The following is a 215959-nucleotide window of genomic DNA, read 5'->3' as shown; positions in this document are numbered from 1 at the left end:
GCGGTGGCGACACCCGAGCCGCAGCACAGTCGCGGGCTCAGCGCGCCGGCAGCGCACACGCCCGCGGGTCTCCCCGAGCTCCAGCCGCAGCGGACCGGAGGCCACGCCCCCAGCCCGGCCCGACGCAGCCGGCCCCGCCCCGCCCCGTCCGCCCCGCCCACCTCCCCCAACCTCTCGCGCCTCTGCCGGCCCCGCCCACCCCGCCAAGTCCCACCTCCTCGCGGGTCGGTTTAGCCCCTTCTCCGCCGGGGGCCGCGGACGCCGCAGCGCCAGGCCCGCCCCCTTCCCCGGGTCGCGAGCGCCGAACGCATCGAACGCAGCCAATGGGCGTCGCGGCGGCAGCACCGCGGGAGGTTCGATTCCCTGGGCCTGGCGGGGCCGCGGGAGTCCGGGCGGCTGTTAACGCGCGCTTTAGGGAGAGGAGGGTTCTGGCGGGAGTGCTGGGGCGCGGCCTCGCTTCTGCGGCTCTTCCCGGCTCTCCCCGGTGTTCCCCTCCCGGGCGCGGGTTCTCTTATTTGTCCTGCCTGGACCCCTGCTCGGCCTCCCCCAGCCCGGGCCTGGCTTCCGCGCTCCAGACCTGGGACAACCGCTTCAGACTGGCGCCTCGCCCTCCGCAGGCCTCGGGGTTTCACCGGGCCCTCTCCCCGGCCCGTGACTTCTACCTCGCCCCCCAACTGCTCCCTACCGTCGCGACCACTACCCCCGCTCCACTCCGCCTCTTCCCCGCATCGCATCCCAGGCTTTTGCTCTCCTTTGCTTGGATACTTCTGGGCCTGCTCTCCCGCCTCAGTAACTGGCGACCGACGCTCACAGTGTGGGCCTGAACTCTGGGCCCTGGCTGAATCCCCTCCACCCGTGCCCCATGCCCCTCTTTAATCAGCCCGTGCTTTCAGTAATAGAGCAGATCGCTTAAACCCGCGCTGGTTCTGCGCTCTCAGCTGCTGGGTGCCTTTGACCTTTGGCTGATGGGTACTTGACGTTTCATGCTCCTAAGCCCAGGATGGTAAGTATGGCCTAAGGGAGACTGTAGGTAGCCCTGTGTCTGGGTCTAATAGGCTCGGGCTGCAGGTGCTCAGCTTCCGTTTTCCCCTTACAGAGGAAGAGCTTAGCTCCTAGCCAGCTGGCCAAGAGAAAACCAGAAGGCAGACCTAGTGATGATGAAGACTGGCAGCCTGGGACAGTGGTGAGTACTCTGCCCTCTGGGAGATAGGACAGGGCTGTTTGGGCAGAAAGGAATCCTGGGCTTGGTTTCTGGGGTTTCATGGAATGAGCCTACTCACCTCTAGAAGCCCCTTTCAGTAAACTTTTACTTAGTGCTTATTCTGTGTCAGGCATTGAACAAAATAAAAAAAAATCTTTTGTCTTCAAAGTGTTTAGAGAAGCTAATGTAGCCTCAATTTTTCTGGTACAAAGGGATTCCCAAGCAAAAGAACAGATTGGGTTGGGCCTTTTGGCTCCCCTGGAAAAAAAATGGCTCACCAGTGGCAACAAGCTGGCTGTACTTTTGCTGTGGATTGGGTCCTGTGCTCTGTTCCCTGCTTTTGAGGCTTTCTGGGGCTGGCTGTGCGTAGGACCTATGTAAACACATATCAATAGGATAATGCAGCATATACTTCAGAAAGAAAGAGTAGTTCAAGAAGTAAGGGTTTAGCCACTGGAACTTTGGAGGAAGAGATTAGCTAAGGAAGATCTAGAAGGCAGTTTTGGGCAGGGACTGTATGTGAGAGGTGAAGGGGCTGATGTTTGTTTCAGGTGTGTCCTATAGGATCACTGAAGCTTCAAATACCTTGGCAAGGTGCTACAAGCTTGCTTGATGTTTCTATGGAGTCTTGCTCTGTAGTTGCACCACTGCTGGTGTGCCGGGGGCAGTGGGGGAGGGTGGGGGGTTCCTCTTCCTGTGAGGAACAAGGCTGCCTCTTGCTACTTATATGGGTCTCAGACTTGAACTTGGGGCAGCACTTGGTGCAGCTGGGTCATAAATGGTGCTGTTTGCTTCTGAAAATGCTTTCAGTGTGAGGGACATCACTACTCCAGTGTGGGCTGACTGGCTTTCTTTATTCACTTTGTCCAGTGCCCCTCTTCAGATTAGACAAGTTCTGTAACCTCATTAACCTCCAGTTTTCTCACCTACTAAATAAATATAATAATAATAAACATCATAAGATGGCTGTGAAGATGATACATGATAATATACGTGAAGAGTTTAGCATAGTGCCTGGCATTTAATAAACGTTTAAAATGTTAATTGCCACTGTGGTGAACTCTGTGGTCATCTAGACTTCACTCGTCTTCCCCAATACTCTTCTAGACTCTCAAGAAACGGAAATCCAGCAGTGGGACTCAGAGCCAGGAGTGTTTCCTGTCTCCTTTTCGGAAACCTTTGACTCAACTAACCAATCGACCGCCCTCCTTGGATAGTAGTCAACATGTAAGTCAGAATTGCAGCCTGCTGATGAAGGTGTGCGCCCTATGGAAGCACCTTTCTTGTTTTGTCAAGAGAGGCTTCTACCCCATAGACAGACTTTTGTGGAGGCTTTGTGTCTAACCACAGCCTCAATAACCTGGAAGAGGCCTGACCTTTTCAAAATGTGTGCCTGACTTGGAGTCTCCCTTGTTATTTGGGCACCGGATTCCAGTGGCTTGGATTCCTGAGGACCTGAGGGTATAGGAAAGGGAAGGCCGTGGCAGGGTGTTCCACCCAGGATCCTCATGCCAGCTCAGACTCTCACTCAGCATATGGCTTTAAGAAGTGTCGGAGTCCTACAGCTTTCACGTGTTTCCTCTAGTAAAATAAAAAATGATGTTTACTATGGCAGGTTCTATGCATCATCTTATGTAACTCATGTTTTAAGGTGCAGAAGTTGAGTCTCAGAGGGGTTAAGTAATTTGCCCAGAATTACAGAGTAGTCAGATCTGCTTAGCTTCACCAAAGCTTTTTCCATTTTCCACTAAACTTTCTGAGGAGAATGGGGTATTTAGCTCTGGCATGGAGCTCTAAAAACCTTTGGAATTTCTTAGGTGATAAAGCAGTAAAGATGTCTTTTACTATTTATATATAAAACAAAAACAAAAGCAAAACCATTTCAACCACACCTGAGTTTATGTTAATGAGATCTTTTTTTTTTTTTAAGATTTTATTTATTCATGAGAGACAGAGAGAGAGAGAGGCAGAGGGATAAGCTGGCCCCATGCAGGGAGCCGGATGTGGGACTCTATCCCAGGTCTCCAGGATCACGCCCTGGACTGAAGGTGGCGCTAAACCGCTGAGCTACCCGGGCTGCCCTGAGATTTCATTTGTAAAGCAACTAACCTTGTGGCTGGTTGCCAGGGGAACCAACCTACCAGTGGCTAGTGTTTAATGCCTGTGTAATGAAGCCTCCATAAAACCCCCAAATGATCAAGGTTTGGAGAGCTTTTGAGTTGGTGAACAAGCGCTGGTCCATGTGCCAGGAAGTGACCGCCCCAGACTCCACAGGAACAGAAACTCTTATGCTCAGGACTCTTCCAGACCTTGCTCTATGTGTCTCTTCATCTGGCTGTGCATCTCCTTTTATAGTCTTTTTGATAAACTGTTAATCTAGCAAGTAAACTTTTCCTGAGTTCTGTGAGCTGCTCTAGAAAATTAATTGAATCCTAGGAGGGGTTGGGACCCTCTGATTTATAGCCTGTTGGTCAAAAGCATAGGGAGCAACCTGGATTTGGAATTGATGTCTGAAGTGGTGGAGGGAGGCATGTGGGACTGAGCCCCTAACTTCTGGGATCTGATGCTGACTCTAGGTAGATAATGTCAGAATTGAGTTAAATTGTAGGACACAGAGGTGGTACTGAATAATTTTTTCTGTGTGGAAATCCCACACATCTGGTGTCAAGTGAAGTACTGTGGTAGAGTGGGGGAGACACAGGAGTCTGTTTTTACTTTATAAGGATGTTTTGTTTTTTGTTTTTTTTAAAGATTTTATTTATTCATGAGAGACACAGAGAGAGAGACAGAGACACAGGCAGAGGGAGAAGCGGGGTCTGTGCAGGAAGCCTGACACAGGTCTTGATCCCAGGTCCCCAGGATCATGCCCTGGGCCAAAGGCAGGTGCCAAACCCAGGGATCCCCCTATAAGGACGTTTTGAAGGAAAATGCGAATATGTTGATAGGAATATGTAATGGACGTTAGTTATTTGTACATTCAGGAAACATTTTAAAACATTTTACATAAAACTTGATAAATACAAAGGAATATGTATATAACATGGGAGATATAAAACACAGAATAAACACCTGTGAACCCACCATCCTGCCCTAGAATATCATCAAAGTCATAATCCCCCCCCCCCAAAAGTCATAATCCCTTTTCCCATTCTGACAGGTAACCACTATCCTGATTTATCTTCATCATCCCTTTTGTGATAGTTGAACTCTATATAATTCACTGATACATTGTTTAATGTATTAAATGCATTTATGTAGTTAACTATTAAGCCTTTAAAAATGATGTGTATGGGGCACCTGAGTAACTCGGTGCCGAGTTCTTGGTTTCAGCTCAGGTCATGATCTCAGGGTCATGACATCAGGCTCCATGCTAAGCAGATTCTGTTTGAGATTTACGCTCTCCCTTGGCCCCTCCCCTTGTATGCATGCTTTCGTTCTTCCTCAAATAAATCTTAAAACCACAACAAAAAGATGTGTAGTTCCGTGTAAGTATATGACATAAGTGCAAGTGCAATGTGTTATACAACAGGGGGTCTAACAGTCTGGAAGTTGGTGAAATACCTGAATCTGAGGGATGTGCCAATTAGGTTGAGTCCTCAAGGATGTGAGGAGTCAGCCAGGTAAAAATAGTGGGCAATGTTCTAGCTAGAGGGGACAGCCTGTGTGAAAGCTGTGGAGGAAGGGGCCTGAAAGGCAAAAGTGCCTCAGGCCTACAAAAATCATAAGGTGTAGCCCTGGAGATGAGCACTTAGTCATAAATGTGTTGAGTTTGAAGCCTCGTAGGATAGGATATTTAGGTTTGGGGATGGTTGCAAATACAGGTAGTTGTGGAGCCTAGAAAGGAGGTAGGCACTGGAAATAGATTTGGGGTCGCTAGCATAGAGATGATGGTTGACTCCTCCAAAGTCTTTTGGAGTGTCAGGGTGAGTGTAGTCAGAGATGCTGAGGGGCAAGCCCTGAGGAACACTGACTTTTAAGGAGGTTAAGTAGACAAAGAAGAGCTTATCAGGGGACTGAGCTTGAGGTCCTAGAGAGGCAGAATAGTGGGAAAGTGGTGTCATGGTAGTCAAAGGCAGAGAATATTTGAGAAGAATAACCAGCTTTGTCTAGCCAGATAAGGATAGAAACACGTCCACTGGAATTTAGGTCATGTAGGCCATTGGTGATCTTAGAGTCATTTCAGAGGAGTGGAAGATTAGAAAGGGGAGACAGACAACTCTTTCTAGAAGTTTGAAGGGGAGGAGATAAGAGGTCAAAGGAATCTTTGCTGTTGTTTTTTAAAATTTTATTTTTTAAAGATTTTATTTATTCATAAGACACAGAGAGAGAAGCAAAGATATAGGCAGAGGGAGAAGCAGGTTCCCTGTGGGGAGCCCAATGTGGAACTCGATCCCAGGACCCCAGGATAACATCCTGAGCCAAAGGCAGACACTCAACCACTGAGCCACCCAGGCGTCCCAAAATTTATTTATTTTAGAGAGAGAGAGAGTGTGTGTGCACAGGAGAGGGACAGAGAATCACAGACTCTCTGCTGAGCATGGAGCTGCATCCCAGGACCCTGAGATCATGACCTGAGCTGAAGTCAAGAGTCAGATGCTTAACCGACTGAGCCACCCAGGGGCCTCAAAGGAATTTTTGTTTATAAGACAGGAGAGAGTTAAACATGTTTTAAATGCTGATGAGAAAGACCCAGTAGAGAGGGAGAGGTTGAGATACAGGAGACATGGGGCAGAACTGATAGAGTGAATGTCCAGAAAAGGGAACCTTTGACCTTGGTGGGGAAGGTGGTTGCTCTCCCCCTTCTATCAGAAGGAAAGGAGGGTATGAGTTTTCCATAACTAAGGAAGGTGAGAGCATGCTCTTTCCCATGCCTCTTCCCCTCTTATGAGACCAGATTCCAGGAGGCTGGCCATGGTAAGTCTTGTAGGCTGTGTCCTCATGTTCTTGGCCAGGGATGCTCATTCTGCCACAGTGGTCGCACAAGCTTGTAGTTCAAAGTCTTGCCTTTTTTTTTTTTTTTTAAGTTTTTATTTATTTATTATGAGAGACAGAGAAAGAGAGAGGCAGAGACACAGGCAGAGGGAGAAGCAGGCTCCACACAGGGAGCCTGACGCGGAACTCGGTCCTGGGCCCCCAGGATCACGCCCTGAGCCGAAGGTAGACGCCAAACCACTGAGCCACCCAGGTGTCCCCAAAGTCTTGCTTTTTAAATTAAATTCTTGGCTACTCAGAGCCTCAAATCTAGCCTTCTATGTTGACAATTTTGAAAATAATATTTCCGTTTTTTGGGGCACCTGGCTGGCTCAGTCAGTGGAGCATGACAGTCTTGATCTCAGGGGTTATAGATTCAAGCCCCATGTTGGGAGTAGAGATTACTTAAAAAAAACAAACAAACAAACAAAAAAAACTTTAAAAAATAATACTTCAGTTTTAGTATTGAAGCCAAATTAGATAGGAATTCTCTTTCCTTTCCTTATTTGTTTGTTTAATTAATTTATTTGAGAGAGCATGCATGCGAGAGCTAGGGGAGGGGCAGAGGGAGAAGTAAAGAAGCAGACTCCCTGCTGAGTGTGGAGCCTGATGATGCAGATGATGCAGTGACAATGCAAAAGATGCAATGCAGTGACTCCAAGACCCTGAGATCACAACCTGAGCTGAAATCAAGAAGCTACACTCAACCAGCAGCCACCCAGATGCCCCATCCTTTTCCTCTCTTTCTCTCTTTTTTTTTAAGATTTTATTTATTTATTCATAGAGACACACACACAGAGAGAGAGAGAGCAGAGACACAGGCAGAGAGAGAGGCAGAGACACAGGCAGAGGGAGAAGCAGGCTCCATGCAAGGAGCCCTACGTGGGACTCAATCCCGGGTCTCCAGGATCACGCCCTGGGCTGCAGGCGGCGCTAAACCGCTGCGCCACTGGGCCTGCCCTTTTCCTCTCTTTCGACTTAAGGGTGGCTTTGCGTTAGCATTGTTCATATACAAGCTTCTCATTATCATTGCCATTCATAGTTAGAATAATCACAGTAATTAAAAATAGTCAATATAAGATTTCATCCAGCTGCAAAGAAATAGGCAAACAATTTGGGCCTTTCTTTGACCCCTCCCTCCCCCAATCATGTTATTTAGTGTCACGGTCAGTTCTCCACATTATTTTTCTATCTTATAGTAGATTATCAAATATATTAATTATATTTTTCCTATTTAAAGTACACTGAGTTTCTGGGGGCCTGGGCGGCTCAGTCAGTTAAGTGTCTGCCTTTGACTCATGTCGTGGTCCTGGGATTGAGCCCTGCATCGGGCTCCCAACTCAGTAGGGAGCCTGCTTCTCCCTCTCCTTCTAGGCTCATGCTGTCTCTCTCTCAAATATATAAAATCTTAAAAAAGTACGCTGAGTTTCTAGAAATTTATAATCTTTGTAGAAATGGGTTGGAATAAAAAGGTACAAAGTTCAGGGCAAGATAGGTTTGCTTTTTCCTTGTTAAACTACCATTTTGCTTGAGGGTAATATTTTTCATTATTTCTTTTTCCAATAATGTATTTACATTAAAACTACCTTTAGGGTTTCTGTTCTTATTTTCTCCTTGCTTTCTTGGGTTTCAGCTCTTGTTTTGTAGAGGTTCACAGACCATTGTAATTACCCAAAGAGCTCAGAGATCTATAGACCAGAAGACTAGATTGTTGATGGGAGCTGTCAGAGTTACCCCAGGAGCTGGTGCTATGGACTCCCCTGCCTGCTCTTCGGCCCTAGCCCCATAGTCCAGTGCTGGTTCCAGGCTGAGGTGCTGGCACAGAGGCTTCTGTAGGCCCTGAGGTGGAGGCAGCAAGGCCACTCTTCTCTACGACCTATGTATGTCTACTTCTTGGCACCCTTGTCCCATTTTTCTTTTGGTGATTTTTTGGCCTTCTCCTATCCTCTTTCTCATGTTCCCTCTCTTGTGCTTTCCCATGGCAAGAAGATGCTGACTCTGGGCTGATCCATATGGCTGTACTTAAACAGGTTGGATTAGGAGGCCATACTGCCCACTGGTTAAAGTAAGGGTCCTGGAAACCAGGAAAGTCCTGCACCCATCATGGCCCTGTGACTGGGGACAGTGACTTAACCACTCAGTCTCAATATGCCCATCTGGTACAGTGGAGATACCAGTAATAATGGGCCTCATAGTGCTGGTAGTGAGGATTCAATGGCAGCCTGAATGTGAGCATCTCGAGTGCTTAGCACCGCACCTGTTATACACTGTTATAGTCATCATGACTGTTGTCATTTTTGCTGTTGTTAATATTATTTAATAATACTGTTCCTGTTACTGCTGCTATTTTTTGAAGGTCTAGTTAGTTCCCAAGGAGGCTGATCTAGTAATTAGATGCAATAGGCAGAACTGTTACAACAAAAGAAATGTGATGTATGCCTGGGAAGATGTAGCCCTGTAGGAGAGTGGTTGTATCCAGACATCGGAGTTGTTAGTACTGGGGTTGGGTAAGTGTGTGGTGCTTTCTTCTTAAGGTGCTGTACCCTAGGGAATAGTTAGTTGTCCTTGCTGGCATGGCCTTTTATGAACAAACGAGTCTAAGCCTTGTGGCTGACGGAAGCTCGGCACTTGCCAGTGGTACTTTGCTGTCCCTGAGTATTTGTAGAATTGTATGTAAAGCCTTAAAGATGAAAGCTGTTGTATAAAACCTAATAACCTAATAATGGAGTACATTTCCTTCTGTTCTAGATGCATCTGAGTGAGATGTAATCAAAATATAATGCTCTGAATGTATTACCTTTAAATAGGCATTTTAGGGGGATCCCTGGGTGGCTCGGTGGTTTAGCGCCTGCCTTCGGCCCAGGGTGATCCTGCAGCCCCGGGATCAAGTCCCACATTGGGCTCCCTGCATGGGGCCTGCTTCTCTCTCTGCCTGTATCTGTCTCTGTCTCTGTCTGTCTGTCTCTCTGTCTCTCATGAATAAATAAATAAAAATCTTAAAAAAATTTTTTTTAAAAACAGGCATTTTATTTAAAAAAATTATTTTTAAGGTTTATTTACTTTAGAGAGAGCAAGAAAGTGTGTGCAAGTAGGAGAGGGGGAGAGGGAGAAGAGGAGAGAGAATTTCTGGCAGACTCTCCACTGAGCACAGAGCCTGATGTGTGGCTTGATCTACGACCCCAAGATCATGGCCCGACTGAAACCAAGAGTCAGATGGTCAACTGACTCAGCCACCCAGGTACCCCTAAATAGGCATTTTAGACTGCATTTGTAAAAATATCCTAGAACATCTCTAATCAGTCCTGAATCCCTGTTTCTTTTTTAGGAAGCGTTTATTCGAAGCATTTTGTCAAAGCCTTTTAAAATCCCCATTCCAAATTATCAAGGTAAAAATGGAGACTTTTCTGTTTTTTGAATCAATCATGTTTGAATGTATCTGAATAATTTAAAACCTCTTTTTGTGAATACATGCTTACCTTGGAATTGAAGATGCCAGCCCAGTGGTGACAGTGTGTGGGGTAACACTCCAGAGGCCTGCATGAAGGCTGTGTTTGATAGCTTCAGCAAGAGCTGCCAGGACTAACTGCCCCTCCTCCTCTTGGTGGGATATGCCAATACTTGGGAAGCTCCTGGGGGCGGGCCCTGGTGGCTGATGGGCCCAGGCTTCATTCAGTCTGAGTGAATTTAGTAGCATCTTGTTTCTGAGGTTGACTGAGGCCTGGGTTCCACAGAGTTTTTCCCTGGCCTGTGTAGGACATAGCATAGTGCTAAAACGGGCTGGGGAGGGAGGAGGCCAACTCCTAAGAGTTCTCCATCTTCAAAGGCCTCTTTGAGTTTTAGAACTTTCTAGGATTGATTTGAGATGAACAAGACCTGGCCCTCCAGAAGTTTATAGTTAAATGGGATAAGTAAGATGGGAAAAATGCCAATCTGAGGCAAACTAGGATAATAGATAGAGGTGCCCAGCTAGGTTTGGAGAGGTTCTGGAAGAGAGAAGGTCATGTGCAAGCTTAGGAAAGGTTATGTGAAGGATAGGCATTTGAGCTGGGCCTGCTGATCTCTTCAATACAGAGGCTCAGGTGACAGATTGTTGGTTTCTAGGTCCCCTGGGCTTTCGGGCATTGGGCCTCAAAAGGGCTGGGGTCCGCCGGGCCCTCCATGACCCTTTGGAAGAAGGTGCCTTGGTTTTGTACGAGCCTCCCCCACTGAGCGCCCATGACCAGATGAAGCTTGACAAGTATGTACATTGGTATTTCTTGGGCAGGTCTAGTCTTCTGTTAAGTGCACGTACCTGAAAGGGCAGAGGGCATTTTGGTGTGATTTTTTTCCTTGGGACTGGCATGTATTCAGAGTGCTGTCATGACCACTGCACCACCATCCAGAGAGTGGGTTAGGTGGGGAAGGAGAATGTGTAGCAAAGAGTTTGTGGGCATGTTTAGTTGGTGGGTGTTCATCTTCTTGCCAAGCTTGCTCAGGGAAGCTGGAGGGATTGATGACATAGGGAACCCTCTCCTTACTTTCTAACTCCTGGAGCAAAAATTTGCTATGGTATGATTATCAGGCCACAAAAGTCCTCTCTTAGGCAGCTGCCTCTGTGGCCTCTGGGTCAGCAGGATACAACTTCCTGAGAGCGTATCCTTGCACTTGTCTGAGCTACATGTTTTCTTTGCTGTGTTTTCTTAGGGAAAAACTCCCTGTCCATGTGGTTGTGGATCCTATTCTCAGTAAGGTCTTGCGGCCTCATCAGAGAGAGGTAAAAGGGACTGGGGGGAAAGAGGTATGGGATGGGAGGCTGCCATCCCTGGGGCAGCACCAGTGTGGGTACCAAAGTGGCCTGAATGCTGTTATTCCCCAGGGAGTAAAGTTCCTGTGGGAGTGTGTCACCAGTCGGCGTATCCCTGGCAGCCACGGCTGCATCATGGCTGATGAGATGGGCCTGGGCAAGACGCTGCAGTGCATCACGTTGATATGGACGCTTTTGCGCCAGAGTCCAGAGTGCAAACCAGAAATTGACAAGGCAGTGGTGGTGTCACCCTCCAGCCTGGTGAAGAACTGGTACAATGAAGTTGGGAAATGGCTTGGAGGGAGGATCCAACCTCTGGCCATTGACGGAGGCTCTAAGGACGAGATAGACCAAAAGCTAGGTATGGAGCCTTAATAGAGTTGGCTGCACTCTTCCATACAACTTGCTCCTTTCTTGTATATATGCTCACTAATGGCCAGCAGGCTGAGGGCAATGACGGGGGTGGAAGAGAATTCCCATGGAAAATAGTGGAGATAGTTATTTCCAGGCAAAATTAAAGAATCGGCAAACTCTTTTTCTTTAAGATATTCTAGATTTGTTCCCTTGACATGTTTTCTATTGTAGAAGGATTCATGAACCAGCGTGGAGCCCGAGTGCCTTCTCCCATCCTCATCATTTCCTATGAGACTTTCCGCCTTCATGTTGGAGTCCTCCAGAAAGGGAGTGTTGGACTGGTCATATGTGATGAGGTACTTGACTCCCAGCAGTCTGGGTGGTAGGAAAAAGTGTTGAAATGTCCTAAGAATTGTCATCAGCTGTGTCAGTTACTGGGGAATATATGTATGTATGTAGGTATATAATATGACATATATATATATATATATATATATATATATATATATAGATTTATTTTTAGAATGTTTTTTTTAAAGACGTATGTATTTTTTTATGAGAGAGAGACACACACAGACATAGGCAGAGGGAGAAGCAGGCTTCTCACAGGGAGCCCAGTGCAGGACTCGATCCCGGATCCCGGGATCACACCCTGAGTTGAAGGCAGATGCTCAAGCACTGAGCCACCCAGGTGTCCATATGTATATATATTTTTAAGGTTCTATTTGTTTGAGAAAGCGTGAGTGAGATGATTCAAGGGGAGGAGCAGAGGGAGAGAGAGAGAGAAACAGATTCCCCTCTGAGCAGGGAACCCGATGCTGGGCTCGATCCCAGAACCCCGAAATCATGACGGAGATGAAAACATATACTCAGCCAACTGAGCCACCCAGGCATCCCAGTCTCTGGGGAATATTAAGGACAGAGCTTGTTGCCTTAGAGGACACAGTGAGAGGGAGAGCCCTTGACGTCAACCTACCAATAGGGATTAAGCATTACTTGGAACTCCCAAGGAGGGTGAGGTACTGTGGGCTATTTGGTTTTGTTGCCTTCAGTCAGTATTCTCAGACCAAGGAAATACTTTGAAGGATGGGAGGGATTTGTATGGGTGGAGAGACACAGTACAGTGTTTAAGGGAATAGGTTCTAGAGTCAGAGAGACTTATATTCAAATTCTGGCTCTTGTAATTACCAGTAAAATGACTTTGACACATTACTAAACCACCTGAGCAGGGCAGCCCCGGTGGCTCAGTGGTTTAGCGCTGCCTTCAGCCCAGGACGTGATCCTGGAGACCAGGGATCGAGTCACACGTCAGGCTCCCTGCATGGAGCTTGCTCCTCCCTCTGCCTATGTCTCTGTCTCTCTCTCTCTGTGTGTCTCTCATGAATAAATAAATAAATAAAATCTTTAAAAAAAAATAAACCACCTGAGCCTCTGTTTCTGAGTTAGTAAAGTGGGATAATATTTACAATAATCCTCGAAATAATATTCATGGGATTATTGTGAGGATTAAATGAGGTGAATGCGGGAAAGCTCTTCACACAGTGCCTGGTATGTCATTAGACTTTGGTAATTGTCATAAGACTCTGTTTTTTGTTTTTGGTTTTTTTGTTTTGTTTTTAAGATTATTTATTTATTCATTCATTCATTCATTCATTCATTCATGAGAGACAGAGACACAGGTAGAGGGAGAAGCAGGCTCCATGCAGAGAGCCTGATATGGGACTTGATCCCAGGTCTCCAGGATCACGCCCTAGGCTGATGGTGGCACTAAACCGCTGAGCCAGCTGAGCCATCCACTCCCTGTTATTTTTTTGTTTGAGGCTGGGGAGATGCATGTGAACAGAAACAGGGAAATCTAGTGTAGATAGTCCATACACCTGATAGTCTTTATTAACTGTATGGGACAAAGAGAAACATGGTAATAGTTATTTTCTAGCCTTTTCCACCACAATGCATGAATGGTGGTAGAGATGCTACTACTTAGAAAGGAATGAGGGTGACTGGGAGCTTCCCAGTATAAAGAATTCTCCAGGTTTTCAGGGTACTTAGGTACTCTGAGGCTGCTATCATTGCGCCTCTTGGGAAGAGTGAAGGCCACTGCACACCCCTGGGGCTTTAGTGGAGGGATGGCTGAAAGACTTGGCCCCCTTTGTCAGCTGTTTGGCAAGCTTGACTGTGCTCTGGAAACTATGGATTAGCTCAATATCTAAGGGACTTTTGGGATGCCATGCTTGCTAGTTATGATCTCTTCCCTAATTGTGCTTTTGTCTTTAATGAAGAGTCTCATTGTTGGGCATATGTATCAACTTATAACACTTTGATGGACTGTTCTTTCTGGTAAGAATAAAGGATTTAGCAGGTTGAGGTGGGTTATATGTATGATAACCCTATGAAGTTCAAGGCCCTGGCCAATCTAGATTTCCTTCTGCTCTGTAGTGTTTCTTTCTCATTCTGTCCTGCTTTCTGAGCTGACTCTGCAGGGCACAAGGGACCAGGCTGCTTCTTGCCACATTGCAGCATCCTGGCCCTCCCATTTACTCCTCTACCTTTTTTATTTTTTTAAAGATTTTATTTATTTATTTATTTAAGAGAGAGACAGGGGGAGAGTGCAAGTTAGAGAGCGTGAGCATCAGGGAGAGGGAGAAGCAGACTTCCTGCTGAGCAGGGAGCCCAACTCGGGGCTTAATCCCAGGACCCCGGGATCATGACCTTAGCTGAAGAGAGACACTTAACTGACTGAACCACCCAGGCACTCCACATCTACCTATTTTCATCAGCAATTTGTCAATTGTGAGAGATATGAGGAAGCCAGTCTGGAAAGATAGCTTACTCTAAGAGGACTTTGTCAGGTTCGGACCCTGGAGAGGGAAGATGCTGCCCCAGGCTTTCCTTCTCCCAGTACCCACAGTGCTTCCTCCTAGTTGATGCTTCTCTCTGGCACACAAAATCTTATCCCTATAGTAGTGTGAGTTAGGGCAAGTCAGAAGACTTGGGGTCAGCCTTGGCTGCCACTTGTAAGGATACTGTGCAGATGAGACTGCTCAAGGTCTCAGTTACTTCTGTGTACTAGATGGCATAGGGTCAACCTGAAAAGAATATGATCCAGATCAAGAGAGAAGATCTATGGAAGCATTTTGTAAAGTAGATGAATAGGTGAGGGATTGACATTGTCATTATCATCATCATCTCAGTTTTAGAGGTTAGGAGAAGTGTGATGACTTGTCCAATTTCCCCCTGTCAGGACCAAGTGAGGTGGGACTTGAATCCAGGCCTGAGATTTTAAGACCTGGCTCTTATCCCTTGGATTATAACCCAAAACTTGGTGTGGGAAGCTTGGCTTAGGTATGGGAGGACTGGCCCTGTGTGCCTTATCCAGATCCATATATGTTCCTTTAGAAGAGCTAGAACACACAGCAGGTCAGAAGAAACATGGTGGGGAAATACATAAAAAACAAGAATATTGCTCCTAGGGCTCATGTGTCAGAAAAGTGGTATTTAATTGTGGCATTGTTTATTGTTTTCAGAAAGAATAAGTGAAGAACTCTGCCAGAACCGAAATTCAGCAGCAGCTTATTAATAAGAGCTCTGACAACTTTTCATCTGGCCAAATATTTGATTTGCTGAATTGTCAGAGTTTGGGTTTGTTTGTTTGTTTATTTATTTATTTATTTTTAAGATTTTGTTTTTGGGGCACCTGAGTGGCTCACTTGGTTGAGCGTCAATTCTTGATCTCAGCTTGGGTCTTAATCTCAGTGTCATGAGTTTGGGCCCCTCATTGGGCTCTGCACAGGATGTGGAGCCTACTTGAAAAAAAAAAAAAAAAGAGGGGCAGCTGGCTAGCTCAGGGGTTAAGCATCTGGCTCAGGTGTGATCTTGGGGTCCTGAAATCGAGTCCCCCATCAGGATCCCCGCAGGGATGCCTGCTTCTCCTTCTATAAAATATTTTTAAGCAATCTCTAAACCCAGTGTGGGACTTGAAATCATGACCATGAGATCAAGAAGAGCACATTCCTCTGACTGAACCAGCCAGCCACTCCAGAGAGTTTGGGTTTTAAATCTCTGGGTGATAGTGGAAGGAGGTGGGTCTGAAGTCTGGGTATTCTCATAAGGAGCTGGGATTGGCTTTCCCTTCCACAGAGACCCACAAGGATAATGTGTCAGCTCAGTTCATTTATTGGATTATTTATTAAGTGCCTATTATGTGTCAGGTCCTGGGGGTCCCATGATGCCTCCCCTCAGGGAGCTTCAGTTTAGGGGGGCCCAGTTGTTGACACCTATTTCTCTAGGGTCTTTTGGGTAATTTCCTCACAAGTTTCATTTCCCTCTTGGGCTCCAGATCTGAGCCTTCTCTCCTTCAGGGCTAGTGCTTATAGCCTCTAGTCATTTTTAGTTTTTTAATTTGTTTTGGATGTCTTAAATATTTTTTGAGATGTAATTGACATATAACATTGCATTAGTTTTAGGTATACAACATGCAGTCATTTTTAAAAATTGAAATTCTATGTCTAATTCTTCTTTAATAGCAATACTGATCATTCATTCATTCATTTCATTCAACAGACATTTACTGAACAGTTCTCTGTTTGGGGCTCTGTCCTATGTACCAAGTTATATAGAGGCAAATCTGACATGGTTTCTTTTTCTTTTCTTTTCTTTTTTTTTAAGATTTTATTTATTTATTCATGAGAGACAGAGAGGCAGAGACACAGGCAGAGGGAGAAGCAGGCTCCATACAAGGAGCCCGATGTGGGACTCGATCCCGGGTCTCCAGATTACACCCTGGGCTGAAGGCAGCGCTAAACCGCTGAGCCACCTGGGCTGCCCGACATGGTTTCTGCTTTAAGAAGTCCCTGTGTAGCTGAGGAGATTAAGTATAGTAGAGTATGATTAGTCTCTAGTATATATAGCAGTAGATGAGAGACAGAGTAGTACAAGTGCTTGGAACCACACATACCTGAGTTCAAATCCTAGTTCTGCTATTTACTACCAGTGTGATTTTGGAAAACTGTTCACCTTTCTGACCTTCATTTTCTCTAAAATAGGTATTACAATTCCCACTCACCTGATTGTTATTTATCTGGATTACAGAAGAGAATATAAGGGAAGTGCTTCCTATTAGTACAGTGCCTGGCACTTTGAAAAGATTCAGCAAACAGCTATTATGTACAGAGCGCCATAGGAGCGTGGAAGTGGGAGAGACCAACAAGCTGGGGTCATTGAGGAAGGCTTTGCAAAGGAGATGACCTTTGAGGAATTGGCCTGTGGGAGAGAATTCTGGGCAGAGAAAGGGCATGGGCAAAGGACCTAAGGAAATCCAGCATGAAGAGTTACAGCTTCTTGGACTAAGACCAGCTGTGGAGAGTTGTCAGAGAAGTTACTTGGGGTCTTACTGAGAAATGCTAAAGTATGAGCTTGGACTTGATCCTAGAGACAGGAGGTTCAGTAAAGGGTCTGTGTTTAATTCCATTGTACAAGGCTGACCAGAGTGGGGGCATGCTGACTTGTTCATTCTTTCATTGGTGATTGCATTTTGAATGCCTTGCTCAGTACAGACTGAAATGGGGCCTGTGGATGGAAGAGGCACAGACCTGATCTTGCCCATGTGGTTCTTGGGGAAAGAGGGAAGATAATAGGGTCCTTTATAACCCTCTTGAAAAAGCCTTAAAAAAGAGAGATAAAACAGTGGTGTATATGAGGGATGGGTGACAGGGAGAATAGGGATTAGGGAACAGCTGCAAAAGGAGGCAGGGAGAGGCTCTTTAGGTATATGAGCTGTGGATTCTGCAGGGAGAGGGAAGGAGGAGCCTGGGCCAAGTCCCTTTAGCTCTCACAGCTGAGAGATGGCCTGTAGACCAATCCAGAAGGCATCTGGCTCCGAAGGTTCTGGGCTGGTTGGGCTTATGGGGAGGGAGGATTCCCTGAAAACAGGAGTCTAGAACATGACTAAATGTCTCTGAAGAGGATAGGCAGCCTGCTAAGGCTCTGGAGGTTGGGGCGGGGAAAAGGAGGGTAGATAATGGAATCTAGGAAATCCTTGCTTTATGGATGTAGCACTGGTGGTCTGGAAACTAACAGTCTATCTCTTGAACCTGACTTTTCTCCCTAGGCAAGCAGGTAAATTCTCATTCTTGTTGCACTCTACCCAGTTCCCAAGATCCTAGGACCTGTAATGTTTATGATTCCTCTTTTCCTGTTTACACAAGACTTTGCTATCATGAGGGATTCCACATCATGCCGAGGCCTAAGTGAAAATTAATTTCCTTGCAGGGACACAGACTTAAGAACTCTGAGAATCAGACTTACCAGGCCCTGGACAGCTTGAACACCAGCCGACGGGTGCTTATCTCTGGGACCCCCATCCAGAATGATCTCCTTGAGTATTTCAGCTTGGTACATTTTGTTAATTCAGGCATTCTGGGTAAGAAACCAGCCTTGTCTGCTACATTGGAAAGGAGCCTTGCTTTGGCCTTGGGAATGTAACTCTAGCTGAAGAGAGAAAGGAGAGAATGTTAGTTATATGTAGGTCACTAGGCACTCTTATAGGAAGGCTGCTTTTGTCAGGGAGTAATTTAGCCATTGGGAGGGACCTTGGTGCTACTGAACAACTCAACAAGGCCCAGTCCAGCTATTTTTCTACTGCAGAGGTGGCAGGGGCTATGCACAATGTGGTGTGACTATGAGCTGGGGATGGAAACACTACCCCAGGCATTTTTGCTCATCACAGCCTAGCTGCCTCAAGAGCATTGGCCTTAAGGCAAATGGTCTTGGACAGTTTTTGTTTTTTAACTGCCTTTTAGTGTACAGTTCAGTATCATTTTTTTAAAAGGATTTTATTTATTCATGAGAGACATAGAGAGGCAGAGACACAGGCAGAGGGAGAAGCAGGCTCCATGCAGGAAGCCCGATGTGGAACTCGATCCTGTGACTCCAGGATCATGCCCTGAGCCCAAGGCAGATGCTTAACCACTGAGCCACCCAGGCATCCCTCAGTATCATTAAATATGCTTACATTGTAGTGCAGCCATCACCACCATCCATCTCCAGAACTATTTTTATCTTGAAGAATTGAAATGCTATCCATTAAACAATAACTCCCTTGTCCCTTCCCCCCAGCCTTTAGCAACCACAGGTAGGTAGTTCTTGCACATAAGTATCTGTGGGAGGGTTTGTTCGTGCCACCCCAACTTGCCAGTGCTCAGGAAGAGAACTTTACATGAGAACCAGCTAAGCAGCAAGATTTTTATAAAGTTAACACATTGGCGTAACCACTATCAGATCAATTACTGCCACCATCTCTGCAGTAGAGTACCCCCCCTTTTTTAAATATTTTATTTACTAATTTAGAGAGAGTGAGCAAGTGAACACAAGTGGGAAGGGGCAGAGGGAGAGGGAGAAAAAGAATTCCAAACAGACTCCCTGCCAAATGTGGAGCCCAGTGTGGGGGCTTGATCCCAGTACCCTAAGATTGTGACCTGAGCCAAAACAAGAGTCAGATTCCCAATCGAGCCACCCAAGTGCTCCTAGCAGCATCCTCTTCTAATCACTGTTCTCTCCTTTTCCCTGGGAAGCACACTCTTCTGACACCTGATTGGTTTTTGCCTATTTTTGACTTTATATAAATGGAATAATACAGTATATATTCCTTGGCTAAATAACATACAGTATATATTGTTTCTTTTTTTCAACATTATGTTTATGAGATTCATCCATGTTGTTGCTCCTGGCAGTTAATTTTTTTCTTTGTATAGTAATCTCTTTTTTTGTTTGTTTTTTGAGAGAGGGGAGCAGAAGGTAGAGGGAGAGAGAATCTTAAGCAGGTTTCATGCCCAGCATAAGCCTGATGTGGGTCTCAACCCCGCAACCCTGAGATCACCACCTGAGCTGAAATCAAGAGTTGGATACTTAACCCAACTGAGCCACACACATCCCCTTATACTATTCCATTTTTATGAATATACTAGAATTTTTTTTGTCTGTTCTGGTGATGGACAGTTGAGTTTCCAGTTTTTCATTCTTTTGAATAATGTTGCTGTGAACATTCTTGTATGTCTTTACCTGAGCATAATGTACATTTCTTTTGTGTAAATATGCATTCTCTGTCCTGCAAGTGGAATTGCTAGGTCATATGCTATGCATGTGTTCAGCTCTAGTAGTGATTATGCCAGTAGTAAAAGAGAATTCCAGTAGCTCTATGTCAGGGGTCAGCAAATTTTTTCTTAAGTGGCTAAATAGTATTTTAGACTTGCAGGCCATACTGTCTACTCAGCGCTGCTACTATGGCAAGAAAGCAGCCATAGAATGTAAATGAATGGATATGGTTGTGTTCTAATAAAACTTTATTTAAAGAAACAAATGGCTGGCCCACGGCTGTAGTTTGCCGACCTCTGCTCTCTATCATGACCACTATTTATCTTGAGAGATTTTTTAAAATTTTAGTCATTTGGTGGGTTTTCGGTGATACCGGATAGCATTTGCCTAATGTTGAATGAATTGAACACCTTTTATTGTATTTATTGGCCACTGGAGATCCTCATTTGTGAGATACCTGACTTTTTTATTCCTGGCCAAAAGAAAACTCAGTACTCAGTAGCAGTCACTGCCTATCTCTCCTTTCCCTCAAACTCTGACAGTCGCCAGTCTGCTCTGTCTCCGTGGACTTGCCTATTCTGACATTTCATATAAATGGACCATACAGTATGTGACCTTTTGCATCTCACTTTTACTTAGTGTATGTGATGTTTCATCCACGTTGTAGCAGGTATCAGTACTTCATTGCACTGGTTCATGCTACTTCATCTCTTACAAGCAGCCTATAGATGGGCTTTTAAAAAAATTCCAGGGCAGCCCCGGTGGTGCAGTGGTTTAGCGCCGCCTGCAGCCCGGGGTGTGATCCTGGAGACCCAGGATCGAGTCCCGCGTCGGGCTCCCTGCATGGAGCCTGCTTCTCCCTCTGCCTGTGTCTCTGCCTCTTCTCTCTCTCTGTCTCTATGAATAAATAAGTAAAAAATCTTAAAAAAAAAAAATCCAGTCTGACAATTGTCTTTTAATTGGATTATCTGGTCCACTTATATTTAATGTAATTAGGTATGTATTTGAATGTTAATCTGTCTCTGAGGCCTTTCAGTCCCCACTTGTTTTGCTAGGTCTCTGATCCGTTCAAACAAAATTGCCTGTAATTGTCCAGCTTTGTTCTTGACAGGATGGTGGTCTATGACAAAGTAGTCTGTCATTATTGGCAGTGGGATAATCATTCCTTTTTTACATTCTTTTTTTTTTTTTATTTTTAAAATTTTAATACAGTTCAGATCACTGTGTTAGGTTCATTTCAGCTCTTTGACTGCCAAACCTAGGGACAGGGATTGCTTCAATTTCTCTGTCTTCTCTTTGTGTGTGATGACCAAGATATAAAGGTATCTGCTCCATCAAACTCTAAACTTCACTTTACTCAAATGTTTCTTGATCTTGACAGGTTTGGCATCCTTTGCCTGGCCATGAGCAGCAAGTCCTTGATTTCTTCCATTTTGTGAAACATGCCCCATGGGAGTGCGTGGCTGGCACAGCGTGACTACAAGCGAAGAGGGGAAAGAAGGAGTCTTCCCTCTTTTTACATTCTTTAATGCTTTAATTTCCCCTTTTCTCTTGTCTTAGGAACTGCCCATGAGTTCAAGAAGCATTTCGAATTGCCAATTTTGAAGGGTCGAGATGCAGCTGCCAGTGAGGCGGACAGACAGCTAGGCGAAGAGCGGCTGCGGGAGCTCACCAGCATTGTGAATAGGTAATGACAGGGTGGGGGCTGGGCTAGGCAGAAGCACCTTTCTTCAGGACTTTCCCCCAAGTTAGGTCATCAGAATTGCCTACTCAACCAACCAATCTTTCGGGGCCTTGGCCTATAAGGGCTGGGATTCTAGGGAGTGGGATCTGTGCCCTGATCAGGGTCACTGAATAAATGGAGGTGTCTTGTAGGCCAAGTCCTTGCTTTTCCTGGCCTAGGTTCTATAATCTGGTTTGGGGCTGCTTGGCATCATGTTGAGGAAGCTTTTCTCTGATGTCGCTAGATTCCCTGAGCAAAGCTTCCTGTCAGTTGGTCTCAGAGTTAAAGCACCAGCCTTCCCTTCTCAGGCCGCATAGCCTTCTTTGACAGGTAGAAATAGATCTGAAGGAGGGATGTGGCTCCCAGACTAAGAAGGCTTTTCCATAGTGTCCACATAATCCAGGGGACAAGTACATCTGGGCCTCCTCTGTTGTAGGTAATACACTTGCTGGTTTATATCCTGGGGTCCTGTCTCCTCCCCTCCCCCCCAATTTTAGATGGTAGGAAAGAGAATCATTGCGTTCTTAGGAGCTACTCCTTAGGTGTCTAATCCCTGTCCTTCCTAGTCTGCTAGGAGGTATGAGCTTAGTTTCTTTGAACCTTGAGCCAAGTGGTATTTGGGCAAATGCAAACAAAAACTCCCCTAAGGATTTAGTGGTTTGCAGCTTGCTTTCCCTGTCTGAGCACCAGACTCAGTGGGAGGTCTTGGCCTTCTCTTGAAGACCAGCTAAACTTTTGAAGAGGAAGACAAAGCGTTGTCAGTGTAAGGTAGGTTGTTTGAAAGGGTCTTTGTTCCCATGACTGAGACCCTCATAAAGATTTCTTTGCCAGGGGGATCCCTGGGTAGCTCAGCAGTTTAGTGCCTGCTTTCAGCCCAGGGCATGATCCTGGAGTTCCAAGATCGAGTCCCTCATTGGGCTTCCTGCATGGAGCCTGCTTCTCCCTCTGCCTGTGTCTCTGCCTCTCTCTCTCTCATGAATAAATAAATAAAATCTTAAAAAAAAAAAAAGATTTCTTTGCCATAGGGCTGGTGGTTCTCTGACATTTGATACTACAAAAGGTAGTCTTTTGGATTCTTTGGGTGGTAGCTTTTATTCCAGTAGTTAATATGGCATTTTTACCAGCCTCTTGTCTTTTTACCCTGTCTTTCTAGGTGTTTGATACGGAGGACATCTGATATCCTTTCTAAATACCTGCCTGTGAAGATTGAGCAGGTGGTTTGTTGTAGGTACTGAACTCAACTGAGGAGGGGGTATAGAGTGAGTGTGTAAAAAAAAGGTCAGCCTTTGAGCCATGGCTGGGCTTTCATGGTGTCTTCAGGGCTGAAGTGTGGTCCAGCCTTTCCCACTGACCCAGCTATTCTTTTTTCAGGCTGACACCCCTTCAGACTGAATTATACAAGAGGTTTCTGAAACAGGCCAAGCCAGCAGAAGAGTTGCGTGAGGGCAAGATGACTGTGTCTTCCCTTTCTTCCATCACCTTACTAAAGAAGCTTTGTAATCGTGAGTTGGGTCCATGTTCTGATGTCCTCTAAGAGTGCGTAAGGAAGAATAGGCTCCTGTATGGTCCAGGCATCTTCCAAATTTGTTTAGAGTCCTCATAAAGGCCACATGTGATTCTAGCCCTTCCCGAGTATCAACCCTACATTGTGTACTCCGTAAACCAGACCCTTTGTTTGGGAAAATTTACCTTATCCTCTGCCCAACTGATGCTTGGTGTATGTGAGACTCCGTATGCATATGTGCATGCATACATGTACATAATAAAATGTTAGGAAGAAAATTAGCAAACCTTGCCCTCTCTTGGTATAGTTCCGTTTTTGTTGGGAGAACACACTAACTAGTGAGCAGGATTGTCCAGATGGAACGGACTGTATCCTGGGATTTGGGCCCAAGCAAGTCTGGGGCTGAGGAAGGTCTGCTGAGTAGGCTTCTAGAGGGGGTTCCCATGAGCATTGAAGTGGAAATTCCCGAAAGCATCATAACTGGCATTTTGTGTTTTGTTTTTGTTTTTCAGATCCAGCTCTAATCTATGACAAGTGTGTGGAAGAGGAGGATGGCTTTGAAGGTGCTTTGGAAATATTCCCCCCTACTTATAGCGCCAAGGCACTAGAGCCCCAGCTGTCAGGTAAGCCAGTCTTTGGGCTCCTTTGGGGGAGGGGTGGGAGATTGTCTCTTTGTGCTAGATGTATCCTTGCCTCAAGGCTTGATATCAAGAGTAAGACTCCTGGGGCACTGGGATGGCCTGTTGAGAACTAATGGTTGCTGACTTCTCCAGGTAAGATGCTGGTCCTTGATTACATTCTGGCAGTGACCCGAAGCCGCAGCAGTGACAAAGTAGTTCTGGTGTCCAATTACACTCAGACATTGGACCTCTTTGAGAAGCTCTGTCGGGCCCGAAGGTAGGAAAGAGCCTAATTGGTTTACTAAAGTGGTGCCTCCCCAACTGTCCTGCTAGTAAGAGTTGGTGTTCTGACTGGTGGATATGGGCCAAGATATGGGTACGGGAGGAGCTTTCCAGAAAACATCTGTTGTTTTATTTCTGTGATGGTCCCAGTTCCACCTCTAAGCAGAATAGCCCCCTAGTCCTTCAGGTAATCCCAGTGGACAGAGTCCTGGGCCCTAGCTCCCTGCCTGTCCCTTTGAGAGTTTAGGGCCCCAGGCTGTACACAAATAACCTCAAGCATTGTTCAGTTCCTTTGGTAGCAGGGCTCTGCACCTTCTTGTGTTTTGATCTTTGGATTCCCCTTCAGGTACTTATATGTCCGCTTGGATGGCACAATGTCCATTAAGAAGCGAGCCAAGGTTGTGGAACGCTTTAACAGTCCGCTGGTAAATGTACAACCTCTGTTCCCACACTACCAATGCAGTACCATCAGAATCAAGGGGTGATAGAGAAGCTATAAGGGATAGGTGCTCTGCTTTAGGGTCTCTTTGATTTTTCCTTTTTTCCCCCTCCTTTTCTGCTGGGTGTGGCAGGGTTAGGTTGGTTGGTGATGGCGGGGTGGGGAAATTAGTAGGCAGACAAATTAGTGGTTCTTACAGCATAAGAATACAGATGTGTGAGAGAACAGTCGGCTGGGTTGAGTAGGATTCTAGTTCAGGCTGCAAGAGGTTCTTCTTCTCTTGCTTCCTCTCTTTCCAGAGCCCTGATTTTGTCTTCATGCTAAGCAGCAAAGCTGGAGGCTGTGGCCTCAATCTCATTGGGGCTAACCGACTGGTCATGTTTGACCCTGACTGGAACCCAGCCAATGATGAACAAGCCATGGCCCGGGTCTGGCGTGATGGTCAAAAGAAGACCTGCTATATCTATCGCCTGCTGTCTGTAAGGATGGTGACAGTGGTCATAGTAGGGGTGGGTCATGAGATCTTCAGGACCATCTTAGGTTTTTCTCAGTGCCTCTTATTGGCCCCTCTGCCTCTAGCAGTAGCCAGGCTGTGGGCTTAGCCAGAGTCCTTTATTCTGTTCTTTCTTCCTCTTTCCACCCCATTTTTTCAAAACCTTACTATGCCGTCTGGACACCTCTTCTATGGTTAACAAACCCCTGCAGCCTCTTCCCACCTGCTTTCCCTCATACCTGATTTCTGTCTGGCCACTTGGATTGTAATCTTCTTACAGTCCCTGTGTCCCATGGGGCTAAGAAGTGGTGTTGGCATTAGCCAAGTGCTGTGTTGTCATTCAGACCATCCACCTATAGTTCTCTTTTAAAGCTCATGTTATCTGACTTCACTACTCTCTTTTCTTCCTTGTTATAGTCCTCTATCCTATGCTGTTTTCCTAGTTCATTGATGACTTTGGATGCCATCCCAGTCTTCATTTTTTTTTCCCAAATCATCTTGACTTCAAGGACCATGGAGTTATCTAGCACTCTGGCCCTTCATGTTTCTTTGACCTCCTAATACCTCTCATTTAACTACTCCCAAGCCCATACTCTAGAACTTAAATAGTACCAAAACTATACCTAGTACCCAAAACTTTAATAGCTATCATTCTATTCTCACTTCCTATCCTTCCAACTTTCTCATACCCATGAGACACACCCATCTCATACCCAGATACACATTTTATCTGCTTCAACCTAATGTGCTTTGTACCCTACCTCCCCCCTATCTGGCTTGACTTCTCTTTCTGTTTGGCTTGATTCTTACTATGTATCCTTTCAGCCACTCTTTTCGTAATACCTTCTCCACTTGGATAATTACAGCTGTTCTCAGCTTCTGCACCAGATAAAATGTGCAGGTATAGATCATCACTATTACAAATTCACATGTTCCATTTTGGGCTGGGTTGTATCTCCTTTCTTTCAACAGCCACTTCAAGCCTTCACCACTTGCCTCAAGTTTCTTACCTAACCCTCATTAGGGTCTCTCATTTCTTTTTTGCAGAGACCTTGTCTGCAAAATGCAGACAGAAAATGCAGGCTACCAGGCTTGAATTTTCTAGCCTTTCTTTTGTAAATCTCCACACCTGCTCTTCCCTTCCCATTTCAGAGGAAGATAATTTCCTTCTTTGTTTGAGGCTTATCATTCTAGCCTTGCCCTAGACTGTTTCCCATCCTTTCCTTTCTTAGTTAAATTTTCCTTTATTTCCCCAGGTCTATAAACATGCTCGAGTAGTGCTCACCTTAGAACAGTTTCTTAATCTTCTGTCCAGTTGTAGCCACTACTTTGGGTTACTTTCTATTTCTTCACAGTCACATTTTTCCAGAGCTCACAGACTAACTTCACTTCCTCACGTTCCACTCACTTAATCAGACCACTTATGCCATTCAGCCTGCTTTTGAATGTACTGTTGGCTTCCTAATTGCCAAAACAAGAAACTCTTGATATTTTTCCTCTGAGTATCTGCCACTATTGACCACTAATCTTTAAAATTCTGTTTGCTTTGGAAATTCCACTCTGGTTTTCCTATCTCTGTGATTATATACACTCATTATATTGACAGATCTCTAAATTTTTAGCCTGGATCTCTTACCTGGGTTCTAGACCCACATTTCCATCCCGTGTTGTACATTTCCGCTTGGGTGTCTTATGAATACTTTGGATGATGATTAATTTCCTTTCTGAATTTTTTCATTTAATGACTCTATTATCCAGCCAACCCAAACCTGGGTATCTCCTACTGGACAATTTCTCTGTCTCCTAACAACAAATTACTATTGATTTTTACCTTCTGGAAATTTCTTTAACTTTCCTCTCTGTCCCATACCAACGTCACAGCCCTCTCTTACTTGGATACTGCAGCAACTTCCTAATTCTTTACCTTTGGTCTAAATCTGTTCTTTACATACTGCTTCTAGAATGAACTTGAGAAAAATTCTGATTTTGCTTTTTGTCACTTACAGGACAAGACCAAGCTCTTTCAGCCTGGCATTCATATTTCTCCAGTATGACCTCTGCTGACTTTCTCAAATCTGACTACATTCCCACCATCCTCTAGACAGGCTCAAGTTCTCAGTCCTCTAGTAGGTCAGGCTTATTCCTTTGTTCCTGTGTGGGGCCTACCTAGGAGTTTTCCCTTCTCTCTCCCCTTGTAAACCATGTATTCATTTTTAGAAATTGAATTCAAGGATCATCTTTCAAGCTTTCCAACACTTTTTCCACCTACCTTCCCTCTGTGGGCCCTTGGTTATCCTGTATAGGTTTCTATTATTATACAGTTAGTTTATGTTGCTCCCACTAGCTAGCCTATGAGGTCAGGAATAGGGATCATCTTTGATTCTTCTTTGTATCCTCGTGCACAGGTCATGGCCTGTGATATGCTAATGATTTTTAGTGAGAGAGAGAGACCTGGGCTTGGTGTGGAGCTCTGGTGAAGCTGCTGCAAACCCAGCTCACTCTGAAGGAATTTAGCCAGGCCATGAAACACTCCCATTTGTACAGAAAATATTCTGGGGGAGCTGATATGTACAAGTCATGTTCCCAACAGACAAACTGGGAAAATGGGCTCAGCAGAGCAGACGTGTTGTTGTAGGATTTTTAGTTTTATTTCCCCTTCTCTTGGGTGGCTATAGTTTCAAACCCTACGTTTTCCTGCACCCTATGTACAGGGATGACTTAGCCATGTGTTCTTGGGTCTCTCCACCCCAGGCAGGAACCATTGAGGAGAAGATCTTTCAGCGCCAGAGCCACAAGAAGGCACTGAGCAGCTGTGTGGTGGATGAAGAGCAGGATGTGGAGCGGCACTTCTCTCTGGGCGAGTTGAAGGAGCTATTTACCCTGGATGAGGCTAGCCTTAGTGACACACATGACAGGTAGGTGGCCCTTACTGGCCATTACCTCTGAACTCCCTCCACAGCATAGAGATGGGCTCTGTAGTTACCACAACTCTGTCCTCTGCCCCTAGGTTGCGCTGCCGCCGCTGTGTCAACAACCACCAGGTCCGGCCACCCCCTGATGGTTCTGACTGTACTTCAGACCTGGCTCAGTGGAATCATAACACTGATAAGCGGGGGCTCAAGGATGAGGTACTCCAGGCTGCCTGGGATGCTGCCTCCACTGCCATCACGTTCGTCTTCCACCAGCGTTCCCATGAGGAGCAGCAGGGCCTCTGCTGATAACCAGCTGGTCTGGGTGTAGCAGTCAAAGGAAAGAGACAGGGAAAAGGGGCTCCTTGCCCTATAGGACCCTACTGAATTTTGTTCTCTGGGACAAAAATCATCAAGGAGGGCTGCATGATGTTTGCCCAAAGTTTATTTTATAAGAAAACCTTTTTTGGTTAAAAAAAAAGAAAGGAATAAAGGTATGAAAGGGACTGAGGCCTGGGAGCAGCATGGTAAGCCCAGTGGAGAAGAGGCCTGGTAATGGACACTCCTAAACTTCTCTAAAGCCTGGGTACCTGCTTGAGGAGGCAAAACAGGAACCTCAGGCAGGGGGAGGGGAGCTGTCCCCAGTGACTGATGAGCACTGTAACCTGGCCCAGGTTCCCAGAGTACTGGGGTAAGGGGCCCAAAGGCTCTACACCCAATTGTGGAAATGCCTTTGCTGAGTCCCATCAAGGCCTCCAGGACCTCAGTGCAAGGGAAGAAGGAAAAAAGAGAAAAAAAGGTGGCAGAAAGAGAAAGACAGAACTGGTGTTTGGGAGTTCTGGGCAGCCCATGTCACAACCCATGTCTCAGCCCCTGCAAGCTGATGGTACTGAGCATGGGCCTGTGAAGCATGGGCCCCATCACATAGTGCTGACATAATCTGCGAAGGCCTGGGATGAGTCCCACGAGTCGCTAACCACGTGGCAAGTGGCCCGGAGCCGCCGAATGGCTTCCCTGGCTGTGACTGCATCCTGGTCCAGCCAGTTCTGGAAGAGGCGCAGGTGACCAAAGGCTCCACGGCCCCAGCGCTCCAGCCGCTTGGCGAACTCCAGAAGGCCATCTGGCTTGATGCAGTTGGAACTGGTAGGGATAAGATGGATTAGACACACCTAGGAAATAATTAATCCCTAGTCTATATCCCTGCAGTTCCATCCCTTGTCCCATCCCCAGCCCCATGTACCTGATGTCCAGCTGACACAGAGAGGAGGATGAATCCTCTGAGAAAACATCTGCCAGGGCCAGCAGGCCAGCATTCCCTGGGAAGAAGGGGAGAAATGTCTACAACCACCCAAGAACAGGGGAACAAGGGGATGCCAACCCCGTTCTGGTAGGGAGAAGCCCACCCTCCTGAAGCTTCATGACACAACGATATTCCAACCCCCATGTTCCCCAGTGGGAAGGCCTGTGCCTTCATCCACTAAGTTTCTAAGTCAAAGGATTGGCTCCTTCCCCCTGTCCCTTCCCAGGGCCCTGCCCCCACCCAGGCGGTTCCCTGGCAGCCGGAGGCCCTTCAGTGTGGAGTTGCCCTTCATAGCAGCAACCATCTCAGGCAGAAATTGGGCCGGGCGCTTCTCAAAGAGACGGCAGAAGGAGAAGGTAATCTCTGTCAAGAGAAATTAGGATAAATTCTGATGGCTAACGTTAGGATTTGGTGCTACCCATCCTACCCCAGTTGGCCCTACCAAGGGGAGGGGTGGTAGTGGTGGTGAACATTTTATAGAAGCCCAGAAAAGGGAATTTGTCTAAGACCCCAAGGAAGACTGGAACTAATCAGATTCAAAACAGAGGCTGAGCCCAGATATTCACTATTGGGAGGTTCTCTACATGAACAGTTCTTCATTCACCTCTTTTCCCTCTATGCAGGGGTGGGGATTAGGGGCAAACAGCATATTTATCCTTCCCCACCACCATTATTTCTGCAGCTATTTAAAGGTAAGAAAAACTTGAGCGAGGCACTTTAAAAGTGAGTAATCTTCCAATGTTTAGGAAGAATGGAGTTTGGGACCTTTTAGAAAGAAGATTGTGCAGGTTCTCTAACCCATTTTATAGGTGAGGACATAAGGGCAAGAAAAGAATAGTGGCTTGCTCATTTAGTGAGACTGTGGCAGAGCTGCAGTGAAGACCCAGGAATGCCCCAGGTTCTGGATAAAGAACTTACCTTGAAGAGTCAGATTCTGTAGCAAAAAGAGCACCTCGCTCTGACAGTCAGCCAGATTCATGTCATGGAAGCTCAGCCTCTTCAGGGCTAGGTTGTACTCTGCATGGGGGCAGAGGCCATGGGCCTTAGCTTTCCTGGAGAACAGTATGGAGGTCTCCTACCCTCCCTTTACCATTTCAGCTGGGTCCTACCTTTGAGTGTCTGTAACACAAGCCCAAAATCCTGGGGAGAGGCAAAGGTGGCACTATCCAGAGACAGCTGCTGCAGAGAACCTGAGGCCTTCAGTACAGAGCAGAGCAGTGGGGCTGGTTGGGCTCCCCGTGGAAATCCCATCTCCAGCTGTTCCAGGCAGTTTTCTGGATATAGTAGGGAGGAAAGATTCTAGCTGGCCATCCCTCTTCTCCCGCAGCAGGTCCCATCCTGTCCTTTAGAGATTCACTAAAAAAATCTCATTCATCTACTTGTCATTGAGTGTAGTGTGTACTCCACATTAGGTACTATGCTAGGTTCTGGGAGCAAAGCACTAAATAGGATATTTAGTCTTTGCCCTGCTGGAGCCTTTAGTTCAGGAAGACTAAGCAAATATGAGTGTGCAGAGTAGTGACATAGGAAACATACTGGATCTAAGGGAATATACAGAAGAGGTACCTACACCACTTTACTAGAAACTGATCTACCATGGTCACTTCCTACTGGGCTTAGAGTCGTTGGGCCCTCTCCAGCCCATGGTTATCTTTGAACAACAGGCTCTAAAGAGGGAATGGACTTCATTCCCTCTTTAAGGAATGAGTGGTGCCAGGCCTGGACTAGAGGTCTTCCTACCTTCTCCACACAAATGCACCTGCACATTTGTGTGGACGGACACACACAGACACACACACACACACACATGCAGTGCTTCACCTGGTATCTCCTCATCTCCAATTATGTGGCTAGTGGGCTCTGCATTCCCTGGTACAGCAGGGTTGTCCCTCTGGCTGGGGTGATCAACACGAATAGAGAGGACCCGCAGTAGGGGCAGGGCTCGCACAATGGCACGTGTCAGCTCCAGGATGGGCAGTGGTGAGAACAGATCACTGAGATGCAGGGCACGGAGGCGGCATCCAGCCTGGCCTGACAGGGCCCGCAGACTGTCCAGCAGGCGGAAGATGTTAGAGCCCAGGCCTATAGCAGGAAAGAAGTTAGATCAGTCATGTGGGAGTGTCAACAGGAGTAACATTCAGAGACAACTCCAAATATTTATGTTGATAAGTTTCTTGAGTTTTAGATCAGCTTATTTAAAATCATTTATCTCAACTATTCATCCATTGTCTTGCTTTTTCCTCAGGTAACCAGCAAACTGATGTCTACTATACTGGGCCATGCCCTCGAGCATCAGTAAGGGCAGTCACAAAACAAGATAGGGCATGGTAGGGCATCTTGTGCTGCCAGCTGAATGACAGGCCCAGGCCCAGAGGGCAGCAGCAGTCTCTGGACTCTTATAGGTCACAATGAACACGTGAAATCTAAGCAGGGGAGTGACAATGACCCAGTAGGCAATACTTTAAAGGATTAACTGGGTGGGGAATAGACCAAAAAAGGACAACCATCTCACAGAAGGGTTGGAGAGGCTTAAGGCCACAAAGCAAACATCTCCCCTTGGACTGAGCAAGTTCCTGTGGATTCATTCCTTCCGTAAAACCTCACCAGCACCCAGTAAATACAGTTTTTGCTAGACGATGAACAGATCTTACTCCTGCTTGTGTAGCCTGATGAACAAAAATGTGTGAAGGGAACTGGGGAAGTATGAGTATTGTGGAAGCACAAAGGATGGGTACTTGGTACCCAGTCCAGTTTCTATCAGTAAAATCTTTCCAGTGGAGTCCCAAAGAACACAAAGGAGACAGGCTAAAAGGAGGGAGAGGAGTGACTGGCCGGGAGAACTCCCTATACATAAAGGCCTGAAGGAAGAAGGTGACAGGTTTCAAGAACTGAAAAGTAATGTGATGTGTGTAAAGTACAGGGGGTGGGAGGTTGTTCAAGATGCCACTACAAAGGTAAGCAGAGGTGAGAACATGAATGACCTATAAGAATATTAAGTATGGTGACAGGAAACCAATGAAGGGTTTTTGAGTGAATAAATGAATGCTCTTTGCACTTAAAAAATGCTACAGTGTTGACAGTGAATTATATGGTGAGTATGGAATCAGGAACTGTTGAAATGATGAATACAAATAAGTAGTAATGGTAGCTTGAATTAAAGATCTGGAGAGGTAGTAAAGAGGTAGATTTGAGATTTCTTAAAAACAGATGTGCAAAAGAAAGAACCCAACTGTCTTCTGAGCAGCTGAGAGCTGTGATGTCACTGATAGAACAGGAGGAGGATCAGCATGGGGAGGAGAAGATGCATTCAGGTTGGGGAGCTGTGGTTTATGAAGTGGTATCTAGTAATCAGCCAGCTAAAATGGTTCTGGAGTTTATGATAAAGATCTGGGCCAGCGTCATAGATAGGGGAGTCTGCAGCATAGTTGGCTTTTAAACCAAGGGAATGGACAAAACTATCAGGAAGAATGTAAAATGGCAGAAACTCTGAACATTGATAAGAGAAGTAATCTTCAGAGGGGGAGAAGAAAGAAAAAGATTTTGAGGTAATGGAAATGAGAGTATTTCATGAAGACTGCATCATAGCAGCAAATGCCACCGAGAATAAAAAAGGACTGAAAAGTATGTATTGGACTTAGCATCTCACTGGAGAAGGAAGGCAGCATTAAGTAGTGATTTAAAATCTTGGGATCCTGGAATCCGATTGCCTGGGTTTGAATCCTGGCTCTACAACTTACTAGTGAGGTTATCTCGGCAAGCCACTTGACCTCTTAGGGTTGTTGTAAAGATTCAATTAATAGAATACTTAAATTATGCCAGACACATAGGCAGTATATAAAAGTTCTTTAGCATTTGAGAAACAAGCTTTCCTAAGGTAAGACGGTATGGATCCAGAGCATAGGTAAAAGAGTTAGTCTTGGTTAGGATGGCCATCTCTACTATTGTGGTGGAAGAGGAAAGGAGGAGTGTAGACATAGAATTAATAGGTTGGTAACAATAAGCTGAAGTTCATGTGTGATAGCTTTCTCTGAAGCAGGAGGTAGTCATCTGAGAAAGGGGTAAACATTTAGAAGTAAGAGGAACGGGAACTAATGTTGCAAACACAGGATTCATATAAGGTTGATGACTAGATGTATGTGTAGTAGCACCAGTTGGCACAGTTGTGTGATTTTCTCCATCTGTGCTCAGCAACCTGGGTAGATTGGTGGATTTACCCAGAGATGAAATTTGCCTAGCTGGGCGCAGCCAGGTAGGTAAGAACTGAGGACTCCTTCACAGGTTGCTGGTCTGATAAGAAATGTACAGATGCTTTGATAGGATTGGGGGGGGGGGAGCTTGCATATACTGTATTGCTCCCACCTGCCCATGGATTGCTTACCATTGCTAAAATGTACCCACTCTTCAGGTTTTCACTGCCTCTCAGGAACCCCTGTTTATAACTGTAAATCAAGCCTACAGACCTCATGTTCTTCCCTAACTGTAAATCAAGCCTACAGACCTCATGTTCTTCCCCAGGACTAAAAGTCTGCCCCTACTTCAAGTATGTGCTTTCTGCCCTGCTGTGAAGCAGCAGGGCCTCATCTGCAGCTTCCTGATCATACTCCGTTCCCCTTCACAGGACTGGGCACACAACTGGTGCTGCTGTGAGATCCATCCCTGCCCCTGCAGGGCACTCACCATTATAGGAGAGTGTGAGGCTCTCCAGAGACACCCAGGAGCTCAGCAGGTGGCACAGTGTCAGAGCCGCCTCTGTGGAGAGCGGAACTGTGAATAGCTCCAAGGTGGAAATGCTGCGGAATCGCTGGGAGGCCTCCAGTGCTGGAAGCCCCAGGCAGCTGGGATCTGATCTATCCAAAGCTCCACAAGCCACTTCCCCGATCTCCATCTCTTCCCCATCCTCCTTCTCACCAGCCACAATAAAAACAAAGTCATACAGGTCTTCAGACTCTGCACCGGACCCCTGACGGGTGCGAGGACCCTTCTTCCCTGCAGCTCGCTTAAAACGCTTTAGCGGCTTAGACTGTGGGGCTGAGCTAGCTGGAGCCCGTTTGGATGAGGATGTGGAAGAGGAGGCAGAGGCAGAGGAGGTGGTGGCTGGAGCAGAGGGTGGTTGCTTGGTGCCAGGAGCCTCGTAGGAGGTTGCTGGAGGGTGCAGATCCCTCTTAGGGTCTGTCCCACCTGCTGTCAGGCTCTCTTGTGTGCTCCGGCGTGTTACCCGGGTGGTGGGTGCAGCTCTGGCTGTCTGCTTGGCTTCGCTCTTCCGCCGGGATGCCATGAGGGCTGCAGCACATCGCTCAGCAGCATCCCTGCGAGGCCGGCGTGAGCCCAGTAGGAGGGACCCTTCATCTCGAGATGGGGCCCGGCCTCGGGAGGCCTCTCCACAGAGGCGGCAAGGTGGACCACCAGGGCCTGGCTGCCAGAAGCCAGCACTCATGGTGAGGATAAGGATGAAAAGGGCTGACTCAGGCACAGGCCAGGAGTACAGTGACACCTGGCTGACAGCCCCGTGGTGAATAAGCTGATGCAGCAGCTGCCGAAGTGACTGCTGAGCAGCCACATCAGAGAACAGCAGGTGACGGAACTTGAGGGTGTGCAGGGAACTGGCCAGGGTCTCCAGAACCCTGCGGTTGGGCTCAGCCACCAGCTCAGTTGCACCCTGCAGCATGTTGCAGATGGTGAGCTGCCGGACATGGCGGGAGCTATGCAGAAGAGGTGAGAAGCGCTGGTCACAGAGACGCCTGTCAGAAGACACATCAATGGTCCCACGTAGAACATGGGAAAAAAAGGCCTCCATAAACTTGGCTCGCCAACAGGTCACACTCTGAAAGAGAACATGCCAGACAGCTGTGATACTAAGAGTGCTACCTGTTGAACCATCATCATCCCGGATTCCTCCCTTCCAATAGCTATTTGCTGAGCCAGGCAACATTCTAATTTATACAAATTCATTTAATCTTCCCATCTTTAAGGTATGTGTTACTATTAGCCCCATTTTATTTTATTCATTCATTCATTCATTCATGAGAGACACACAGCAGAGGGAGAAGCAAGCTCCTTGTGGGGAGCCTGACGTGGGGCTCAGACCCCGGGATCATGCCCTGAGCTGACAGTAGACACTCAACTGCTGAGCCACCCAGGCGTCCCTATTAGCCCCATTTTATAGGCAGGAGAAACGAGGCACAAAGGTGGTTACTGCCTGTGGTTATACAGATAAGTGGTAGAATCAAGACCGAACTCAGGAAATTTGGTTCCAGAGATTCTTTTGCTATAGTGCTGATGAAACAATCCCGTAACTTCTTCCATGTCTGTTTCTAGAACCTGGTCCCAACCTTCCATTCTTACCATTACCACCTTTGTTTGGACCCTTATCACCTCACACCTGACCACTTCATTAGTTTCCAGATTGTTCCTCTATCTAATTTTCCCCTTCCCAAACTTTTGCACAAATCCACTGGACTCAATCTTTGTAAAACCTGTCTGATTACATTCTGCTTTAGCGCCCTCCACCCCCATATCTATCCACTACTGAGGGGCAATCTGAAGTTCCTCAGCCTGGCAGGGAAAGCCCTGTACAAAATGACCTCTGTCTATTTGAGCAGCTTTATCTCCCACATTTTGCTCATGTGAATGCTATGCTCCAGCCAAACTGATCACCACACTGACCCAAACGTGCCTCCTCTGCCCTTTCCTACATCTGCCAGAAATGCTGTTCCTTGCCGGCTTCCTAAGAGGACCTACTAACCTGTCACTCTTGTTGAGGCTGTTCATTTCAGCCTCTCTCCGTGAGCCTCTTTCTGCTCTGCCTCTTGTGGGACTCCTCAGATACTCTAACTCAGGTCTTAAACATTGGTAGACCTGTCTTAGGGTGTCGAGTCTCTGTGTACGTGTTTTATCCCAACCAGATTAGAAATTCCTGGAGATCAGGGTCCAAATCTTTGGTTTTCTCCAGGCAGTAGTTATTGGCTTTGATGCATGAGACTTCATCAGACTATTCCAGTACATTTAGAAGAACTCTGAATGCAAGTGTTTCTCAACCTTTGGTGCAAATCAGAACAGACTGTGGAGCTTTTTTGAAAATTCATATGCCAGGTATCTAGATTTGAGGGTTCTCTATATTACATCTGCAGTAAGGCCCATGCACCTTTATTTTTTAAACCACCTCCAGATTATTCTGATGTATAGAGAAGGTTAGCAATTACTGCCTCCACCCCCATCCTATCACCACAAAAGGACAGAGACGTCCTTAAGTTTCCATTCTCTCCTCAGGTACAGGAGAAAGTGTTAACTGATACAGATGTCATGTCTGCCACTATCTGGACCTTCTTTCTTCATCTATAAAATGTGGATAATATCACTTCACAGGTTTGTTGTGAACATCAAATGAGTGCAAGTGAAAGCACTTCATAAACTAAAATACAAAATGTTATTTCTGCTCCTGCTAATAATTAGTCCAGATGGGCAATATGAAATGGACTTGATGGAGGCAGAGCCTGTTAAGCAGGGTGCTTGTTTAGCCTGAAGCAAATGGTAGCAGGAGCCTGAGGTTCCCCAAGATTAAAAGGCACTTCTCTGGTACTTAGCCTTCCTCTATGCACTCCCTCATACCTGAGTGGACCTCAATTTATGTCTGAGGTTTTTGGCAGGAGTTGGGCTCCTATTGTTCTCAGAAGTGTCATTCCCTTTGTCCTGCCTATTCCCCATGACACTGCCTGCTGTGGTAATAATCAGGAATGACTTCTTCATGTTTGAACTAACTGCATGGCAGCAAAAAGAGGGAGGGACTTCTCTCACTAGCAATGGGGGTGGGGGGGAATTGGGGGACCAGGAAAAAATACCTGGGAACCAAATCTCCACTCAGCCTCAAATGGAAAAATGGAAGCAGAGAGGGTATTTCTGAATTCTACCTCTAACACTTTGCTAACACATTTACTGGCCCAAGCTAACAGCCTTGGAAAACAGTTGCAGGTAACCTAGCAAGGCTTCAACTTCATAAGTGAGACATTCTGGGCCTCAAATACGGACAAAGATATGAACCAAGATATTGTAGCTATTTCTGACCATAAGGCATGTGGAACATGTAGTTTAGATAACTATTAGTGTGGTTCCCCCCCCCCCCATTTCATTGGTTGATGAAGACAATGTGAGAATATTTGAAACTGGAACACCCCAGATACAATAACTGCAGTGAGACCAGCAGGACATAGTGGCTAGGAGCATGCACTCCACAGCCACATGCCTCAAGTTGAGTCCTGGGTCTGCCATCACTAACTATAACCTCAGACAAGCCACCTCACCTCTTTCTGCTTCAGTTTCATCACCTGTAAAGTGAGGAATATATCCTACCTATATCATAGAGTTGTAAAGATTAAATGAGTATCTAAAGTTGGTTATGACAACTATCTCAATCAATTATCAACAGATAGTAATTACTGCATTTTATTCCATCATCACCTTTTAGAAGAATCTCTGCTAAAATTTCAAAGCTGAAAAACAGCTAAGTCGCTCATTTCGTGGGCTTGTTCAGTATTGCTCAGGGAATGCAAAGTGATTTGAACATGTTCTTTTGGGCAAGAGTAGGGGAAATGAGATACCACCGAGGTGAAATGACATTTACCTACCAACACAATCCTTGGCCCATCCACAGGCTGGTGGCTCAGGCAGAGTTGGGGAGGAAGTGTGTGTACAAACTAGGGAATAATATTTTCTTGTAAACAAGAGCAAATGTTCATTAACTATTGTCCACTATTTTTCTGATAACAGAAATACTGTTTCTGGAAAGATAAAATCTATAAACCAATTCTTTGGAGGGTATATGTAAATGTGAATAGCTATAGAAAATTGTTTTTATAACGTTGAGACAACTCTGAACAGTTTCAAATGCTGGGCTTTTAAAATACTGTACCATGGTGTATTTAAATGTTTTCAAAATATGACTTTATTAATATTTTGAAAATATGAATGTACTATATATTTAATGATTCCTGCATTACTGAATAAGTTTGTTTCTAGATTTTTAATAGTTGCTATAATGAACATCTTGGAAATCTTCAGGAGTATCTCAATTTTTATATACTATAAATTCTAAGAAATAAAATTTCTACCCAAATAATATAAGTGTACATATATAACTTTTTTTTTTTTTTAAATAGGCTCCATGCTGGACATGGGACTGGACACGGGACTTGAATTCAGGACACCGAGATCAAGAATTGGATACTTAACCAACTAAGCTACCCAGGCACTCCCAAAGAATTAATATTTAAGATTCTTAATAATTGGGATCCCTGGGTGGCGCAGCGGTTTGGCGCCTGCCTTTGGCCCAGGGCGCGATCCTGGAGACCCGGGATCGAGTCCCACGTCGGGCTCCCGGTGCACGGAGCCTGCTTCTCCCTCTGCCTGTGTCTCTGCCTCTCTCTCTCTCTCTGTGACTATCATAAATAAATAAAAATTAAAAAAAAAGATTCTTAATAATTAATTATTAATAATTATTGTTAAGATTCTTGATAATTATCACCAGACTGCCCACCAATAAAGTTACATTTTTGCTCCCACCAATAACAAATTAAAATGCAAGTTTTACCCACTCCTGAAATTATCTTTTGAAACAAACCAAGGCTTTACTAATTTAAGAGTTATATACTTTCCCATTTTTCAATTATTGAGGTTGAGTATTTTTCACTTTATTGGAGATTTTTGTATATTTTGTGACTTGGCCCCGTCTTTACTTATTCTACTAGGATAGTTTGCTTTTGTCTCATTCCCTCTATCCTCTTGTTTTACAAATACTGTTGCAAACATTCTTTCTTAGTTTATGTACCTTTTAAATTGTGTTTACAGTGTTGGCATTTTATATGGCCAAATATGTCCATACCTTCTTTTTTCAAAAAAGTGTAATTTAGTAATTAACATTCTCCATCCTGAGGTTAGATAATCAGTCACCTTTATTCTTTTTTTTTAGTTGTTCTGTGCTTTTACTTTTTACAATTTAATCTTTAATCTATATAGAAATAATTTAAGTATATTGTAAAATGAAGCTCTAATTTTATCTTTTCCAAATAGTTAATAACTAGAGAATCCTTTATTGAATACTCCTTCATTTCCCCATTGGTTTGTCTACAGATTATTTTATTTTATTCTACAGATCTCTTAATACACATACACTAGTACTACACAGTTTGAAATTATATTTCTTTATAAGCAATCAGGGGCTATCTTGTTTACCACTATATCCCTAGAACCTAGAACAGCACCTGGAATTGAGCAGGCACTCAATAAGTGTTTCTGAATTACAAAGTTAAGGTTACTGTCATGTAAAACTGGGAAGCAGAAGGCAGTACCCTTTGGAATGTGTATGATCCAAGTAAGGACCTCTGTCTAGGGAGACTGTTAGGCCATCAAGCCTGGGGCTTCCTTAATGTTCTGAAATGCTCCAGAACAAGAAAAGATAACAAACTACCAGGATGCTTGAGATAATATTGGGAAAAAAGCTTACCCTATGTGAAAGACCTTATGATCTCCATCATCTGTTAGTCAACCATACTATTTGGGAAACACTGGGAAAAAGTGAATCTCATGCATCTTTAAAAGTTTCAGGAAACTTTCTGTTTTCTATTTTGCATCCATTTCTCTTCCTCATAAGGCACAATTCCTGTACATGCTGCCTGAGGATTTTCTTGGGCCTTAGCATTATCACACTGAGCTTCAGGAGTGACGTCCAGATCTAGAAATGGGAAAGCTGAAGGATATGGAGCTGAATGTTACTGAACCCAGTGCATCCCCAGAAATTAAGACTCTAATTCCTGATAAGAACTTGTTTTCTTATCATTTGGCCTCATCCACCATTTAAAGTCCAGTTCAAATACTACTTCCCAGGAAAGATTGTCATGCTCCCTTCTCCCTCAACCTCCTTGCTACTGTCACTGAACCACTTATCCTTATACCATGCACAATGTATTTGTTTGCAGATTTCTTTGCTAAACATGAAAGGGACCATGTCTGTGCTTCCAATATCTAACATAAGACCTGGTATGTGGTTAAGTTTAGTAAATGTTTATTGAACTCAGTCTGTCCTATCACCTATAAGGAGCAGCAAAAGAAATTCTACTTAAATAAGAGTGAGCTATATCTGAACCAATGAATAATAGAATCTAGGACTAATAGGAGCCCTAAAAGTCATCTTGCCCAACTTCTTTTAAAATGCTGAAAGTCTTTTACCCTTGTGTCAAGTAGTTATCTAGACTCTTTTTGAACATTTAAAGATGGGAAGCTTATTACCTCTGGCATTAGCTTGTTTCATCACCAATAAGCTCAGAATTTAAAAGTTCTACATCCAGGGGGCGCCTGGGTGGCTCAGTGGTTGAGTGTCTGCCTTTGGCTCCCGTAGTGATCCCAGGGTGCTGGGAGAGAGTCCCACATCGGGCTCTCCATGGGGAACCTGCTCCTCCCTCTGCCTATGTCTCTGCTTCTTTCTCTGTGTCTCTCATGAATAAATAAAATCTTAAAAAAAAAAAAGTTCTACGTTCAGTTTAGCAGAAATTTATTCTCTTTTAGCTTCTACCAGAACAAGTCTATTAATTCCTCTTTTATGTGAGAATCATTCAAATATTTCAAGACAGTTCATGTTCCCCAAGTCTTCTCTTCTTCAGGAAAAACATCTCCAGTCTTCCAAATGTGACTCACGTGATATGGCCTTGGCTTCTTTCTCCATACTCCAGGGGTAGCCTGCCAACTGCAGAGCCAGGCCGGTCTATTATCCCCACAGTCCTTTAGCTTATAGTTAGATTAATTCACACAGAGTCATTATATGAGTGGCTTTAGCACACTACTGACTAAACCACCTTAATCTTTCTCATACAAGTTGCTGGTAAGCCAGACCCCCTGCACCTCCTACCCTAAGGTCATGCAATTAGAATTTTTTAGATTCAAGTGAAGAATTGGTTTATTCTGTTAATTTTCATCTTGGTAGGTTTGACCACTATGAGTCTTGGTTCTGCCATCCATTGTGATCACTACCCTTCCCTGTTTTGTGTTACCCGCAAACATGGTGAGCAAGCAAGTCAGTGACAAATGCCAAATGGAAAGAACCTGGTGACAAGCCATCAGAGCCCTCCTCCCAAAGTCACGCCACCCCTGGTCCTGCACTTTCCCAGTCCCCAGTTTGCGTCTGTAAGCTACTCCTGCTTTCACTGTGCAGAGTCAAGCCAGAGTTCTCCCTGGTGCCTTCACTTACTTCCAAACTGGAAGGCCTTGTCTTCATCAGCTCATCCCATAGTCGGCGCCAGATGGCCTGAGTGGAGAGGCCTGTGGGGAGAAATATCACATTTACTCGGCTGCTCTTTGGCCACCACGAATGTCGCACATTAGCCTTTAATGCTGTCTTTCTCTGGGTTCACAGGAGTGATATGGCAGGCCAGTAAAGAACACTGGCTCTACGGACAGACTGCCTGGGTTTAAATATCAGCAAACCACATTCTAGCTGTGTGATCTTGGGCAAGTTTACTTAATTTTTCTGGACCTCAGTTTCCTTATCTGTAAAATGTAGTTAATAATAGCTATTTCATAAAATTGTTAGAAAGTTTAAATGAGTTTCTCCAGGTGAAGTGTCTAGGACAGCACTTGGCATATCGGGATTAGTTAAATAAATGTTAGCTGTTAACAGATCTGTCCAATGAAGGGTTTGGAAGACAGCAAGGTAAAATAGAAAAACTAAGATTCAGAAGATCTAGGTTTCGGTCTGGCTTAGCTATTCATGTGGTGTGCCTGTGGTTTCAATTTTATTAGTATAACTGGAATCATTTACTTTGTGTTTCACTGGACATTGTGAGGAATAACCTAAGAAAGTCAGTATGAGGGAATTTTTTGAAAAGCACAAAGTTCTACACAGGTATCAGGTGTAATATTACCTGAAGAACATCATGGTGCCTTGCTTACAGTCACTGACTGAGAAAGAGAGAGAGAGAGACACTCACCTTTCTTGAGGGCAGTTTCCTCAATCCTCTCCAAGTAATATATATTGAGCAGAGGTAAGATGCTTTGGAGTATTGGGCCTGGGAGGGCTACAAAAACCAAAACACAAAATTTACTTTTTTTCTCCCAGGGTTCCAAGCATTATTTACCCTATTAGAAAGGAAAAAAGAAGGGCAGACTTCTCATTTGGCAAATAAATCCCGTAGAAGTTAACCTAAGTCTAATTCAAACTCTAGTCTACTTATCTTCAGCCACTTAGTTGGCAGCTGGAATTTCAGGGGCATGCACATCTTCAAGGGTGAGATAATAAGGCAGGATGATATGCTCATTGAGGAGGTGTTCAGTTCACTTCTGCCCAGCATAATGAACCATTCTGCATTTAACACCATTCCTACTGAATATGGGTAATAAAAATCTCCAACATAATCTGGGCCCAACTAATTCTCCAGCTCTGTGCTTTGCCTCCTCTCCTTCAGCCATACTAAACTACTTTTTTCACTTACCTAACATGTTACACTGCTTTCTGCCTCTGTGCCTTTGTCATGCTGCTCTCTACCAGGAATGTCCTTGCCATTTTCAGCACATCAACTACTCATCTTTCAAGTATCATGTGCCTTTCATTAAGCCTTTCCTGAATTCCCTTCCCACTCTTCCAGGCTGGCAACTCCCATTCTTTGGGCCCCTACTATATCCTGAACTAGTACTTTCCTATGAACAATAGAAATAATTAGGCCCTAACTCTAAATTCAACATATCATAAGAACAGTTTGCTCTTGCTGATGTCTAGATTTGAGAGACTTTATAGTATTGTGGCTAAATGGTTTAGTCTCTAGAGTTAGACAAAACTGGGGGAAATTCTGATTCTATTACTTAGTTAATTATGAATCCTTGGGCAAATTAATATCTTTAAGACTTGGTTTCCTCAATTTTAAAATGGAGGTAATAATAACTACCTCACAATATTGTTATAAAAATTAAAGAAGATCATGCTTGTAATCTTTTTAAGACCATGCCTGGCTCTAATAAGCTCATTAAATGTTGTCTATTATTATTTTTTAAAATATTTTATTTATTTATTCATGAGAGACACACAGAGAGAGAGAGGCAGAGACACAGGCAGAGGGAGAAGCAGGCTCCATGCAGGGAGCCCGATGTGGGACTCGATCCTGGAACTCCGGGATCACAACCTGAGCTGAAGGCAGAAGCTCAACCACTAACCCACCCAGGCATCTGTCTATTATTATTCTTATCCTGTCAATAGCCTCTGTCCTGTCAAGAACAAGTCTAAAATCTTAGAGTATACTAACTCTAAGGAAAATCTTTCAAAACTTTGTTTCTATTATCTCCCTTTCTCTTTACTTGTAGAATATTTGGATTTTGATGTCCAAGAGTCTAGTATGATTCTTTGTACATAGTACTCAATGTACCTCCTGAATGAAAGTATTAATTCCCTAAGCTACTACATTAACGTAGGCAGGCCCCCTACTGCATTCAAGATAAAGTCCAAGCTCCATATCCTGGCATTCAAGGTACAACATACCGATTCTACTTGTTTCCTCGTGGTGTCCCTTCCTGCTGCTTCTACTCACTTTACCCTTCTCTCTCGCTACACAAAGCAACCCTAGTCCTCTGCCTCCAGGAAGCCTTTCTTGGCTGTTAGCCCACACAGGGACCTTCCTCCAAAACAGCGCTTCTCAGCAGGCCTATTACTTGGCTCTCCTAAGAGGCCTACCTTGATTCAGCTTTTTCTGTGTGTTTACCTGGGCTAGGCCCATAGGAGCTCTTTCTCCTCTGCCCCTCCAATCTGCTCTGTTTAGCCATTTTCTCTCACAGCCACTGGGGATTCTCATCCCCTGTTATTCACAAACTCTTCTTTTCTCCATTCTTCTTAAGCCAGGCTCTTCCTTCTTTCCAGCCTATACCTTTAATGCTTCCTCTTCTCTACTCCAGGCCTCCTCACCCAGTCCTCTTCCCTCCTAGCCAAGTTTAGCATCCTAGAAGTTCCCGGCTGACACAGCCAGTCTTCTCTGCCTTCTTCCACTTCCCAGGACTTTCCGGAGCCCCCTGCCCAGCTCCACTGAGGCTTCTCCTATTCCCCATGGGTCAGTCTGACCCTTCTCCTCTCAGCTGTTGGCATAGGGCCTCCACAATCCCCTCCCCCTACCAGCTTGAGGACTTCTAACAGTCTTTCCCACTACAGGAAGACACTTGGGCCTCTTTAGGACCAGCGCCCCACCCCCACCTCACCAAGGGCCTTCCCGCATCCCTGGGCCTTTAGCCAGTCTCCACAGTCTCCAGGCTTATGCCTGGAGGACCAACCCCCCAAACTCCCGGGCCTTTTCTTCACAGCCACCTCCCCAGGTGCAACCCCCCCCCCCCGCAACGCCCCCAATCCCAGGATCTCAAGCCCTCAACCTGACCTTACCAGGGCCTTCCTCCTGGCGAAGACACTACCACCACTCCCGAGGCCTTCTTCAGAACCCCACCCCCTCACGGCCTGAGGCCTCCTCTCCTGCCACTCCTTCCCCCTTCTCTGGGCCCTAGGCCTGGCCTGGATCTCCTCACCCAACTTCGGACCCCACCCCCTCCACCACCAGTCTGTCAGGCCCAAGGCCGCCCTCATCCCCTGTGCGGGCAGGCCTACCCCCCTCCCCTCCCCACCCCACCCAGAGCCTTCGCTCTCCTCTTTCACTCTCACCATCAGGGTTCACAAGGCCGACTCGAGTTTTTCTCATCAGCTGCCAGTCTGGGTCCAGGGGCGCCCACCCCAAAGCCTGGCCTCCGCGTGCCCGTCGGCTGCGGGCCTCCTCTCCGGCGCTACCTGGCCGGCGCTGCCCGCCCTACTCCCAGGCCCACCGGCCCGGCCCGTCAGTTTGTCCCGCCGGGCCCCTCCGCCCAGCGCCGCGGGCCCGCCCCTGCCGCTCAGCCCCGTCCCGACCGTCCCGGCAGCTCAGGCCGGGGCCTCCTGTCGCTCCCACTCAGCCCAAGGCTTCCTCGCCGCGACGCCCCCCTCCTCGCCGGGATCGGGGGCCTCCCTGGCCCTTCCCGCCTGTCCTTCATTCGAGCCTTCCTCGATTGCTGGACCCGCTCCGGCCTCCCTTCCCCGCTCGGGGCCCTTCCTCCGCGCAGGCCAATCCGAGTGGCCTCCGGCGCTCGCTGCTCTGCCCGTCAGTCGGGCGCTCAAGCAGTTTGGCACCCGAGGCCCCGGTCGTCAGTGCGCTCCCTTCAAGCCTGGGTCGTCGGACAGGCCGCGGCGCCCCAAGCCTTCTGGCCTCTCCCCGGCCCTTCGCTCGCCCATCCTCCGGGCTGCCTTCGCCCATCAGCCTGCCCTCCCGAGGCTCGGCACCGGCGGTCTGTCAAGCAGACGCGGGAGGCCCCGCGCGTCAGTCAGGCTAGGTGGCCCGGGGCCTGGCCTCCTCGCCCTAGGCCGGGACTCCCAACCCCGGCCCCCGCCCCCGAGCAGCAGGGCCATCCCTGGCCGTCGGTTCGGCATCCGAGACTCCGCAGCCCCGCTGGCCCCGAGCGTCAGTTCGGTGCCCACGGCCGGCCCGTCATTCCGGCTTCTGCCGCCCGGGCCCTGCCCGTCTGGCCCCAGACCGGGCCTCCTGGCCTCGCCCCCCGCGCCCCCCAGCCAGGCCGCGGCGCGGCTCCACCTGCCGATTTGCTCCCCGCCTTTACTCTGCACAGCCCGGTCAGTCACGGAATTCATGTTCCGACCCGACGGTGTGGCTTCTAGTACCCCGGGCTGGGCCTTGCCCCAGGCCTCCCGGCCTCGCCCCCCGCGCCCCCCGGCCGCTGGGCCGCCTCCGCTCGTTGCCAGAGGTAGCCCCTCACCCCGCGACTTACCCCACACCCCGCTCTCCAGAACCCCCATATGGGCGCTCACCGCCCGCCCGCACAGCTCGAACAGGGCGGGGGGAGCGCTGGGGCCCGAGGCCGAGCTCTTCGCTGGCGCCGCCTCCCGGGACGTGGCCTCCATGGTCGTTGCCGCCGCTACCTCACAGAACCAGCAACTCCGGGCGCGCCAGGCCTCGGGCGCCGCCATCTTGGGGAGGTGCGCGAGCCCGAGAGTGGCGCCCGCGGGCCGCCATCTTGAAAAGGTCAGCAGTTAGGACGGTTTCATCAGCGATGTGGGTAATACCGGGAACTGCGCTAAAGGAACACCGAATAAATCCGAATTCTTCCCAAGTCTCTTAGGAGCCAAAATCTTAAATAAATTTGGAGATCGACGTAGTTGGCCCCGGCGCGATGAAGGGGATATTTCTTAGCAAATCCTCCTCAGGTGCAAATACCAGCTCCCCCTATCCCCTGCGTATGGACGGTAGTAGATGCCAATCCGAGCGTGTGTTCGCGACTACGACTAGTCTGCCGCACTTCCGGCCAGACCGCCGGATATCCGCCGAGTGACCCTTACAAGTCCTTCTTGATCCTGAAGTGGAATAGGTGCCGCTGTTGCGGCTGGTGTTGAGTTCAGAACCGTAGCGGGACATGGGGCTGGAGGACGAGCAAAAGATGCTGACCGGGTCCGGAGATCCCAAGGAGGTAAGGCAGGGCGACCGACTCGACCCTCTTCGCTGCCCGGAGGGAGGCTCAACACCTAGCCCGCCAAAACCCACCGGGCCCTATTGGCCCTGGAGTCGCCCCTGGAGTCTGCACCGTCGGGATTGCTGGTTCCCTTGACCCTTCCCCAGAATTTGTCGATTCATCTTGGACAAGTAGATGACTAGCCTTTCTCTGGTTCCTGGTTTCCCCCGTCTGTGAATGCAGTGAAGGTGTAACGACAAAGAAAATACTGTGTCGCCTAAACTTTTGTAAAAATTGTATTTTTATTTTTAGTCGATCAGGTGTTTCGAGACCCTAGTTTGGCAGGTTTAGGGAGCAGGCTGACCAGCCCTAGTGCTTCTCTCCACTCGGGTCAGGAATCCTGCCACATTTTCTGTGCAGGTTCCGAAGATCTGGCCTTATGCTAGTTTCTGTAAAGAAGTGGTGGTTTCTTTTTTTCGGTAGGGGTGAAGGTGGGAGATATATTTGGGGACAGTGTAGGAATGTGCAGTATAATTCTGTGCTGATGGAAGAGGGAGCTCTTTCCCAGAGTAAGAATACCAATTTAATAATTATTTTTTGACTGCTTACTATTCCAAGTTATTTATATGTACTAATCCGTTTAAGCCACACACTAGTCCTAGAAGGTAAGTATTGGGTACTGTTCTTATTGTCATTTTACAGATGAAAAACTAGCACAGAAAGGTTAAATGTCTTTTCTAAGGACCACAGCTGAAAAATCATGGAGCCAGGACTTGAACCCAAGCAGCATGGTTTCTGACCCAACCAAGACTTAGCCACAGTGCTTCACAGCTTTACAGAAGCCAGCTACCTTTGTTTTCCAGTCACATTTCCTATCCTTTGTTCTCTAGTCCCTTCAGGGCAGCTGTTCCAGGTTTATGGGTTCAAAACAGATGGAAACTAGTTTATCCCAAGATTTTTCCTAGTCTTATTATTTTCCGAAAGAGGAGCAGAATGAAATGGAACCAGCCTCAGGATGTTCAGCAGGAAGTATACCAGAATGTTCAGCACTCCTACCACAGCAGTAGATGAGAAAAAGCAAGTAGTCAGTTTTAAAATTAAGAAAACTGAGGTCTTTAGGGCGCCCAGGTGGTTCAGTTGGTTGGATGTCTGCCTTCAGCTGTGTCATGATCCCAGGGTGTTGGTATCCAGCTGCGACAGGCTTCCTGCTTGGTGGGGAGTCTGCTCTCTCTCCCTCTGCCCCTTGTCCACCCCTGCCCCTACTTGGGCACTCTCTCTCTAACAAATAAATATTTTTAAAAACTAAGGGCTTATGAAGAACCTATACCTTTTGGACATTACATCTTTTTGTTTAGTGTGACCTTGGTTTTTGTTATTGACTGGAAATTTTACATGAAGTAGTCCATATTCAGACTTGGATTTGTTTTTCTACATGTCCTAATATTTTTTCATACAATATTATCAAAATGATCAATGTAGTAGCATTGCTAGTAGAGAAATGATACAAAGGTCTTGTTTCTAGGATACAAATTCCAGGTTTCTTTTTCTTTTATTTTTTTTAAAGATTTTATTTATTTATTCATGAGAGAGGGAGAGGGGCAGAGACACAGGCAGAGGGAGAAGCAGGCTCCATGCAGGGAGCCCAACGTGGGACTCTATCCCAGGTCTCCAGGATCACACCCCTGGCTGAAGGCAGCGCCAAACCGCTGAGGCCCCCCCCTGCCGCCCCCCGCCCAAATTCCAGGTCTCTAACTGAAACAGAATATGATTTCCGTTTTTTGGAAGAATTTTTTCAGTGTGAATTTTTTTAAAGAGCAAGGGTAAGAAACCTTAATGAAAATCTAGAATTTGGGACGCGTGGGTGGCTCAGCGGTTGAGCATCTGCCTTTGGCTCAGGGTGTGATCCCAGTCTGGGGATCGAGTCCCACATCGGGCTCCCTGTGAGGAGCCTGCTTCTCTCTCTGCCTGTGTCTCTGCCTCTCTCTGTGTGTCTCTCATGAATAAATTTTTAAAAAAGAAAAAAGAAAATCTAGAATTTGACATCCTAAAAATCTTCATGTTTAGAAGAGATCTTTGCTAATTGTGAGGATAAATAGCAGCCTTAGCCCTCCCAGCTTTCCTGAGCTTTGGTCTCTTTCCCAAAGGGCATGGTAGGGACAAGCAGATTGTGTTGGATTTTTGAAAACATAATGAGGGATTGCTGAACTAGTTCTTGATATTTTCCTATATACCTTTTCTTTCCCTTCCCCCAAACGTGGATACATGGATGTGCAGGCAGGCAAACAGGCTGAAATATTGATCAGACTCTATTGTGCCCCAGATTTAGACCTATAATGATGCTTCCATAGGGAATTTTTTGCTCTTAAGAAGAAAGGAAACAAAGTTTGAGGTTGTGTACCTGAATCAGAAGTAAATAGGTAGAAGGTGGTATTTCCAAGGTTGTGAATGGAGCACTGTACTGTAGACCTTTGATGCACTTATGCTCATAGTCTATGTAGAGACCTGGAAATTCAGCAAGTCAAAAAGCAGTGACTAACGTTTTTAGTTAAGCTCTGGTAACAAAGTTTAGGTTTGGCTATTTTCATATTCCTAGTTCAAGTTCAGAGTCTAGAAAAAAATGTTAGTTTTCTTCCTAATTTCGTTTTGGATAGAAGGACTAAACTGAGCTATTTCTGGTAATACTAGGACCTACCAGAATTTCAAACAAAAATTTCATGTGAACATCAGCTTGAATTTATATCAGAAAATGTCTAATTGGGGCACCAGGCTGGCTCAGTAGATAAGAGCATGTGACTCTTGATCTCAGGGTGGTTGGTGAGTTCAAGCTCCACGTTGGGCATAGAGCTTATTTTAGAAAAGAAAGAAAGAAAATGTCTAATTAGTGTTTGTTATCTGTAAAGTGGAGCCCTTAAGGGGCTGTTGTGATTAATCAAATTACAGATATGAAAGTAATTTATATACTTTATTTGTTTGAGAGAAAGAAATCAAGAGAAAGTGTGAGCAGGGTGGAGGGGCAGAGAGAGAGAGGGAGAAGCTGACTCCCCCTGAGCAGGGAGCCCGATGTGGGGCTCAACATGGAGCTGGATCCCAGGACCCTAGGATAACAACCTAAGCCAAAGGCAGAGGCTTAACTGACTGAGCCCCCAGGTGCCCTGCTTTATGTAGAGTGTCCTACACACTAGGTTGTTGCTAATGAAAGTGGATAGTATGTCCTTGTTGAAATGTACTCTGGGTTTGTTTTAATTAGGCATGGTAAGGTTATAGACTATAGACATGGAGACACTTTTTTTTTAAGATTTTATTTATTTATTTATTCATGAGAGACACAGAGGCAGAGACACAGGCAGAGGGAGAAGCAGGCTCCATGTAAGGAGCCTGATGTGGGACTTGATCCTGTTCCCCAGGATCACGCCCTGGGCTGAAGGCCAGCGCCAAACCCCTGAGCCACCCAGGGATCCCAAAACACTTTTTTTTGAAAGAAGAGTTTACTATTTATGGATCCCAAGAGGAGGGGAAGGCATACCACCCAGGGCCACATGGAGAAGTGCCTGGGCCAGTGGAAAGAGCAAGGGAAATCAGCTCTTGATTTCTGAGGGAAAGAATGGGTGAGGCAGGATAGGTTAGCTCTGGAAAGTTTAGGACTGGATTATTTGAATAATTTGGGGCTATAGGGGTGGTCTAGTTATTTGTACTTGGCCCTTAGGGTGATTAGGGCAGGAGCAATAATTCGTTTAGTGTAGATGAAGTGATTGGTGGTGTTTTGGATTGGTTGGTTTACATATGAAAGGTATTGTCCCCTGGGAGGAGCTTTCACACCTGAATTAGCAAAACCTCTAAAATGTCAAAGCATCATAAAATAAAGAAAATTTAAAAACAATTAATACAGTGTTTTTCCTCAGTAATTACAACACCAGTATGACTAGGAATATATGTCCTAAATTGCTGCTGACATTAATTTTGTTTTCCTTTTGTAGGAGGAAGAGGAGGAGGAGGAATTAGTGGTAAGAGCCGTCTCAGGTTTGGAACATCTCAGTAAAAGGAAGTTTGAGCTTCATGAAACTCTAAGGGCGTTTTAAGGAGTCTTTACTTGACATCTTGGAGAGAATGGAAGTGGAAAAAGCCTTTAGTACTGTCTGTGCTGTGGAGTGTTTGGGGGTGTGGGCCTGGGAAGCTGAATCTTCTGGGTTTGGAGCTGCTTCTGTCATGTTGTGAGAGAGCACAGCAGCATCTTGAGGGCCTGGTATTCAATTTTCTATCTGCTTTTTGCGGTTTAATAAAGGATTCTGGAAGGAACTTTTCTTATGTAGCCCTTCTCCTTATTAACATTGCCCTTCTAGCTGGGCAGCTGGGGCATGTAGGCCTGGCTCTCAGATGAGGGGAATTCAAATTCACAGACATTACATATCCCAAAATAATGTGTTAATAAGTGAGGCCTCCTATAGATCTACTTCAAGTTTGGCTAGGTTTCCTTTACCACCTTGTTTTTCAGATAGGACTGAGGCTTTCAGTGCATACTGGCAACCTTGGAAGGCAGGAATGTGAAACTTTCCCCTACTACTTAGCATCAGAATTGAATGGGAGACCCCATTCTGCCATTTCTGGTGGCAGTGTGGCTCTGCCAGCTGGCCTTCTGCACGGTAATTCAGAGGCAGCACCTTGGTTTGGTGGTTGTATTAATCAAAGCAGATGGTTTGTGAGTCTCCTCCTAAAACCCCCCATTTTGGTTCTTTTCTCTGTTTCTCCTTCAGGATCCCCTAACAACAGTGAGAGAGCAATGCGAGCAGCTGGAGAAATGTGTAAAGGCTCGGGAGCGGCTAGAGCTCTGTGACCAGCGTGTATCCTCCAGGTCACAGACAGAAGAGGATTGCACAGAGGAGCTCTTTGACTTCCTGCATGCAAGGGACCACTGTGTAAGTTAGCTGGAAGTCAGGAAGGGGAATGCTTCTGGTGGCCAGGCCTACCTGGTCCTGACAACCTTCCACACTAGGGGCAGTTCTGTCAGTAAGCATTTACTTATTGGCCCATACACGTCAGCTACAGTGCTGAGCACTTTACGTAAATAATCTTACCTAATTCTACTACTTTCACTGGAGATAGGTGTCATTAGCCCCATTTTACAGAAACTAAAACTGAGGCTTAAAGAAGAGAAACAATGTCCCAACTTGGACTGCTAAACAGTGGAAAAGCTGGATTTTGTACCTTTAAGTGGTAGGCTATTCTTTAAAATCATTTACATTCTCCAGTATGTCTTATACATTGCAGTTGGTCCAAAAGGTATTCTTTTCCTTTTTTTTTAAAGATTTTACTTATTTATTCATGAGAGACACAGAGAGAGAGAGAGGCAGAGACAGAAGCAGGCTCCATGCAGGGAGCCCGATGTGGGACTCGATCCTGGGACTCCAGGATCATGCCCTGAGCCAAAGGCAGACGCTTAACTGCTGAGCCACCCAGGCATTCCAAAAAGTTTTCTTTTTCTTTTTTTTTTTTTAAGTAAATTTGTGTTTGACTCTTACATATAACAGGTATTTTATTTAAAGATTTTATTTATTTGACAGAGAACACACGAGCATGGGGAGTGGCAGGTGGAGGGAGAGGGAGAAACAGGCTCCCACTGAGCAAGAAGCCTGATGTGGGGCTCACTCCCAGGACCCTGGGATCATGACCTGAGCTAAAGGCAGACGCTCAGCCGACTGAGCCACTCAGGTGCCCCCATGTAACAGGTATTTTAAATAAATTACAGAGTAAGCAAAAGTTTGATATGATTGCTTATATTAAAGCTGATAAGCATATGAGAAGGTGCTTAACACCATTAGCTGTCAGGGAAATACAGATCAAAACCACAATGAACTATCAGTTCACCTATCAGGATGGCTATAATCAAAAACATAGGGAGAAATGTGTGAAGGGGGTCAAAGGTAAAAAAAGAAAAAATAAATGACTTTTTCCCCCCCTCTGAAAAAGTTAATGATCTCCACTCAACCAATTTTATTTATGCTTCAAAAATCCCAGGGCACCTGGCTAGCTCAGTCCATAGAGCACGCAACTCTTGATCTTGGAGTCATAAATTTAAGCCCCATGTTGGGTGTGGAGCTTACTTAAAAAAAAAAAAATCCCAATATAGGTGTTTTGTTTTAATTCTGTAATATACAGTGGAAATACACAAATGCATATGCACCCCACCCATTAAACACATTGTGACCATTAAGGAAGATATTTTATAAAGATAGAAAAATGTAACTGAATTATACTGCCTAGAGATAACCCTGTTTTCTTGTATATACTATCAGATTTTTAAACAAAATGGAATCCTAAGTACATTTAAATATAAAATATGAATAGAGGTATTACATTCCTTTTTCAACATAATTTTAGTGGAATGAAGGAAAAAAATTTTTTTAACTTTTAATTTTTTTTAAGATTTTATTTCTTTATTCATAGAAATGCAGAGAAAGAGAGAGAGAGAGGCAGAGACACAGGCAGAGGGAGAAGCAGGCTCCATGCAGAGAGCCTGACGTGGGACTCAATCCCAGGACTCCAGGATCATGCCCTGGGCTGCAGGCGATGCTAAATCGCTGCGCCACCGGGGCTGCCCCAAAGAAGGAAAATTTGTATACAAAATGTGCATCTGTAATTCTCCATATCATTAAAAATAGATGGGTGTTGGTGATGTGGAGAAATTGGAAACCTCATATACTGCTGTTGGGGATGTAGATTGGTATAGCCTTATAGAAGGTGGTCTGGCAAAAAGAAAAGAAAAAGAAACTGGTCTGGCAGTTCTTCAAAAAGTTAACATATGACCCAGTAACCTTCCTAGGTATATACTCGAGAAATGGAGAGATATGTCTATACAAAAGCTTGTACACAAATATTCAAAGAAGGGATCCCTGGGTGGCGCAGCAGTTTGGCGCCTGCCTTTGGCCCAGGGCGCGATCCTGGAGACCCGGGATCGAATCCCATGTCGGGCTCCCGGTGTATGGAGCCTGCTTCTCCCTCTGCCTGTGTCTCTGCCTCTCTCTCTCTCTCACTGTGTGCCTATCATAAATAAATAAAAAACAAACAAAAAAAACAAATATTCAAAGAAGCGTTATTCACAATAGCCACAAAGTGGAAACCTAAGTGTTCATCAATTGAGAAACAGATAAATGTAATATATCTGTTATAATGGAATATTATTTGGCAATAAAAAGAAATCAAGCACTTTACTAAAAAAATTAAACTCTGCTATATGATCCAGCAATTCCATTTCTGGTTGTATAGTTTCAAAAGAACTGAAACTCTGTTCAGTTGAACAGGTACTTGTACATGCATGTTAATAGCAATATTCATAGCTAAAAGATGGATGCAGCCCAAATATCCATTCCAGTATAGACATACAATGAAATATTTAGCCTTAAAAAGGGAAGGAACTCTGCTACCTGTATGAACCTTGAAGACATGCTAAGTAAAATAAACCAATCACAAAAAAACATATGTCATTCCACTTATGAGGTACCTAGAGTAATCAAATTCATAGAAAGTGGAATGGTGGTTGTCAGGCTTCAGGGAGGGGAAATGGGGGATTATTTAGTTTCAGTTTGAGAATATGGAAAAAATTCTGAAAATTGATAGTTGCCAGTGTAAATTAATGCCACAGAAATGTAGAGTTAGGGATGCCTGGGTGGCTCAGTGGTTAAGCGTCTGCCTTCAGCTCAGGGCATGATCCCGGTCCTGGGATCGAGTCCCACATCAGGCTCCCTGTGAGGGGCCTCCTTCTCCCTCTGCCTGTGTTTCTGCCTATGTCTGTGTCTCTCATAAATAAATAAAGTCTTAAAAAAAAAAAAAAGTACAGTTAAAAATAGTTAAAAGAAAGGCCCCTGGCAGGCTTATTCAGAGGAGAGTGCGACTCTTAATCTCGGGGTTGTGATTTTGAAACCCATATTTGTCATGGAGCTTACTTTAAAAATATATAGTTAAGGGATCCCTGGGTGGCGCAGCGGTTTGGCGCCTGCCTTTGGCCCAGGGTGCGATCCTGGAGACCCGGGATCGAATCCCACGTCAGGCTCCCGGTGCATGGAGCCTGCTTCTCCCTCTGCCTGTGTCTCTGCCTCTCTCTCTCTCTGTATGACTATCGTAAATAAAAAAATAAATAAAAATTAAAAAATACATATATATATAGTTAAAATGATAAATTGCATGTTATTTAAATAGTTTATGAGCCAAGCACTGGGTTGAGATGTAGGAATGAATGAACTAGGCATGGTCCCTTCCTTTAGTTGAACCAGCATAAAAGACAAGTAGAGGGCAGCCCCAGTGGCTCAGCGGTTTAGTGCCGCCTTCAGTCCAGGGCCTGATCCTGGAGACCCCGGATCAAGTCCCACGTCAAGCTCCCTGCATGGAGCCTGCTTCTCCCTCTGCTTGTGTCTCTGCCTCCCTCTCTCTGTGTCTCTCATGAATAAATAAATAAAATCTTTAAAAAAAAAAAAAGACAAGTAGAATACTTAAATCTTTCAGGATGGCTTTCGCTGATGCTCCTATTTTAAGCCACTTCTCCCACTCTGCTACCCCCTGCTCTCGTAATTTCCTCAGAGCATTTCTCAGTCAGAAGTTAACCTCGTGTGTATTATGTTTCTGTTATCAGTCTCTAAGTTTCTCAAGAGACAGAGATACTGCCTGGTTTACCAATGTAGCTCCCTTAGCACCTGACATATAGTAGATATTATATAAATATTCGTTACATTAATAAACACTGATATGGGAGGTATAAGTTTCTGTGGGGAAGACAGAGGAGGGACAGACGTGTGGGGTAGGAGTTTGTTTAGAGAAGGCTTACAAGAAATGACATGTAAACTTAAATTCTAAAGGAAAGATAAAAGGTGAAAAAGTGGGAGAGAGTTCTAGGTAGAAGGGAGATAGTATTCATGTAACTGAAGGTAGTTCACTAGCACTTAGGGGTGTGGGTATGTGGGAACGCTATGGAAAGAGAAGGGGCAGTAGTGTGTTCCAGGTCATGAAGGACCTTGTAAGCTATGACATTAAAGCTGCCAGTTGATGACATCCTTTTCTTTCCCATCTAGGTGGCCCACAAACTCTTTAACAGCTTGAAATAAATGTGCATACTTCACCCCAGCCTTCATCACCCGGGCATCAGGATATTTCATGGTTTTGACCATGCATTTGTTTCGTATCTAACTGTACGTTCATGTGGACCTCATGGATTTTTGGCTTAGACAGTAGCTTCTAAGTAATTAGCAGTGATTCCTCTTAATAAAGTCCAATGATCTGCAGACCTGTTGCCTCCTTTCCTTTTTTTCTTTAATTTGAAAATTTCAAACATAAGACTAGGTAAACAATAATCAACTCCCTGGTACTCATCACCTAGCAAATATCTCTCTTTTTTTTTTTAAGATTTTATTTATTTGAGAGAGCAAGGGTACTACCTGGGGGAAAGGGCAGAGGGACAAGCCAACTGCTCAGTGGGAGCCCAACACCAGGCTTGATCCCAGGACCTTGAGATTATGACCTGAGCCAAAGTCAGACGCCTACCCAATTGAGCCACTCAGGCACCCGCCAATGTGTATGTGTAATGATAAGGACTTTTTAAAGATGTATGTTGGGACACCTGGGTGGCTCAGCAGTTGAGCATCTGCCTTCAGCTCAGGGCGTGATCCAGGAGTTCCTGGATCTAGTCCCACATTGGGCTCCCTGCATGGAGCCGGCTTCTCCCTCTGCCTGTGTCTCTGCCTCTCTCTCTGTCTCTCACGAATAAATAAATAAAATCTTAAAAAAAATAAAAAATGTACTTTGATGCCAAAGTCACAGTTAAAATGAACAGTGATGGCTTAATTTCATTGAATACCCAGTCCATATGAAAATCTCCTACCACAAAAGTGTCTTGACAGTTTTTGGTCTCAGTGTCCAACCAGGTTGTTTTTTTAAACAAAAAAACAAACAAAGATTTTATTTATTTGAGAGAGTGTGTGAGAAAGAACATGAGTTGGCGGGGGTGGGCAGAGGGAGAAGCAGGGAGCTTGAGCTGGGGCTACATTCCAGAACGCAGGGATCATGACCTGAGTCCAAGGCAGATGCTTAACTGACTGAACCACCCAGGCACCCCACAAGGTGGTTTTTTAAAAAAATATAAGTGTTTTAAGAAGGAATGAGGAAGATACACGTTTGTGAAGGGAGAGGTACTGGATTCTAAGCCGGGTGAGAAAAGGGCACTGGGGTAGGCAGTGCTGGTAATGGGAGATTGGTTACATACATAGAGTGGTGGGGGAATACTTAGTTAATATATTGAAGGTAATAAGTACTAGCAGAGAATGGAGTTAAAATTAGGGAAAAGGAAAAAGCCAGAAGGAACCCAGCAGCATTGAGGTATTTATAAACTAGATAAATATAGATTTCGATGTAAGTATATATAGACATCAGTGTGTATATGTAGGGAATGTATATTTCTCTAGCTCAGCCCACAGAGGGCTTAATTCTCCAGTAAAAGGAACCAAGGCTCCTTGGAGAAATGGGTGAATCCAGGACTGGGAAAGTATAAGATAAGCATGGAACATTTTGTTTGTTCCAGCAAAAAGAAAATGGTCAAAGAACAATAGGGACATGTCAGAAGTACACAAAAGCTACTAGCCAAATCCAGAACAATGTGAGCATCATAATATATAATGATAATACTGGATTTAAACTCAATAAAATAAGCCATGATTCCATACTAATACAGCTAAATGAATCAATTAAAAGGTGAGGGGCATCTGGGTGGCTCAGTTAATTAAGCGTCTGTTTTTTTTTAATTTTTATTTATTTATGATAGTCACAGAGAGAGAGAGAGAGAGGCAGAGACACAGGCAGAGGGAGAAGCAGGCTCCATGCACCGGGAGCCTGACGTGGGATTCGATCCTGGGTCTCCAGGATTGCGCCCTGGGCCAAAGGCAGGTGCTAAACCACTGCACCACCCAGGGATCCCAAGCGTCTGTCTTTAACTCAGGTCATAATCCCAGGATCCTGGGATCAAGCCCTGCATTGGGCTCCCTGCTTGGTGGGGAGCCTGCTTTTCTCTCTCTGCCACTCCCCCTGCTTGTGCTCCTCTCTCTGTCAAATAAATAAAATCTTTTTAAAAAAGGGTGAGGAAGTTGATACATCTTAAATACAAAAGGAGAATGTATACACGATAGTTGAAATGAAAGCTGACATCACACTAAGGAGACCAATAGCTGTACTGTAGGCAGCAATGAGAAAAACACAGCATCACCGTGATTTCTACAAAAAAACAGATCCGCTAAATCTAAACAGATGAACTGAGGGACATTTTATAAAACTGGATATTATACAAAATAATCCTGTCTCAAGTTGGTAAAAGTCCAGGAGAGAGAGAACTGCTTCAGACACAAGGAGATTAAAGAGACAACTAAAGGCAACATGTGATTATAAACTGGATCTTTTTATTATTAAGGACATTATTGGGGCAATTGGTAAAACAAATGGGGCCTGAAATTAGATGGCAGTTAACATAATCAGTGTAATGAAATTATGAAAAAAAAAAAAAACCACCTCAGTAAGTGTGTAGAATAGGGGCAGACTTGAGACGTAACAGCCAGTGTTGTGAACGGTTCGCAAGCCCATGTCTCATGTTAGATCTTGGCATATTTTCCTATAAAAACAGAAAATAGTGATGAGTCTCCACAGTACTGCTAGTAACGTATGTTACTCAAAGGATAGGGAAGATGTTCTTCTGTTCTAACTGGGGAGACAGAACAAAGTTTTGTGTTAAGATTTTATTTAGGGGCACCTGGGTGGCCCAGTCAGTTGAGCATTTGCCTTTGGTTCAGGTCCTGATCCTGCATCCTGCTCCTTGCTCAGTGGGGAGCCTGCTTCTCCCTCTCCCTCTGCCATTCCCCTTGCTTGTGCTTACTGGCTCTCTCTGTCAAATAATTTGAGAGAGAGCATGCATTGGGAGAGGAGTAGAGGGAGAGGGACAAGCAGACTCCCTGGTGAGCAGGGAGCCAGACACAGGGCTCGATCCCAGGGCCCTGAGATCATGACCTGAGCCAAAGGCAGATGCTTAACCAACTCAGCCACCCAGGTGCCCTGTGGCAGAGTTTTGTCCAATATGGTAGCCACTAGCCACACACGGCTACTAAGCACTCAAAATATGGCTGAGGTATTGAGGTTTTGAGTTTATTTAATTATAATTTAAATTTGAATTGATTTATGTTCAAATTGCTACATGTGGCTAGTAGTTACCATATTAGACAACAGAGGTCTAGAATTGCAGATTCAACCACCTGAGTAGTAACTGAGGGAATTAGGCCCTGTAGGTGTTGGAGAACGGCTTCTCCAAATGCAGTCAGCTGTTTCTATGTAGAAATGTACGTCCAGTGTTGCCAGATTACTTGTTAAGGAGCCAGAAATCCAAGTTTTATATGAAATCTCCCAATTTTTATTTTTGTAAAGATTTTTAAGATTCTATTTACTTGAAAGAAAATGAGTGGGGTGGGGAGGAGCAGAGAGAGAAGAGAAGCAGACTCCCTGCTGAGCAGGGAGCACAATGCAGAACTCAGTCCCAGGACCCTGAGATCATGAACTGAGCCTAAGTCAGACACTTATCCAATTGAGCCACCCCAGGTGCCCTCCCAATTTTAATTTTTATTTATTTTTCCCTTCCCCATTTCCCAGTTTTTGAATGTAGACAGTTTATTTTTTACTTTTTTTTTTTTTTTAACGATTTTATTTATTTGAGAGAGAGAAAGAGCAGGAGCCAGGGGTGGGGGTGGGGGTGGGGAACGGGAGCAGAAGGAGATGGAGAAGCAAGCTCCCTGCTGAGCAGTGAGCATGATATGGGCCTCAATCCCAGAACCCTGAGATCATGACATGAGCCACCCAGGTAATCTGACAGCTAACTTTTAGGTAGGACAAGTTAGGACAAATAAAACACATCTATGGGCTGTCTTTGGCTCACTAGTTTGCAATCTGTTTGCATATGAAAAAGACTATATGCAAATAGTTATGAAGTGAACCATGGCAAAAATGAGTACCTTGTGCTTCAGAAGTAACTGATATTCAGTATAGCCAGCAAGACTGCAGAAGCTTCATAGATGAAAATGTGGAGCTTCTGAGAACTTGAAGGATTATGTTTGGAAAAATAGGGTGAAGTGCCACTTGAACCTAGAAGGTCTTTCAATCTATTGTCCTAGTTACAGGGATGGCCTGCATTTCCCAGCCATTTCTGATTTAGAACTCATTTCATGATGGTGTATAATCTCACAAATACCTTTATAAATGGTGGCATTGTATTTGTTGTATATAATCTGATTATTTTCAAACATCTCATTAAAATTTCAAACATAAAAAAAAATAAAATAAAATAAAATTTCAAACATACAGTAAAGCTGAAATTTTATAGTGAACATCCCTAAACTCATTACTCAGATTTTAGTGAATGGTTAGTAATGTGTTAATTAGTGTTACCATAGAAAGAACGAATTACCCAGAGAAAGAGCTCCAGAATTCTGCTTAGAGGATGCTTGAGTCTGTTGCTAAATATTAAGCAGCAAATGAATAGGGCAAAACTCCGTGTAGCCAGGCAATGAACTACTGGGTATCCATAAACTGAATAATTCCCAAAGTTAGCAGAGGATTGGGCGATGTTTGAGTTTTGACCAGCTAATGTGGGGAATTCCTTTTGAACTTGTTAAACACCTAGAGCATTGAACTTAAACTCCAGAAGACACTTCAGTAGTAGGACTAAAATTAGCCCTATAAAGAGGCCACTCAAGATAGGCTATACCCCATCTTAAAAAGGAGCCTTGAAAAGATCAAACTGATTCACAAAAAGCCTGACTGCCTGTTAGAACAAAGTTCAAGATGTTGGCAATCCTTGGGTGGTTCAGTGGTTTGGCGCCTGCCTTTCACTCAGGGCGTGATCCTGGAGTCCTGGGATCAAGTCCCATGTCAGGCTCCCTGCATGAGCCTGCTTCTCCCCTCTTCCTGTGTCTCTGCCCGCCACCCTCTCTGTGTCTCTCATGAATAAATAAAATCTTAAAAAAAAAAGTTCAAGATGTTTTAAAAGAAGTCAACAAAATCTAGCATTCAACACTGTAAATTTCACAATACCAAGTGTTCAATAAAAAAATCGCTAGACATGCAAAAAAAAGTAGGCAAACGTGACCAGAAGAAAAATAGTCAATAAAAACAGACACATGATGATAAGATGATAAAAATAGTAGACAAGCACTTTGAAAGCACTATTACAGGGCAGCCCTGGTGGCGCAGCGGTTTAGCGCCGCCTGCAGCCCGGGGTGTGATCCTGGAGACCCGGGATTGAGTCCCACATCGGGCTTCCTGCATGGAGCCTGCTTCTCCCTCTGCCTGTCTCTGCCTCTCTCTCGCTCTCTCTGAATGAATAAATAAATAAATCTTAAAAAAAAGCACTATTACAAATGTGCCCAAGGATTTAATGGAAATGAACATAATGAGAGAAATGGAAAATATAAAATGAATCAAATAGAATTTCTGGAACTTAAAAGTACAATATCTGGGGGTTCTTGGGTGGCTCAGTCGGTTAAGCGTCTGACTCTTGATTTTGCCTCAGGTCATGATCTCAGGATTGTGAATCAAGCCTTGGATGGGCTCTGTGTTCAGCGGCAAGTCTGCTTAAGTTACTCTCTCTTAGGGACGCCTGGGTGGCTCAGCGGCTGAGTGTCTGCCTTCAGCTCAGGGTGTGATCTCAGGTCCTGGGATCGAGTCCTCCATCGGGCTCCCTGCGAGGACCCTGCTTCTCCCTCTGCCTATGTCTCTGCCTGTGTGTGTATGTGTGTGTCTCTCATGAATAAATAAAATCTTAAAAAAAAATACTCTCTCTTTTCCCTGTCCTTCTCCCCCACTCACACTCACACTCTCTCTCTCTCTCTCTCTCTCAAAAAAAAAAAAAAAGCACAATATCTGAAATTTAAAATTCACTGGACAAGACTGGCAAATATTACACACTGAGGAAGAAAAAGAATAGGTGTACTTGTATGTTCTTGGAGATACAGCAACAGAAACTATACAAACTTGAAGGACAAGAGAAAAACACTAAAAATAGATGAACAAGGAAAAAGCAAGCTGTGAGACAGTATCAAATGGCCCAGAAGACAGAGGAGGAAGTTGAGGGGTGGGAGAGAGTTGAAAGGAAGAGAGGGAAAAAAATTCTGAGCAGGGGATACCAAATTTTTAAAAAATATTTATTTGAGAGAGAGAGAACAAGCAGGGGGAGTGGCAGACAGAGGGAGAGGGAGAAGCAAGCTTCCTGTGGAGCAGTCAGCCCAATGTGGAACTAGATCGCGGGCCTGGGATCATGACCCGAGCCAAAGGCAGACACTTAATTGAACCACCCAGGTGCCCCAAATTACTTAATTTGGAGGAATGTACAAATGAAAGAGCTTAAGTAGATGTTCTGGAACAGAAAAAAAAAAAATCTGAAACAGCAATGGTTGAAATTTTCCAAGTATAACAAAAATTATAAGCTCCTTTACCAGAAGCTCAACAGACTCCAATTAGTCTCAAAACACTCTAATCAGAATAAACAGAAAGGAAATCACATCAAGTCACTTATCACCAAATTGCTGAAAACCAGTGATAAAAAGAAAATCTTGAAAAAGAAAAGATGCATTACATACAGAGGCAAGACAAGAATTACTGCCCACTTAAGAAAGCTCATCTTTAGGGATGCTTGGGTGGCTCAGCAGTTGAGCATCTGCCTTTGGCTCAGGTCACGATCCCGGAATCCTGGGATCAAGTTTCACAACAGGCTACCCGCATGGATCCTGCTTCTCCCTCAGCCTGTGTCTCTACCTCTCTCTGTGTGTCTCTCATGAATAAATAAATATTTAACAACAAAAAAAGAAAACTCATCTTTAAAAAAGTGTTGAAAGAAAAAAAATAAAGTGTTGAAAGAAGTAAATTTTTTTTGATATTTTATTTTATTTATTTTTTTAATAAATTAATTTTTATTGGTGTTCAATTTACCAACATACAGAAGTAAATTTTTAAAAAAGATTTTATTTATTTATTCATGAGACACACAGAGGGAGAAGCAGGCTCCACTCGGGGAGCCCAATGTGGGACTTGATCCCCGGTCTCCAGGATCACACCCTGGGCTGAGGGTGCTGCTAAACCGCTGAGCCACTCAGGCTGCCCTATTACACAGTATGTTAACTAAGTTATACACACACACACACACACACACACATATATATAATGTTAACTAGAATTTTTAAAAATGAAAGAAACAAAATAACATGGGTACATAGAATATTTTATTTTAAAAATTTATTTAAAAGGTAGTTAGCAATAAAAAGAACACATTAAGTAGAAATTATAAAGAATAGAAATCTGTGAAATAGAAAAGCAAGGATAGGCAGCCCTGGTGGCGCAGTGGTTTAGGGCTGCCTGCAGCCCAGGGCATGACCCTGGATCGAGTCCTGCATCAGGCTCTCTGCAAGGAGTCTGCTTCTCCCTCTGCCTGTGTCTCTGCCTCTCTCTCTGTGTGTCTCTAGGAATAAATAAGTAAAATGTTTTTTAAAAAAAAATAGAAAAGGAGAAAACCAACAAAACCCAAAAAAAATTTTTAAGTTATTTATTTTTTAATTTTATTTATTTATGATAGTCACACACACACACACACAGAGAGAGAGAGAGAGAGAGAGGCAGAGACACAGGCAGAGGAAGAAGCAGGCTCCATGCAGGGAGCCCGACGTGGGACTCGATCCTGGGTCTCTAGGATCGCGCCCTGGGCCAAAGGCAGGCGCTAAACCGCTGCGCCACCCAGGGATCCCCAAGTTATTTATTTTTTTTAAGTTATTTATTTATTCATGAGAGACACAGAGAGAGAGGCAGAGACATAGGCAGAGGGAGAAGGAGGCTCCATGCAAGGAGCCCAGTGTGGGACTCGATCCCTGATCCCAGGATCAGGCCCTGAGCCAAAGGCAGATGCTCAACTGCTGAGCCACCCAGGCGTCCCCCCAAAATTGTTTCTTTGTAAGGTTCAATAAAATGAACCTCTAGTTAGGCTGATAAAAGTACCCAAGAGAGAAGATACAATTTACCAATATCAGTGATGAGAGAGGGGACATTTCTATAGATCCTACAAATCAGGGGTCAGCAGCCTTTTTCTATAAAGATTCAGATAGTAGGGCAGCCTGGGTGGCTGAATCTGGCCTGTGCTATAGTTTAATGCCCCTTGCTACAGACACTAAAAGGAAGAAATCTCCAACTTACATGAAGTGAACACATTATTTAAAAGTCTCAAATTGCTTTTAAAAAAAAAGGAGGGGGGGGGGAATCCCTGGGTGGCTCAGTGGTTTTGCACCTGCCTTCGGCCCAGGGTGTTATCCTGGAGACCCGGGATCGAGTCCCACATCGGGCTCCCTGCATGGAGCCTGCTTCTCCCTCTGCCTGTATTTCTGCCTGCCTCTCTCTCTGTATCTCTCATGAACAAATAAATAAAATCTTTAAAAAATAAAAGTTTCAAATTGTTAAAACTGCTATAAGAAGAATTAAACAATTCAAATAGCCCTGTATCAGTTTCTCAAATTTTAGCAGTCTTGACATTTGGGGCTAGATAATTCTTTGTGTGGGGGATAGGGTTTTCAGCAGTATCCCTCCCTGGCTTCTATCTACTATATGCCAGAAGCACCATCTGATTATAATAATCCTAAATATCTCCAGATGCTACCAAATGTCCCCTGGGAAGGGGTATCACCTCTGGTTGAAATTCACTGCCCTACATCAATGAAAGAAATTGACTTCATAATTAAAAAACCTTCCCTTCCTTCTCACCCTGTATTCCCCATCCCAGCAAAACAAAACAAAAATAAAAAACACCCAAACACCCAACTCCAGGCCCAGATGGCTTCACTGCTGAATTCTATTAATAATTTAAGGAAGTGGGGAACCTGGCTGACTCAGAAGGGCATGTGACTCTTGATCTTGGGGTCATTTATTTATAAATAAATAAAACGAAAAAGTAATAATTGAAGGAAGAAATAATACCAATTCTATAAAAACTCTTCAAAAAATAGAAGTGATGGGAGACTTCCCAAACTCATGTTATGAATCCAGTATCACCCTGATATCAAAATCAAAGATGTTACAGAAGGAGAAAATTTCAGGACAATATCCCCCATCAACAGAGATGTAAGAATTTAACAATATATAAAAAGAGTAATACATCATGAACTGGTATGTTTTTTTGGTTTTTTTTGTTTGTTTGTTTTTTGTTTTTGTTTTTTTTTACAGGAATTCAAAGTTGGGGAATGCCTGGGTGGCTCAGTGGTTGAGCATCTGCCTTTGGCTCAGGGTTTGATCCAGTGGTTCTGGAATCAAGTCCCGCATTGGGCTCCTTGCATGGAGCCTGCTTCTCCTCCCTCTGCCTGTGTCTCTGCCTCTCTCTCTCTCTGTGTCTCATGAATAAATAAATAAAATCTTAAAAAAAATCTTAACTAGGAAAGAAGGCAACTTTCTCAATCTTGTATAGGACATCTGTTGTAAAAACTATGGTTAACATCATATATAATGATGAAATACTGAATGCTTTCCCCTGAAGAATGGGAACAAGGCACTCTACTACTACCACTTGTATTGAATAGTGTACTGTAAATCATAAATAGTAAAATAATGCAAAGAAAAAAATGAATTCAGATTGTAAAGAAGTAAAAGTGTCTTTATAGAAGACATGACATTATGTATAGAAAAGGTGAAGATATTTCCAAAAAAGTTACCAAAACATAATTTTTTAAAAGATTTTATTTATTTATTCATTAGAGACACACACAGAAAGAGAGAGGCAGAGACACAGGCAGAGGGAGAAGCAGGCTCCGCAGGGAGCCTGACTCGGGACTCGATCCCTGGTCTCCAGGATTGTGCGCTGGGCCAAAGGCAGTGCTAAACCGCCGAGCCACCCGGCCTGCCCCCAAAACATAATTTAACTTAGCAAAGTGTCAGGATAGAAGATCAATATAAATCAAATATATATATATATATATATATATATATATATATATATATTAAAATCAAATATATTTTAAAAGCATTTTCTTGAAAAATGAACAATGTAAGCCTGTCACTTCAAGAAAAACAATTGATAGTACTAGTTGCCAGAGATAAAAATTAAGCTTTCAAGCAAAATTAGGATTTGGAGGGATGCCTGGGTGGCTCAGTGGTTTGACACCTGCCTTTGGCCCATGGAGCTATCCTGGAGACCCCGGATCAAGTCCCATGTCAGGCTCCTTGCACGGAGCCTACTTCTCCCTCTGCCTGTGTCTCTGCCTCTCTCTATATATATATATATATCATGAATTTAAAAAAAAAAGCCAGACATTAATTTGCCAGATATTTGTAAAATAATGCATTATAATAAATTTTTTAGAAGACTATAACTTTTTCATAAAGATACCTATATTAACATGCAATGGGTTTATTACTGTTATTTATTACTGTTATTTTTAATGAATAAACATTAAAATTTTTTGTTCTAATTTCTAATCTGGCAAATATTGGTAGATAAATAAAAACCTAATAATTCTTAATTTTTAAGAGTCTAAAGGGGTCCCAAGACCAAAAAGTTTGAGAATCATTGATCTAATCCAACCCTTTCTCCCTTGATCCCTTATTTTATAGTTGGGTAAACTGAGGCTTGGAGTTGTAAGGGGTCCTTTGCAGGGAGATGGTGGTTATGGTCTTCACACTCCATATTTGGTATAAACCTTTGAGAACAGGTATACTGGGATACCTCCTATTTAGTGTATTCAATCTCTGTTCACTGGATCCTTATCTGGATTTAAGTGTCATGAGCCATTTATTTATTTACTTATTCATTTCTCTTCTTTTGGTGCAAAAGTGTTTTTTACAATAGCATGAGGACAGGACCTGTGGTCAGAAAAGGCTGCCATGAGCTTTTTTTTTTTTTTTTTTAAAGGCTTTTCTCTATGTACATACCTTCCTCCATCTTACAACTGCTAGGTCCCTGTAACAAACTCATCTTTCACTCAGTCACTCAGTCATTCAATAAGCTTTTATTGAGAGCCAACTATGTACCACATACAGTTCTAGGTACTGATAATTCAACAATGAATTAAAGAAAATCCTTGATTTTTAAAATCTTACATTCTAGTGAGGGCAAAACCGGTAAGAATTGTTCAGAACTTGTAAATGAGCAGAAGAGAATTACTGGGTGCTCCTTTACATAGTGCTAGGATATACCTTGGATCAACTTTATATTGACTAGGGTACTGCACAACTTTGTAGGTGGTAGGTTAATTTGTAGAAAACCAATGGCGGGTAGCCCGGGTGGCTCAGCGGTTTAGCGCTGCCTGCAGCCCAGGGAGTGATCCTGGAGACCCAGGATTGAGTCCCATGTCAGGCTCCCCGCATGGAGCCTACTTCTCCCTCTGCCTGTGTCTCTGCCCTTCTCCCTCTCTCTTTCTCATGAATAAATAAATAAAATCTTAAAAAAAAAAAGAAAAAAGAAAAGGAAAGAAAACCAATGGCAATGCAAGTGATTCCTAGCCATAGTGATGCAATAGAATTTTGATCAGTAGAGATGGGATTGATTTCCATCTGGTAGAAGCAAAAATCCCAAACATTACAGTTTATTACTTAATAAGATATCAACATTTTTACAACTATTAACAAATTCATTTCAGCATTCCTTTGGCTGATAACCTAAATCTCTGAAACTCAAGTTCTCATTTGAACAGGCCTTACCATCTAACTGGTTCCCTCATTACTTAGGCTAATGATGGAGGAGCAGTTTCTTAGGATGAATAAAATCTTTGGCATTTTTTATCTTTGTATAAGGATTATGTTTCCAACCTTTTGAAAATTATAATTTAGCAGACTGTATGAAAAAATACATGTTATAAGAATAAAAGCAGGTTAGGAGGGCAGCTATTAACTGGTGGTGTAGGATATACTAGTTTAGATAGATAGGGCCAATCAATCAGCAAGCCCTGTCAATTCTCCCTGTATTTTAAGTGGAATCAATCCTTTTCTCTACCTTTATTGGCACCACAGTAATCCAGAATCATCTTCTCTCATCTGATCTCCCTGCTGTAAGCCTACTTACTATAATTATCAACTGTCAGATGATTTTTTTTTAGTGATAAACACAAGATTCTATTTATGATATTTAAAGTTTCAGTAAACTATTCCTGTAAGTGAGGAAATAAAGGTATATGTTTTTCACGGGGACTTTACAACTCTCATCAAGAAGAATACAATTTGAGCAGAGGCTAAAAATTCCCTCATTCACATGCAGCTTTGGGAGTTCACAATCCATAAAGTACTGGAAAAGCTCAAAGTGCTACAAGGGTTCCTCACTACTTCTAATTTTCTATGGTAGTGAAGAGATTGTTGTCTTAAAATTCACACCTGCTTCATCACTCCTGTAACTCCAATAAAAATGTACCCAATTTCCTGCCTTCTGAAACTGACAGGACTCTGATGGAGTTTGAAATAGTGGCTGATATCTTTTGAATACTTCAGCTTTACTGACCGCTCACATCTGTACTGCTGACTCTCTGCCTAGAGATGAGGTCCCCAGGGCCCCATCTTTGGGCTCCATTAACTCGCTGGAGCAGCTCACAGATCTCAGGAAACCCTTACTCACTAGATCGCTCGGTTATTATTAAAGGATATAACTCAGGGCAGCCCAGGTGGCTCCGCGGTTTAGCGCTGCCTTCGGCCCAGGGCCTGATCCTGGAGACCCGGGATCGAGTCCCACATCGGGCTCCCTGCATGGAGCCTGCCTCTCCCTCTGCCTGTCTCTGCCTCTTTTTGTGTGTCTCTCATGATTAAATAAATAAAATCTTAAAAAAAAAAAAGGATATAACTCAGAAACAGTCAGACGGAGGGATGCATAGCGCAAAGTATAGGGAAGGGACACGGAGCTCCCACGCTTTCTCCCAACACCTAGTACGCGTGTATGCACCAACCAGTAAGCTCCCGGATGATCTTTTTTTTTTTTTAAGATTTGATTTATTTATTCATTAGAGACAGAGAGAGAGGGGGGCAGAGACACAGGCAGAGGGAGCAGGAGCCCGACGCGGGACTCGATCCCGGGACCCCGGGGTCACACCCTGGGGTCACACCCTGGGCCGAAGGCAGGCGCTAAACCGCTGAGCCACCCAGGGATCCCCATTTTTAAAAGCCCCTATCTGATCATATCCTTTCTACTGGCCCCGTACGGTGGAGTCAAGTTTTGTGGCGACTACCGCTTACACAATTCGAGGGCCTTCTTTAAAACAATCATTAAGCCCAGGGCCAAAGGAGCGCCGCAAGTGACAGGTTCTCAAACCTCAAGCTTCGTGGGCTTCACTCTAAAGCCGCCTCTGCCCACAAGTCTGGCCTCGCCTTCTCTGCCTGGAGGCCCCCCGGCCCCCGCCCCGCTGCTTCAGGGCTCACCCGCCAGTCCCAGGCCTGCTCCTCCCCCAACCGGTGGGCTGAGGCTTTAACCGAGTCTCTCCCAAAGCCCAGACCTCTCGGCAGGGGCCCCATTCCGAGCACCCACGGAAGACCCCTGGCCGGCGGGCTGGCATCTGGCTGGTCAGGGTGGGCCGGACCCCGGAGCTCCAGGGGCCGCCGGACTCCCCGCCTCTCTGCGCCCGGAGCGGCGCCGCCGCGTCTCCGGAACCCGCGCGTCCGCAGTCGCGGTTCCGGCCGGAATTCCTCCGCGCTGCACGCGGGCGATGGCCGCGCTGGTCGGGAGGCGAGCTCGGGACGTGCTGAAGCGCGCGCACTTCGCGACCGTCCCGCGGAGACACCGGCACAAGAAGAAATGGGTAACGTCGGGCCGCCGCCCCCCGCAAAGCTGCCCCGGCGCGTCCATGGCCCGGCCCCCGGGACGCCCCTGCCCTCCCCCGCCCGCAGGGGCGTCGCGAGGCCCCCCCTTTCCTGTCTGTTACGTCTTCGCCTCCGTCCGCCCCTTTATTTCGTCACAAGGCTGGGGCTGTCGCTGCGGTTACGTCAGCGCCCTCCCGACTCCGCCCCTCTAAGTTACGTCATCACCCGCCCTCATTCTTTCAGTTATGTCACCGCCTCTTGCTCCCCGCCTCCGGGCGACCTTCCCCTTGGCCCCCACTATCCCTCCCTGCGCCCCTCCCTCCCTTCCTTTCCTACCCCGGCCCCCCCCCCCCCCATGACCTCTCCTCCGCCTTTCCTCCTAGAACTTTCAGCCCGGCCGACCTCCCCCCTCGAAAAATGTTTTAGCGACGACCCCTTCCTCCCTGGGTCTCCGCCGCCCCCCGGGAAAGGATTCAACCCCATCCTCACCCTCGGGGTGCCTCTGGCGCCCAGGAAGGGTTACAGCGATCACCCTGCGCACCCTCCCGGCCTCTCCCCGAACCCAGGCGAAGCGTGCAGCGACTCCTCCCACCCGCTCGACTCTCCCCACTTCTCCCGGGACCCTTTCTGCGGCCTCCCCTGTGGGCCCGGCCTTTCCCCGCTGACCGCCTCGCCCTCCTCGCGACCCAGACGGCTTCCCTCCCCGCCGCCGCCCCCGTCCCCGCCGCCCCAGCCCGCGCTGCGCCCCGTGAGATGTTCTTTAGAACCCTGTTCTCCAGTCCTTGCCAGGCCTTGCTGCCGCGAGCCCATCCTCTTGCGTTCGCCTCCTTCGAGCCCTTGTTTTGACCGGTTCGGCCTTCTGGGGTCCCCCCCTGTTCGTCCCCAGAGCCCTTACTGCAGCTGGATCAGTCCCCCAAGAACACCGCGTCCCTGCCCCCGAGGCCCTTTCGTTGACCAGCCGAGTTACTTCTGTTACTGTGGTGGGTACCCTTCGGCCCTGGTAACCAGCCCGGGGACTTCCCCTCCTCTTCCTCATCGGCCCTTGGGAGCCAGCCCGGTGACTTCCCCGGTCCTTTCTCATGTGCCTTTGGAAACCGGCCCCATGATTTCACCTTCTGTCACCTCTGGGTCCCAAGGGACTTGCCCCATTGTTTCACCTACTGTTGCTCATAGGCCCCTGGCAACTGGCCTGGTTATTTCACCTCCTCTTGCTCAGCGGCCCATGGAGATCAGATCTGTGGTTTCTCCACCCCTCTCTCACAGGGTTTTGGAAACTGGGCCCGTCTTCTCACCTGTGCTCTGCACCTGGTCCTCAGGCAAAAGTTATAATGACCCTCCTCTCTCCCCAGCATGTTCCCCACCCTCTGGCAGCTTTTGCCAAGGTTGCCTTAAGCCTCCAGACTCTTGTGAACCTAAACCACAGCTTGACTTGCCCCTTGGGAAAAATTGCTGTGGCCCCCCACTTTCTTCTCAGGCAGGCACATCCTGCCCTCCCAGCTCGTCTCAGGAGGGCTCCTTTCACCATTCCCATTTTTCTCAAGAGGCCCACATCCCTGCACCTGCTGGCCCTTGCTGTGCCATCCGCCTGCCTGTTAGGACTACTGGCTCTCCTTGCTCACCCCCATCCCAGGCTCCCATGAAGCCTTGCTTTGAGTCCGTCTTCACCTGGGAGACTGGTGGGAGCTCTTGCCTCTTTGTGGAGCCAGGCACCACACTCTCTTGTTCCCCCTGTCCCCCGGAACCACCTCTTCCCCTGTCCTCTCACTGTCCCTATCCTGTCTTCTCCTTCCCTTCCCCCCTCGGCAACCAGTTCATATCTCCACCCCAGTCACCCCCCCACAGAAGCTATAATGAACCACCTCTCCCTACCCCAGCTTGCCCACAAGTGAAGTCCCCCAAATGCCCAGAGTTAAAACCACCGTGTCCTCCCCACAGATGTCGCTCCCTGATCATTCCTCTCCAGCACAGTCCTCTTGACCAGCCCAGGCCTCCTAAGGCCTGTGCCTCTCCTCCACCTCCCTCCCACCCCTCTGGTCCTTCTTGTATGGTGACATCCATTACCACTTGCTCAAATTCCTGCCCCAAAGAACTTCCCCAAAGAACTGCCTTACCTACTGTGATCCCTAGGACCCTCAAACCTGTCATCCCCACTTGTCTTCCCCTTCGCCTTCCTTTTTGTTCTGTCCCACCCAATACTTATGTTCAGAGCAGCCCCTGTGGGCTCCCCATAGGACCCCCATGCAATAACCATGTATATTCTGTGGTTCCCTCAACTTCTGATCCCTGCCCACTCCTTGGCCCCCCTCAGTGTCATAAGCTGCCCATAGTGTCCCCCTGTGGCATTTATAGCACTCCCAAGTGCCAACCCCAACCTTGTCGCCTGCCTGTGCCACCTCCCTGTTCCACCCACATCTATTCTTTTATCCCTTTGCGGACACCCTTTGATCCTCAGTGTTTACCCATTGCCCCCCAACCCCGGTGCCACCCTGATACTATGCCCTGTGGCTTCCATGTCTACTCTGTGGCCCCTCGAGGCCCCCGCAAAGAGTGCCCTCAGGTCCCCTATAGCTGTCCTTTGTCTTCATCCAAGACTTCTAGCTGTAGCTCTAATCTCAGCCGTAGTTCAACTGTTATTATTAGTGAATGCCAGAGTAGTGACAGCCACAGCAAGAATGAGAATACCCACCACCCCAGAAGAAGTCGAAGTCAAAGCAAGAGTTTCCATCCTCAAAGAACTCAGAGCCAGAACAGGAGTCCTGGTCGAAAGAGAAGTAGGAGCCAGAGCAATAGTCCCCACCAAAGTGTGAATCAGGATAAGAGTGAGAATCCTCAGGGTAGTGGAAATCAGGGCCAAGGTGAGAGTTCACAGTGTAGCAAAAGTCAGAGCCAAAGTAAGAGTCCTTGCCATGGCAGATGGCGGGGCAAGAGCAAGAGTCCCCACCACAGCAGGAGCCGGAGCAAGAGTCCCTGCCCTGGCAAAGGTCAAGGCCAGAGCCAGAGTCCCCGTCACAGCAGAAGTCATGGTCATCACAGCAGAAGTCATGGTCGGAACAAGAGTCCCCGCCATAACAAGAAATGAGGGCCAGAGGACCAAACCCAAAGGCTGGAGCAAAATTAATATTATTAGGACTTCTAGCCTGAGCAAGTGTCCCAGCTGTGGCAACCTGGACTGACCTAGGGACCCCACAGCCGACGTCTTCATTTTCCTTTTAATCTGTGTTTCTGCTCTGCAAGCCTGATTCCAGTCCTGCTCTGCTACCCCCATAGTAGTCCCCATTTTTTGTTTACACCATGAGGTTTCTGTGAGTTCTCCTTTTCCCACCTTCCTGGGGTCTAGGAACTCTCCCCAAATGACCCTTAGCCCTGTGATTCTAAGCATTATGGTGTCCGTCATCGCATGACCTTAGGTAAGTTACTGTATCTCCCCACCAAATGTGGAAGGTGGGTATCTTTTGTATCTCACTGAGCTGTTCTGGTGCTCACAGAAACTAGGAGACAAGAAAATGCTTTAGAAGATGAAAGGACTGTTGAGAAAGAAAGCGTCTTTTGTTTTTCAGGCTGAAGCTTCCCCCAGGGCCTTCGTAGTTTCTTCCAACCTTCTGTAGACTTTCCTCAGAGTCCTATCCTGAGCTCCCAGTTCTCTTAAGTTCTTCTTCCTCCTGGGCCTCAAGGATCACCCCCTTTCTGGGTGACCCACACATGCTGTTGTGAGAGCTACAGCTTTTTTCCTCACAACTCGGAGCCCTCATGGAACTGATTTAGAAAGGCAGGCCCAGTACTTTTCTCTTTCATACTTCTTTTTCTGGCTGGCAGAGGCAGGATGCAAAGGCAGGAGTGGGCACTAGCTGGTTCCATGTTTACTGGAGGGCTCTGAGGTATTGGTGAGGTCAGGTGGTAGGGGAGAGGCAAGACTTGGGGGGATCTCTGGGTGGCTCAGTGGTTTAGCACCTGCCTTTGGCCTGGGGCATAATCCTAGAGTCTTGGGAGCGAGTCCCACATCAGGCTCCCTGCATGGAGCCTGCTTCTCCCTCTGCCTGTGTCTCTGCCTGTGTCTCTGCCTCTCTCTCTCTCTGTCTCTCATGAATAAATAAATAAAATCTTTAAAAAAAGAAAAAAAGACTTGGAAGATCATTAAGCCCATTCTTTTCCTTTCAGGCTGCCACAGAGCCCAAATTTCCTGCCACCCAACTGGCTCTGCAGAATTTTGACATGACCTACAGTGTGCAATTTGGTGATCTTTGGCCATCCATCCGGGTCAGTCTCCTTTCAGAGCAGAAGTATGGTGCGCTGGTTAATAACTTTGCTGCCTGGGATCATGTGAGTGGGGAGCTGGAGCAGCTGAATGCCAGGGACTTTGTGAGTGAAGCCATCTCCCACGGGGAACCAGAGCCAGAGAGTGTCCAAACTACAACTCCACCTCAAGCTTCTGGGGCCTACAGCCCGAACCTTCGATGCTTCACTTTTGCCAGAGGGGATGTCAGTCGGTTCCCTCCTGCCAGGTAGGATCTGGAGCCGTGGCTGGGGTTGTCCTGGGTGTCTTCTGGAAGTAGACGGAAAAAATATTTATCGAGTGCTTATATATGCTAGGTGTTTTTCTAAGTGTTGTGTGTGCATTATCTCCTTTGTTCTGTCAACAGCCTTCTGAGGTAGGTAATATTGTTCCTCTTTTACATTTGAGGAGACAGGTGCAGAGAAGTTAAGGTACGTTCTTGCTTTAGGTCCCTGAGATACCAAGTGGTACAGTTAGTGTTTAGACCCAGGCATTTTGACTCCAGAACCTGCCCTTTGAACCTGTTCTGCTCTGATGCCCCCTATGGAAGACAGCGTCTCTGACTTGAGCACTTATTATACCCTCTACAGTTAAAATGTGTATTATTTACTACTGCTTTCTCATTTTGCCCTCATAGCCACCCATCCAGATGAGTAGGACAAATAAACTCACAGTAGCAAAGAATGAGTGAGACTTACCTGGGACACATAGTACTAGAGGGGTTGTTGGTGAGGGGACTTCTGGTCTTCTCAGCCAGCGCTCAGGTGTATATGAAGTTGAAGCCCTCACGGAACTTACAGTCTAGTGAGAAACTATTTATATATAGTGAGAAACTATTCTATTAAGGAACTATAATTGTGATAAGTGCTACAAAGAAAAAGTACTATGAAGTTTTATAATTAGGAGATCTAACCCAGTCTTTTCTGAGGAAATGAAATTTAAGTGAAGACCTGAAAATTAATAAGAATTAAAGTTTGGAAAATGAATAGGAATTAAATGGGGATGGGGATGGGGGTGAGAGGCTACAGAAGGTGGCAGAGCCAGATTTTGAAGGTCTTCTAGGTCATATGGGATTTTGGACTTTTTCTCTAAAAGGAAGAGGGAGCCATGAAAAGTTTTAAGGAAGGGAGTGACATGACCAGCTTTGAATTTTCAAAATTCAGGCTGCTGTGTGGAAAGCAGATTGGAGAGAGGCAAGACTATATATAGTTCTAGCTACTGGTTTGAAGGAAGGCTGCATGCTTAGGAAAACTAGGAGGCAAAGCTGGAGAGTATGTGGAGGGGCCACATTTGGGAATCTTGAATGCCAGGAACTTACAGGTTTGGGAGAAGGGATTTTCCTGATGGCCCAGGGTTGCTTATAAATGGCTGTACTTGCCAGGGTTGGATGGCTTCAGACCATGCACCCTTTAGCCATATTGTTGTAAACTGCCAAGATGTGTTCTAGAGAACTACTGGGAAGGGTTACGGAGTAGGGGAAAGGCAATAACGCACAGTGGTTATAAGCACGGCCTTCGGAGTCAAGAAAACCTAGATTTGGATTTTGCCTTCATGACTTATTGGACACATAGCTTTGGATAACTGACTCTTGGTTTCCTTTTCTGGAAACTCATCTGGAACATAATGGCACTGATACCATTATCAGCTTGTGTGTCAACTACTGTACAAGCGCTTGGCTTCTATTAATTTATTTTTTAATATTAATTTCTTTAATCTTCAAAATAATCCTGTCTGGTAGCCACCCTTATTACAGATGAGGATGCTGATGCACAGAGAAGTCAAGTAGTTTGCTGAAGGCACACAACTGTTGAGCAGTTTGGCTGGATTTGAAATCCAGACAGTTTCTCTCTGGAATCTGGGTTCTCCTGCCTCACAGGGTTATGGTGAGGTCTAAATGAAGTGATGGGGCAGCCCTGGTGGCCCAGCGGTTTAGCACTGCCTTTGGTCCAGAGCGTGATCCTGGAGACCCCGGATCGAGTCCCACATCAGGCTCCCTGCAGGGAGCCTGCTCCTCCCTCTGCCTGTGTCTCTACCTCTCTCTCTCTCTCTGTGTCTTTCATGAATAAATAAATAAAATCTTAAAAAATAAATAAATAAATGAAGTGATGTATCTGAGACACTAGTACAGCACCTCCAATATAGGGCTCACAGTCTCTCTTACTGGCAGTGTTCTTCTCATCAAAGTTATGCTTCAGGAAGATCATGTTAGTAAATGCGGGTGAGAGGGAGATAGATTGGGGCAGGGCTGGAGACCAGTTCGGAGGCACTGATTTTAGGCAGAACAGTGGACACAGCACCATGTGGTTTCCTAAGTTGCCTGAGGTGCTTGGCTTCTACGCAGAGAGGTTTGAGTTTCCTTCTTGTCTTGATAGGTTCCCTATAAATTGGGAATCCTAATCTCTCAGGAGGTCAAGGATATATTTAGGGAGTCCAGGAATCTCCTGAAATTGTCTGAAAAATTGTCCCTTTTTTAAAAAAAATATTTTTATTTATTCACGAGAGACAGAGAGAGAGAGAGAGAGAGAGAGAGAGAGAGAGAGAGGCAGAGACACAGGCAGAGGGAGAAGCAGGCTCCATGCAGGGAGCCTGATGTGGGACTCGATCCTGGGACTCCAGAATCACGTCCTGGGCCGAAGGCAGGCGCTAAACTGCTGAGCCACCCTGGGATCCCCACCCCCCCTTTTTTTTTTGAAAGAAGGACTATAGCTTTCAGCAGATTCTGTCTGTGACCCAAAAAAAGGTTGAACGATGCTTCCAAAAGGAAGGAATTGATGAGAATGGGTTTCCTAGACCCGTGCTGGTGTGATAGGAATTCTGTGCTTTTCTCAGACTTCTTGTCATTCTCCTCTGTGAGGCATGAGGCACACAGTTTCAGGGATAATCCTAGTGTGATTGGACTTTGAAAATATCCCACCATAGTCTGAGCCTATTTGTGAAGGTGTCACCACCTCAAGCCTGGGGACTGTAGCTCTTGTAGCAGACCCTCCAGGGTACTATGTCTCCTGTCTTGTCACATTTTTCTCCTAGAGCCTTCCCATCAGAGCAGCAAGGATCAGGCTTCTGTCTCCTTGAGTGTGTCCACAGTGGCTGAGCTGTGTCTCGGGGGCAGGGAATGGCTTATGACAACTGGCCTGGGAGTGAAGAGTCCTTCTGTGCCCATTAGGTTGTTGTCCATCATCCCTCTCTCTCTATTCACATGGCTCCTGTCTTCCTGCCTTGGACTCATCACAGCCTTCTCACTGGTGTTGATTTCTAATTTGTTCTTTCTGGCCCACCTAGCTTTCTAAAATTCTATTTAGGTGATCATGTTACTTTCTTCACAAACTTGGGTAGCTACCTGCAGGTTACAGTCCAAACTCCCTAGCATAGGGTTTAAGACTTTTTAGAATCCAGCCTCTATGTGCTTTTCAACCTCAGTCTCATCCCCTTTGTATTTCTATGACACAAGATTTCTCATTGTTTCTGAAAGGAGCTATGAGTTTGCCTGCTTCCATGCTTTTGCTTTGTTCTTTTTTCTTCTCTTGGGGTGCTCCCGTTTCTTCCTCCCTTCCTCCCTTCTTCCCTTCCTTCCCTTCCTTTACCTAATGAGGGCCTATTTCTTCAGCAGGCCTGACTCAGGTAACTGTGAGAGGCACAACAGATGGCATTTTTCTCTAAGGCAACAAAGCATTTTGTATCTTAATATGTACTCCAGTAAGACCAAGTTCCTCCAGTATGCCAGGTGGTGTTTCGGGTGCTGGGGTTATTACAGTGAATGAACAAAGTCTCTGCCTTCATTCTAAAGGGGAGGAGGAGAAGGAAAGTATACACACACACACCTGTACATATAAAGTGAACAATAAGTGCTTTTGTAATTTTTTAATTAAGTAATTAATTAATTTTTTTAACAATAAGTGCTTTAAAGAAAAATAATGTAACATAGAGAGCTAGGAGGTAATGGGAGGAAGGGGTGCTAATTTTCAGATAAAGTAGTCAGGGAATGCCAGTATCTCTCTGGTGAGATAACTTTTATGGAGAGAACTTTGAGGAGAGACTGAAAGAAGTGAGGAATCAAGTCAGGGCTATTTGGAGGAGGAGTTTTATTTTTTTAATTTTTATTTTTTAAAAGATTTTATTTATTCATGAGAGACACAGAGAGAGAGTCAGAGACATAGGCAGAGGGAGAAGCAGGCTCCATAAAGGGAGCCCAATGTGGGACTCCAGCCCAGGACTCCAGGATCATGCCCTGAGGCAAAGGCAGAAGCTGTACCACTAAGCCACCCAGGCGTCCCAGGGAAGGAGTTTTATAGCCAGAAAGTAGAGCAGCTACAAAAGCCTCAGACTGGAACGTGCCTGGCTTAATTAAGGAAGGGCAATTAAGGAATGGATTGCTTGGCTGGATAAGAGTGAATTAATCTGTGAGCTGTTTTGTTTTCCTTAAAGATTTTAAGTGATATGTGCACCCAACATGGGGCTCAAAGTCACAATCTCAGGGCACCTGGGTGGCTCAGTCAGTTGGGCCTCCGGCTCTTGGTTTCGGCTTGGATCATGATCTCGGGGTCCTGGGACTGCGTGCCGCATCTGGCCCTGCACTCAGTGCAGAGTCTGCTTGTCCCTTTCCATCCCCCTCTGCTTCTCCCTTTCTTTCCTTTTTTTTTTTTTAAATATTTTATTTATTTATTCATGAGAGACACAGAGAGAGAGACAGAGACAGAGACACAGGCAGAGGGAGAAGCAGGCTCCATGCAGGGAGCCCGACGTGGGACTCGATCCCGGGTCTCCAGGATCATGCCCTGGGCTGAAGGCAGAGCTAAACTGCTGAGCCACCCGGGCTGCCCCTCCCTCTCTTTCCTAATGCCTGCACTGTCTCTCTCTTTCTTTCTTTTTCTTTTTCTTTTTCTTTTTTTGTCTCTCTCTTTCTAATAAATATATAAAATCCTTAACAAAACAAAACAGCAATACCCCCCCCACACACAACCCTGATATCAAGAGTTGTATGCTCCACTGACTAAGCCAGCCAGGCACCCCTCGATCTGTGTTTTTTTTTTAAAGATTAATTTATTTATTTGTGATATATATAGATAGAGAGAGAGAGAGGCAGAGACACAGGAAGAGGGAACAGCAGGCTCCATTCTGGGAGCCCGACATGGGACTCGATCTGGGGACTCCAGGATCGTGCCCTGGGCCAAAGGCAGGCGCTAAACCGCTGAGGCACCCAGGGATCCCTCGATCTGTGTTTTAAATGGGTTACTCTGGCTGCTGTATGAGTGAATGAGTGAGTGAGTGGTTCTGAGAAATGAGTTTTTGCTGAGTAGAACTCAATAGTCCCTGAGAGCATGAGCTTAGTGGCCTTGACTTCCAGTGGGTCTCCTGACTTGGAATTTGACTTCAAGGTGGTCTCTTCTCTTCTAGGATTGGCAGCCTGGGTGTCATGGACTACTACCTGATGGATGCTGCTTCCTTGCTGCCTGTCCTAGCCCTTGGTCTGCAGCCTGGTGACACTGTGCTTGACTTATGTGCAGCCCCTGGGGGGAAGACACTAGCACTGCTTCAGACTGGCTGTTGCCGTAAGTCAGAGGATTGGTGTCTTGGGCAGGGAGGGCCCCCTACCTCACCCAGTCAGGGACTTGCAAAGTAGGATGGGCTCTCTGGTCCCAAGGTCAGAGGCGGGGTATAGTGCCTGCTTGCTAAGGTGGTGGATTTTTGTTTGCAGTTTTCTCCTCTCTTCCTCTGTCAATTGGCCAAGAAAGATTGCTGAGAAGAGCAAGGTCTCTGAAGGCAGATTAAACCAGGGCCCTGATCAATCTACACATGACACTTTCACTCCTCTATCCCTGTTTACTTTTGTCTCTAAGATTAAGTTCATTTCCTTAGTCTGCCAACTAAAGCAATAAGATCTGGCTGCAGCCACCCTTTAAAGCTTTGTTATTCTTCCCCAGACTTTGTGTGCTTCAGCCACATTCTGCTACTCTGTGTTGTTTGAATAAGCCTCCATCTTTTGCTCATGTTCCATTTTCTCTCTAGAATACCCGCCACCTTATCTATCCCAGCTGGCCTGTCTGAAGCCTTCAGCCTTCAAGCCTCAGCTCAAGGGTGCCACCTCCTGGAAGTCTTCCCTTATGACTTTTGCTAGCCGGTTGCAAAGTGATGCCTCAGTCTCCTACACTCCCATGCCATGGGCGTCACTCTTGCAACTGTTAGCACATTAGCCTGTGTCAGAGCTTTACGGTGTATGCATCTTCTCCTGCTCTAAGCATGAATTCCTTAGGGACAGGCACGAGTCTTGTTCATCTCAGTAGTGCAGCCACCAGCCAGGGCCATGTGTGCCATGATGTTCACTTCAGCTATCTACTTGCTGACATCCTGCCTTAAAATAGGCACCTTTCGTTCCACAGGGACCTGAGAAATATCCAAAGGGGGGCTATGGGTTTTCCACTCACCTTGGAACTCAGCCAGGCTTCTCTTGCCTTATGCCTTAGACTTTTTGATGGGCTGGGCCCCTTGTCTTCCAGTTCTCGTCAGCCAATTACTTGCACAGTTTGAGTTAGCTTCCAGCCTCATGGTAGGCCCTGTGGGTGATTGCATGGTACCATGTTTGTCTTCCCTTCTGGTAGTGCAGAGGCAGAGGAGAAAAAGTGTTAGTATGGTTTAAGGAGTCCAGTGTAGGAGCCCAGCCTCTGTGCTGGGCTGATCTGACCCAGTGCTGTGGGAATCCATCAGAAAGAGGATGAGTGAGGTAGGGTTACCTAGAAGAGGAGGATCTGGACTCTAAGAGGGGGAAGAAGGGCCAATGAGAAGTAATTGAGAGTTGCTCTTGTAAGGTGTATTAAATTACCAGCACCTTGCCCCCATGCCAGCTTCTCACCCAAGAGAGTCCTCATATTTTATGGAGGGGGAAATTGACTCTGAAGAGATTTAAGAATTTAACTTTTACCTGAGTTGGAGATAGAGCCAGAACCAGAACCCAGCTTTTCTGTTCTCCATTCACATCCTTTTACAAATTCCTCCTGAGCAGAGAATCCAATTTTTACTTCTTTGAGTTTCCTCAAAAATTGGGACTCTAGGTCTGTGTGGAAACACTAAACTGGTGCATGGTGGATTGCTCCCATCGGATAAGGTGTGCCCTCTAGTTCTTCACCATTGTTCTGGCTCTCCCTTTTACTTCTTGACTCTGAGACCAGATATCAATCACCATTTATCATCAAACTTGCAGTAAGGTTTTTCTTATGGTAGAGTCAAGAGCAAAGCAAGCTTTTTTTTTTTTTAAGATTTTATTGATTTATTTGAGAGACAGCATGAGCACATGAGTGGGGGGGAAGGGCAGAGGGAGAGAGAGCAGCAGATTCCCTACTGAGCAGGGAATCTGACGTGGAACTCAATCCCAGGACCCTAGGATCTCGACCTAAGTTGAAGGTAGATGCTTAACCAGCTGAGCCATCGAGGCGCCCCAAAGTGAGCAATTTCTTGAATTTGTGTCTGTCACAAAAAGGAAAGTAGAAGATAGATGGATTAGGTTTGGTCATATTCAATAGAAAATCAATGAACTGGCTTAAAGAAGAAAAGTTTATTTCTCTTATATAAGAGAGCTAGGATATAGGTGGTCCAGGGCTGGTATGGAGTCTCCACCATCATCAGGAACTTGCCCTTCCTTCCTTCCTTCCTTCCTTCCTTCCTTCCTTCCTTCCTTCCTTCCTTCCTTCCTTCCTTCCTTTTTTAAAGATTTTATTTATTTATTCATGAGAGACACACAGAGAGAGAGAAAGGCAGAGACATAGGCAGAGGGAGAAGCAGGCTCCATGCAGGGAGCCCGATGTGGGACTCGATCCTGGGACTCCAGGATCATGCCCTGGGCTGACTGCAGACGCTCAACTTCTGAGCTACCCAGGTGTCCCGTGCTCTTTCTTTCTTTTTGCAGCCTATTTGGTTTCTGGCATCCATCCTCAGGATTGCCTCATGGTCCAAGGTGGCTGCTAGAACTTCAGTTATCACATTAGATTCAAGGCAGGAAGAAAAGATTGGGTAAAGGGGGCACATCTAATTGTATTACCTTCTTTTAAACATCTTCCCACAGGTCCCACACAATAATTGTGCCTACAATTCATTGACCAAAATTTAGTCATACTTAGTTATAAAAGGAGGGAAAAAAGAGGCATGTTGTTCCCCTTTCTCTTAAATAAAATTAGAGTTCTATTACTAAGGAATGAGAGAAAAATAAATTTTGATTAAATAATGTGTAGAGGGGATCCCTGGATGGCTCAGCAGTTTAGTGCCTGCCTTCGGCCCTAGGCATGGCCCTGGAGTCTCAGGATCAAGTCCCACATCAGGCTCCCGCATGGAGCCTGCTTCTCCCTCTGCCTGTGTCTCTGCCTCTCTCTCTCTCTCTCTCTCTCTCTCTCTCTCTCTCTCTCTCTGTGTCTCTCATGAATTAAAAACTTAAATTTAATTTAAAAAAATTTAAAAAAATGTGTAGAATTTTTTCTAAGCTGGAGAGAGAGACACATGTTTCAAAAAAGTAGGAGAAAGCGTATTTATTTAGAAATATTCATATTTGAGGGATCCCTGGGTGGCGCAGCGGTTTGGCGCCTGCCTTTGGTCCAGGGCGCGATCCTGGAGACCCGGGATCGAATCCCACGTCGGGCTCCCGGTGCATGGAGCCTGCTTCTCCCTCTGCCTGTGTGTGTCTCTGCCTCTCTCTCTCTCTCTCTCTCTCTCTCTGTGACTATCATAAATAAATAAAAATTTAAAAAAAAAAGAAGGGGAAAAAAATAAATATTCATATTTGGTCTGTTTTATTTATTTACATATCCATTCTGGCCTGGGGAGGTGGTTGCCCTTGCAACCCCTGTTCTAGAGTACCTAGTACTGTGCCATGTACATAACAAACATTTCTTCTCCCCTTGCCTCTCCTCCTGGGATTTGTATTGATTGGCTCTGCCTGAGAATTGTTTTGGCTCTTTATCAGCACCATTGCTGGTGGGATGTTTTGTTTGGCTATGACCTTGAAGTTTCTTTATTCTCACAGACATAAAATGTCCATACTACCCACAGCCATCTATAGATTCAGTGCAATTCCTGCCAAGGTTCCAATGGCATTTTTTTTTCAGAATTAGAAAAAAAAATGCTAAATTTTTTTTCTTTAAAGATTTTATTTATTTATTCATGAGATACACACACACACACACACACAGAGAGAGAGAGAGAGAGAGAGGCAGAGACACAGGCAGAGGGAGAAGCAGGCTCCACGCAGGGAGCCTGACGTGGGACTCGATTCCGGGACCCCAGGATCACACCCTGGGCTGAAGGCGGTGCTAAACCGCTGAGCCACCGGGGCTACTCACATTGTTAAAATTTCTATTCCTGGGGATCCCTGAATGGCTCAGCAGCTTGGCACCTGCCATTGGCCCAGGGCACGATCCTGGAGTCCCAGGATCGAGTCCCGTGTCAGGCTCCTGGCACGGAGCCTGCTTCTCCCTCTGCCTGTGTCTCTGCCTCTCTCCTCTCTCTCTCTCTATGTCTATCATGAATAAATAAATAAAATCTTCAAAAAAAATTTCTATTCCTACAGGCAATCTTGCTGCCAATGATCTGTCCACTTCTCGAACAGGCAGACTACAGAGGGTCCTTCGCAGCTATGTGCCTCAAGATATCAGGGATAGAAATCGGGTTCGAGTCACCTCATGGGATGGCAGGAAGTGGGGAGAACTGGAGGGAGACACCTATGACCGGGTAAGTGATTCCTGATATCCAGCTAGTCAAATCTGGCCTTCCCATCCCAGCACCAGGCCCTGAGAAGGTGGGATCCAGACCTCCATGTTTGAGGATGTACGGCCATTTCTGGACCTGGCCCGTGCTCTGTGGGTGATTGGGAGAACAGAGTCTGCACATCTGCACAATCGTTGGTGTTATCTTCATTAAAGACAGTTAGCAGGAAAGAGTTTGAACCTGAGTGGGAAAGGAGTTTTTAGACTTATTTTATTTCTCAACTTCTTTGGTTGGTGAGAAGCCCTCATTAAAATAAGTATGAATAACCTAATTTATTTTTGAATATTAATACAGCACATGGTGTAAAATTCAGAAGGTGCTTCCCTTTTACTTCTGTCTCTCAGCTATCTTTCCTCTCCCCACAGATGATCATTGTTTTCATCTGTATCCTTTAAGAAGTATTCTTTGTGGATATACAAATACAAGTGTGCATGTGTGTTGTTGGGTTTTGTTTTAGAGAAAGTGTGTGTGCACATGCGTGTGTGTGAGCAGAGCATGGGGCAGAGATAGAGTCTCAAGGAGGCTCCACACACAGTACAAGCTTGATGTAGGGCTCGATCTCATGACCCTGAGATCATGACCTGAGCTGAAATCAAGAGTCCAATGCCCAACTCACTGAGCCCACATAGGTGTTCCAGTGTGTGTGTATTTTTGAATAAAGGAATGGTGGTGTATTATTCTCACTATTTGAACTTTGTAGTTTTTTCATTTAATAATATACCCTGAGGTTCAGTCCTTTTTACTTTTATGCTTTTTAAGTATCATTGCTGGATAACAGTTTATATGGATGTAAGATTTTGACAGAGGCTACTAAATCACTCTCTGTGGGGGTTACATTGGTTTTGTTTCTACTGGTAATGTGTAAGAGTACTGTGTTCTCATATCCTGCCACCACTAGTATTATTAAACTTTTTGGGTTTTGCCAAACTGATAGCATCTAATTTACATTCTCTTATTATGAATGATGTTGAAAGTCATTTCCTATTTTTAAGTTACTTGTATTTTCTTTTAATTGGCATATTCTAAAAGTATTTATTAAAACATATGCTTCTAAAAATATAAAAAATATATAGCTATTGTCTCTCTTGTCATCTGACTTGTTGATCTGACCTGTTCAGTTTTCACTGTTCTGCCTCAACCACTCTAAGGCTTATAGAATCTTGGATAGGCTTAAGAGGCCTGCTTTTTGCCTGTGTAGGGATTCCGTATTCAGCTTTTTTGACATGGAGGTAGCAGAACAGAGTGGATAGAGCATGACCGCTCCTGTCCCCTAACCTGTTTCTGTACCCCAGGGTTGCCACTTACTGACTTCTGACAAGTTGCTTCATCTTGCTGAAATTTCAGCTTCTTCATTTGTAAAGTAGGAAATATTGCTACATAGGATTATCCAGACAATTCCTTGAGAGTATTTTAGGAAATACCTGACTATGAAGATTAGACACATAGCCATCATCGTAGTACCTGGCCATGAAGATTAGGCACATAGGATAGTACCTGGCCATGTACCTGGCCATGAAGATTAGACACATAGCCATCATCATTACTCAACTTGTGCTTGCATGCTTTCATTATCATTATTAATCTACTTGGAGTTTCTGTTTAACTAAAATTCATACATCTCTTCCACAGATGATTTTTTTTGAAACATAAATATAGGGCAGCCCTGGTGGCTCAGCGGTTTAGCGCCGCCTTAGGCCCAGGGTGTGATCCTGGAGACCTGGGATCGAGACCCATGTTGGGCTCCCTGCATGGAGCCTGTTTCTCCCTCTACCTGCGTCTCTGCCTTTCCCTCTCTCTCTCTCTCTCTGTGTTTGTCATGAATAAATAAATAAAATCTTTAAAAAAAAAAGAAACATAAATATAGGACTTTTGTTGTTGTTGTTTTAAAGCTTTTATTTATTCACAAGAGACACAGAAAGAGGTAGCGCCTTGGCTGAAGGCGGCGCTAAACCGCTGTGCCACCGGGGCTGCCCTTTTTTGTTGTTTTAATTTTTGTTTTTGTTTCTTGTGCCTAGCACAGAATATATAGGCTCTTAGTGGAGATGCATAAGTGATTTTATATTTCTCACTTTAAAATTTTTCCATATTGGATATGATGTTTCAGCATAAAATAATTTTGAATCCCGATCCTGTTATTCAGTATATTAGCTACCTTCTGGGCATTGTATCATCTGTAAATTGGATGTTTCATTCAAGTAGCTAAAGACGGAGCCAAAGACAGAACCCTAAAGGATGAAAGACTTTCTAGGAGCACTTAGTTGGCTCAGTTGATAGAGCATGCAACTCTTGATCTCAGCATTATAGGTTCGAGCCCCATGTTGGGTGTAGTGATTACTTAAAAATAAAAATCTTAAAAAAAAAAAGACTTCTTTCTAGGTCAGTATTAGTTATTTAATTATAGTTATTTGGGCATTGGCTTTGGTTTTTTTGACCAGCCACAAGTATACCTAAATATACTGTGTTAAATAACCAGGTTAAAATGAGAAGCTTTGTTAGGTTCTCTGCATCTGAAGGATGGGCAGAGGGAACACTGCGTGAAACCTCTCTGGGCAAGGGTATAAGGAAGACAGCCTGTAAGGAGCTCTGATACTGTATACCCTTCAACACTTCTGGCAGGTGCTGGTGGATGTGCCCTGTACCACAGACCGCCATTCCCTTCGTGAGGAGGAGAACAACATCTTTCAGCGGTCGAGGAAGAAGGAACGGCAGATGTTGCCTATGCTTCAGGTGCAGCTGCTCGCGTGAGTAACAGATTTACAAAAACTCAGGCCCCGGTGCCACAGGGCTCCAGGGGGCCGGTCACCTGGGGGATTGGAAGCTCTTGCCACAACCATCACTCACAGAAGGGTCTTCTGGCTGAGGAACAACCTGGAGGAGACAGACGTGATAGGAGGGTCCTCTGGAGTGTGAAAGCCCTACGTGGTAGGACACACAGAGCAGGGTGGGCCGCACAGATTTATTATATTACCTTACCTCCTTGCTCGTCCCAGTTCTAGTGAGTAGCACAAGTTTGAGAGCTTGAAAAAAGTTACTGAAGTCAAGGCTCTGTAGGGCTGGTAAGGACTCGATGCACAGGTAACGTCAGATTTTGGACCATAACCAGAGTCAGAGTTCAGGGGATTGCTTTCGGAGGAGGGCCTGTGGAGTAGGGCCGGGTTGTTCCCTACTTTGAGAATGACTTTTCCAGGGGCATCTTTTTTTTTTTTTTTAATTTTTATTTATTTATGATAGTCACACACACAGAGAGAGAGAGAGGCAGAGACACAGGCAGAGGAAGAAGCAGGCTCCATGCACCGGGAGCCCGACATGGGATTCGATCCCGGGTCTCCAGGATCGCGCCCTGGGCCAAAGGCAGGCACCAAACCGCTGCGCCACCCAGGGATCCCTCCAGGGGCATCTTTGTGTAAGGGGCTTCAGAGGCTAACACAGCTGCCCATCCCACAGTAGACTCCACTCACCATGCTTCCAGCTCCTTCCATTGTCCTCCTGCTTCTGGGAACTCAGTAGTTACCTGTTTTTCTCTTTCTGGTTTCAGGGCTGGACTCCTCGCCACCAAACCAGGAGGCCACGTTGTCTATTCCACTTGTTCACTGTCACACTTACAGAACGAGTATGTGGTGCAAGGCACCATAGAGTTCCTGGCCAATCAATACAGCATCAAGGTTCAGGTGGAAGACCTGACTCACTTCCGAAAGCTTTTCATGGACACATTTTCTTTCTTCCCATCCTGCCAGGTTGGGGAGCTGGTAATTCCAAACCTCTTGGCCAATTTTGGGCCCATGTACTTTTGCAAAATGTGTAGGCTGACCTAGCATCACCCTATTCCTGAAGTCCTGGTGTGGGGAGGTGAAGGGTATACTCCCATGGCGGCACCAGAAACTGAGACCAGTGGCAAAGCTGCACCCTGGGTCCTATCTCCATCCTGTTTGTCTTTCTAGAGACAGTTTCCATCATTAGAAAATAGGAGTTTTTCCATCCTGCTGTCCAGTTGTGGAGCATCAGCAGGTTTCTAACTCACTTATTATACCCTCTCCCCCTATTTCTAGGCCTGTGCTAAAAGGTTCCTGCCCCATTAGGGGCTTAGGAGGAGGAGCCAGTGACGAGGCCCACACTTTAAGCTATAAACTTGGGAAGAAGCATTTAGCCAATAAAACTGTTGAAGCTCCACACACTGGGGCTGTAGTTGGGGTCTCACATTGGTCCAAGTACTGTTAGTTCCATTTGTACCAGCTGCTGTTACTGTGCTCTAGCTCCTAGGGCCCCGAAGCCCAGGAACTCAGCCTGGTTACAGACCTCTGGTTACAGAGCACCTCTCACACTTGGAGTTCTGTGTGATCAGTACTCAGCAACCAACGCGCCCAAGCGACCCTCTGTAGTTTCTTCAGGTGGCCCATGATCTAATTTAAGGAACAAGCAACTAAAAATGTTAAGCCAATCATGATAATCTGCTTACTTGCATGGAGAAAGCTCTCCCGAGCTGCATCATTGCAGCCACCTCCTGCTGTCCGTGTGGCTGAGAAAGCTGCTGCCACCACAGGGCTATGATCCTCTTCTGTGTGTTTCTGTCATTCTTCATTCATCTAGCAAGTATTCCTTGAGCTCCTGTAGGACAGGTAGCCAGGGAGCTGTTGGAGGTGTAGTAGCAGCTGGGAGATGAGACTCATCCATCTTTATGGCAGCTCTCCTCCTTTTGCTGAGCACCTAGGCATCTCCTGATGCCTTTTTCTGTTATATTATGCTTTTTTTGTTTTGTTTTTCTTGTTCCTGATCTGTGGCTGAGCTCCAGTTGTTTGGCCCATGACCAAATCCCTGAGAGCTATTCCCCAGTATCACAGGGGCTCACCTTCCAGAGGATGTGAAGTTTGGGGCAATATTATATCATTGCTGACTGTGTGCTCATTATGTTGTTTTTGTAACTTGAACATAAAAAGGTAATCCCTTAATGGCAGGGATATTAAAAATTGCTCGTGGTCACTTGCAAAATACTGCTTTTTTTAATTAAAATTTTTTTTTTCTGAAAAACTGATCCTTGTGCAGAAAAGGGAGTATAATTCTAGAACATTTGTGTTCTTGGTTCTCCCCACTTTCTTTATCCCTCCTCTTCCTCTTTCTGTCACTCATTTTGCTCTTTATACCTTTCCTGCCAATTCTTGTTTTGGTATTAGAGGTGTCAGCTGAGAAGGATTTTGGATAAGGTTAAGCCTTCTCTTTTCTTGGGATTTGCATTATAACTGAGGGCCGTAGAAGATCTTTCATACTCAAAATCAAGTGAAACTAGGAAGAGGGAGCCCCAGGGAGTAGAACTTTAATTAGCTTCTGTGTGTGATATGTGGTGCCTGCCTGCTGTTTGCTCTTAGTATTGGCTGAGACTGGGAGGCCTGGGTTTCTGCCCTTGGCCTCCTGGGTATCCAGCCTGGTGCTAACTGAATGCTAAGCAATGCTAATTCAGGAAGAGATTGGGTCTCCTGCCCCTGGGGTCCCAGTCTAACCTGGACAGACTGACCCAGCTTGGAAAAGCAAAGAATTACTTTGGAAAGAAGTTTGAATATCTCCTGTAATTGAACATTTACTTACCCTACAGCCCAGTTATTCCAATATTAGGGGTAAATCCAAGAGAAACTCCTCCATATACACTGGAAGATTTGTACAAGAATGTTCATAGCAATTCCAAAAGGAAATGCAAATGCCCATGAGCAGTGGAGTGGGCAAATAAACTGGAATATTCACACGATGGAATATTATATGGCTGTCGAATGAAGCACAGTGTTACATAATGATATAGATGAATCTTTATAATTAAATATTAAATAAAAAAGTTCAATCCCAAAAGATTAAATATAGCAATGATGCCCTCTAAAAAAAGAAAACAAAAATTTGTTATTATTTACATACAATATAATTGATCAATTTTAAATGGATTAATGAATTTTGAAAATTATACATAATAACAATCACCATAAAGTATAGAAAATAATTCTTTTTTTTTTTTAAGATTTTACTTATTTATTCATGAGAGAGAGGGAGAGAGAGAGAGAGAGGGGCAGAGACACAGGCAGAGGGAGAAGCAGGGAGCCTGACTTGGGACTCGATCCCGGGACTCCAAGACCATGCCCTGGGCCGAAGGCAGGTGCTAAACTGCTGAGCCACCCAGGGATCTCCAATAATTCTATCTTCTAAAAACCTTCCTCGTGCTCCTTTGTACTCAGTCCCTTTCCCCCCACCCATTCTTGGTCCCAGGAAACCACTGATCTGCTTTCACTATAGTTTAGCCTATTCTAGAGTTATTAATATGCCATTTAAAGTCTGAAGCTCGGGATCCCTGGGTGGTTCAGCGGTTTGGTGCCTGCCTTCGGCCCAGGGCATGGTCCTGGAGACCCAGGATCGAGTCCCACATTGGGCTCCCTGCATGGAGTCTGCTTCTCCCTCTGCCTGTGTCTCTGCCTCTCTCTTGATCTGTGTCTCCCATGAATAAATAAATAAAATCTTAAAAAAAAAAAAGTCTGAAGCTCCCCTGATGACTCCCAGGGTCACTTTCTTTACTGATGGTTTATAACTGGCCTAACTGGTTATGGGTGTCTGGCTTGATTATATGGCCAGAGTAGCATAAAAACCTTTCCTTGAACTTCTAATTTGAGCTCCCTCAAAGCCAAGATTCCTTACACAGACCATGGTGATTCAAACCAGAGACAGAATGCTTTGTTCCACATCCTTGCTAATACCTGGTATTGTCAGTTTTAAACTATATTCTAGTTGGTATCTCTGAGCATCTCATTGTTTTAATTTGCATCTCTCTCATGTTATTAGAGTTAAGTACAACTAAGAATTTAAAAACCTTTTTAAAGAACATATATGCAGTAAAACTATGTAAAAAGGATGGAAGGATTCTCACTGTGGGATTCAAGATAATGGTTCCCAGGTAAGGGGGATTGGTTGGAGCTGGAGGGAACATATTGTTAGATTAGGTTATTGTCAACTAAATTAGTAAAAAGCTATGCATTAAAGGATGTTGTACATGAAAAAAATGTATAATGAAAAAGGATTATGATTAATTCAATTTTGTGCATGTGATGATCAAAGAAATAGAGGAGGGGGCAGAGAACAAGGTCACAAAGTATAATAATGCCAAATGTGGCTTGATATGGGCTGTGGGAGGGGCTCCATCTAGAGACCTGGAAGCCTAGCAATGTGCCTCAGTCTTGCTTTGTAAGTTTCCCTTTCTGTGTGATATCCAACAACCCATCCTTGGCAGAGGACCAAGTGTTGGGGCAGCCATGGGTTACATTAGAGAGATGGCTTGGGTCTGTGGTCTTCACCTTGTGGGGGGCAGAGATCATAAATCTGAGAGATTGGTAAAAGCCTTGGCATTCTCAGGGGAAAATGCATTTTACACATAGTCTCAGGGGTTTGAGCATTCCCTGAAGACCATCCACAAACCCCAAGGTGAAAACTTTTAGGGAAATAACCAAAAACTTTGGGTTAGAAGGTCTCAGGATTTGAGAGTCTTTAGAGGAGGGCAAGGGGAATAACAAATCACTATTCTCTCTTCTGCCAACCTGCTCTTCCTTCCCGTGTGCAGTCCTCACCTCCCAACACAGTGCTGCCAGGAGCCTGCTGCCCAAGCTGGGAACTGCTGCTACCCTTGATGCCTCACTCCTAACAGCAGTGGCAGTAATCACTACTGCTTGTTGAGCAGTTGTCTGTCCCAGGCCGATGCTAAGCCCTGTTTTATAGACATCATTCTTTCTTGTCCTCACAAAAACCCTGAGAGATAGATACTCTTTGTAGTTCCATTTTATAGGTGAGGAAACAAGCTTAGACCACTTGTCACTTTCAAAAAATCACACAATCTGAAAATTCTCTCTTGCTCTCTCTAAAGTAGACCGAATTATTCCTTCCTCTCTGCTTCCTCGCACTCTGTATATCCTATGAATGTAGCACTTCCTGTTTGTTTTTTCTCCTCGGCCCATCCCCAGACTAGGAATTATTTGGGGTAGGAAGCTAATATTCTTTGCAGCCCTAACCCCCAAGCACCAATAACACGCTTGGTACCTAGTGAGGTAGGCAGTATCTGTTGGGTGTGAGGTCCAATCCTATATGCTGGAGACAGTGGTGAACAAAACAGACAAGGTGGTTCTTCTCACAGGTTGTATAATCTAGTGGGTAAGCTAGACAAGTAACTCCCAATGAATTTCAACTAAGTGGAAAGTGAGCAGAGTACCGAGAAAAGTGTGGAGTGCGTTCACCCAGGGGACCTAACCTAGCTGGGGGAAGAGAGGTTTAAACAGACCTGAGGATGAGGAGGAGGGAGTTAAGGAGGCAGAAGGGGATGTGGGGCATGTTCAAGAGAACAAGGCATATGACTGTGAAGCTTGCTCTGTGAGGCAAGAAGAGGGTATATTCCAGGACCTGAAAGTGGCCTAGTGTGCTGAAACAGAAGGGGATGGTTGTGGAACACAAGGTTAGAGAAGCAGGCCGAAGCCAACTGCACCCAGGCCTTGCAGGCCACTTGAAGGAGTGATGTTTTATCCTGAGTAATTGGAAGCCGTCATAGGATTTTTAAGCCAGAAAATGATCCGATCAGATTTCCTTGGGCCTCCCGCTGGGAATGTATCAATAGTATTTGCTGAATGAGGAAATTAGATAACAGGCTGAACAAAGCTGCTTCTGAAGGTCAGTCCTCTCTTTCAGCTTGCTCAGGCTTCATCCCTCCGAGTATGGGAGTCACTGAATGCCAAGCAGCTCAGACTGCATTTTGAGATGACACATTAGGAGGTACATGGGCAGGTGGGGAGGGCCTGAGGAGGAGAGGAAACTGAAAATCTCAGCCTGGGAAGAGGAGTCAAGGGGATTGAGAGTATTAAACCAGGAGAGGGGAACACCTGGGGAAGAGAGACGCCTTCCTCAGCTGGACTGTTCTGAGGCAGGGTGGGCAGAGGTGTATTGAGTGTCCACAGGGGTAGAGTTGGGCCAGTGGTAAGAAGTTGTGGTCCGGATTGCAGATCACCATAAGAAACCTTCAAGCTAGTGTGTTCTTTTTTTTTTTTTTTTTTTTCTCCCAGATTTTATTTTTAAGTAATCTCTGCATCCAGTATGGGGCTCCAACTCACAACCCCAAGATCATGAGTCGCACAGTCCACTGACTGAGCCAGCCAGGTGCCCTGAAGCTAGTATTTTCTGAACTATGGTTCACAACCATGACTCATCAGTGGCCATGAAATCAGTTTTGTGGGTATGGTAGGCCATAGGACTTTTCATAGATTCCTAAGTTACTCATCCTCCCAGGCCCTGGACAGAGTTGCCATCCCCACTCCCTCTGCAGTCAGGCATGGCCCTGTGACTTGCTTTATGTGATATTAGCAGAAATGGTGTTTTTCTTCTATATTTCTGGATGGAAACTTTGAACGTGAGCATCAGATTCACTGTATCATTCCCAACACAGGAACATTTGTTGAGATGGAATCTGCATCTGCTTGAGTGCCCAGGTGACCGTCCTAAGTGGAGCCCCCATGGACCTGCGTGAGGCTTGTGGCAAGAGTGAAAAATATCCATGGTTGTGTGAAGCCACGGAAAGTTTGTGTTGTTACTGAAGTAGAACTTGGTCTGTTCTGACTGATGCAGCGGGCATAGTCAGCTATGAAAAACCTCCACATTTTTATTTTATTTTATTTTATTTTATTTATTTATTTATTTATTTATTTATTTATTTATTTATTTATTTATTTATTTTTATTTATTTATTTATTTATGAGATATTTTATTTATTCATGAGAGACACACAGAGAGAAATAAAGGCAGAGGCACAGGCAGAGGGAGAAGCAGGCTCCATGCAGGGAGTCGGACATGGGACTCGATCCTGGATCTCCAGGATCATGCCCTGGGCTAAAGGCAGCGCTAAACCACTGAGCCACCCGGGCTGCCCACCTCTGCGTTTTTAATAAGAGAGAATAGAAGAGAAAATATCAGATGCATCCCAATCTGTAGTGATGGACAGCAGATCAGTGGTTGCCTAGGTGGGCTAAGGGGAGGACCAGACTGGGGTGCAAAGATAAAAAGAATAAATGGATTAAATATGACAGGGGCTTGGATGGATCCATTATGATAATGTGCTATAAACTGAGGAATGTGATGGACTCAATCATCTGTACCCGAGGGAACAAAAGAAAGATTGGACCACAGGCAAAGGTGGGTAAAGGTGCTGGTGGTGTACATATCCTATGGAGCTGAGTAGGATAGTAGGATGGCCTCCTCCCGGGAGGCCTCTCCCCTGATCCAGAGGGCTGACTGGTCAGGAGAAGGGACTGTGAACAAGAAGTGGGCAGTTCATTGGGACTCCTACAATATCAATGTTCCCCCCCCTCCCCCTTTTTGGATCTATCATAGGGGACCAGAGTACAACTCCTTTCTGTTCCATTCCTACTAAGCCCTAATGCCCTTAGTGGTTGCTCTTCCCAGACTGGAGCACTTTATTTCCAGAGTATTTCTCCAGACTCAAACCTGGACTGTTACTTACTTACTTACTTACTTACTTACTTACTTTACTTTATTTATTTATTTATTTATTTATTTATTTATTTATTTATTTATTTTAAAGATTTATTTACTCATTCATGATAGACAGAGAGGGAGAGAGAGAGAGAGAGGCAGAGACAGGGAGAGGGAGAAGCAGGCTCCATGCCAGAAGCCTGACGTGGGACTGGATCCCGGGACTCCAGGATCACGCCCTGGGCCAAAGGCAGGCGCCAAACTGCTGAGCCACTCAGGGATCCCGTCTCTTATTTATTTAGTTTTGAAAAAGATTATTTATCTATTTATTCATCACACACACACACACACAGAGGCAGAGACACAGGCAGAGGGAGAAGCAGGCTCCATGCAGGGAGCCTGATGTGGGACTCCATCCCTGGTCTCTAGGATCACATCCTGGGCTGGAGGTGGCGCTAAACCACTAGGCCACCGGGGCTGCCCCTCCTCTCTTATTTTAATGGAGAAGATAATTGTGAGCTTTATCTGCCATCTGGAACCTGAGGCCTCTGAATTGGGTCTTAAGGGATGAATAGAAGTTTCCAGGCATTGTGTGTTTCAGGCAAGGGTGGTTAGAAAAAGAGTATGGAGGAACACTGGGCATTAGAGGTCAAGCGAATAGGGTCACCTGGGTGGCTCAGTGGTTGAGCATCTGCCTTTGGCTCAGGTCATGATCCCCGGGGTCCTGGGATCGAGTCCTGCATCGGGCTCCCCTCAGGGAACCTGCTTCTCCCTCTGCCTGTGTCTCTGCCTCTCTCTCTGTGTCTCTCATGAATAAATACAATCTTTTAAAAAAATTTAAAAAGAAGTCAAGGGAATAGTGTATTCAAAGGCACAGGACAACACTGAGGACTAAAGTGTTTGAGGAAGGCTGAGAAGTTAGCTAGGACCCTTCTTCATACTTGTGCTCATCCCAACAGCCTACCAGAACCATGAGATACTGAGTTTTAACCCTATCTATGTTCACCCAACTCCCAGAACCAAAAGTGGGCATCTGCTAGAACCGTGGGTTCTCTCTTGGATGCCCCAGTTTGTGAAGGAAGTTCTTTTTTTTAAAAATTTTATAAATTTATTTTTTATTGGTGTTCAATTTGCCAACATATGGAATAACACCCAGTGCTCATCCCATCAAGTGCCCCCCTCAGTGCCCGTCACCCAGTCACCCCCACCCCCCGCCCACCTCCTCTTCCCCCACCCCTAGTTCGTTTCCCAGAGTTAGGAGTCTCTCATGTTCTGTCTCCCTTTCTGATATTTCCCACTCATTTTTTCTCCTTTCCCCTTTATTCCCTCTCACTATTTTTTATATTCCCCAAATGAATGAGACCATATAATGTTTGTCCTTCTCCGATTGACTCATTTCACTCAGCATAATACCCTCCAGTTCCATCCACGTCGAAGCAAATGGTGGTTATTTGTCGTTTCTAATGGCTGAGGAATATTCCATTGTATACATAAACCACATTGTGAAGGAAGTTCTAAGCAGGTTGTTACCTGCTAGGGAAGAAGCCAGAGAGCTTGGTACTTGCCCATCCAGACTGCCAGCACAGGGACATCAGAGTCACTGCAGAGAACAGCTCTGCACCTGCAGTTTTCAAAGAGATTTACCGCGGTAGAGGCAGGAATCACACAGGTGAATCTCCAGCCCTGGAGAGCCAAGGGCAAGAGGCCAAGTGAGAGGAGGCCTCTTGGGGTTGTACTGAGGGTCAGCAGCAGGCAGCCCTGGAAGTTGTGGGGGGATCCTGGAAAAAGAGAGAAGGACTGGAGTCCCTTGAGGGAACCTTGGGTGGCAGATTTGTTTTAGATACAAAGAAACTAAATCCATCTCTAGTCAAAATTTTGAATGTCCCTCAAAGGGATACTGATCTGCTTTACAAAAGCCATCTTCACTTTGCAAAATGATTCCCCAGATGAGCTTTAACACAGATTTATGTTAGGATTTAACTTCCATGCAACCTACCAGTAATATGCTCTCTGTGGAATAAGAGGTAAACGTGTAATAATGGTCCACCAGTGCTTCTCAAGAAGGGATGCGTGTGCTTTTCCGCACGTCTGGCTTTCAAGAACTGCTTTGCCACCCACCAGGTGATGTCTCCCACGCCGTCTTGGAGAGAAGAGCTTATGGCATATGAGCTGACTCAACACTCATACTGATGTCACCAGATCTAAAAGAAAAATATGCAGCTTTCAGGATCAAAATAAAAATGTTTCCCTAGTAAAACTGCTACTGCCTGTGGCTCATTTCTAGTCACATTATTTTATTATTTTATTTAATAGGCCTTTGCTAGACATCAGGCACTGTTCTATACACTTTACTGACATTAACTCATTTAATTCTCATAACCACTGAGGTAGTACAATATCCCCATGTTACAGATAAGGAATCTCAGGGGCAGAATGGTGAGGAAATTTACCCCACAGTTTCAAATACATTTAGGAACGAGAAAGCAGAGCATGTGTGAATGTCCAAAGAGGGCATGGGCTACAGCAGGTTGAGGAACACAGATTTAAGGTGAGGTGTGGTTGATGTGTTTCCAAGCTAACAAATAGGGACTTTTTTTTTAATTTTTTTTTTATTTATTTACGATAGTCATACAGAGAGAGAGAGAGGCAGAGACACAGGCAGAGGGAGAAGCAGGCTCCATGCACCGGGAGCCCGACGTGGGATTCGATCCCAGGTCTCCAGGATCGCGCCCTGGGCCAAAGGCAGGCGCCAAACCGCTGCGCCACCCAGGGATCCCCTAAATAGGGACTTTTAATAACAGTTCTAAAGTCTCGATGTCTGGGCAGCCTGGGTGGCCTAACGGTTAGTGCCGCCTTAGGACCAGGGCATGATCCTGGAGACCTGGGATCAGATTCTACGACGGGCTCCCTGCATGGAGCCTGCTTCTCCCTCTGCCTGTGTCTCTGCCTTTCTCTGTGTCTCTCATGAATAAATAAAATCTTAAAAAAAAAGTCTTGATATCTGTGTCAGCAGCGAGTCTCAAAGATCAGGTTAGACGGATGGTTGGACACCCCCCCCCCAACAAACACACTGGCTATATTAGCATTGAGCAAGTTGCTTGTTGTCATGTGGGCAATGGGGATCAGTTAGCTATTGCTTTGTGACAAATTAGCCTCAACAGTAGTGGTTTAAACACCATTATTATTCTCTGAGCCTACTGGGGGACTGGTGGTTCTGCTGAGCTAAGCTGGTTTTGGTTAGACTCATTCGTGTATTTGCATGTGAGTGGCTCTGCTTATCTTGGCTGGGTGCTCTCCTCTGGGTTAAGGGCCTGAGCAGGGACGACTGGGCTGAGTAGGTTCCTTCACATATGGTCTCATCCTCTGGCAGTCTGGCTTGCCATGACTTGTTCTCATGGCAGCGGCAGGCTTCCAGGAAAGGGAAAGAAAATACTCTTGCAGCCTAGACTCAGAACTAGCACAGCATGCCTTGCACTGCACTCTGTTAAAGCAAGCCCCAAAGGTCAGCCCAGGCTTACAAGGGCGAGAAAATAGATTACACCCCCTGATGGGAGGAGCTATAAAGTTATTTTACAAAAAAGCATAGAGCTAGAAAGGGGTGGAGTATTGGCGTCATTTATGTAATCAGCTTACCGCGGGAGACAGACTTCCCTAACCCAGAGGACAGTGTGGGGGTTGGGGGGGTCTTTAAGGTGGTAAGGAGGCTCAGACAGCTGAGGTCAAAGACAGTGCTTTGAAAATTATAAAGCACCCCACAAGTAATGCTTCAGAGTATGGTATCCTACCTGTGGGACTGTGAGTTCCTTGGAGAAGGGCTGTGTCCCTCTCCTGCCCACCCCTGAAGTACCAAGGAAAGGCTCAGATAAGCGAAAAGAAACAGAGAAGGGGCACCTGGGTGGCTCAGTGGTTGAGTATCTGCCTTTGGCTCGGGGGGTGATCCCGGGATCCTGGGATTGAGTCCCGCATCGGGCTCCTTTCATGGAGCCTGCTTCTCCCTCTGCCTGTGTCTCTGCCTCATCTTAAAAAAAAAAAAAAAGAAAGAAAAAAGAAAAAAGGAAATGGAGAAGCACAGCAGTTGCTGGCAACAGGGGCACACTCTGTGTTCTCACCCCCAGAACAAAGACAGACTTTAAACCCTCTGGAATCTGAGAAGCTCCCTTCCCTTCTACAAGCTCTCCTTGCCCTTCTTGCAACCCTGCTCCCACCACCCAGGGGACCTGGCAGGGTATTACCTGTCTTCCCAACAACGGAGGACACACAGGGATGACTTGCTGAAGGTCACCAATTAATGGGGGAGGATACCCTGCTCCTGCTCCAGGAGCCACCAGGAGCCTGAGAGATTGCTCTTACCTGGAACAACTCTCCCTGTACCACCTGAGTGCAGGTACATGCTGTTCTGGCTCACAGAATGGTATGGTGTTGATTAGTGAATGCTTTCTGGATAACACAGGTGGAGCCCTGGAAACCATCCCCCCTGGATCCTCGCATCTGCTCGCTCTTCCATTCTGTGGCCTCTGCCTCCCGCTCTTCCTCCACATTACTTTCTCCAGACACTGGTAGGCTTGCATCACATTTCTGGTTACTAATGAACTAATGTTTACTGAGCTCTTACAGTGGGCCGGGTGCTATTCTAACTTCTTGCCTTGATTAAACTCATTTAATCTTTCCAGTTTTGTGAGGTAGTCACTAGTATTATCCCCAATTTTACAGATAAGGAAACTGAGGCACAAGAGGTTAAAGTGACTTATTCAAGGTTTTTAAAAAAGATTTTATTTATTTATTCATGAGAGACACACAGAGAGGGGCAGAGACACAGGCAGAGGGAGAAGCAGGCTCCCCATGGGGAGCCCGATTTGGCACTTGATCCCAGGACCTCAGGGGTTAGGACTTGAGCCAAAAGCAGGTACTCAACCAACTGAGCCACTCAGGCATCCCTCAAGGTTACTTGGTAAGCAAGTGTCAAACTTAAGAGTTGAGCTCAGGCAGTCTGGTTCCTGAGCTTGTGCTTCTCAGGCCAGAAAACACTTCTCTGTAGGTCTCTATTTTTTTAATGATAAATAATAATAATAATAATAATAATATGATTAACATGTATGGAACCCTTGCTATATGTTGGGTCCTGTTCTGTGTTATGTGCATTAACTCATTTTGATTCTTATAATACTAGAATTGAGGGAGAGGTTACCATTATTGTCCTCATTTTATAGGTAAGGAAGTGGGCACAGTCACACAACAGGGATGGGTTGCCAGACACGTTAGCCTCAGAGCAGAGCTTTATGTATCTGTTCTATATGCTTCCCCCAAGGGTTGTTTAGCCCAGGGCCCAGCATCCAAAGGCTCTTTGGGTTTATGCAGAATGATTGCTGCATTTCCACCAAAGTATATCTTTGTCTCTTGGTCTATGCATGATTTTTCTTCCCAACCAGACCTTGAGCTCCACAAGGCCACATCTGAGGTCTGGTACTTGCCTCCATTTCCCCAGCTCACAGCAAGAGTTCTATTAATTAGTAGCAGGAGTCAGTGGCGGTCTGTTGAATCAAACCACAGAACGTCAGAAGGTGAAGGGACCCTCTCTCAGAGGAATGAAGTGGCCATCCACCTTGACCTGCACATTAGAATTGATCCAGGAGTTGCTATCTTGGGTTCCAGACCCCACCCAGATCCCCCAGATCTGTTCCATAAATTAAATCTTGGGACACTTGGGATGCTCAGTGATTGAGCGCCTGCCTTTGGCTCAGGACATGATCCCGGAGTCCCGGGATCGAGTCCCGCATCAGGCCCCCTGCATGGAGCCTGCTTCTCCCTCTGCCTGTGTCTCTGCCTTTCTCTCTCTCTTTCTCTCTCTCTTTCTGTCTCTCATGAATAAATAAAATCTTTAAAAAAATAAATTAAATCTTGTTTAATATGACCCCAGGAAGCTACTACTTAGAGCAACCATCATCACAGCAAAGAAATACAAGTGAGTATTTTGTCAATGGTGCTCCTAAATTAACAAATTTTGGCCCAACTCACAGCAGGTTACAAACTTCATGATTAAGCCTCAGAATGGCCATCGTGTCTCCACTTTATTTTTAAACGATTTTATTTATTTATTCATTAGACACACACAGAGAGAGAGAGAGAGAGAGAGAGAGAGAGAGAGTCAGAGACACAGGCAGATGGAGAAGCAGGCTCCATGCAGGGAGCCCCACATGGGACTTGATCCCGGGTTTTCTAGGATCATGCCCTGGGCTGAAGGCAGGCGCTAAACCGCTGAGCCACCCTGGGCTGCCCGGTGTCTCCACTTTAATCTTAAATTCTTTCTTGAGAGGGAGAGTGCTTCAGAAAGGATGCTTCTCATTTTACAAAAGGGAAAACTGAGTTACCCAAGGTCACCCAGAAAGCCAAGCGTTGAATCGAGGGCTAGAATCCCTCTATCAGGAAATGGATTTAAATGACCTTGCAAGACCTACTTCAGATTGGGGTTTCCATCATCCTGCTTTGTCAGCTCTCCTAGGGAAACTGAGGTCCAGGGAAACTTACAAAGGGCTACTAAGTAGGAACTCAGCAGCTTTCAACTGGGATTGAAGACTTAGAAACACAAGGCCTTGGACCCCTCCAGAATATGCTCAAGGGCCTGACAGCAACTTACAAAAAGACCCTCAGGTTCAGATTCTTCCAATACCATGTGTGAAAACTCACAAAAGGAAAATGCATTTATTATTTTATTTTTAAAGTAAACTCTGCACCCGATGTGGGGCTCAAACTCATGACCCCCAAGCTCAAAAATCACATGTTCTAGCAACTGAGCTGGCCAGGTGCCTCGGAAAACCTCATTTCAAGTGGAGTCACCAGGTCAGAGGGAAGAGCTCTCCTGCCCTATCGCTCCTCAATTGCACAACCAACAGGATGAGACACATCTTAAAAATTCCTACTATTTTGGGCAGCCTGGGTGGCTTGGCGGTTTAGCGCTACCTTCAGCCCAGGGCCTGATCCTGGAGACACTGGATCGGGATCGAGTCCTATGTCAGGGTTCCTGCATGGAGCCTGCGTCTCCCTCTGCCTGTGTCTCTGCCTCTCTCCCTCCCTCTCTCTCTGTCTCTCATGAATAAATAAATAAAATCTTAAAAAAAAAAATTCCTACTACCCAGCTGGAGGAAAGAAAGTTTTTCTCCTCTCCCAGCAACAGCTCAGCCAATGAAAAGCTGCTATACCTCAATTTCTCAGTTTACTCCAATGGACTTTTTGTTTCTCGCAACCCTCCTAACTTCCCCCTTTCCTCTGTAAAAGAGAGTCCACTTTGTTTCCTAGACTTGCCTGTGGCTTTGGCCTGGCTTGGTTGTCAGGAGTTGCAACTCTCTGCTATTCTCAAATAAACCATTTTGCTGTTAAAATAACTGATAGTTTTATTTTTAAAGATTTATTTTTATTTATTTTAGAGAGAGAGGGTGGGGGGTGCTGACAAATGGGAAGGAAGAGAATCTCAAGCAAACTCTGGGCTGGGGAGGGCTGTACCGGTGGTGGGACTCATCCCCCTGACCCTGAGATCATGACCTGAGCCAAAATGAAGAGCTGGTGGACCCATGGACTGAGCCACTCAAGCACCCCACTGATAGTTTTATTTTTTATTTATCACATCTAGGCTCTTTGCAGGTAGGCCTTTATTCAGTCAATAAACATTTATGGAGGGCCTACTATGTGTCAGGCATCCATCATAAAGGACCTCACATACAGCTAACAATCCTGTGAGGTAGGCATCATAACCATCTTACCCTTTACATCTTAAGGCACAGATTCAGAGAGGTAAACATAGAACTGGAGTTAACCGCAGAGGGTTTCAGCAGACAGCATTTCCAGCCGCAAAGCACATTCCCACCCTGCATCCCACAGGGGTTCATTTCCAGGGTGCCATACTGGTGGTAAAGCTTGATGGTTAAGAGCAATGGTTTGGCACTAGAGCTAAGTTTCAGTCCCTACTCAGCCACGTGTGTGCCCACAGTTGTTTAACTCCTCTTGCCTTCAGTTACCTTATCTGTAAAATAAGAATAAAAAATGCCTTCCGGGGATGCCTGGGTGGCTCAGCGGTTCTGGGCCTACCTTCAGCCCAGGGCATGATCCTGCGGTCCCGGGATCGAGTCCCACATCGGGCTCCCTGCATGGAGCCTGCCTCTCCCTCTGCCTGTGTCTGTGCCTCTCTCTATGCCTCTCATGAATGAATAAACAAAATCTTTTTTAAAAAATGTAAGAATAAATCTTTAAAAAAATTAAAAATGCCTTCCTTATAGGTCTGTTGGGAGGACAAAAGCACATAAAGTCCTATGAGAGAGGCCTGGATGGGGGTGTTTGGTTTGTAGGTAACCCACCCCCTACCCCCTAATGAAGAGGGCCGGGTCCCCAGAGTCCTGACCAGGCGTCCTCCGTCCTCCGTGTGTAGAGTCCACGAGGGCCCATGACTGGAGAAGGCCAGTCTGTAGGAGGTGGCTGAGCCAAAGGACAAGTGATGGGTGGTCTGGCCACGAAGAAAAGCCCTGGGAGAGAGACTTGGGGTCCCGGGGTTGGGACAGGGAAGGGGCAGCAGCGGGGCTCCCCAGGGGCCTTCCTGTGCCCCTCCCACTGGTGCCCCGGGAAGCCCCGAGCACGGGACAGGTGGACGCCCAGGGAGGGGGGCCTGGAAAGATGCTTCGCAACTGTGTGCGGGGATTGAGCCCGTCCGCGAGCCGGATCGTCGGGCCCGGCCTTTCCCGCCGGGGCCTCGGCTGGTCGCGTCTTCCGGGAGCTGGCTGCTGGGGCTCGGGGCGGCGGTTGCGCGGCCCGCGCCTCCCCGCGGGGTGCGGCCCTGACCTTGACCGTTGCGCGCCGACGGCCGCGGGCCGCTGCCAGGCAACGAACGGCGCGTCTCCCCGCGGGCGGCCGCCGCGCCCGCCCCTCCCGCCCTTCCGCGCAGGCGGGCGCGGGATCCCCGGCGATCCAGGCCGGGTTTTGCGGCGGCGGGCGCGCGTGCGGGGCCCTCGTCCGTGGCTGCCGGCGTCGGTCGGCCGCGGGAGACCATGCTGCTGGACGAGCTGTGGGCCGCGCTGTCCGGCGCCTCCGGGGCTGCCCTGGCCTGCTGCTTGGTGGCGGCGGCCGTGGCCCTGCGCTGGTCCAGTCGCCGGCCGGCGAGGGGCGCGGCGGCCCGGGCGCGGCGGAGGCAGCAGGCGGCCCTGGAGACCATGGATAGGGCGGCGCAGCGCTTCCGCCTCCAGGTGACCGCCCGGGGACGGGGGACCGGGCGGGGGGCCCTGGCGGCATTGGCCGCACCCGCGCAGGTTTTGCTTTCGGAACCGCCCCGCGCGCTGCTGCGCTCCGAGCCCTGCGGAGTCCGGTGCCGCCGAGCGGGAGGCGGGAGCCCGCGGGGCCGCAGGTCGTGGGGGGCCGTCGCCGCGCCGGTCCGAGACAGAGGGCTTTGCTCGGGGTCAGTCCGAGAACCTCAGGACTGGTGGAACGCTGAGCTGCGAGGCTGAGAACCATCAGGAGAACCATTAGGATGCTCGGGGTTAGGACTTTGGAATCGGGGAGCGACGGGCAAGGGAACCCGGAGAGCTCCCAGTCCAGAGTCGTTGGTTGCCCGTGATGATCTTGAAAGCGAGCCAGAGGCGGACCGAGTGCAAGGGGCGCGCCCGGGCTGCTGTCGGCTCCCGCCGCCCTGCCCTGCCGCCCGGGGGGCCCTTCTCGGCCCTGACAGGCCGCCTTTTCCTTGAGCAGGTGTAATTCCAGCCCTTCCCTGGGTGACCTGTCAACAAGCTTTTCTCCTTCCGGATCAGCTCAGTGCGTGTTTAGGCGCCAGGGCCCTAGAGGAGGACTTCCACTCCAGGTGTTTGAGCCACCGGACCCAGGACCCAGCCAGAAGTCAAACTGATAAATTCTGAGACATGTTCCCACCTGCCGGGGGAGGAAAAACTTGCCACAGTTGTTTGTGATGGTGTGTGTTTGGTAGGACTCAGATCTGACAGGTGGGAGAGAAACCATTCCAGGTGACTGGGGACACAGCAGGAATCAGGAGGATGTGCCTGGGTGGGAGCCAGGGAAAGAGTCACAGAAAATTGCACCTAGAAGGCAATGCTCGCCTGCAGCAAGTGATTTTAGAGTTGGGGCAGAGCTGGAACCACTAGAACCTAGATGCCTGGCGGGACTCCCCAGCATCTCGTTCTAGAGAAGGGGAAGATATTGGGTAGGGATGGGCATCGGGTGGCTCTAGGGTTGACCATCTGCCCTTGGCTCAGGTCGTGATCCCAGGACGGGATCCTGCATCCGGCTCCCCATGGGGAGCCTGCTTCTCTCCTCACAGAGACACAGGCAGAGGGAGAAGCAGGCTCCATGCAGAGAGCCTGATGCAGGACTCGATCCCTGGACTCCAGGACCACGCCCTAGGCCAAAGGCAGGCGCCAAACTGCTGAGCCACCCAGGGATCCCCACATTTATTTGTTGAAGTAAATATGTATCTGGTTTCAGCCTCTATTCACCAAGCTGGCTGAAAAGCCCACCAAACTGACCACTGACCCTACCAGAGCCTCAGTTCTTCACTATCCAGTCCTTCTCTGGCTCAGCTCCCAGGTGCCCCCCTCAGGGATCCTGACAATGATACCCCGGCTCAGCCTGAAGACCCTCAGCTGCTCCCCAGACCCCAGGTCTTCGGCAACAGCTGGAACTGCAGCCAGTCTGTTCAACCAGCAAGAACTGTGTGGGGGCAGCCTCGGGGATCAGCCCACAGCTCCTGCCCGCCGAACTGCCCTCCTAGTCACAAGAAACCCACCGCAGGGGTGTGAGGTAGTAGAAGGGTGCGTCTTCCCCCCACTTTAGCTCCAAACACCAGGATCTACACAGTTTCCCTCTGGAGCAGCTGCCTTTCATTATTTTTAAGAACAAAATTTTCCAGGGTAGAAGTTTTGGCTCCAAAACGCAAAAAAGCTGTTCATGCACCCTCCTGGGGCAAGAAAGCCTGCTCTCAGAATAGCTTGGCTCTTCCAGGTGGGTGAAAAGTACTTTTTGATTTTCCTGTGGCTGTGGAGGAGAAAGAGCCATCTCAGTAGGCTCATTGGTTTGAATAGTCAGCCAAGGGATGGGATCTTGATGACAGTAGCTCCCAAGGCCCTGGGGGTAGGTGGTTTAGCTGAACTCAGTCCCTTGGGAACTTGGGACCAGGTCCTTCCTCCATCCTGCCCCCAAGTGCCTTTCTGCTTGGCTCTGGAGTGGCTGGGTGATGGGAATGTGGGTTTTGAGGCTGTCTCAGCAGCCTTTCTTCTGTTTGTTTTTTTTTTTTTTTTTCAGTCCTGCCCCAAAGAGCAAGGGGCAGTGAGGTTCGCAGGGCCCTGGTATCTCTCCAGCCTCATAGACTCCTGGCACCACTTGCTGGGAGCCCAGATACGGCTGGCATTCCCAGGCATTGCTGGAGGAGGGGGACCCCTAAGCATCTCTGGGATCCTCACAAAATGGTTCACCTCTCTCAGTTCTGGAACAACTCTAGAGTCAGGCCTGTTTCAGGTAACTCTCTGTTGACTATGTGAGGCTTAATCTGTAACAACTCTTTGCCCTTTTACCCCCCCTCCCCCGCGAACCCTACCCCCAAATGGGTTTTAATATCCTTTCTAGACTGAAGAGAGGGACTGCCATCACTGGAATAGGATGGCTGGGAGAGATGCCAGAGCAGCTGCGCAAGCCCCTGTGCCTTTGCGCTTGGAGTTTTACCCTGAATGCCTCTCCCCGACATCTCCTACAGCACCGCTTGTCAGAACCCCCCTGGTCTTAACAAATGCCACTTCCTTCAGTTGGATCTGTCATTCAGTCTCCTGGCCTTCTCCAGGCCCAGCTTGAACCTTTCTTTTAAAGCAAAATGATCCAGTAGATGAACCGAGGAAGAGTAGTTTTTGTTGAGACCAGTCTCCATGGCCTACATGACCAAATGGAAAAGATATCTTGAAATAGAACAAAAGGGATAAAAACACCATGAGGGAAAAGAAAAAAGACATGGAGGATGATGTAGGATACCTGAAATTGGGACGGTATGGGAATTCAAGGAGAAGGGACAGCTGCTGGGGGGACAGCAGGTCAGCAATGCTATAGTATCTGTCCCTTGGAAAGGACTGCTACAGGGGGCCACACGCTTAGTTAGAACTTATTTGTACACTTCTCTGCATTCTCCATTCAAACTTTATTGCCTCCATGTTTGTAGACTGGCCTCCTGGGCTTTCTTGGGTGTCTTGTGAAAGAGGAAATGTCTCAGCTGCCTGATAACTAGTTGAAGACTTAAAAATAACTGTTAGCAATGGTGTCATCAGCCATCCAGATGAAAGAACACGAGACAAATTTAAAATTTGTGCTGAGAATAGAGGGGCACTTGCTGATAGCTCAGAGCTGAGGCGCACAGAGACTTTGTGGCGTCTTGTAGCAAGGTGGGAGATGCTGGTGACCAGACTGTTGGTGGTAATTATCCTAGTGTGATGGGCTCTCAGCTGATTTTTACTTTCTCCCCCATACTGTTAGGCACTTTTTTTTTTCCTACAGTGAGCACATTTATATAATCAGAAAAAAAAAAGTAAAGCAATTTTGCTATTTCCATCAGGAAGTGAGAAAGGCAAGGTGTAGTGAGTACTGTATCTATAATATGACTCCTTTGTGCAAAAATAGAATATATAAAAATAATTACATACATGGTGGGTTTTCCATAAACATCCCCCCCGCCCATGAGGTTTCATTAGAAACCATTAACTGTGGTTTCCTCTTTAGAAGAGGGACTGGGCAGGGTTGGTGGGGTAAATGAAATGTTCAGTTTTCACTTTGCGTATCTTTTTGAAAGATATACAGACAGGGATGTGTGTGGAGAGATCACGGATCCATTTTTTTCTTTGTGGCTCCCTGTATTATAAACAAACAAAAAAAAATCCCAAGTAAGTATTATATGTGTTTAACAAATTAAGGGAAAGGGGTAGAGTGTTCCTATTCTCAAGGCCGGGGTACAAAGGCTGTGTGGTAGGCAGGCCTGGAGGGTGTGAGTAGGTGGCGGCTCAAGGAGGGGCACAAAGGAGTCTGACAGGACCACAGCCTGGAACACTTCTGGAGCTTGTGGTGTGACAGGGACCTCAAGGGGAGAGGCAAGGCCCGATTGGCTTTTACTGTTTGGCCTGGCAGGAAGGGTGGGTGAGTGCGGCAAGGCTTGGGCATGGCAACTGGTTAGCTGGGCCCTGTGTGACCCAGCAGACAAAGGATGGGCTCCTGTGAGGGTCTTGGTAGAGGGGATGGAGAAGTGGCTGTTTCCCAGAGCTACTTAGTGGCACCGTGACTGATTGGATTTGGATGTGGGGGAGGAGGGGAGGGGGAGGAGTCTGGGATGACTCCTTTTTTCTCATTTTACCACCTGGCTGGATGGCAGCCCTTCCCTGAGCAAGGGTACATGGGGCAGGAGCTCGGGGGTGGGGAGAAGGACACAGGGGTGGATGGTAATGACACTAGCCCATGAGCACCAGGACTCAACTGGGTGAGGCTGGATGGAGGGTCAGGAGGCCATGGGGTAGGTGAAGAGCCTGGACTGGAAGCCTTGAGAGAAGGGTTCACTTCTCCCAGCATCAGAGAGGTAACAAGGGGTGCCCAGAGGAACCTGTGTCTTCTCACATCTCAAGTCTCCTTCTCATCCTTCGGATCACAGCCGAAAGAAATGTCACCTCAGAGAGGCCTGACCCTCGCATCTGAGTCAGTCCTCTGTTATTTCCATCACTGCCCTGTACGTTTGCCTTCTTGCACTTTCCATGAGCTGTCCATCGTTTGTTAACTGGTTTCTTTTCTTGAGTGTGGGCTCTCTGAAAGCAGAGACTTGTCTTAGTTACCTCTAAATTCATAGCCCTTAACGTAGCCAGTCTTTGGCATATAGCAGGTGTTCAGAACATGTTTGCTGACTGAATAAATGGATGACTGAAGAGCAGAGGAGCAGGACAACACCAGAGAGGGGAGTATCTCCATGCCCAGGGGGAAGTTGCAGAGAGCCAGTGTGTGGCCTCAGTGCCTTTGAATCCCTCAGGGAGATGGGGAGCAAATAACAGAATCAAATAAACTCTTGGATTTGGCACCAGGAGGTCCCTGATGACCTTGGCAGGAGCAGCGGAGAGTGGCGATGGGCAGTGGTGGCTGTGGTTCCAAGAGCCTCCTCTAGCTGTGTTTGCTAATTGGCTCAATACCTCTGAGGAAGGAACAGGCTGGGGTTGTAGGCAGGGCCTGACTCCAGAGACTCTGAGAGTCTTCCAGGGTCCCTCAGTCAGGTGTCTGAAAAACTGCACCTCATCCTTCAGAGAGCTCCTCTCTGACTCCCCTCTACCTGCCTGTGCCCCCCCACTCACCACACCGGGTTTTGTTTCCCTCAAGTCCTTCCTGCTTCCTTCTGAATTGCCCACCCGCTGCCCAAGCATGGCCATGCCTTCTGGTCAGTGGGATCCCCACTGTGGTGCTTGATCCATGTACTATGTACCTGGAACGAAGGAAAAAATCCTCTCTCTTAGGCATGGCCTCTAGCTACACCCCAACCCCCAGAACAGTGTCTTTTTCAGCCCACCAGGGTCTGAGTGGTTAGTGTAGGTGGCTAGGCGGTGGGCAGCCTGTGCTGAATGGGGAGAGAACCACACACTTCACCCGTGTGGTCCTAGGTGACGCACTTAGCCTCTTGGTGCCTCAGTTTATCGGTGCAGTGGGAACGGCAGCAAGACTTGACCAAGACAGAGAGTGTGCTGGCATGAACCTGCGGGGCCATCAGTGGTGGTGGTTTGTGATGGTTTAATAATCTCAGAGGCCGTCATGGCCTCTCCCAGGGCACCCCCTCTGATAAGCTTCTGGAAGAGATATGTCTGCATTGTCTGTAGGTGACAGGGGCCTGCTTAGGTGTCAGACAGCTGCAGGTGGGCCTGGGACAGTTAGCATCTGCTCTGGCGAGGGGTGGGGACTTAGGGGCACAGGTCACAGGTGACCTGCCGCAGGCAGGCGCTTGGGGCCTGTGGGTGAGGGGATACTTACCTGAGTGTCTTCCCAGAACCCTGACCTGGACTCGGAGGCACTGCTGGCCCTGCCCCTGCCTCAGCTGGTGCAGAAGTTACACAGCGGGGAGCTGTCCCCTGAGGCTGCACTCTTCACCTATGCGGGAAAGGTAAGGCCAGCGGGAGGCTTCTCTCCGCAAGGGTTGTAGGGAAAACCTGGCCTGGAATTACTCTCTGAGGGCCAGGGTGGGACCACAGTGCCAGGGGCTGCCAGGAGCTGCTGCATGAGAGAGAGAGAGAGAGAGAGAGAGAGAGAGAGAGAGAGAGAGAGAGGAGCTGACTCTGTGTGTGTGTTTGTGTGGGGGCGACACTGAGCATGTTGTCTTAGCTCAAAACTTGGCTTTCGGCCCAGACTGCCTTCTCCCTCCTGCCTCCACCCCATGGGTCACCAAGTGTGGTCTGTTCTCTTTCTCTAGCTCTCTCCAGTCCATCCCCTGTCCCCATCCCCCAGCAGCCACTCTGGTCCTCCACCACCATCTCCCTCCATGATGGAGCACCTGTCTCCTGGCCAGATGCCCCCTGGGGCCTCCAGTTCTTCAGACTCTGCTCTTCTGCTCCTCTTGGTCCCCAGCGTCCCACCCAGCCCAGGCCTTCTGGAGTGTGGGCATCAGTAGCTCAGCTCCTGGCGGGGCCCAGGCTCCAGCCTGCCACACTGAGCACTGGCTTGTGCGGGATCCCCTTCACCTGGAAGGTTCTTCTCCCTCTTCTTTACCCACGTGGGGCAACAGGCACCGCTGGCTGAACTTTGGGGCTCAGAGAAGGAGGCCCTCTTCTAGGAAGTGTCCCCTGACCCTCCTCCCCTCCCAGCCTGAGTTAGGGGTCCCTCCCTCTTCAGTGCCCACTCTCTCACACTCTTCGCGTTGTTGGGCGTGCCTAGTCCTTCTCCTTCCGCTGTCAAGGCGGGCTCCTTGTGGACAGAGCTTGTCTCATTTGTCTTGGGACTTCATGCCGGACACTGTGTGTTTCACATAGGGAGTGTTCCAGGCACATGTTTGGAATGGAACAGGAAAGAAAGAGCTGTACTTTACGAGTTGACCTGCATGTGGTTTCTTGAAACAGAATGTGTGACAGTGAGGCTGACCACTGAGCAAGCGGATGTGCATGCCGGGTGACTGACGGGTGCATGTGACAGTGGGAGTGGGTGTGGGTGACTGTAGCTGCATGAGGGGGAGGGAGGCTGCGTACAGAGAAAGGACCTCCAGCCCCTGCACTGGGTGCCCCAGGGGACACAGGTGGCCTCAACAGACTGCCGTGTCTCCTCTCTCCGTGTCCCTGGAAAGTGGCTGCCCTTCCTAATCACCCACCGGAGAGCATTCTGGTCACAGATCAGCCCAGTCCCTGCCGGCGGTGGGCAGCCCACACACACTGCGCATGCCGGGGTGTGGCGGCGGGGCCCACGCCATTTCCCTCAGATGTCTCACAGGGACAGGAGTATTGTGGAAAGCCGTGCATCATTCTGCCCTGATCGGCCCTCCCCTAGGGCGCTGCTGAGTGTGGGTGGAGGGCCATGGAGAGGCCCCATGGCAGATGGGGTGACTTGGTTCTCACATTGCAGAGTTTCCCAGAGAGGAGAGGCTTAGCTGGGGCAGGTTTGGGCCAGGCCCGGGGTGGGAGAGAGCCTGCTGGCCTCTGGGAGGCTGGCAGCTGGGTCTAGCCCTGCTCTGGGCTGACTCCCAGTGTGGCCTCAGATGGGGATCTGCCCCTGTCTGGTTCCCATGTGCTTCACTGACAGAGATGTGGCTTAGAGGAAGAGGTAGAGTGGCCAAAGGTCATCCTCCTCCCAGCTCATCCCTCTGGGGGGCATCTGAGGCCCGTGTCTTGCTCCTTTGAGCGCTTGGCTGGGCCCTGGCCCAGGAAGTACTGTCTCCATCTTGGGGTTGAGGCCAGACACTGCCAGGGGAGGCTGGGGCCAGGTGTCCCCAGTGAGGTGGGTGCTGGGCCCTACAGTCCTTGTGCTGCTGGCTCTGGGCCATGCTGCTGATCACCCTTTCGCTGGGTATACTTTAAAAAGCCAATTTTATGTCATGGACATTCTACCACAGTTTTTTTATTTTTTATTTTTTTTAAGATTTTATTTATTTATTCAGAGAGAGAGAGAGAGAGAGAGAGAGAGAGAGAGAGAGAGAGAGAGGCAGAGACACAGGCAGAAGGAGAAGCAGGCTCCACGCAGGGAGCCTGACGTGGGACTCGATCCTGGGACTCCAGGATCACATCCCAGGCTGCAGGTGGCGCCAAACCGCTGCGCCACCGGGGCTGCCCTCTACCACAGTTTAAAAAATAAAAAAAGGCCAATCACACTCTGCCTTGTGTCCAATTCTCCCTCCTCCAGGCCTGGGAAGTAAACAAAGGGATCAACTGTGTGACCACCTACCTGGAGGACTGTGAGACTCAGCTGTCCCAGGCCCCGAGGCAAGGCCTGCTCTATGGCGTCCCTGTGAGCCTCAAGGAGTGCTTCAGCTACAAGGTGTGCCCTGCTTCCTAGCAGGTTTCAGCCCCCCTCCCCTGGCACCAGCTCCGCCTCCTTGGTTACCCTGGGCTCTCTTGGGACACATTGGGTCCAGAGGCCTTGCGAGGGACCGTGGTGTGCCCTGCTCTGGCCTATGAGACGGCGGTAGGAGTGGACCCTCTGCCACCAGAGGGCCCGGACCCATCAGCCATGCCCCCGTGGGTGCCCGTCTCTCCCTCCAGGGCCAGGACTCAACCCTGGGCTTGAGCCTGAACGAGAGCATGCCTGCGGAGTGTGACAGTGTGCTGGTGCAGGTGCTGAAGCTACAGGGTGCTGTGCCCTTCGTGCACACCAACATCCCTCAGTCCATGTTCAGGTTGGATGGGGTGCAGGGTGGGGGCCGGGGCGCTGGCACCGCTGTGACCTGGCCTGACCCGTTCCTGCTTCCCCCAGCTATGACTGCAGTAACCCCCTCTTTGGCCAGACTTTGAATCCATGGAAGTCCTCCAAAAGTCCAGGGGGCTCCTCCGGGGGTGAAGGGGCCCTCATTGGGGCTGGAGGCTCCCCCCTCGGCTTAGGCACTGACATCGGAGGCAGCATCCGCTTTCCCTCCGCCTTCTGTGGCATCTGTGGCCTCAAGCCCACGGCGAACCGCCTCAGGTATGGTGGGAGTGGTGGGTAAAGGGAGCTTCTGGGTCTCTTGCTGTGTGATCTTGGCCTGGCTTCCAAACTCTCTGGGCCCCAGGCAGGGATCCCCTCATTGGGGCTTTGCTGGGAGGGAGTGTCACCGTTGGCCTTGGTTCCTAGTCTCCAAAGTGGTGAGAGTTCTAGGATGCTGTATGGGTTTGGGGTTGGACAGAGGGTGACCATTTCCTGTTTCCAACATCTTGTGTTTCTTATCCAGCAAGAGTGGCCTGAAGGGCTGTGTCTATGGACAGGTAGCAGGTGAGGTCTGGGGTTCCCTCGTGCCCTGGAGGAGGGGGGGCCTGCCCCACCCACCTCTCCCCCGGCCTCTCCTAGGGGCCAGGTTTGGCTCCCAGGCTAGTCTAGGTCTGAGTTCCTACCTCCTTGTCTCTGCTCACACTCCTGGGCCCCCGCCCTGCCCTTGCCTGGCCCCAGCCCCAGAGCCCATTAGGGCAGGGTGATCTTTCTTCCTTCCCCTGCCTGCCCCACAGTGCAGCTCTCAGCTGGCCCCATGGCCCGGGATGTGGAGAGCCTAGCGCTGTGCCTGCGAGCGCTGCTGTGTGAGGACATGTTCCGCCTGGACCCGACGGTGCCCCCGCTGCCCTTCAAGGAGGAGGTGAGCAGGGGCGGGGATGGGCATGGGATTGAGTCTGGTTATTACTGGTGCTCCTGAGCCCAGAGAACAGCCCCCAGGCAGTGTGCGCGGGCCTTGGAAGCTCTGTCCCCTGAAAAGCAGCCCCCAAGGGTCTGAAGCCAGGCTCAGCTGCTGCTCTACAGGCAGCCACCAGATGGAGCTCTTGCCCGAATGCGGTGACCTTGGGGCTTTTAGACTGGTGGAGGGGGGGTGTGCAAAGGGGGGTCTGGTCCCCTCTCTCATTATCGGGGTCCTGTTAAAGACACATAACCGTGGGATTCCCATTTGCCCTGGAGTTTGGATCCTCATGGATTGTGCCTAGCAGTGGGGACAGTCAGTAGCCGCCTGCTGAATGCCTATTCGGGGGGGTGGGGGTGCGAAGGGGGGTTTCCCTGTGCTGAGGAAAGGTCCCACCTCCTGGCCCAGCCTCTTCTGCTCTAGGGAGCACTAGGGTGTTTCTTGGCAAGCAGGAGACCTGGGCTGGGTGGGGTGACCCCCCCCACTCCTTGGCAGAGGATATTCTCACAACCCAGTGGTTTAAGAACTCCTTCCTGAGAGGGAGGAGAAGAGGAGACAAAGTCCCCGTTATGTGGTCTGGAACGAATTATCATGGGAGCCAGGACTCAAAACAGGCAGTGGAGGGCCTCAACCCAGGAGACGGGATTCCTGGGTTCTGGGCCTAGTGGTGTCAGTCTGCACTGGGGGGACTTTGGCACATCCCAGCCCCACTCAGGGCCTGTTTGCCTGTCTCCCTATCTAGACCTGAAACCTTCAGTTTCAGCATATGGCCCCAGGGGAATCCTCACCCTTGCTGGGCCCCTCCTGCAGGGTCTTGGTGAAGGTGTTTTGTGAAAGGGTGGCTGCAGAAAGGGCTGGCCTCTTGAGCACTCAGTTTTCTGGGGATCCAGGCTGCAGCCTTTCAGCTGTGTCTGGGGTTGAGGAGCTTCTCCCATCTCTGAGAGCCCTACTTTGGGCCTCCCTACCTTGACCTGGTTCTGATTCCTGTGTCTTGCCCCCAGGTCTACACAAGCTCTCGGCCCTTGCGTGTGGGGTATTATGAGACCGACAACTATACCATGCCCACCCCAGCCATGAAGCGGGCTGTACTGGAGACCAAGCAGAGCCTTGAGGCTGCTGGCCACACGGTATAGCTGTGGGGACCTGGAAGTCCTGGTACAGGCCTTCTTTCAGGGAAACCTTCCTGGTACCCAAGGCTGCCACCTGTCCCTGGTGTCCTTTCATCCTGATTGTTTTGTGGTTGGGTTGGGAACTCTGTCTCTGTGGGACCAGTGGATAGAGGGCTGATCATGAGTGTTAATTTAAGTGATTGATGATGAACTCAACCCTATGTGGGGGATGGGTGAGTGCAGCATTGGGAGGCTTTCATCAACCACAATCCCAGGATTCCCACCATCCCAGGATAGTGGGCCAATGGGTTTTAATCTGTTCATCTGAGAAGTTTATGTGTGGCCTGACTTCTCTCATAAGGTGCATTTTAAGGGAGTTTTCGTGGGTCAGTATGGCTGCTCCAGTGAGGGCTACCCTGTGCGGGGCAGGGTGGGGGGCCTGGGCTGCATGGGCAGCATGGGGTTCAGGGAGTCAAGGGTTTCTAGGTGTGGCGGCCTTACACCCCTCAATCCTACAGCTGGTTCCCTTCCTGCCAAGCAACATACCCCATGCTCTGGAGACCCTGTCAACTGGTGGGCTGTTCAGTGATGGCGGCCACAGCTTCCTACAGAACTTGTAAGTGATGTTGAACTTTGGGGTCTGGGGTGGGGTCAGGACATGGGTAGAGCCAGGGAGAGCAGCTGGTTCCTGTTATTCTCAAGATGGGCCACTCTGGGAGAAGATGGGGGACAGGCTCAGCTGAACACAAACAAGGCCAGAGCATTCTGGGCAGGGACCTCACTGCCCCTCTAACTGTGCAGGTTGAGCCTGGAGATACCCCGCCAGGGAGACTTTAGAAAGGTACCAGCTTGAGGGGAGGGTGGATTGAGCAGAGCTCAATTGATGGGAGCTTGTTGGGAGGTAGGGGGTGGGCAGGGGAGTTGCTTATCTATTTGGGAAAGATTGAGAGACAAGGGCAGGGTGAAGCAGGAAGGGAGAGGTCTAGACATCATACTGTGACTCCAGGCTCTTCTGATTGAGCAAAGTCTGCCTTTTTTTTTTTAAGATTTTATTTATTTATTCATGAGAGACACAGAGGGAGGTAGAGACACAGGCGGAGGGAGAAGCAGGCTCCCTGTGGGGAGTCCGATGTGGGACTCGATCCCCGGACTCCAGGATCATGACCTGAGCTGAAGGCAGATGCTCAACCACTGAACCACCCAGGTGTCCCCGGGTCTGAATAGTTTTCTCTTTCATTGAGTAGGTGGGCTGGATCAAATCAACTTTTGCAGAGCTCATGTTTAGGGAAGCTGGTTCTACTAAGAAGCTTTCAGTCCTTAAGTGTGACAGGGGTGCAAGACAGACCTGTGAGGGTATCTCTTGGGGATGTGCCTGGGCTGACTGGCCTCTTCTAAAGGTTTTATTATTTATTTACTTATTCATGAGAGACACAGAGTGAGCGAGAGAGAGGCAGAGACACGGGCAGAGGGAGAAGCAGGCTCCATGCAGGGAGCCCGACATGGGACTCGATCCCGGGTCTCCAGGATCAGGCTCTGGGCTGAAGGCAGCGCTAAACCGTTGAGCCATCCGGGCTGCCCCAAGACTGGCCTCTTCTAATACTGAGTATGGTACAGGCTTCAGCAGAAGGGGCTGCTCCTCACTCCGGCCCTCAGAATGAAGCCCTAGGGTCAGTCTCCTGAGACCTTTGCCTGAGCTCTAGAGCTAGAGACAGCCTCAGAAATAAGAGTCATGGGGGCTCCATTTGTACCTGATGTCTTCAGTGTCAAGCCCTCACCAGGGAGATGAGTCCTTATTGCTTTGAACTGAGTTTGCCAGGGAGGGAGACACAGAGTCCTGCCTTGGGAAGCTCCAGCGGGTATGGAGTGGAGTCCAGGTGTCCCAAAGGATCAGCAGAAACAAGTCATATGTCTAAAGGGAGGCAGATAGGGCCACTTGGCTGGCTGGCTCAGTTTTGTACAGCACAGGACTCTTGATTTCGGGGTTGTGAATTCGAGCCCCACGTTGGGTGTAGAGATTACTTAAAAAAAAAAAGAAAGAAAATATTTTTTAAAGATGTTATTTATTTATTCATGAGACAGAGAGAGAGAGGCAGAGACATATACAGAGGGAGAAGCAGGCTCCCTGCAGGGACCCCGATGTGGGACTCAGTCCCTGGACCCCAGGATCACGCCCTGAGCCAAAGGCAGACGCTCAATCACTGAGCGACCCAGGGGTCCCAAGAAGAAATACAATCTTAAAAAAATAAATAAAAGGAGACAAGTGAAAAAAAAAAAAGGAGGCAAGTGAAGGGGTTGGAGACCAGTGGTTACCAGAGTCTGGTGGGGAGGGAATAGAGAGGGTGTCACTGAAGAGATGACACTGATTGGGGGTGCTGTGGGTGGGGGCAAGCCTGGAGGGAGGCCTGGGAAGGGAGTGCTGGACTGGACTCTCTGTCTCCCAGCAAAGGTGATTTCGTGGACCCCTGCCTGGGGGACCTGATCTCAATTCTGAAGATGCCAAGTTGGTTGAAAGGACTGCTGGCTTTCCTGCTGAAGCCTCTGGTAAGGGCGCAAGGAGCAGAGGACTGGGTGGGCTGGGAGGGAGCCTCTGGGGCTCGTCCCCTCTCACTTCCGCCTCTCTTGATTTGGGCAAGCATGGCCTCCTCTTCTCTCCAACCCCTACCCAGACTCCTCTCCTCTCCCCATGCCCTGCAATCTTCAGCTAGCACACATGCTGAAAGAGGTGCTGACCTGGGACCTGGGGGAAGGGACAGAGGGAAGAGGCACAGGTGGCTTGGCTTGAGGAAGATTGTTGTCTGCACTCAGCCCAGAACTGAGTCACTGGGTCACTGACACTGTTTGTCCTCCGGCAGCTCCCGAGGGTGGCAGCTTTTCTTAACAGCATGAAGCCCCGGTAAGGACGTTTCCTATGCCTAGAATCTGCCTCCCTCTTTCCCTGACCTGGGGTTAAGTGGTTTCTGACAGGAAGAGAGGAGGGAAGTAGCTTCTGAGGCTGGAAGTGGCCCGGCCAGGGTGGCAACCTCTGTGGCTTTCAGATGGGACCTTGAAGTTGATCTTCGCGGGGTCCAGGTCTGGCTAGAGAGGAGATCTTGGGATGAGACCGACTAGAGAGGGGAAGGCCTGGCGAGGCGAGGTGAGGTGAGGGTAGAAAGGCCCAGGAAAGGAAGCACTGGGGAGGCACTGGGGAAGCCCTGAGAGACGCTGCTCTTAGAGGTCTGACATGAACTGAGCTGCGCTGGGTCCTGCTGTCCCCTTAGTGGCTTGGGTAGGGAAAGCAGGCCACAAATGGCCTCATTTTTAGGCCCTGACATCCTGTGGACTTGCCCCTTCTCTCACTGCCAGGCATTTAGGACCTTTGGTAGCTCTGGTCTCTCTTGTATCCTGAGGGTAATTTGGAATCAGGCCTGAGCTGGGCCTGACTCTGCTGCAGAGTCACTGAGTGACACAGCCTAAATCCCTCTTGGGGCCTGATTTTCTCAACAGGACATGAACTTAGGGATTTGAACTCCTTTCCTGTACTACTCCTGTAGCTCCTGTTGCTCTCGGGGCTCCCACAGTTGAGAAGGGTCCATGGAGGAGTGAGATCTGGGAGGTGTTAAGAGTAGGGATCTGATGTTGCTACTCCCCATGGCTGTGGCCACGATGGCCAGTGACCTCATTTCCTCTGCCCAGGTCGGCCGGCAAGCTCTGGGAACTGCAGCACGAGATTGAGGTGAGGCCAGAGCCCCTAGACTATGGGGTGGGGTATGGGGTGGAGCTGGACAGGACACCTGCCAGTGGGATCTCTTAGCCGCTGGTCCCCTGGAGTGGCCTATCATTTCCCCTTCTGCGCCCTGGACTGGTCTACTCAGGCCCTGCTCTCTGATCCTCACTTGCTGGGTGCTCATCCTTGGGGCCCAGGTCAGTATACGGCTGCTGGCGTGGATGCCTCTTTGCCCACTGGTGCTGTCGGGAACTAGGTGGCCCTGCTCTGGCAGGAAAAATGATGTCCACAGTTCATGTGGGAGGTGGAGCCTCCTGAAAGCAGCCATGCTTGTGTGCCCTGAGCACCTCCATCCCACTGTGGCTAAGTCCAGAGCCCAGGCCAGGTGCTGGGGCCAGAGCCACCCTGGCCACGGTCCCTGCGTTGAAGACTCTGTGTGATGGGCTGGGTCTGAGGGCTTCCCTTGGTGTGCTGGCCGCCTCCCAGGTGTACCGCAACTCCGTGATTGCCCAATGGAGAGCCCTGGACCTGGATGTGCTGCTCACCCCCATGCTGGGCCCTGCTCTGGACTTGAACGCCCCGGGCAAGGCCACAGGTGAGGCCTGTTGCCCCACCACACCCTGACACTCCCGCCTGCCTCTCCTCTTCTGTGGGTTCAGCCCAGTGCCCAGCAGGCTGCCTGCAAGTGGGAGGAGCCTTGGGGTTGGACGGGCCCTGCCCTTGGGACCCCCCCCCCCCCCGATCTAACTGGCTGGAGAGATGGGAGTTGGATGGGATTCTCTGGGAGGGAGCAAGCTCCCTGCCCTCAGCGCCACTGAAGTCGAAGATCTTGAGTTATGGAGCTTATTGTTTGGGGAGGTGGTGTTTACAGTCCAGGTGGGATTGAGGAAAGCCAAGAAAATAGGACCAGTGGTCAGATGGGGAAGGTCCCCGGGCAACGTCACCGGGCAGGCCTCGGCAGGTGCTGCAGCCTGCCCTGAATCTGGATTCCTGGGCTTTGTCACTCCCTCCTCAAGTCTGGGCTCTGGAGAGAGCCTCTCCCCATCTGAGAGGCAGGGTGCCATCTCCCAGGGTAGACAGTTGGCAGGAGCGTCACCGGCCCGCTCCGACCGCCTGTGCTGCCTTTCAGCTGCTATCAGCTACACTGTGCTCTACAACTGCCTGGACTTCCCAGCGGGGGTGGTGCCTGTCACCACGGTGACCACCGAGGATGAGGCCCAGATGGAACATTACAAGGGCTACTATGGGGATATCTGGGACAACATGCTACAGAAGGTGAGGCCGCAGGGCCTGGCCTGGCCCCTGGGGTCCCCCTTCCCCTAGACTCCCACCCATACTCCAACTCTGGCTGCTGCTGTGAGGGAAGCAGCATAAGCATGAGCAGGCCTTGCCTGCCTTGCCTTGCCTTTCTCCTCCCCTCCCCTCCCCTCCCCTCCCCTCCCCTCCCCTCCCCTCCCCTCCCCTCTCCTCTCCAAGTAAGCTCTACACCCAACATGGGACTCAAACTCACAACCCCAAGATCCGGTTGCATGCTCTACTGAGTGAGCCAGCTGGCCGCTCCCTTGCGTGCCCGCCCACCTTGATGTGAGAGCCTGAAAGACTGCAGCCTCTCCAGCTGCGGTGCCTCCTGGTCCCTGGGGGAGAAGGGGCTCTGCTCCACTGCCGCCCTCCTGATGCCTGTGTCCCCTGTAGGCTGTGAAGAAGAGTGTGGGGCTGCCCGTGGCTGTGCAATGTGTGGCTCTGCCCTGGCAGGAAGAGTTGTGTCTGCGGTTCATGCGGGAGGTGGAGCGACTGATGACCCCTGAAAAGCGGCCATCCTGACTGCTGCCTGCCCCCCCTCGCCTGGCTCCGGAGGACCTGAGACCATTCCATCTGTGCCCCGCCTAGCCTGGGCACAGCTGCCACTCTGAGAGGAAATGTTCGGCCTGGGGCAGAGGCTTCTGTGTCCCCCGCCCCCCCCATCCCCTACAAGAAGCACAGACCTCCCTGAGTCTGGACCTTGCTCCCCATCCTGGTCCCCTCCCCCTGGCCTGACACCCCTCCCTGTGGCAGGCAGTGGGTATGACATGGGCAAAGGCCTCTAACAGTCAAGAAACGTTTCTAGTCTGTGTACTTTCTGGCCGTCACTGTCAGGGCACTGAGGGTTGAGCCCTACTCCAGCCTTGGCAGTCTCCTGGGTCCCCACACCCGCAGGAACGACACAGGCTTCTCAGAGTGGGTCTTGCGGTCTGGCACCGCCCCCTCCCCCGCTCCCCGCGCTTAGACTAAGCCCTGCTTTGCTAGGCATTGCCTTCTCTTCTTTCTTTGCTCCTTCCTTCTGCCAAGCCCTTTCTGCTCCTCTGCCATTAAATCCTTGGAGGCCCTGCTCAGATCCCTCTTTCTCGAGAAGGCCTTCCCTCCTTCCTCAGCCCTGGTATAGGTGGGCTGTTTCTTCCCAGTCTGCCCTGTGCGGTGGGCATCTGTGGGTGGCTTTGCCTTTCTTAGTACACTGGCTCTCCTTGACTGCAGGGACCCTGATGCTCAGGGACCCCCCTGAGGCTCTGTCCTTAGTGGCCAGCACAGGGCAGCGGGGAGTCTGGGGTGCTGGCCAGGAGGTTGCACTGTGGCGGGGAGGGGGCCTGTAGGCCTCTGGTCAAGAGCACTCACAGGGCCGGCCAGGAACTGGATTGTTCTAGGGAGGCTTCCCAGAGGAGGAGGACCTGTGTTGAGTGTTGGAGGTTCCCAGAAGCTGAGATGGGAGTAAGGACATTCCCGGGAGAAGGAGCCATACACCCAACTCAGACATACTGAGTTCAGTAAATGGAAGTATTGAACGGGCGTAGGAGAAGCAGCAGAGATGTAGGTGGAGGCCAAATCAAGGTGGACTTTGGAGGTCGGTTCAGGAACTTGAATCCTGTCTCAAGGGCAGTGGGGAGCATCTAAAGGATCACACAGATGCAGTGAGGAGAGTAGACTGGGGAGACAGCGCCTGGAGAGGGTTATGGAGGCTGAGGTCTAATCCTAAACTGGGGAAGAGGGCCTGGGGCCTGAGCTAGGGCCATGGCACAGGGGTGGCTTGGGAATCAACAGTTGGGGCAGAAGCGAGCTGTCTCAGCTCAGTCTCCCCTCCACCCAATCTGCCAGCCTGCCTCTGAGGGGACTGCGTTGCCTGGCGGGTGAGGGTGTGACAAGTCTCTGACGAATCTGGGGGCTCCTTGGCCCCCTTAAGCAGAGCTTACTCTTCCCTGGCCCCAGCCCTAACCGCCCTGCTTACTGTAGGTGTTTCTCAGCCTGGGTCTTGGGTCGGGTAGGTCCCTGGTTCTACCGGGCCCACTTCACATTCTTTTCAGGGCAGGCTGCCTTCCCGAGGCTTCCTTCCTCATCCTGACTTTCCTCCTTCAGAAGGGCTTTTCCTTCCAGGTTACGTGCCCAGTGACACCTGTACTGTCCGACAGTGGTGTCCCTGCCTCAGTGGGACCAGTTTCAGGGTAGACCCGAGGCCTCACACTTCAGGGCTGATTGGAGGGCCTCACCCACATGGACACCTAGAGTGGGATGGCCAGGTAGTTGCTGCGCTTTACCCAGATTCCTTGTAACTGCTCTGGCATTTTGCCCCAAATCATTCCCTAGAATCATCTATATACCACCCCATCCCTCGGCATCTTACTCCGCCCCATTTCTCTCTTTGGTTACTGATGTGATTTTTAAAAAATTTTTATAAAAGATTGATTTATTGGGGTGCCTAACTCAGTCAGTTAAGCCTCTGCCTTCCGCTCAGGTCATGATCCCAGGGTCCTGGGATTGAGCCGCATGTCAGGCTCCCTGCTCAGCGAGGAGTCTGCTTCTCACTCTCCCTCCCCCTCTACCTCTCCCCCTGCTCGTGCATCCCCTTCCCATAAATAAAATCTTAAAAGAAAAGATTCTTTATTTTAGAGAGTGTGCATGCATGAGCAGAGTGGGAGTGGGGGGTGGGGGGTGGGGGCAGAGAGAGAGGGAGAGAGAATCCTCAAGCTGACTTCCTGCTGTGTGAGGAGCCTGAGGCAGGGAAGGGCTGGGGCTCAGGACCCTGAGACCATCATGACCTGAGCTGAAATCAAAGAGTCAGACGCTTAACCAACTGAGCCACCCAGGTGCCCCAATATCCTTGTGCTCTTAGTCACAAGGCTGTGGGGCGGTGCCTGTCCCCTTCACTGCTTCACCCTTTGAGCCCCAGTGTGAACTCGCCCTGCCCTGTGCTCAGTGGTGCTGGAGCTCTACTAAGCCCGGTTCCCATCCTTGAGAGGCCCTGGGGCTTTTGGGACTGTTGGACATTATCTAGCACATCTGCTCCCTGGGTGATCAGGGCTTGAGGAAAGGTTAGACAAAGGGATAAATGCCAAGAGGTGGGGGGGGGGTGAGGTGGGCCAGGTGGTCACTGTAACCAGAGAGGGCGCAACCCATGTGGACGCCTAGATTGGGATGGCTGGGTAGCTGCTTCATTTTGCCCTGGATCCTTGTAACTACTGTGTCCATTTGTCTCATCATTCCATAAAACCACCTGCCTCTACTTTTTTCCTTCTCTTGCCCTATTTCTCTCTTTGGTTACTGATATACTTGTGCTGTTAGCCACGTGGCTGGCTGTCGGGTGCCTGCCTTCTTTCCTTCACTGCTTTTGAGCCCTGGCGTGACCTTGCCCAGCCCTGTGCTCAGCGGTGCCAGAGCTCTCCTAAGCCTGGCTACCATCCTTGAGAGGCTCCGGGACTTAGCGGGGGGTGTTTGGACATTAACACTGGCACATCTGCTCCCTGGTGATCAGGGCTTGGGGAAAGATTAGACGAAGAGGCAAATGCTGCCGAGAGTGGGGGGTGGCCTGGGGCAACTGGTCACTGCGGCCAGTGAGAGACCCCCGAGTTCCACCTCCACTGCCGCACTAGCACTCTGGTCCAAGCCACCCACTCTGGACTGTGCAGTAACCTAACTGGGCTTCCCTGCCTCCAGCCTCACTGTTCCCCAGTCCATTTTCCATGCAGTTGCCAGAGGGTTGCTTTGAAAGTGTAAATCAGATCGAGTCACTTGTCTCAAGACCTAAAGGCTTCCCATCCAACTCAGAATAAAATCCAGTCTCCTCCTGTGTCTTACGAGGCTCTGTGGGACATGGCCCTTGCTCACCTCTCCAGCCTCCTCTTGGGTGTGTCTTCCTCTCATTCGTTGTGCTCCGGCCACATGAACACATTTCCATTTCTTGATCATTTCCAGCTGGTGGTCCCTGCTTCAGGGCTTTTGTGTTATACTGGTCCCCTCTGCTTGGAACACTCAGCTCCTGTGTCACCTTCCCTGATCACCCACTTATTTTTTTTTTAAGATTTTAGTTATGAGAGAGAGAGAGTCAGAGACACAGGCAGAGGGAGAAGCAGGCTCCATGCAGGGAGCCTGATGTGGGACTCGATCCCGGGACTCCAGGATCACATCCTGGGCTGAAGGCAGGCGCCAAACCGCTGAGCCACCCAGGGATCCCTGATCACCCACTTATAAAACAGCTTCCCATGCCATCCTTTGTACTTTATAGCATTGTCACTATCTGGAATTACATGGCTTTTTTTTTTTTTGGTCCCCTCCACTCAAACAAACTTCCCGAGAGTTCTACGTTGTCTTGCTCATCACTATATTCTTGGCATGTAGAGCGGCACATATCAGGTGCTTAGTTCAGTGAATATTAAATGAGCACGTCCTAGGGACCAGGCACTGACCTGTGTGCTGGGACTGAGTGATTACTGGGACAGACTAGATTCCTGTCCTCTTGGAGCTCACATTCTGGAGGATGTGTGTTGAATGAAAGGAGGATGAGAGGCAGGTAGGTGTGCTGTTGAAGGCCCTGGAGATACATGGAGTGATAAGGTGACTTGACCAGGAAAAAGGAGAAAGGGCATCCGGAATGACACATACCCGATATCCCGTTATGAACCCTCTACCTCCTCCTTTTTTTTTTTTTAAGATTTTATTTATTCACGATAGATACACACACACACAGAGGCAGAGATACAGGCAGAGGGAGAAGCAGACTCCATGCCTGGAGCTCGATGGGGGACTCGATCCCGGGACTCCAGGATCGCGCCCTGGGCCAAAGGCAGGCATCAAACCGCTGAGCCACCCAGGGGTCCCCAACTCTCTACCTTCTGGGCCCTGGATCGTCCTTGGGTCATTTAATCTTCCCATTAACCCTGTGGTAGGCGTCTTTGTCCCCCTTTTCCAGAAAGGTCTACAGCTAGAAGAGGGATGAGAATCAAACCTGGGTCAGTTTATGTCAGAGTCTCGGCAGACAGCTCTTCCTGGGGTCCCATGATCCTGAGGCACGGAGGAGTGACGGCTCAAGCCAGCCACCTCCTCTTTCCTGTCTGACCACCAGTCAGTCCAGCGGCCTCAAGGCCTTCAAGGCCTCATGGCTACTGTCTGTTCTCGGCCTTCTACCCTCTCCCCAGGTCCATTGCCAGGCTTTTTGCCTGGCCTCCCCTGCCCTAGACTGGTCTTTTCCAGTTGTCCTTCAGATAGGAGTTGGGTGGCCTCCCAAACACAGTTCTGATCACGCCTGAAACCTTGAGCATCACTCGTGTTGGGTCAGACTCCTGGCCATGACCTCAAGGCCATGCCTCACCCACCCGTGCTGCTGGCCACTCTGCTCTGCTCTCCTTCCCAAGGCCTTATGTCCCAGTGTGGCCCTTGGGTGGCACTTGGGACATCGTGCACACATCCCGCTTCCACCCCGTTTGCTTCCTATACGTGCTCTTCCTCACGTCTGCTCCTACAGACCTCCCACTTACCAAGGTGAGGGCAGTGTTCCCTCTACAGCTGGCAGGCTGGGCAGAAAGGGCTTTTTCGTGCTCCTGTTCATACTCCAAAACAGGAGCCGTGTCTTAGTAAGAGAATCTGATGTCTGTTAGGCTGTGGAATTGGTAACCCATTATCCCATTGGAAAAAAATGGGAGTTATTACTTCCATTTTAGAGGTGGGGAAACAAGTTTAGAAATGGTTGCCAATTTGCCCAAGGCCAAAGACTTGCACAGAGATTTGAAGCCACCTGCCAACTCCAGACTAAGTGTATTTTCCTTGTTTGCACAATCATCCTGAGAACATGCGCTAAACACCCAGGGTGCCGGTTCTGGGCCAGATGATCACAAACACTGGAGACAGAGGAAGTTCCACTCACTGGGCACCCCTGCTGGTGTATCTCTACAGGATGTTCTATCATGTGCCTGTCCACCCTCCCTTAGTCTCCCTGGGGCTGTGATCATTGATGTTCAGCAGGAAAACTTGCTATTTGTCCGTATTAGGCAACATCTTTTAGGGTCATCCCAGGGCCCCAGCCTATTGAGAGCCTTTGGGATCCCAGCTCTGTTGGCCACTGTTTCTGCTCCACCTCAGCTTGTCCATCCACAAGTCTGAGCTTTTGGACCTCTTTAACTTCATCTGAGTCACCAATACAATATTGATCGGATCAGGGCCAAGGAAAGACCCTGGGGTGTCACTCCAGGCCACCTGCCAGGGCCATCTGATTGGCCACACCCTTAAAAGACACCCGCAGAACCAACTCCTGAGCCTACCAGCCAGCCTGGGCTGCCCCCTTCAAGTTTCCCACCACATAGTTTGGGAGTGGTGTCCCTGGGTGTCTTAGGCAGGTGAGGCCATTTGGGTTCAAGGTGTGTGGGATTTGCTCTTGTGCATCCAGCACCCACCATGGTGCCTGGAACTCAGTAGGTACATGGTGAAGGCTTGTTTTTTTTGTTTTATTGAGAGTGAGTAGGGGAAGGGGGAGAAGCAGAGGGAGAGAGAGAATCCCAAGCAGACTCCATGCCCAGCGCAGAGCCTGACACAGGGCTCAATCTCCTGGTCCTGAGATCATCACCCCGAGATCATGACCTGAGGTGAAATCAAGAGTCAGACGCTTAACCAATTGAGCCATCCAGGCACCCCCTCTTTTTTTATTTTAATGAGAGAGACTTAAGCATGTTAAATGTTGCTGGGAAGGAAGGGCTCAACCTGCCTGTGATTTCATTTAAGAAGTATTACCAAGCACCTGTTCTGTGTTGGACATTTTGAAAAGGACTGACAAGGTCCTTCTTTCATGGAACTTACTTTCTAGGAGGGAGGCAAGGACTAAGTAAATAAAAAAGATAATTTCAGCTAATGATTAGCGCAATGATGAAATAAAATGGGGTGATGTGCTAAGGGAGGAGTGCAACTTGAGAAAGGATGATGTAGTAAGGTTTAGGGTGGTGTAAGGGGTGCAAATGTCAAATGGCCTAGGGGAGCTGAGCCATCAGGGGAGAACTGGGGTTCAGTGAGGGAGGTCTGAGTATGGGGGAAGGAAATGGTCAGAAAAGAGAAGAAAGACATGGGGATGGAATGAGAGGGGCTAGTTCCAGAGATCCTTTGGTGAAGCCACAGAGTGTTAGAGAGCAGATGGCCTTGGGGTTACCCTCTGGGTCATGAGCAGCAGGTCAATTGCCAACTCGACATCTGGCCCTTAGGTGACCATCAGATGCTCAGACCCCACCAACCACAAGTATCTCCTGCTGCTTCCAACGTCCCAGCCTTGAGGGTGGAGCCATCATCCTCCCGGTCCCGATGACTGTCAGCCTCAGTTGTGATGGGTCGCTCCTCTCTCCCCTCTGAGACAGAACTGGGTCAGAAGATTCAACAAGAGCCAAAGTGCTCCCAAACTAGTCCTTCCAGTTCTGCTTCCCCATATCTTCCCATCACTTTTTGCTCTTCCGCCAGGAAGCCACCTGCACCTCCTCACCTCCCCAGCTTCCATACTTCCCTCCACTACTCCCCCTGCCTATAGGGGCCTCCTGGAATGATGAGAAAATGGGAAATGAGTCTGGAAGGGGGAACCAGTCTACCGGGAGGCTGGAATCCCAGGATCACGAATGTGGACTTGTGTTACAGTCAAGAATGAGAGCGCAGCTAGGGTAGCAGAGGCAGGGGAGGGGGCTGTGCCTGACTGCTCTGTCCTCACTCCCTTGTATCGTCTCCCCTGGGGCTGAGGCCTTCAGAACCCTGCCCGGCCCCCAGAGTCCCTCCTTTCTTCTCTGCTTGGGCCTCAGACGCCCTCCAGAGTGAACCGGTTCAATCTACATCTATGTAGCCTGTGAACCATGTTAAGGGGGCTGGCAATTATTCTGGAAGAAACAGGAAACCCCAGGGGCAGCTCCATTAGGAGCTACCATGGGTCAGACTAGGGTTCTGGTGGGGTGTATGAGGGGTGGGGTGGGGTGGGGGAGAAGGATGTGAGGAGGTAGGGTCAGAGCCTGGTCACCTGCCCACCTGCAGGCTTGGCCACCTCTCACTCTTGTCTCTGCCAAAGCCTCTTCCTCTGCATTGCCTGGGGCACGAGGGCTTGGTCCCGGGAGGTCCAGGTAGGTAGAAGGACTGGGTGGGAGGAGTTTGGATTCTGCCCCAGGCAGAGTCATATGTGGTTTCTGTCCCTCTGTGATCCTGTCGTGGGAGGGTGCTCCAACATATAGCTGGCAAGCAAGCAGGTGATACTCCTGAGGGAGCAGTTGCTGTGTCCAAACAGGTTCCATGATGTCTGGGGTGGCTTGGCTGCTGGTGCTGCTCCTGCTGGCCCTGCTGGTGGCTGCCCTGCGCTCCTGGCAGCGTGCTCCAGCGCGGAGCAAGATCCCCAGGGCACAGAAGCGCCGGGTGGAGGCACTGCAGCGGATGGAAGCCCTGGCACGGCGTCTCCGGGAGCAGGTGAGTGGACATCTATCCCTGGTGCCCCAGCCCTCCATCCCAACAGGTGGGTCCCGCCTCAGGGCCGTTGCCCCGTCGCCTTCAGAAGACGAGGAGCCTGGCAGGGGCACTCCCGCACCCCCCACGCTGGCTTTTGTGTTGCTCTCCGTTCCCCCTCCATCCATGCACTCTGGGCCTATGAGCTGGGGGGCCGTTTTTCCTTTGTTTTCTCAGAGCCCCCACATGACTCAGTAACGTGGTGGGTGTTCACTTAAGCTATTTGTTGAAATGAGATAAACTGGGGCTTCTGGTGGCTCAGCTGGTGGGGTGTCTGCCTTCGGCTCAGGTCGTGATCCTGGAGTCCTGGGTTCAAGGCCTACGTCGTCGGCCTCCCTGCTCAGTGGGCAGTCTGCTTCTCCCTCCCCCCTGCTCATGCTTGCTCTCTCTCTGTCTCTCAAATAAATAAATAAAATCTTAAAAAAAAAAAGAAAGAAGATAAATTGATGGCAGCGATTGGAGGCAGAAGATCTTCTTTCCAGTCTCTTTCAGCCCCTGCATACCCCCAAACCCCACTGACACAGGAACCCTGGCTACACCTTCTCCCGCCCATGCCCCCACCCCCAAGGTCTGCAAATGTTTGAGAGCACCTGATAGATGCAAAGCACAGAGTGGTCACTGGGGATGGGGTCCTCCCAGGAAGCTATGCGTCTTAAAGGGACTTTTGACAGCTTAGGTGAGGACATTTCAAGGCCCTGGGGCAGACATCGTGGCTGGGCTGGGACTTGAAGGTGAAAGGACTGAGCTGTGGGTGTCCCAGCGGAACCTGCCCAGGGTGGCAGAGAGCAGGGTGGGAAGGGGAGGCAGCCCACCCTCCATCATTCTTGGGGTCTGCTGGGGGGCCTGCAAAACGTGACAGCCCCTTTCTGGGCTCCCCAACTGCCCTGTGAGGGGTGGGCTTATGGTACCTCGGGATTCCCAACTGTGGTTGATGGTGACGGGCTCCCTGGGAGCCCTGGGAGTGGGGGCTGGGTCCAGGGCCCGGGGTGCTAGCCTCACACTCTGGAGTTCCTGAGTGTCCTCTGCCGTCCCCTGGATGGTGATTGATGGCCCCGAGGGGCAGCTTCTCTGCCTGAGCTGCTACAGTTCCTGAGAATGTGTATTAATATTAATTGGGGCTAATTAGTTGGATAAATCAATCTGCCCCCAGAGAGCAGCTGCCCCTCGTCGGTTGGTGAGCAGGAAATCTGGGCTAATGGGGTTGCTGTGGTGAAAGCGTGATGGAGAGGATTCTCGTGTGTGTGTGTGTGTGTGTGTGTGTGTGTGTGTGTGCGTGCGCGCGCGCAAGCATGGAGGTGGGTTTGGGTGCCTTTACTGCATACACCAGAACCTGCCTATGTATGCCTCCTGCTAGCTTGTTCTTGTGTGTTGGTCGAGTGGGATGCCTCGCTGTGTGTGCTTGTGTCATGGGCTTGTGGTGTGTGTGCCTGGCTGGCTGTGTATGTGTTATATTACTGATTCAAGTGTGTACATCTAGATGCGTGTGGCTGGTTTGGGTCTGAATGGTTGAGCATGTATGTGTGTGGCCGGGTGCCTGACGCATGAGGACATCCGCTTCTGTGTTGGTCTGGGCATCTGTTTGGTATACGTGGGGGCATCTGGGGTGTGTGTCGGTTGGCCGGTGGAAGGGGTTTAGGGTGAGGTCACCCCTGGGGTCTCCAGCTTTCCCCCAAGGCTACAGGCCTCCTGGCTCTTAGTACCTTATTCTCTCCCCAGCAAAGCCACACAGGTCTGTCCTGAGTACCTTCCCACCTCAAGGCTTCAGGTGTCCAGGAATATGTCAGGGAGGTAGGGGACTGAGACACAGGCCAAACCCTGGCAGGGTTCAAACAAATCCAATTCAGTTCAGCTTAACAAAATTTTACAGAGGGCTTTTGCTGGACCCTGGGGACAGATTCATAAGCAAGATGAATCTGACATCTGACTTTGACTTGCCTTAAACGTGCTCCTGGTCCTAATGGGGCCTGCTGGTGGGAACAGATCTATGCAAACTGTGATGGGAGGCAGCTCAGCTGAGTGTGGTGAAGGCCGGATGTCCGCGGAGCTCTAGGGTTCAGCAGGAAGGGCTTTGGTCCACCTGGAGAGGGCTGGGTGGGGAAGGCTTCGCAGAGAGGTGGTCCTGGAGCTGAACCTTACAGGATGTGTAGTTTTCCAAAAGGAGGAAGGAGGAGGAAAGGCAGTGCCGGAGAGAGGAAAGCCTGAGATCACTATTTCTGTAGCACACATAGAAAATAATACTCACAGTCCACTGGATAATAGACAAGCTGCTCACGGCTGAAGGCGGCTGGCTGGAAAGCTCTGGTCACCTCAGGGGGAATTAGCCTCCCTGAAGGTTGAGAGTTTCTATTTATTTTTTATTTTTTATTTTTTTAGAGTTTTTATATTAAACATATTTCACAACCACTCTATAAATATGAATAATATGTTGATATGTTGATAACAACGTAACAATATATTTCCTTTGATTTTTAAACCATGATAGGAGGTAGCGCCAGTTGAGAACAGAGAAGGTAAGATAAGCATGGAGCCGTGGGACTCGGCAAGAGTGGGATTTGTTCTAACCCAAAGTATGTGTTAAAAAGACTTGAAAATGATAGAAGTTGGGACACCTGGGTGGCTCAGTGGTTGAGCGTCTGCCATCGGCTCAGGGCGTGATCCTGGAGACCTGGGATCGAGTCCCACATTGGGCTCCCTGCATGGAGCCTGCCTCTCCCTTTGTCTGTGTCTCTGCTTCTCTCTCTGTGTGTCTCTCATGCATAAATAAATAAAATATTTTTAAAAAGTAAGTGATATAAGTTGAGGCTCAGTTCTTTCATCAAATTATCCTAATAATGTCCAAGTAATGTGTTAATTTTTAGAACACTTGTGGGGATCTTTCGAGTGGCTCACATCTTTGGAAGATTTCCCAATCTTTCAAAGATCTCCCAATAAACTGAGAGTTATTGGGTGACTGGCAGTCTCATTAAGTAGAGACTTTCTGTACACATCAGTGATGTCACTCCTTGGACTGAGACCTCACTCAGCTGCCAGACCTGTAGCAAGTATGCTTATAATCGTCTAGCTATTCTAATGCTCTCAGATTCTATATAATTAAGCATCTGTATTCTCAGCTAAGTCATAAACATTGTTATTAAAAGGGAATAATAGGGGTGGCTTGGTCAGTTAAGCATCTGCCTTCAGCTCAAGTCATGATCCCAGGTTCCTGGGATGGAGTCCTGCATTGGGCTCCCCGCTCAGCAGGAGCCTGCTTCTCCCTCTCCCCACCCCCACTTGTGCTATCTCAGTCTCTCTCTCTCTCTCTTTCTCAAATAAATAAATAAATAAATAAAATCTGAAAAAAAAAGAATGGCAAAATAAATTATAGCAATCTCGAGACACCTGGCTGGCTCAGTTGGTTAAGTGTCCAACTCTTGTTTTTTTTTTCTTTTTAAAAAATTTTATTATTTATTTATTTACTTATTTATTTTGTTTTTTGTTTTTTTCAACTCTTGGTTTTGGTTCAGGTCATGCTCTCAAGGTGGTGAGATTGAGCTCTGCATCAGGCTCTGTGCTTAGCCTGGAGTTGGCTTGAGATTCTCTCTCCCTCTGCCCCTCCGCACCACCCCTCAAATAAATAAATAAATAAATAAATAAATAAATAAATAAATAAAATCTTTTTTTAAAAAAAGGTTGTTCAAAGACGGCTCCACTGTCTGTGTTTGAATCCTGACTCCGATGCATTTTTTAAATTTATTTATTTATTTATTTATTTATTTATTTATTTATTTATAAGATTTATTTATTTATTAGAGAGAGACAGCGCGGGGTGGTGAGTCAGCAGGAGAGGGAGAGGGAGAGTTCAAGTGGACTCCGTGCTGAGCGCAGAGCCCGACACCGGCTCTCACGACCCTGAGATCACGACCTGAGCCCATACCAAGGGTCACTTGTCCAACCGACAATATGGCACAACATGCGTATATTGTAAATAAGTCCTTCGTGCTTTAACAGCCTCATGTCTCCAGCGGGGTGATGACTACAGTTGTTGTGCTTAGGTCAGCTGGTCAGTGTTCACAGCGGGGTCTGGCTCGCAGCAAGCAGGAGCTAAGTGAGGGCTCTCACTTTAGTAACAGTAAAAGTAATGTTGTCCTTGCTGGGCCGGTATGTAGTGAGTTTCAATGAATTTATTCTTTTAGATGGAAGGGACACTGGAGTAAGAGTAACTGTGTTGGTGAATGTATTGCTGGGCCCTTGAAAGCCCCGCCTGCCCGAGTCCCTGGGGTGCCTGCTGTGCTGGCAGAGGAGCAGTCCCAGCAGCCGCCTGCAGTGGCTCCCATTAGCTCCCTCGGTCTGCTCTCCCCACCGCTCCCCAGCTCCCCGAGAGTCTCCCCTTTTTACCAGTGGCCATGTGAGGACAACTGCAGGGGAGGTCCTTCAGAGGCCCAGATGGACACTGGGCATGTCCCAACAGGCGTGCCACCAGCAGTGTCATCTCTCCAGGTAGATGGGTAGGAATCAGGGTTGACAGGCAGTCTTGGTTGGAGCCTATGGTCACTGTGTGTGGGGATGGTCCCTGGAGGGGGTCCTACTGGGACTCCTTAGGGCTCTGGGGGGGTGAGGGCAAGGGCTGAGCATAGGCTGGCTCTTCTCAGTCTTTGAGGGAATCAGAGGCTGTGCCTAGAGGGTCCCTGCTGGGCTGAGCATTAACCTTTTACCTGCTGGACTGTGAAGAGAGGGCGAAATCCATCAGGCAGTTTACCTCCTGGTGCACCGTCAGTGCCTGAGCAACAGTGAGGGGGTCGGGATAAGGGGCTCAGGCTGAGGCCAGACACGGGGCCAAGGCAGCTTGGGAGTGGCCTGGAGCAAAGCAGTCATTGCCTCTGCTGTCCCCTCTGCACAGGAGCCGTCCCTGGACCCCAGGCCCATCCTGGAGCTGCCCCTGGACAGGCTGGTCCAGAAGCTGCGGGATGAAGAACTCAGTCTGGAGAGCGTCCTCTGTAGCTACTTAGAGGAGGTGGGGTTCGGGGTCAGGACTGGGGTGGGGACTGTCACCTGTTGTCCTCTTCACAGCTGTGGGGGGCAGCTGTGACATATTGGTACTCCAGCTGCCTTGGCCCCGTGTCTGGCCTCAGCCTGAGCCCCTTATCTCGACCCCCTCACTGTTGCTCAGGCACTGACGGTGCACCAGGAGGTAAACTGCCTGACGGATTTCCTGGACGAGTGTGAGGAACAACTGCAGGCATTAAAGAAACTCAAGAAGACTGAGAGAGGCCTTCTCTATGGGGTCCCCATCAGCCTCAAGGACCCCTTCAACTGCAAGGTGAGCTGGAGGGACACGTTTGTACGTGTGCATGTTCGTGCGCCTCACATATCACCGAGCTTGTGAGCATCAGAGTGTGTGACTTTGAGCGAGTTACTGAATCAAGGATGCACAACTAGAACGTGGCCAGCTGGGATCTGAGCCCGACAGTCTGGCTCTGGCCCACCACATTCTTCTGCCACTTGTGAATCCTCGTAGGGGGACAGCAGGTGTGTCTCAGTGGCTGTGACAATGTGTGTGATTGAGAGCAGAGTGAGGACGAGAGTCTGTCCGCTGGGCGGTTGCATCTTGACCCTGATGGGCTGGAGTTAATGTCACTTCCTTGCAGGGCCATGACTCTACATGTGGCCTGGCCCAGTTCCTGGAGAAGCCAGCGGCCAAGGACGGGGTCATTGTGAAAGTGCTGAAGGCCCAGGGAGCTATTCCCTTCGTTAAGACCAACATCCCCCAGACACTGTTCAGGTCTCTGAAGCCGGGAGGCGGGACTGGGCTTGGGGCTGGACCCAGGACTGGTGGCAACTTAAGTATCAATTCAGGGCGGAGGGTGAGGTGGGGGCCAGTCAAGTTGACTGTCTTTTTCTATCCTCTGAGCCTCGGTTTCTTCATCTTTTTATTTTTTTTAAGATTTTATTTATTTATGAAAGAGAGAGAGAGAGCACACATGAGCAGGGAAGGGCAGAGAGAGAGGGAGAAGCAGACTCTCTGCTGAGCAGGGAGCCCCATTCGACTTGGGGTTCGATCCCAAGGACTCCGGGATCATGACCTGAGCCAAAGGGAGACGCCTATCTGACTGAGCCACCCAGGCACCCTGGTTTCTTTATTTTATAATGTGTGGGTGGACTTCACAGTCTCTACGGGCCCTCAGGCTCTGAGGTTCTGAAGAGTTTCCAGCTCCCTAATTATCCCAGTTTCTCTCTCTCATAGTTTTTCTCACCCTCGATTCTCTTTCTTCTCCCTCAGCATTTAGACTACCTACTTTTGTGAGGAACCTGTTCCCAACTCTGGCAGCAGGGCTGGGGCCTCCTGTCCTTAAGTTAGGAGTTGTGGTTGGTGTCCACTCTTGGTCTTTCCCGTCGGCCCTCCCCTCAACCATAAGGGAGACTAGGAGAGCTCAGCCCTGGGGAGGAGCTTGGGAGCCAAAGCAGGCCCCAGGTGGACTCCTGAGGGCGTCGGTCTCTACACGGGGAGGGATGTTTCCCCAGTTCAACCTTCACCTCCCAGCCCCCCTTTCTTCTGCTTCCGTCAGCGCTGAGTGCAGCAACCCCATCTACGGACAGACTCTGAACCCTCTGCGCTTAAAGAAGTCACCGGGGGGCTCCTCGGGGGGCGAGGGAGCCCTGCTTGCACAAGGGGGTTCCATCCTGGGCATGGGTACTGACACCGGAGGCAGCATCCGCATACCAGCCAGCTTTTGTGGTGTCTGTGGCCTCCGGACAACAGGATACCGTCTCAGGTGCTGGTGTAGGGGGGAAGGGGAGGCTCAGCCCAGCCTAGGGAAACAGAGGTCTGGGGTGCAGAGGGTCTGCTTGGCACATCCACTCTTATCCATTCATCTCAGTACTAGGGGAAGTGGCTAACGGTAGGGGGGCTTCAAAGAACTCCTGTTTCAGCCCCAGATAAACACACCATGTCTGGTATAGGTGACAATAGAAAAGACCTTCCACTCACTCATGAATTCATTTGTTCATTAATTCATTCATCTTTACGTCGACTCCTCTCCCTCCCTGTTCCTTTAGTCACCCATTGGTCCATTTATTTTTCCATCTATCCATCCTTTGTCCATTCACCCACATATACAGCCATCATCCCAGTCTCTATCCATCAATCAATGTCACTATTCATCCACCATTTAGTTTATCTAACAAACATTTATTGAGTGTTCACTCTGTGATTGACAGTGTCCTAGGTACTTGGGATATATTGGTAAACAAAAGGATGAATATCGAAGCCCTTGAAAAATGTATACACATCCTTCCTCCCATTTGTTAATTCACTCACTCATCCATTTACCTCCCCGGTCATCCCCTCACCTAGCCAACTATCTATCCACCCATATCTGTCTCTGTTCATTCATCCACTCATCTTTTAGCCCCACCCTGAGTACCTACACTGGGGTGGCCCCTATGCTGGGGACACAGAACACCATCAGACCCAGTCCCAGCCCCTTTTGTGCTCTTAGACATGCAAATGGCTTAGTCAGAAAGTGGTGGGGCTTTCAGAGATGGTCAAAGCCTGTGGGAATCACAGGATAAAGCTGACATTTTTCTTCAACAGAGTTTTATTAAAAGCCCAGACTTTAAACTTTCAGAGGCAGGGCAAGGGAAGGGAAGGTTTCCTTAAAGAGACGGAATCTGAGCTTGGCTTTGAAGGATGGGTATACAGAGATGGTGTAGAGTCTAGAAGCTGTAAACTGTGAGCTGCTTACTTTGCCTGGAGTAATGTGTGTATGTGGAAGGGCTGGCAGGGGAAGCCATGGAAGAAGGGGATACTCCAGAGCCTCGGAGGCATTCAGAGAGTTCAGACTTAATGCTGTGGGCAGTAGGGTCATGGCAGGGTTGAAGCAGCTCCTCTTCCTGGGTGCTGGGCCCTCAGGAAGTGCTTGGCACTCAGGCTCCTCCCTGCAAGTGCTGAGCTGGATACTGTGTGGGTGGGGTTTTGCAGCTACTCTGGAGTTGCCTCTGCTATCAAAGGCCAGAAATCAGGTATGCTCCTGTCTGTGCCTGTGGCCATACCCATTGAAAGAAAATCTGTCTGCCTTCCTCCCAAAGACGTTTCACTCAGCCCCTGTCTCAGACAGGTTAGCTCCCTTGGTGATGAAGCGCTTGAGGGGACAGCATGGCTCCCGCCTGGCCTTCCCCTAGGCCAGTGAGAAGTGCTTCCTACTATTTAGCTTTAATCCCTCCTACTTGTCTCCTGATGTTCTGCCCCAGAGGGGATTCTCCAGTTAGGCACCAGCCTGCAACTTTCCTTGTCCTCAACCCCTGACCCAGGTTGGCCCCAGGGCCCCTTTGACATTCATCATGGCCCTGGGCCCCACCCCCCAAGGCCAGGCAGTGGGGGTCCCCAGAGCAGAAAGGAGGAGAGGAATCTGTTTCTTCTCTCTTCAGTGACCACGGTGGCTGGCCCCATGGCCCGGGATGTGGAGAGCCTGGTGCTGTGTCTGCGAGCCCTGCTAAGTGAAGACATGCACCGACTGGACCCCACTGTGCCTTTCATGCCCTTCAGGGAGGAGGTGAGCTGGCCTGGGGAGCAGGCTTGGAGGGCTCCCACCTCTCTCCTCCCTTCATTCCTCATTGACATGTCTACCATCTGGCCATCTTCTGTGAAGACCTCCTTTCCCAGCCCAAGGTCCAGTGACCAAGAAGTCCTCAGCCATATTCACCTCCCACCCCTGCTGAATACCAGCTGCTTTGGCCTCTCAGCTACTTTGGAGCCATAGCTAACACTGCCCCCAGAGTGGGACTCCATCGTCACATACCCAACACACACAGACATAACACTCAGCAGGTATGGTTTAGAGAGTCTGGTATCTGGTTCAGCTGGGCTTTTAGTCCTCCAGGTAACCTTGGCCAAGGTTATCTTTCTAGGCCTCAGTCTCCCTACTGGTATAATAAAGAAGTTGGACACGAAGATTGCTCCAGGCCCTTCCAGCTCTGGCAGCTTCATTTATTCATTAGTTTATTTCATAACATTTATTGGCACCTACTATGTGCAAGCTCTTTGTACTTCATCCTAATACTCATTTGATAGAAAGCATCATGCTTCTCTCTCTCTCTTTTTTAAAGATTTTATTTATTTATTCATGAGAGACACAGAAGGAGAGAGAGGCAGAGACACAGGCAGAGGGAGAAGCAGGCCCCGTGCAGGGAGCCTAATGTGGGACTCCATCCTGGGTCTCCAGGATCATGCCCCAGGGCTGAAGGTGGTGCTAAACCGCTGAGCCACCCAGGGATCCCCAGCATCGTGCTTCTCATTTACAGGCAAGGAAACTCGGGGAAATGAGGTGAGTTTACATAGCTAGTAACTGGCAGAACTGGGCTTTGAAGCCAGCCCTAACTGCTCTAGAACCTTCTCCATATGGACAGTCTCTTTCTACCATTCAGTCAATGTCTACTCATCTGATCTCTCTACACATCCTAATATAATCAACCTGTGATCACTTTCTATCATCCATTATTTGCCTCTACTGATCTCTCCATCTCCATCCTCTCCTGGCTCTTTCTTAGCTTAAAGGTCTTTGTGTCTATTCATCTCCTTACTTACCTGCCTACCCACTCAATTCCAACCATCCATTCTCCCATCTACCCATCTATCCATTCAATCCTCTGCCCACCCCCAACTCATGAATCTATCTACCTATCCACTTCATCCACCCAATTATGTCCTCATCCATTTGCTCTTCCAGGGGTTTCTCCAAAGGACCTAGAGCCTGGAAAGTACATAGAGAGGCCTTGGAGCCAAACGGGCTCTTGGGAAGCTTCTGTAGAATCCTCTAGGTTGAAGACAACCATGACCCAAGGCCCTGGTCTGGCTCTTCAAGAGACCCAGTCTCTCCTGAGAGCCCCACCCAGCCCTTCTTGCCCACAGATATACTCCAGTAACCAGCCCCTTCGAATAGGCTACTGTGAATCAGATGGCTTCACCCAACCATCTCCGAGCATGGCCAGGGCCATGAGGCTCACCTCCAGGCTGCTCCAGGACGCAGGACATCAGGTAGGCTTACTTAGCCCTGAATAGGGAGGGAAGCCAGACTGTGAGGATGCTGGGCTGGGCTATTCTTAGAGAGAAAGGGAGTTAGATCTGAGTGTGAGCTGCTAACATCACTGTGTTTCCCCCTAAGTTTCCTGGAGAAGACTGATGGGCTGCAGGTGGAGGCAGGGTGGGCCCACCCTGTGAGGAAGGCATCCAGATTTTGCAGCTTCCCCCTTCAGTGGTCGGGACTCAGGGACTCACTCCTATAACTCCTATAGCTTGGGTTTCTGCCTCCATCAAAGGGCCATAAGGAGATCTCTGTCCTCAAAATCACCTCCCCACCCCAGTCCTTGCCTCCCACTTTCAATGGCTTGTCCTAGTCCTGCCTCCCCTTTGAGAATTTCTCATTGGTGACACATGTACCTATGTAATCTTGGGCCAGTCTCTTAACTCCCCTGAGCCTCAGTTTTCTACCACGCGGGGCAGTGAATATTAAATGAGCTCATATATGTGAAGCACATGGCATGGGAGCAGGATCACAGTGAAGCAGGCAGGAAATGAGGGTTGCTTGAATGCCATGGCATCTCTGTGTGGGGTGAGGGAGTGGCATGGGAGCAGAGGGGCTAAGGTGGATGGAGATGAGCAGTGATGTGGTATCCTCTCTTTAAATCCTGAGGGAGGTAGAGAGGATCCCAGGCATTCCAGGCCCTGACTCAGCCTCTGTTTCCCAGGTCATCCCCTTCTCCATCCCCCGCATAGAATATGCTGTCAAACACCTGTTCGTGGGGGGTCTGTTTGCCGATGGAGGAGCCACCCTTCTGGAGAAGCTGTACATTTGTCAGGACTCAGATAAAGGGCATGGGATTGGGGGCGGGGCTGGCAGGGACTCGGGCCCTAGGAAGGGACTATGGGCCTGGGATGGTGGGATGCCTCTGGTTAATTGTGTCACTTTAAACAGCAAGTCAGCTGCTTGAGCTCCATATTTGGCATGCATGTGTTCCTGGGGTGGAGGTGAGGGGAACAGAAGTGTCTCTTTGGGTCTCATCTCCATCCAGGGCTTGCCTCTGGAGGGGCAGTTGGGTGGCTACGAGAGCCAGTTGATGGCAGAAAGGCTGTAACTGTCTGTGGTTCCTCAGTGAGGGGGACATTGTGGACCCTTGCATGAAGACAATGATCAACCAGCTCCGCTTGCCAGACCTACTCAAGTGTTTCTTGGCCTGGATCCTGAAGTACATAGTGAGTATAGGCCCAAGGTGGTGGTGGTGGTAGGGGGGGCATTCAGGAAGGGAGAAGCCCAGATTGGAGAAGGACTCAGAGAGGAGAATGGGCCCCAGAGAGTGGTGGGGGCTCAGAGAAGAGGACCCAAAAGGGGTGATGGGGGCCACAAGAGAGGGGTACTTTCAGAGAGAGGGGTGCCTCAGAAAGAGGAAGGGGTTTTAGAGAGGAGGTGGGGGCCTAGACGGGGCTCAAGGCTTGTGAAAGAGTAGAAGCTTCCAAGTCAATGGGCTGAGCAGAGATGATTCTCCTGGACCTCAATTCTGGGCAGGTTGGTGTTGCCCTGTGGTTTCTGAATGGGTCGCTCCTTCTCTTCCCTTCTCTAGGAACCCCGAGCTAGCCAGAATTTAGAAGAGATGCGTGGGGTGAGGTGAGTGCTAGTCTCTTCAGGTGAAGCTCACAAGCATCTTCCACAGGGTGGAGGGAATTGGGGAAGGGCCATGTGGCTAGAGTTGACATCCACTGGGGGCGAGGACTATTTAGACTTTGGGATCTAATTAGGTTTTTAGGGTCATGTCTGACACTGGTTGAATTTAGGCTTTTGAGTAGGGTTGGAATTGGGGCTACTTTGGGGCTGGGGTTTGATTTGGAGTTAAGCTCTGAGTTCAGGATAGAATTAGCTTAGGCTGGGGTAAAGGTTGGGCCTGAGTTGAGGTTGGGTTTGGGTTTGGGTTGTGGTTGGGGCTGGGGTTAGTTTGGAATTGGGACTGTAGTAGCCTGAGGGCTGATGGGGGCCTCACAGGTTAGGGGAAGAATCTGTGGTTTTGGGGGTAGCCTGTGAGTCCCTGTAGTTGGTGGGGGTGGGGGTGGGGCATTGACCAGACGGTGTGTACTCTTGGGAGCACTGGACAAGCAAGGTGTTTTGGTCAGAGAACATGACACAGGGTCATTCCCAGCCCGTCAGCTGATTTGCTGCCTGCATTGAGACTAGGCTCTAGCTCTTGATTGTAATGTCCCCGTTTGTATAAAAGGGGGTCGGTCCTCTCATGCTAACCTTTGGGCTTCGAAGTCTTATTTATTCCCCCAGGACTCCCAAGAAGCTGTGGGAGCAGCACAGTGCAGTGGAGGTGATGTGTGCCTGAAGAGACCTCAAGGGACTGCTGGAGCAGGGGCAGCAAGAGACCTGGGTGGTGACAGGAGTGGCCAGATGGGGGCAGAGCTCTGTCCTGGCCTGCAGGGGAGGTCCAGTTACACCTGGATGGGAAGGCTTGGCGACCTGGGAGGTTAATTTAGTCCCTCTCTTTGGCACCAGGATGATATGTTGTTCCCAAATAATGCAGCCTGAGTCTCCCCTTCCCATCCCTTCACCTGGGCCCCCGGGAAGGCCCTGACCCTCCCCAGATATCTTAGTCTGCATCTCGCAGTCTGGGAATTCTTCCCCATGTCTAATGTACTGGGAGGCTTGGTCGCACCTGACCTTGTCCTGCAAACACTGACCTCTGCTGGTCTTGCCCCTCCCATCCCCCACTGTTCCTGCAGGAATATCGGCAAGAGTTCATAGCCAGGTGGAGGTCCTTAGACCTGGATGTGCTGCTGACACCAGCTGTGGACCCTGCCTTCGATGTAGGCTATTCTGGCAAGGCATTAGGTGAGACGACACTGGTCCTGGTGGGGTTGAAAACCGGAGTCCGGGACTTCACACAGCCTCTGTGGCCTTGACTTCTGTCACCATTCACCATTTATTTTATTTTTTTAAAGATTTTATTTATTTATTCATGAGAGACACACAGAGAGAGAGGCAGAGACACAGGCAGAAGGAGAAGCAGGCCCCATGCAGGGAGCCCAACATGGGACTCGATCCCGGGTCTCCAGGATGATGCCCTGGGCTGAAGGCGGCGCTAAACCGCTGAGCCACCGGGGCTGCCCACCATTCACCATTATTATTTATTTATTATTTATTTATTTATTTATTTATTTATTTAATGATAGTCACACAGAGAGAGAGAGAGAGGCAGAGACACAGGCAGAGGGAGAAGCAGGCTCCATGCACCGGGAGCCCGATGTGGGATTCGATCCCGGGTCTCCAGGATCACGCCCTGGGCCAAAGGCAGGTGCCAAACTGCTGCGCCACCCAGGGATCCCCCCATTCACCATTTTATTTTATTTTATTTTTTAAATTTTTTTTATTTACTTATGATAGTCACACACAGAGAGAGAGAGAGGCAGAGACACAGGCAGACGGAGAAGCAGGCTCCATGCACCGGGAGCCCGACGTGGGATTCGATCCTGGGTCTCCAGGATCGCGCCCTGGGCCAAAGGCAGGCGCTAAACCGCTGCGCCACCCAGGGAACCCTCCATTCACCATTTTAAAAAAATTCTTAGGGATCCCTGGGTGGCGTAGCGGTTTAGCGCCTGCCTTTGGCCCAGGGCGCGATCCTGGAGACCCAGCATCGAATCCCACGTCGGGCTCCCGGTGCATGGAGCCTGCTTCTCCGTCTGCCTGTGTCTCTGCCTCTCTCTCTCTCTCTCTCTCTCTCTCTCTCTCTCTCACTGTGTGCCTATCTAAATTAATAAAAATTTTTAAAAAATTTAAAAAAATTCTTAAATTGAGATAAAATTTCATCATTTTGAAGTGTACAATTTAGTGGTTTTGAGTATGTTTAGAATGCCGTGCAACAACTACCACTATCTAATTCCAGAACATTTCCATTATCTTTGAAAGAAACCTGTACCCATTAGCAGACACTCCCAATTTCCATTCCCTTTGAAAATGAATTTTGTTGAAGGGCACCTGACTGGCTCAGTCAGTAGAGTATGCAACTCCGGATCTCAGGGTCTTGAGTTCAAGCCCCATGTTGGGTGTAGAGCTTACTTAAAAAAGAAAAAAAAAAAGATAGAAATGAACTCTATTGAAATATAATTTACATGCTGTGAGACTCACCAATTTTCAGAATGTAATTTGATAAATTTTAACAGATGCATATAGCTATATAACCACCATCATAATAAAAATAGACTATTTTCATCATCATCCACCAAGTTTCCCTGATAGCCCTTGGCAGTTCACCCTGCCCCTGCATCCTGCAACCACTGATCTACTTTCTGTCACTATAGTTTGGCGTTTCCTAGGGTTTCCTAGAAATGGAATCAGAAGGAAGAAGGCTTTTGTGTCTGGCTTCTTTCACTTAGCATATGCATTTGCTCCTAACATACTTCCTGCTGCCTCACTTCAGAAGGTGGCTTTAGTCTAGCCACCCTGAAATGCAGTTTATGGGGCAACGTGGGGGTTGGGGGGTGGGGGAAGTGGAAGGGGTGGGGGAAGTGGTGGGAGTTGGGGGAGTGGGGGGTAGGGGAGTGGGGAGGGTGGGGGAAGTGGGGGGAGTGGGAGAAGTGGGGCCACCCTGCCCAGCAGAGGCACAGGCCTCAGAGGTGTTATCAATGCAGAATGAAAACCCACCTCAAGCCTGGACTCCTCTTCCCTGGCTCCCCCCACCGTGGCTGCCCAAAGGCGCATCCTGTCCCTGGCCCTGCACCCATGTCCTCTGTGACATCACGGCCCCTCCTCTGTCACTCATTCCCTATGTATGGGTGGCTGCTGCACAGGAGCTGCCTTTTAACTCAGGCTTGACTTGCATGCCTCAGCCACCAACAACCCTGTGGCCTGTGAAAAACCACCTCCCCGTCAACCACCTTGGTTTCCTCATTTGTACACAGGGAAGAGTCCCCTCCACCCCACAGGGTGGAGAGGACTCCAGGAGTCAGCAGTGGAAGGAGGCCAGCACTGGCCTGAGGGCCTGGCCCTGAGTAAGGATTCAATAGCGTCCATTCTCTCCTGCCCTGTGGGGAGAGCAGGAGGCCGTGGTCAGGGGGGCGCCCAGCACCCAAAGGGGCCATGTGGCAGGCTGGGGGGCTGCAGTGCCGAGGGGGTGCTCACCCAACACGCTTGTTCACTGGAGTCTTCAGTCCACTGAAGATTCCCCGGGCTTGCCTGGATCTTCCTACAGATAGCTTCTCCTACTTGCACCTGTACAACGTCCTGAACTTCCCTATTGGCGTGGTGCGGGTCACCAGTGTGACGCCGCAGGACGAGGAGGACCTGACCTTCTACAAGGGATACTATGGAGACAGTTCTGACACGTATTTCCGGGAGGTCAGTTCCCCTCTGTGGGCCTCTCCCCCAGGGGCACAAGCCAGGACTGGGTCTCCGAATGGGAGTGGGGTGAGGCCAGTCATGCCTGGCGTTCATCCGTTGTCACCTCTGCTGTGGTCTCACCCCACCTCCGAAGACTCAGGCTTTGAGCTCCAAGTCAGCCTCTGTCCTTGTTCGGGGAGACTACAAAACCACCGATCTTCTTGCCACTTCCGTAGGGAAGGTTGACCCCAGAGGCAGGAAGAGTAGAGCAAATGCCCCGGGTTAGGAGCTTACTAGGTAACTGGACTGGACACGGCTCCTCTCCGAGACTCAATTTCTTCGCCAGGAAAATGGGAATTAAAATATCTATTTTGCAGTTTGTCCTAAAGTCTCCATCAAAACACTGGAAAGCAATTAGCATCAGGTTTTGTATCTAAGAAGTGTTCGATACATGCTACTATTACTAATTTGGAGGTGGTTTCACAAAAGGAAATATTTCCATGCGCGTATATTTTTTATTTTATTTATTTATTTATTTATTTATTTATTTATTTATTTATTTATTTTTTAAAGATTTTTAAAAGATTTTCTTTGTTTATTCATGAGAGACACACACAGAGAGAGGCAGAGACATAGGCAGATGGAGAAGCAGGCTCCCCACAAGGAGCCTGATGTGAGACTCAATTCCAGCAACCTGGGATCACACCCTGGGCCAAAGGCAGACTCAACCACTGAGCCACCCAGGTGTCCCTCCATGCGCATATTTAATGCATGATCTAAAGTAACAACCTTGTCTTGCTTGGGTGGCAGAGAGAAAGAGAAGGAGAGACAGACTGACTCCGAAAAGTATGTATGTGTCTGAGTCAGACATTAAGTAACTTACTTTTTGGGAAATTGATTTCAGTGCTAGAGTTACCCAGTGGAACTGCTGACCTGAATTCTGAGAAAATAACAATAATGATACTATCTAATGTGTCTTGAGCTCTAACTCCGTTCCAGGAGCTGTTTAAAGTGCTGTATATATATTAAATCATTAAATCCCATAACCGTCCTGTGAGGTTTTACAAAGTTGGAAATGGGGCCACACGTAGGTTAAGAGACTTGACCAATGCCGCCACACCTCATGGGCAGTTGACGTGGAGGGAGCCAGGACTTGAAGCCAGTTGACTTGGCTCCAGGGACATAGACAAATAAGGGTTCGTATCTTATCATCATAAAACAATGAAAACATGTTTGAATTCCTATAAGTATGTTTGGATTTCATGGCAGGGACTCAGGTTCAGTCCCCATGTTCCTGAGTCTGTGTTTGGGGTCAAGGTACCTCTTTCACTGCAGGAGTATGACCAGGCTCTGGATCAGGGCTTTGCACATTCTTCCCTCCATTGCTGAGAACACTGGGTGGATAATCACTTTTATATTTCATGATTACAGTCAGCTCTCTGCACAGGGAGCAGGTTTTACATCTTAACCTTGGAGAACTAGAGACAGGAAAAGTCAGAATAGTTTTTCCAGGTTTCCCTGAGAGCTGAGGAAGCCTGGAACCCTGAGACCCAGGACATCTCTACCTTAATAGAGCCTGGGGATGCGATGTTGGGGCTAAGGAGTATGGTGGTGAGGGGGGCTGGGCACAGGCCTGTGACTGGAAAGTAGGCTCTAAGTCCCCCCACCCTCTCTCTGGCAGGCCTTACAAGGGTCCGTGGGACTCCCCGTGGCGGTGCAGTGCATTGCTTTGCCATGGGAAGAGGAGCTGTGTCTCCGGTTCATGAAGGAGGTGGAGACCTTGGTCAAGAACCACAGGGAAGCAGAGTTATAGGCCACTCCTTCTCCTGGAGGCCTTCCTACAGCCTCCTCAAAGTTGGCTTCTGATGCCCCTTCTCAAGAATACTGTATGCGCCTGTCTCCTCCTCCTTGAAGCCCACCGGATTCCTTTTCTTTGTTGTCCTTCTGCGTGGGTACGCAATACATGGACTCTTCAGATTGGCCCAAGATGGGGCACAGGGTGAAGGGCTCAATAAACATTTCTGACTGGTCGGCCTTGTGATCTCTGGTCTAGGCGGGGCTGTAGCCTCCTGGTGGCCTTCTGCGTCCAGTTCAGTCCCCCAGATGACACCTCAGATTGCAGCAGAGGGGAGAGAGCTCCAAACAGAGGGGCTGGTGAGTCCAAGTCCTGGCTCTGCCACTGGCTTCTTGTGTGATGCTGGGCAAGTTACTTCCCTTTTCTGGACTTCAGTTTTCTCATCTACAAATTGAAGGGGTTAGATTTGATACCTGCCAACCAGACTATTCTGTGATCTGTGATTTGTAAGCACTTCCCCGATCAAGAACCTGCCATGGCTTCCACTGCTGTCTAGAGAAAGTTCCAAAGAGCAGGCCCAAGGGAGTGAAACCCAGTCAGAACAGATTGTAGATTGGGACCCACACCCAGGCTCACAGTCCAGAGCAAAGCCTGCAAAGTGCCTATTTCTTGGCTTGACACTCAGCAGCTCCCAAGATCCTCCATGGCCTCCTTGGCCAGGGCCCCACCACAGCACAGCCTCCCTCTGTTCCCTCAGCCTGGAGCTTTCTTGCCACACAAGTGCACTTTGCATTTTTGCTTCTCTGCCTCTGTCACATTATTGCCTCCACCCAAACACCTTCACTGTCTTCTCTGTCCTTCAAGCCCTGCATCAAATGCCACTTCCTTCAGGAAGCCTTTGATCCTCCAACTCTCCCATGAACTTCCCTTCATCTGAACTCTCTTGTGGTCCTTCCCCATTAAAACTTACCCTTTCTTTTTTTTTAAGATTTTATTTATTTATTCATGAGAGACACACACAGAGTCAGAGACACAGGCAGAGGGGAAGCAGGCTCCAGGCAGGGAGCCCAAAGTGGGACTTGAACCCGGGACTCCAGGATCACACCCTGGGCTGAAGGCAGATGCTCAACCACTAGGCATCCCAAAACTTACCCTTTTGTATCTCACTCCTCTTTACAGTCCTACTTCCAGCCAGCTAGGCAAGCTAAGGGACTCATTGCTCTCTGTGCCTCATAGCAGAGACTCTGGAGAGAAAACCTCAATGCAGAGGGATAGATTTCATCTATCCACCCACCCACCTGTAGCCATCCATCCTACATTTGTTAAGTACCTCCTATGAACACAAATGATGGAATTTCAGGTAGAAAAAGACCTGAGTTTGACTCAGAAAAAAATCACACCAGAAGGGAAGCCTGACTCCACCTGCAACAGAAGGAACCATGTGGGGTATCCCGGTGCAGGTGAGACAGGGCTGACCTCACTGGGGCCTCTACTCTCTCCAGAGTCTGAGATCTCTGCTGGAGAAGGAGCCTCATGGTTTCTTCTCACACAGGGCTAGTAGAGCTCCTGCTCTGTCCTCTCCCCCCCTAAGAGGGAGGTCTAGGAGGCTGGGAGAAAATGGTGGGAGGGGGAGGCCAAGAGGTTTTCTTCCTCAAGTGCCTCCTGCCTCTTCTCTCGCTCCCCGAGACTGCAACAGCTTGGACACCAGGGGGCAGCATCGAGCTTTCCACAGCCCAGAATTGTCCGCTGGCAGATGGCAGTCACCAGGACTTTCCCAGCCTTAACTCAGTGGTCCAGATGGGAAGACTAGAGGTGGGGAGACTGGGATTGGGGAACATGGGAATAAGGTGGCGGTTTCAACATTAGCAGATTATAAGAGATAGGGTGCAGAATTCTATTTTGTCTGAAATTAGCCTGGGGAAAGAGTGGCCGATACCAGCGCAAAGGGCCAAGGACATGAGAAGCCTCTCCTTGGGTCAGATTTCCCTCCAGGCTGGGCTTTCTCTTGTTTCTCCTGAACTGATATTTGGGTCAAAACTGCCTTCCTCCCCAGCTCCAGCTTCAGCTCCTGCACTGAGCTGTAACCTCTCACTACCTGCCAGCATCCTCTTCAGCTAAAATCAGCCCTGGTCTGTGTGACTGTGGGCAGGTCATTGGCTTCCTCAGGGCCCCTTCCCGTAGTGGCTGAGGCCGTGGGCGGGTGCTCATGGGATGCCCAGGGACAGGGCATTGCCTCCTTCTCCCCTTCCCACTCCTGTGACTTCCGTTGCAGAAGGCTTGGCCTGGGCACATGTGTCCCGCTTCCCGATCAGCCTGCCCAGGAGCAGTGGGAAAGTCCCCCAGCTTCTTTGAGCCTGCTTCTTCTGTGAGGTAGAAATGACTACATCTGCCCCAGCCACCGGATGAGACAGATCTCCAAAGGGTGGAAGCCGGGTGGGATAGGACTCAGGGTCCCCTCCCAGCCTGGGAGTCACTGCAGGTTGAGAGGCTGCCTCCAGTCTGGTGTCAGTGTCCAGAGTTCACCTGGGAAAGCCAGCTCCTCCTGGAGGAGCCTGAGAGCAATAGTGGGTCACTCCGGGAGGAATTTAGCTTTGAAACGGAGAAGTAGGAAGCCTGAGTGGCTCAGTGGGTTAAGCGTCTGCCTTTGGCTCAGGTCATGAACCCAAGGTCCCGGGATTGAGCCCTGCGTCAGGCTCCCTGCTCAGTGGGGAGTCTGCTTCTGCACTTTCCTTGCTTGTGAGGAAGGAAGGAAGGACGGAAGGAGGGGCAGCCCGGGTGGCTCAGCAGTTTAGCGCCACCTTCATCCCAGGGCGTGATCCTGTAGACCCTGGATCGAGTCCCACATCAGGCTCTCTGCATGGTGCCTGCTTCTCCTTCTGCCTATGTCTCTGCCTCTCTCTCTCTCTCTCTCTCTCTGTGTCTCTATAAATAAATAAATAAATAAGTAAATAAATAAATAAATAAATAAAATCTTTAAAAAAAAAGGAAGGACAGAAGGAAGGAAAAGAAAAAGGAAGGAAGAAAGAAAAGAAAAGAAAAGAAAAGAAAAGAAAAGAAAAGAAAGAAAAGAAAAGAATTCCAGTGGGACGGGGTGTCTACAAAGCCTGGCACGGAGGCTCCTGCCTAGGACCCTTTGGGCAGGGGGTGCCCTGAGCTCGGGTCTTGATCCCGCGCTGGGGGCGCAGGTAGGAGCTCGCCTCTCCCGGGGCCTCAGTTTCCCCCGCGGCTGCGCGGGTGGGGGGCCGCGTGTCTGCCCGCCCCCTCTGCCCTCGGCAGGCTCCGCCCGCAGCCTCTCCGCCTTACCCGGCGCGCTCCCACTCCGTCCCCAGCGCGGTCCCCGGCACCCGGACCGGGCGGAGCCCCCCCAGCCCCGCCGCCCCCGCTCCCGCCCCCGCCCCGCGCCTCCCCGGGCGCCCGCATTAAAGCGCATATGCAAGCCATGAATTATCAACTGAAAGGAGTCAATTACCGGCTCTAAAAACGAGTGTCTGCGCCCGCAGCGCCCGGGGCCATCCGCCTATTTACGGAGCGATCTCCCCCGCCCGGCCTCGGGAGGGCTCGACGGCGAGAGCTGGAGCCCGACACCGGGCGGGAGAGAGCCGCGGGGACCCGGAGGTGGAGGCCTGGACCAACGCGCAGAGGCTCGGGCCAGGCAAAGGCGGCTGGGTCCCTCCTCTCCCGAGAGTCGGGGGTGGGGAGTCGGGGTGGGAGCGGGGAGCGTCCAGAACCTCAGAGGCCCCGTTTCCCCTCCCCCGTCTGTGTGTAGGGACCCTAGGCCTCCAGGGCTGGGGGAGACCGGACTGCTGGTCCGAGCTCTTGGGGGGGGGGGAGGTGGGGAGCACAGTTCCGGCAGGAAACCGGGGAGCAGGCTGGGGCGTTGTCCAGCGTGGAGGTGAGCTGGCCGGCGTGACCATCAGAAGAGGAGGAGAGGTGACGAACAGGCCCAAAGTGAGGCTAGAGTTTGACTTGGGGGTGTCTGCAGAGCCCCAGGATTGAGAGAGGGGTGGTGAAACCACCCTCAGTGGACTCTGGAAGTCCTGTCTGCCCCCACAGGCTCTCACCCAAGCGGTTCCCTTCCCTGGAAATGCTTCACCTCCAGGCCTCTCCAGCACCTGCACCTGCCTCAGCCCAGCACGCACCCCCGTTCTGTCCCACAATCCAGGCCCAACTTCTCCAGCAGACCCTGAACAGGGTGAGGCAGGGCCTTGCCCACCTGGGTCCTCTGGAGGGAGCTACCCGGAGCTACCTAAGCGTTTGTTGAACAAGTGAATGGAGGGGTGAGCTGGCTAGAGGGGACCTTGGCTTGGACTGAGGCTGTAACCAAGGCTCAGGGTTCAGAGGGCAGGGCTGCATGTAAAGCACTCTGTACAGATCAGTGGAAAACTTCAAGCCACCCTCGTGCTGGGGTGAAGTCACACAAACTGAGTCCAGCTGTTGCTAAGCAGGGCTTGGGGGAGAACAGGGGAGGAGCAGGGGCAGGAGGGTAGGGGTGGTGGTGGGAGGGGTGGTGGTGGGTGGGGTGGCAGAAGCTGAGGCCCAGCTCACCAGCACCAGTAAGTTGCAGCCAGAGCCCCCAGGCCTTGTACTTCCGGGTCCCTGGCATCCTAGGCCTCTCCTAGAGGCAGTAGGGACAGGGAACCCCCAGGAATTCTGAAGAAGGAGCAGGGTCTGACATGGGACAGAGGGAAGAGTCTGGGCTTGGGCATCAAAGCCTCTCCTAGCTGTGTGACCTGGAGCAAGTCCCTTCATTTCTGAGCCTCAAGTTCTGGAACACTGGAACACTTTCTTTCTTTTTTATTTTTTATTTATTTATTCATGAGAGACAGAGAGAGAGAGAGAGAGAGAGAGAGAGAGAGAGAAGCAGAGACATAGGCAGAGGGAGAAGCAGGCTCCCTACAAGGAGCCCTCTGTGGGACTCCATCCAGGACCTGGGATCACGCACTGAGCCGACAGACGCTCAACTGCTGAGCCACCCAGGCGTCCCCAGGACACTTTCTAAGAATGTTCTTACATGTACATAGCACTCTCCCAAGAGGGAAAGTAAAGAATAAGAACGGCTACTATACTGAGGCCTACAAGGTGCCAAGTGCTATGATTAGTGGATTATCCCTTTCTGCCTCCCAACCACTTCCCCATGATGTGAAATCATTTTGCGGACAGGGAAACATGAAGAGAGGCTGGGATTGGGAAGCAGTAGCATCAAGGGTTGAAGCCAGGTCTGATTCCAGAGCTTCCTTAACCCCTCCGCTACAGGACCTCCCAGACAAGGTCCAGTGTGACCCCTGCCCGGTTCCCTCAGCCCCACCAGTGTGAATGAGCCCAGAGCTACGGAAGGGACAAGCTGCATAGTGGGCAGGACAGCTCAGGTCCAGCAGAGGCAGCCCCTGGGGTCCTGTTCCCACTATGGCGTGGGCCGGGCGTCTGGCCTGACAAGTCTGCAGCCCTACCATGCCATTATCGGGCTGCCAGAGGGGGTGTCTGCAAGCGCCAATGCTGGGGTTCCTGCGACCGCTCGCCTATTAGTGGCTGGTGGCTTCACAATGATTTATTGGGGCTTCTTCATTTCCCCTTGGTCTGCTATAAACATATTTATACCACCAGAGTGACCGATAAATTTCCCTTATGAATCCTGTTATCTCCCCCATTAACCATCCGTCACCTTTTATGCAGCCACAATGGGCCGGGCCAGGGCAAGGGGGCTGGGTGGGAGGCCCGAGGCCAGCACAGCCCATGGGCCCAGTGAACTCTTCACCTCCCCCACTGCTCCCCAGACAGTGGCCGCTGCTGCCTTGGAGCTGCCTCCAGGATGAGGATATGGGCCTTGGAACAGACTGGATGGCCCCTTTGAAATGTGGCTTCCTCCTGGTTCTCAGAATAGGGTAAGTGCGTCTTGGAGCTCACCTGAGTCTCTCCCCTGTAGCTCTGGCTTTGTCGCTTCTAAGTGAGCAAGAGTCTTCTGAAGCTGCTGCCACTGCCCTTCCTCTTCTTTCTATCCTAAGCTCTCACCCTCATCCCTCCAAGGACAGCAGAAAGCTAAGACACAGATGTGGTGCCAGAGGGCCTGAAGCCAGCACCTTGGCATTTGCTGAGCACCTCCTCTGTGCTAGGCACTTTGCATCCGTGATTTCCTGGGACCCTCACCGTGGATCACCATGGAATCCTGGAGCCAGACCGTTATAGCTCCATTTGCCAGATGAGGAAATAAAGCTCAGAAACATTCAATGAAGAGCCTAAGGTCACCTAGCCAAGGGGCAGAGCTGTGATCTAGGGCCTTTTGGGTTGAAAGCTTGTGCTTCCAACTACTGCATTCGGTCACCTCTTCAGATGCCCTGGGCTAGGAGGGGTTAGTCCAAGAAATCTGTCAGGGACAGGGCTGCAGGGCGGGGGAGGAAGGAGAAGAGAGGGGAAGGATGGGGCCTCAGTGGCAGGCTGGTAGGGAGAAAGGGGCAGAGCTGTGGAGGGGAAAGTGACCTTGGGCCCCTATTCTCAGTCAAGCTGCTGGGAGGGAGGCGAGGTCTCTAAGAACCTTAAGCCACCTGTTCTGCCCACACTTGGCAGGATCAGGGGCCTGGCGCATGGTCAGGACTAGTAGACCACGGCCTGGCTCGGTCCTCAGCTTGCGTCGGGGGGCAAGGCCCCACCTTCTCTAGGCTTCAGCCTTCTTCCAGAGCCGAGGCATGCAGGGTTCTGCCCTTTGTTTGTTTGTTTATTTATTTATTTATTTATTTATTTATAAATTTATTTATGATAGTCACACACAGAGAGAGAGAGGCAGAGACATAGGCTGAGGGAGAAGCAGGCTCCATGCCCTGGGAGCCCGACGTGAGATTCAATCCCGGGTCTCCAGGATCGTGCCCTGGGCCAAAGGCAGGCGCCAAACCGCTGAGCCACCCAGAGATCCCTGGTTCTGCCCTTTGAATACCTGATGATATGTGGGCCTTCTCAGGAGATGGCTGTGTGTGTGTGTGTGTGTGTGTGTGTGTGTGTGTATGCGTGTGTATGTGTATGTCGGATATTTTTCTTTCACCTTCACCCACAGAGTCAGCCAGAGCTGCTGAGAGCTCCTGGGAGTTAAGAAGACCCACATTCTCCAACAGAGAAGAATCTCAAGACTTAGACCAAAGTCTACCCTGAGTCCTGGCATCGCTTCTCTGGCCCAAGGAGAATGGGCACAGGTAGGCGTTATTATTCCCATTTTACAGATGGGAAAACTTAGACCCAGAGGAGGAAGGAATCTGAGCAAAGAACAGAGCCCTGGGCTAAGACATGGTGATGAGGAGGGGACTCAGCAGCATTAGGGCCAGGAGGCCGCAGAATGGGGCTGAACAGGGGGGGTGGAGTGTAGTCTTCGGGGTTTGGGGTGGCCACCGTGGTGGGGAGTGGTCAGCTCTCTCAAGGATGTCTAATTAGGGATCCCTGGGTGGCGCAGCGGTTTGGCGCCTGCCTTTGGCCCAGGGTGTGATCCTGGAGACCCGGGATCGAGTCCCACGTCGGGCTCCCGGTGCATGGAGCCTGCTTCTCCCTCTGCCTATGTCTCTGCCTCTCTCTCTCTCTCTCTCTCTCTCTCTCTCTCTCTCTCTGTGTGTGTGTGTGACTATCATAAATAAATAAAAATTTAAAAAAAAGGATGTCTAATTACTCTTGTCTTCAGTAACACCCTGGTGTAGGGATGGCTAGGGCAGAGTGGACTCTGGGCTTAGCACCCCAAGGAAACAGGTTCTCCCCTGACTTCCAGAGGGTGTGGGGAGGTCATTCTGGCCATTCCCCTCCCTCCTGGTCCAGAGGGGGTGGTTCCAAGACCTACTCCGTCTACTTGGCTCCCCCCACCCCAGCACCTTCAGGAAACAGCCGGGCTGGGAGGAAGGAGATCCACCCTGCGACCCCAAGCCTCGTCCCTTCCACAATGTCTCACTCAGCTTGCAGACTGGCGGCTGCTACGGCCCCGGGGATGCCCTGAAGGGGGCGCAGCCCCAGGGCCGCTGGGCCGCGACCACCTGCCCCGTCTGGCTCGATCTGTCTCCTCTCACCTGCTCGTCTTCCCCTCCTCCCGTTTGCCCTCTCCATCCTCCCCACTGCCTGTCGGTCTGTCTGCGCGTCTGCCTTTCCCGGGGCTGGCAGCCCGCTCCCGTCCTCTCCTCTCTGCAAGGTTGGAGGGAGGGGGGCAGGGCTGGGAGTGCGAGTGAGAGCCAGCCAGTGCCGGGGCTCCCCCCCTGCTCCTGCACACTCACACACGCACACACTCTCTCCCTCAGTCATTTTCAATGTCATAAATTTCCCCGTCTCTCTCCTCCACTCGCTATTACCTGCGCCTCCGTCACCGCGCTCGCTCCCAGATGGGCTAGGCCATCTCCGCTCCGCAAATGACTCCGGGAGAGAGAGGCAGGGAAGGAGGGAGAGAAAGGAGCCGGGAGAGGCGTGGAGAGAAGGAGAAGGAAGGCAGCCCGCAGAAGGCCGGAGAGGGAAGCAGAGAGGGAGAGAGGAGCCCCCAGAGGGCCCACAGCCCCCCTTCCCCCTCCCCCAAGTATGGAAAGCCCGCTGCCATGGGGCCAGGGCGGGAGGGGCTGGGGCAGAGTCTAGGGCTGGAGTCGGGTCCCCCAGCTCTGCCCCCCACCCAGTGGCACTTGCTGCAAGTCCTGTCCCTCCACACGCTTCCCGCAGGCCCCTGTGTGTGCCAGCTCCGTGCTAGTGGCGAACCAGACACCCGGGGTTCCTCCCGCGTGGCTCCCAGCCAAGGGGACACGTGGACCGGGAGGTGAGCCCCCCGGCCTTACTGTGTACTAGGCTTTATGGGATCCTCTGGCAGGAGGGGGTGGTGTTCAGGGTAAGCTGTGCCTCTCCCTTGGGATCTGAGGGGGGGTGGTGGAGGCTGCCTCCAGGAGCTGGCTTCTTGCCACCAGTGAAGCTCCCTCCTACATTCATAGCTTCGCAGGAGCTCTTGGCTTCCTCAGGACTGGTTCTTGGGATGAGAACAAAGCTGGGAAGACTCAGTGGTCTGGGAGAAGGAGCATGTCCGGGAGACCCCATAGTATGGACAGTGAGGCGGAAGAGGGGTACAGGTGGGGCTGGTGTGGCAGGACTGGGGAGAGTGTGGACAGGGAACCCAGGGCGCCCAGACGCTGCTAGGAGGAACTCAATGAAACACCGGTTGGCTTTCCTGCTGCTACTGCTGGTGGTAATATTAACGATGGCATGTGTGGGAGCTGCTCATGGTACTGGGGGCACTTGGACCCCAGGTCCGAGCTGCTACCAGAACCCCCCCTCCTAGAAGGTTTCCTGCTTGTACTCTCAACACCTCTAATTTCCTGTAAAAATGCAGACGTGACCATATCACTCTCTTGGTTCAACCTTCTGATGGCTCCACATCTCACTGGAAGCGACCCCTAAACTCCTCACCCTGGTTCCTGAGGCCAGTCTGTTCTAGCACCATCCCCCCCTGCTGCTCCCTTGAGTTCTCTCTGACAGGGCCCAGACTAGGCCCAGAGCCTTTGCACTCCCTGTTGCATTCCTCCCTCAGCTCAGATGTCATCTGCACAGAGGAGCCAACCCTGACCACCTGCCCCGTCTAATGATGGGTCACTCCATTAACTCTATTGTGGTCTTTTGAGTATTTATTTTGTGGCATTTTTTTTACATTGTGTCATTATTTGTTTACTTACCTGTTTACTCCTTTAGTGTCTGTTTCCTCTGGTGGCTGGACCTTGCATGTTTGTTCTGTTCTTCAAAGACAGTAAGTACCAACGATGAGCCCAATGAATGATAGGACGAATGATGTTGATGTAGATGTATCCTCCTCACCTTGGTTTGGGTTGGGATGGATGTTGGGGTGGATGAGGCCAGGCTGGTGGTCTCAGGTTTGCTGTCTACCTGGCAAATTTGAAATCCCAGTGTGCTAGATTCCATTCCAACAGGGAGAGGCATCTTGCCCTGGTACTGGGAATTTAACCTGTAAACAGGGTTGGGCCTCATCAAAGGATTTCCCTCTACTAGAGCCCACCCACCAGAGCCCCTCCATCTGTGGCAACCAGACATGCACCTTCACAGACACACAGATGCACACACACACACCACAGGCATCCTTACACCCCTGTACAGAGCGGCCTAAGATAAGGCACACTCACATACATGCTCAGAAGCCCCCGTGGATGTCTGGACACACCAAGGCATGCAGGGGGGCAAGCCCCGTTACCCACATCCCTGCACCCACTAGATACCACCCTACAGGTATATCTGTGAACAGACGTACACATACCCACAAACATGTACCAACACGGTTAACCACTAAGATGACATCAGTGGAGAAGACACCTGTTCGCTTGCTTACTGACGCAGGGGTCTACACCGTGGAGTAACAGACGGGCCTGTTAGCTGCCCTCCAGGACGGGTGCCCTATGTTGAGTGAGCCACACCTTCCCACCTCATTCCTCACCTCCCTGGCTCCACTGCCCCAGCCCTCGTGGTCTGGGGAGGCTCCACGGGCTCCAGCAGACTCAGTCTGTGGCCAGAGGCAGGGCTCAGCTGGAGCTGGGGTCAGGAGTTGGTCTGTGGCCAAGGTCAAGGTTCACTGGGTGACTGGGGTCAGGCTCATCTGGGACCAAGGTCAAAGGTCAATCGGAAGCTGAGATTTCCTTCATGTCCTATGTCTTGGCTCACAGGTGTGTCCCCCCCAACTATGTGCCATCCCCAGGAGCTGCTGGTGGGGACAAGACTCAGGGTCCTTATCCTGCGTGGGCCTCTGTGGCTGGTGGAGGAGGGGCAGGTGGGGGCCGGCCGGGCAGATAGCTGTGAGGTACGTTTCCATCTCCGCGGGTCGGGCGGGCGAAGCCATTTCCAATCTGCTCTCTATCATTTTCAATATCATTAATCCCAGACACTCTATTTTCCATGCCTGCGCAGCCAGGCCCCCGAGTGTGCGCCGTGTAAAGTGACACATATTCATCACCGGCTCGTGGCGCCGGCGCCGACGCTGATACAATATTAGTGTTGCCCCCCCGCTCGGGGCCCGCTCCGCCCGGCTCCCCGATGGCACGAATCCATCACCTGGAGCCCGTGTCACTTTCCCCAGCAGCCACATTTGTTTGGGCACTTAGGAGGTAATTGTGGCACATTAGCTGGGGCGGGGAAGGGCGCTGGGTCCTCAGGAGGAGGGGCAGCCGAGGCATCTTCCACGGCCTGAGCCCACCCTGGCCTGGTGCTGCTCTTGGCTCGGGCTGGGGTCCTAGGAACCCGGGCTCTTGCTCAGCCTCGGAGGAGGTGGCTCAACGAAGGGTCCCATGTGGGGGAGGTGGACTTGGGCCCCATCGGGAAGTCTCAGCAGGGTTCTCCGCTCCCCTGTGAGCCCCAACACTGGGGCTTGGTCTATATGGGGTCCCAAGCTTGGAGGTGATGGCTTTGCAATCTTTCTTTTCTTTTCTTTTTTTTTTGTTTTTGTTTTGCCAACCAGTCCATATCCCAGCCCTGGGACTAGGGATGTGGTGATCCCAGCCCTCCTGGCTCCATTTCAAGTCACATTTGGGAGAGGTCAGTGGGAGGGGGAGCAGGAAGGAGGTGGCACTGCCCAGCCCTTGAGAGCCCAACTGTGAGGGAAAATCTGGCGCTGCCCTGGGGACCTGGGTCTGAGAGGGGGTGACATGGCCCAGCCCTCGGGAGCCCTGTCTGGATCTAGGAGGAGGAGTATGTCACCAGCCTGAGCAGTAGGGCACAGTGCTTTTGGGAAGACTGCCTGGAGGTGGTGAGCCAGACATCTAGGGATAGCCTCTGGCCACTGGGAGGCCCCTAGTGGCTGCGGTGCCGGGAGGAGCAGCAGCCGGGGTCACTGATCTGGGCAGAGGCCAGGCTGTGCTGGGGCCTGGGTTCTCCCTCCACAGTCTGCAGGGCTAACACCCATTAACCTCGTCAGCAGACAAATTGCCCGTCTTGTCAAATTCCCATTTAAAATGCAAACTCGATTTGACAGAGTAAACGGAGCGAAGGTGGGAGCGGATAATCCAGTGGAAGCTCATTAGCAGGGCCCAATGAGAGGGGCCTGCCAGGAGGGCCTAACAAACCTGCCCTGATGAACCTCCCAGCCTTTTAACATCCCACCACCTGCTCAACGCCCTTACTTGCCCGCCCTACTGCCTAACCCCCTCAAGGGGTCTGGGGCCCCCAGCTGCTTGCTAGCACCTCTGGGACGGTGCATCCAGGAAGCAAACAGAGCGGGAATCAGCCTCTGTCCACTCGGTGGCCTCCGGCAGCAACAACAGCAACCATGTGCCCCCCGACCTGGGTTCCCAGTGGAACCCTGTACATATATTCTCCTCCCTGGCCTCCCCCTCCCCTGTCCTTCACTGAAGGGGGTCCTGTGAGTTGGTATTATTAACCCATCGACAAATGAGAAACTCCAGGAGGTTGCCCCGTAGTAGGCAGGCAGAGCGTGGATTCGATCCCCAGCCCATCAGACCCCAGTAATTTACACTTGTAACCACTGCACTACTTTGCCTTCCCGAATTGTGAATGGCTGTCCTGCCCTCTCTGCATCCCTGGCTTCAGTGCTGTCACTAGCTGTGTGGGTCTAGGAAAAGTGACTTCCCTTTGAGCCTCATTTTTCTCACCGGTAAAAAAATGGGCAAACAACTGCTGCCCAGCCCGAGGGGTAGGATAAGGAGAATTTTAGTACGTACTTGGTTTAATGAATACTCATTACCAACCCCCCAAACATCTGCAGATAACTTAGCTCTAAAGGGAGGTGTCCTGGGGCAGGGGAAAGTCCCGCCCACCAGGCCACTCCTTCTGTCCTGCTGCTGTGTTTCTAATAGTTTGAATATTGGTTAAGAGGCCCTGGAAGGCAGCCTCCAACAGCCAATGGGCTGTTGCTCCACCTTGCCTCTGGGGCACCCTCGTGTTGCTCCCACGAACCCTGACGGGGGCTGCACCTGTCCCGGCCCCCACATGGAGTGCCGTGCTGTCTAGCTGTGCTGGATGACCTTGGGTGGGGGTCCTCACTGGGTCTCATTGCCTGTTGCTAGCCTCACAGCAGGGGTCTCCCCATCCCCAGTCTCTGTCCCCCACCCCTCCAGTCCTTGCAGGCACCAAAGCAATGGCTCTGAATCCCGGCACTTGCCCACCACGACTCCTTACTCTTCCCCCGGTAAAGTCCACATTCCTCAGCTGGCGCTCAAGGCCCTACACGATCTGACCTTAGTTTACCCTTCCCGTCTCTCTCATGGCACAGCGTCCTGAACTCTCCTGTTCGCCTTTGCCAGGCTGTGCGTGGCACTACCTCTAGACTCAGCACCCGCCCTAGGGGGTCCTCTTCCTCTTCAGAACTTCTTCACCCCCTGTCGTCCTTGCCTGACTCCAGCAGTGACCTGGAGGAGACCCCTGGGAGACTCTGGACCCTGTCTGGGGGTGGGGCCGGGGGGTAGGGGTGGGCTGCAGAGGAGGAGAGGCTGGGGTGGGGGCTGTTCTCGGTCTCCCTCTGGTTGTCTGCAGAACCATCCTCTGAGGCTGGCCTAATTCCCTTCAGAGCCCAGCTCCCATCTTCAGGGTGGTGCTTAGGGAGCTGAGAGCCCAACGTTAATGCCTAAGAAAGTCGTGGGTGGATTAGAAAGCGAGGGGGATTAGGGCCAGAGCTGGTAGCTGATGCAGGAGGGAGCCCCTCCTCCTGAGGAAGAGGAGTCTAATCCTGCTTAGTGACTGAGGAGCCTACCATGCTGAGGAGGGGCCTTCCCTTCTTCTCCGGCTGCCCAGACCTGGCCAGCTTACCAGCCCTGGCCCAGCCCAGGCGGCAGCAGCATGAAGACCCCCCCTCACCAGCTCTTTCTTCCAAACTTTTGGTCCACTGGTGTCCCCCCAGGCCATCTCTGCCTTGTCCCTCATGCTACCCCAGCCCTTTCTGTGACCCCAAACCTTTTCATCCCTATATCCCCATCCAAAGTGCCTCGTGTAGCCACCCCCGGACTTACATGACTACACACTGAACCACACACTGAGCCACCCCACCGAGGCTCCTGCTGCCCCTGCATCTGTGCTGCCTGGAAAGTCCGTGTGGCTGCTGCCGGGCTGCCCAGTGTCCTCATTCCTGCGGCCACCCGGGGCCGGCTACTCATGGCTCATGGTCAACTTCCTCATGGGGGAATGGGCCTCAGTTGCCCCACCCAAGGCTACGCCCTTTCCCTGGGATGACTGGTCAGCGCGGGAGTACAAGGTCTGGCCCCTTACCTCAAGATTCCCATGGGACTGGCTGAGGCCACTGTTGCCCCAGCACCATGGCTGGACCTCTCCCTCTGCCCAGTCCCACTGCTTCGCACGCTTGGTCCTCAGAGCACGCCCCAGCAAGCCTCTTCTCCCTCTGGTCTCCTTAGGACATCTTGCCCTTCACCGGCTTTCCTGAGTCCCACAGTTGAGGAGAAGATGAAGTTGGTTACTGAAGGGCCAGGGGTTAGGAGCTCCTGAGCTCGATGCCCACAGTCAGCCAGGCAAGAGCCAGCAGCAGCCCCTTCCCTGAGGATGGACCCTGCGGGGGACGGGGCCCTGGGTTTCCGTGGTGTAGGCCATCCTGTGGACTGAGCCGGGAGGGAGGGCTTGCCCCGGAGACCCGGCCTGGGGTCTTGGCCTGAAAGAGGAGACAAGAGAAGGAAGCCTGCTCTGAGAGTTTAATCTGAGGGGGGAGGCAGGTCACTTCCTGTGAGCCTGGTCTGAGAGGAGAAGCACAACTTTGACTTGGGAGCCCAGTCTGAGGGGGAAGGACAGAAGGACAGCATGTTAAGAGCTGAGTTTGAGGAAGTAGAGCAGGTTGTGGGCCGCGAGAAGAGGCAGGCCGTGCTCCGCCTGCCTGCACCCAGGGCCTTCCGCCACTCGGTCAGCCCAGGTCCTCCTTTGCCAGGCCTGGCCTGCCTTCCGAGGGGCCAGCCAGCTGGTGCGGTGCCTGACTGGGAGCACCAACTTTCTAAGTTAATGACCTGGGTGTGCATGAGGGGAATAGGAAGGATGCCCACTACCTGGCTCCTTAGCTCCATGAGGCTTGAAGCCGTGACATGAGGGGATAGAGCACATCCTGGATGCAGGGCCTCTGAGAGATTCTGGTCCTCGGGTAACTCGGGAGCAGGGGCAGGGAACTGGAACTGGACGGATTGACCTCTGAGTCAGTTTGGGATGCGGGGGTCAGTTGGGGGGGAACACTCCCACTCTGTTCCCTACCTCTGATGGACAAATGCTAATGACATTACCAGCGATTGACCAGAAACGAATAAATAATTCAGTCTGGCCTGAAAATGGGAGAAAAGTACTTAAATGCTATTGACAAGCCAGTCCCTGGCCTCATTACCCATGCAGACTCAGGCCTTCACATCGACCATACCCCCCAATTCCTTCAAACCCCACTGTGGGCAGCCTCAGGCCTCCCTCCCACCAGCCTGGCCTAAGTTGAGAGTGTGGAGGGTGACCTGAGGAGACCAGGGGGAGAGTGGAGGCTTGTGGCCAGAGGCACCCCTAGAAAGGACCCCAAGCAGTCTCTCAAGTCCTTCCCCTCTCCTCAGCCCCTCGAAGCAGCTTCTGTCCCCAGGAAGGGTGGCCCTGGCCAGTCTCTCTCCAGCTCAGCCCCAGGTGTGCATGTACAGGGAGCACAGGCGTGTTTGCACATGCACATGCAGAGCCCAGCAGCTGCTGCATCCCCTTCCAGGACAAGAGGAGTGGTGACCCCCGGGGCGGCTGTCAGTCACTGCACTCTCAGGGGTGCAAACTCATTAAACGTTTCCCTGCCTTGTCAGAGGGGCCTGAGTCCCCGAATCAGGCCTAGGGAGGAGGAGGAAGAGGAGGAGGAGGAGGAGAAGGAAGAGGAAACAAATGTGCAGCTGATCCTTTAAAAGCACATCCTGTATTTCTGACCCCTGGAGAAGATGAGGGGATTATGGAGGGTGGGGATTATCGGGGGAAGGGCCTCACCATGGGTTCCTCCTGAGTCCAGATTTTCAGCTCCCAAGTAGCACATGGACCTTCCCCCAAGCAGTAGCTTTGCAAAACAGAACATTTTTATGTTTTCTTAGAGTCTTCCTCTCTCTTCCTTGGCTGTCTGGGCCTGACTCCCCTTCCTGGGGACTCCTCTGGCATCATCTGGCCTCTTCAGGGGAGCCCTAGAGAGGCTATCATTCCTCTAGTCCCATCCCTCCTTCCCACAGGCTTGTACTAGAGTCAGGAGCCTCCAAAAGGCTCAAAGCCAGAAGCCGACATGTCTACTGGTCAGAGAATGGGGAGCCTCAGAGATCCTGCAGCCCAGCAGGCAAACTGCCAACTGCTGGGCAGCTCTGGAGCTGGAAGGGGTGTGGGGAATGTGGGAGGGAGGACTGTGAGGTAGGCCTGGAGGTCCAGGATGCTTCAGAGGGTCGTATAGTGCGCTTCAGCACAGCCCAGGATCTAGTTCTCAAAGGGACCCCATTCTTTGTGAGCCAAATAATTTGCTCCTGGGTGTGGGCAGAAGCTCTAGTGGTCCTCCTTGCCTATCACAGGTAGCTCGATTGCCCTCTCACTTCCTTTGGAGACAGGAACCCCCACGCTGCAGTGTGTAGTGTAGGGTTCTGGCTGGGGTCACCAGTCCTGGCTTCCCTCCTGGGCTCCTCCCTGCTGCGATCAGAATCCTGCCCTGACTAGGGCCTGAACTTCCCCGGCCCAGCTTCTCCCTTCCACCTCCCCCACTCCACAAAGCCCAAGGGCTCCTCAGCGTTCCCAGGGACAGAACCCCCACCCACACCCCTCTAGAGTGAGCTGAAAAACTGCTTCCTGCTCCCTTTCTCCTCAGTGTCTCTTCCCCCACTGGAGTCCCACGGGGAGTCATTTATCCGGATCGACTGGCTCTCCTCTGTGCAAACATCTGCAGGAGCATTAACAAGCCTAAAACCCAATTAGCCTTCAATTACTCAGGCCTCAGCCAGATTTTCTGTGATGGGGACAGGGGTAAGGAATGTGTCTGGGCACTTTGGGGCACTGCCTGGTTGGAAGCCACCCTCCTTCCTGGAGGCCACCCCCCATGCGCCACTACTCCTGCCCCAGCCATTCTGCTTCCTAAGGCCTCTCCTTCTGGGCCTTACCACCTTCTTGTCTTCCTTCCTCCTGCCCTCCCTTCCTCACTCCTCTTAGAAAATCATTGTTCTCAAGTGTACATAACTAATACATGGTTCAAAAAAAAAAGCTCATTCTAAAAACATAATGCAGAGGCATTGGTCAAGATCCTGGGGTCCGGGATGGAGCCCTGTGTCTCGGGCTCCCTGCTCAGTGAGGAGCCTGCTTCTCCCTCTCCAGGTGCCTGGCGCTCCCCCTGCTTGTGTTCTCTGTGTCAAATAAAATCAAATCTTAAAACACACACACACACACACAATGCAAAAGAATACAAAGTGAAAAGCTAAATGCCCCCCCATCCCTAACCCCTGAATCCCACTGACAGTAACTGGGGGTTCTCCTTCCTTCCAGCCATTTGATTGTATACATTTACACACACACAACCCCCACATCGTGTTAAGTGATTTTTTTTTAACATTTCAAATTGGAACCCTACTATTCCTATTGTTTAATGACCTACTCTGGTTACTGAAGGAGTGCTGTGTCTTCCCAAACCAGGGCCCACAGGTCCAGCTCCTCCTTCTTCCTGGGTACCTAGTCTTCCGTGATATGGCCATACCGCGATGCCTTAGGTTGTCGTCACTCAAGGTACTGCTTCGTGGCAGCAACCATCCCTGTCCTTACGCCACCCTGCACACAGGCCAGTGCTGCTGTGGGACAGATGCCCAGAAATGTGCAATTGTTCAGCCCCTGGAATGCATATTTAAAATTTTGCTGATTATTGCCAAAATGCCCTCTGCCTCCAGACCCTCCAGGGTTGTGGGAATTTGTACCCCCGGTATCCATGTTCCTACTCTATCAATACTGGGTATTAGCTTTATAAAATGTATTTTTCCCCCAACCAAATAGGGACAGCGACATCCAGTTTCATTTGTACATCTCTTTCCTCACCTTTTATTTCCAAGTCTCACTCCCACTTTCTCCATCCCTCTTCCCGCCTTTCCCCACTCCCTCCTCCCGCCTTTCCCCACTCCCTCCTCCAGCTCCTCTCTTTCCCAGCCTCCTCTCCCCTTCCACATCTTCTTTCCATTCTCTTCCCCACATCATCTCATCCCTTGCCTCCCCCCTCCTCCCCTGAGTACCACAGGCCTGGGGGGAGGGGCATCCAGAGAAGCTATTAGCTCTGCCCCCCTAATACTCTGAGTCCCACTCGCCTCTTAACACCTCCCTGAGCCTGGGCCTCTAAGCCCCATCTCATTCGCGTCTCCCTCTAATCACTAAGGCTTATTTCTGATTTTCCGAAGTGACAAGGAGCTGGGTTTGGGGGGAGGGAGGGCTGTCAGCCAGCATCTCCCAGGATTGAGGGAAGGAAGGATCCAGGGAGGGAAGCCTGGTTCCTGGGATGTGGCGGTCTAGACTCCAGCGAGGTCCTCTTCACTGTGTAGAGGCCCTAATTCCCTAGCCCCTCTGCCTTGGTTTAGGGCTTCAGTTTCCACCTTCTGGGTGTTCTTTTAGGCTACTTTCTCTGGTTTCTGAAAAGAAAGAAAGAAAGACCCCACCCTCAAGGGAGATCCTGTGGCCAGAGCCTCTCCTCCCTCCCCTGCTCCCACCTCTTTCCCCACCCCTTTGATCCAAAGGTGGGAGACACCTCTGCGCTGCAACCCCCTCCTCTTCTCCTTCCTACCCCATGGAGATCGGGCTCTCCCCTCCTCTGTCCCAAATCCATCTCTCCAAAAGCTCCGTGAATTGTCAAAAATTTAATTAAGGGCAGCAGCAAATCTCTTGTCATTTTAAAGACACTTAAGGTTTAAAATATGTGTTGAGAGTAGAGGTCTCAAGAGAGGTGGGATGAGGGGGCCAGAATTTCGAGGGGTTACACCCGAGCCCCTGTTCTAGCCCCACCGTGTGACCCTGTCTGCTTGGTGTTTCTGAGCCTTCCTCATCAGCGCCCCCCACCCCGAAATTCTAGGAGGCTCAGCAGGAGGAAGGATACCTTGCTCCTGCCTGGAAGTGTTCTCCCTACGCTAATTTAATTACATGGCCTAACTGGGCCCAGGCTGGGGAGGTGGCTAATGGCAGCTGCCGAGATAGGGAGTAATCAAGAATTAATTACGCGTTTCTGGGGATTCCTGAGTCTGGGCTAGGGATTCCTGGGAGCCTGGCTATGGCTGGGCAGGAGTGTGGGGCCCCCTCCAGCTCTGCCCCCTGCACTGCCCCTGTCTCTTCAGGAGTGGAGGAGGCAGCAGGCCCTATTTCCAAAAGGCTCTGGGTGCAGGGCTGCCCCCAAGGCAGTCTTGGATCCATGGGATACGGAGGCACAGCCCTCCGCACTGATGGGCCAGGCCCCGGAGCCAGGCGTGGGCTGTGTGGAGCTGGACAGGTACCTGTGCCCTGGGTCTGGGCATTTCTCGCCAGGGACTCAGCCCGTGTTAAAGAGGTGCTTCGTCTAGGCTGGGCAGGTGCAAAAGGAAATGGGATTCAGCCTCTCGAGGCTGGAGTCCAGCAGCCCTAAGGGCTCCCCTGGGCTTTACTACCTGCCAAAGGCACGCCCTTGCGCGGGGTGGGGTGTGGGGGGTGTTCCCCTCTGCTCCGGTGTGTGTGTGGGGGGACCCAAGCGCTGCCCCAAGCTGGTGCCTTCATTTCACAGCTTTCAGGTTTCGGGGGAAAGGGCCGCTCCTTCAGAAGCAGCTTTCTTTGAGCACCCAGCCTGGGTTAGCTCCGCAGGCACCATCCCATCACTTCGCCTTGCTTTCTGTTCAAGTCGTTCTCTGCTCGCTTCCTGCGTGCGCGCTGCCCCCTTCACTAAAGCCCCACTTGGTGGCAGAGGCAGCGTCCGTCTGGCTCCCGCTGGATCCCCAGATCCGAAAACAGCGCTGCCCACAGAAGCTCTTTGGAGAAGGAAGAGCGCCCTCTGAAGCTGCTTCCTCAGGACCTGTGAAATGGGGACGTGGCTACTGTGCAGGCCCGGAGGTTGGGGGGACTTAGAGCCTGGGCTCCCGGAGCGCTGCGCTCCGAGCCCGCCCTCGCCCTAGTGGGGGGCGGGGGGATGGGGGATGGATGGGGGATGGGGGATAGGAGGTGGGGGATGGATGGGGGATGGGGGATGGGAGGTGGGGGATGGATGGGGGATGGGGGATGGGAGGTGGGGGATGGATGGGGGATGGGGGATGGGAGGTGGGGGATGGATGGGGGATGGGGGTGGGGGCGCGGTCAGGGCGCGCCCCCCGCCGTCCGGCCGTCCGCGTGGCCCGCGTCGTGGCCACCGCGGTCGCGGGCCGGTCCCGCGCTCCAGCCGGCGCCCGGGCCCGAGGACGGGCTGCGGGGGTGGAGGGCGCCCGCCGGGCAGGGGCCGCGCCCGCGGACCCGCCGACCCGCCGACCGCCGACCCGCCGCGGCCCCGCTCCTTCCCAGGCGCCCCCGCGCCGCCGGCGCTTTGAAGTCCCAATCCGGCAAATAGAGTCAATCAATTATGAAGGGAACAATCTGGCGGCCCCTCGGGGAGCGGCGGCCGAGCGATCCCGGGGGATTAGGCCGCAAATCGCGCTGAGCCTCCCTAAGTGACAGCGAGAGAATCGCGCGCGGCGGCGGCGGCGGCGGGAGCGGGAGGGAGCGCGGCCGCTAACCCGATTATGCAGATCCGCGGGGGGCGCGGATTAGGCCGCGGGGGCGGCTTCGCCCTAAGCGGCTCGGGGATTTGGGAAAAGTTTACTCGGGCGGAGGGGCGGGGCGGAGGGGGCGGAGGGGGCGGAGGGGGCGGAGGGGGCGGGCCTCCCCCGGCGGGCGGCCGCGCGGCTCCCAGCGGGGCGAGCGGAGGCGGGACGGCGGGGCCGGGCGGGGCCGGGCGGGGCCGGAGCGGGGCGGGGCGGGGCGGGGCGGGGGAGGGGCCGGGCGGGGCCGGGGAGGGGCGTGCGCCGCTCGGACGCACCGCGGCCGCCCCTCTGCAGGCGCAGTACACGCGCGCGCACGCCGAGTCGCGCCCCGCGGCCCCGGGGACCCGAGGCGCACAGCCCCCGCCGCCCCCGCAAGCGCCCAGGACAGTGGAGAACACGCGGAGGCAGGTGCGCCCACGCACCCACGCCCAGCATCACACGTAAGCCAGGCCCGCCGTCGCTCACCCAGGCGTGCAACACACGGGCTCCCGGTCACCCTCACAGACACACAGGCGGACCCTCTACCGCTCACAGACACGCGATCCTACATTCAGATGCGGCGCCTCCTGTGATCCTAGTGGAAGCCCCCCCCCCAGGACTATGACGTCAGCGACACTGTGGCCCGTGCAGAGATGTGGCCAGGTGCACAGCCTCGCAGGACCTCCCCCACCCTTTCCCTCGGAAGGACCCTAAAGACAAGTGCGTGCTAGTGTCCGTGAATATGTGTGTGCTTGAGTGGGAGCCTGCCACGAGAGCCCATATCTCCCGAGTCTGCACTTACTCTTGGGCTTTTGCAATGGGGCCTTCTCAGGGCAGGCGGGCAGGAGGGAGGGAGGTACGGGCTGGGAGTTAGGCTGGTTCCCCTTGACTACTCTGGCTAGTGAGGGGCAGAGGTGCTGGCATTCTCTCTGCAGGCTGGGCGTCCAAGACTTTCCTCACCAGGTCCTCTGGGCCTACTGCTTCCTTGAGGTGCAGTCAGGGAGGCGGTTGCAGAGAGGGTGGTAGCTTCCCCTTCTCCATCTGGGAAAAAGGCACAGCACCCAGCTACAAGCCAACCCCAGGCAAGATGTCAGGAAAGCCCCACTCTCTTTTTATCTGTAAAATGTTCCATATGTGTGATCAGTGTGTGTCCAGGGAATATACGTGCTTTGATGCTCTGTGATGTTCATAGTCTTTGTGTTTGTCTGGGGTACTCTGTCTGCTTTTGGACAATGTGTATTCATGGTCACTGGTTTGTGTATTCCTAGTCTCACACCCCTCACACAATATCACAGCCACACATAATAACTGTAGACACAGAAGGTGCTCGTCCTGCACACACAAAATGACCATGGACATACACTTTAACACACACACACATACACTGAGCTTCTGAGAGAGGCCAATCCTTTGCATGTACAGACAGTAAACACTAAATGGAGTTGCCTTCTCAGTTCTCACAACTGCTGCCTAGGCGGCAGAGGGCAATCGCCATGGCATGGAGGGCACCGCACTCCATGCCCTGGGCAGTGATAGAGTGACCCTGTGGCTGACTCAATCAGCTAATGAGTCTTCAAGCAGAGCACTGGCTGCTGCCCCCACCCCTGTGCTGTAGGCACATGTGTGACTCCGTGCCCATCACACACACCATTGTTATCATTGGGAAGAGCATATGTGTGTGTGGCCGGGCGGGGAGGGGAGAACCTTGCCCTCAGAATCTGGGATCCACCTGGAGGTCTGGGCTGACCCCTGGATCCCGTTCAGTCAAGGGAGAGGGGATTCTGTGGTAGGATGAAGATGTGCTCTGGTATTTCAGGCCCCTGGGGATGGTAGGAGGATATTCCCCTCCCTGGGCCTGAGTCCCTCACTGGCCTTCCCTCCCTGATCCAGCCATTCTGGTCCTGAAACCATTGGAGGAAAGGCTAGAGGACCCTGAAGAAGAAATTCTCCTGAGCATCTCTGACCCACTGGGTAGGACCTGCCAGCAGGCCTGGCACCAAACCCCTGCTGAGGTGCCCAGGTGGGGGTGCATGTGGCAATCAGGCTCAATTTCATGCTCAAGAAGGATTCCTCTGGCTGCCTATGGGGCAGATCCGATTCCTCGGCTGCAGGGAGGGCTTGGTCAGAAATAATCAGCAACCAGGCTGTAGGGATGGGCCTCCTAGGTAGGATCCCACCTCAGGAGTACACAAGGGGGAGGCCTGCCTGTAGGACTAAAGAAAATGAGGATAGGAAAAAGCCTCCCCATCTGGACACACCTAGGGGGCCTCCAGGTGTGGGCTCAGAGGACCTCAGTGGTCCTCACCTGGGCTGGGCCTTCCTTCCCCGCCAGCCTGTCCTGGTCCATATCCTGCTGCATCGCTTAATATATGTGTATTCTTGGATAAGGTACTTAACCTTTGTAGGCCTAGGGCCCAACTTTAAAATGGGGATAAAATAATACCTTCCTCATAGGATACATATAAAGAAAATGTAAGGCATGTAGCAGGGTGGCTGGCCGATAGTAGGTACCCAAGCTGTGAGCACTGTGTTACTACTATTATTTTCAGAAGAGCAGACTGCAGAAGGACTCTAACAGCCAATGGTGTCTTGACATACCACCCCCATCCCCACCCCTGAACCCCAAAACAGGAGGGAGGCTGGGGAGAAGGGACACATGGGGACCACTACAATTCCTCCCTCCCCCACTCAGGCTTATCACCTAGGAGAGCACAGAGGGGATGGGAGCCAGTCTGGGCAGCCTGCCCTGAGGGGAAGGGAGCCTAGCTACCCCCTTCCAGCCCAAGTACACGTTGAGGAGTGGATGGGGAGAGGAGAAGCCAATCTGAAGTGGCTTAGCGGCTCAGTTGTTTCAGGCCAGAAGCCATTACCTTCCCGGAGAGAGAAGCCCATGGCCCATCTGAGGCTAGGGGCAGGGGCTAGTGCAGTACAGATTAGAATGAGACTCCAGCTCCGCCTGAGGCCTCTTTGCTTCCCCCCCTTCCCTTTCTCTGACCAGGTGAAGAGGCCAAGCCCAGCGGGCTCATCTCCAGCCTGGGCATGGGTGGGCAAGTGGTCTCTGCCCACAGCACCACCATAATTGATCGCACCTACTGGGTGCTAGGCCCCCAAGCATCTCCTGTTTACTTTGTGCCTTTGCCACAGCTGGACCCCAGCAGGGGCCTTTTCAAGAAAGTCATCCAATTATCTAGCCTGGGGGGCAAGACTTGGTAGTGGGAATCAGAGGATTTCCATATAGGGGGGTGCTGGGGTGGCTGCCTGCCAGGTGTACACAGCAAGCATGCTGTTTTACGAAGATGCCCTCCTATCTAGGTGGATCGGCATCGCTGGTGATGAAGGCGAGAGCTAAAGCCACCAAGCCACTAAGGCACCACCCTGGGTTCAAGCTCAGGGAAAGCATTTGTCTACCAAATCCCAGGCCCAGAAGCCACTCGAATTCAAGGTGGCGATCTTTTGAGTCACCCCCAACGTGGGTAAAGGGGGGCAGAGGTGAGCTTAAACCCTGGGTTTGGGCTGTGTGCCCATTCTTACCCAGGACTGGGGTTGTATCCAGCAGATTCTTCAACAGCCTGCATCCAGAGCATCCTGGGGAGGACATCTTTTGCCTCTTCAGTAAGAGCCTCCCTCACCTTCGCCAGGTGCTGTGGAGCCTCTGAGTTGGGCCTGAACAGGTGCTCCTCCCAACTGATGCCACTGAGCCTTCTTCTACCTCATGCCCCTCCAGCTCCTATCCCCTGCCTCTGCTGCTCTTGGTCTCTCTGTTTCTATTTCTATCTCACAGGGGCTCCTTGTTTCTGACTCTATCTCTCCATGAGCCTGTGAATCTGTATTTGAGTCTTTGTCTGATTCTGTATCTCTATCTGTATCTGCAGCTCTCTCTCTTTGGCTCTTGCTTGTCTCTCTTTGCCTCTGATTTCCTGTCTCTGAATCCTGGTGTTTCTCAGTCTGTGTCTCTCTATCCCTGTCTCCAGGCTTGTCTTTCACACTGGATGAGGCTCTATATGGCTCCAGGAGATCTTTATGGTCAGGTTCAAAGGTCACTGTAGCTCAAGAGCTGAATGGAGAGGGAAAGCTGGCTTGTTCTGAGGCTGGGAGACAGGGTGTCCTGGATGCTCAGTGTTCCCTCTGGGGGAGTTTTGTCCTCCAGAGTTTGCACTTGTACTTAGTCTGAGTCAGGACAGAGATACTCTGAAAGTTTTCAAAGGCTTAGCCTCCCACTTTAGACTATTTCAAGGGCAGGGCTTTGTCTCTATTCAGACAGGTAGCCAATCTCTCTGTAGGCTCTAGCTTCTCTTTTATGCCATGAGAATCAGTAGAGATGGCTTTTGGAGTAAACACAAAACAAACAAGCAAAACCCAGGTTCAAATTCTGGACCTGCTATGAATACACTCCGTGATAACGGGTAAGTTATTTGATTTCTCCCAGCCAGGGACATTCTCCTCATCAGTGGGGATACGAGCAGTGCCTATCTCTCCATATTATGGTGAAGATAAAGTGAGATCATGACTAATACACTTGACAGAGCCTGATTCAAGAACTGGAAGTCATTTTTATTGGGTTCCCCCATTTGCTTATTGAGCCCAACAGAAGCATAGGCCCATAGGATCTTGCTGAATGAATACAGATTTTCTCGTTGTTCATTTCCCTACTTTCTTTCTGTCTTTCTCTGTCTCAGTGCTTGGACAGGATGGGTCATAAGAGCCACTTGAGCACCCTCTATGTACTCAGCCTTGATCCTGGCTCTGCAGGTGGGGACAGGCTCTGTAAATCATAATGAGATCCAAATGTGGGGTTTGGCCCAGCAAGTTGGGATGGTCGTTGTGAAGTCTTAGGCTCTGAAAATAGTAAGACACTCTGAAAATTACAATGGGATCTGTAACAGCAATAGGCTCAGACATCAGGGAGGGGATGTGCTCTACAGATGGTAATAGGCTCTGTAAACATTGATGAGTTTGGCGTACAATTTCAGGCTCTGCAGATAATGCTAGGCTCTGCAAACAATAATGGGCCTGGTGAATAGGAACAGGTTCTGCAAATGGTAATGGGCTTTGCGGATAGTGATGGGAGTGGCAAGTCATGAAAAAACTGAAGACTAGTTCTTACCTATAGAGAACAAGGGGGAACCTGTGGATCCCTAAAGAGCAAGACTCTGTCTCAGTACCACGGACAGCAAGATCCACCCGCTTCCAGGCTCCACTAGACTCATCTGTCCATTGTTTTCATTGTGTGTTGATGTGTGTTAGGTCAGGGATGGAGGTGGGGGGTGTCCTGGAGAAGAAATGGGACAAGGAGAGGAATGAGTCTGTGTCTCCACCCTCAAGCCTTCTAGTAGGCTGAGAAGACAGACTTCTAAGATGCCAAATGGAGGGGATTGTGTCTGTATTGACAGATCTGCTCTCAGCCAAGCTATTTGTGAGGTAGAAGATGTCTTTCCACATTAGAGGCTCTCAGAATGCTAAAAGGGTGTTTAAACCATACTGGGCCTCCTGGGGAAACTGAGAAGTCAGCTTTGCAAAGCACGTCTTGCCGGCTCCAGCTGACCTTAAATTCTGGCTGGTACCTGAATAGCTTTGTAGCAATTTAAATTTCTCTGTCTGTCTTTTCCAGGTCTGGCCATATTAACAGATCTGTATGTCAGGGAACATTCATACCTCTCGGAGCACAGGGCCTAGGGAAGGCAAAAGCAAGACTCTGTTCTGGGTAGGCTGTGAGTAACCATGCTGAGGAACCAGTAGGGGTTGAGACTGGCATGGGACGATGACCATGCAGGTGAGACAGCCATGGAGATGGCAGTGGTGGTAATGTGCTAATAGAGGTGGGGAGAGAGTACGGGGTGTTGATAATGGTGGAGGTGACAGGGAAGTGATGGCGATGGCCAAAAGGTGGCAGTACTGTAGGCAAGGAAGTAAGCCCCAGTGGGAGGTAGCTTGGTAGAGAAGCTAAGAATTTGGCCTGCGTTTGACTTCTGGTTCTGACATTTGCTAGCTGTGTGACTATAGGCAAGTTAATTACCTTTTCTCTGCCTCAGTTTCCTTATCTATAAGATAGAGAAAATAATAATCCCTACTTCATCAAGGGCTGAATGAGTTAACATGCAAAATACTACCCCTCCAAAACACACACACCATGTAAAATACTTAGAGCAGGGACACCTGGGTGGTTCAGTTGGTTAAACATCTGGCTTCGGCTCAGGTCAGGGTCCTGGGATCCAGCCCCATGTCAGGCTCCCTGCTTCTCTCTCTTCCTCTACCCCTTCTCCCCATTCATGTGCTCTCTCTTGCTCTGCTCTCTCCCTCAAATAAATAAATGAAATCTTAAAAATAAAATAAAATAAAATAAAATACTTAGAGCAGCGCCTGGCACGGGGTGAGTACTATGTCAGTGACAGCTGCCGTTGCTCTTAAGGAAGGGGGGGCAGTAATGATGAGGACGGAGATGGTGGCAGTGATGTTGATAATGGTGAGGGCACGGATGGTAAAAGCAACCCTGCAGTTTATGGAGTGCTGACCACGTGCCCTGCTATTGGAAGCACTTTGCATGTAGTAACTTGAACCCTCTTAACCCTATGAAGTGGCTAATAACCCCATTTAAAAGGTGATAAAACACCTTTAGGCACAGAAGTGTTGAAATACCTGATGGAAGGTACACAGCTGGTAATTGGAGGAGCTCCAGAGCTATGCCCTTGACTCCTTGCTGGCTGGAGACCCTGGCAGACTTGGGGATAGCAAGGGAAGGATGGTGATGGAGGGAGCTCAGCATTGGTAATGGTGACAACAGAAGTGATGACAGCCCAGCGGAGGCCGGGAGGGGGGGGGAGGTGCAGGTGGGGGGGACAGTGAGGTCCTGCTCCAAGAACACCCCCTGGCCAAGCTCCCAGCAGGGCTCAGGGCTCCCAGGCAGCGAGGTGGGATAGGAACCCACAGTTTCGGCCGCTGAGAGGAGAAGGGGTGGGCTGGGGCTTTCCATTTCTCCACGGTCCCATCCTTCTGGGACTTGGCCTCCTTGGATCCGGATCTGGGAACTACCCAGCCCTCGCTACCTACCCCTCCAGCAGCACTAATGGCAGGGGCGAGCCACCCAGCCCATCCTAGAACTCTCCCGTTTGCGGCTGCGGGGGGGGGGGGGGGGGGAGCCTTAATAGAGACTCGGCCTCTGCGCTGCCGCTCTCCGCCCGCCATCCCGTCCCTATTATCAGCACCATCAGCGCCGGCAAATGACACTCTCGGAATCTTGACTCCAATCTGATGCGTGGTCCCCGGGGCCGCGGAGAGGCGCAGGCCAGCCAGGCTGGGGGGCTGGGGAGGGGCTGCGCGGTAATAGGATGTGGCTGAGGATGGTCTATTAGCAGCACAGCTGATGAGCCCCCTTCCCGGCCCCTGGGCCTCCCCACCCCTGCTTAGCCAGGCACCAAAGAAGCCTGGGGGGGCGGGGGGGGGCGAGGCGGGAGGCTGCTGGGGGTTTGGCTGGGCCATCTTTAAGCCTGGACACCAGGCTCCCTTGGGAGCTTGTGGGTGGGGAAAGGGAAGTTGGAGAAATGAGGCCACTCAGACAGTGTCTTAGACCATGTGTCTGGGGAGGAGAAGAGTTAGTCTGAAGGTGGATGATCTTTCCCTTTCAACCTAGGAGTGTCTCAGGGCCCAGGGTTTGGAAGGAGCCTCAAGAAGCATCCCATCCAGCCTTCCTTCTGCAGAATCTTCTTGAACTCTCCCAGGCATGGTAAGCTCAGCATCTCCCCAGCCACCTTGTTGCTTTAGTGCTCCCTTATTTGGGATCCTGATTGGCTTTTCTTGGTACCTGAGGTCCCCTAAGAAGCACTCACCTCACGACCAAGACAGGTGAGGTGAGGTTTCACGGGATTTGGGGACAGAAGATCTGTATCAAGTCTGCTCACCTGGTCCTCACCCCTCTCCATGGCCATAGATCTTCTGGCCTTTGTGTGTGTGTGTGTGTGTGTGTGTGTGTGTGTGTGTGTGTGTGTGTGTGAAGGTTCTAAGAGGCTGGGAGCCGGATGGCTAGACCCATTCCTGGGCCCCTGAGAGGCAGGGGAGGTAGTGGGCAGAACCCTGGGAGGGTGCAGGACACCCAAGTCCTAGTCTGGCTTGTCTGCCAGGTGACCATGGGGGAGTTACACTTGCTCACCCAGCCTCCTCCCCCATCTCCACCTCCAAGGGCCCTTCCTGACAACGGGAAATAATGAACCTGGCTTTTCTCAGGGGGCTGGGCAGATAAATGCTTTGGGAGGCAGAAATCATGAATTTGGCACTGAACAATCTGAGAGTAGGGTCTAACTAATACCCCCTCCACCCGCACATACACAGCACTAAGCAGGTGGAGGAAGATGAGGCTAAGAGCAGAAAGTGAACTTGCCCCCTCGCTTCCTTGGCCTAGCTGTCAGTGTGGGGTGCACCACGAAGGGGTCTTTTCTGCCCTGAGGGTACCTGGCAGGCTAGAACCCTGAGCACCCCTGCCTCTATCCCAGCTGGACAGGGCTCCCTCTGGGCTTTGAAATGGGATAGAGAGGCTGAACCCAGCTGAACAAGGATCCCTGGGCCCAGCAGAGGCAGAGGAGTGGGAAGGAGAGGAGCCCAGGTCCTGGCTCACAACCACAGGTCCTCCCCTCCCCCCAGGCCTGGGCTTCCGACCACAGCACTGAGCTCAATCTGTTCTGCCCAGTGCCCCTGCCATGCCCCACAATCCAGAGGCCACAGACATCCCGGCTGTTTGCCTCTGCTGCGTGCCTGCCCTCAGTGCCCCAGCAGGGGCCTGGCCATCAGTCACAGGGCTGGCTGGACACACGGTTGGATGTGGCCCAGCAGATGGCAGGCGGCAGGGGGCACTTGACTCCTGCTCATGAGCTCTTGGTGGCCTCTTTTCACTCTGCATCTTTCCTGCCCCCTTTGCTCTTCCCCAGCTCACCTGTGTCCTCACCTGTACATTGCTCTCCTTTTCTCATCACCTGTGCTCATCTCACCTGTCTTCTCACCTGTGCCCCTCTGATCTGCTCCCCTCTCTCCTCCCTCCTCAGACTCCTCTCCCTGCCCCTCCTCCCCAGTCAGTCACCTCCTCTCTTTGCCATTCTCCTGTTAGTCTCCCTCAGCCCCTTAGGGACCCAAGAGCCAAGATTCAGCCTATGGAACTCCATCTCCCTAACAACTGCTCCTACCTTAGCCAGGCTATTGCCTTCTCCAGGTGTCTGCCAGTGGGAAATTGGGAGCCCAAGCAGGACACGTTTTTTTTGACTCAACCAAGGGCATCCAGAGGTGGGAGGTGAGAGGAAGAGGCCTTGGGTGATTGGGGCCTGGCAGGGAGCTACCAAAGGATCCTGGCTGGGGAGCCCTGGGGAGAGGGCGCAGTTCTGGAGGTCAGACAGCAGGGGGCGCCCAATCCTTGCTCTAGTCTCAGAACCCACCGCTGGAGTCACTCAGAGCTAGAATGATCCAAAGACCTAAGTGTTGAGTACACTGTGGGTGGGAACCCTCAGAAAGGGGCCAGCTTTGTCCTGGTCTGAAGTTGGCCTTGTATTGTTAGCTTTTTAAAGAAACTTGCCTGTTTCTCAGAATAACTACTCTATTTGAAATCCTGCAAGGATTGAACTTGGGGCCTCAGACCTCTGGGGAGAGGGAGGAGGAAGAGCTGCTGGCATTTCTTGGAGAGGGTCATCTCCCTGCCCTCCAGCCGCCTTAGGAGCACTTTCCTCTCATCTACAGGCAGTGTCCTCCCTCCCTGGACTTCACCCCTACATCAGCTGGGGAGGCAGTAAGCGCACCTCAGGCCCACGGTTTCCCCAACGGACCTGTCTGGTGCTCAGCGGTGCAGAAGCGAGGGAGGGGCTGGGTGGGTAGACCATCCCTGTGTGGCAGTGTGGCTGTGTCTGTGACATTTTAATATATAATGTGTGCATGTGAGTGCACAGGTGTGTGTGGGAGAGAGAGAGAGGAGAGAGAGAGAGAGAGAGAGAGAGAGAGTGAGAAGCACACCAAGGTTCCTTAGGTTCTTTGCTCAGTGAAACCTCTGCCAGGTGCTGCGGTGCATCCCCCCCCCCCCGCCACTCCTTCATGAATGGCCTGAATCTGGGTGTGGGGTCAAAGCAAGTGTGAGTGACATTGACTCCAGCTGCAAGGAGAGGCCTCTTGGGACCTGCACCACCATCCTCTTTGTCCTCACTACCTAAAAGCCCACATAAGTTTAGGAGGGAAGGCCCAGCCTCAGGACTTGAATAATATCATAATAATTATGGCTCTGGGTGGGACAGCATGAAGGGCCTAGAAATGGCTTGGAGAGGACCCAGGCATCTAGAGACAGGGGGTGCCAGAGCAGACTTCGTGAAGGGGGCTCAGCCTGATGGCGAGGGGTCTTTTAGACAGCCCTGCGAGCTGGCAGGCAGGAGGGGTGGGCTGGCATAGTCATTTCAGGACCCAGAGACACCTTTCTAGGCCTCCCATTATGCTGGGAACTGGAACTGAGCTCCTCGGTGTAACACCCCCTCCGCCCTAAGCAGGCCATGGGAGGTTGGTAAATATCGTAATCAGATTAGTGGAGTGGAGGCGGCTGAGACTACGGTGGGAAAATGCTTCGGGCTGGCTAGGCCCCCACCCCTCTCCTGGGAATGCAGCCCTCTTGCCCTGCCCTGTCCCTCCGCGAGGGTCCCAAAGTAACCCTGGCTCTTCAGTGGCCTCTGCTGGCCCCAGGTGATCCCACCTGGCACCTGGCTCTCCCTGGATCTGGTGGAGATTTCGGAGTCCTCGGGGAGAGATGGAGCAGCAGAGAGCCCGGCCCTGCTGACAGCCCCTGCCCCAGGGAAGCTGGTCCTCTGGGTCGCTCCCTCAGCTAGCAGGGCCCCTGCCCTTTCCTCTGGCCACCACGACGATGTGCTTACCTGTGAGCCTGGGCTGAGGCCAGGATCCCAGGGTGGTCTTGGCTGGAGGGGGTGTCTGGTGGGAGGCGCAGGGGTTCATCAAGGTTGAGTCAGAGTCACTTCCCTCTTCAGTCTTCTCCATGGCCAAGCTGAGGACTGGTCAGACGGAGTGGAATGGGGCAGAGAGCCAGGCACACCGGGGAAATGGCAGGGGCATCAGGTCAGACAGGGGGTTGGGCAGGGCTGGGAGATCTCCGAGGCAGGAGTGGGGTCTCAAGGCAGGAGTGGGGTCTCGGGGGAAGAGAGCCGGGGGAAGAGAGCTAGAGGGACCTGAGGCTGGGGAGTTAGGAGCTGGGGAGGAGAGGTGGAGACATTGGGAGTCCAGGAGGCATTAGGGGACAGGGGATTGGGAGATAAAGGATTCGAGCCTGGGATGCTGAGAAATGGGATACTGAGAGACTTGGACGCTAAAGTCAAGGAGCCACGTGTTGAGGGACCAGGGTTCCAAGACCTGAAAAGAGGGTAAGGTGTTTGGGGCTGAGGGACAACCCAGTGGAGCTGAGCTGGGACAGAAAAATAGAGGAGCACACTGTCACTGAGAGGGAGAGGAGTCCCCAGGTGGACAGGAGGAAGTGCCGAAGGTCCCGGGCCAGGCCTTCCACATCCCCCCATGGCCAAGCTGGGGCCACTGGGGCAGTGGCGGGCCTTTCCTTTTCGGGCTGTCAGAGCGGGTTAGGCTCCGGGAATTGGTTCCCTGGATCATCTCCTGGGAGCCAGCCCCTCCTGGCAGCTTTGTTTGGCGAAAGCGCAGGGATTAGTGGGGCTGCCCCCACACCACCTCCCAGCCGCCAGCTCCTGGCGCTTTCATCCCTGAAGGTCGCTAAAGCCGCAGTGCTTTGAGATTAGGCCCCACAAAGGAGCCCCTTGTGCTCCAGCCAAGCCTGGGGGGCAGGGAGGGGAGGGGGTCCCAAGAACTCGGCCTAGACTGGCCCCTGAGACAAATCCTTCCCTTCCTCCCTGGAGCATCACGGAGGGTTCCCCTGGCCAAAGGCCGAAGACCCCTCCCATCTCTGCCCCCAGCTCAGAGACTGTCTCCAGTGGACCCTGGCAAGGGGACATTCAGGCTAGTTAGAGGTGACCCCCCCCCCGGCCTCATCAGCTCTGCCAGCATGTCAGCATCCACCTGTGGTCATCTCAGGCTAGAGGTGAAGGGGGTGGAGGGCAAGGAGGGGTGGGGGTACCCAGGGTAAAGGTCAGAGTGAGTCTAGGACCACAGACTGAAAAAGGGCATCTGTCTAACCTGCCATACAGCAGATGGGGAGACCAGCCAGGGCTGGGGAGAGAAAGGGGCTTGTCCTGGGTCATTCCAAGTCGCCGGCAGAGCTGAGGCAGAGATGAGGTGAGCTCTCTCTTTTACCTGGTGTCTGAGCCCAGGTCAGGGGTCAGCAGGTGTTCCTCTGCACTGCTTTGTGCCTCTTGCACAGAACAGAGTGATATTTTTAAAATGTGGGGTCCCGCATAAAGTTGCCAGCCATTCATTTTGCCATATGAGGTCCCTGAAGGAAAGTTACCAACTGTTCTCAGCCTCGTTTCATAAAAGAAAGGATATCGGAACATCAAAAAAGTTGAAAAGACATCATATCAGAATGGAGAGGATAGAGCTTCATATTGAATAGGTGTAGCTTTTTGCACAATTTCCTCTAAAATTTTTACAATTTTACTTTTCTCTTGTTGTTTGGGCAAACCATCTTAGGACTCCTGGACCAGGTGCACATGGAGAGGGTACCTGCCCCAAGGGGCTGGGGTGTGTCCGGGACCCAGGCCTGCCTACCTCTCAGTGCCAGGGGCAGGTGGGGGCGCTAGTTGTTTCATGTCTCACCCTGGGGAGGTGGAGCCAAGGGCAAGTGGGACTGGGCTGCTTCTCTGTGCGGTGAGAGCAGGCTTCACCTTGTCCCCCTCATCACCAAGGAGACCTAGGAAGAGGAGGGGGAGGGAGCAGGCCTGACCACGGGTCGATAGAAGAAAATTTCTTCCTGTCTTCTTGCTCATAAAATGTTTGTGGCCAACATATTGCACAACATTCCCAGAGAGGCCACAAAAGGCAGAGCTGGGCTGGCAGGGTCAAATGGAGCTCATGGAGTCCAGCCTGTCTGCTTAGCCCTCCACAGGCCTGCCTGACGGGATCGGGACAGGGCGGGGCCCAGGGGCACTGGGGCGCTGGTGGTGGCTATATGGGCTTAGCTTGAGGAACATCAAAGATGCTCGATAAATTCCTTGTGAGAAAGTGTCTACAGGGAGGGATCTGCCAATGAGAGGTAGGAACTGATGGTATCAGCTGAAACTCATGTGGGATTTATAACATACCAGGTACTGTGCTAACTGTGAACTCATGTAACCCTAGGAGGTAAGTGCTATTATTTCCCCCATTTTACATATAAGAACACTGAGGCACAGAGGTTGGGTGACTTGCCCACAGTCACACAGCTAGTCTGGCTCCATGGCCATGCTTGGAATTACTGTACAATTATACTGTTGTACTGTGGCCCTGAGCAAGTGTTACCTCTGTGTGTCCACCATCACCTGGCCATGCCTTCCTCACCTCGGGATGCTCCATGGTTTTCCTGGGGTTTGTTTGGAAGCATCAAGAGATGCTTGCCATTTTGCAGACACTGGGTAGAGTGGAAGCATCCTCTTGCTTAGTTGTGGTAGTTTAAGAAATATGTCCACAGGGATGCCCAGCGGTTGAGAGTTCGCCTTTGGTTCTGGGTGTGATCCTGGAGTCCCGGGATCGAGTCCCACACCGAGCTCCCTGCATGGAGCCTGCTTCTCCCTCTGCCTGTGTCTCTGCCTCTCTCTCTCTTTCTCTCTCTCTCTCTCTCTGTGTGTGTGTGTTTCTCATGAATAAATAAATAAAATCTTTTTAAAAAAAGAAATAATGTTCCCAGATTCTTTGATACTTCTTCCTTTGAGTGGTGGAGGTTCACTGTCCTCTCCTTGAGTGTGGGTTGGACTCAGTGACTTGCTTACCAAGACAAGAACATAGCGGAAGTGATGGGATGTCACTTTTGAGATTAGGTATAAAAGATTACAGCCTCTATTTTGACCTCTCTCGCTCTCTCATATTCCAGCCACCATTTAAGAAGAAAGAAGTCCAGGCTACCTTGCTGAAGAGCCTGCATGGAGGAGAACTGAGGCACCGCAGCTGACAGCCAGCACCAAATGCCAGCCATGCCAAGAAGCACTCTTGGAAGAGATCCTCCAGCCCCAGTCAAGACTTCAGAGGGTGTAGCCCAACCAATACAACTGCCATCCACAAGAGATCCCCAGGCCAGAACCAGCTAAACTGCTCCTGGATTCCTGCCCCTCAGAAACTGTGATATAATATAGGTGTCCTTCGCTTTATTGAGCTTTGCTTTATTTTAGTTTGTCGATGCTCTGTTCTTTTTATGAATTGAAGGATTGTGGCAACCCTGCATCAAGCAAGTCTATCAATGCCATTTTTTTCAACAGCATTTGCTCACTTCATGTCTGTGGCACATTTTGGTAATTCTTACAAGATTCCAAATCTTTTTGTTATTATTATATTTCTTAGCGTGTTCTGTGATCAGTGAGTGTGACCTGCTGAAAGCTCAGATGATCATTGGCATTTTTTAGCAATAAAGTATTTTTAATAAGGATATGTACATTGTTTTTTATTTTTTAAAGATTTTATTTATTTATTCATGACGAGAGAGAGAGAGAGAGAGAGAGAGAGAGAGAGAGAGAGAGAGGCAGAGACACAGGCAGAGGGAGAAGCAGGCTCCATGCAGGGAGCCCGATGTGGGACTTGATCCCAGGTCTCCAGGATCACACTCCGGGCTGAAGGCGGCGCTAAACCGCTGGGCCACCGGAGCTGCCCTATTTTTATGTTTTTAGAAGATTTTATTTATTTATAAATAATCACACAGAGAGAGGCAGAGACATAGGCAGAGGGAGAAGCAGGCTCCCCTCAGGGAACCTGAGATGCGGACTTGATCCCAGGACCCTGGGATCATGCCCTGAACCAAAGGCTCAACTACTGAGCCACCCAGGTGTCCTTGTACATTGTTTTTTAGATATAATGCTATTACTCACTTAACAGACTACAGTATAGTAAAAACATAACTTTTATATGCACCAGGAAACCCAAAATTCATTTGACTTGCTTCATTGAGATATTTGTTCTATTGTGATGGTCTGGAACTGAACTTGCAAAATATCCCTGAGGTGTGCCTGTAAATTGTTTGTTTTAAGCCACCTAAGTTTAGGAGTCCTCTGTTATACAACGACGGAGAACTGATACATTTGGCCAATCTCATGGTCTGGAATCTCCCCATTAGATCTTCACCTATGGTTGGGTTAAGTCCCTGTCTCCTCCATGTCTCCCCCCACCCCCAATCCTGAGATAAGTAACAACTGCTAATGCCGATTTGCTGAATCAGTTAATGGTCCCAGGATGGTTAGGTGATGCCATTCTGGAAATGGCATGTGGCCACTTAATCATTCTGAACCCACCCAGGCCGGGGGTGGTCACCAATGAGTAGTTTTGACAGAATTATGTGACTTTACAGCTTTCTCATACAGTGGCTTCCAGACCCCCCAGCCTCACCCCCCACTTTAGTTGACAGCAAAGGTCCAGGGCAGTCATGGGGATGAGGCCCTGGGGAGAGCTGGATTGACTGGAGTCGGGCCCAGATTCCACAGATCCCATCTCGGGCTCTGACACTCCTGGCCTCTTTCCATTCCTTGCCCAGTAGTGGCCATAGCTGCATTCATGAGACCCACTGCCCCCCTTCAGCATCTTCCAACCTCTTTTCAGAGTCCCCATTCTTGGCTGGCCACCGACCCTGAGTCACCAGCTAGTGTGATGTGATCGTGCACATCTCAGGGCCATGGTGCACATATGTGAGTGTAAGATGTGAGGTGGGAAACATTTGTATGTAGACGTATGCACTGGTGGCTTTCGTGAAGCATATGCATTTGTGCACATGTGCATTTGATTTGGGTTTCTGGGTGGAAAGGAATGTGTATGCTCTTGTACTTCTGTGCGTACCTGGGAGAGTGTGTGTATATATACCTGAGGATCCGAGGATCTGCACGATGGCTTTATAGGGGCCTGTGCGCTTCAGTCAGTGTGTCTGTGTTTACTGCAACTGGGATGTGTGCAACTGGGATGTGTGGCTGTGTGTCTGGCTTTCCCGGGCCAGGTACGAGCACTATAAGCGCCTGGACTGCGGTCCTTAAAGGGTTAAGGGAAACAGGAGCCGCCATAACTCTTAATCATAGCTTTGCAAGCTTAGCCAGTGCCCCTGTTGAAAAATGTTTCAAAAAGCAAAATAAATGATCTTTTAGTTACAGAAGTATTGATTTTGCCCACATCTAGTAATAAAGAGCAAGTCACCTGTAGCTAAAACTCTTGTAAAATATATTTTATACTCTAATAGTCTGCAGATAGAGTCACCCGCTGAGCACAGATGACAAATCTCCCCAGCGCGGCCTGCGCCCCCCATATTTCACGTCAGGGACGCAGTGGTGGCGCAGGCAGCAACATAGCTGGGTCTCCCTGCGGGTGAAGACATGGCCTAGTTGGCTACAGGAAAAGAAGAAAGTCAGGTTCCTGGCACATGGTCCATTCCCCTGCCCCCACCTGGGCACTCAGCACCAACCTGGGTCATGGTAGAGGTTCAAGACCTCCTGTCCTTCAGAGAGAGTGCCCCTCCTCTATCCAAATCCCTTAGAAGGGGCGCCACCCCCGCCCCCAGCTCTCAGAGCCTGGCCACATCTCTCCTCTCCGTATTACCCAGCTACAGAGGCTGACAGTGTGAAAATGTTGAGGATCTAGGAGAAGAGTCAACAATGGGGTGGGGGCTCCTTCCTGGTTTGAAGCCAGCTACCCTAGGTATGCACTGACATGTCCACACATATGCCACTTGCTGCCCACCCCCAGGCCTCCATGTACACTCAAAAAGACACACTTGGCCCCCAATGCATACATATATCCAGAGGGACACACTTGACATCCCCCCACCTGCACAAGTATACACCACTTGGCTTTATCGGTACAAGACACACACACCCAGCAGCTCACCTAAGACACATCCATTCCCTTCATGGGGATCTGCCATATGTCTAAAGAACCACATCCACCCTACCCAGAGGATTTTTAAAAAGGAAGATTTCTGTCTGAAATGACCAAATAGTCACTTTGCTTTTGGGGCCTGAATATGTGGCATGCTCTTCTCTCATTATCTTTTATACATAGATAAATCTGGCCAAACACACCTCCTTTCATTTATAGCTCTCCCCACCCCTCCCTGCAGGTGGGAGAGGAGTTGCTTTAGAAGGGTGCCCAGATCTCCTCGCCTCCTGTACTTCCAGAGGGGGTGCATCCAGAGATGAAGCCGAGGCCTGGGAGGCCACACACCTGGTTCCAGTCCCTCTTCTGCACTGACCTGCTGTGTGGCCCTGAATTTCTCTGAGCCTCTGTTTGGATAGGGACCAACATTTTCCTCTGGCATTTATGGCCTCGCCTCAGAGAAAGGTCACATAACTCACCATCAAGGTCCCTTACCAAGGTACTATTGGAGAAGTCAGAGTGCCCTCCCACCTCCACAGTTAACCAGCTGCCTTGGGCCACCCCGATCCCCACAGTTAGGTTACCTGAGAGCAAAAGTGGTGGGAGGAAATTCAAAAGCAGGGTAGGGGAGACCCCTTTCCTCCCAAAGCTGGTAATTAATAGGGTTTTCCAATCCCTGATGGTAGGGGGATAGGTAGAGGGGGTGAGGAGGGCGCAGAGAAGTGGGGGGGGGACCCTCTGGGAGTAAGAAGGTGGGAGTTAATTCAGGTAGTGTTGAGAATAAGGTTGAGACACGGTGGGAAGGGGCCAGAAACCCGTGGGGGGAAGGGGGTAGGAAGGCGAGGGGAACAGGTAGGGACCCCCAGCTAGGGGAGGCAGGAACGCAGGCAGCCAGCAGGGTGAGTGCGTGTTGCGGGGGGCTGACTTTGGGGTGGTCGGAGGGCCGGGAATTCGCAGGGGCATCCGAGCGGCGAGGGGCAGTGGGCATCGGAGGGAGGGGACGCAGGTAGCCGCCCGCGCGGGGCTGGAGCTGGGGGGAGGGCTCTTTAAGCGGCGGCCGCGCTAATAACCTGTCCAGGAGATGGCTCGTGGCAAATTGCTTTGTTAGTCTTGTCAGCGCGGCCGGGGCCGCCGTCAGCGCGCGCCATGGATCAAGATGATGAATCGCCGCGGACCGCGCAGATGCGGGCGGCCCACGGCCCTGCCCGGGGGTGGGGGCGGGGGCGGGGGCGGGGGGGCGGGGGGAGGCCGCGGGGGGCCGGGCCGCCGCCTTCGACTCTCGAATTAGCTCTAAGCCGCCGGCCACCGCCACTGCCCCGGGGAGCGCCGGCCGTGGGGGCCGTGGGGGGGGGGGGGGGGGGGCGGCGCCCCCCATGCGGAGCCAGGACTGGGGGCCGGACTCGCGTCTCATCGGGACGCGGGGGACAGTGGGGTTCCGCGAAGGAGCGGGGAGGGGCACGGCCGCAAGTCTGGGGGCGAGCCTCTTCCATGGGGCCGGGGTTCGGGCCGCTGAGGGTCTGGGGCGCCCACCGAGCGGCCTCTTGGGGCGTCTGCCCCCTTCCCTCTGGCGCTGCGAGTGGCCGAAGAGGCCAGAGTCCTCCTTGAGTGTGCATGTGGGGGCGGCGGGGCAGGGGTTGGTGCGGCATCGCTGCTCTAAACTGGGCCCAGAGCTGGGACTTTGGGGAACCTCGGACCCTCACTTCCCAGATGTTTCTTTCTTTTTTTTTTTATTTACTTATGATAGTCACAGAGAGAGAGATAGAGGCAGAGACACAGGCAGAGGGAGAAGCAGGCTCCGTGCACCGGGAGCCCGACGTGGGACTCGATCCCGGGTCTCCAGGATCGCGCCCTAGGCCAAAGGCAGGCGCCAAACCGCTGCGCCACCCAGGGATCCCCTTCCCAGATCTTTCTACACAGGTGGCTGGGACCCCGTGGTCTCAGAGTCTCCAGGCCTAGCAGCACCCGGTTTTCTCCCAGGTCCCCAGTTAACCCATCCCTGCGCACCCACTGCCTGGGTCCAGTTTAGAAGCATCTGCCCCAACAGGCCGCGCAGCCCGCACAGGCACAGTGCGCATTCACATACCGTGTATTTAAGCCTGCACGCACGTTATGCACAAATATAGGAGTACATACATGCAACTCCCATGCCCGAAACTCTCAGGGTAATGAATGCACACAAACATACTAGCGCATCCCGAAATGCACTGCTTCCCCCACTCCCAGCCCCAGCAACCCAGGAAAGTCTTTTGGGGGCGGGTCCCCAGCCAGTCTGGGGACGCCTTCCTTTTAAGCCCTTTGAAGGTGTCAGCCACAGCGGGGGGCGGGGAGGGTGGGAGGTTCCAGGGGCTGGCAGGGGAGAGAAGTCCTGAATCATTTCTACTTCTTAGCTCCTGTCTAGACGGTGGCACCTTTGGAATCATTTTGTTAAATCAGTAAAACCCACCCACCTTGTGGCTTGCCAAGCTCCCCATCACCCCAAGCCTTCCTAAAGGACACCTTCCCTCTGCCCCTCCTCTATCATTTTCCTCTCTTTCTGTCCCAGCCTGTGCCAGATATTTTGTTCACCTCCCCCCCTCTCCCAGCCCCCCAGTCCTGTAAGAATCTACAATCAGCCTGGGGCCTAAACACTGTGTGGTGCAATGTCTCTGGAAGTACACGGGGGTGAGAACATACAGTGATGACCCCCACGCCGCTGTGCCCTTCTGTAAGGCCTGGTGTCCCTGCAGGGTAGTGGGGGATTCTCCAGGTGCCCGGGAACTCCAGTCTGTAGAGGCCCAGTGTGTACCATGAGGCTTGAGGCATACTGGCCACCCAGCCACCACCTCCAGACCTCTGGGACTGGAACAGCTGGAACAGGCCGAGGCCTGGGATAAGAGGGGTTTCCCCAGCCAGGCTCAGAGTCTGTGTGGCAGACAAGTTCCCCTCAAAGAGCAGGTGCCACCTGGGTGGCTCAGCGGTTTAGTGCCGCCTTTGGCCCAGGATATGACCCTGGAGACCCTGGATGAGTCCCGCATCAGGTTCCCTGCATGGAGCCTGCTTTTCCCTCTGCTTGTGTCTCTGCCTCTCTCTCTGTTTCTCTCATGAATGAATAAATAAAATCTTTAAAAAAAAAGAGCAGGTGCCTAGTTGGGCCCTATCCCCCATCATCTGCTCCCCCTGCTCCCCCTCTGCTCACTAGCAGAAACTGCACTATTTTCAACAGCCCTGCTCTGCAAGTCTGGGCCTGGTAAACCCTGACTGGGTTGGGGTCCCCACCCTTGCAGTCTGCCACACCGTGTCCTCTCTGGGATGGGAACTAGGGAGAGATGGGTTAGAGTTGGGTCTCTGGGCAAAGAAAGATGAAGCCCCTTCCTGCTGGGAAGGGAGTCTCAGCTGAAGCCAAGCTTCCTCTTGGGGGGAGCGCCCTCAGCGCACCCTCCCCTGGTACCGCCAAGTAGAGATGCTTTGGGGCAGGGAGGGATTCCACATCTGTGCTTCCATGGAAGGAACTTCAGTGACCCCTCCTCCATTTGTGCATCTCTAAATGGGATGCTCCATATGTGCACCTGTATCGAGGTTTCTGTGTGACTGAATAACCGTGTGCGTGTGCAGGGGTTACAGTTTTCTCCAGGATGGTCTGTGCACATGTGTGTGGAGGGCAGCCAGGTGGGGGCACAATGTCCTTCCCACCATTTCTCCTGCTTGTGAAGCCCCTGGCCAAAGTCTGGATAATTTAAGCCAAAGAGACAGGCTTCATTCCCCTTCCCTCCCTTCCCTCCTGCTCCCTCCCCTCCCTCACAGGGCTGGATCCCTGAAGGGAAATTAAAAGGTTATTTAAAGCCCCCGCCTCCACCTTTCTTGTCCCTTTAAATGGAGCCTAAACGGTTTTGCTTTGGCAGAAGAAATCTTTTCTGGAGCTTTGGGGTGGGGGTGGGGGATCCTGGTGGGAGAGAAGGGTCTAAGCGGCCTAATCCTCTTACCGCCCCCTCCTCTCCCCTCTCTTCTGAGGCCCACCACTCCCTGCCCACCCCCCTTCGAGGCGCTCAGCCTGTAACTCTGCCTGGGGATCAATCCTCAAATCTGTCCATGGCCCCTCTGCCCTGCCCAGGCCAAAATTCCTGACCTCCTCGACCCAGGCCCGGACAGTCAAATCTCCAGGCAGCATCAGCCAGCCACCATCTTCCACCTCTCATGCCTTTGCCCCCCAAGTAAACAGCCCAGCTCCTGGGAGCTTCACTTACCAGAAGGAATGCCAGAGCCAGGGTCCAGCTGCTCCAGCCCCAAGTTTAAGATCACGTGCTCACCCTGTGTCCATCCGTCTTACACATAGCCACCTGGATCCACAATCATGCTTGCACTCACAATTACACAGAGATTGGTTACACACACAAAAGGGACTTAAGGCCACAGTTATACATAGACTTGTAGTCACAAAAACATTTGTTACAGGGACACACTCCACATTTGACTCACAGTTGCTACCACTGTGGCCAAAGTCAGACTGCACAGAATCCTAGCCACACAGGGACACACACCACATGCACCCCACACCTACACACACTTGGCCAAGTGCCTCTCCAGTCACCACACAGCCACACACAGAGCCTCAACACAATCACTTGTCACTCAGGCACTACCAGTAGTGTGGGCGTCATCCTGCCCCTCTGACACACACCTCAGACAGGTGGCTGGCCTCCTTCACCACCTGGCCCCAGAGCCAGCTCCAGAATGTCATCTTCCTGTGAACTGGTCCTGCCTGGGGGGAGTAGGGCACTGGCAGGAATGTGGGGGTGAGCACCCGGGGCCTAGGATTTTCCCCATGTGGGTCTGGAACCGTGTGTCTGTCGCCCCTGAGACAGGTGCATGCACTGCGTGGGAAGCTGAGTCTCCTATGGCAGCCTCTCCAGGAGGCCTGCAGCTGCCAGGCTGGAGGCCGGCGGTTCGGAGCGCCATCCTGTGTATGGGCTGAGTGTGCTAGCAGGGAGTTCTGACTTCAGGTTGTTGGTGCTGCGGTGGCGTGCGGGTGGCAGGGCTGCCGGTGCCGGTGGCGTGGGACCTATGGGGAGAGAGAGTGTGTCCGTGTGCGCGCGCAGCTCAGGACCAATCTTGGAGGGGCGGTGGGGGTGGGGGTCAGCCGGAGCGCCCCCAAGCCACCGCAGCTGATCCTGGTGCCAAGCCCCCAGTTACGGGTGAGGGCTTGGGAGGGAAAGGTGTCTCTGACCCCCCCCCCGGGTCCCAGGGATTGGCCTGCGACTTCGGCAGAACCGAGAGAAGCAGGGATCCCGAACGACTGAAGATTCGAAGGAGGTGACGGGTGCTGGCGGGGCCCCCAGACCCACGGCCGTCGGACCCGGGCGGCCTAGGCCCTCGGCGGCTCCGCGGCCCCGGCGGGGCGGGGCGGGGCGGGGGCGGGAACGGCGCGTGATTGGCAGCCGCCGGGGCCATTAGGGAGCGCATGGGCCCGCGCCGGGCGCCCGGGAAACGCCGTTTAAAACTCCGGCCCCGGCCGCGGCGCGCGTAGATGGCAGCGGCGGCGGCGGCGCGGCCGGGGAGACCAGGTGCGAGCGGGCGGGGCCGACGGGCCGAGCCGGGGCGGGGGGGGGCGGGGGGCGCCGGGGCGGGGGGCCGTGGCCGAGGACCCCGGGGACCGCCTCGGCTCTGCGCTCCTGCCGGGCCCGCGGGAGGACTGGAAAGTTTGCTTGCGGTCGGGGACCCGGAGCCAAGACGGGCTGCGCAGGGGCACCGGAGGCCGCGGGGCAGGCCGGAGGGACGCGGGGCGAGAGCGCGGGCGCGATACCCAGGGCTGGAGACGGAGGCAGAGGCCGCGAGCGACCCGAGGAGGCAGACGGCGCGCAGCGCGCGGATCCCGGGGCAGAGAGCAGACAGCGTGGGCAGGAGCGCCGCGGCGGAGACGCAGGCGCCCGCGGAGAACGCTTCGGATCCGTCACGGTTGTGCCTCATTTGGAAGATATTACTTCGCCCCTGAAAAAAAATAAATACAAAAAAGGTTTGGATATTAAGCGGAGACAAATCCTTCTCAGTGTGGAGGGGGTGGGGAGGAGGTGGCCGGGGTAATGCGGAGCAGATGCGCCCGGGGCCGGGGCTGGGGAACGCGGGGGCCGCCCACGCCCCCCCCACCGCTTCCGCGTCCACGCCGCCTGGCGAACCCCTCGGTGCCCGGGACGTTGCCCGGGATCCGGCTCAGGTCCGGCTCCAACTCGCCGCCGCCGAGCGCACCTTTTCTCTCGGGATGGCGATTCTGCACGAATGCTCCGGTCCGGGGTGGTTCCGCGCGCAGCCTGCCTCTGTCCGCGTGAGTGCGGCCTCGGGCTAGGGTACCCCAGGTGGACGGTCGGGGCGCGGCGGGCCCGGGCCCCGGAATTCGTTTTTGCCTTGTGCGGCCTCGGCCGGCGTGGGTCGGGGGTGCGCAGCCCGGGAACCGCAGGCTGGGGCCAGTCCCCGGAGCGGCCCTCGCGGCGCAGCGGGAGGAGCGGCCACGGGGCCGGGACGCTGCACGCTCTCCCCGGCTGCTCGACCCGGTTCAGGAGCGGAACGGCGGTGTCCCGGACGCCGCTGGCTCAACTTTCTCGCCCGTCACAAGTTCCCGGGCTCTGCGCTGGGGCCGCGGCGGCTCGGGTGGGGCGCGGGGGGCGCCTCGCCGTAACGTCTCCTGCAAATTCGCCCCAAAACTGGGGCTTAAACTTTTCTGGATTCCGGCGCCGGCGGGATGGGGGCTCATGAGGCTGATGATTTGTTCGATGAGGAGGTCTGGATGGGAGAGGGGAGGCTGGGATCCACGGCCTGTTCGCCGACTTTGGTTGTTCAGAGTCCCCCCCCCCCCCAAGCAGCGAACCCGCGGAGTCTCCCGCGCAGCCTCAGGGCGGGTTGCGCTTGGACCCGGGCTACCTTTTTCGTTTTAGGAAAATCTGCAGAGGCTCAGTCGGCCTGGCTGGTGCTCGTTTTCTGAAGCTCCCCGGGTTTAAGGACCTCGGGAAGAGCGAAAGGCTTTACAGACTCCATGGGCCTTGCCAAGGGGGTTGGGGGAAGGCAGTTCGCTCTCGGAGGCTGCTGGCGCTGCAGCCGTGGAAATTGTGCAGGTTCCCAGTTCGCAGCCGAGGCGGGCGGTGGCCGCTGTGTCTTGCACTCCAGCTCGGGCTCCCGTGCGCTGCAGGCGGGTTGGCCCGGTCCAGCATCTTCCTGGGAGGTCTTGTCTATTAGCTTTAGGGGGGGTGGAGGGACTTGTTTTCAATTTTGCTGGGATTCGCCTTTCACTCCCCGGCGTCCCTAGTACTTCCCCAAAGGGAAAGCAGTCTGACCCAAGAATCGGTGAATTTAGTCCCTAGTCCCTACCTCCCCTCTCTGCGAGACAGCTGTGCTAATGTGTGTGTAGGCGGTCAGAAAAAAATCGAATTTGCTACCTAGTGAGAGCAAATTATCCAGATAATTGGTTCAAATTTCTTTCCTCTGTGGCTGGGGTATGCACAATCTTTGGACCAGAAGCAGGAATCCCTACTCAGAATGGGGGTAAACAACCATCCCCCTGGCAGACCTCTCCCGCGAGGACTTCTGCTGGGACGTGGGAAGCTGGCTGCAGTGGAACAAATCCCGTGTGGAAATCCAAACGGAAGGGCAAAGGTGCAGAGGAGTGGAAACCCGCCCCAGGCGAAGGCACCCGCAAAGGCGAGCACCCTGGGCCTCTGGATGGGTTCCATCTGTTGGTGGGCTTGCCGGTCAGCTTCAAGGGCACCGGGTGAGTGTCTCTGGGGCCCCTGCACACCGTCAGTGTCACTTTCACAAGTGGCATTATCCAATGTGGTCATGCAACTGGAGCCGTTTCTCTGCTCAGATACAAACAACTTGTTCTGGAGACCTGGCCCCTGCACACCCACTCACACTTCCCACGCTAGATCTTGAGCAGGAAACAGTTTCCAAAGGACCCCAACCGTGGTATTCTGGCCCTGTGGGCTTGGAATGAGGGATTGGTTACTGCCTTCTGTGCCAGCTTCCCTGAAGCCTGGGCTCTGGGGGGCTGGAGCACCCTGACCCCCACCTGTAGGTTGTGGGGTAAAAGGGCAAACCTGACCAAAGGACACAACTTCCCACCCCCATCTCTGAGCTAATCCTGCACACACACACACACACACACACACACACACATATTTTAGGGCCATTCTGATGGACAGACACACAGGGTCACACATACACTGACTGCCACCCAGAGCCGCACACATAGGTTCACCTGGGCTAGAGGTAGCTCGCTAAGACACACGAAGGTGAGAAGTTACACAGGTAGAGGAACACACACACATAGGGACACACAGGCAGATCCGCGGGACACGCACTCACAGAACCCCTCTGACAGTTACGTACACAGGTTAAACTCACAGGGACACTCACTGCTCCTCACACGCAGACACCCCCGAGGACAAAGCTCAGAGGTGCAACAACCCCACCTCTCCCTCTTTGCCCCGCAGCCCAGGGGCCTGCGTGTCTACACCTGGCGCAGGGCCTGAGCGCTCCCAATTCCTCCGCGCTCTCCCGGCCTCTCCGGTCCATGTGGAGCCGGCCTCCCCACCCCCGTCCCCATTCCTCCCCTCCACCCCCTCCTCCCCCGCCCCTTCCCCCCCCCCCCCAGTCCCGCTCGGCCGCCCTGCGGTGCCCATGTAAATGACAGCAATAAATATCTAATCAAGGCCCCGGGCGCCGCCGCCGCCGCCCGCCAAAGCCCATTACCGAGCGGGCGGCGGAGTAGGGAGGGGTGCTGGGGGGGGGGCTGCTAGCGGGGTGTGGGCCGGGCCGGGCGCCGTCCTGCTCCGAGCACCCCTCATCTCTGACCTTGGGGAGTCATTGTTCTTCCTCCGGCGGGAGGGCACTGACTGAGCGGGGGCCCAGGTCCGGCCCTCCCGCCACCCAGCAGCCTCCCTCCCAGCAGCCTCCCTCCGTTTAGTCGCACGTCGGGGCTTCGGACAAGCTCCCGACGCAGCCGCGCTGCGCCGGCTTGCACCGCCACCGCCACCGCCACCCGCCGGGAGTCCCAGCTCGGCTCCGACTGCTCTTCGAACTTGAGCCCGTTTCCGGCAGCGCAAAGCGGGAGTTGTAAGGATCGGAGCGCCTCCCGCAGACGCGGCTCTCCGCTTGCCGCCAGCCTCCCGCCGCGGGCGCTGCCTGGGTGCGCCCGGGTCACGGGCACCGCGGCCCCCAGCCAAGGGCTGTTCGCGTCCTGGCCGCGCGCCGGGCGGGCACCACGCTCCCCGAGGAGCCGCCCGGCACGCTCCTCCCCGGGTTCCTCCGAGGCCGCGCCCCGAGCGGCGGCCCCGCGGGGACCCTGCAGCCGGTTCCCCGCGCCGCGCCGCGCTGGCCTGGGTGTGGGCGAGCCCGGGGAGGCCCGTTCGCCCCGCGGAGCCCTGGCCGGGGCGCACCAGGCGGCCAGACCCCTCCTCCTCGGGGCTGAGAACTCTGCGCCCCCCTGGCTCCGACCACATCTCCTCGGTTTTCTCTGGTGTTCTAGCTGCATCTATGCTGGAAAGGAAGTGGGGAACGAAGCAATTCTTTGGCGTTCTACTCCCAGGACGCGGGGTCAGGCCTCCCCCCCCACCCTAGACTGTCCCCAAGAGCAGACCCACTGAAGGAGATTCAGGATTCGAGAAAAAAAGAACAAAAATTGGCCTCTCTCATCTTTTTTCTCCCTCCCTCTGCCTCATTTCACTGCCTTAAAAATATTAACTCCAGCCGCCTGAGTTCTTTGCACCCCCCCCCCAACACTAAGCACCTCAGAAAATCAGAGGAGGGTAGGCAGAGAGGCCTCCCTTAGTCTCGGCCCATTAGCCTGCGGGGGGCTAATTACCCCAATTAGCTTCTGATTTATAATTAATGGCTCGGACCAAGGGATAATTGGATGTTAATGGATAACAGTTTGTGTAGGAAACTAAGCTCCTGGGCTCCTCCAGAGGGCCTTGGGGGTGGGGCCTGTCCTGAGGCCCACCTCTGACCCTGGAGCTCTCCCTTCTGGCCAAGGGAGGGCATCCCTGAACCAAGTGGGGAGGTCAGAATCTCCTCTGAGGAACTGATAAGTTCTAGGTGCCAGGCCAGCACCCCCATCTGATCTGATCCTTGCAAAGCTACACACCCTGAGGCCCATCTGAGGTCTTCGGCTCCAAATCCAGAACCACTTTGAGGGCCCTCAGCTGAAGGGGGCTGCTGGAGCTCCTGGACCTCAGCAATAGTCCATTCCGTCTCCACATGGATCAAGCAGCATGAGATTAATGGTAGCAGTGTAGGGTCATGGTACCTGTATCAAATGCCACTGGGAGATGGGGCATGGCCAGAGTGAGAGCAGTGGCCAGGGCATCGTGTGGTGGCAAGGTCAGGGTCACAGCTATAGCCAGCTATGGTGTGGCTTCTGGTGGAGTCATACGATCTTTCCTGCAAGGGTAGGGCAGGTCAGACAGGTTAGGAGGAGACTCTGGGATTTGGCTCACTTAGTTCTGGGCTCTGCTGCTCTTATCACTTCTAAAGCCGGTCTCTTCTCATCCTGGGCATCTGACCATTCCCCTAGAATCTGAACCCATGGGGCTAGAACTCATTACATTACCGCAGAGTCCACTGCCTGACAAACAGTGTCTCTCTTTCCTTGAGGAATGAGCGTCTAATGTCCCCTGTGCTAGGTACTGAGTACTAGCTCTAGAGCCAGATCCTGCCTACAGGAGCCCCGGAGCTGGCGAGTTCATGGTGAGGACTGAGTTCACACTGTGGAGTTAGACTTCCTGGATTTCATCCTGGCTAAACTGCTTAGCTGTGTGGCTTTGGGCATATGACTTTACCTCTCTGAATCCCAGGTCCCTTATCAGTCAAATGGGAATTAGGAGATTGTTTTAAGGATTAAATGAGATGCTACCTGTCAGGTCCCTATCAGGATGGCTGGTAAAAAATAGTGATTATTATGTCTTGAGTGAAGGGCAGGCAGGTAGGCAACTAACCTGGTGAGGCAATGCTATGATAGTACAAAGGAGCCACCTGGCCCAGCCTGGGGTATCAGGGGAGGCTTCTTGGAAAAGGGGATGCCTAAGCCTAGTGTGAGGGATCAGGAGTTCTTCAGGGAATGCTGGTGGAGGAACAGTGTTCCCAGAGGAGGAGGCACAACACAATGACTTTGGAGAGCTCTATCTCAGTGGTCGGCGGGAGGGTGGTGTGGTGCAGTGGGCTAGGGAGAAGTGGAAATGATGACTTTGGAAATGCTTTTCAAGAAATTAGTCTTTAAAGGGAACAGAGATAACTGGCCTGAGAGATGAGTCCTTTCACTTTAAAAGGGGGAAATGGAAACAGGTTTAAATGTGCACCGATAGGAGCGGAGGGGCAGGGGTTGGCAGTCTAGGGGATGAGGATCTGAGGGAGGTGCCCCAGATTCCCAAGCTCTCAGATACTGAGAGGAAATGATGCCACGTTTCCAGCCATTGGCCCTTATATGTGTCTCTAGAATGTGTCCTTGGCCAATTCCTGTGGCCTTGCTGGCCACGTTGAATCACTGAGTTGTTGGGTGCCCTGGATCACCCCCTTGGGAGGGGAGCCATGGATAGGGAAATCTGGCCCTTGGCAAGGGGAGGTAGTGGCTAGTTCCTGGGCTCTCTGCACCACTGAGTACCTGTTCCTGATGGGAGATTTTTGGAGTTGGAGGGTTCAGCAGTGACCTGAAAGTGAGGCTGTAAAACAGCACCAGAGAGGGAGCAGCTGGGGACACGTTCATCTGAAGTCCGTGCTCAGACCTGGTGCCCGCAGGGTCCTTGCTCAGAACATCACACGCTCCCATTGCTCTTTCTTGGCAACTCAGGGCTAAGGACCGATGTGGGAATAGGGGTTCTTACTGGGATGGGGGCTCAGCTTTTCCTGTTCCCAATCAGTCCAGCGTAACTCACCGTCCTTGAGCCTCAGCTCCTCCTCTGTAAAGCAGAGATAACAACAGTGCCTCCCTCCTAGAGCTGAGGTAAGAGATTAATGAGGTTCCCGCAGTTGAGTCTCTGGCGTGTGCCAGGCACAGAGCTTCTCTCAAAATTGTGGACACACCTGCTCAGAGCCAGAAGTCTCCTGGGTCGTCTTGTTCAGCTGCCTTCCTCCAACACACACACAGACATGTGTGTGCACACACATGTACCCACGTGAGGGACCCTCTCCTCCTCCGCCTCCCTCAGGTGGCTGGCCAGCCCTGGGCTACACACTCCTCATGCTGTGGGACCTGGGGCAGGTGGTTTTACCTCCCCAAGCCTCGGTTTTCTCATTCACATAATGGAGATCATAATTGCTACCTGGGAGGGTTGTGCTGAAGCTTGTGAGTGAGAAGAGGGCTTGGCTCATGGTCCGTGTGCGCTATAAGGTGGCTGTCATTGTTCCTGAGATAATGTGTCTGGCCAGGCTGGGAACAGAGGAGGCAGGTCCTCAGAGGATCCTGGTTCCTCCCCTCCTGCTTTGTTTCCATTCCTTTAAACAAAGTTGTTCTGCTTCGCTCCCCACCTGCGGGATCCAGAAGACACCACATCGAGGCGGGATTAAAAGTTCAGAATAGACGAGGAGGTGAGGAGAGAGGGCCTGGGCCTGTGGGGGTGCTGAGCGGGGAGTGACCCGGGAAGGAAGAGTCCACTCTCCCGGTGATCAAAGACGCCTTGCATGCAGTTTCCTAGCAGTCCTGCTGTTAATTTATAAAAAATGCCCCCTAATAAAATTCTGCTTGATTCTTCGATTGGCTGGGCATTAGGCCGCAGCCAGCAGCGACGCGGGGACATAACGGATGCATTTGCAGATTTGGAAAATTAAAGCCATCTATATGGCGCCTGTGGCGGGAGATCCGCCGATCTGCTTGCTTAATGAAATATAAAGATTCTTTTAACCAATGTAAGCACAATTCGACAGCTTGTGAAACGCGGCCGCGTCGTGATGGATGGCTCTCCTGGCTCGCCAGGAATTGCGGGGCGGCACCTTTTAAATATATAATTGATTCTGTTTGGAGTGTGCAGTGGGCTGAGCCCGCATGGGGCTGGCCTGGGGCCAGGAGCGCAGCGCCCTGTCTGGAGGCTGCTGCCGGCCCCGCGGACTCTGGCCTGGGCGGCTCTGGGCCTGGCTCTCAGGCCCTGGCATCAGAAGTGGATGTGGATGGGGTTCTAGCTGCTGGGCCTCGCTGAGGACCCCGGCGGCAGGTCTGGGCTGCGCTGATTGCTGGGAAAGGGTCCACTGGGCAGGGTTCTCCCCAGACCCTGGCTTCTGGTCCTGGGGACACAGGAGGTGATGGGACTGGGTCTCTGAGTGTCCATTCTGCTCTGAGGACCATATGGGGCCATGGTGGCCCTGCTTCCTGCACTGGTCCCTCATCTCTCTTAGCCTGAGGTTCCTTCTCATCCATTCAACATTTGCTATTCACTAAACACTGGCTCTGTACCAGGCTCGTGCTGGCTGTTGCAGAAACAAAAAAATGAATGAGGCAAATCTCATTTTCTCTGTGTTGATCTTTCTGTCTCTGCATCAACTCCATCTTCTTGGTTTTCCCTGTTTTGTTCTCTTTGTATTTCTCTGTCTCATTCTCCCTCAGACCTCGTTTGGAAGGTACGTTTACTGTATGTTCCCCTGGTCATACACATGCACACTTACACACATCCATTCAGGCATGCACATGGGGCCACAGACATGCATACGCACAACAACATAAGCATAAATAACTGCCGACACCCACATAAACACAGACACACACACACAGTTATGTGGCCAATCACAGTCAGGCTGCGTGCAGACATGGGCGCACGTGAAAGCTGAGAGGAACCGCAGACATGGGACCATGTGGTACCACAATGATCAGTGCCACCCACAGACAAGGACCCCGCCGTGGCCTCAGAGGAGACCTGGGGCCCTGATGTCTACCTGGAGTGCGGAAGAGGAGTGTGAGGCTGGGGAGAGAGGAGATCAGCTCGGAAGATTTGGGCTCACACACAGCTTCATCTCACAACACGTGTGTGCATGCATGCATGCACGCATGCACACACATACATGCATGCACGAGCATGCACAGTGGGGGAAATGTGCTTTTTCTCTGCTGTTGCCTTAGATCGAATCAGAGATGCTGGACAACAGGGAACAGAACGTACTGGAGTAAGAGCCTGGGGTTAGAACCACTAGCTGGTGTGAAGAATCTCACCGTGGAAACCTGTTCCACCACTTCCTAGCTGCCTGCCCTTTAACAAATTAATCAGTCTTTCTCACCTTCCACTTCCTCATCTGATAAAAACAGTCCCTACCCCCTATGGTGTTGGGAGGACTGATGGAGATGGCTGATGTGTCTGAGGCACTTCATACATAGTTGTTATCATTCATTTATTCATCCGATCCTCGTCTCCAGAGCCCTGCCTCTGTGCCAGACCTTGTGATCTGGGCCCTGGTGGGGAGTCCAGAAAGGCATGAGATACACCTTCTGCCCTCAAGGGGCTCAGTCTAGCCAGGGAGGTGGAAGTGTCATCACACTACTCCGAGTCAGGTGCTCAGTTAAGAAAATCCCTGGAAGGTGCTTTTGTGTGGTGAGCTAGGGCTCGAAGGGCGTGTTCAGGAATCAGGAGCTGTCGCTCTTGTTTTCTTGTTGTTGGCGTGATCATGTCTGTGACCTGTGCTGGCTGTCTGCAGCCCGGAGAGGGGAGAGATGCCCTTTTAGGGACTTGTTGGGAAGGGCCCTGTTTCGGAGGAGGCGTCAGTTGAACTCACTTTGTTGGAGAAGGAGGAATTTGGCAGGTGAAGGGGGTGGAGGGAAGGGTGTTTCAGGTGGAGGGCCCAGCAGCTGCAAAGGCAAGGCTGTGACAAGGGGGAGTGGCAGGTAATCTGAGATTGCTGTGTGCTGGGGGAAGGGAGGGCATCCGGCTGGAGGGGTGGGCAGAGGCCAGACTGGGAAGGTCTTGGAGACCTTCAGAGGACCAGTGAGCCGGGGCAGTTGTGGCGCTGAGAGAGAGAGAGAGAGAGAGAGAGAGAGAGGTACCTCTCTTGGCTTTAGTTAATAAAGACTTGTCGTGCATCAAAAACTGTGAGAGCAGCAATAATTAAGTCAATTAAGATGTCACCACATCAACAGCTAGGAGTATTAAGGCAACAAAGCCTCGCAGGGGTGGGGGAAGGGGATGGATAAAATTACTTCTACACTCTGTTCCCTCTTCCCCCACCTGAAGCTTGTGACACCTTTCAGGGCCTGGCTCCATCCCCACATCCACTGGAAAGCATGGATGAGGCTCCCCACCCTCAAAAAAAGAAAGAAAGGAAAATATATAAATGTGAAAATCACCAGTAATCCCACCTGCTACCTCCCAGAGATAACCTCTGCTAACATCTCAGGGTATAACCTTCTAGACTTCTTTTCTATGCATATTTATACATACATTACAAAAATGGGATCACATCATGCATACTGTTACCTATTTCTTCCACTCAACGATATATTGTGAGCATCAGCACACACAGATACACATCATTGTTTCAAACTGTGGCACAGCTTTCCACTGGCGGCATGACTGGCCTCTCGTTTACTCAACTAACCATCTCGATGGACAGTGAGGTTTCCAATCGTTTGCCACGTAAGCAGAGCCGTGATAAACATTCCTGTACACACTTCTGCATACTTGAAGGATACGTTTCTGGAAATGGAATTGTTGAGTTAAATGATGCTCTTTCTAAAGGCCTTTGATGCAGGAACTAAAAAAGCTCTTTTGTCAGTGAAGTAGGAGAAGGACCATTTCCTGCTCCTCTAGATAATCCTGGCTAATATTTTTTTTCATATTTGTGAATCTGATGGGTGAAAAAAATTGTATCTTATTGTTTCTGTTTTTATTTCTTTGGTTACCTGTCATAGGTCAGGTGGCTATTTGTGTTTTTCCTAATAAGTTGTCTCTTCAGTTACGTTGCAGTCTTTTATTAAGGTGACCATCTTTTTGTTTCTTGAAAAGAGCTCTTTATATATTATGGACATTCTCATAATTTATTTGTGCTATTTATTATTTTTAAAATCAATCTTGCTAGGTCATAGATATGGTAAAGATTTTTCCAAGTTTGTTGTTTGCTCCTTAGCTTTGTCTATGGTATATTCTATTATACAGTGTTTAAACATGGTGTTGCCCTGTCTGTCCTTCTCTTCACTTAGATCTCTGCCCTTGGGGTCATGTTTATAGTGCATAGAGTGGGCCTCTGTAAGTAAACATTGTTGGTAGGTGTTACATGTGAGTGTTGACTCAGAAATCTATAAATCCAGCCCTCAGCTCCTGACTTGTATATCCACCTGCCAATTCAACACCCCTACTTGAAGTCAGATCCATATTTTACAATTAACATGTCCCCCCAAAAAACATTGATGTCTATTGCTCCCTTCCCAGACCCCCTTCTCCCTCAATGCTCCTGGGTCAAGAAAAGATGCATCTTCATTCAGTTGTTCAGGGATTTTCTTAACTCAACCACCCAAAATATCCCCTTTAAGTAGCCTCTACACACAGTGTGGGGCTTGAACTCACAACCCCGAGATGAAGAGTCGCATGTTTTACCGACTGAGCCGACCAAGACCTGGCGTCATCCTTTTTGACCTCTTTACCTTACAGCTTATAGCTAACCTATCAGTAGTCCTGTTGATTCTTCAGAAGATGTCGTGAATCTGACCACTTCTCACCAGGTCCACCCCTACCGCCTGGCGGAAGGCACCTCAGTTGCTGGCCTAGTCTTCTGTGACCTGGTCTCTTCTGCTTTTCTTCTTCTTTCTTCTTCTTCTTCTTCTTCTTCTTCTTCTTTCTTCTTTCTTCTTTCTTCTTTCTTCTTTCTTCTTTCTTCTTCTTCTTTCTTCTCAAAATTTTTTATTTATTCATGAGAGAGGCAGAGACACAGGTAGAGGGAGAAGCAGGATCCCTGCGGGGAGCCCGATGCGGGACTCGATCCAGGGACTTCGAGATTATGACCTGAGCTGAAAGCAGGTGCTCAAACACTGAGCCACCTAGGCGTCCTTCTGTGTTTCCCCTTGACCCTCTGCAGTCTGTTCTCTGCAGCCAGCTTTTCATGACAAATGGTATCACATTACTCTTTATTCAAGACCCTCCCGTCACCAGCCCACTCCTTACAGTGGCCCTGTGGAAGCTCCAGAAGCTATCTTGGAGGGGTGGGCAGGGTGGGCGTAGTGGTATCTGGTCTCTCCTCTCCCTCCAGTCCCATCCCCTTCGCTCGCTCACTCCCCCTCTGTGCTTCAGCTACCCTGGCTTTCTTGCTGGTCCACAGACACACCAAGCTTCTTCATGCCTCAGGGCCTTTGTCCTTGCTGTCCCTTCTGCCTGGAAAGCCTTTCCCCCAGAACTTCGCATGGCTTCCTTCAAATAGCAGAGAGCCCTTTCCTGACCTCATGTTCTAAAACAATCTTCCCTTTCCCTCTCGTTATTCTCCTCCTCTGTCTTATTTTTCTTCAGAGCACTTGTTCCTGCCTGACATTATTACATGCATGTCTTTGCTGTTCTGTTGTCCTCCTTTAGAATGTAAGTGCCATGGACGCAAGGACTTTGTTTGGGTGCTTCATACATATTTACTGGATGAATATGTGTAATATATAAATGTGTGAGAGTGGAAGGTTTGTGTGTGGGTATGTCTGCTGCATGGATAGATATCCATGAGAGTGTGTGCAGAACCATGGGAAGAATGACACTGAATGGGTAAATATTGCCGAGTTTGTGTTTGAGGGTGACCACCTCTGTGAGTGCCTTGCTGAGGATGTCCACGTACAGGTATTTGTGTGTGAAAGGTGTGTGTGCGCGGGCGTGTACGCTGTGGATGTTTAGTGGTGTGCAGCCTGAGTGTCTACTTCAGTGAGGGTGGGGAGCTGAGACGCTTTGGCAAGTTCTTCCTCTTACCAAATGGACCTGCCCTTGCCCCCACTGTCCCCCTTTCCCTCCTACACCCAGGAAACGGGAAGCACCTGTTTCTTTGGGAGACTGCAGACATGGGACCACATTCCAAAAGTGACATTTCAGGCTGACATGCAGTGCACTCTCAGATGAGGACTGTGAAGGTCCAGAGGAGACCTGGGGCTCATAGGACCTTGTGCTGAGCTGGGCCATCTCAGTAGGAAGGATGAAGATTTGGCCGCCAAAGAATGAAGCGGAAGCCGCGTGCGCAGGAGGGGCCTTGATTTGGCTGTGGCCTCCGTATGGCCCTGTTCTTTCTCTAAGCCATAGCAGAGCCATCTGCAAATGGGGTTGGTTTGCTCTCGGAGGAAATGGTAAATAGAGGAAGGTAACGGTAGTGAATATGTAGCAGTCAGTAGTCTTATGTCTGTGCGGCACGAGAGGGTCTAAGACCCTACTATCTTGTCGGAGCAAATGCCTCTGTGTCCTCAGTCCAGCTCTGGACTTGGCCCCATGTGGGCTCCACTAGGTGTTTGTTGAATGAATAGAATAGTGTGTGAGTGAATCAATGAAGGTACAAATAAGAAAGCACCTGGGTGCCTAAGTGAAAACATGTCTTCAGAGAGCAGCAATGGGGCTGGTAAATCACAATGACTAACATTTTCTAGTACACGCCATGTGCCAGGCCCTAAGGTCAAGCCTTCTCTAAATCCCTGCACGATCTCCTGGGATAGGTACTATGATTAGCCCCATTAGCAGATGGAGAAACTGAGGGTCAGAGAAGATAAGTGACTTGCCCAACGTCACACAGCTCCTAAGTGGCCGAATTGAGATTCCAGCCCAGGCCGTCTGGCCCCAGAGCCCAGAGAGGGAGGAGCTCTTGGGCACGAGGGGGTGTCCAGGGTCTGGGGGGGTTAGAGCGGGGTGCCTGCTTCATGCTCCCTCTCCCTGCCGTCCGCAGGTGCACGCCGCGATGCAGCACTACGGGGTGAACGGCTACTCGCTGCACGCCATGAACTCTCTCAGTGCCATGTACAACCTGCACCAGCAGGCGGCCCAGCAGGCCCAGCACGCCCCGGACTACCGGCCGTCGGTGCACGCACTCACGCTGGCTGAGCGCCTGGCTGGTAAGGGCCGTGGGGATGGGGCCCTGGGGACACAACCGTGGGGAGAGGCGGTCCCTGAGGGGTGGGGGGCGGAGTGCTGGCCGTGTTTCCTGTGGGGGCCCTGGACATCCCAGGTCACTCTGCGATACACAGAGATGTCCATGCAAAACCTCTGCATGAGCATCCATAGCGCCCCTTATTGGCTGGCATGGTGCCGGGGCGGCCGGCCTTCAGATTCCCTCGACAACCCTGTGAGGTTGTCGTTAGCCCATCTCACAGATGGGGGGCACGGGAACGGAGCAGCCCCGAGGATTAGGGCTGGGCAGTAGCTGGGAGAGGGCTGGGGTGCCCAGGGGAGGTTATTCCGGGCACAAGGGTCCCACAAATAATTACAGCACCCATGTTTTGAATGCCGATTCTGCATCAGGGGCTGTGTGATATTTTGTGAGTCAAATTACTCAAGTCTGATAAAGAGGGGTTGTTATCTCCCTTTTATGGACAAGGAGACTGAGGCTCAGAGAGGTTCAGTCTAGGTGGGGGTGGGCCTGGGTGATGCCTAAAATATAAGCTTTGCAGTCCGGGCCTATTTACCTCTCCTCTCTGAGACTGCGTCTCCCCTTACAAAGTGGGGGCCAGAGGCTGGCCAGGAAGTTATTTGAGGTAACGTATGCAAAGTACTGGGTAGAGACTAGAAAGTGCTCAGAAGTCATTATTGCTCAGGTCCCAAGGTAAGTACCCACGAGGGAGTGGCTGTCTTGTGTCCCCCTCTGCCTTCAACTGACCATTGCCCTGCCCTGCAGCCTCTCCCGGGGCCTGAGAAGGATTTGACAGAATAGGCGAGGGACATGATTCCTGGGAGGTGGTGCCACCCACTCTCTCCTGTCCCAGGTCAAACCTTGAGTGACTGGTGAGCCGCCTTGGGCCCAGCGCTGTGCCAGGCAGTACTCCAGGGGCTTGAGAGCACCCCCAGGGAGAGCAGGTGCTCAGAGACGCATAGGAGAGCATGGCAGGGGGGTGGGCAGGATTTGGTGGTGGGGCAGCTGGTACAGTCTTCTAAGAGGACTTCCTGCAGGCTGTGGGGCAGGAGCCAGGCCCGAAAAAGGAATGACTGGTGAGGGGACCACATGAGCAAAAGCACAGTAGAGGGACAGGATATGAGGACCCTGCCTGGGAAGAGGTGCTGGCCTGGAAGGGAGGATGGAACAGCCATTCCTACTCCTGGAGACCCTGCCAAGCCTCAGGGCAGGGCCCAGTGGATAAAACTGAGCCCCTGGTTACCTTCTCCAGATCAGTGTGGGGCATTCGTCTCCAATGTGGGAATGTGGCTGTGGCCTTGGCTATGCTGCTTCCCTGCCTCGGAGTAAATTCCCTGTGTGTGAATTCCCTGTGGTGACACCAGCTTCTCACTGTGCCGGACACAGAGGAATCAGGGATGGAGGCTCACCTCCGCTGGTGGGGTAGAGGAACTGGGATGTTTGCGCCCTACTCCCATTCTCTACTTCTCAAGAAGGGGGACATCAGCTCCACGTGGGCCTTTGCTTGGAGGCCTCACCTTCTGGCAGAAAGTTTTGCCGATGGTATAGACAGCCCGGCCTCCCCTATGATCACCCACCCTTATGGTCCCTGGGGCCAGTAGCGGGATGTCGAGCTGTTGCTCTTTCACCAGGGTTCGGCCGCCTGAGGGATCCCCAGTCCCCAGGTAACCAGCATGCACTCAGTCCAGGCTGGGGTTAGTAACAATTTGTGAGAAGTTCAGGGCCCCCTTTCAACTGAGGAAAGAGCAAGCCAAAGTCTGAGCCTTTCTGGACACCCAGTTGTTTCCTTCCTCATTTAGAATGTTGTGGATGACTCCCCAGTCCCTGGAGTACAGGGGAAGGACTCTGGTAGCCCTCAGATTCTCTTCAATATAGACCGTCCAGGATCCATTTATGGATGATGGGAGCCTGGGGAGACAGGTTACTGTCCATCCACCGGGGTCTAGTGAAGCAGAAGGGCTGATAGGCAGACCTGTATCCTGAGTTGTTTCCTTTCTTCTTAAAAAAAGTTTATTTATTTGAGAGCGAGAAAGAGAGAGAGCGGGTGTGCGAGAGAGCATGAGTGGGGGTAGGGGCAAAAGCAGAGGGAGAAGCAGACTCCCCATTTCCCATAATTAAATGGGCCCCCTCTCCTTGCCCTCCAACGGCTGTACATTTCAAGACATCATCTTGGAGGCCCGCTATGGCTCCCAGCATCGCAAACAGCGCCGCAGCCGCACAGCATTCACTGCTCAGCAGCTCGAGGCCCTGGAAAAGACCTTCCAGAAGACTCACTACCCGGACGTGGTGATGCGTGAGAGGCTAGCCATGTGTACCAACCTGCCGGAGGCCCGGGTGCAGGTAGGGCCCTGTTCCTCCAAGGAGACCTTGCAGCCAAGCACCAGGCCATCTGCCTGGCTTCCCGCCGCCCAGGAGCCAGGCGTCACTGCCCTCTCCACCAGCGCCTGCAGCTACAGGAGGGCAGCTTCTGAAGGGGTTGAGGGTGTGTGGAAGGGGTTGAGGGTGTGTGCTTCCCGGGGGTGGGGGGAGCCCCGTTAGCACGCATGGCCCCTCTCGCAGCACCAGAACCACAACCCACGGCTCCTCTCCCATCCTCAGGTGTGGTTCAAGAACCGCAGGGCCAAGTTCCGGAAGAAGCAGCGCAGCCTGCAGAAAGAGCAGCTCCAGAAGCAGAAGGAAGCCGAGGGCTCCCATGGGGAAAGCAAGCCAGAGGCCCCAACCCCAGACACCCAGCTGGAGACTGAACAGCCCCCAAGCCTGCCTAGTGGTGACCCCCCTGCTGATCTTCACCTGAGCCTGTCTGAGCAGTCGGCCAGTGAGTCAGCCCCCGAGGACCAGCCAGAGCGGGAGGAGGATCCTCGGGCAGGGGCGGAGGATCCCAAAACGGAGAAGAGCCCTGGGGCTGAGAGCAAGGGGCTGGGCTGCAAGAGGAGCAGCCCCAAGGCAGGTGAGGCTTGGCAGGTGCCTGTGCAGGGGTGGGGGGGGGATGGATCAGGGCGGGGAGTGGGTTCAGCTTCTAACGTGTGGCGCTCCGCCCTGACCCCCCCACCCCCGACCTGTTAGGAAGGAGTGGGCCACTGGCTATTCACTCTTTACTTGCTGAATCCTGAGAAGGTCTTGGGGGGTCTGGGGAGGGTTGGGGGAGCTCGGGGCAAAAGCTATTTATCAACCACTATGGAAATACGATGGCACTTTAACGACCAGTACAGATACCCCAGCGCGTGTTCAGTGAGTGCCACACCGATCCCGGGATTGTCACAGAGACCCAGAGGCCAGTTTCAAGGGGACAGAGCTGCGGCAGGAGGCGAGCCTCAGACACACTCCTGAGGCCCGGCAGGGAGCTGGCCGAGGGGCCGTGGGAGCCCTTGGGAAGGAGTATCCCCAAGAAGTCAGACATGGGGCCCTCGGGGGCTCCCCACAAAGCCCGGCGCCCAGGGATGCTGGGGGGGGGCGAGGGCGCCCCTCCCGCCGGCCTGAGGCCCGGCCCCCGGTTCTCTGCTTGCAGATTCCCCGGGCGGCCTGGCCCTGGCCCCCGCGGCCCCCGCGGCCGGTGGCCTCCTGGGCCCTTCGCACTCCTACTCGTCGTCCCCGCTGAGCCTCTTCCGCCTGCAGGAGCAGTTCCGCCAACACATGGCGGCCACCAACAACCTGGTGCACTACTCGTCCTTCGAGGTGGGCGGCCCGGGCCCCGCCGCGGCCGTGCCCTACCTGGGCGTCAACATGGCCCCGCTCGGCTCGCTGCACTGCCAGTCCTACTACCAGTCGCTGTCGGCAGCCGCCGCGGCCCACCAGGGCGTATGGGGGTCCCCGCTGCTGCCCGCGCCCCCCGCAGGCCTGGCGCCTGCCTCGGCCGCCCTGAACAGTAAAACCACGAGCATCGAGAACCTGCGGCTCCGGGCCAAGCAGCACGCCGCCTCGCTGGGACTCGATACGCTGCCCAACTGACCGCTGGCCGCCGCCCGGCCGTGGGGGGGTCCTGGGCGCCCCAAGGAGTTACCTCCACGAGCCCAGGGAGCCCGGGGGCCTTGGGGTCCTGCTCGCTGTCCCCTCCCCAAGCCCCCGCCCCAGGTGAGGCCCACACTTGCACACCCTCTGCATGGCCCTGCTCGGATCCCGGGGAGGCCCGAGTGGGGGGGGCAGGCCAGGGCGCCTGCGGCCTTCCGCGGGGAGCGAGGCCCTCCGTGGCCACATCCTGCCCCCTGCACGGCCTCCTCTCTGCCCGCCGCCCTGCCTCCCCTCTGCCCCCTAGTGAGTCGCTGTGTGGAATGTGACATATAAATATAAATATATAAAGCTATATTTTCAGGCCCCCGCCTGCCCCAGGCCCCCTGTAGCCCTTGCCTCCCCTTCGGCGCCCACCTGGCTCTCCTCTCTGCCTTCCTCTCCTCTGCGCTGCCTCTGTCCTGTTGCCCCCCCCCGTGCCCCCCTCCTGCCCGCTCCCGCTTTCTCTCTTGGTGCTGGCTGTGTGGTGGTGTCGGTCCACAGGCTTCGTTTTGTTTGGGATTGTGACTTTTTAGTCGTAGTAATTCGGCTTCTCCCTGTCCCTCCTCTCCTGCTCCTTCCCCGCTGCCGTCTCCTCCCTGCACCGGCCCCTCTCTCGGCTGTGGGTCCCTTTCTGCTGCCAGTGGAGGCGGCGAGGCCCTGGAGGCCCTGCCGCCCGCCCGGAGCTGGCCCTCGCCCCCTCAGCCGCCCTCCCTCAGGCCCAGTGTCTAGAAGGGCTCATGCATCGCGCTCTCTTCTCTCTCTCCTCAGCTATGAGGCCCCATCCCAAGGTGGAGGAGGAGGGGAGTGGAGGCAGGGGTCAGGCTGAGGCTGGCAGCAGAAGGCCGCACTGCTGCCCATAAGAGCCCCAGGACACAGGCCTGCTGCCAGCGTCAGCCCTCGGGGCTCCAGCTGGTGAGGCTCCTCTGGCTGAGGGAGGCTGCCAGGGACGGGGCGCCCCGAGAGAGAGGCCTCTGCAGAGAAATGGGGGCAGGCCTTCTCCCCCACTCCCTGGTCCCCAGGCTCAGGGGGAAGAGTCCATCGCAGGGTGCGCCTGAGTCAGGAAGGAAGGCTGAACTTGAACTCCTGATCACAGTAAGTGCGAACCACACCACAGTGCATAGGCTCGGCCTCTCCTGACGTGGGGTCCCAGGGCCGGCGGCCGCAGCGGGGGCTTCGGGCCAGCTGGTCCTGCCATGGGAAGGGGTGTTCCTGTTCATGGCCGGGGACCCAGCTCAGCAAACTCCCTCCCAAGCGGTATGGCCTTGAGGCCGCCGGGAGCCCCTCTGGGCCTGTTTCTCTGTCTGGGTTAGATGGCCTGTAGTGTCCCGTGGAGCTGTAACATTCTGCATGTCTGTGCTCACTGGGCCTTGCAGGGCGGAAGTTTCTAGCTAACCTAACAACCGCAAGAAGGCTCTCAAAGGTATAGGGTATAGTGGATGAGTTGGGAAATCACTGTTGCCTTGCTGTGGTGCAATGAGTGGTGCGTGTAGAGTCCTCTGCACGGGCATGGCCAGTCTCGGGCCCCAGTTTCCCAGCAAATAGAATAAATAGAATGGGTCCCTTCTAGTTGAGAAGGTCTTGAGTTATGGTGCCAGCCTCTGTGGTCGCCCCACTGCTGTGCCTTCATGTAGTGTCGGGGGCTCAGGGCAAGCGGAGGGCACAGATTCCGAGTCATGGTCCCCAACCCTTTGTGGCTCAGCCCTGAACTCTCCACCCCTGCTAGAGAAACTGCATCTGGAAACTGGGGTGAAGATTCCTCAGGTGTGTCTCCTTTCCCTGTGGTAAGGGGTAGGGGGTCGTCTATTGGTGCCAGGTAGAATTGGTTTGCAGAGGAGTCAGTGCCCATCATCCTTGGCAGGGGTGTGGGGGTGATCTATCTGAGCTGGGGCAATGGAGAAGGCTTTCGGTGGAAAAAAGTGAGGAGGGTGGTAGCCTGGCCCAGGAAGGCTCATTGAACAAGGCAACAGAGTGAGCCGAGGCGGACAGTGGGGCCGTGGGCCCTGGTTCCACGGGAGGCGGGGCTGAGAGCCCTGAATCCAGGCGAAGCACCTCACCCTGATGAGGCAAGCAGGCAGGTACTGGGGGCATCTGTTGACCCGGGATCTGGGGTCTGGGATCTGGAAGTTGAATCCAACAGCCACGGGAGCATCAGAAGAGACTTGGGTGGGAGGACCAAGGAGTGGTGGAGACTCTGGGAGACAGAAGAGATTTTTGGTTTGCCTTCTGGGATCAGCTCTAGGAAGGTCCGTTTCTCAAATGAAAACAGTCTCATCTAGATGAGGCATGGGGACTGACACCTTTCGCAGTCCCTGGATGCAGGTGACTGACTGTCAGTGGGCCTTGGGATCCAACAGCTCTGGACATCACCACCTCCTCCAGGAAGCCTCCCCTGACCTCCTAAGGGGCAAGTCTGCCCTGGAGCCAGGCTCACCTCAGGCTCTGCTGGCTTCCCTCAGATCTTTGTCAATACTTCCTCGTTCAACTGAGCCAGTCCCACCAGCCCAGAGAAGGCAGGGAAAGTGCGTGCGACTCCTGGCCCCTGGGCAGATGTCAGCCTAGCTCAGGGAATCAGCCCGAGTTACTGCAGGTGGCTAGAGAGCCACAGGAGGGCGTCCCAGGGCACAGGCTTGGGGTGGGCCCCTCCAGGACTGCAGGCTCACCCCAAGGCTCCGTCTCTAGTTGTCCATTCCAGGAAAGCCTCAGGCCCCACCTCTCCCTCTTATCCGAGGTGTCTCCATCTCCCTACTGCTTCACCTCCCCCCGCCCCCCAGAGCATGGTCCAGGGGCCCGGGCCCCCACCCCGACTCCGCAGCTGGCGGGCTGTACAGACTGCTTTCCAAACCAGCTGTTTCGTGACCATTTGTGCTTAGAGGTCGTGCCAGGCCGTGGCAAAAACACTGTGTACCGTATTTATTTATTGTTAGTTGAAAAAAATCAAGACTCAGATTCCCCCCCTCCCTGCCCTGCCTCCTGCGTAGTGCAGCATGAGACTGTCCTGTGATCCGTCTGTCCGTCTGACTTCCTGTGATGTTGTGACCTGTTCTTTGTCCTTCTTGGCTAATAAAAGAATCCAGCAGCACAGCCCTTGGTCCAGGTTCATTCCCAGAGATGCCTGCTGTGGGCTGAGTGGGCGGCGTCTCAAGGTCTCTTTACTGCTTGCCCAGTGCTGTGGCCAGGGGGGGGAGTCGGGGAGCCAGGCAGGCGTGCCTCGTGATGGGCCCCTCCCGGGCTGGCCCCGCAGCTCTTGCCAATCTGTGGCTGTTGTGCCGCCCTGGAGTGGTCATAGGGAACAGGAGGACCGGGTGGGAGGGGGCCCCATCTTCTGTGGGCTGCTTCTGTGGCAGGTGCAGGGCCCCTGGGGGTATTCAGGGTAGCCTGGGCTGAGGGGTCTATAGGATGGAGAGAGGCACGGGATTCCATGGAAATGGCAAGTAAGCCAGGACCAGAGAGGGATGACAGGAAGGCACATTTGAACCTAAAGCCAGAGTTGTTCTCCAGTGGGCTGGGTGGCCTCTGGAGGGAGTGAGCTCTTTGTCCTCACTCAGAGATGAGCAAGCAGAGAATGAAGAAGGGATCTCTGCTATGGGTGGCAGGATGGATTAGAGATTTATGAAGGTCCTTCCGGTTCAGGGCCAGCAGGGTTTGTGTGTGTGATCATAGCCTCTAAGTCTGTATGTATGTCTGAGAACCCACGCCATGCAATTCCTAAGTGTCTGCTTGTGTGTGTGTGTGTGTGTGTGTTTGTGCATTTCTGCTGCATTTCAAGAAAAAGATGACGAGCCATCCTCCCTGCTCAGCTTCCACTGCCCTTCCCTGGGGTTCCAGAGTATCTGCACAGGGCCCCTGAGCCTGGAGGGGTAGTGCAATCTCAGGGCTGGGGCTTGGGGGTGGTGAGGGTCCCCTCTGGAGATTTCCTGGTGGGACCCCAGCAGGCCCTAATAGTGTGCAGGGAGCTGCACCCTGTACTTCCAGGGGGCAGGTGCCTCAAGCCACAGGGACCCTGGGAGGGCGCTGATCTCCCCACTTTCCTGGTCCCTGCTGACCCCAGGAGATGCATTCCTCTCTTCCCTGTGGGTCTGAACTGGATTAGGGCAGAGGAGGGTCACCCCCTTCACCCAGCCCTCCCACCTCCCTAGGAGAGGCTGGCAGACCAAGTATCTGCCCCAAATCTCCCACTGCTTCCTCCCAGACCTGAGCCACTGTGTGCCTCCTCCATATTTCAGCCCCACAGTACACACATTCCTGGTGTAGAAGGTGCTCAGGTAATAATCCTGCAGTTTGAGTTGCTCGTCTACTCGACACTTACTGAGCATCTGCTGTATGCCTGTCCCTGTGTTGGGTGCCAGGTACCTAGAAATGAGTGAGGAAAACAAGGCTCTCAAGAGTTACAACACAGGGTGATTTGGGGTTCAAAAAATAGAAAGCTATGGGAGTACAGAAAAGGGTTCCCTCCCTAGCTCAGCCTGGGGAGGTCAGGGAGGTCCCTTGGGAGAAAGACTGGAGCTGTGCTTCATAGGCCCAGCGTTGGCCAGGAGGGCAAGAGAGGTGTCCTGGGAGAGGCAGGGCACACACACAGCTGCAGGATTGAGCTACTGGGAGAGCCCCTGGACCCTGGAGGGATTAAGAATCGGGTGACCCCATTACAAGTGAGGGGCTGAGAATGGAAGGAGAAGTTTGGCCTCCAGCCCAGAGCCGTGGGGGGGCATTTGCAGGGGGGAGTGGGGCGATCAGACCTCATCTTAGTAAACCCACCTCCCCCATCTCTTTGAATTTTTTTTAATGATAGAGAGAGAGAGAGAGAGAGAGAGAGAGAGAGAGAGGCAGAGACACAGGCAGAGGGAGAAGCAGGCCCCATGCACCGGGAGCCCGATGTGGGATTCGATCCCGGGTCTGCAGGATCCCGCCCTGGGTCAAAGGCAGGCGCCAAACTGCTGCGCCACCCAGGGATCCCCCCCACCTCTTTGAAGTATGGGGTTCATGAGGAGCCTGGGAGACCAGGGGGGAGACGGATGTCACGTCCTGGTGAGAGGAGGGTGGCATCCCCGTGGACTGTGGTGATTATAGGTGTGGGAAGGGTCAAGGGTGCTCCTGAGTCTCTGGGTGGGCCACATGGCAGATGGAGACCCCTGGGCAGGAGTGCGTGAGGGAATGAGCCTGGGCCCAGTCTGGCCTTGTTTGCTACAGTTGAGGAGCCTTTAAGGATTTATTCAAGGGAAGATGTTGGAGTGTCCTGGACCGGGGCTCAGGAGAGGGGTCTGTCTATACCACTGACTGGGACTTTAATTTAACAAATACTACACCGCACTTTCTCTGTGCCTGGTACAAGTATTCAGTCACCCAATCCTCGCACAGCTCTATGTGGTGGGTACTCTTACGGCTATTTGACAACTGAGGAAACTGAGGCACAGAGAGGTTAAATATTTGATATTTGCCCGTGACCACAGAGCCAAGGTGTGACCCTGGCTGACCTCGGAATCCATGCTCTTAACCTTGGTGGTTGTCAACAGACAGGGCGAACGAAGGCCTCGTTACTACATGAGATCACACAGGGTGACTCTGAGGATGGGACCTCAGGGAAATGCAACGAAGCAAAGAAGGTTCTATTACCTCTTTGCTACCCTCAGCTTGCTGTTTACTCCGGCAAGTCACTGCCCCTCTCTGGTCCTCAGTGTCCTCTTCTGTTGGTGGGAATTGTTAGCTCTGTCCAGCTTCCGGGGAGGCTCGGATGAGACGAAGAGGAGAAAACCCTGGAGGAGGCGAGGGGCCTGGCTTGCAGCAGGTGCAGGGGGGACAGCCGGTGGTGGGTGAGAGGAGAAAGGCAGTGCGGGGTTCCCTCAAGCTTCCCCCCAAATCCTCCTTTTCTTAGGTGTCAGCCCCAGTGTTCTTTGAGTCTAGGGGTCTGGTTCCTCAGGGGCCCAGGGGACAGAGAACCTTCTGAGAGGTCGTGGGTGATGGACCCCGTTGGGGCCAGTAGGGTTAGGCCTGCCCCTCCCCCGCTTTCCCACAGAGCCGTGGACCCAGCGCCAGCCCCCACCCCGCATTCTCCTCTCCCTTCTGGGAAAGCCGATTAGGTGGTGGCCTCCTCCTGCCCGCCCCCCCTGACAAGTTTGTCTGAACTTCCAACAAAGGCCCTCAGAGGGCTGCGGAGGGAGGGCCCGGCATCCTGGCATCCCGGGGAACCTGACACCTCAGCCTGCCGGGCCGGGATCACCCCAGCGGCCTCCCCACCCCAGGCAGGCTGGAATGTCTCTGGAGGGTTCTGGCCCCCCGGGGCCTGGGGCGGGGCGGGGGCATCTTCACCTGCGAGCCCCTCCCAACAGGGAAGGTGGCCCAGGCTGGTGCCAGCAGGGCGGCTGGGACACGCATACCTTGTCACACACAGTCACATGCACACTCCCAGACACTCCCAGTTACATTCTTCCCCATTCACAGCCACATACACACGTCCTCTCTCTCACAACCACGGGACATGCTGACGTCTGCATTGGACTACACAGTTGCAGGCCGTCTGTCTGCTGTCTGTCTGTCTCCCCCTGATGGACACACGTCCCACGCAAGTCCTCAGACACACAGCCCATTCTGTCGCTTGGACGTTCTGCACACACTCACCCCACCCCCCCAGATGTGCAATCTTCTCAGTTTGCACTCCACGCAGGCCCCCCGAACACTCAGAGAGTGGCACCAACTCCCCTCTACACGCAGGCCTCTCTAGCCGCACGGCCAGCTTGCTGCCCGAACATTCTCTATGACTGGTGCCTTGTGCCTGCCCCAGACGCTGCCCAAATGCCCACCCAACAATCAGCGCTCGACCCTCGCTGCCCCTCCAACACTGGTGTCCTGATCCACACGTCTGTCCTCACACACTGTCCTCCCTCTCAGGGCTGCCTTCCTGAGAGTGTGACCTGTGGTCAAGCCCTCAAGCTCTAGAATTTTCTAATGTTGCCATCTTGAAATCCTTACTTTTTAGACAAGGGCCCTGCACTTTCACTTTGAACTGGATTCCACAAATTATGTAGCTGGTCTGGCTCCCTCATCAAGTGTCCCTAGTCTGACTCACCTGGCCCTTCTTTTCTTTTTTTTCCTTTTTTTTTTTTTTTTTAAGATTTTTAAATTTATTTTTGAGACACAGAGACAGAAAGAGGCAGAAGGAGAGAATCTCCAAGGAGATCCCTGCTGAGCCTGGAGCCCAGCTCGATGGCTCCCTCTCACCTTGAGACCACGACCTGAGCCAAAATCAAGAGTTGGATGCTTAACCAACAGAGCCACCCAGGTGCCCCCTCCCCGGCCCTTCTATGGCTTCAGAAACTCAGTCTCCAGAAAGCTCTTAGCTGTTCCCACCTGCCCACTTCCTCTTACCGATGAGGTTTCCCTCTCTGCCCCCAGCCCTCACCAGGCAGCTGAATGTGATGGACTAGGGAACTACTAAAAGCATCCTGTACTTCTGCCCCCGCCCCCCTCCTCCTGGTGTGACCTTGGGGCTCAGTGTCCTCATCTGTAAAATGGACTCAGGGTAACACCTGCTTCAGGGTTCTTTGTGAGGATTAATGAGACAGCCTCTGTAAAACACGGAGCGCAAGGCCTGACATTTAGCAAATGCTCAAGAAGTGCTTGTTATTTGTTGCTCTTACTTTACTAAGTGCTGGCAAACGAGATAGACTCCGCCCCTTGGCCCTATATAGTCTGGTAGGTAAAACAGAGATTGCTTGAGCAGTCACAGTGGGAATGTAAAGTAGAGGGGAGAATGAGAAGCGCAGACCTCTGACCTCAGGAGGCTTACAGCGGACAGGAGAGGGAGCCGAGGCTAGGATCACGGATCGGGCTGGGGTAGGCCGCAGTTCTGTCGGGGTCAAAGCGCTGTGTGTAGCTGGGATCAGGGATCAGCTGAGGCCAGCGGCCAGGCTCAGTCTAGGGCAAGTCACAGCTCAATTAGAGGTCAGAGTTGGGGCTCAGAATGGGGCCAGGGCAGGGCTGAGCTCAGTCCGTGACTGGGGCCAAGTCAGTCTCATTTCCAGCATCAGTTCCCCGCGGGGCCATTTAATAAGCTGTAGGCTTCTCCCAACCTCTGTTTTATGCCTATAAAATGGGGAGATCTCTGCCTACCCCCAGGCTTGTGGGAATCGAGTGAGCTAATCTTGGAAGTGAAGGATTAAAGCTGCCGGGCTGCTCAGGACTCCCAGCCTGGCCCCCCGGGGCGGCTCTGCTCCCCGCGCCCCCGCCTCCCCTGCCAGGCCCGGGAGGCTGTGCCATCCTTGGCCTCCGTCTCCAGCTGCGGGGAAACTGCCACCTCAGCCTGGGATCGGTTCCAAGAGGAGTCTGGAGATTTCGCAAAGCCCTTTGAACAACAAAGGCCATGGGAGCGATATTTCCTCCTGGGGGCTGACCGCCCAGTGGCTCCTTTATCTTGGCAACCAGGCTCGGGAGCCGTTCTTGGAAAGAGCCTGTGTGGGGCGTGTGCGGGTGCGTGTGAGCGCGGGCCCGTGTGCACAAAGCCGCTCTTTGTTGGCGTCTCCACCTGAGCGTCCCGGCCCGTCCAGCCGCTGGCCTCCGCGCGAGGCGCCGGGCAGCCAGAGCGGGGCAAACACTGGGGGCTTTACTCCCAGCTTCCCTTGGAGGAAGGAATCTCCATTCCCTCAGGAGGAATCCAGGTTAGGCTGAGGCGGATGCTTGGTGACGTGGGGCAGGTGGAGGGGACGCTTCGGCTCTTGCAGAATTGCTCGGGCATCATCAGGCCGTGGGGCCTCCCCGGGCACAGCCTCCGGAGGGAGTCCCTCCTTCAGACCCCCCTTTGTAAGCTGCCCAGAGAAGGACCGTGTGACCCCGTCTGCCTCTGGATGTGGGATATGGGCCTGTGCGAAGTCCCTAGACCAGGCGGGGTGAAAGCTGCAGATGCACAGCAGGGCACCGAGCAGCTGGAGGAGGGCCTCTCCGCCTCCTCTCCCCTCCTCCCCCCTCCTGGCCGCCAGGTCCTGCCGAGGGACTGGACAGAGTGGGCTGGCGGGCTGCCTGCTGGAGGGCTGGAGATTCCTGCTCCTGGTTCTCAGACACCTGTGGCCAGGGGTCACCAACCCCCGGCCCCCGCTCGCAAATCTGCAGGGATGGGAAGCTCATTACCAGGTCTACGCAGAAGCTCTTCCTCACACTGAGCTGAAAGCGGCCACCTCCTCGTCGGGCCTGGCCTACCGTGGGGTCGGGGGGGCTGTACACGTGCCTGCTTGTCCTGTTCTGGGACGTCCAACGGAACCACGTGGTAGCTCGCACACTCACTGTGCCCTTTCCCACCTGTTTGCTCCTGCTGGTCCCCCCGGGGAAAGCCCACTTGTTATTCAGAACCCATTCACAAGCCACCCTCTCCAGGGAGCCTGGCCTGATTACACCAGGGGAGAGGAAGCCCCTTCCCTCTCCCAAACCGTCTTGGCCACTACGTACAGTTCTTGCCCGCACCCACATAGAACGAACGCCCTGAGCAGGACTTGGCATGGCCCAGAGCCTGGCTCGGAGCTGGTGTTCAACCTAAATACCAGCCTTGTCAAATTCAACTGGAGCAGCAGTGTGAAGGACAAGCTCTGCCTAGAACCTCGGGAACCTGATCCCTGTCTAGCTTTGCTGTGTGGCCTTGGGCGACCCCTGGCTTTTTTTGGGGGGGCTGTTCCCTGTGTGGACATTGGAGGGCAGTTTGTGCAGGCTGCCTGTCCACCTGGGACAGCCTTGGTTTCCGAATGTCCTGCGGGTTTTCTCTCCTGTGTGAGATCACCACCCCCTCGTTTCCTTAACTGTCCCATCCAGGCCCCCTCCCCATGCTGGGTGCCCAGCTGTAGGTGCAGATGGGACTAAGAGGCACTTGTGTGGCCCAAGGAAGTGGGTGCAAGAGTCTCTAGGGATGGCACCCAAGGATGAGTGAGCACCCTCTGGCCACGTAGGGCCTCTCCCTTCTCTGTCTCACTCATGGCATCTTTAAAGGATGAGGCTGGGCCTGAGGCGGAACGATAATGGCACAGCCTCCTGTCTCTTCTGGAGGCCACAGCCCTGGCCTAGCACAGGCTTTAGCTCGACCTCCCAGTCTTTTTTTTTTTAATTTATTTATGATAGGCACACAGTGAGAGAGAGAGAGGCAGAGACACAGGCAGAGGGAGAAGCAGGCTCCATGCACCGGGAGCCCGACGTGGGACTCGATCCCGGGTCTCCAGGATCGCGCCCTGGGCCAAAGGCAGGCGCCAAACCACTGCGCCACCCAGGGATCCCTCGACCTCCCAGTCTTGAGTACCAAAGTCCCGAGTTACGGGACCACAGCCCAGTCTTTGTGAGGTGGGTGGGAGGCACCTCAGTCAGCTAATTTTATTGAGCACCATCTGTGGGCCACACAGGGCACAGAGCAGGGGCACTGGGGGTACAGGGCTGGAAAGACTGGCTCTGCTCCAAAGGCACTTAGTGCTGGTGGGGAGAGAGAGGACACATAGATAAGCAAGGAAACAAATACACCTGGGATCCAGATGAAAGGTTATGAAGAAACTAAAATAGGAAGCGGGGTCAGGGCTCAGCCAAGGAGACTGATGGAACCACCAGACCAAGAGTGAGGTCAGAGATGACTGCGCAGAGCCCTAGCCAGGTGGACAGTGGGTGGGTACAGAGGTTGGCCCCCCGGCCTGCAGGCAGGACTGAAGGCTCTTGGGGGGAGAGGGGGTAGGGAGGTGGGATCCATTAAACTGATGACTCCAGGCCCTAATCCTGTGCCAGGCCTAGGCGGGTAGCTGGGGGGGGGGCGGGGGGCGGCACCCTGCTGGGGTGTAATTTCACGCTGTAGGGTCTGATGGGGCATCCCAGGGACTGATCCTTTCTGGATCAGAAAACTCACTTCCCTTTGTCGCATGCAGGGCGATATTAATGCCTTAACCCTTTGTGGGCTGGCCTAGGGCCAATCCTGCTGGGTCCCACCTCCAGCTCCTTGGGATCTTGTCAGGGCCCTTTACTTCCAGCCCAGCGAAGGCCTGGACCAGGTCCTGGACCAGGTCCTGGACCAGGTCATATTTGCAGGGAGGGAGAAGCTGCCGCTGAGGAAAGCCAGGGGTCGGGTTCCAAAACACCTTGCCCATGTCTCTGTGTCCCTGCACGTGGCGACCCCAGGCCCTTGTGCCTCCAGAGAAGTGAGCCTCCCACCCGTTGTGCAGGGCCTTATAGCTCAGTCCAGCCTCCCTTGGGAAGCCTGGGGTCTGGAGTGATCCACCAGCACAGCGCCCCACGAGGTGCTCGCCACCTCCCAGGGGAGCCCCTTGCACCGGCAGTAAGCAACAAAGCCAGAACCTGGGTGCCCGTGACCCATCAGTGAGGAATGAGCCCTGGGTGCCCCCAGAGGCCAGGTCCCCCAAACACCCACAAGCCATGCCTCCCGTAACACCCCAGGGGGCTCTCTGGCCATTTTGTCCCCTGGTGGCAT

At 51.0% G+C, this 215959-nt stretch overlaps 7 protein-coding genes, 1 long non-coding RNA gene and 1 pseudogene across 14 annotated transcripts; 6 read left to right on the top strand and 3 right to left on the bottom strand.

Annotated features, from left to right (window-relative positions):
* The first annotated feature begins 387 nt into the window (after positions 1 to 387).
* RAD54L (RAD54 like) lies at positions 388 to 27702 on the top strand. The gene is made up of 18 exons (XM_055341586.1): positions 388 to 1003; positions 1097 to 1183; positions 2309 to 2428; positions 9498 to 9558; positions 10274 to 10409; positions 10856 to 10925; positions 11028 to 11316; positions 11541 to 11665; positions 17577 to 17727; positions 20958 to 21084; positions 22274 to 22348; positions 22492 to 22622; positions 23137 to 23247; positions 23398 to 23521; positions 23873 to 23951; positions 24265 to 24444; positions 27210 to 27373; positions 27466 to 27702. The coding sequence occupies exons 1-18, from the start codon at positions 1001 to 1003 to the stop codon at positions 27674 to 27676; spliced, it is 2244 nt and encodes a 747-aa protein (XP_055197561.1). The 5' UTR covers positions 388 to 1000; the 3' UTR covers positions 27677 to 27702.
* LOC129520546 (60S ribosomal protein L38-like) lies at positions 20619 to 20841 on the bottom strand (annotated as a pseudogene).
* Positions 27703 to 27794: 92 nt separating the features above from the next.
* On the bottom strand, positions 27795 to 45918 carry LRRC41 (leucine rich repeat containing 41). Of its 2 annotated transcripts, none has more exons than XM_055341584.1 (10): positions 45480 to 45918; positions 41636 to 41722; positions 40897 to 40967; positions 33345 to 34488; positions 30489 to 30749; positions 29777 to 29941; positions 29586 to 29684; positions 28908 to 29030; positions 28608 to 28683; positions 27795 to 28507 (listed from the first exon to the last, which is right to left on the bottom strand). In XM_055341584.1, the coding sequence occupies exons 1-10, from the start codon at positions 45676 to 45678 to the stop codon at positions 28288 to 28290; spliced, it is 2445 nt and encodes an 814-aa protein (XP_055197559.1). In that variant the 5' UTR covers positions 45679 to 45918; the 3' UTR covers positions 27795 to 28287. The 2 variants fall into 2 exon arrangements, with proteins under 2 accessions (XP_055197559.1, XP_055197560.1); XM_055341585.1 differs by lacking the exon at positions 45480 to 45918 and adding an exon at positions 44332 to 44485.
* Positions 45919 to 46022: 104 nt separating this feature from the next.
* Positions 46023 to 55420, top strand: LOC129520545 (cytochrome b-c1 complex subunit 6, mitochondrial). Of its 2 annotated transcripts, XM_055341589.1 has the most exons (5): positions 46063 to 46175; positions 50132 to 50158; positions 50647 to 50794; positions 50906 to 51067; positions 55211 to 55420. In XM_055341589.1, the coding sequence occupies exons 3-5, from the start codon at positions 50732 to 50734 to the stop codon at positions 55241 to 55243; spliced, it is 258 nt and encodes an 85-aa protein (XP_055197564.1). In that variant the 5' UTR covers positions 46063 to 46175; positions 50132 to 50158; positions 50647 to 50731; the 3' UTR covers positions 55244 to 55420. The 2 variants fall into 2 exon arrangements, with proteins under 2 accessions (XP_055197563.1, XP_055197564.1); XM_055341588.1 differs by lacking the exon at positions 50647 to 50794 and having other exon boundaries at positions 46023 to 46175.
* Positions 55421 to 68640: 13220 nt separating this feature from the next.
* NSUN4 (NOP2/Sun RNA methyltransferase 4) lies at positions 68641 to 89957 on the top strand. The gene is made up of 6 exons (XM_055341743.1): positions 68641 to 68956; positions 73113 to 73456; positions 78619 to 78773; positions 82772 to 82932; positions 85585 to 85709; positions 86504 to 89957. Exons 1-6 carry the CDS (start codon positions 68864 to 68866, stop codon positions 86778 to 86780), a joined length of 1155 nt encoding a protein of 384 aa, XP_055197718.1. The 5' UTR covers positions 68641 to 68863; the 3' UTR covers positions 86781 to 89957.
* Positions 89958 to 94699: 4742 nt separating this feature from the next.
* LOC129520628 (uncharacterized) lies at positions 94700 to 97962 on the bottom strand. Of its 2 annotated transcripts, XR_008666635.1 has the most exons (4): positions 97801 to 97962; positions 97342 to 97468; positions 95447 to 95651; positions 94700 to 95228 (listed from the first exon to the last, which is right to left on the bottom strand). It is a non-coding gene; the product is annotated as an uncharacterized LOC129520628 (long non-coding RNA). The 2 variants fall into 2 exon arrangements; XR_008666634.1 differs by lacking the exon at positions 97342 to 97468.
* A 4414-nt stretch (positions 97963 to 102376) lies between these two features.
* Positions 102377 to 122170, top strand: LOC129520627 (fatty-acid amide hydrolase 1). The gene is made up of 15 exons (XM_055341742.1): positions 102377 to 102671; positions 108473 to 108586; positions 110806 to 110940; positions 111165 to 111298; positions 111376 to 111582; positions 111827 to 111867; positions 112098 to 112222; positions 113260 to 113385; positions 113886 to 113983; positions 115809 to 115908; positions 116220 to 116260; positions 117040 to 117079; positions 117557 to 117665; positions 118200 to 118345; positions 118763 to 122170. The coding sequence occupies exons 1-15, from the start codon at positions 102477 to 102479 to the stop codon at positions 118889 to 118891; spliced, it is 1740 nt and encodes a 579-aa protein (XP_055197717.1). The 5' UTR covers positions 102377 to 102476; the 3' UTR covers positions 118892 to 122170.
* A 4350-nt stretch (positions 122171 to 126520) lies between these two features.
* Positions 126521 to 179134, top strand: LOC129520659 (fatty-acid amide hydrolase 1-like). Of its 3 annotated transcripts, XR_008666648.1 has the most exons (22): positions 126521 to 126778; positions 131691 to 131804; positions 131961 to 132110; positions 132439 to 132572; positions 133357 to 133563; positions 134772 to 134812; positions 135218 to 135342; positions 136698 to 136823; positions 137534 to 137658; positions 137939 to 138038; positions 138404 to 138447; positions 139105 to 139144; positions 139557 to 139665; positions 142022 to 142167; positions 143831 to 144101; positions 144203 to 144303; positions 149716 to 149823; positions 150984 to 151119; positions 152603 to 152696; positions 153617 to 153671; positions 172226 to 172318; positions 178586 to 179134. XR_008666648.1 is itself a non-coding variant. In XM_055341801.1 (15 exons), the coding sequence occupies exons 1-15, from the start codon at positions 126608 to 126610 to the stop codon at positions 143960 to 143962; spliced, it is 1737 nt and encodes a 578-aa protein (XP_055197776.1). In that variant the 5' UTR covers positions 126521 to 126607; the 3' UTR covers positions 143963 to 144179. The 3 variants fall into 3 exon arrangements, 2 of the variants coding, with proteins under 2 accessions (XP_055197776.1, XP_055197775.1); XM_055341801.1 differs by lacking the exons at positions 144203 to 144303; positions 149716 to 149823; positions 150984 to 151119; ... (2 more) ...; positions 172226 to 172318; positions 178586 to 179134 and having other exon boundaries at positions 137534 to 137631; positions 143831 to 144179; XM_055341800.1 differs by lacking the exons at positions 144203 to 144303; positions 149716 to 149823; positions 150984 to 151119; ... (2 more) ...; positions 172226 to 172318; positions 178586 to 179134 and having other exon boundaries at positions 143831 to 144179.
* A 21236-nt stretch (positions 179135 to 200370) lies between these two features.
* DMBX1 (diencephalon/mesencephalon homeobox 1) lies at positions 200371 to 204492 on the top strand. Of its 2 annotated transcripts, none has more exons than XM_055342148.1 (4): positions 200371 to 200533; positions 202709 to 202887; positions 203146 to 203494; positions 204053 to 204492. In XM_055342148.1, exons 1-4 carry the CDS (start codon positions 200380 to 200382, stop codon positions 204490 to 204492), a joined length of 1122 nt encoding a protein of 373 aa, XP_055198123.1. In that variant the 5' UTR covers positions 200371 to 200379. The 2 variants fall into 2 exon arrangements, with proteins under 2 accessions (XP_055198123.1, XP_055198122.1); XM_055342147.1 differs by having other exon boundaries at positions 200380 to 200531; positions 202692 to 202887.
* Positions 204493 to 215959: the final 11467 nt, after the last annotated feature.

This window comes from Nyctereutes procyonoides, unplaced genomic scaffold, assembly GCF_905146905.1.
Source record: "Nyctereutes procyonoides isolate TBG_1078 unplaced genomic scaffold, NYPRO_anot_genome, whole genome shotgun sequence".
NCBI lineage: Eukaryota > Metazoa > Chordata > Mammalia > Carnivora > Canidae > Nyctereutes > Nyctereutes procyonoides.
Note: the sequence above shows the minus strand (reverse complement) of the source record. Positions and strands in the feature narration are given on the sequence as shown.

What these genes read in the sequence shown, in the direction of transcription:
- RAD54L (XM_055341586.1), top strand. An exon ending in CCCCATTCCAAATTATCAAG is followed by an intron (nt 9,559 to 10,273) that starts GTAAAAATGGAG and finishes GTTGGTTTCTAG; the next exon opens with GTCCCCTGGGCTTTCGGGCA. An exon ending in ATATCTATCGCCTGCTGTCT is followed by an intron (nt 24,445 to 27,209) that starts GTAAGGATGGTG and finishes TCTCCACCCCAG; the next exon opens with GCAGGAACCATTGAGGAGAA.
- LRRC41 (XM_055341584.1), bottom strand. Translation starts at nt 45,678, where the DNA reads ATGGCGGCGCCCGAGGCCTGGCGCGCCCGGAGTTGCTGGTTCTGTGAG. An exon ending in TGTGTTACAGACACTCAAAG is followed by an intron (nt 29,685 to 29,776) that starts GTAGGACCCAGC and finishes GCCCCCATGCAG; the next exon opens with AGTACAACCTAGCCCTGAAG. An exon ending in CTGTGTCAGCTGGACATCAG is followed by an intron (nt 28,508 to 28,607) that starts GTACATGGGGCT and finishes TATCCCTACCAG; the next exon opens with TTCCAACTGCATCAAGCCAG.
- LOC129520545 (XM_055341588.1), top strand. Translation starts at nt 46,122, where the DNA reads ATGGGGCTGGAGGACGAGCAAAAGATGCTGACCGGGTCCGGAGATCCC. An exon ending in GGTCCGGAGATCCCAAGGAG is followed by an intron (nt 46,176 to 50,131) that starts GTAAGGCAGGGC and finishes TTCCTTTTGTAG; the next exon opens with GAGGAAGAGGAGGAGGAGGA. An exon ending in TGCATGCAAGGGACCACTGT is followed by an intron (nt 51,068 to 55,210) that starts GTAAGTTAGCTG and finishes TTTCCCATCTAG; the next exon opens with GTGGCCCACAAACTCTTTAA.
- NSUN4 (XM_055341743.1), top strand. Translation starts at nt 68,864, where the DNA reads ATGGCCGCGCTGGTCGGGAGGCGAGCTCGGGACGTGCTGAAGCGCGCG. An exon ending in ACCGGCACAAGAAGAAATGG is followed by an intron (nt 68,957 to 73,112) that starts GTAACGTCGGGC and finishes TTTTCCTTTCAG; the next exon opens with GCTGCCACAGAGCCCAAATT. An exon ending in GCTTCAGACTGGCTGTTGCC is followed by an intron (nt 78,774 to 82,771) that starts GTAAGTCAGAGG and finishes CTATTCCTACAG; the next exon opens with GCAATCTTGCTGCCAATGAT.
- LOC129520627 (XM_055341742.1), top strand. Translation starts at nt 102,477, where the DNA reads ATGCTGCTGGACGAGCTGTGGGCCGCGCTGTCCGGCGCCTCCGGGGCT. An exon ending in TTGAGGCTGCTGGCCACACG is followed by an intron (nt 113,386 to 113,885) that starts GTATAGCTGTGG and finishes TCAATCCTACAG; the next exon opens with CTGGTTCCCTTCCTGCCAAG. An exon ending in CACAGCTTCCTACAGAACTT is followed by an intron (nt 113,984 to 115,808) that starts GTAAGTGATGTT and finishes TCTGTCTCCCAG; the next exon opens with CAAAGGTGATTTCGTGGACC.
- LOC129520659 (XM_055341800.1), top strand. Translation starts at nt 126,608, where the DNA reads ATGATGTCTGGGGTGGCTTGGCTGCTGGTGCTGCTCCTGCTGGCCCTG. An exon ending in TGTCAGGACTCAGATAAAGG is followed by an intron (nt 137,659 to 137,938) that starts GCATGGGATTGG and finishes GTGGTTCCTCAG; the next exon opens with TGAGGGGGACATTGTGGACC. An exon ending in CTGACACGTATTTCCGGGAG is followed by an intron (nt 142,168 to 143,830) that starts GTCAGTTCCCCT and finishes TCTCTCTGGCAG; the next exon opens with GCCTTACAAGGGTCCGTGGG.
- DMBX1 (XM_055342147.1), top strand. Translation starts at nt 200,380, where the DNA reads ATGCAGCACTACGGGGTGAACGGCTACTCGCTGCACGCCATGAACTCT. An exon ending in TGCCGGAGGCCCGGGTGCAG is followed by an intron (nt 202,888 to 203,145) that starts GTAGGGCCCTGT and finishes TCCCATCCTCAG; the next exon opens with GTGTGGTTCAAGAACCGCAG. An exon ending in GAGGAGCAGCCCCAAGGCAG is followed by an intron (nt 203,495 to 204,052) that starts GTGAGGCTTGGC and finishes CTCTGCTTGCAG; the next exon opens with ATTCCCCGGGCGGCCTGGCC.